The sequence below is a fragment of the Saccopteryx leptura genome, chromosome 9 (genome assembly GCF_036850995.1).
Source record: "Saccopteryx leptura isolate mSacLep1 chromosome 9, mSacLep1_pri_phased_curated, whole genome shotgun sequence".
In the NCBI taxonomy this organism is placed as follows: Eukaryota; Metazoa; Chordata; class Mammalia; order Chiroptera; family Emballonuridae; genus Saccopteryx; species Saccopteryx leptura.
The window spans coordinates 41,231,615-41,519,756 of NC_089511.1; the positions used below are offsets into that span (position 1 = coordinate 41,231,615).

The window sequence follows — 288,142 nt, forward strand, 5'->3', positions numbered from 1 at the left end:
AAAAAGAATGAAACTAGACCACCTATTCACATCATTGACAAAAATAAACTCAAAATGGATAAAAGACTTAAATATAAGTTACAAAAGCATAAAAATTCTTTTTTTTTTTTTTTTTTTTTTTTGTATTTTTCTAAAGCTGGAAACGGGAAGAAACAGTCAGACAGACTCCCGCATGCACCCGACCGGGATCCACCGGCACGCCCACCAGGGGCAAAGCTCTGCCCACCAGGGGGCGATGCTCTGCCCCTCCGGGGCGTCGTTCTGCTGCGACCAGAGTCACTCTAGCACCTGGGGCAGAGACCAAGGAGCCATCCCCAGCGCCCGGGCCATCTTTGCTCCAATGGAGCCTTGGCTGCGGGAGGGGAAGAGAGAGACAGAGAGGAAGGAGAGGGGGAGGGGTGGAGAAGCAGATGGGCATTTCTCTTGTGTGCCCTGGCCTGGGAATCGAACCTGGGACTTCTGCACGCCAGGCCGACGCTCTACCACTGAACCAACCAGCCAGGGCCAAAAATTCTAAAAGAAAACAGGCAGTAGACTCTCAGTCATTTCTCAAAGCAATATTTTTGCTGATATATCTCCACAGGCAAGTGAAATAAAGGACAAAATAAACAACTGGGACTACATCAAACTAAAAAGCTTTTGCACAGTAAAAGATATCATTAACAAAAATGAAAAGACAACCCACTCAATGGGAGTACATATTCACCTATACATCTGATAAGGAGTTAATAACCAAAATGTATAAATAACTTATAAAACTCAACACAGGAAGGCAAACAATCCAATTAAATATGAACAAAGGACCTGAATAGACCCCACCAAAGAGGACATACAGATGGCCAATAGACACAAAAAACTGTTCACTGTCACTAATGATCAGAGAAATGAAGATTAAAACCACAATGACATAACACCTCACACATGCCAGAATAGCTTTATTAACAAATGAACAAACAACAAGTGCTGGTGAGAGTGTGGAGAAAAGGGAACCCTCTTGCACTGCTAGTGAGAATGAAGACTTATATAGCCACTGTGGAAAACAATATGGCATTTCCTCAAAAAATTAAAAATAAAACTGTTGCCTGACCTGTGATGGCACAGTAGATATAGTGTCAACTTGGAATACTGATGTCATCAGTTTGAAATTCTAGGCTTGCTTGGTCAAGGCACATATGAGAGGCAACTATGAGTTGATACTTTCTGAACCTCTCCATCCCTTCTCTCTCTGATCCTCTCCATCCCTCCTCTCTCTCTCTCTCTCTCTCTCTCTCTCTCCACTATCTAAAAAAATCAATCAATAAAATATTTTTTAAAAATAAAGTAAAAGTGGAACTGCCTTTTGACCTACCTATTCCACTTCTAGGAATATATTTTAAGAATCCTAAAACTTTAATTCAGAAGAAGATATACTCCTCCATGTTCATGGCAGTGTTGTTTGCAATAGCCAAGATCTGTAAACAACTGAAATGTCCATCAGTGGACAAGTGGATAAAAATGCTATAATACATTTACACAATGGAATACTACTTCACCATAAAAAAAATTCTTATCTTTTGCTACAGCATGGGTGGACCTGGATGTTATTACGCTTGATGAAATAAGCCAGGCAAAGAATGACAAATACCATATGATCTCACTTCTATGTGGAATCTAATAAACACAATCAACTGAGAAACAAAATAAAAACAGAGACAGGGCCACAGGGAACAGGTAAGCAGCTGTCAGAAGGAATGGGGAAGAGGGAACTGGTTAAAGAAGATGAAGGGGGTTAACAAAAAAAAATCTATACATAACACATATATACAGAAAACAGGTTAGCAAGTCTCAGAGAGAAAGGGGTTTGGAGGTAAAGGGAGGAGGCCAAATGGGGATAAAATGGGTATAAAAAGAACTTTGCAGGGGCATTCAGGGGCACGATGTGGTGCATATATGGTGTTATACAGTGGTGCCTTGAGGTACGAGCAGACAAACATACGAATTTTTTAAGATATGAGCTGCGACTTGGTCCGTATTTTTGTTCAAGATCCAAGCAAAATTCCAAGATACAAGTAGGAATCAATGGTCGTGCTTCAGCACTTTTTAATGACACTTGTTTGTCACATTTCCATAACATTTTAAAAGGCAGGCAAAAGCAAACCTCTTTGAATAGATTTTTATTCAAAAGTCCTGCAAGTGAAAGTGCCGAAAGTGCAGCCAAAAAGGCAAAAACAGGTGATGATTAAATGAAGAATATGAAATGTTAAGCTTAGGTTAAGTTTAAAGTTAAGAAAGTGCATTTATTATTATTATTATTATATTTTACAGAGACAGAGAGAGAGTCAGAGAGAGGAATAGATAGGGACAGACAGGAATGAAGAGAGATGAGAAGCATCAATCATCAGTTTTTCATTGTGACACCTTAGTTGTTCATTGATTGCTTTCTCATATGTGCCTTGACGGCGGGCCTTCAGCAGACTGAGTGACCCCTTGCTCGAGCCAGTGACCTTGGGTCCAAGTTGGTGATTTTTTGCTCAAACCAGATGAACCCGCACTCAAGCTGGCAACTTCGGGGTCTCAAACTTGGGTCCTCCACACCACAGTCCGACGCTCTATCCACTGTGCTACCGCCTGGTCAGGCAAGAAAGTGCAATTTTTAAATTAAGTTTTTGTGGTTTCATTTCAAGTAAAGAATGTGCAGTTTTAGTTTTGTTTAAAGTAAAGAAAATGCAGTTTTAGTTTACATTTAGTGTTAAGAAAGTGCAGTTTTAGTTTACGTGTCTACAGTGCCTGCATCCCTCCCTCCCTCCCTCCTCCTCCGCCATTCACCTCCGTTAGCTGCACTCGTCTGCCTCCAAGGTAAGAATACAGTACTAAATAACACTTTTTTCTTTTATTTCATATCTTTTGTTATGCATTGGTAAAGTATACATGGGTGTTTAATTAAAAACATGTCTTTCTTCATAATTTAGCATTGTTTGGGGATGTTTCACAGGGATGGAACGAATTAAATCTATTTCAGTTATTTTAAATGGGATAAATTTGTTTGATATACGAGTTGAATGATTTACGAGCTCGGTTACAGAACTAATTAAACTCGTATCTCAAGGTGCCACTGTATTGAGTGTTACACTTTTAACTAAAGGGGTTAAGTCACAGTAATTCTTGTAACAAGTTAAGTTACTGTAGAATAGCTAGAAGCTTATCTCACAAACCTTAATCTTTGTTGCCCTAGGAATACAGGGAGTTCTCTTGCAGATAGTTCCCAGAGGCATCACAACCCCAGCTTTTCCATAAATAGCATCAGGGGGACATTCCAGGAATGCACTCTAATGGACCTGTTTTGCACCTCCTGTGCACTGCTATGTGACTAAATGCATGCTCTATGACAAATCACTAACCTCCCCAAAATATATATACAGGCCAGTCAGCCAAGACTGTTAAGGCAGCTCTTTGGACCTGAGGTCCCTGCTTTCCCAGGTTGCCACCAATTGGATTAAAGACACTATATTCCACTCAGTTCTCATTTGTGTGATTGGCTTTACAGTGATGGGCTACTCGAACCCCACAGTGTCCTGGTAACCAAACCCATGTCAACACAATAAATTTTAAAAATTTGAAAATTGCCCTGATGGATAGCTCAGTTGGTTAGAGCATCACCTTGAAGCATAGAGGTTGCCAGTTCAATCCCCAGTCAGGGCACATACAAGAGCAGATCAAAGTTCTTGTCTCTCTCTCCCTTCCTCTCTCTTTATAATCAATCAATAAAAAATAAAATGAAATAAAATTTTTAAATAGTATTTAAAACTCAGGCATGACCACAGTACTGGTTTTATTGCAATGTCTAATCTCTTTGAGTTATAATAAATGTTAAGACATAATTTTCTAAATGTTGCCCATGTATACATAGTTCTCTTTGCAAGACTTGAAAGAATGGTCTTGTTATGTTGGTGTAGGCACAACCCATGTAAACTACCCTACACAAATACATATGTCACCAAATCCATAACAAACTGCCCAGTTGAGGATATGTTTCTTTAATATTAAGAAAAGCCCAGTAGGCTTTTGATAATGACACTTCAGCAATGCTGCTAAACATTCTAGAATACATAGTGCAGCTACCCACAATAGCATTATCTGGTCCAGCATGTCAGTAGTACTGAATTTGAGAAATTCTGACCTGCAAGCCTATGAGCATGGCTGTGTTTTAATAAAACTATCAAAACAAGCAATAGGCTGTAGTTTTCTGACCCTTGTTTTAAATAATTGTCTTTTTGCTATATAATATTTATCTATCTTGTTCTAAAGTGTCTATTTTGACTCTTTTTCAAATTTTATTTTATGCTTTTAAATTTCCTTGACTAAAAATAATACAGAAAAACAGCACACATGTAACTATCACTTAGTAATTAAGTATCTTATTTTTTTATTAAAATTGTATAAAAGAAGCAAATTATTTTAAAAATAGGTGAAGTTTCTTTTCCCTTCTTCAGTTTTACTTTTCTCCCTCTGTGTGATATGGTAATAAATTAATGTACTTCATATGTATAAAACCAAATTTTTTAAATTAAATTTAATGCAGTGACATTGATAAATCAGGGTACATATGTTGAGAGAAAACATCTCCAGATTATTCTGACATTTGATTGTGCTGCATATCCCTCACCCAGAGCCAAATTGTCTTTCGTCACCTTCCATCTGGTTTTCTTTGTACCTCTCCCCTCGCTCCACCCCCTCTCTCTCCTTCCCGCCCCATCCCCCCCATTACCATCACATTCCTGTCCATGTCTCTGAGTCTCATTTTTATGTCCCAGCTATGTATAGATTCATATAGTTCTTAGTTTTTTCTGATTTACTTATTTCACTCCGTATAATGTTATCAAGGTCCATCCATGTTATTGTAAATGATCCAATGTCATCATTTCGTATGGCTGAGTAGTATTCCATAGTATATATGTACCAAAGCTTTTTAATCCACTCGTCCTCTGACGGACACTTGGGCTGTTTCCAGATCTTTGCTATTGTGAACAATGCTGCCACAAACATGGTGGTGCATTTCTCCTTTTGGAGCTGTTCTATGGTGTTCTTGGGATATATTCCTAAAAGTGGGATAGCTGGGTCAAAAGGCAGTTTGATTTTCAATTTTTTGAGGAATCTCCATACTGTTTTTCACAGAGGCTGCACCAGTCTGCATTCCCACCAGCAGTGCAGGAGGGTTCCCTTTTCTCCACATCCTCACCAGCACTTATTCTGTGTTGTAAAACCAAATTTTATAAATGTTGAATTACTGTATGATACAGCTCAAACATAATACTGTAAGTCAATTTTGGTATAAATGGTAATCATTATGTCATACATCTGAAACTAATATAATAATGTATGTCAACTGAAATTAAAGTTAACTTTTTAATTTTTTTTTCCTTTTTAGAGAGAGAGACAGGAAGAGAGAAAGATGAGAAGCATCAACTCATAATTGCAGCACCTTAGTTGTTCATTGATTGCCTTCTGATATGTGCCTTGACTGGGGGCTCCAGCTGAGCCAGAGTTATGGTGGCATTAGAGATATTCCTAATCTCTCACCTTAAAATTTCAACAATTTGAACAACTATAACGCAGCAAAGGAACCCCCAATGGGCTTGCAGCATGCCTAAAAGATCTGTACACGGAATGGACTAAAGGTAGGAGAGGTTGAAAGGGGAGGCAGGAGATAAAATGCATTTGCAATAAACTCTGGAGAGGAGGCAAACCGGAGTGACCGAGCTTTTTTTTTTTCCTCTGCAGGACTATGAGGAGGAGGGAAACTCGGGCTGTCTGGGTTTTGTTTGAAGGGCACAGAAAGGGAAACCTGGAGTTATTGCATCTCCTTATGCCAGAAGGAGCAGAGAAATAGAAGGGCAGAGGGGGAAGTGCCGAGACCAGCTCAGCTGTGGGTGTGCACGAAAAAAAGGCACTGCAGGACTTAAGAGAAAGCATATACCAGACACAACATACAGAGAAAGAGGGGTACAGAGGACTCTCAGCCTCTAGGACTGAGAGCCCAGATCACTGCAGCCTCATTGAATTTATTGGTCTCTTTGCTCATTAGGTAAATTAACAGAGCCTGGGTTCAGGTGCATAGACGGGTAATTAACTAATGTCTTTCAGGTATGTAAGGAAAAGGCCATAGGGATCAACTGTTTTCCTTTAAACAATCTTTCCAGTGCTATCAAGGGCAGCGTTCTGTACCCCCAGGACCTGGCATTCCAAAGTCTTCACAAAAGACTTGTCTCAGGACCACAGTCTAATTCCCAGCCATTTTCCCATAGGGAAGTACTAAACCAAAGTAATGACACAGCATAGGGTCACAGCCAGTGTTTCTGCAATCTGCCCCCAGCCCACATTCAGCAGAGACAGAGAAAACTAAAGTGGGGTTCCCCAACATCCCAGATCCTGTCTCTCTAACCTCACAGGTATGGAGAGTGGCAGAGACAGACCCACAGCTAGTTCTGCAGAACCACTCTCTCCCATGAACAGAGGTGGTCTGTGTCTGGTCCCTTGATCTGTTGAAATGTGGGGAGGAGCACCTGAAGGCCTGAGATCACCATTACTAAAGCCATTAAACCAAAGCCATTGAGCCCTTACAACACACTCCACCCACAAACAACACCTACTGGAAAAAAACAGTAAACTCTCAAACTGAAAGTTACTTTTCTGTTTTTTAATTTTTTCTATTTTTCTGCTTTTTTTCTCCCTTCCTCTTTTGAATTTCATTTTATTTAACTTTTATAGTTTTATTTTTATTTTTGTGGGTCTTGTTTTTCATTTTATTTTTTTGGTTTTAAATCTTTGTTTTCTGTGGCTTTTCCTTTTTACTTGTAATTATTTTTTAATTTTAAAATATTTTTATTGGAAATTTTTTAATTTTAATTTTTTACTTTTTTTAGGTATTTTTTGTTAGAGTTCTTAAAATTACCACTTTCAAATGTCATTAAGGAAGAAAAGATCGAATACTGTGGCTACACAAGACAAAGATGTAGGTCAAAAAGAAAAAAAATCTCTAGAAATAAATAAAAATCACACAGAAATCTTGGAGTTAAATGATAGAGAATTCAAAATTGAAGTTTTGAAAATACTCAACAGGATGTGAGAAGACACCAATAGGCAATTTAATGAGCTCACCAAGGAGATTAAAACTTTAAAAAGAGAGATGAAAAACAATACATAAATTGAAAATTGAGGTAACAAGTTTAGCTAATAGAACAAACCAGATAGAGAAAAGAATCAGTAACATCAAAGACAGGCAACTAGAGGAGCTACAGAGAGAAGAAGAGAGAGACTCATGAATTAAAATATATGAGACAGCTCTACACAAATTGTCTGATTCCATCAGAAAGGACACTATAAGAATAACAAATATATCAGAAAAAGAAGAGAGAGAGAAGGGAATGGAGAGCCTATTCATACAAATAATTGGTGAGAATTTCCCAAGCCTAAGAAAAGAGTTAGAGCCTCAAATCCAAAAAGCAAACAGAAGGCCAAGTTACCTCAACCCAAACAGACATACTCCAAGGCACATCATAATAACATTGTCAAAAATAAATGACAAAGAAAGAATCCTCAAGGCAGCTAGGTAAAAGAACATAACATATAAAGAAAGGTCCATTAGATTATCATCAGACTTCTCAGCAGAAACACTATAAGTTAGAAGAAAGTGGACCCAAACATTCAAAGTATTAAAAGAGAGGAGGATTACCAGTCAAGAATACAATATCTATCAAAGCTATCCTTCAAATATGAAGGAGAAAGAAAACATTTTGCAGATATACAGAAGCTGAGGGAATTTATCACCAGAAAACCCCCACTGCAGGAATATTCAAGGGGGTTATTCAACCAGACTCAAAGAACAAGACAAGTTAAAACTATTAGTAAAAGCTCCAACAAGGTCACAACTAAAACAAAGGTAATCTGTGACAATAACATAAAAGAGGAGAAGATAAAGATCTGCAGAAGCAAAGGAGGATGGAGTGCAGAAGCACTCAGAAGACAAAGGACTGTTGTACAAATGACAATTTTTCTCTTAATAACTTAATGGTAACTGTAATGCTGGTGGCCAAGGCCAGGCAGGTTCACATTGGATTCAGGCAGACAGTAGAGAAACTGGGGATTCGGAAAGTGTTGGGCCATATCCATTTATTGGAGGTTCGCAAAGACAGGCGAGCAAGTAAACAACAAAAGGGAAAGAGCTAATAAACAAAGGAAAATCTGCTATTCACAGTAAGGGCAACAGAGCAAGGAAAACCACACTTTACAGTGGCAGGAAAGCAATCTGGGAAAATCGCTGCCCAGGAAAAGCACCCATAGCCTTATGTAGGCTATACACACATGCCTCTGCCATGTGCTCATGCACTAATCAAGCAAAGTGCTTGCAGCTGGTAAACCTGCAAGCAAGCCTAACACAGCTGCCCCACAGTAATCAACCAAGAAAAAGCCAGTATTAAAATACACAGCTTTAAAAAAAGACAAGAAGAATGGATTACCACCAAACTAAAACAAAGACAGAAATACAAAAGAGACAAACCAAATGAGACAGAGCTACCAGGAAAAAACAACAACAACATAAAATGGCTATGAGAAATCCTCTAACTTCCTACCTAGTCAGGCAGAGAAAGTATATGATCTCATTTATTGTATATGTGGAATCTAATGAACACGGTGAACTGAGGAATGGAATAGAGGGAGAGCGGGGTCATAGAAAGCAGAGGGACAACTGTCAGAAGGAAGGGGGATGAGGGGACAAAATCAGAGAAGGTGAAGGGATTAGTGAAATTATATATACATAATACAGAGATACAAATAACAGGACAGCAAATCCCAGAGGGAAGGGGGAGAAGGAGTCAGTGGGAAGGAGGATAAGAGGGTATAATGAGGAACACATTGTTGGGAGGTGAGGGTGTTATATTGAATGGGACACTTGAACCCATGTTAATTCAATAAATTTAAAATTTTAATTAAAAATTTTTCAAAAAAATAAAGTAGTTTCATCAAAAAGAAAAAAAAGAAATCCTCAAGTGTCAATAATTACCTTAATATAAATGGAATAAACTCACCAATAAAGCATCACAGAGTAGCAGAATGAATCAAAAAGCAAAACCCAGCCTGACCAGACAGTGATGCAGTGGATAGAGCATCAGACTGGGATGTGAAAGACCCAGATTCAAAACCCTGAGGTCCCCAGCTTGAGCATGAGCTCATCCGGCTTAAGCATGGTCTCATCTGGCTTGAGCGCAGGGTCCCTGACTTGAGCGTGACCCTATGGTTGCTGGCTTGAGCAAGGGATCACTGACTCTGCTGTAGCCCCCCCCCCATCAAGGCACATATGAGAAAGCAATCAAGAACAACTAAGGGGACTAAGAAGATGCAATGACGAATTGATGCTTCTCATCTTTCCCTCTTCCAGTCTGTCTGTCCCTATCTGTCCCTTTCTCTGTCTCTGTCACAATAAAAAAAAAGAAAAACCCAACCATATCCTGCCTTCAAAAGACATATCTCAGCTTCAAAGACAAAAGTTGAATCAAAGTGAATGGTTGGAAAAGGATTCTCCAAGCAAATAGTATCCAAAGAAAAGTGTGTGTAGCCATACTCATATCTAACAATGGTGACTTCAAGACAACAAATGTAACCAGAGACACGATGAACATTTCATAATGATAAAGAGGACATTGTACCAAGGAGTCATAACACTTCTTAATATATCTGCACTGAACCAGGGAGCACAAAATATATAAGACATTTACTAACTGATTTAAAAATAGGCCCTGCCTGATTGGCTCAGTGGTAGAGCGTCGGCCTGGCGTGCAGGAGTCCCAGGTTCGATTCCCGGCCAGGGCACACAGGAGAAGCGCCCATCTGCTTCTCCACCCCTCCCCCTCTCCTTCCTCTCTGTCTCTCTCTTCCCCTCCCGCAGCCAAAGCTCCATTGGAGCAAAGTTGGCCCGGGCACTGAGGATGGCTTTGTGGCCTCTGCCTCAGGCACTAGAATGGCTCTGGTTGCAACAGAGCGACGCCCCAGATGGGCAGAGCATTGCCCCCTGGTGGGCATGCTGGGTGGATCCCGGTTGGGCGCATGCGGGAGTCTGTCTGACTGCCTCCCCGTTTCCAACTTCAGAAAAATACAAAAAAAAAAAAAAATAGAAACAGACAAAAACAATCATGCTTGGAGATTTCAACACACCATGATGGCTTTAGCTAGATCATCCAAACAGAACATCAAAAAAGAAATATTGGCCTTAAATGACACACTAGACCAAATGGACATAATAAACATTTACAGGACATTTTATCTCAAAACACCAGATTACACATTCTACTCAGTGTGCATGGAACATTCTCAAAGATAGATCATATGTTGGGCCAAAAAACTAAATCAACAAATTCAAGAAGATTAAAATTATACTAAGCATATTTTTTGACCGTAAGGCTTTGAAATTAGAATTCAACTGCAAAAAGAAAGTAAAGAAATGCACAAATAAGTGAAAATTAAACAACATACTTTTCAAAAAAATGACTGGGTCAGCCTGAACAGGCGGTGGTGCAGTGGATAGAGCATCGGACTGGGATGCGGTGGACACAGGTTTGAGACCCCGAGGTGCGCAGGCTTGAGCATGGGCTCATCTGGCTTGAGCAAAAAGCTCACCAGCTTGAACCCAAGGTCGCTGGCTCGAGCAAGGTGTTACTCGGTCTGCTGAAGGCCCATGGTCAAGAGAAAGCATATGAGAAAGCAATCAATGAACAACTAAGGTGTCGCAATGAAAAACTGATGATTGATGCTTCTCATCTCTCTTCATTCCTGTCTGTCTCTGACTCTCTCTCTGTCCCTGTAAAAATAAAAAAATAAGCCTGACCTGTGGTGGCATAGTGGATAAAGCATCAACCTGGAAACGCTGAGGTTGCCGGTTCAAAACTCTGGGCTTGCCTGGTCAAGGCACATATGGGAGTTGATGCTTCCTGCTTCTGCCCCCTTTTCTCTCTCTCTCTCTCCTCTCTAATGAATAAATTAAAAAAAAAAAATCTTTAAAAAAAAAATAAAAAATAAAAAATAAAAATAAAAAAATAAAAAATTAAATGACTGGGTCAAAGAAGAAATAGAAGCAGAGATCAAAAGATATACACAGGGCCCTGGCCGGTTGGCTCAGTGGTAGAGCATCGGCCTGGCGTGCAGGAGTCCCAGGTTCGATTCCCAGCCAAGGCACATAGGAGAAGTGCCCATCTGCTTCTCCCCCCTCTCCTTTTTCTCTCTCTCTCTCTTCCCCTCCTGCAGCCAAGGCTCCATTGGAGCAAAGTTGGCCCCGGACACTGAGGACGGCTCCGTGGCCTCCACCTCGGTGCTAGAATGGCTCCAGCTGCAACAGAGCAATGCCCCAGATGGGCAGAGCATCGCCCCCTGGTGGACATGCCAGGTGGATACTGGTCGGGCACATGTGGGAGTCTGTCTAACTGCCTCCCTACTTCTAACTTTGGAAAAATACAAAAAAATAATAATAAAAGAGGCTTATATCAAGAAACAAGAGAGGTCCCAAGTAAACAATCTAACCTAACATCACACCTTAATAAATTTGAAAAAGAACAACAAAGGCAACCCAAAGTCAGTAGAAGAAAGGAAACAGTAAAACCTGGAGCAGAACTAAATGAAATAGAAAACAATAAAATTATAAAAAATTAATACAACAAAGAGCTGGTTCTTTGAAAATATCAATAAAATTGACAAACTCCTGGCTAGACTTATTAAGGAAGCAGAAAAAGAACTCATATAAACAAAATCTTAAATAAAAGAGGAAAAATTACCACAGACAATAAAAATATACAAAGAATTATAGTAGAACACTAGGAAAGATTATATCCCATAAATTCAACAACCTAGAGGAAATGGATAAATTTCTAGAACTATATAATCTTCCTAGACTGAGTCATGAAGAAGTGGAAAACCTAAATAGGCCCATAAGCAGGGAGGAAATAAAAACAATGATTTAAAACCTCCCCCCAAATAAAAGTCCAGGACCAGATGACTACACTAGTGGATTCTACCTGACATTCCAAAATTTGGTACCTATTCTTGTCAAAGTCAGCCAAAAAAATAGAAAAAGAAGTGATACCTCCTAAAATGTTTTATGAGGCCTACATAACCCTAATACCAAAACCTGGCAAGGACAACAGAAAAAAGGAAAAACTACAAACCAATATCTCTAACGAATACAGAGATTCTATTTTCTAGCAAATCAAACACAACACATTAAAGAAATAACACATTACAAACAAGTGGGATTCACTCCAGAAGCACAAAGATAGTTCAACATACATATCAACATAATACATGACATCAACAAAACAAAGAACAAAAAATCACATGATTCTATCAATAGAGGCAGAAATTGCATTCAATAAGATACAATACTCCTTTATGTTTAAAACACTCAATAAAATCAAAATAGAAGGAAAATACCTCAACATAATAAAGGCCATAGGCCCTGGCTGGTTGGCTCAGCGGTAGAGCGTCGGCCTGGCGTACAGGGGACCCGGGTTCGATTCCCGGCCGGGGCACGTGGGAGAGGCGCCCATTTGCTTCTCCCCCCCCTTCCTCTCTGTCTCTCTCTTCCCTCCCGCAGCCGGGTCTCCATTGGAGTGGGGATGGCCCGGGCGCTGGGGATGGCTCCTCGGCCTCTGCCCCGGGTGCCGGAGTGGCTCTGGTCGCGGCGGAGCGACGAGCATCGCCCCCTGGTGGGCAGAGCTTCGCCCCTGGTGGGCGTGCCAGGTGGATCTCGGTCGGGCACATGCGGGAGTCTGTCTGACTGTCTCTCCCCGGTTCCAGCTTCAGAATAAAAAAAATAAAATAAAGGCCATATATGACAAAAACATCAGCTAATATCAACAGTTGAAATGCTATAAAAATGTTTACCCAAAACCTATGTACCCTTATTGATTTATGTCACCCCATTAAATTTAATTTCTAAATTAAAAAAAAAGAAAAAGAAATGGTGGATCATCAACTTACACTTAAACGTTGGGGACTTAAAGATGTTTTGAAGAAAAGAATCTTTTTTGCCTGACCTGTGGTGGCGCAGTGGATGGAGCGTCGACCTGGAAATGCTGAGGTCACCGGTTCAAAACCCTGGGCTTGCCTGGTCAAGGCACATATGGGAGTTGATGCTTCCGGCTCCTCCCCCCTTCTCTCTCTCAGTCTTTCCTCTCTCTCTCTCTCTCCTCTCTAAAAATGAATAAATAAAATTTAAAAAAAAAAAAAAAAAAAAAAAAAAAAAAGAAAAGAATCTTTTCTATAAGGTAAAAATATTTACCAAAAACTACCAGAGAAGCCGCAAAATTCCCATGGCATCAATTGTGGTGACAGCTGAGGTGACTGCGCCCGTACCTAAAATTCTAAGGGAGGAAAACCTTTTTCTCTGACAAGAGTAACTGCTTTCAACATGTGGGGAATACTTTTCTTTCTCACTTTTATGGCTGGGCCCTGGAGGTTCACAGGAAATGCATGGCAGAACAGAAAATCAGACTCTGTTTTCTACCTAGAAGACAATAGGAGGAGTCTCTGAGTTAAAATATGTTGAGACGATCAAATAGAAGGGAACTCAAGAAAGCAATTCTATGTGGTACAAATTAAAACATAGAATTACCATATCACCCAGCAATTCCACTCTTGGGTATTTATCTGAGGAAAAGAAAAACACTAATTTGAATGATTTATGCACACTTACATTCATTGCAACATTATTTAAAATAGACAAGAGATGGAAGTAACCTGGGTGTCCATCAGTATATAATTGGATAACAAAGATATTATATATGGATATATACACACATATACACAGAATAGAATATTACTCATAAATAAAAAGAATGCAGTATTGCCATTTGCATCAACATGGATGGAACTAAAGGGTGTTATGTTAAGTAAGCTAAGTAACAAAAACAAATACTGTATGATTTAACTTATATGTGGAATCTCAAAAAGCAAATAAATGAACAACATGAAAATGGATTCGTAGATACAGAGAACAAATTGATGGTTGCCAGAGGGTAAAGAAGTGTAGGGATAGATGAAAAAGGTAAAGGGGAATAAGAAGTATAGACATCTTTATAAAATTAAAAATAAGTCTCAGGATGTACAGCACAGGGACTGTAGTCAATATTGTAATAACTCTATATGGTGTCAGATGGTTACTGGACATATCATGGTAATTAGTCATACTAAGTCACCATGTTGTATATCTAAAACAAATATAATATTGTATGTCAACTATACTTTAATTTAAAATAAACTTAAAAACTAGTGAAGTTGTCTATATACTCCTGGAATCATCCCCAGGTTCTGCATTTGTGAATCAGACCCTAAATAACATACCAAGCCTTTGAGAACTTAAATGTGGGGTGATAACAGCCCAGGTCTAAGACTGACCATTGGGTGACACAAATATGAAACAGCTTTAAAGAGAACTGCAAAGGCTTTAAAATTTGAGCAGATACTAAAAGCAGAGCACACAGAAGGTGGGTAGACATTGTGGCCTAAATTTATTGGTTTGATTGCTAAACAAAAAAAAAAAATATTTAAACAAAACCTGCAGACATATAACATAGTTAAAATGTTCAAGTTATAATTCAAATTTACTTGACATAAAAGAACCAGGAAAGTTATGTTAGAGATAATAAAAAGAAATCAGTCCTGGGATGAAATGAGTGTTAAAATGATCATATAATGACTTTAAGCAGCAACAGTATTATAACCAAGTTTCAAGAACTAAAGACAAACATTCTTGAAACAAATGGATAAACAGAAACTCTCAGCAGAGAAATGTAAGATATAAAAAATATCCAAATGGAAATTTTAGAAGTAAATAAAGTCCTGATCTGTGGTGGCACAGTGGATAAAGTATCAACCTGGAATGCTGAGGTCTGCTGTTTGAAACCACGGGCTTGCCTGGTCAAGGCACATATGAGAAGCAACTACTATGGGTTGATGCTTTTTGCTCTTTTTCCCTCTTTTTCTCTGTCTCCTCTTATCTCTCTAAAATAAATAAAATCTTGCCCTGGCTGGATAGCTCAGTTGGTTAAAGAGCATTGTCCTGAAGCACAGGGGTTGCCAGTTCAATTCCTGGTCAGAGCACATACAGGAGCAGATTGATGTTTCTGTCTCTCTCTCTCTTTTCCTTTCTCTAAAATTAATAAAAATAAACATTAAAATTAATAATATATAAATAAAAATATTTTTAAAAATAAAAAAATAAGTGAATATAGTAAAGATTAATTGAATTTGAAGATTTATTTATAGAAATATTTAAATATGCATAACAGAAAAAGAAATTAAAAATCATTAGGAAATTCTGGTTCCAGCACTGACATGAAAATAACTAGGAAGTTGTCACTTCACATCCATTCCAGAAAATCTGGACAAACTGAGAATCACCAACTTTATAAAGACACATCAGAAAACAGAATGCAGGGAAATCTACTACCCTAAAATCTAGAGAGACAGGCAAACTCAAAGACTAAGTGAAAATTGATTTACTTGGATTCAAAGCAGACTTCAGGATATAGAACTTTATCAGAGATAAAGAGGTATACTGCATGATGATAAAGAAACCATTTTCCAAAAAGATAGAATACTCCAAAATGTACACACTTGACAAAAGAGCATCCAAGTATGTGAGGCAAAACTGTTAGAACTGAAAGGAAAAATAGTATAATTATTTCAACACTCCCCTGTTAGGAACTAATAGATCAAACAAACAGAATAATTAATAAAGATACAAATTGTTGGAATCCATGGGAGTCTGAAAAGACCAGAGTAACAGGCTTTATTGAAAGGAAGAAAGGAACCCTGCCGGGCACTTCTCCAGGGAGAAGGGCACCAGTACAGTCTAAGGGGCTAATTTTATAGGGCTTGGGAGAGCCTGAGGGGATACTTAGTCAAAAGTTCTGGTATGTTCCCTTTTATGGTTTTAGGATTTCGGCTTCCTGGAACTCTTCTGCCTCAGGGGCGATTATCCAGTAAGTAAGGGTGAGGTCAGGCAGCCAGGTGGGACAACAAAAGGGCAGTTGGAAGTTCTGGTAAATTCATATATCTATCACAATTAACCTTAACAGCATTATTAACCAAAGTGATTGAATTGATATTTTTCTATTTTTGAGTCATTTTTAGTTTTGCTCAGTTTTATTGAGTGTAAGGCCAATAGCTGCAGCCACCATCACAGCAGCCTGGCCCATGCAGGTTCGTGTTAAATTTGGACAGTCGGTAATGAAACAGTGGAGCCAAGAACTGGTGGGCCATTAGCTTTAATCCTAACTTGCACCCGGCGGGCAAGAAATACACACAGTGGGCAAACACTCCCCTTTCCATTCAGGGTTCCCAAAGCCACTGACTAATCCGAGTTTCCTAGAATCAAAGGTTTGCACCTCACCAGCCTTATTCACCTCTGTTCCCCATCTCTTTCTCTTTGCACAAACTCTGCACTAACTGGCTTATCCCTCAGCACTCCGTCATCTTGGCTGCCTCTCCTCTCCTCCACTTGGCCTTTCTCTGCTCTGCTCTCCTCTCTCCTCTAATGCTAATCTCAGGAACCAAGAGAGCAAGCCCCACTTTATAGGGTAGAAATCAAAACCTTTAATTCAATATACAAACAAGGAAGGCTCTGATACAAAGTCACTTATCTGAGGCATAATGGGACTCTTCATGAGAGTGCACCACCCCACATCATGCAATCAGTCAAGGGTGTGGGGAAAAGCTTAGTCTTAAAACTAAGCCTCAGGTTATAATGACCTGGCCTGCTTACAGCCTGTCCCCCACACACAATGCAAACTATAAGGAAGCAAATATATATCAAATTTACAAGCTTATTTGACTAACATTGAGGTATCGTGACATACTGTATAAGTTTAAAGTATACAGAATGATGGCACATACATTGTAAAATTATTACCACAAGTTTAGTTAACACTCATCACCTCATATAGTTACCAAAAAAAGAAAAAAATTTCCTGTGATGAGAACATTTATGATTTACTCTTTAGTAGCTTTCAAATATAATATACAGTAATGTTAACTATACTCATCATGCTGTATATTACATTCCCAGTACTTACGACTGGAGGTTTGTACCTTAATGGAATACCTCATCTAACAACAAAATACACATTCTTATGCTCCTAGCAAATATTTACCAAGTGATACTGTATTATTGGACATATATCACACCTTAACAAATTTAAAAGAAATAAATATATTTTCAGAACTTAATAGAATTAAAATAGAAATAACAGAAAGATAGCTGGGAAATTTTTCAAATATATGGAAATCAACACATTTCTGTATAACAAATGGATGAAAGAAGTCTCAAAACTTTTAAAATATTTTTATCTAAATTAAAATACAACTGTAGTTGGCTGAAAAAAATGCCCCCTCAAACAATATTCATATCCTAATTCCTAAACTTGTGACTTTTATCTTATTTGGAAATAGTGTCTTTATAAGTGTGATTAAGTTATGGACATAGAATAGTTCTTTTTTTTTTTTTTTTTTTTTTTTTTCATTTTTCTGAAGCTGGAAACAGGGAAAGACAGTCAGACAGACTCCCGCATGCGCCCAACCGGGATCCACCCGGCACGCCCACCAGGGGCGACGCTCTGCCCACCAGGGGGCAATTCTCTGCCCATCCTGGGCGCCGCCATGTTGCGACCAGAGCCACTCTAGCGCCTGGGGCAGAGGCCACAGAGCCATCCCCAGCGCCCGGGCCATCTTTGCTCCAATGGAGCCTTGGCTGCGGGAGGGGAAGAGAGAGACAGAGAGGAAAGCGCGGCGGAGGGGTGGAGAAGCAAATGGGCGCTTCTCCTGTGTGCCCTGGCCGGGAATCGAACCCGGGTCCTCCGCACGCTAGGCCAACGCTCTACCGCTGAGCCAACCGGCCAGGGCCATAGTTCTTTAAATGGAGAGATTGTCCTGGTTCATCAGAGTGGGCCCTTGTCGTGGAGACCACATGGCATGCACTGAGGGACCTAGGGGAGACTGCCTCACAATCCCCTGAACAGGTTTCATTAGACAGCCCTGACCCCTGGTCCGTATGGGTATTTATTGATACACACAAAATAGAAGCAGGGATAAGAATGAGGAAGTCAGAAAGCAGAGAAGAAATTGAGAAAGTCAGGAAGGGGAACTTCTTCAGAGCAGATTCAAGAGCAAGCAAAGTAACTCAAATGTTCCCACCTATTGATTAATCAGAATTGCTAATTCTATCCTTATTGTGCTGTGTTCAGCAGGTACTCTGTTCAGTACTTTTGTCAGTAAAGTCACTGTGAGCTTTGCCTCAGGGCACTGAACTCTGTCCTTGTTTTATGTTCCTACTCAGTGCCTCTACATTGCCTCCTTTTTTGTTTGAGCTCTCTATTAGGGGTTCAAACCTTCAATAGGTTCAGGAGGACATTTTTCTACAGGTGACAGTAGTTGCAGTGGAAGGTGAAGGACAAGCATAGAGAGAAACAGGTTTTCAGGATGTAAAGCCAGGAGCTACAGCCAGGGCCACCACTACAGCAGCCGCCTGGCCCACGCAGGTTCGCATTGGATTCGGACAGTCGGTAAAGAAACAACGGAGCCACAAACTGGTGGGCCATAGTCTTTCATTCTAGCTTGCACCCGGCGGGCAAGTAAAAAATCACACACTGGGCTCCAAAACCCACTCACATTCAGTCCTCACAAAGCCACTGACTTATCTGAGTTTCCTAGAATCAAAGGTTTCTAGCTCGCCAGCCTTATTCTCCTCAGTTCCCCATCTCCTTCCTTATCCCAGATACAAACACTACACAAACTGGCATCTCACTCAGCACTCCGCCATCTTAGCTGCTTCTCCTGGCCTACTCCACGTGGCCTCCTTCTGCTCTCTGCTCTGTTCTCTCCTCTAATGATAATCTCAGGAACCAAGAGAGCAAACTCTCGTTCTGCCCCCATTTTATATTGTAGCTTCACAACTTCTAATCCAATATACAAAACAGGGAAGTCTCTAATACAAAGTCACTTCTCTGAGACATGACTGGATTGTACCACCCCACATCAAAAAGGGTGGGAAAGGCTTAATCCCAAAACCAAGCCCCAGGCTACAAGGATTCTCAACACACATTAATATCACCTGGGCGACAGCCTCACGTGGGCAGTGTCATTCTTAACAAAGTGAGCATAATACATTTTATCTACCCAACAATCCACCCCTATGTTCACTTTACTACCCACAATCTATACCACTGGCATCCCTGTGCAAGGAAATTAGAACATTACACAAATTACAACAGCAAAAATCATACAGTTTCAACAATTACAAAGGTACACTTCACCAGTCTCTGAGCACTTTGCCCAAAGCGCAAAATGTCCTCGGCCTATGGGAAAAGTTTCCCGGGGCAGGGGAGTGCTTCCAGCAAAGCCACCCCCCACCCCCATCAGGGTATTTCACATTGTCCAAAATCCGTAATCCGTAAATCCATCCTACAAAGGAGCCAATGCCCACTCCGGTCATAGTCCAGGAAATCAGTCCAAGCACATGGGGCGTCAGCCACCCCCCTCATCCCTGCCATCCTGGCAGGTCTTACACTGTCCCAAAGAGAAGCATGTAGCAATGGCAGTCAGCATTTCCATCTCTGCTCCAGAAAGCATGTCCAGCCCTATGTCCCAAAATCGCAGACCTACCACGGCCGTAGTAGGTGATCCTTCCAGCTGGGCTCTCAACTTATGGAGACTGTGGATTGCAACTCCAGCCCAATTCTCCTCATCCTCCAAAGAGGAACTGTAAACACCAGCTCCCACTGCCGGGCTCGAGCCCTGGGCCGCTGCCGCCTTCTGCTCCGCAGACCTTGCAGCTCCGGACCTGGCCTCGGCCTCAGCCTCAGCCTCAGCCCCGGCCTCCTCCCACTGCTGCTGGCTCTCCGCAACATCCAGGGCAAGCTGCAACTCACGAACCTCTGAATCCTCCTCCAGCGTTTGCTCCATTTCCAGACGAATCTCGAACACCTGGTTGGCCTCCTCCTCCAGCATTTCCTCCAGCTCCAGGGTCAGCATCAGTTTCTCCTGCATTTGCTCCTTCTGCTTCTCGGTTTGCAGGTCCCAGGCAGCCTCTTCCACAGAGCTCTCGGTTTCCTCACGCATGGCTGTAAAAGTCAGCCAGCCTACGATCCCCAAAAGGACAGCCATGAGGAACCCTAACACTAGCCAGTCCTCTACTCCACCACTCAAAGGCTCCTTGCCGATCTGTATCGAATCCTGCCTACTACACCAAATGTAAAGCCAGAAGCCAGGGCCAGGGCCACCATCAGAGCAGCCGCCTGGCTCATGCAGGTTCTCATTGGATTCAGACAGTCGCTAAAGAAACAACGGAGCCACAAACTGGTGGGCCATAGTCTTTCATTCTAGCTTTCACCCGGCGGGCAAGTAAAAAAATCACACACTGGGCTCCAAAACCCACTCACATTCAGTCCTCACAAAGCCACGGACTTATCCGAGTTTCCTAGAATCAAAGGTTTCTAGCTCGCCAGCCTTATTCTCCTCAGTTCCCCATCTCCTTCCTTCTCCCAGATACAAACTCTGCACAAACTGTCATCTTACTCAGCACTCCGCCATCTTGGCTGCTTCTCCTGGCCACATGGCCTCTTTCTGCTCTCTGCTCTGCTCCCTCTGCTCTCTCATGCTAATCATCCCAGGAACCAAGAGTGCAAGCTCTCGTTCTGCCCCCATTTTATAGTGTAGCTTCACAACCTCTAATCCAATATACAAAATAGGGAAGTCTCTAATACAAAGTCACTTCTCTGAGGCATGATTGGATTGTACCACCCCACATCAAAAAAGGGTGGGAAAGGCCTAATCCCAAAACCAAGCCCCAGGCTACAACGATCCCCAACACACATTAATATCACCTGGGCGACGGCCTCCACGTGGACAGTGTCATCTTTAACAAAGTGAGCATAATACATTTTATCTTCCCAACAATATAATTTTATTTACAAGTATTTTCTCAAAATTGGAGTTTTAAAGTGGAAATCAACCTCAAACCATACCTATTAATAATGCATTTCGATTAAATAGTTGCATAAAGCAGACATTTTTAAATTAGAAAATGTTAAATACACCTAAATATCACTCCAAATTAGTGATTTTGTTTGATATTTGATAGATATGTAAATTCCAAACTGCCCTTTTGCTGTTCCGCTTGGCTGCCTGACCCCACCCTTAATTACCAGACAATCGCCCATGGGACAAAGGAACTCCAGGAAGCTTGTCAATCACCCCAATGAAGAGTATTCCAGAAAGCCGGAACATACCAGCACACCTTGTTCGAGGCTATCCGCAACCCTATAAAGTTTTACCTCTGGCCCTGGCCGGTTGGCTCAGCGGTAAAGCGTCGGCCTGGCGTGCAGGGGACCTGGGTTCGATTCCCGGCCAGGGCACACAGGAGAAGCGCCCATTTGCTTCTCCACCCCCCCCTTCCTTCCTCTCTGTCTCTCTCTTCCCCTCCCGCAGCAAAGGCTCCATTGGAGCAAAGATGGCCCGGGCGCTGGGGATGGCTCCTTGGCCTCTGTCCCAGGTGCTGGAGTGGCTCTGGTCGCGGCAGAGCGACGCCCCAAAGGGGCAGAGCATCACCCCTGGTGGGCGTGCCGGGTGGATCCCGGTCGGGCGCATGCGGGAGTCTGTCTGACTGTCTCTCCCCGTTTCCAGCTTCAGAAAAATACAAATAAATAAATAAATAAATAAATAAAGTTTTACCTCAGTCTGTTTTCAGCGCTCTTCTCCCCGGGAGAAGTGCCTGGCAGGGTTCCTTTCTTCCATTCAATATAGCCTGTTATTCTGGTCTTTCAGACTCCCATGGATTCCAACAATATTTAGTTTTACTAAATGAGTATTTTTTCTTACAATTATTATTAAAAATTAATAGGCATGTAAGCATAATTATAATATAAAATAGTACAATGTTTTTATTATGCATTTATCATATTATAGTGTATTATTGTTGCAATGAATAAAATGGTTTTTTTTATTTACAATATTGTTTTCTTCCATTTATTTTTGTCCTCCTTTTCATTGTAAAAAAGTTAGTCACCTTACCAAAGAGAACCTGTTGATGACAAAATTGCAACATACTCTCACCCCCAGGTAAGCAATTTGACTGGACTCTGCCACTCATGGATAGCTAACACATCCTGGTATAACACAAGAAGCTAAAGCTTAGGCCGTTGCTTGGCTAGTATAAAATGCCTATCAGCTGCAGTAAGTCCAGATGAGACAATGTTCAAAAAATTAAGAGTAAAAAGAGCCTTATACAATTGTTCTTGTGGGGTGAGTCTTTCCTCCTGACTCCCCCTTTTTTATTTGTTCAGTTGGTGATTAAGAAGACCATTGGATCTTTCTGTAATACCTATAAGTTTGGGTGAATTCCTCAAGCTCCTGAGGCCCCCAAGAATGTCCCAAGGTTCTTGTAAAGCCAGCAGCCGGGGCCACCATCACAGCAGCCCGGCCCATGCAGGTTCTCATTGGATTTGGACAGTCGGTAAAGAAACAACGGAGCCAATAACTGATGGGCCATTATATTTAATCCTAGCTTGCACCCAGCGGGCAAGTAAAAAATACACACTGGGCTCCAAAACCCACTCACATTCAGTGCTCACAAAGCTACTGACTTATCTGAGTTTCCTAGAATCAAAGGTTTCTAGCTCACCAGACTTATTCACCTCTGTTCCCCATCTCCTTCCCTCTCCCTGCACAAACTCTGCACAAACTGGCTTCTCACTCAACACTCCGCCATCTTGGCTGCTTCTCCTGGCCTCCTCCACGTGGCCTTTCTCTGCTCTCTCATGCTAATAATCTCAGGAACCAAGAGCGCAAGCTCCCATTCTGCCCCTATTTTATAGTGTAGAAATCCAAACCTTTAATCCAATATACAAAATAGGGAAGTCTCTAATACAAAGTCACTTATCTGGGGCATGATGGGATTGCACCACCCCACATCAAAAAGGGTGGGAAAGGCTTAATCCCAAAACCAAGCCCCAGGCTACAAGGATTCTACCTGCCCACAGCCAGCCCCCAACACACATTAATATCACCTGGGCAACGGCCTCCACATGGGCAGTGCCATCTTTAACAAAGTGAGCATAATATATTATATTTTATCTGCCCAACAGTTCCTTTCTGCTTTCCTTTCAGGACAATTCTTCTAAAGTCCTTCCTCTACTATGAGGTGTTGCTCCATTGCAACCAGAGCCATTCTAGCCCCTGAGGCAGAAGCTATGGAGCCATCCTCAGCATGCGGACTAACTTTGCTCCAATGGAGCCTTGGCTGTGGGAGGGGAAAAGAGAGTCAGAGAGAGAAAAGAGAGGGGGAAGGGTGGAGAAGCAGATGGGCACAACTTCTGTGTGCCCTGGCTAGGAATCAAACCTGGGACTTCTACACACTGGGCCGATGCTCTACCGCTTAGCCAACTGGCCAGGGCCACAAACTTATATTTTCAAAAGAGATAACAGGAACCTTTTGTAAACCCAGGCAAAACAAACATATTTTCTGTTAAGAACTTTAAAAGACATTAATTAAATTAAGCTAGTAGTAATATAAAAAATTTTTGTTGACCACCTGATTAAAAAATTTTTTGGAATAGTTTTATATTTTACAGTATTATTAATAATTGCAGAGAAGACTCTTTATTTGTCCTTGGCAGCCTTCCAGGTTGACAGAAGATAACGGAGGGGTTGGGCTACTGAGCCATTTGAATTTTCAAAGTGCCCCCATTTCTTTTCCTTTACATTGAGGTCGTGGTATGATCCTTGCCATTTTTACAGCCTGCACAGGATCTGGAGAGATGTTAATTCTCCTATTGTTCTCAGGATTACAATAGTTTTCAGGTCTCCTAAAAGCTTTAAAATATTTAAATGACCTGGTTTCTCATTTCTTCCTCCTTTTCTTCTGAGTTTTTTTTTTATTCAGTGAGAGGCAGGGAGGCAGAGAGACAGATATCTGCATGCACCCCAACTGGTGTCCACCCAGCAAGACCCCTACCAGGCGATGCTCTGCCTATCTGGGGCTGATGTTCTGTTGCTCAACAACCAAGCTATTTTAGCACCTGAAGTGAAGCCATGGAGCCATCCTCAGCACCCAGGGACAGCTCATTCAAACCATTAGAGCCATGGCTGTGGGAGGAGAAGAGAGAGAGAGAGAGAGAAGGAGAGGGGGAGGGGTAGAGAAGCAGATGGTCACTTCTCCTGTGTTCCCTGACTAGAGATCAAATTTGGGACATCCACATGCCTGCACAATGTTCTACTGCTGAGCCAACTGGCTTTAGCATCTAGAAAAGGTAGTAAGATATTTTTCCCTCTTTGAATTATTAACTAATTAATTTTTCATTAGAATCTTTAGTATGAAAAACATGAAAGCTGGTGCATAACATAATAACCAAATTCTAAACAGAGACAAAGTTCAAACAAAAGGTATTTATAAACTAAATCCTCTCAGAGGGACTGAGACAGTAGTCTTTAAACCTTATTTCACTTTAATTAGTACTGTAAATGACCTTTACAAGGTCTAGGTGGGACAAAAGCCAAATGGTGGAAGCAGAGGATTTCTAGTACACATAGAATAGTAAAAATTTCAGACAGACAGACAGATAGATGAGACAGACAAGAGCTTTCAAACTGAAATTGACTTCAGTTTTACAAACCTGAGTACTATTTGACATACAAACAAGACACAGGCATGACACATAAATAAAACTTGATTAAACCTAATAACAAAGTTGCTACTTGACCCTTAACTCTGAAGACAATGAATACAGAGCATAGCAGTAAGTATGGCAAGACCTTACAGAGTACAAAACCAAGAAATAAGTTTAGAATCCAAAACTCCATTCTATTTAAGTTTAAATGAGTGCTCCTTACATATTTCAATTTCCAAGTAATAATGCCTAGAACATTTGAATACGGGAATGAAACTATTTTACTTCAACATTAGAGCTGGTATTTCTAATTTTTGCATGCAAGAACTTAATTTAAGCCTCAAAATAGCCATATCTTGGCTATCCAAAATTGATAACCTAGTTACGGTATTAACTTCAGTTTTAACTTGGCCTGGTAATTTGCAAAAACACCAATTGAGTATATTGGCTTTTTACAATGTTTTGCTGGAACTTTATCAGGAATTTTCAGATTGAGCTTTAGTTAGCACACAAAAGCCAAGCTCCTTTTTACTCAGGGCTTTTTTCTCAGAGCACCGATCTCTGTCCCTGTTTTATGTTCCTATTCAGGGCCTCTAGGTTTGCCATTAGGTTCTGACTGCAATCCTTCTGAAAATGTCCTGTGCTACAGTTTTAACAAGTTTGTGGCCTCAATTTGGCAGCAAGTACCTGAGCTTGATGTAATTCAGTACCTACATTTTGTGTGTGTGTGTGTGTGTCTGTGACAGAGACAGAGACAGAGACAGATAGGGACAGACAGACAGGAAAAAGTCAACAGCAGTTGGAACTCCCAAATTCAGATTCTCTACAGCTTGTGTCTGAGCTTCATCCTGGTATTCTTGTACCCAGACACTGCATTGAGCAGTGGTGGTTACTGCTTTCACTAACTCCTTCCAGTCCCATGGGGTCATTTCATGTCCTGCCCGTATAGCCTTTACAATTCCCTTGGCGAGTGTACTTTGTAATCCATTTCCTGCTATGCTTTTTCTTAATCCCTTGAACACTTGAAATGGCAGGTTCTCATGTCTAACAGGCTGTCTATGCAGGCAGATTAGTGGGAATGCCTGAAAACAATCTTCGTCATGCTTCAAACCCTCACACAAACATTGACCAATTATACTTTTGGTATTTGGCCGAGGCAGTGGTGATGATAATTCTGGCTCAGAGGGAGCCTAGGAGGTTAGGGAGGTAGCCAGTGAGGTTGGGGCTCATCAGGAGGAGGAATCTGGTGACTTCTGTCCTGAATCAGGTATAGTACCAATCAACAATGATTCCACATTGTTAGATGTTGTACAGTCATCAGCCCTAATGAGCTATGGAGCCGGCACCCCATTTGCTCCCAGTCTTCAATATCTAGGTTTCCTTCTTTTGGATACCAGGGATACTGTTGACACACAACAATAGCAGCTTTGTGAGTTGCTTACTGGTGACCTTACATCCCACACTGTGGAGAAGGCCATTAAGTTGGAGCCTATGGTTGCACTGTTCCGGGTTCAGGGAATTCCACATGCTAGAGAGCAAATGAAAGAGAAGGGGGGAAAGGAGGGAAATCCCCTGGTCTGATCCCCAGCTGACCTCGCTGCAGAAGTTCGGAGGCTATTTCTCTGTCATGTGTCTCACTTACCAGGATGTGTAAGATGTCCTTTTCCTTTGCCAGGCTTCAGGAGGTCATTTCACTGTTTGGTTCCCGTTTCTCACACAGGGCACCACTTGTCATGGAAACAGTGACTACTTGGAGACCACATGGCATGCACCAAGGGACCTAGGGGAGACTGCCTCACAATTTCCTAAACAGGTTTCATGAGAAGCCCTGACCCTCAGTCCTTAGGGGTATTTATTGATACACACAAAATAGAAGCAGGGACAAGAATGAGGAAGCCAGAAAGCAGAGAAGAGAATGAGGAGAGGAGAATGAGTAAATCAGGAAAGAAAACTTCTTTAGAGCAGATTAAAGGGCAAGCAAAGTAACTCAAATGTCCCCACTTATTGATGAATCAGAATGGCTAATTCTATCCCTATTGTGCTGTGTTCAGCACAGTACTGCTTTCAGTACTTTTGTCAGTAAAGTCATTGTGGCTTTTTTCTCAGGGCACTGATCTCTGTCTCTATTTTATGTTCCTATTCAGGGCCTCTACAGACCCTAAGAGAAAGATTTGACCCCAAAGCACTCTACCATGGACCCCCTAATAATTACATGGACCCCCAAGCTCTCGTTCTCTCCCTCTCTCTCTCTCTCCACATTCTGCCTTTACTTTCCAGTATGACCCCTTGAGGTGTGCTGGTGAGGTAATTTCTTAAGAATCTGTGAGTGGTAACCTCTATTTTAATTTCTCTTATACTCTGCTTTGGAAACATGGCTCATTGTCTGACACCTATGCTCTATTTAACAAGTATTAATTTGACAAATTTATAACAAAATCTAAAAAAACATCTGCAGTATCTATATTTGAAAAACTATGAAACATGATGAATGAAATCAAAGACTTAATTAAATAAATGGAGAGATAATCCAAGTTAATAAATTGAAACATCCAATACCGTGAAAAATTCAATTGTTTCAAACTTAATTTGTAGATTCAACACAATTTCAATCAAAATAAAAAATATATAGTTTGCAGATACCAGCAAAGGTATTCTAAAGTTTATGTGGAAAAGTAAAATCCCTAGAATAGCCAATACAATACTAAAGAAAAACAATTTGTATGGTACACATTGCACATTCTTAAGAGTTAATATAAAGTTACAGTTATGAAGGCCATATGGTATTAGAGAAAGAATAGACAGATACATCAATTGAATAGAATAGAAAGCCCAGAAATGGACCCATACAAATACAGACAACAGATCTTTGACAAATCAGCAAAGGCAATTTAACAACAAAAATAGTCTCTTTAACAAATAGAGCTGAAACAACTTTACATATAAAAACGAGACACAGATCTGATATTTTACAGAAAAAATAACTCCAAATCATTATAGACTAAATATAAAATTTTAAACTTTAAAATATATTAAAGTAAAAAAGAAAAAAATATACATGACGTTTGGTGATGAATTTTTTAATTTTTAATATATTGTGTTGATTATATTAAAAGTGTCCCACTCAATAGAACATTCTCAACCCTCTGCATTGTGCCACTCATGTTTCATACAATGTCTCTTTCTATTCCCATTTTACTCCCTTTGCCCCCTTCCCCTAACTTTACCCCCTCTTTTCCTCTGGGACTTGCTACTCTGTTGTCTGTATATATGTGTCATATATACAGTGTGTCCGTAAAGTCATGGTGCACTTTTGACCTGTCACAAGAAAGCAACAAAAGACGATAGAAATGTGAAATCTGCACCAAATAAAAGGAAAACCCTCCCGGTTTCTGTAGGATGATGTGGCATGTGCAGATGATGATGTAACACCGTGTATACAGAGGAGCAGCCCACAGCCCTGCCAGTTGAGATGTGGATGGTACAGAGGACAGTTCAGTGTGTTCCGTGGCTTGCTAAATTTGAATCTGTGACCAAAGTGCAATGTGTGAATATCGGTGCATTTATAACGAAGCACCACCACATAGGAATAACATTAGTCAGTGGGATAAGCAGTTGAAGGAAACTGGCAGTTTGGTGGAGAAACCCTGTTCTGGTAGGCCATCAGTCAGTGACGAGTCTGTAGAGGCTATATGGGATAGCTACCTAAGGAGCCCTAAAAAATCTGTGCGTGAACCCACATCGAACTGCACTGAATAGGTATGAAACTGGGAGTTTTCCTTTTATTTGGTGCAGATTTCACATTTCTATCGTCTTTTGTTGCTTTCCTGTGACTGGTCAAAAGTGCACCATGACTTTACAGACACACTGTATATATATCACTATATATATCATATATGTCATATATATATATATATAATTTGTTTGATCCCCTCATCTTCTTTTCCAGTCCCCTTCCCCTTCCTTCTGACTGCTGTCTATCTGTTCCCTGTGACCCTGCCTTTGTTTCTATTTCATTTCTCAGTTTATTGTGTTCATTAGATTCCACATATAAGTAAGATCATCTAATATCTGTCTTTCTCTGACTGGCTTATTTCACTTAGCATAGTCATCTCCAGGTCCATCCATGCCATCACAAAAGGTAAGAGTTCCTTCTTTTTCACAGCTGTGTAGTATTCCATTGTGTAAATATACCAAAGCTTTTTTATCCACTTGTCTACTGATGGACACTTGGGTTGTTTCCAGATCTTGGCTATTGCAAAGAATGCTGCAATAAACACAGGGGTGCATATTTTCTTTTGAATTAGTGTTTTGGGTGTCTTAAAATATATATCTAAAAGTGGGATGGCTCATTTTTTTTCTGGAGGATCTAATCATTGATGTTAGTGAGGTATTGCAATTCCCTACTATTATTGTATTGTGTCGATCTCATCCTTTGTCCTTCAAAATCTGCTTAGTATATTAAGTGCTTCTATATTGGGTGCATAAATATTTACAATAATTATATCCTCTTGTTAGATTACTCCCTTTGTCATTACGTAATGACAGGGAGCCTTCTTTGTCCCTTACTATTACCTTTACTTTAAAGGCTATTTTGTCAGATATAAGTATTGCTACCCCAGATTTTTTAAAATTTCCATTTGCATTAAATATTTTTTCTATCCCTTTATTTTCAGTCTATATCTTTTGTTCTGAGGTGGGTCTCTTGTAGATAGCATATACACAGGTCTTGTTTTCTTATCCATGCAGCTACCCTATGTCTTTTGCAAATTTAATCCATTTGCATTTAAGGTTATTATTAATATGTACTTATTTATTGCAATTTTATTCTTTAAACCTATAATCCTCTTTCTCTTGATTTCTTTTTTTTCTTTCCTCTTCTTATAGCAGGTCTATTGACATTTTTTTCAGTACTGGTGTGGTGGTAATGAACTCCTTGAGCCGTTTATTGTTTTTATTTCTCCTGCAATTTTAAATGATAGATTTGCTCGATAAAGTAGTATTGATGGTAGGTTCTTGTTTTGTGACACTTTGGATATTTCTTGCCAATTTCTTATGGCCTGAAGTGTTTCTTTTGATAACTCAGATGTCAGCTATATGGGGACTCCTTTGTAAGTAATTAAGTGCTTTTCTCTTGCAGCTTTTATTATTCTTTCTTTGTCTCTTTTTAATTTTTTTTAAAAAAATTTTAGTTTAGCTGGAGTGGAAGGGGAAGAGAGAGAGAGAAAGACAAGGACAACAATCTATTCCAGTATGTGTCCTGACCAAAGGATTGAACTGGCAACCTCTGCACTTTGGGACAATGCTCTATTTGAGCTATCCCTCCAGGGCTTGTTTTTGTCTCTTAACTTTGGCGTTTTAATCATAATGTATGTGTCTTGGTGTGGGCCTCTTTAAGTTAATCTTTAATGGGACACTGTGCTTCTTGAACTTGTGTGACTATTTCCTTTTTCAAATTAGGGAAGTTTTCAGCTATGATGTCTTTAAACAAGTTCTTTATCCCTTTTTCTATTCTCCTTCGGGAAACCTTATGATGTGAAAGTTGTTTGTATTCATGTTGTCACAAAACTCTCAGAGTTTCCTCAGTTTTGGGGGGCATCTTTTATTTTTTGCTGTTCTGCTTCTGTGCTTACATTTATCTTGTCTTCTAAATTGCTGATTCAATTCTCTGCTTCATCCAACCTGCTTTTGATTCCTTCTACTGCAGTCTTCATTTCAATTATTTTATTTGCCATTTCTGATTGTTTCTTGGTTCTTTGTTTTAATTTCCTTTATAATGCTTACTAACTTCTCACTCTGACCATCCATTCTTACTCTAACTCTAAAATCCTTGAGAATCCTAGTAACTATTATTTAAACTCTGTGTCTGACAGTTTGATTACTTCCATTTCATTTTTTTTCTGGGGATTTCTCTTCTGATTCATTTGGGTTATATTTCTTTATCTGCTCATTTTGTCTTTTTATTAGGTAGCTCAGCTCTGTTTTCCAAATTTGTTGTGACATCTTTATGAGGAAGATGGTCTTAGTAGTACTAACCTCAAGGTCACGTGAGGTCTTTGCTTTAGGAATGTTTCTAGAGGGTTATATTTACCCTCCTGTTGTATGTGAGTCTTGAATGCAGTTGACCCTTTCATGAGTGCAGTTATCCCTTCAGGCTGACTGGCTCTAAGGATCAACCCTTATCACATGTTTTAGATGCTGTGCAGTGTCTGTCCTATTGGGCTTATTTCTTCTCCACAGTGTCTGGTACTTGCTAGACTCCTCCTTTGTATGTGCCACTTGTGTAGCTAGTTGAGTCCAGCATTAGTGCTGTCTGTCACTCACTACTGGTTGTGTTGTTTCTGGGTCCTCTTGAGAGGTGTTCAGGTATGAGTTGACATCAGCTGTTGTTTGGAACCTGCTGTGGGCAACCTGTCTGGAGCTGCCGCTTTGTTCACTGTGTATATCTTTGTTTTCTGTGCCTGGATGTGTGGGGGAAGGGCCAACCTGTGTATAAGGATCAGCTTCCTTCTGCTTAAAACTGACAGTGGGTTCATAAAAAGGCAAAAAGTTCTGTAAGATTTTCCACCAGTTTTCAGCTGCTCTACCTTCTCCCCCCCCCCCCCAGCTGCCTGGTATTCTCACAGAGTCTTTTGTAGAAAGACTATAGTGTGGGCTCAGACTGGCCTCACCACACCAAGCCCTCTACAGGCTGTAAGCTTGGTAGTTTAGAGCAGCTGAGGTTGGGATGACAATGTTAGTGGGACTCCCTACTTAGAGGGTCTCTTGGTCAGGGGCTCAATACAGGAAAAGCGGCCCCTACTCCAGAGCCTAATCCCTCAGCCACCGCTGGGTATTTCAAGTCTATTTCTCCCCAGTGAGGCAAGCATCAGGTTGAGATTGGGTTGGGCAAAGAGTCCCCTCTCAGAAGTTCTTCCAACTGGGGAGCCCCTTCTCTCAGGTAAGAAGACTGAGAGAGTCCTCCACTGGGGCTGACTATGCCCCTCTTCAGAGAGTGGCTAAGCCCCTCAACCAGTACCAACAATAGGCTCCATGGAACCCACACTTTGAATGTGTTCCAAGCCTCTCTTTTTCCCTGTTTAATCTAGCCCATGTAGCAGGATATCCCGGACCCAGGCTGGTCCACCTTGTAAAGCTCCACCTTGTCCAATGCATGTGTAAACCTCTGTGCAGGTGCTGACCACAGAAAGTGGTACTCGCCTCAGCTGAGCTCTGTGTCCATCAAGTCCTCTTTATGGACATGCTACCCATAAGGGTAGTTGGGTCCTGCTGTAATGCTCTCTGCAGCTAGACACTGACTGTGCTGGCCAGGTCCTCCCAGAAAGGAACTCAGTGCAGACCAGTGCAGGACACTGCCCATGACTGGCCCTCAACAACCTTCTTGGAGCTACAAAAAACAAACACAACAAAAAACAAAAACAAAAACCCAGGCCCTGGCTGGTTGGCTTGGTGGTAGAGCATCAGCCTGGTGTGCAGGAGTCCCGGGTTCGATTCCCAGCCAGGGCACAAAGAAGTGCCCATCTGCTTCTCCACCCCTCCCCCTCTCCTTCCTCTCTGTCTCTCTCTTCCCCTCCCGCAGCCAAGGTTCCATTGGAGCAAAGTTGGCCCAGGCGCTGAGGATGGCTCTGTGGCCTCTGCCTCAGACGCTAGAATGGCTCTGGTTGCAACAGAGCGACGCCCCAAGATGGGCAGAGCATCACCCTCTGGTGGGCATGCCGGGTGGATCCCGGTTGGGCGCATGCGGGAGTCTGTCTGACTGCCTCCCTGTTTCCAACTTCAGAAAAAATACAAAAAAAATAAAAAACAAAAAACTCCCAGAGTTTGTGACTGCCTCTGCTGGGCCCACGTACACATGGAAATACCAAGCCACACACCTCTAGGTTGGCTTTTACCCACACTTGGCCTAGGGAAAATCAGCAATAGGCTCAAAGTTTCCCAATATCTGTGTTCTCTTACCTCTGCTGCTGCTTGTTGGGCTCAGCCACTGAAAAAACCTCTGGTAAAGTCTAGAGCTTGGGGTGATTCAAGGATTAGGAAGAGTGGTGGGTATGGCTCCACCCATTGGTCCCAGGTGTTAGTCTGTCCAGACTTTTTTCACAAACCTCAGTAGGGTGTAGCCACTAGGAGTCCAGTGGTCTCTGAAATCCAGAGATTTGGTTTGCCCACAGTTTTGACAGTTTCTATTGAATCTTTCATGAAGTGAAAACACCAGTCATATTCTTGGGAGAGTGTGGGGAAAAGCTCTGGCCTCAGTGCCAGAACACTGAGTCACTGACATATCCTCTGCTTCCTGACCAAGGCTGCTTGCTTCTCAGCAGGGCCCAATCTCTATGGGGTGGTTCAAGGGAGATTCCCAAAGGTGGAGCAGTTGCTCTCCCCCAGGCTGATGCTGCCTGGAGAGGACTGCTCCACCCAACAAAGATGGAGACTGGCCTGGCCAGGCAGTGGCGCAGTAGATAGAGCATCGGACTGGGATACGGAAGGACCCAGGTTTGAGACCCCGAGGTTGCCGGCTTGAGCACGGGCTCATCTGGTTTGAGCGAAGCTCGCCAGCTTGGACCCAGGGTCGCTGGCTCAGGCGGGGGGTTACTTGGTCTCCTAAAGGCCCACAGTCAAGGCACATGAGAGGGCAATCAATGAACAGCCAAGGTATCGCAACGAAAAACTGATGATTGATGCTTCTCATCTCTCTCCATTCCTGTCTGTCTGTCCCTGTCTATCCCTCTCTCTGACTCTCTCTCTCTGTAAAAAAAAAAAAAAAAAAAAAAAAAAAAGATGGAGACTGCAGTATTGGAGAATGACTCAGCACAGGGGTTTCAGTGACCATCCCCCACAGTGAGTCTCCATGGGCTGCCAATTTCACACTCTCCTCACACAATTCTAGTCCTCTCAGTCCTCTCAGCCTTCTTTCCACCAGAACCCTGAGTAAGTGGCTGTGAATGAGATTTTCTGCGTTGGTTATTTAAAAGGGTGCCTGCATCCCTGAGAACTCCTGTCTCTTTCTTGCAGATGGAAACTCACTTCTTTTCACCACCAAATGCTATGTGAGTACCTCTTCTATACTCTGGTGTTTTAGGCTGGGATGCCCAGCCTGGAGCTTAGGACACTCAGGGTAAAGACCCCTGCAGGATCCTCATGGGAAACCTCCCTGCAGCTCAGAGTCCCTCTGGACCCTCAGCCACTGCTCTTTCCTGGGAGCAGAGGAAGCCTTTTTTCGCATCTCCACTTTTCTTACCAGTCTCAATGTGGCTTTTTTTTTTTTCTTACAATGGGTGGGGGGACAGACAGGAGCAGACAGACAGGAAAGGAGAAAGATGAGAAGCATCAACTCATAGTTTTGCAGCACCTTAGTTGTTCATTGCTTTCTCATGTGTGCCTTTATGGGGGGGGGGGGCTCCAGCTGAGCCAGTGATCCCTTGCTCAAGCCAGTGACCTTGGGTTCAAGCCAGCAAACTTGGGCTTTAAGTTAGTGACCTTTGGGCTCAAGCCAAACACCATGTGGTCATGTCTATGATTCCATGCTCAAGCCAGAGACCCTGTACTCAAGTTGGTGAGCCTGTGCTCAAGCCAGATGAACCAGTGCTCAAGCTGGCAACCTTGAAGTTTTGAACCCGGGTCGTCTTTGTTCCAAGCCAGTGCTGTATCTACTGCACCACTGCCTGGTCAGGCTTGATGTGGCTTCTGTGAGTCCTTGATTATGCACTCCTCTTCATTTAGTCAGATGTTGGCTTTTCAAGGTAATTTTTTTTAAGTGAGAGAAGAGAGAGACAGACTCCCTCATGTGCCCCAACAGGGATTCACTTAACAACCTTTCTCTGGGGCCAATGCTTGAATCAACTGATCTATTCTCAGTATCTGAGGCTGACACTCAGACCAACTATTTTCAGTGCCCAGGGGCAATGAAGCCAACCATTTAAGCCACTGGCTGCACGAGGGGAAGACAGAGAAAAGAGGGAGAGGGAGAAGGAGAAGGAGAAGGAAGAGGGAAAGAAAGACAAGCAGATGGTCACTTCTCAGGTGCAATGACTGGGGATCAAACCACGATGTCTGCACACCAGGCCGACACTCTATCCACTTAGCAAACCAGCTAGGAAGATGATTGTTCTTAAATTTAGTTATAACTCCCTTTCGATCCTGGGAGGTCACAGTGAGAACATTCGCCTACTCCATAATCATCTTGGAATTACCCAGTGATGAACTTTCAAATACAGCACCAATTAGTAAGATCCACAAAAGAAAGCATTGATAAATTGGACTTAGTTAAAATTAAAAATGTCTGCTGGGTGAAATATACTTTAAAGAGAATGAAAAGGTAAGTTACAGAGTTAAATAAAATATTTGTAGAACACATATCTGACAAGGAATTGTATACAAAAAGAACACAAAACTCAACAAAAAGAAGACAAAAAAAAAGCCCACCCAATTTAAAAATGGGCAAAATTTTAAATAGACATCTTCTCGAAGAATATATGCAGATGGAAACATACCATATTTCCCCATGTATAAGACACTCCCATAGGCTCGGGGACCGGCGCGGAGTCTGAGGGAGCTCGGTCCCAGGTCCCGGAGAGCCGGCGCACGCGCGCGCGCACCCGGCAGCGCCTCAGTCTGGGCAGCGGGACCGGGCGGGCGGAGGCCGGGCAGCTGAGGTGCGAGGGGAGGAGCTCGCGCTGCCGCCGCCGCTACCGCCGCCGCCGGCGGAGGGGAGCATGTCCGCGAGCCGAGCCAAGAAAGTGAAGATGGCCACCAAATCGTGCCTGGACTGCGACCAACAGGTTCCTGTTGCATGTAAATCATGTCCCTGTGGTTACATATTCATTAGCAGAAAACTCTTAAATGCAAAGCATCCAGAGAAATCACCACCTTCTACAGAAAGCAAGCATGAGGCCAAGAGGAGGCGCACAGAGAGAGCTAGGAGAGAGAAGATAAGTTCCGCAGGAAATAAGGATGTAGAAAACAGAAAGAGGTCTCGAAGTAACAGCCATTCAGATCATATCAGACGAGGACGAGGAAGACCTAAAAGTGCATCTGCCAAAAAACATGAGGAAGAAAGAGAAAAACAGGAAAAGGAAATTGACATCTATGCTAACCTCTCTGATGAAAAGGCTTTCGTGTTTTCAGTCGCCTTGGCAGAAATAAATAGAAAAATTATCAATCAAAGACTGATTCTCTGATACTTGCCTGCAGAATGTGTTGAAACGTTCTTCAGGATTGCATCAGCAAATTCTCAAACAGCTGTGGACTCTCAGGACCATTTGACTGCGTCAGTGAGGGCGGGAGGGTTTCCCTGTCGTTGAGCCAGTGCCACATTGGGGAGCAAAGCTGTAGGCCTGACTGTGGTGGGATTTCCTTGGCTTCCAAGAAGTATTGTCAGTGTTTTGTGTTGGGATATAAATAAGTGTACTTACGAAAAAGAAAAAAAAGGTGGATGACTGTTAAAGGTTAAAGGGGTAGAGATGAGAGTGGAAGTATGAAAATTAGGGAAATAAAATGCTTGATAATTTTTCAGGTTTGCCACCAGAGATGCAATATTTTAAATACTCTGAGAAAGAATGACTTTTTGAAATATATATTTCAGATATTCAGCACTAATGGATTGCATATTTACAGATCATTTACTTTGAAAAAATTGGCAAGTAATATTTTATTGAATGGGGAATTAATATAAATTGTAAATTTTGTCTTAAAAAAAAAAAAAAGACACTCCCATATATAAGCTGTATCTTAATTTTGGGGTCCAAAATTTGAATAAAAATATATAAAGTTATTGAACTCAAGTTTTATTCATCATAAAATTCATACAACTCATCACTGTCAAAACTCCCAAACGTTAGTTTGTTCTTACCTTGTCTGATGACGAATCACTATTTTCAACAATGAGTGCAAAAAAGCAGGAAATGCAAGTTTAAAAAGTCTACAACCACTATATAAGACACACCCAGTTTTTAAACCCCAAATTTTTCAAAAAACTGTGCGTCTTATACATGAGGAAATACGACACTTATAAAAGATCGTCAATATTCTTTTTTGTCAGAGTGACTGAATTGGGAAAAAGAAAAAAATCAGGCATTGCCTAAATTACTGGACACTCACTGAACTGACACTACTTCCAGAGACCCAAAACATCTTAGTCCACAAATTGCATTTAGGGGGTGATGCAGATCAGATTAAGAGTTTTAGGTCAGCTTTACTTCAACTGTGGGCTGAATGAGTTCCTAAACCCATCCTTGTAGTTTTATCCTGTTTTGTAATTCATAGTTGGAGTAAACTGGCAGAGCCTTACCAGGCAGTGGCTCAGTGGATCAAGCATCAGCCTGGGATGCTGAGGACCCAGGTTTGAAACCCCAAGGTCACTGCTTAAGTGTGGGTTGGCCAGCTTGAATGTGGGATCATAGCCATGAACCCATGGTCGCTGGCTTGAGCAAGGGGTCACTGGTTCCGTTGGAGTCCTTGGTCAAGGCACATATGAGAAAGCAATCAATGACCAACTAAGGTGCTACAACTGAGTTGATGCTTCTCATCTCTTTCTCCTCCTGTCTATCTCCCTCCCTCTTCCTCTCTCTCATAAGAAGAAGAAGAAAGAGGAAGAGGAGGAAGAGGAGGAGGAGGAGGAAGAGGAAGAAGAGAAAGAAGAGAAGAAGAAAGAAGCAGAATCTCCATATTGGCTCCCCGACCTGTGGAGTAAGGGCGATTATGGTTAAAAAAAAAAAAAAAAAAAAAAAAGGTCGTCAAGTAGAAGCCACTAGAGCTGCCCCACCTTGTAAAATAGTAAACCAAAAGCTTTATCACATTCTTGGAGTAACTGCAGTAATACCATGATTAAGGACTTGAAAAATGCAGGGTTGGTAATTTCCACCAAATCCCCATTCAACTTGGTTATTTGACCTGTGCAGAAGACAGATCTTGGAAGTTATCTTAAGCTCAACCAGGTGGTGACTTCAATTGCAGTTCCATTCCCAGATGTGGTTTCATTGCTTAAGTGAATTAATACATCCCTGATCCTGGTATGCAACTATTAATCTTGCAAAATGATTGTTTTTCTCTATCCCTGTTGAGAAACACCGCCAGAAAAAAAAATAGCTTTGAGCTGGCAAGGTCAGCAATATACCATCACTGTCCTACCTCAAGGGTGTATCAATTCTCCAGCCTTGTCATAATTTAACTTATAGGGATCTTGATTGCCTTTCTTTTCCATGAGACTTCACACTGGTCCATTACATTAATAATATTACCATTGACTGGATCTAGTGAATAAAAAACAGAAACTACTCTAGACCTATATGAAAAATATGTGCTTGTCATAAGGCAGGAAATAAATGATTAAAATTCAGAGGTCTATTCAGTGAAATTTCTAGGGGTCCAGTGGTGAGAAGCATGTCAAGATATTCTTTCTAAGGGTAAGTTTTTGCATGTGACCCCTTCTAGAACAAACAACCAAAAAAAGCATGATGCCTAAAAAGTCTCTCTGGACTTTGGAGGCAACATACTCCTCATCTGGGTATGCTATCACGGGCCATTTACCAAGTAACTTAAAAAGTTGTTAATTTTGAGGCTCTGGCCGGTTGGCTCAGTGGTAGAGCGTCGGCCTGGCGTGCGGGGGACCCAGATTCGATTCCTGGCCAGGGCACATAGGAGAAGTGCCCATCTGCTTCTCCACCCCTCCCCCCCTCCTTCCTCTCTGTCTCTCTCCTTCCCTCCCGCAGCCAAGGCTCCATTGGAGCAAATGGCCTGGGCGCTGGGGATGGCTCCTTGGCCTCTGCCCCAGGCGCTAGAGTGGCTCTGGTCGTGGCAGAGCGACACCCCGGAGGGGCAGAGCATCGCTCCCTGGTGGGCAGAGCGTGGCCCCTGGTGGGTGTGCCGGGTGGATCCCGGTCGGGCGCATGCGGGAGTCTGTCTGACTATCTCTCCCCATTTCCAGCTTCAGAAAAATACAAAAAAAAAAAAAAAAAAGTTGTTAATTTTGAGTGGGGCCCAGAACAAGAGAAGGCTTTACAATGGTTCCAGGTGCCATGCAAGCTGCCCTGCCACTTGGACCATATGATCCAGCAGATCCAATGATGCTTGAAGTCTCAATGGAGATAAGGATGTTGTCTGGAGCCTTTGGTGGTCCCCTGTAAGTGAATTAGAGTGCAGGTTCTTACCAGTTTGGAGCAAACCCCTGCCATCCTCCCCAGATAACTCTTTTCTTTTAAGTGAGAGCAGGGGAGATAGTGAGACAGACTCCCACATGTGCCCCAACTGGGATCGACCCAGCAACCCCCATCTGGTACTGATGCTTTGTCCATCTGGGGCCACTGGCAACCAAGCTATTTTTTGTGCCTGAGGCAGAGGCTCAATGGAGCCATTCTCAATGCCCAGGGTGGACACATTCAAATCAATCAAGCCATGGCTGTGGGAGGTAGAGGGAAAGAGAGAGAAGGAGAGGGTGGAGAAGCAGATGGTTGCCTCTCCTGTGTGCCCTGACCAGGAATCAAACCCAGAACTTCCACATGCCAGGTTGACGCTCTACCACTGACCCATTGGCCAGGGTCTGATAGTAAACATTTTAATGGAAACTTTCAAACACATAAACAGTAGAAATATTATTATGAACTCATATATACAAATCACTCCACTTTAATAATTATCAACATTTTGTCAATCTACTTTCCAGTTGTCTTAGCCAATTTTTTTCTATTGCTGGAGAATTTTAATGTAAATCTGGGTGTCTTGTCATTCATTTCATAAACTTGTAAGCATGTATCTCTAATTTCTTAAAATTTATTTATTTCAGAGAGAGGAGAAAGAGAGAGAAAGTGTGTGGGGGGGAGCAGAAAGCATCAATTCATAGTTGCTTCCTATATGTGCCTTGACCAGGCAAGCCCAGGGTTTCGAACCAGCAACCTCAGTGTTCCAGGTCGATGCTTTATCCACTGCACCACCACAGGTCAGGCACATATAGGAAGGATATATCTCTAACACACAGGAGCTCTTCTTTTTTTAATTTTTCCACTGATTTGAGAGAGGAAGGGAGGGGGGAAAGGCGAGAGAGAAAAGCATCAATTCATTGTTCTGCTTAGTTATGTACTCACTGATCACATTTCCTGTATGCCCTGGCCAGAGATGAACCTGCAACTGTGGTGCACCTGGAGGACACTGTCCACAGAGCCACCCAGCCAGGACTGCTCTTATTTCTCAGTAACCACATTGACAGTATCATCCCTAACAAAATTATTTCTAAATATCATCTAATATTCAGTGCAAGTCCACATAATCTCTCCTGTCTCCAGAATCTTTTTATATTTTGTTCAAAGTAGGTCCAAGTAATACCCACTTGCTGAATTGTTAATATATCTGTCTCTTTTAATCTGTTAACAGTTGCCTTTCTTTTCTTTTTTTATGCCACTCATTACTTTAAGAAATCAGGTTGTTTTGTAGAACTTTACACCTTCTGGATCTGTTTGGCTGCTTCCCTGTGTTGTCATTTACTTTGTTCGTCTATTCCCCAAATTCTTAATCTAAAATAATTTCACTTAAAGGTTTAATTCCTTCAGTTTAGGATTTTGGCAATAAGGATTTTATAAATAGTGGTGTGTACTTCTTATTGCATTATTTCAGGAGGTGAACAGTCTGATAGTCCCACTTTTATAGAGGTTAAACTGATCAAAGGGTTTGGAGGCAGTCAGCTTGATAAATTCATTTTAACATTCTCACTATAAAATCTATCACCTAATAGTTTTATATCCACTAATCATTTACTGGACCCTTTAGTCCATTAGGAAACTAGGAAATGGTGATTTTTCTAATTCTATCAATCTTTCTATATTTAATAGATTTAGAAAACACTTTAAAATAAACAACTTGACCCTGCATCTAAAAGAACTAGGAAAAGAACAGCAAGTAAAGCCCAGAGGTAGTAGAAGGAAGGAAATTATAAAGATCAGAGCAGAAATAAATGACATAGAGGCTAATACAGAGGATCAATGAAACCAAGAGCTGGTTCTTTGAAAAGGTAAACAAGATTGATGAACCTTTAATCAGACTCACCAAAAATAAAAGAGAAAGAGGACTCAAATAAATAAAATTAGAAATGAGAGTAGAGAAATAACAACTGACACAACAGAAATACAAAAGATTGTAAGAAAATACTATGAAGAACTGTATGCCAAAAAAATTAGACAACCTAGATAAAATGGACAAATTCCTTGAAACATATAATCTTCCAAAAATTAATCTGGAAGAATCAGAAAACCTAAACAGACTGATTACAACAAATGAGATCGAAACAGTTATCAAAAAAATCCCAATAAAGAAAAGACTTGGGCCTGATGGCTTCACAAGTGAATTCTACCAAATATTCTAAGAAGAACTAACTCCTATTCTTCTCAAGCTATTCCAAAAAATTCAAGAGGAAGAAAGACTTCCAAGCTCCTTTTATGAGGCGAGCATAATTCTGATTCCAAAACTAGCCAAAGACAACACAAAGAAAGAAAATTATAGGTCAATATCCCTAATGAATTTAGATGCTAAAATCCTCGACAAAATATTAGCAAACCGGATCCAGCAATATATGGAGGGGACCATGCATCATGATCAAATGGGATTTATTCTTGGGAGGCAAGGCTGGTACAATATTCACAAATCAATCAATGTGACTCATCACATAAACAAAGGAAAGGAGAAAAACCACATGATAATTTCAATAGATGCAGAAAAAGTATTTGATAAAATCCAGCACCCATTCATGATTAAAACTCTCAGCAAAGTGGGAATACAGGGAACATACCTCAACATGATAAAAGCCATCTATGAGAAACCCACAGTCAACATCATACTCAATGGGCAAAAATTAAAAGCAATCCCCTTAAGATCAGGAACAAGGCAAGGGTGCCCCCTTTCACCACTCTTATTCAACATAGTTCTGGATGTCCTAGCCACAGTAATCAGACAAGAAGAAGAAATAAAAGACATCCAAATTGGAAAAGAAGTAAAACTATCATTATTTGCAGATTATATGATATTGTATATAGAAAACCCTGAAGTCTCAGTCAAAAAACTACTGGACCTGATAAATGAATTCAGCAAGGTGGCAGGATATAAAATTAATACTCAGAAATCAGAGGAATTTTTATACACCAACAATGAACTGTCAGAAAGAGAAATTAAGGAAACAATCCACTTCACTATTGCAACCAAAAAAATCAAGTACCTAGGAGTAAATTTTACCAAGGAGATTAAAAACTTGTACTCAGAAAATTATAAAACATTGATAAAAGAAATCAAGGAAGATACAAACAAGTGCAAGCATATACCGTGTTCATGGTTAGGAAGAATTAACATCATTAAAATGTCTATATTACCCAAAGCAATCTATAAATTCAATACAATGCCAATTAAAATACCAATGACATACTTCAAAAATATAGAACACATATTCCAAAAATTTATATGGAACCAAAAAAGAACGCGAATAGCCTCAGCAATCTTGAAAAGGAAGTATAATGTGGGTGGTATCACATTTCCTGCTATCAAGTTATACTACAAGGCCACTGTACTCAAAACAACCTGATACTGGCATAAGAACAGGCATTTAGATCAATGGAACAGAACAGAGAACCCAGAAATAAACCCACACCTTTATGAACAACTGGTATTTGACAAAGGAGGTAACAAAATACAATGGAGTAAAGACAGCCTCTTTAACAAATGGTGTTGGGAAAATTGGACATCTACCTGCAAAAAAAATGAAATTAGACCAACTTACACCATTCACAAAAATAAACTCAAAATGGATAAAAGACTTAAATGTAAGCCTTGAAACCATAAGCATCTTAGAAGAAAACATAGGCATGGCCTGACCTGTGGTGGCGCAGTGCATAAAGCGTCGACCTGGAAATGCTGAGGTCGCCGGTTCGAAACCTTGGGCTTGCCTGGTCAAGGCACATATGGGAGTTGATGCTTCCAGCTCCTCCCCCCTTCTCTCTCTCTGTCTCTCCTCTCTCTCTCTCTCTGTCTCTCCCTCTCCTCTCTAAAATGAATAAATAAATAAATAATTATAAAAAAAAAAAAAAAAGAAAACATAGGCAGTAAGCTCTCCGACATCTCTCGCAGAAATATATTTGCCGATTTATCTCCACGGGCAAGTGAAATAAAAGACAGGATAAACAAATTGGACTATATCAAACCAAAAAGCTTTTGCACAGCTAAAGACAATAAGAACAGAATAAAAAGACAAACCACACAATGGGAGAATGTATTTGACAATACATCTGATAAGGGGTTAATAACCAAAATTTATAAAGAACTTGTAATACTCAACACCAGAAAGACAATAATCCAATCAAAAAATAGGCAAAAGAGATGAATAGACACTTCTCCAGAGGACATGCAGATAGCCAATAGGCATATGAAAAAACGCTCAACATCAGTAATCATTAGAGAAATGCAGATTAAAACCACAATGAGATATCATCTCACACCAGTCACAATGGCGCTCATCAACAAAACAACACAGAATAAGTGCTGCCAAGGATGTGGAGAAAAGGGAACCCTCCTGCACTGCTGGTGGGAATGCAGACTGGTGCAGCCACTGTGGAAAACAGTATGGAAATTCCTCAAAAAATTAAAATTCGAACTGCTTTTTGACCCAGCTATCCCACTTTTAGGAATATACCCCAAGAACACCAGAGCCCTGTTTCAAAAGAAGAAATGCACCCCCGTGTTTGTGGCAGCATTGTTCACAATAGCAAAGATCTGGAAACAGCCCAAGTGCCCATCAGAGGACAAGTGGATTAAAAAGCTTTGGTACATATATACTATGGAATACTACTCAGCCATAAGAAATGACGACATCAGATCATTTACAACAACATGGTTGGACCTTGATAACAATCTACGAGATAAGTAAATCAGAAAAAACTAAGAACTTTATGATTCCATATGAGACTCAGAGACATGGACAAGAGTGTGGTGGTTACCGGGGTTTGGGGGTGGAGGGGTAGAGGAGAGGGGCACAAAGAAAACCAGATAGAAGGTGACAGAAGACAATTTGACTTTGGGTGATGGGAATACAACATAATCAAATGTCAAAACAACCTGGAAATGTTTTCTCTGAACATATGTACCTGATTTATCAATGTCATCCCATTAAAATAATAATAAAAAAAGAGTTGCCACGCTCCCCCACACAAAAGAAAACACTTTAATCTGATGAGCTTTTGATGGCTGTAAAACTTGATTGACACAGGAAAAGCAAAATAACTTATTTTCTCCCTTTATCAATTTTCAAAATGATGAGTTGGTGCCCAAGCATCATCCATAGCTGACCAAATTGTGCAGCCATAAATAAGTAAACTACTAGTTGAGTCATGTCAAAAGACCCAACTTCCATTGGTTGAAGATGAGACAATCTGAGTACAAAGGGGTTAGTTTCCTTTTTGCCATCTTTTTGATAGTTTCTAATTAATCTAGAATGGTGCTCAGACAATAGAGATTACAAAACATTTACTTTTGGCAATTATGGGAAAATAATTTCATTTTCTCTTTGATTCTTCAATGGTTGTACTCTTAACAACCTCATATTCATGAAATTCTTAAAGCTTTCTTTTAAGCATGAATTTCTGATGCAGCTTAAGTGATTGAGAACTTCACACTTTCACTATCACCTCCTAGATTTTATCCAGAATAAATTAAATAGTGCTGAGCAGTGATAGGAAGCATTTCTTTATTACTTCTATAGAATATTCCTTTCATATGAATTCATCAATACTAATACTGATAACAATTACAGATGATATTTACAGAAAACATGCTATGTGGCTATTTTTCCAAGTGTTAACTACTTCATCCTTACAATTCTATTAACACAGTGTGTGCAGGCTGACTCTGAACTGGCCCCAATGGTCCCTAACTCCTCTACTATTTATACTCTCATGTAATCCTCTTCCCTTGAGTGTGGGCAACCTAGAAATTTGCTCCTAGCTAGTAGAAGACAGCAGAAGTGATGAAATACTACTTCAGTAAATAGACTACACAAGATTGTAACTTTTAGGATTATAGGAGACTCTATGCCTTCTTGGCTTGCACATTTTGGTGAAGTAAGCAGTCATTTTGAAGAGGCCCATGTGGCAAGGAACTAAGGTCAACCATTAGCCAACAGTCAGAAATTGAGATCCTTGGTGCAATAGCCCTCAAGAAAATGAATTCAGCCAACAACCATTTGAAGTTGGAAGTGGATTCCTTCCCAAGTTGAGCCTTCGGATAAGACCCAGCCCCAGTTAAAAACTTTGATTTTAGCCTTCTGAGAGGTCCTAAAGCAGAAGACCCAACTAACTTATACCCAGACTCCTGATCCATAAATTATGAAATATATGTGTATTATTTTAAGCTATTAAGTTGTAGTGATTTATTATACAACAATAAATAATGTACACAGGTACTATTATCACCATTTTGAAAGTGAACAAGATGAGATATGAAAGTTCAAATAAATTGTCCAGTAACACACTGGTAATAAATAGGTAAAATTGAGAAGATAAAGCTAAAGATTTTCCTACATGCATTGTATGATTCTTGGACAAAAATTTGCGAAAGACAATGTTTGAATGGCAAAGGAAGGCTTTTAAAGCAACATTTTTTTCTGTATTAACAAATTTCTCATGCTTAGATGTGAGCATGAAAAAAATAAGTGAATTTTTTGATGTACTGTGACATAATGTACATTTCAAGGTTTTCTTTAAATTCCATTATGAATTTTCTGATGTTGAGTAAGGTGTGAATGCTGTCTAAAGGCCTTCTTACATTCCTTACATTTGTAGGGTTTCTCACCTGTATGAATTCTCTGGTGTTGAGTAAGAAATGAATAAAGTCTAAATGCCTTACCACATTCCTTACATTCATAAGGCTTCTCACCAGTGTGAATACTCTGATGTTGAGTAAGTTGTGAGAGCAGTCGAAAGGGTTTTCTACATTCCTTACATTCATAGGGTTTCTCACCAGTATGTATACTCTGATGTTGAGTAAGCTGTGAGAGCAGTCTAAAGGCCTTCCCACATTCTTCACATTCATAAGGTCTCTCACCAATATGAATGCTCTGATGTGAAATAAGTTGTGAGTAACTACTAAAGGTCTTCCAACATTCCATACATTCATAGGGTTTCTCACGAGTATGAATTCTCTGGTGGCGAACAAGTTGTTGTCTTAATCTAAAAGTCTTCCCACATTCCTTACATTCATAGGGTTTCTCACCAGTATGAATACTTTGATGGACAGTAAGTTGTTGGCATATTCTAAAAGCCTTTCCACATTCTTTACATTCATAGGGCTTCTCACCAAAATGAATTTTCTGGTGTACTCTAAGGTCTGGGCTACATACAAAGGCCTTCCCACATTCCTTACATTCATAGAGCTTCTCAGCAGTATGAAGTCTCTGATGTCGAGTAAGGTGTGTACACTGCCTAAAGGTCTTTCCACATGCCTTACATTCATAGGGTTTTTCACCAGTGTGAATTCTCTGATGTCGAGCAAGTTGCTGATGCACTCTAAATGCCTTTCCACATTCCTTACATTCATAGGGCTTCTCACCAGTATGAAGTCTCTGATGTTGAGTAAGTTCTTGGAGCACTGTAAAGGCCTTCCCACATTCCTTACATTCATAGGGTTTCTCACCAGTATGAAGTTTGTGATGTCTAATAAGGTGAGCACGCTGTCTAAAAGCCTGCCCACATTCCTTACATTTATAAGGTTTCTCACCAGTATGAATTCTCAGGTGTTGACTAAGTGTTGAACGACGAATAAAGGTTTTCCTACATTCCTTACATTCATATAACTTGTCTCCATTATGAACTCTCTGATATTCAGCAAGAAAATTATGCTTTTTGTAAGTGGCCCCTTTTTCAGAAGTAATTTTCAGCTGCTCCAAATATCCTTCTTGTGGTTCCATCTGCCCCTCAATCTTACTCTTGCATTCCCAATCATTTCTAAAAATGGAGTCCTGAAGGCAACAGCTTTTAATTCTTTCCATTATCTCCCATTGGAATGAATATATTTCATAAATATCCTTTTCTGGAGATAAAATATTGGTTCTGGACTCCAAATCTGAAAGAAAACAAGAAATCAAACTTATGTTGTTTTTCTGTCCAGAAGAAAGAATATTTCTATAGAGAAATATGTAAAAGGCACCTAAAATAATGCCTATTACAAGTGAATGAATTGGACAGCTCTAAAACATAGGCATTTCTGCTGCAATATCACACGTGCAAAATTACACACCAAAAATTAGGGTTTATAAAGTAGAGCTGGAGAAGACCACTCAAATCTATGCAACTGTATTAGCAGAGCACTAACTCCTATAATAATAAAGGGCTCAAGGAACCCAAAAGGCAGTTTAGCATGGCTGGAGGGTTTTAAAATACACAAAAATTAAGTGGAAATGCTGGATTTCGAGTGCTGAAACACTGCACATAAAAATAAAGCCCTTAGCCAGTGAAGCTGCCATTAAGTTGAGAATCAACTGATGTGCAATGTGTCTAGCCAGAAGCCATGCAAGGTTGACTATATACATCTCCGAGGAGGGAATCCTAGGTGCAAGCATTTATTATTAATTTCCTTAATATAGAGGTGGAAGGGCTGCTAACAAAACATCAAATTGAAGGCTTTTGCTTTTCCTTTTAAATGTTATAATACTATTCTGGCTTCATTCAACTGAGAAAATTACCTGTGAACCAACTAACTTCCACATAATACTGATATCACTCCCTATTTCACATCATTAAGATAATTTATTTTATGAGTTATTAATTACATTATGAAACAGACTATATTCTCAAACATTTCAAATAAAGGCAAAGGAAACAGAGTAAGAAAAGCCCAAGGAAGGAGGTGAACTTGGTGATTGGGGAAACAAGTTAAATCCGTGAAGGCCTGATTTAGGTGTGGATAAGAATCAGCTGAAGATTTGCTACAAACCATACAGGGGTACTTTTATTTTTATTCATTTAAAATTTTTTTCTGGTTCAGGCACTTTTAAGATCATAGTTTATTTATTACTTTAGATAAAAAGGTAGTATACATATTAGGGAATCCCTTAAAACACAACTCTAGAGTTATATACCATCTGCTACTTTTGCACTGAGTATTAACCAAAAAAAATCTCTAGAGGCCCTGGCCGGTTGGCTCGGTGGTGCGGAGTGTCGGCCTGGCGTGCAGAGGTCCCAGGTTCGATTCCCGGCTGGGGCACACAGGAGAGGCGCCCGTTTGCTTCTCCACCCCTCCCCCTCTCCTTCCTCTCTGTCTCTCTCTTCCCCTCCTGCAGCCGAGGCTCCATTGGAGCGAAGATGGCCCGGGCGCTGGGGATGGCTCCTTGGCCTCTGCCCCAGGCGCTAGGGTGGCTCTGGTCGCAGCGGAGCAACGCCCCGGAGGGGCAGGGCATCGCCCCCTGGTGGGCAGAGCATCGCCCCCTGGTGGGCATGCAGGGTGGATCCCAGTCGGGCGCATGCGGGACTCTGTCTGGCTGTCTCTCCCCGTTTCCAGCTTCAGAAAAAATACAAAAGACAAAAAAACAAAAACAAACAAACAAACAAAAAAATCTCTAGACACCTGAAATCTCTATTATTAACATGAAATACGGTAATAAAAGCTTTAATTAGTTCAATATATAGTATTTACATTATGAAACCAATGATGACATGATAAACGGTGATAAGTAGTAAAAATATACTTTAAAAAGTAAAGATTTATATTCTTACAATGTGTTAATTGTCAATTGTATAAAAAATTAAAACATAGCATAGCTTTCCTATATAGAGGTATTTGTAACTGACTGAAACAAAAGCTAGAGAACTAGGTCCTGGGCATGTTTTTTCTTTGTTCTTAATTATTCTCCAGCAAATAAATGATTCTTATGTTAACCAATGTCTGAGTTTCTCTCCTTAAATTATTTTTTTCTTAGATTTTATATACTGATTTTAGAGAGGGGTTGGGGAGCAGGAAGCATCAACTCATTGTAGTTGCTTCTTGTATGTGCTTTGATCAGCAAACCCAGGGTTTCGAACCAGTGACCTCAGCATTCCAGGTTGACACTTTATCCACTGCGCCAATCTTCAACAGTATCTAGTGTTTGTGCCTTTACCCTCGTCAGCTTTGCTATTACCTGCAGTAATGACTTCCCGAAGCCTACTAGCTCACTCACCAGGGTAGTGTCTTCGTGTCCTTTCCCTCACAACCATCCAGGGTTCTTTCCTTTCATCCAATAAGGTAATCACATCTGATTTAGAAATGGAAGGTCCAGCTTAATAGAAAAATGTGACATGAAATTATAAGGCCAGAAGTCCTGAGATTCAGATTTGGTTAAATTTATAATTAATATTAGATCAAAACAGTATTTTATCAAGTCTAAGAGCAAAGAAATGCAAGGAGTTGAAGGACACTCATATTATGGTAAACTTAGGACAAGGAATATACACCAGATAGTTAAGAACAGGCCTTAACATAATTTAAACTCACACAAGCTCTGTTGAGAGGCAGTCTTGTGTAGTGGTTGAGAAAACAAAATCTGGATCCAGACTGCCTGGGTTCAAAAACTGCCTTTGGTGCTGTGTTAACTCTTGGGCCTAAGTTTTCTCATCTGAAATGAGGATAAAAATAGTATATTTCTCATAGAGTTGTTGTGAGGATTAATTAATAATGTTCAATGCTTAGAATAGTTATACATGTACATACACACATGTGTGTACTAGATATTAACTTTTATTATAATTTTGCTGAGAGGAGAATAAGAGGCTCCCTGTAACATTCTCATATCCTTCATGCAGTGTTACAGGCTAAGCCCTTAGCTTTTTAACTCAACTACAAAGTAGGTAGAAATGTCTGTTACAGGAAACAGAATGCATTTAAACATTTAACTGAGTTTTAAATGAATTTTGTGGATCCATCCCATTTTATATAAGTTCTATAGGCTCTAATTTTTAGAGACTCAGAACCCCCATGGCTAGGTATTCTCCCTGCAGGTGGATTAGAAAACCAATGTTAAGCATCTACACCAATTCTGAACTCAAATACAGTGTGAAGTCTGGTTTCTTAAACAATATAGCCCCGTGGATATTAAGGAAACAAGGAGAAGTACAGAGCCTAAAAAAGTCTGAAGGACCTAGCAGGACAGGAGTGACAATGTGCAAAATGGAGGGGCCTATTTCCAACCTAACAAAGCTTGGACCATTCCTTTGGAACAGAGAGACAAAATTTATATAGTTCCTCAAAACATAGCCCTGAAATTGACAATAGAAAAGGCAATATAATTTAGAATAAATAGCCTTACCTAGTGAAATGTAGTTGCTATAATTCTCCCACATAACATCCCTATATAAGTCCCTCTGAGCTGAGTCCAGGAATTCCCATTCTTCCTGTGAGAAGTCTATGGCCACATCCCAGAATGTCACTGAACTCTAAAAAAAAATCATATATTACTGTGAAAATAAATGAAATACATATTTTTTTAATGGAAAGATAAGAGATCAAGGATTGCTCTGCAGAGAATGAACCACATAGCAGCAAAGAGTAGAGCTGAATACTTATGACACGCACAGGGGATAATAAAATTAGTATCCCTGAAGCAGGGTGCTACAACTCTTCAACAGTCCTGTAGCTGCAGATAAGATTAAATTTTACCCACACATATCTGGAAATGAATAAAATAATCCAAAAAGGTCCTAATAAAATGAAACATTGCACACAGCCTCTGTAAGCTATTTCTACCACAAATTCTCAAGAAATATGAGGCCTTTTACCTTCTTTTCTTTGAATAACCATGAAAACAATTGATAATTTCTCCTGAATATACTATAAAATCTCTAAGAAAATAGACTCAAGTTCATCAGAAAGTCCTATTTTATTATAAACATTTTCCCTATTATGATCAATTTTTTAATAAACTTTCAAAAATCTGCTACATGGTAGTTCACAATTTAAATACATAACATTTAATATCCTTTTTCTCTACTTGGATGTTTTAATTCAACATAATCTCAGTCTTCCTCAAATCTCACAATCTATATTATTTAATACTTATGCATCTGGATGACCTTCTTAAGTTGTTTTTAAAGAGGATTACTCCTATTTAAAATGTTTATTTTTTTGATTTTTTAAAGAGAGGAAGGGAGAGAGCAGAAGAGGAATGTGCACTAACCAGGGATCAAACCGGCAACCTCTACACTGGGGACAATGCTCTAACTAACCCAGCTATCCGACCAGGACTGACCTTCTTACTCTTTATCATCCATTACCCCTCAATGAACACCTTTCCTCATTTCTGAGTTACAGTATACTGAATTGTGAAGATATCATTCTAGACCAGTGGTTTCCAATTAGGAGTGATTTTATTCCCTAGAAGGCAGCTGGCCATGTCTGCAGACAATTTTGATTGTCACAAGCGGGGGAGGAGGTGTGTGTTACAAGAATCAAATTGATAGAAGCCACGAATACCTTTAGACATCCTACAATGCAGAGGATAGTTCCCTACAATAAGCAATTTTCTGGCTCAAAATATGAATAGTTCCAATGTTGAGAAACTCTGAGCTAGACCAGCACATCCCACAAAACTACACAATGGACTTGCTCCTGGTATTCTTCTCAGGATTTCCCAGAGATGATGTTTTTATTTTTTATTTATTGTGTTGACATGGTTTCAAGTGTCCCACTCAATATGACACCCTCTACCCCCCACATCATGCCCTCCATGCCCCATGCAAGGTCTCTTTCCATTCCCATTTCTATCCCCCTTTCCCTCTGGGAATTGCTACCCTGTTGTCTATATCTATATGTTATGTATATATAATTTGGCTAATCCCTTCACCTTCTTTGATTTTATCCCCTCTTCCCCTTCCCCCTGATGCTGTCCATCTATCCCCTGTGGCGCTGCTTCTGTTTCTGTTTTGTTCCCCAGAGATGATTCTTGATCTTTCTATTTGCAGTCCTGTTCTGATCACCTCCTATTAAGCCATGGAAGGGAGGAATCCCTTAACCTAGAGAGCATGAGATGGCTGAATACCTGACACCAAATAGATGAGATTGCCAGTAGTTTGTTAGTCACATACACTCACAGCCAAGGGGAGGATGACCAAATGTCAGGCAAGGCCATACAGGGGTTGCACTCAGGAATAGAGTGAAAAAGCAGGGTCTGTGAGAGGCAGGCTTTGTAGTAAAAATGAGATGTTCCTGGTCCCTGTGGGAAGATGCGATGGGCTTATTTGAATAATTCTGCAGGCTGGCAGGGAAGTAAAATTCAGTACATTAAGAATCAGGAGGGGTACTGGTCTGGCTGGTGGAACAAACCAGGTAGGGAGTCTTTTCTGCTGGATAGCAGGCATATTTAGTGAGAGCAGTGGAATACATGGTTAAGGCTTTGGAGACAATAAAGACATCAAGGCTGTACATGAAGCTTTAGACTTTATAATATAAAGCTCCAATCACATCCCTACCAAATCCACCCAATCATAAAAGCCTTATCTACCATAAGATCTCAACGCATACAGAGACTGAGACCAGAGAACATTAAATCTCATCTTATGTACTTGCGAGTCTAAGGTCTGTGGAGAAGTTTGGAGTTTTCCCTACAGCAGTCAAATAGAATTCTCGCTTTCATCAAACTATAGATCTTCAAGGGAAGTTCAAAACTGGGATCTCCTGCTTAATATCAAGAATCCATTTCCCCAAACCAGACACTCTAACACTAAATCACTGAACAGGAGCCTCTTTTCCCATCACTGTAAATCAAAGAATTATATTCCACTACACATCAATTCGACTCCTCACCGAGTTTCATACCCCCCCCCCCAGTATAGAATTGTATAGTACATAGGAGTCAGTGGCTTCAATATTTTCATTGTCTTTTTTGCTAAACTCACTTTTCTTACTTGATTTGCTTCTTTCTCCACAGTTTTTTCCAAAACTCTTCCAACTTTTTAGGAACTCATTTTATACTAGGCAAAAAACAAGGGCTACATGTGAAGTACACTATGAAAATGCATTTCCAACAAGTCCATACTGGCAGGAATGGCTCACATTCATATGATGCTCTGATGCATCCTTTATTAATAGTGGCACCAGATATAAACATTTCCTTTAATGATACTTGCATATATTTCAAACATCTGTAGATGGTTCCAACAGTCTATCAATTGAACTTGGAATAAAACAAGACTCTCGCTGCAGATTTTGTTTGTTTAAAAATGTTGCATTAAACTATACAATTTCTTTTATATAAAGTTCTAAATATAGGCAAAATTAATTTATGGTATTGTACATCAGGATAGAGGTTACATTTAGACTGGGTGACCATGGGGACATCAAAAGTGCTAGTAATAGTTTCTGTCATGACCTGTGGGCTGGTAGCATAAATGTACTCAATTCATAAAAAGTCATTTAGCTCTACACTTACAAGTTATGTACTTTTCTATATGTAAATTATATGTCAAAATAAAGTTTAAAAACCTTTTTTTTTTAAATGTCAAATTGTGTGTTGGGGACATAAATTTTTCCTACATAAAACTAGACTAAAAATTATGGTACTCAGAGAAATATATGTTCTCTGAAATCTAAGTCTTATTTTTTACTATTTTATTTAGAAAATTAAACTTAAAAGGGTGACATTGATCAGTAACAGTACATAGGTTTCAGGTAAACATTTCTATAGCTTTTGAACTATTGATTATGTTGTGTACCTATAAAGCCAGTAACCGCGGCCAACATCCAAGCCACCTCGCCAACACAGGTTTAGGTTTGATTTGGACAGACCGTACGGAATAAACAGAGCTGAAAACTAGTGGCCCATTTTTCTTTATTCTAGACTCGCACTCGCCAAGTGAGTAAAAACAAACACACTGGCCTGAGCTGTGGTGGCGCAGTGGATAAAGCGTCGACCTGGAAATACTGAGGTCGCCGGTTCGAAACCCTGGGCTTGCCTGGTCAAAGCACATATGGGAGTTGATGCTTCCAGCTCCTCCCCCCTTCTCTCTCTCTGTCTCTCCCTCTCCTCTCTAAAATGAATAAATAAATAAATAAATAAATAAATAAATAAATAAATAAAACCCCAAACACACTGGACTCCAAAACTCACTCATTTGGCACTCACAAAGCTACTGACTCATCTGAGTTTTCCTAGAATCAAAGGTTTCCACCTCATCAGTCTTATTCACCTCTGTTCCCATCTCCTCCTCCTCCACAAACTGGCTTCTCCTTCTCCCACTCCGCCATTTTGGCTGCCTACTCCACGTGGCTTCCCTGCCCTGCTACACCATGGGTTCTTCCTTTTACAAGAACATGATCGCTCTCTCCCCAAAATGGCCTCCTGGTTCCTCCTTTTAAAACCATTTGGCACAAAAGCCCTCTCCCAACACATATTAGCATAACCACGCCTCTTCCCAAGCATGAAAGCAATATTATCACCTAGGCAACAGCCATCCACGTGGGCAGCACCATCTTTAACAATAAGGGTAGAAAAAAAACACACAACTTTATCTGCCCAACAGTATCCATTACACAAAGTCAAATGTTCCGAAGTTTTTGGGGTAGATACCTAGTAGAGAAATTGCTGGGTCATATGATAGTTCTATTCTTAATTTTTTGAGGAACCACCATACTTTCTTCCATAATGGTTGTACTAATTTGCATTCCCACCAGCAGTGAATGAGGGTTCCTTTTTCTCCACAGCCTCTTCAACATTTGTTATTATCTATCTTGTTGATAATAGCCAATATAACAGGTGTGAAGTAGTATCCTATTGTAGTTTTGATTTGCATTTCTCTAATAGATAGTGAGGATGAGCATCTTTTCATATATATCTGTTAGCCATTTGTATGTCTTCTTGGGAGAAGTGTCTGTTAAGGTCCTCATCCCATTTTTTAATAAGTTTTTGTGGGTTTTTTTATTATTTTTATTTATTTATTTATTTTTTACAGAGACAGAGAGTGAGTCAGAGAGAGGGATAGACAGGGACAGACAGACAGGAATGAAGAGAAATGAGAAGCACCAATCATTAGTTTGTTATTGCACGTTGCAACACCTTAGTTGTTCATTGATTGCTTTCTCATATGTGCCTTGACCGTGGGCCTTCAGCAGACCGAGTAACCCCTTGCTGGAGCCAGCGACCTTGGGTTCAAGCTGGTGGGCTTTTCCTCTGCATCCCAGTCCGACGCTCTATCCACTGTGCCACCGCCTGGTCAGGCTCTTCCCATTTTTTAATTGATTGTTTACTTCTTTGTTATTAAGCTTTGTGAGTTCTTTATATATATATTGTGGATATTAACCCCTTATTGGAGCTGTTGTTTGCAAATATCATCTCCCATTCTTTTGGTTGGCTGCCTATTTGTTTTGTTATTGGTTTCTTCTGCTGTACAGAAGCTTTTTAGTTTGATACAGACCCATTCATTTATTGTTGCCTTTAATTCCCTTGTCTTTGGGGTCAAATTCATAAATTGTTCTATATGGCCAAGGCCCATGAATTTAGTGTAAGGTTTAGGTTCAGGGCACTTTTAAAACCAGAGCCCCCTGCCTGACCAGGCAGTGGTGCAGTGAATAGTGTCAGACTGGGATGCAGAAAATCCAGGTTTGAAATTCCAAGGTCTCCAGCTTGAGCGTGGGCTCATCTGCCTTGAGCACGGGGTCACTGGCTTGAGTGTGGGATCATACACATGAACCCATGGTTGCTGGCTTGAGCCAAAGGTCACTGACTTGAAGCACAAGGTCACTGGCTTGAGCAAGGGGTCACTCACTCTGCTGCAGCTCCCCCAGTCTGGGCACATATGAGAAAGTAACAATAAACAACTAAGGAGACTAAGGAGCCACAACAATGAATTGATGCTTCTCTCTCCCTTCCTGTCTGTCCCTCTCTCTGACTCTGACTCTGTCAAAAATAAACAACAAAAAAAGCCAGAGCCCCCTTTAAAACTAAAATTCCCCTCACACAATTTCTTACCCAGGCTCAATGCAGAACATTTTCCTCCCCCACCGTGTGGCTATAGTTAATTGGCTTGCTATTCTCTCACTTAATGGCTTCTTGGCCTTCACTTTGAAATGCAGCAAAAAGTTTATCTTTGCAAAAGTCAGGAAAAGCTTACACTGAGAAAGGACCTTACAATTCGAGGAGTTTAAATCACAATAAAAGTTGCCTGACCTGTGGTGGCGCAGTGGATAAAGCGTTGACCTGGAAATGCTGAGGTCACCGGTTCAAAACCCTGGGCTTGCCTGGTCAAGGCACATATGGGAGTTGATGCTTCCAGCTCCTCCCCCCTCCTCCCCCCTGCTCTCTCTCTGTCTCTCTCTCTCCTCTCTAAAAAAATGAATAAAAAAAAAAAGTCTACCTACAGGCCCAGAGGCGCTATCTTCTGATAGCAGTCCTCTAGGAGATCAGCCCCCCACCCCATTCCAATGGCAGTACAAACCAGTGGGAGGAGGGGGGGGACTGGCTTGCTTAAAGCCTCGAATGGGACCTTCTGAGCTAGCACAGGCCTCTTGCGCTGTAGCTTTGGTTTAGCACAGGGGTCGGGAACCTATGGCTCGTGAGCCAGATATGGCTCTTTTGATGGCTGCATCTGGCTGGCAGACAAATCTTTAATAAAAAAAAATAACGTTAAAAATATAAAACATTCTCATGTATTACAATCCATTCATTTCCTACCGCTCATGTTCATGGTTGTGGGTGGCTGGAGCCAATCACAGCTGTCCTCCGGGACAACACCAAATTTTTATTGGATAATGCGTAATGTACACGGGTTGTTGTATGGCTCTCATGGAATTACATTTTTTTTTTCTTTTTTTTTTTTTTTTCTTTCATTTTTCTGAAGCTGGAAACAGGGAGAGACAGTCAGACAGACTCCCGCATGCGCCCGACCGGGATCCACCCGGCACGCCCACCAGGGGCGACGCTCTGCCCACCAGGGGGCGATGCTCTGCCCATCCTGGGTGTCGCCATGTTGCGACCAGAGCCACTCTAGCGCCTGAGGCAGAGGCCACAGAGCCATCCCCAGCGCCCGGGCCATCTTTGCTCCAATGGAGCCTTGGCTGCGGGAGGGGAAGAGAGAGACAGAGAGGAAAGCGCGGCGGAGGGGTGGAGAAGCAAATGGGCGCTTCTCCTGTGTGCCCTGGCCGGGAATCGAACCCAGGTCCTCCGCACGCTAGGCCGACGCTCTACCGCTGGGAATTACATTTTAAAATATGTGGTGTTCATGGCTCTCTCAGCCAAAAAGGTTCCCGACCCCTGGTTTAGCATCAGCTCCCGTGCCCCTCAATCTCACAACTCCTGGCATAAGGAGACCCAGTCACTCCAGGCTTCCCTCTCGATAGCCATGGCAGATAAAACTCTGACCATCTAAGCTTCCTTCCCTTCCTTAGTCCCAGAGGAGAAAAAAAAAAAAACCCAGTCACTCCACTCTCTGGAGCCCCAGCGGACAAAATCCAGGCCTATCTCTTCTCCAGAGCTGACTGCAAGTACATCTTATCTTCCGCCCCCCTTCTCAACCCTTCCCACATTTAGCCCATTCAGTGCACAGATCTTTCAGGCAAGCCTGCAAGCTCAGCTGGAGTTCCTTCTCTGCATTATAGTTGTTTAATTTGTTGAAATTTCAAGGGGAAAGATCAGAAGTATCTCTCATGCCACCATTACTCTGACATCATCTAAATATTACTATCAAAAGCCTGCTCTTTATTACTTAATTAAGGAAAATGTAATTAAAGGGAATATTCTACAGAGAATGCCTGCACTTTTATCAAGCTTTTGTTTCCTCATAGCTTTTGACATATTTTGTGGATAGAAGATGGTCCACATTAGTGGGGAAAAAAAAGGGAGAGTCCATGGAGAGGATACTCAGCTATTTGTCCCTAACCCTCATGGGAATAAGAGAAACTAGAGCAGGTTCATGGAAACAATTCTGTTAATAGCACATTTCAGGATAAGGAATGAGCGTATACACATGACCTGGAAATTGACAAAAAAGAGAAAAAAATCAACTTACCTGGGCCATGGTTTCGAACTGGTCAGTCTTTCTCAAGATTTCTGTTGAAGAACTGCAAAGTCCAGATAAACCAGATCTGGAAGACAAAAAAGAAGCCATGAAATGTGCCTCAGAGCTCTCAAAATTAGTTATACTAACATGAGCTTTAGGGTGAAAGGTTCTGAAGATATCTATTAAATCCCGTTGATCTAATGTGTCCATTAAGGCTGCTGTTTCTTTTTGTTAATTTTCTTTCTTGAGGATCTATCCATTGATGTTAGTGGGGTATTAAAATCCCCTACTATTGGCCCTGGCCAGTTGGCTCAGTGGTAGAGTGTCGGCCTGGCATGCGGAAGTCCCGGGTTCGATTCCCGGCCAGGGCACACAGGAGAGGCGCCCATCTGTTTCTCCACCCCTCCCCCTCTCCTTCCTCTCTGTCTCTCTCTTCCCCTCCCGCAGCCAAGGCTCCATTGGAGCAAAAAGATGGCCCGGGCGCTGGGGATGGCTCCTTGGCCTCTGCCCCAGGCGCTAGAGTAGCTCTGGTCGCGATAGAGCGACGCCCCGGATGGGCAGAGCATCGCCCCCTGGTGGGCGTGCCGGGTGGATCCCGGTCGGGCGCATGCGGGAGTCTGTCTGACTGTGTCCCCATTTCCAGCTTCAGAAAGATACAAAAAAAAAAAAATCCCCTACTATTATAGTGTTGCTGTTGATCTCGCCCTTCAAAATCTGCTTTATATATTTAGGTGCTCCTATATTAGGCACATAGATTTTTTTAAAAATTCATTTTCTTTATTTGCAGAAGACATGATATTGTATACAGAGAACCCTAAAGATTCCACCAAAAACTACTAGAACTGATATTAAATTCAGTAAAGTAGCAGGATACAAAATAAATGTCCAGAAATCAGTTGTATTTTTATACACTAATAAAGATCTATCAGAGGAAAACCAAGAAAACAATCTCATTCACAACTGCTCCAGAAAGAATAAACTACCTAGGAACAAAGTTAACCAAGGTTGTAAAAGACCTGTCCTCTGAAAATTATAAGACATTAAAGAAAGAAACTGAAAAAGTATTGTACAAACAAGTGGAAGCATATACCATGTTCATGAATAGGAAGAATTAATATCATTAAAATGTCCATATTACCCAAAACAATCTAGAGATGAAACATAATTCCTATCAAGATACCAATGGTTTATTTCACAGAACTAGAACAAATATTCCAAAAATTTATATGGAACCACAGAAGACCCTGCATAGCCACAGCAATCTTGAGAAAGAAAAACAAAGTTTGAGGAATCACACTACCCTGTTATCAAATTGTACTGCAAGGCCATAGTAACCAAAACAGCTTGGTACTGGCATAAAAACAGATATAAATCAACGGAACAAAACAGAGAGCCCAGAAATCAATCCATGCCTAACAGTCAATTAATATTTGATATATGAGGCAAGAACATACAGTGAGGTAAAGACAGTCTATCCCGGGATAGTCAAACTTTTTATAAAAACTGTCCACTTTTGCAGTACTGGTCAACCTAGTCCCTACTGCCCACTAGTGGGCGTTTCAGCTTTCATGGTGCGCAATAGCAGAGAAACCAAATGGTGCCGCGATTGGCCCATCATGAACAAAATGAAAAGACAACGCACTGAATGAAAGAACATATTCACTAATATATCTAATAGGATTTAATATACAAAATTTATAAAGAACTTATACAAGTCAACATCAAAAAATCCAATTAAAAAGTGGGTAAACGGGCGCTGGGGATGGCTCCTTGGCCTCTGCCCCAGGCGCTAGAGTGGTTCTGGTCGAGGCAGAGCAATGCCCCAGAGGGGCAGAGCGTTGCCCCTGGTGGGCGTGCCGGGTGGATCCCGGTCCGGCGCATGCGGGAGTCTGTCTATCTCTCCCTGTTTCCAGCTTCAGAAAAAGAAAAAAAAAAAAAAAAAAAAAGTGGGTAAAGTACCTTAATACACTTTTCTAAAAAAGACATACAGATGGCCAATAGACATATAAAAGATGCTCAATGTCACTAATCATCAGAGAAATACAAATTATAGCCACAATGAGATATCACCTCACACCTGTCAAAATGGCTATCATCAATAAATCAACAAACAATAAGTGTTGGTGAGAGTGTGGAGAAAATGGAACCCTTGTGCACTGTTGGTGGGAATGCAGATTGGTGTAGCCACTGTGGAAAGCAGTATGGAGTCATCTCAAAAAAATTAAACATGGAACTGTTTTTAGACACAGCTGTCTCACTTCTGGGAATATATCTAAGAATTGTAAAACTCTAATTAGAAAGAATATATGCACCTCTATGTTCACTGCAGCATTATTTACAATAGCCAAGATGTGGAAACAGCCAAGTGCCCATCAGTAGATAAGTGAATAAAAAGCTATGGTATATTTTCACAATGGATAATACACGTCCATGAAAAAGAAGAAAATGTTACGTTTTGTGACAGCATGGATGGACTTGGAGAAAATTATGCTAAGTGAAATAACCCAGTCAGAAAAAGACAAATATCATATGATTTCACTCATATGTGGAATCTAATCAACAAGTGAACTAACAAGCAAAATAGAGATGGACTTAAACACACAGAGCTAGCTGACAGCTCTCAGACAGAAAACAAAACTCTTGGACACAACAGTATGGTGATTTTCGGAGGCAGAGAGGGAGGTGGAAGAGAGTATAGGGGGTATTAATGGTGTTGGACAAAGGCTTAACTTGGGAGTGAACACAATACTGTGTACAGACAGGTATTTGTTGTAGAACTGGGCACCTGCAACCTGTATAATTATGTTAAAGTGTCACCCCAATAAAACCTATTCTGACAGATATGGTTTATAATGAATAAAAGCTGAAATGCATCTAATTGGATAAATGGTTAAACAACTAAAAATCATGCAAATATTAAAAAGTGATGATGTTGCGACAGTTTTGATGAGCCAGCACTGTTACAAAAAAAAAAAGGAAGGGAGGGAGGGAGGGAGGAAGGAAGTAATGAAGGAAGGAGAAAGGAAGACGAAAGGAAAGGAAAAAAGGAAGGGGAGGGGAGGGGAGGGAAGGAAGGGAAGGGAAAAAACCAACATGTTTCACATTAAACTATTTTGACAGAAAAAAGAAATCACATGTATGCCTAGAAGGACCAGTTAAAATGTTTACAATGACAGCCTGTGATACTAATCACAGTATCAAATATAGTGTGAACTAAAGTACACAAATACTCCAAAGAAAGAAAAGACTTTCTCAGGTCAAGATTTTCTTCCTGTCTTCAATTAAACTAAGAAGAGAGTTTAACATATTCTAAAAACAGCTGCTATTTTTCCTGAGTGACTTTCTAACTTCAGTTTCTAATTTATGAACCAACTCTATGATTTAATTTGCTCATATATATTGAAGTACTATGTAGAAAAGAATGGCAAAAAGTTCGTAACTGATGTCTTTTAAGCACTGATTGCAGTCTAATGGCTTCCTCCCTCACATCTGCCTGGCAAATCAGTATAGATTGCTTCTGAACAATCCTTTGGGGTAAGATGCCTTTGAAGCCCTACAGCAGATGCTGGATCTTGTCCTACTATTCTCCTTTTACATACAATATCACAAAGTGAAAATTGTAAGGCATAAATCTTACTGTATGAAACCCACAGAAATCCCATAGCCTCAGAATAACCTGAACATAACTCGACAATGCTTGCTGACATCAAATTAATATCTCCTTCCTCCATCATGATAAGATTACTAAGGCAGGATAAATTTTTAAGTATACATAATGATTAGACTTAGTATACTGTTGTAATTACTAATATCGGCTTTGCTGTCAGATTTACAGGATATAAATCTCAGCTCTCATAGTTATTAACTGTGTAATCTTGGGCATGTTAATTAATTTTTCAGTTTTAGTTCCTTTCTATGTAAAATGGTGATAATTATAGCTCTACATCAAAGTGTTGTTATAAGGCACTACATATAAAGCACTTAAAGAAGGAAATAAAAATCTAATTAAAAGCAGCTATAGATGAAGAATATATATACTATTCTTCCTGTAATTATTAAAGAATATTTTTTCTATAAAAAATGAGTTTCTCAGCTCTGCTCTTTCTTATAATGCTAACTATTAAGTTTCAAAGCTTTGTGTTGACAAGTAATTCCTCCTGATTAACAACAATTTACAAAAGGGAGGGGTACGTGAATGAAATAAATGTGGTGAAATTCTCACAATATTTGGATCTGGGTTATAAGAAAAAACATGGAATTACAACATAATAGTAACAACTAAATCTGCTGATCACTTACATGTCTCAAACATTAAGAATTTTACATATATTACTTCATCTATTCATAGCAATCCTATATAGTATATTCTATAACTGTCTTTTTACAGATGAAGAAACTCTAGCACAAAGAGATAAACTGTCCCAAGTTCACCCAGTTTTAAGTGACAGATTTAGGGTTAGAACCCTGGTAATTTAGTTCCATAGCCCATAATATTGCCACTATACTAAACTGCCTCTCTTAAAAACACATAAATATATGGCCCGAAACAAACTCATGCTGTCAAAAACTTCAAACCTCTTCTCAAATTTCTACTAATGTCTTTGCTACTAATAATCCTTTCCTTTGTAACAGAGAACTAGGTTAAAAACCCTACCACATTACCACTCCTTTAAAGCCTCAAGCAAAAGACCCTTTCAGGGATCAAACCACCTTTCCCTGCTTTGACCTCAGGGCAGTAAAGAAGATCAAGCCACCTAGTGTGAATACAACTAAACTAATCTCAACAAATCACAGCCTAAACTAAAACTCTGCAGATAAACTTCATTGTAGACCAGGGGTTTAGAAAGAAGCAGATCACAGATGAAACATTAATTGCCAATGTTCCTATAAATACCCACTTGTGGAAGGAGAGGGATGCCTATCTACATCATCTCCATCTTTCACTGGGAAGGGAGGGCAAAGACCCAGGCCAATAGATACTTCAGGTGTTAAAGCCTTACCAGCTAAAGCTACAGGGAACAAGCCTATACAGTCAGACTGATTTACTCAAGACAGGAAGGAAATTCCTCAGAAACAGCTGGAATGTGATGGAAGAGAGAAAGAGGCTCTCTCATAAAGGATTGAGTAGCAACTGAAGGATTCTGAGGAAGGGGGAACAATTCTGGAATGTTTGCTATTTCTGAGGTGAGAGTAGAATGCAGGGATTAATTGGAGGTTGAGCTATGATAATGATAATGTGAGTAGTTTAGCAATTGGGTATTCCCAGGAATAAAATAAAAATAGCAAAGTGGGTCTGGAGCACTTTCTTGGTAAGAAAGCTGTAATCTCTCAAAGAGAAAGTCATTATAGCGTTTTAGAATTGCTGCATGACCTGAGGATATGGTAGGCAGTTAAACAGACATGAGCAAAGCAAGAACAACGAGCCAGGTATAGAAGGGAACACCAGGGCGGAAAGCCCCGGGTACCTAACAATGAGTGAAACTGAGAAAACAGGGACCTCGCCCCCAGGATAACCTTTACTCCCCTAGCATATCACTGGTCATGAGATTTAGAACCTCTGACTTTTCATATCACTGGTCATGTGGTTCAGACCCTCCCTTGACCTTCATGCATGTTAGACTTTTTCATGTTATTAAACCCCCAGAACAATGAAGCTCTGACTGACATCAAATACACATAGGTCTCAGTTGTGTTACAGCTCCAGGCCCAGAAAAGCAGCAAAACTAGACAAGCAAAGCTATGGCTGACTAACCAATCAGTAGAGACCACAACCCTGAAAGGACACAACTGGAAAGCTGATGAATACTCTATTGCAGCGGTTCTCAACCTGTGGGTCGCGACCCCGGCGGGGGTCGAAAGACCAAAACACAGGGGTCGCCTAAAGCCATCGGAAATACATATTTTACATATTTAAAAATGTATAATAAATATGTATTTTCCAATGGCTTTAGGCGACCCCTGTGTTTTGGTCGTTCGACCCCGCCGCGGTCGCGACCCACAGGTTGAGAACCGCTGCTCTATTGGGACCCTTCCCTGAGACCTCCAGATAAATACCCTCAAGATGGAGGGCCCACTGTGGCTCTCTCTGCGGAGCAAGCCCATGCCTTTCCCCATCCCCTTCATCCAGGCATATTTTCCTTGCCTGTTCTTTCTCCTAAGCTCCAAAGGCCCTATTTTGCCCCTGTAACTTGATTCCTGAGCCCGTTTCTTCTATAGCTCACGTCTACTTCTGTGACTTTCTAAATAACTTCCTCTTATAGTTTTGAGTCTTGCTTCTGAATTCTTTCTTAGCCAAAACTCAAGTACCCATGTTGCTGAACCAAGATCAGGTCCAACTCCCGGGGTCTAACACCTGGTGCCATTCTAATAATTTTGCACCTCGCTTTATCTTCGTCTCTTCTCTTCCAGCTTGATTAATGAATGATAAGGCTGCTTTTCCTCTTTTGAGTCCAGCCTGATTTTCCCTCTTTCACAAAAGCAAATATTCTCATTTCTGGAAAAATAAAAATTACATTTCATAGAACAAAAGAGAAACTGAGACACATCTTGAGAACGGTATGTATCTATCCACACATATCAATTGATTATATATTGATAGACATATAAAAGTTATGTATAATATATATCCTTTCTCTCTCCTTTCCTGAAGTTCAGCAGGTTTGGGGAAGGAGACAGGAATCTTGAAACATTAAGCCTTGCTTGGAGCTCAGCCAGGCTGGCCAACTCAAGTTACACCCTCACTCCCTGTCTCGCTCCCCGTACCCACCACACTCATAACCCCTACGGACATCTGGGAGCCTGGGGAAGCGCTGCCAACCCTTCCCGGCATCAGAGAGAAAGGCCGGAGTACATAGACCAGGGCTGGAATCTGCTTCCTAGTTCACGGCACTTTCTTGGCAGGGATAACGGGTCAAACTGTGATTCTGTGATCTGCAGCTGTTCTCAGGATTGCACATTTTTGTTGACGGCCATACATTTAACTCGGAGCCACTCTGGGCCGCTGGATCTGTGCGGCCCTGAAGCAAAAAAAGGGCAGAGGACGCATCAAGCCACCCAGAGCCCAGTTACCATCACAAACTCCACAGTGACTGCAAAGTTGTTCACATCTAGGCCCGCACCACCCCCGCGCCCATTACTTCGATGTCCCTCACCAACTCACCTCTCCAGCCGATACCAGCAAGGAAGCCGTTAGCAAACTACGCCGTAGAGGCCTGTGGGAAATGTAGTCTGCAGTAGGAGGACCTGGATCCTCTGCAAAGGGTTGCCGGGAGCGCGCAAAGGCGGAGCGTAGCGCAGGGAGCTGGAAGATGAGCTGGTTGGGGAGGGGTTTAAGGCTGCACCAGTCTGAACTAGGTACCCTTAGTAATCTCAGGATTGTGTTTGTCGCTGAGGAAGCCCTTCCAGGGTTTAAAAAATCTTGGTTTTAGTACACAGACCTTACACCTTAAACCAGAATTAACTCAAAATAAATCATAACCCTAGATATATAATACACAACTATATATAAAACTTATGGAGAAAAATCTGTGTGGCCGTATGTTTGTGAATGTGTTTTTAGATATAACACCAAAAGTATGACCTGTAAAAAAAATTAACTTATATAACACAAACATTTATAAATAATGATAAATATGTGTATATACTTGGCTTAGTACACACAAATATAATTTCTAGCTCTGTTTGCTGAAAGGGCCCAGAATTAATGACATTACAAGAAAAATGAGTAATCCCTGGGCCTTGATATTGATTTCTAATATTCTACAGGGAAAGAAACCAGAGATCCTTGGAAAAATGGCTTGTTCTAGGGCTGAGAATATACAAGACAATAGAGAATATATAAAAATAAGCCTGGAATATCTTGTAGTACCAGAAAGTAAAGAAAGTGCTCAAAGACAAAATGAGACCTGGCCAGGTAGCTCAGTTGGTTAGAGCATTATCCCAATATGTGCAAAAATTGGGGTTTTAATCCCTGGTCAGGGTACATAAAAAAATCGACCAATGAATGCATAAATAAATGGAAAAACAAATCTATGTTTCTCTCTCTCTCTCTAAAATCAATCAATAAATAAAATTTTTTAAAAGAATTCTAAGCCTGACCTGTGGTGGTGCAATGGATAAGGTGTCGACCTGGAATATTGAGCTCATGGGTTCAAGGCCCAGGTTTTCCAGTCAAGGCACATACAAAAAGCAGCTACGAGTTGAGGCTTCCTGCTTCCCACCACCACTACCCTCTCTCTCTCTCTCTCTTTCTCTCATCTTTAAAATCAAGAAATAAAACCTTTAAAAACTAAAAATAAAAGAATTTTTTAGGCCCTGGCCGGTTGGCTCAGCGGTAGAGCGTCGGCCTAGCGTGCGGAGGACCCGGGTTCGATTCCCGGCCAGGGCACACAGGAGAAGCGCCCATTTGCTTCTCCACCCCTCCGCCGCACTTTCCTCTCTGTCTCTCTCTTCCCCTCCCGCAGCCAAAGCTCCATTGGAGCAAAGATGGCCCGGGCGCTGGGGATGGCTCTGTGGCCTCTGCCCCCGGCGCTAGAGTGGCTCTGGTCGCAATATGGCGACGCCCAGGATGGGCAGAGCATCGCCCCCTGGTGGGCGTGCCGCGGGCGCATGCGGGAGTCTGTCTAACTGTCTCTCCCCGTTTCCAGCTTCAGAAAAATGGAAAAAAAAAAAAAGAATTTTTTAAATGACGGGGTTATGTCAAAGGGGCACAGGAGCCAACTGAAAGAGTTTACAATGGCCTAGTAGAGCAATTTGAGTGACAGATGATAGATAAGATAGTATTAAATTATAATCTATGTATAAAATATATATTTATATATCCATGAGTCCATCCTTATAAAAAGAAATGGTTGAATAAATAAATGGGGAACAATGAAAAAAATCTCCCATATAGAAGGATGCAGAGATCAGCTCGGCAATGGGTGTGCATGAGAAGAAGGCACTGCAGGACTTAAAAAAAACCCACACACACAAGACACAACATAAAGAAAAGATGGGTACAGGGAACTCCCAGCCTCTAGGACTGAGAGCACAGATCTCTGCAGCCTTATCATATTTGTTTCTTTAATCATCAAACAAATTAGCAGAGCGTGTACTCAGGTGCTGAGAAGGATGACTAACTAAAACCTTTCAGGAATGCAGTAAATGGCTCTAGGGATCAGATGCTTCCTTTAAACAATCTTATCAGTCCTTGTTGGGGCAGCGGTCACAGGACTTGGCATTGCAAAGACTTGTGTCAGGGCAGCGTTCCAATCTCCGGCCATTTTCCTACATGTCCCCCTTTGTTTTTGTATAGGCGCATAGACAGTTTTTATAGCCTCTTTCTGTACTAATTGTCAGAGGGTTTATTGCGAGCATCTGAGGACTAATGAAAAGCATGTTAAAATAATATATATCCCAATGAGACCTCCCAATAACCCAGTACCCCAATGTTCTATCCAAGAAATAGGATTAAGGGATTGCAGACCATCAGCAATGCCACACACAGTGTTAGTAGCTGATAAAAGTTGTAACCATGCATTTTCCATGTTAAAAACATCAGCTCGAAGCTGTGTGATGTCTAAGTTAAGATTATGATGTCAAACATTATTTCAAGAAGTAAGAGTCTCATTATAACTATGTGGGGTCACGCAAAAGGAGGTGTGATTCCAGTCACAATGAAGTTTAAGCTATATCTTTACAGTTAGTAGTTCTTCACCTAGCAGCAACACTACATTTTCTAAATCTAAATCAGGCGTGTGTTGATTTCTTGATCAATGTGAATTTGACTTCCTCATGCTAACCTAGCATTTTCATGCCATTGTTGAACAAATTCAGTAGTCTGGATTCTTTGATGTAAGTCTACTCCTGATACAGCTGCAACAGTAGGAAGAGCTATAATGTCCAGGATAGCAGTGATTAGCATTCCAGTAAACCTTTTGGAACATGATTGTTTACCGAAAAGATGGAATGTGCATCACACCCATCTGCCAAATGTGGCAATTGTTTGGGATTGTTAATGATTTGACATTTAGGACACGTGTGTACAATGTCTTTAGCTTGCTTCCAAGACAATTGAAATCTAGCATGGAGTCCTGTAGCATTAACAGCAGGCATAACCAGTTTGTCAGCTATAGCATCGTCTGCAGCTAAGGGTCCTGGTAGATTAGTATGTGAATGAATATGAGTGATATAGAAAGGGAAGCGATGTTGTTGGACAGTTTGTTGTAATTGAGAAAACAGATTAGTAAGAGGTTGTGATAAAGAAGGTTTTAACAAAACTGTTTTGATCACCTTTGTGATTTGTACTATATAAGCAGAATCACTAACAATGTTAACTGGATTGGGAAAATCCTGCAAAGCAGAAATAACAGCATATATTGTAATTCAGCTTGTTGAGCAGAAAAACCTGGGGTGGAAATCCGTTTCTGTATCATCCCGGTATAGCCAGCATGTCTATTACCAGAGCTATCAGTAAAGATGGTGGGGTTATTATATAAAGGTTCCAGCCAGCTAATATGAGGTAAAATCCATTGAGTGTGCCTCAGGAACTGGAAAAGAGGGTTTTTTGGATAATGATTATCAATAATCTCTAGGAAATCAGCAAAAGCTGTCAGTGTAAATGATTCTAAAAACAAAAAGAAATGTCAGCTCTTAAGAGAAGGATGATAGTAGACGGATCACATTCCACAAGTTGTTGAATCCATTCTCTTCCTTTGATAATAAGTGAAGACATGAGATCAAGATAGGGAGAGAGAGATTTTATTTTATAGTAGAATTAGGTAAGAATAGACATTCAACTAATTTATCATGCTGAACAATAATTACTGTAGGAGAATGTGGTGAATGAAAAATCAACAACTGAAGTGGTTCTTTATCCTGAACATGATACAATTGAGCCTGATGGATTTTTTTCTTCCACTACTTGAAGCTCCTTTTCTGCTTCTTCGGTTAAAATTCTAGGACTATTCAGACTAGGGTCTCCACGCAAAAGAGAAAATAAAGAAGAGAGCTCATGTGTCATAATTCCCACTTTTGGGTAAAGCCAATTAATATTTCCTAATAATTTTTGTAAATCATTTAAAGTCTTAATGCTATCTCTGCATATTTGTACTTTTTGGAGTCATATTATAGTGCAGTCTATGATAGTGCCTAAATAAGAGACCTATTGAATCTTTTCAGGTGCTATTTTTAAGCCAACAATTTGCACCTGTTTTTCTAAAGCAGAATAGACTTTAGTTCATTCTTCTTGGTTTCCTGCTGCTACAAGAATATTGTCCATATAATGGATGATGTAGCACTGAGGGAATTGTGACTGAACAGGTTCCAGGGCTTTAGCTACAAAGTTTTGACAAATAGTAGGGCTGTTAAGCATGCCTTGTGGCAATACCTTCCACTGAAATCTTTTCATTGGCTCTTTAGCATTAAGGGAAGGTACAGAAAAGGCAAATTTTTCTTGATCTTCCTGTGCCAAAGGTGTAGTGAAAAATGATTATTTTAAATCAATCACTATTAATAGCCATTCCTTAGGTATTAAAGATGGATTTGGTAACCCTGGTTGTAAAGCTCCCATAGGTTGAACTACTGCATTTACTGCATGTAAAAAATCTGTAAAAAATCTCCACTTTCCCGATTTTTTCTTAATCACAAACCCTGTAGAATTCCACTAGAGAATTCCATGGGCTAAATGATTCCATTATATGTCCTTTTTCTAATTGCTCTAATATTAATTCTTTTTTTTTTTTTTTTGTATTTTTCCAAATTTAGAAGCAGGGAGGCAGTCAGACAGACTCCTGCATGCGCCCAACCGGGATCCACCCGGTATACCCACCAGGAGGCGATGCGCTGCCCATCTGGGGTGTAGCTCCATTGTGGCTGTAGCCATTCTAGCACCTGAGGCAGAGGCCATGGAGCCATCCTCAGCGCCTGGGCCAACTTTGCTCCAATGGAGCCTTGGCTGTGGGAGGACAAGACAGGGAGAGGAAGGAGAGGGAGAAGGGTGGAGAAGCAGATGGGCGCTTCTCCTGTGTGCCCTGGCTGGGAATCGAACCCAGGACTTCCACATTTTGGGCTGATGCTCTACCGCTGAGCCAACTGGCTAGGGCTCTAGTGCTAATTCTTGAAGAGCCTCCAATTTTTCTTTAGTTAGTGGCCACTATTCAATCCAAACAGGTTTATCTGTTGTCCATTTTAAAGGCACTGCTTGGAGTTTAGAGAGGAGGCTTTTGTGAACAGTAGCCGCTAGAGGAAAATGCAATGTTTGTTTGTTTGTTTTTTCTATAGCCTCTTATTTTAGGCTGTAAGGCAGGGGTTGAGAACCTATGGCTCGCGAGCCAGATGTGGCTCTTTTGATGGCTGCATCTGGCTCACAGACAAATCTTTAATAAAAAAAATAATGTTAAAATATAAAACATTCTCATGTATTACAATCCGTTCATTTCCTACTGCTCATGTTCATGGTTGCAGGTGGCTACAGCCAATCACAGCTGTCCTCTGGGACAACACCAAATTTTCATTGGATAACGCATAACGTACACGGGTCGTTGTATGGCTCTCACAGAATTACATTTTAAAATATGTGGCGTTCATGGCTCTCTCAGCCAAAAAGGTTCCGGACCCCTGCTGTAAGGGCACTGTAATGCCTTGTTGATTTTACTAATGCCACTCCTCAGAATATATTCTTGCTGCTTCATAATTTTTTGGCTTTGTTTGCTGTGCTGTGGGAGAGTGAGAATATGAATTTCTGTTTGCCATTGTTCTAAAAGATCTCTTCCCCAAAGACTGACTGGAAGTTCTGCAACATAGGGCTGTAATGTCGTGGGCTGACCATCAGGTCCAGAGCAAAAGTGTATGTTAATACTTTGCTTTAAACCTCTTACAGTACCTAGGCCAACTATAGAAATATCTGCCTCTTGAAGAGGCCAATTGTGAGGCCAAGAATACTGATAATGGATATATCTGCCCCTGTAACAATTAGATCCTTAAATTTTTTATTTTGTATAGTAATTTCACAGGTGGGACTTTTGTCTAAAATTTTTTCTGTTAAGAAGACCCCTGCTTGTTCAGAGTTCCCAAATCCTTGTGAGCCGTGGACCTTCTGACTTGATCCAATTGGAACATAGGGCAACAATAAAAATTGAGTGATTTATTCTTTTTTTTTTTTTTAACAGAGACAGAGAGAGAGTCAGAGAGAGGGATAGACAGGGACAGATAAACAGGAACGGAGAGATGAGAAGCATCAATCATTAGTTTTTTATTGTGCATTGCGACACCTTAGTTGTTCATTGATTGCTTTCTCATATGTGCCTTGACCGCGGGCCTTCAGCAGACTGAGTAACCCCTTGCTTGAGCCAGCGACCTTGGGTCCAAGCTGGTGAGCTTTTGCTCAAACCAGATAAGCCCGCACTCAAGCTGGTGACCTCGGGTCTCGAACCTGGGTCCTCGAGCATCCCAGTCCGATGCTCTATCCACTGTGCCACTGCCTGGTCAGGCGAGTGATTTATTCTTTAGGATCTGCCTTCCATGAGATTGAGGAAGACATCAGGACTATAATTTCCTTAGTATAATCACTGTCAATAACTCCAATATGAACCCAGACTCCTTTTGATGTTAAACTGGAATGTCCTAACAAAAGTCCCACTGTATTTAGAGGTAGTAGTCCACATACACTGGTCTTAACTTTTACAGGGTTCTGTTTGAGGGTTAAAAGAATACCTTCTCTGGTAGTAACATCTACTGCTGCACTCCCTGCTGTGGCTGGGATTCCAGGACATTGCAGAGTATTGCTCCTGAGGAAGCCTGGAAGCTTCCTGCTGCACTGAGTATGCTCCCTTTGCCCTGCTGGTGGTTTCCCTGAAGCACTGTTCCATTTTTATGATATTGAGAATGGCACTGGCTAGACCAATGGTTACCTTTCCTACAATGTGGGCATATCCCAGGTGGCTTTCTTCCCTCATTCTCTCATTTTTGCTGAGGAATTATACTATTGCCTTTTTTTTTTATTACAATCCTTTTTAGTATGACCTAACTTGCCACAGTTATAGCATTTTCCGGGAAATTTTGAGTTTAACTTTAATCCTGCCATAGCTTGAGCCATCATAGTAGCCCTGTAGCTCTCAGTGTCAACTCCTTGGCATATTTTAATGTATCCAGTTAAGTCTAATTTGCCTTTCATTGGGCCAATAGCCTTTTGGCAATCTTGATTAGTGTTTTCAAAAGCTAAAGGGTGGAGTAAAGTATCAGCAGTTTCAATATTGGTAATTTGTTTTTTAATAGCCTCTTGGAGCCGGGCAATGAATTCAGAGCCCCTTTGGTCCTTGCAATACCTTTTGAAAAGAGACAGCTGGTTGGCCCTTAGATTCAGTTTTCTCCCAAGTTTGCAAGCAACATTTCCTAATTTGGGCAATGGCCTGATCATTCATAGGAAGTTGATTTGGGACTCCTGCCCATGCTTCTGAGCCCATCAATTGTTCCAGTGAAATAGGAATGTAATGGGTTCTGTTATGTGCAGGTTGAGTTTTAGCATGGTAATACCACCAAGGCTTAAATTGCAGAAATTCCCCAGAACTTGACACAGTTTGAGCCAAAGTGTTCAAATCAACAGGAATTAAGCAAGAACCTTTAGCAAGACCCTGAATCAGGCTGTAAGTGAAAGGAGAATTAGTTCCATACTTTTTATGGCTAATTTCAATTCCTTCAGTAGTTTAAAAGGAATTGACTCATTGGTGAATTTATAAACACCATTAAGATTTTGGGGATTCATCCCAGGAGCCACTCTCTCTGTAACTGTTATAGGAAAAGCCACCCAAATCTCCCTCTCCACAGGCCTGTAATATTCCCTGCTGAAGAGCCAATAACTGTGGCAGAAACTCCCTAGGTACAAAAACAGGTGGTGGAGGGGGCGGCAAATGTTCCACAAAATCAGTGAAAGGAGCAGATGATGAAGAAGCTTTGTCAACCTTCAGAGCACTTTCAGGCTCATTATATTTAATCTCCTTAAATTCTTCATCTCCATCACCATCATCAGTTGGTAAAGGTTCTAAAACAGATTTTACTAAGATCCAAGTTGGCCAGATAGTAACCTGCAATGGGATACCTTGAGTATGTAATTTTTTCAACTCTTTTCCTACCTTTTCCCAGTTATGTAAATCTAGACTTCTTAAAGTAGGAAACCAAGTACAATGCTTCTCAATTACTTGTAATAATTCTAAAAGTTTCACTTCACTGGCTTTAGCCCCGCCAGCCTTCAACAATTGTTTTAAGAGACAGATATAAGGACGGCATTCCATAATACTGTCCTCGTTCCCCATTGTTACCCTGTATTTTCCCGAGGATGTCCTTACCACTTACCTGTGACAGACTGAGGCCTCTGTTTCCCCTCGGTGTCCAGCACCTGTTTTCTTACTTTATTTATTGCTCTGGCGATCCTTATTCCAATCGTGCCCCACATTGGGTGCCAATTGCAGAGACCAGCTCTGCAATGGGTGTGCACAAGAGGGAGGCGCTGCAAGACTTAAGAAAAAATGCACAGGACACAACATAAATAAAAGATGGGCTCGAGAAGGCGGTAGCGCAGTGGATAGAGCATTGGACAAGGATGCAGAAGACCCATGTTTGAAACCCCAAGGTCACCAGCTTGAGCGCAGGCTCATCTGGCTTGAGCAAGGCTCACCAGCTTGAGCCTAAGGTTGCTGGCTTGAGCAAGGTGTCATTCAGTCTGCTGTAGCCCTCCAGTCAAGGCACATATGAGAAAGCAATCAATGAACAACTAAGGTGCCACAACAAAGAATTGATGCTTCACATCTCTCTCCCTTCCTGTCTGTCTGTCCCTGTATGTCCCTCTCTCTGTCTCTCTCTTTGTCTCTGACACTGACACACACACACACACACACACACACACACACACACACACACAAAAGATGGGTACAGGGGACTTCCAGCCTCTAGGGCTGAGAGCCCAGATCTCTGCAGCCTCATTGTATTTGTTTCTATAATCATCAAGCAAATTAGCAGAGCATGGGCTCAGGTACTGAGAAGGATAATTAATTGAAACCTTTCAGGTATACAGAAAATGGCTATAGGGATCAGATGTTTCCTTTAAACAATCTTACTAGTGCTTGCTGGGGCAGCATTCTGCCCCCGCAGGACGTGGCGTTCCCAAGTCCGCACCAAAGACTTGTGTCAGGGCAGCATCCCAATCTCTGGCCATTTTCCTACAGATGGAGTCTAAATAATTTGTGTGGATTTCCCCTTCTCCCGTAATTGGAGCATTACTCCCCCACTCCTTAAGTGTTGACTGTGCTTATTGTCTTCCTCCCAAAGAGTATAGTAAGGGAAGAGGGATAAAATAGCTGTACAGTGAAGAAAAATGGCAAACACTACCTCAGCTAGGTGCTCAAGGCTAATGTCAGTGATGTTATGTTGGTAGTATGTACCTTTAATATTCTATGGTAAGAGTGGCAGTTAATGTGGTCATTGTCCCAAAGCAATCTAAACCCAGTCTAGCTAGGAGAAAGTCTTAATATTTTTTATTTATTGATTTTTTAGAGAGAGAGGAGTGAGAGAGAGAGAGAGAGAGAAGGGGGAGGAGCAGGAAGCATCAACTCCCATATGTGCCTTGACCAGGCAAGCCCAAGGTTTCGAACCGGCGACCTCAGTGTTCCAGGTCGACGCTTTATCCCACTGCGCCACTACAGGTCACGCGGAGAAAGTCTTTAGACAACCTCAACTCCAGGGGCATTCTATAAAACAACTGACCAGTATTGTTAATAACACTAACAAGAGATAACTAAAAAATAAAAATTGAAAAAATGAAAATTCTATAAATAATGATAAGTGGAACAAAAACTACAGAAAACAAGAAGCAGGAACTAAGGAAAAATAAAAAAAGAAAAAGAAAAAATGAAATAAAAAACAAATAAAACACCACAAAAAAGTATGAGTCCAAAATATAATAATATGAAAAAAATTGAAGTTCATATGGGGGAGGGAGGAAGAAGAAAGGGAAAAGTGAAAAAACGGGTAAAAGAGAAAGTGTCAGAAATTAAGCCCTCACAAAATACAAGAATAAAAAATATAACAACTAAGGATAATGAGATTCAAATGGGAAAAAGAGAAAGAAGAAAAAGGATAGAAGAAAAAATTAGAAAAAGCAAAAAAAAATGTATTTTTTTCTGTTTTGAGAGGTTACTTTTTCCTTTTTCTGGCAGGTGGTACTGTACTACAAGTTTTGCCTCTGTGAGCACAGTTCCACTGAGGTGTCACTGTCCTAATGATATAGGCAGGAAAACCACAATCGCATTGGTGGGAGGAGCTTGTTTTTAGGGCTTTGCAATTTTATGGCTCTAGCAATGGCGGTCTCAGGTCTCCCTGTGTCTCTCCCCACAGCTCAACAGAGCAGGAGATCACACGGCCGCTGGGCACCCCTGCCTCTCACAGGAAGAGTGTAGCCTAGAGACTCAGCTGTGGAGGATCCACCACCGCCACTGTCTGCACAGCGAGGGCAGCAATGTGGGACCTGGGGGACACAGCCTGGTTCTCCTTCCAAGACCCTTCAAAGTGTGCCCCATTGGCTGGGAAGGGGCTGTGTGCCGCCAGCCAATGTCAGCCAGGCGCCCGAGCTTTGGGAGTGAGGCAGCGTGGGGCAGATCGCAGATCAAGCGCGGCTCTGCACCACACTGGGCAGACTGAGCACACCTCAGCACCCTGCAGGCTGATCTCCATGGGCTATTCACACATGGATCTAGGGTGCACAGCAGGCTGTGTGCATGCCCTGCCCCTACCATCATAAGTGGAGCCCAGCGATGCTGGTAGACCACAAACTGGCTGTGTCGCTGCTCTTGGTTGCCTGCCTGCCTTAATACAGCTTCTTTCCCTCTCTGCCCCTGTCTCTCCACTTCTCCAGGCTCTGACACAAAAGCCATGCTAAAAGTGCCTGTCTCCCTCAGATCAGTGAGGAAAAAGAAAAACTCAGCCCTCTGGCTTTTGTCTTCCATGAGCGGATCATATCTTCTGCCCTTCTTTTCACCCAATCAAGCTTTGTCCATTTGGTGTGAATATTTCACATACACCTGCAAATCCAGCTGGGGTTTCTTCTTTTCCTTATAGTTGTCTAATCTGTTGAAATTTCAAGGGGAGAGACCAGGAGTATATCTCACGTGGACATTTCTCTGACATCCATCTTTGTGATCGGAATTTTATTTTTTCTCAAGTGAGAAGCAGAGAGAGACTCCTGCATGAGCCCTGACTGGAACCACCTGGAAATGCCCCTACCCATGCTCTGCCAAACTGGGGCTGTTGCTTCATTGCTGGGCAATCAGGCTATTTAGCATCTCATGTAAGGCTGCCATGGAGCAATCCACAGCACCTGGGGCCAACTTACTCAAACCAAGCCATGGCTAGGGGAGAAGAAGAGAGAAATAAAAAGATAGAAGGGAGCCCTGGCTGGTTGGCTCAGTGATAGAGCATCGGCCTGGTGTGCAGGAGTCCTGGGTTCGATTCCCGGCCAGGGCACACAGGAGAAGTGCCCATCTGCTTCTCCACCCCTCCCCCTCTCCTTCCTCTCTGTCTCTCTCTTCCCCTCCCGCAGCCAAGGCTCCATTGGAGCAAAGTTGGCCCGGGTGCTGAGGATGGCTCCATGGCCTCTGCCTCAGGCGCTAGAATGGCTCTGGTCATAACAGAGCAATGCCCCAGATGGGCAGAGCATCAACCCCTGGTGGGCATGCCGGGTGGATCCCGGTCAGGCGCATGCGGGAGTCTGACTGCCTCCGTTTCCAACTTCAGAAAGAAAAAAAAAAGAGAGAGAGAAGGGATATTGGAAGGGGTGGAGAAGCAGATGGTCACTTCTCCTCTGTGCTCTGACTGAGAATCGAACCTGGATGTACAAATGCCAGGTCAACACTCTACCACTGAGCCTACCAGCCAGGGCCCTTATGGAGTATTTTGATGCTCATATTGTTCCATATTTGGCCAGTGGGACTTCCTTCATAGTAACACTGTGACCTTTTGACATGTTTCAATAATTTTTTTACCATTTCCTCACTTTCTGCTCCCACATCATGTTCCAACCCCATTTGTGTTTTCCCTGCTCAACACTGGTATATGGAACCCTGTTTCTTTGGATATGAGTACTGGGTAGTCTCATTGCTACTGGGATGTCATGGCTTCTTTGCCCTCTCCACTAGGCAACATATATACCTGTGGATTTCTATCTATGTTTATAGCTCACAACCCTGTATTTCTGTTTATCTATATATTTTTAATCACTTCCAGCTTAGTTTTTTATTAATAATAATATAGCTTTCTTTGTGTTAAGCTAAAAATATAAAAACAAAACCAATGAGAACCTACATAAGTAAATTAATGGCTATATCAAGAATAGGAAGAAACATGATTTTAAGAACTATCCACGACCTGGAAATGCTGAGGTCGCTGGTTCGAAACCCTGGGCTTGCCTGGTCAAGGCACATATGGGAGTTGATGCTTCCAGCTCCTCCCCCCTGTCTCTCTCTCCTTTCTCTGTCTCTCTCTCTCTCTCCCTCTCTCTCTCCTCTCTAAAATGAATAAATAAAATTAAAAAAAATTAAAAAAAAAAGAACTATCCAAAGAATAAATAGAAGTAATATTCTGTTTCCAAATCTTTTTTTATTTTTTTGTATGTGACAGAGAGAGAGAGAGAGGGAGAGAGAGAGAGAAAGAGGTGGGGGGACAGACAGGAAGGGAGAGAGATAAGAAGCATCAATTCTTTGTTACGGCTACTTAGTCTCCTTAGTTGTTCATTGGTTGCTTTCTCATATGTGCCTTGACGGGGGGGGGGGGGGCTGTAGCAGAGCGAGTGACCCCTTGCTCAAGCCAGCGACCCAGCGCTCAAGCCAGCGACCATGGGGTTTCGAACCTTGGTCCTCTGCATCCCAGTCCCACGCTGTATTCACTGCACCACTGCCTGGTCAGGCCCAAATTGTTTTTTAAAAACCATGACTTTTTGCAATCCAAGACCACAGGGTTCATTCTAGCCTCTGCCTTTCCATATTGCAACTTGCTACTTCAGCAATAAACTTGGCTCCCATTATATGCACTTACTCCCACAGATATATATATATTTTTTGGTTCTAGAATACATGAAGAAGTAGTTTCAGATCTGCTAATCTATATCACTGTGTAAATCAATTCTACTCATTGGAGTTATTTATTTACAGCAGGGGTCTCAAACTCAACTCAGCATGTGGGCCGCAGAGCAAGATCATAGCCGTTCGGCGGGCCACACTAGGTCTACAAAACGCAACTGTTACGCAACACTTTTCTCACTACAGTTGAAAACAGTCTGCGGGCCGCATGCGGCCCGCAGGCCGCAAGTTTGAGACCCCTGATTTACAGTGATTTTTCTCTGTCTAGCCTAGGGAATAGTCACATTGTCTTCAAAAGTTATAAGAATTAGTTCAATTTTTCTCCTTTTGTGCAGGGGAAATATTTGTTTATGCTTACACTCTAATTTAAGGTCTCTCCTTTCTTTGTAAAATATGTAACTATGTAAAACATTAACATGATCTCCAAAGTATAAAAGTACACAAAAAGATATACTTTGGTGTCACTTTCCCTTGTCCTTGTACTAAAATTCCTTGTATATTTGGGTCTATTTTTGGACTTCTTGTTCTATTCCACTGGTCTCTTCATGCATGAGAAAATCATTTTGATTATAGGGACCTTTTAGTATTTTAAATATCTGGTACGTTTAGTATCCCTTTGTGGTTTTTCTTTATCAGTGTTAGCCTGGCTATTCTTGTGTAAAATCTGTACTGTTACTATTATGGATAAAACGACTGAATCATTCCCCTCCAGTAATTCTCCTTCCCAACACCTTTTCTCTTCATGGTCTTGATCAGTATTTGAAGTTTTCTTAAGTACATACTGGTTGTCTATTCTCCAGATTTTTCTTGAGACTGGGGATATCTGATATTCACCAACATATTTTTGAAGGCTAGTGCACTCTAGTGTAGGGATGCATTGTGCACAAACACTTTATACTCATTTTTTAAAATACAGTAAAATTTACCATTTTTTCTCCAAATGGCTAGTGCTTTTTGTGTTCTAATAAATCGTTGCTACCCTAAGGCTAGAAAGATATTTTATGTTTTCTTCTAAGGCCTATGTTTTTTATAATTATATCACTAATGTATCTGGAATTAATTTGAGTGTAATGTAGGGCAAAAGCCAAGATTTATTTACCAATACGGATATGCAACTGACCCAGTTCTACTTACTGAAAAGACCACCATTTCCCAACCACATTGCAAAGGAACCTTTGCCATGAGTCAAGTGACCACATATATATAGGTCTGTTGCGGGGCTCTTTATTTCATTGTTCTATCTGTTCATCCTAGTACAAATACCATACTGCTTTAATGACCAAAGTACAATTTATCACATTAACAAATTCAAGAAAAACATTATATATCAATGTGCCAAAATAGAAATATTGATTCAGCAGGCATGTCTAATAAAAAAGTTAATTAGGGGCCCTGGCCGGTTGGCTCAGTGGTGGAGCGTCAGCCTGGCGTGCAGAGGTCCCGGGTTCGATTCCTGGCCAGGGCACACAGGAGAAGCACCCATCTGCTTCTCCATCCCTCCCCCTCTCCTTCCTCTCTGTCTCTCTATTCCCCTCCCGCTGCCGAGGCTCCACTGGAGCAAAGATGGCTCCTCGGCCTCTGCCCCAGGCACTGGAGTGGCTCTGGTCGCGGCAGAGCGACGCCCCGGAGGGGCAGAGCACCGCCCCCTGGTGGGCGTGCCGGGTGGACAGTCTGTCTGACTGTCTCTCCCCGTTTCCGGCTTCAGAAAAATACAGGAAAAAAAAAAAAAGTTAATTAGAGACTAAAGGAAACAACTGAGTCACACAAAGTCTATTTACCTCAAATCTAGAGCAAACGTTACACTAAATAATTTCCATTAAATTGGGAAAAGCAATTAGATGTCTGCTATCACCACTAATTCTAAATCTTGTTCTGGAAATTCTATAACAAATAAGATTAACAATAACTGTAAATATTCAGAAAAGAACAAAATTATATCTATTTGAACTTGACACACCAATTGCCTAGGAAATCAACAGTCCAATAAAAAGTAAATTAGAAAGATTATTGGGTAATAATGAAAGCTACAACTATATCCATATTAAAATTTTTAATGATAATATCAAAGCCAGAATCTGGGAAAGTAAGTTTATCATTTATAACACTAGGTAAAGGATTACTATCTAGAATGTTATTTTTAAGAATCCTACAATGCTTATATGAGAATGTTCCTTAAAAAAGAAATACGGGCAAAAAACATGAATTAACAAATTACAGTGTTTACCAAAAAAGAGATGTGAAAAGATACCCAGCTCACTATTAACCAGGAACATATTAAAGTACATGCCAGGAATGGGGATATAAAGAAATAATATTCCATCATGTTGAGAGAGCTATAAACTGGCACCACAATGTTCTCCACTTCTCCAGGAATATTTAGTGAGGTTGAAAGCAAATATAACCTATGACTGAGCAATTCCATTTTTTGATAAATACCTCAGAAAAACTCTTGCTTATGTGTAGCAAAAACCATATAAATATTCAATAAGATATTTTTCAGTGATAAATTGTTTATAACCTAAAAATTATCAATAAAAGGCCTATATACATATAGTGTACTTACATAAATAATAGGACTAGGGGTTTTCTATTCTATTGAAAAGCACTATTTTTAAAAAAAACTTTTTAAAAATAATTAGACAGTTGGATAGCATTACAAGTTGCTTTCCTCATCATACAGAAAACCATACACCTGTCATAATGCTGACATCTCCATCCTTGAGACCACCCTCTTTGGTTCGTTAACATCTACCAAAGTGAGATCACATCCGCAAAGGTGTTGGGATGGGAGTTCCATAGTGAAGTCTGAGATACAGTGCGTTAAATAAAATGAAACATTTTTGATAGTCTTGTGGTAGACAATGTGAATTTTCCCCAGAAAATATAGCATATAGAGCTCCCATGCTCGTTTGACCACAAAATCATTTTCATGTACCATTAAACACTATTGTTTTGTGGAACATAACTTTCAGAAATTCTGAGTTAATATATAGTCTCCAGAAGAACTCTGACATAAAAATGTAACCATGAAGAAACACATTGACCTATTAGCAAAAATTAATTTTATTATAGTACTTACAACACTCTTTTTGGCATTTAATTTTATGTAAACATTGTGTATACTGTTTACAAATAAAAAACAACAACTTGAAATCATGAATAGGAAATATATATTAGTCTAGATGGTGATTATTCAATGACATCTGCTCAATCTGCCCATTCTGAGCAAAATGGGCTTGTAGGTACAAGTCTCAGCACAAGAACATTAGAGGTTTGGTTCAAAATAGTGTGGCAATACTCTTTTAATTATAGGTTTTTAAGTGTTGAATACCTGTTTTCATATCATTCTTTGCTTTTTTTAAAGCTGATGAAGACAAACAAGAATAAGAAGAGTAACAATCTATAAGATATTGGGGCTAAATCAGGTCACTTTTTCTAACATTGTTACATTGCTCTAGTTAGAAAAACTAAAATCTAAGTAACTAGTTAAATCACACACTTCAGGCCTCTGGATATTCCTGGTAAATCATTTTATTTATATTTTATAATCATTTTAATAGACTACTGAGTTCAATTTACTGAACTCTATTTGGAATGTTCACATGTATCTTAATTGATGCTAGTCCACATTTTGCTTTTTAGGGGATATCTTCATCTATAAGATATCACATTATGGAATAATCAGGCAAAGTTTTGTCAGGGGTTATCTCTTCTTTAAAACTTCCTATTGCCTGCAAAACCGATTCTTATTTTCAAAAACACAAGATCATAACTACATTAAAATTTATCATTTATTTATAGATGTTTAGATTCTTTTATAGTCTCCTGAGTCAACTTTGATTATTTAGGCTTAAAACAATAACAATTTTACTTTATCTCATGATTTTGTGGGTCAAGGAATATGGGTAAAGACTCAGTTGGTCAAATCTTCTGTTCTATATATCATTAACTTAGGTCACTCAATGGCATTCTGCTGGTGGCTGATCTAGAGGACCCAAAACTATTTCACTCAACTGTCTGGTGTCTTGGCGGGCATTTCTGGAAAACTGGGGACCTCTTCCTTTCTATGTATTCACAGGACTCCTCCATGTGGTCTCTTCAGAAAAGTAGCCAGACTTTTTAACATAACAGTTCAGGGTCTGAACTTGAGAGAATATTTCGAGAGATGAAGTAAATACCAGCTAAGTCTGGGTCTAGAAACTGGCACAGCAGTGCTACTGTGTACTACTAATACAGATTCTACTGGTCAAAGTCAAGTCTTTCAGGTTTCAAGGGGAAAGGTTGTAAATTCCACCTTTTGACTAGAAGAGTACCAGTGAATTTTCAGCAATTTCACTTTGACACAGTATTATCACTGTTTTACAAATGCATAAATTATAACACAAAACAGTTAAAACACTTTGTCAATATAACACAAGTAGGAAAGTGATGGGCTAGAGATAAGTGTCTTTCCCACATTTGTTATATTAATAAGATTAGTTTTTAGAATGAATGTGAAGTTTGTCAGATTTGAGTGATGGCAGAATACATTCTTTTAATTATATAAAACTGCTTATGCCAAGTCAGTTGTAAGTATGAAGCCAAAAGAATTAATTACTACATTCATAGTGTTCTACAAAACAGGACTGAAAAGACTTTATAGTTTTACATTATGAATTTTCAGATGATGGGTAAGGTGCGAATGTTGTCTAAAGGCCTTCTTACATTCCTTGCACTCATAGGGTTTCTCACCAGAATGAACTCTAAGATGTTGAATAAGGGATGAATTAAGTCTAAAGGCTTTCCTACATTCCTTACATTCAAAGGGTTTTTCCCCAGTATGAATGCTCTGGTGTAAAGTAAGTTTTTGGCGCAATCTAAAGGACTTCCCACATTCCTTACACTTATATGGTTTCTCACCAATATGAATACTCTGATGTTGTGTAAGCTGTGAGTGTAGTCTAAAGGCCTTTCCACATTCCTTACAGTCATAAGGTTTAACACCAATATGAATGCTCTGATGTGACATGAGTTGAGAGTAACGACTAAACGCCTTCCAACATTCTTTACATTCATAAGGTTTCTCACCAGTATGAATTCTGTGATGAAGAATAAGATGATAACCACGACTAAAGGTCTTTCCACATTCTTTACATTCATAAGGTTTCTCACCAGTATGAATTCTCTGGTGGAGTGTTAGTTGTTGTCGCACTCTAAAGGCCTTTCCACATTCCTTACATTCATAAGGTTTCTCACCTGTATGAAGTTTGTGATGTACTCTAAGACCAGAGCCACACAAAAAGACCTTCCCACATTCTTTACAATCATAAATATTGCTAGCAATATTAAGCTTCTGATGTCGACTAAGGTGTGCATACTGTCTAAAGGCCTTTCCACATTCTGTACATACATAGGGTTTCTCACCAGTATGAATTCTCTGATGGAGAGTAAGTTGTCCACGCACTCTAAAAGCCTTCCCACATTCCTTACACTCATAGCGCTTCTTACCAACATGACTTTTCTGATGTACTCTAAGGTCTGGGCCACACAGGAAAGATTCTCCACATTGCTTACATTCATAGAGTTTTTCAGCTGAATGAAGTCTCTGATGTCGAGTAAGGTGGACAGTCTGTCTAAAGGCCACCCCACATTCCTTACATTCATAGGGTTTCTCACCAGTATGAATTCTGTGATGAAAAGTAAGTTGCCGGTGTACTTTAAAGGCCTTCCCACATTCTTTACATTCGTAAGGTTTCTTAACAAAATGAATTCTCTGATGTGGAGTAAGAGACGCAGGTTTCTGGTAAGAGGATACTTTTTGAAATGTAATTATCCCTTGCTCAAAATATCCCTCTTGTCCTTCAAATTTTCTTTTGGACTCCCAATTACTTTTTAAAATAAGGTTCTCAAGGCTACGGTTGTTAATTCTTTCCATTACCTTCCTCTGGGATAAATTTATTTCATAAATGTCATTTTCTGATGATAATCTTTTAGTTTCATACCTGGTCTCCAAATCTGAAACAAAACAAAACAGCAAACATGTAGTTACCTTTTTTTTAAAGTAGTAAAATTTCTACAGTGGGAATAAAAGATAACCAAAGTCATGCCAATGAAATTCTAAAACTATTATAGAATTGGGGGGGGGGGGGGAGGAGGCATAAAGGAACACCATGAAGAATGAGAGTTCATGTAAAAAAGTAAGACCGGGGACTAAGTACAAGTATACCTCATTTCATTGTGCATTCAGGGATATTACGTTTTTATTAGCAATAAAGCTTAATATTGCTAACAAATATTAAAACAAATTGGTTTTTGATTATTTTTTTTAGATTTTATTAATTTTTAGAGATAGGAGAGAGACAGAATGAAAAGGGGAGAGAGAGAGAGATAGAGAGATGCTTCCTGTATGTGCCTTGACCTGGCAAGCCCAGGAATTTGAACTGGCAACCTCAGCATTCCAGGTTGCCACTCTATCCACTGTGCCACCACAGGTCAGGCCACAGATTGAAGGTTGGTGGCAACCTTGCACTGAGAAAGTCTACCATCGCCATTTTTCCAACAGCATTTGCTCACTGCATGTTTCTGTGTCTAATTCTGGTAGTTCTTGCAATATTTCAAACTTTTTCATTATTATTATATTTGTTATGGTGATCTGTGACCAGTGATATTTGATGTTACCCTTTACCAGCAAAGAGCTCACAATACACTAAACATCCGGATGATGGTTTGCATATTTTTAGCAATAAAGTAACTTTAAATTAAGGTATGTACACTGATTTTTTTAGACATGCTATTGCACACTTAATAGATTATACTACAGTGTACATATAACTTAATATGCTCTGGAAAACAAAAAAAATGCGTAAGTTTCTTTATTGCAATACTCACTTTCTTACAGTGGTCTGAAACCAAACCCTCCGGATCTCTGAGATATGCCTATAACCATTTTATCAGTGGTTCTAAAACTGAGATGTGGATAAGAATCACCGGGGAACTTATTGTAAATATTGAGTTTTAAATACCACCTAAACCTCTTGGATTGGATTCTATAGCCCTGGGCATTCCCACTTTAATATTCTCCACATGATTCTGATGAAGATGAAAGAAAAATTCATACTTAACTTTTCCAACAATTTCCCTCTATTCTTAGAATAAAATCAAATTCACTGTAGTTAAAATGTGTCTGTTTATAACACATTATCTCAACACTGTCCTCTTTACTGCTATTTGAAGAACCTATTCAGATCATAGAACTATCTTAACTTATTTTCATCTCTTAGAACTTTTCAGATTGGTCTATCTCCCACAAATCTTCTGACTGGGCTCTTTGTATGGCTGGCTCCTTCTCATCTTGAGCTATTAGATGAGGTTACTTCCTTCAGGACTAGCTCTACTGAGAGTATCTAAATCTATGTTGTTGTTATATATCTGTACTGTTATATATATATCTATATTATATATCTATGTTGAAATTATATATGTATTAAGTTTTAAAATTGTTATTCTGCTTATTTTCTTACCCCTAAACTTCCTTAAGGGCAAAAAAAATCTCTATTCTCCATTAAATAAAAAATTTATAACACATAGTAAGTTTCAGTCAATTAATTGCCATACATTTCTCTGCCTCTAGTCTCTCCTTAGTATATACCTTACTTTAGTGAACAAGTTTTCCCTTCACTCACCCAAGCTAGTCCAGCTAAATATATAAATGAAAATGGTGGTTGTATACTCCCATACATCCTCCCACTGCTTATCCCCTGGACAACGCAGTATTCTCTTCAATGCCTATACCCTCTGTCACATAGCTATGAGTTACTTTTTCTTTGTCTCCATGCACAAAAGAGGTCCTGAGGAGTTCCACTTACTTAATCCTCCTTTAAGCCTATTCTATTACTTATCAATTTACAAATGTTCAGACGGTTTTGTTCCTTCATCCCCCTGCTCAGGTCTTCTCCCTTATATTCCCTCAGAAGTCAGGCCCTTCCTACATTCCCTAGAAATATGTACCAATGATTTTTCAGATAGAGAAAAATATCAATACCCTATCAAAGTTCTTATAAATTCTTTATCAAAAGTAAAAAGAAGATATATTTATATGTCAGGAACTCATTAATAGGGACAAAGGGTATTGCAGTGACAGCAGTGTAAAGAACTTGCTAACAAAGGTCATGTTAGCTATAGAGCAGTATCTATCTACTCAGCCAACAGGAGAAAAAGCCGAGGAAAATTTAAAGACTGAATGAGTTGTGAATGAAAGAAAAAGGATGCCATTTTCCATTATAATATAGTCTATATAAAAAAGTTGAAATCATATAGACATTCTCTACTAAAACAAAAAATTAGTAACAAAATTTTAAAAAGTAAATCCACTTGAAATTTTAGAAATCTATATTAAATGACTCTTAGATCTATAAGGAAAGATCCAAAATAGTATTTTTGTCTTTAAAGAACAATGGTAATAATAAGAAAAAAATCCTACATTAGCTTTGTCTCTATAAAATATAACCATAGTGCTTATAAGAAAATTCAAACACTTAAATACTTATAGCAATAAAAATTTAAGAATTATTAAAAATCCTCAAAAAAAATTAGAAAAAGAATAGCAGCAAAGCTAAAAAGGCATTAAGTAGATAAAAGCAGAATTAGTTAGAAAACAGAAAAAAAAAACAATACTTAAAGCAAAACCAAATCAGCAAAATAGCTAAACCACGAATAAATATAATGAAAACAGCAAGAGAGCACAGACATTGAAATAAGAAATGGCAAAGTGAAAATAATCACAAACACAGAGGGTATCTGAAACAAGGGTTATTTTGTCAATAAATTTTAAACTATACCTAAAATGAATAATATTTCTAGAAAAATATAATCTACCAAAACTGACCATAGATTAATTTTTATAGAGCAAACAGAGAATATGGTCAGACTTACCATTTCCTTCTCCTAGGAAAAAAGCTTTAAAAAGGGTTACTAACACTTTAAAAAAATAGGTCATCCAAATTCTATTTATACTTAGAACCAAGAAAAAGAAAGACTTCCAAACTATTTTTGTGAAGTGATATCGTACTAAATAAAGACCATTCATGAAAAGAAAACTACATATGATTTTTCTGAAAACTACTGCAAAAATTCTAAATATCTAATAAAACAGCACACTGAAAGACCCACTGTTGTTTATTTAAAGAACTGGTCCAATATGGAGAACTTTATTAAGATAATTTTTTTGCCCTGGCCATTTGGCTCAGTGGTAGAGCATTGGCCTGGTGTATGGAAGTCCCAGGCATGATTCCCAGCCAGGGCACACAGGAGAAGCGCCCATCTGCTTCTCCACTCTTCCCCCACTCCTTTCTCTCTATCACTCTCTTTCCCTCCCGCAGCCAAGGCTCCACTGGAGCAAAGTTGGCCTGGGCGATGAGGATGGCTCCTATGGCCTATGCCTCAGGTGCTAGAATGGCTCTGGTTGCAATGGAGCAACGCCCCAGATGGGCAGAGCACAGCCCCCTAGTGGGCATGCCGGGTGGATCCTGGTTGGATGCATTGGGGAGTCTGTTTCTCTGCCTCCCCACTTCTCACTTCAGAAAAATACATACACACACACACAAAGATAAAATTTTTTTTTAATTAAGTGAGAGCAGGGGAGGCAGAGAGACAGACTCCCACATGTGTCCCTACTGCAGCGGTTCTCAACCTGTGGGTCGCGACCCCGGCGGGGGTCGAACGACCAAAACACAGGGGTCGCCTAAAGCCATCGGAAAATACATATGTCGCAACCCACAGGTTGAGAACCGCTGCTCTAGAGTGTTAACCTAAAAATAAAAGGTCAAAGTAAAAAGCAACAAGCATTTAAGACCCAAAAGAACAGCTATTTGAGATGTACTAATTCAGGCAGAAATCCTAATAGTTTGAAGGCAAGGGGTATTTATAAAAAAGGGAAGGGAACAATTACATTAATAGAAGGAAGGAAGCCTGACCGGCCAGTGGCGCAGTGGATGGAGCGCTGGACTGGGATGCGGAGGACCCAAGTTCGAGACCCCGAGCTCGCCAGCTTGAGCGCGGGCTCATCTGGCTTGAGCAAAAAGCTCACCAGCTTGGACCCAAGGTCGTTGGCTCAAGCAAGGGGTTACTCAGTCTGCTGAAGGGCCGTGGTCAAGGCACATATGAGAAAGCAATCAATGAACAACTAAGGTGTCACAACGAAAAACTGATTGATGCTTCTCATCTCTCTCCATTCCCGTCTGTTTGTCCCTATCTATCCCTCTGTCTGACTCTCTCTCTGTCCCTGTAAAAAAAAAAAAAATGGAAGGAAGGAATTTGTAGGTACACATATGCTAACATAGAGATGCTAAATATATAGAATGTCTTTAATTTTCAGTCCCATAGTCATAACGTGTTTCTTTGTTAGCTTTGCAAACAGTTGTTTGGAATACAATGCTGCTTTAGGCCCAATCCAAAGGTTATTTTGCCCAGCTTTAACATTCCACATATCTATCAATGCAAAAGAAGAAAGCAACTAAATAAAAATATAGATAGAATGGTTGTCAAAGAAAACAGAGAGCACCTCTCTTTACCCCTTTTCAAAAGGAAGAAAAATTGGGGACAACAAAAAACTCAACGCCCCCCCAAAAAAGAGTGCTAAATCAGATAAAGAAATAATTCTATCCGTATCCCCAACTAAGACCTTAATTTGTTCCCCAGGTCTCAGACCCTTTTCTCTTCATGCCATGTATCCTTTTTAAAACATTTATTTATTAATTTTTAGCAAGAAGAAGAAAGGGGGAGAGAGAAGGAGAGAGAGCAGAGTGGGGAGAGGGAGGAAAAGAGTGAAAGAGGGAAAGAGAGAGAGAGAGAGAAAACATCAGTCTGTTCCTGTATGTATCCTGACCATGGATCAAACTGGCAACCTATATGCTTCGGGATGATGCTCTAACCAACGGAGCAATCTGTCCAGGGCAGACCATGGACCTTTAAAAAGGATTTTCTAAACAACATAAGAAGGGGGTGCCTCTTCCCTAAGTAGTTGAGTAGTTTCCTCTGGTGATGACTTCCCCCGCCTAATTAGTTCTCTTTTTCCTTTCTTTCCTTTTCTTTTTTTTTTAAAGATTTATTGATTTTAGGGGGGGGAATGGGAAGCATCAACTCATAGTATTTGCTTCTCGTATGTGCCTTGACAAGACAAGCCCACGGTTTCGAACCGGCAACCTCAGTATTCCAGGTTGATGCCTTATCCACTGTGCTACCTCAGGTCAGTCTCTATTGGTTCTTACTCACCTGAATATAGTGTTCTTCCTTTCCTCACAAATTTCCAGGGCTCTTTTCCTTGCTCCAATAAGGAAATCAAATCTGGTTTAGAAATGAAGTGTCCTGGTTAGAAAGAAAAAAAATGTAAGGTAAAATGAAAATAAAAAATTCAAAATTACTTTAATTTAGTGTTGGTTAAATTTGACCATAAGTTGCCTGTGGTGGTATAGTGGATAAAACATCAATCTGGAATACTGAGGTTGCCAGTTTAAAACCCCAGCCTTGCCTGGTCAAGGCACATCAACTATGAGTTGATGGTTCCTGCTTCTCCCCCACTCCTTCTCTCTCTCTCTTTCTCTCTCTCTCCTCTCTCTCAAATTAAAAAGAAAAGAAATATCTCATCTAAAATAATTTGACTATAAGTTAAATGGTAATTGATAAAGACTAGAACAAAGGGCAAGATGGTTTTAAAACTTTCATATTAAGGTTACATAATAAACAGAAAGAAAGGTCTTATTTTAATTCCTATTTCATATAACTACTTCTTGAGAGTCTACAGTATTTGAGAGTACAGTGTGCTTGCATTCAAGCCTGCTTTTGCCACATCCAAGTTTTGTAAACTTAAGACAACTTACTTCTATACTTCATTTTCCTCATCTATATAATAGAAATAATATCTATCTTACACAATGTTGTGAAGGTTATATTAATTTACATCTATATCTAAACATTGCCTACAATATATATGTATGCACAAATCACTATATATATTTTATTAGCTATTATTTATTGTTATTGCTATTTTGCTAAGAGAAGAACAAGAAGCTTCCTAAAGCATTTCTAGTCCTTTCTTAGGATAGTCACATAATAGTAAATGTAAAGTTCTTGGAGTTTTAACTTTCAGTCATAAAAGTAGATAACAGTAAATTATGTTTGTTTAATAAAAAATGAAATGCAATCTCTCAAACTGTTAAAACGGAAAATTAATCCAACTTACCACTGCAAAAATTATGTTATTTTGATAGAAAAAAACAAAAACAAAAAAAACTAAGAATCAAGGTATAGCTATTTTCCTGACACATATACCAACAAATAACAAAATATCTATATCAATTCTAAGTTCAAACACAAAGTGAAACCTGATTACTTCGACAACGGTAAGGCTATAAAATCACCCAGATGTCAAATCCAGGCCTTTCATCATTAAGGAAGGCCTGAAGGTCACTTACGGATGGGGAAGATGAGTGTGCTTAATGAAGGTGCTTACTTCCAGACAAGTAAAGTTCAAACTATTCCTTTGAGAACAGAGAGCAGAAATTTAGATAATGTCTTAAAAGATATTGCTGAAATTTGCAGAGAAGAAAGCTGACATTACAGAGAGCAGAGCCTGTATTACTAGTGACAGATAACCTTACCCAGTGAGACCAAGTTGCTATAGTTCTCCAACATCACCTCTCTGTACAAGTCCCTCTGTTGCCAGTCCAGGCATTCCCACTCCTCCTGAGAGAAGACTATGGACACGTCACTGAATATCACTGATCCCTGAAATGACAAACCACATAATAAAATGAAAGAAAATTTGTTTTTTAAGATGGAAGGAGAAAAGATGGAAGAGATATCGCAGGAAATGGACCAAGCAAGCAAACAGGCTTGGGCTGGAAGCCTGTAACACAGTGAGTTAGAAAATGATTCTGTCTGAAGCAGCACGACTGTGTGTTTGCAAAGGATCCTATTGCTACAGATATAACTTCTTATATGCTCTGGAATATCTTATTCAAACATATCTGGTGAAGAAAAAAAAACAGTTTTCCAATTAAATGAAATACTGTATATAAACCTTCTGCCAGTTATGTGTCTCACACACGAATTCTCAAGAAATCTGAGTCCTTCTACCCTTTCTCCCTAAGAACAGACTTTAAAAAGAAAGTGTACCTATAATATCTGTTAGAAAAGAATCTAAACACAATTAAAGAATTCCTTCAAAGTTCTTGGTTGAATCTGATCATATCATAAGCATTTCCTATTAATGATAGATTCTTTAATATACTTTAAAAAATTGGCTGTGTAACTGTCTATGCAATGGATATATGAGACTTAATCATTTTTCCCTACTCAAATATTCTGGTCTACAGAAATATTGAAGGTCTTCCTCAATTTTGAGGGTCAACAACTATTTATATGATCTTTTTATTTATTTGTTTGTTTTTATTCAGTGAGAGGAGGGGATGCAGAGACAGATTCCTGCATGTGACCCAACTGGGATCCACCTGGCAAGCCCACTAGGGGACAATATTCTGCCCATCTGGGGCATCACTCTGTTGCTCGGCAACTGAGCTCTTCTTAGCACCTGAGGTGGAGGCCATGAAGCCATCCTCAGCACCTGGGGCCAACTCACTCCAATTGAGCCATGGCAGCAGGAGAGGGAGAGAGAGAGAGAGAGAGAGAAAGAGAGAGAGAGAGAGAGAGAGGCAAGATTGGGAAGGGTGGAAAAGCAGATGGGCACTTCTCCTGTGTGCTCTGACCAGGAATCAAACCTGGGACACCCACATGCTGGGCCAGCAGACACTCTACCACTGAGCCAACAGCCAGGGCCTACATGATCTTCTTAGTTGCTATCATTTTCCATCCCTTATTGTATGCATTCTTTGTCCCTGAGTTAGAGGAAACTGAAGTCGATTCTGGATACTGGTGATCCAGAATCACAAAGATGTCATTCTAGATGAGCACATCCTGTTCAACTACAAATGGAATCCTGTTGCTGGTGTAGAACTCTTAGAAACTCTCCAGAGAAGATGCCTGATCTCTGCACACAAGACCCAACCACATTCCTACCCAGTTCTAATAGCCTCACAAAGTATAAGAGCTCACCATATACTGAAGCTGAGGCCAACCAACAGCAAATCTTATCTTATATACTTGGAATACTCAAGTAAAGAAAAGTTCAGTTTTCTCACGAGTAGTCAAATTGGCCCATCTTCTCTCATCAACTTAACAGAGATGGTCAAACATCTCCCTCAAGGGATTTCTCTTCTACTCCACTGCATCTCTAGTAGGATAGGTGAGGCTGAATGATCTGGTCAATGAATGTATGAACAATGACTGAAAAAAAAGAGGACCCAGGCATTTCACTATTTAGCCTCATCCCTCACTGGATTTAGAGGAACTGGGACAATGTTCATAGATAAGTAGGAAGTTTCTGGATAAAGAAATGTTACAAAACCTTAACATAACAGTATTTCCAGAAAGATAAATGAAAAGTAACTTACATGGGCCATGGCTCAGAAATTCAAGCACTGGTCAGTACTCCTTGGGGTTTCCTTGCCTGGCGAACCACAGTTCACAGAAATCAGAGCTAGGTGGATGAAAAGGAGGGCATGATATCAGATAAACCTCAGAACTCCCTTAATGATTCAAGTTAATGTGTCCTTTCCCCTCTTTTAACCTTCCTACCACAAACACATACACACAGGGGGATTTGAGGGAGTCTGAACAAATCTAATCCCTTATAAATTGTAGGGCTAATAAGGGATTAGATTATTAATCTAATTATTATTATTAATAAGGCTAATAACATCATCTAAAGCAGAATCTCTTTCAAAGCCTAGCAGGACTGCTTGGATTCATTCCACACAAAGAGAGAAATGCATAGGGCCAACCCCGACAGCCATTACTGCTGTCACACAGCTGTGCTGGCAGCCTGCCTGCCTGCCGCTAGAACATTAACTTCCAGAATTGTCTGGATTCCTCACTATTTTCAATCAGAATCATCCACATTGCTTTCCTGCATGACTTCATTTGCCATTCTCTTTCTTACAACCTAGGTTAAAGAGGTATGGATTCATACCCTCCGCAGATAGATAATAGCATATCTATATCAAGAACTTTCATGTAACTGTGTTTTTGTATACATTAGCTATCCTCAGGATTGCTATGCAGTATAATAATTGTCCTATGTAAGCAGCAATCAGAAAATTCACATAGACCTGTGGTGGCGCAGTGGATAAAGCGTCAACCTGGAAACGCTGAGGTTGCCGGTTCAAAACCCTGGGCTTGCCTGGTCAAGGCACATATGGGAGTTGATGCTTCCTGTTCCTCCCCCCCTCCCCTCTCTATAATGAATAAATAAAATCTTAAAAAAAATAAAAATAAAATAAACATACAGAAGATTCACACTAAAAGAAGTGAAATCACTTATAGAAATTGAGTTACAAAATTTAAAGCTGCATTTGGAATTCTTATTTTTCTAAGTCAGCTCTCACTTAATGGTAGCTCTTGCCTCTGAAACCTAGAATCTCTAGGTCCAAAGAGAGTAACATGACTATGCATGACTCAGTAAAAAACAAATATACATCAAATCACCAAAAGATATTAAATCTCACTTTAAGACTATTGATGTTCATCCTGAGCAGGCAGCGGTGCAGTGGATAGAGCGTTGGCCTGGGATCCTGAGGACCCAGGTTCGAAATGCTGAGGTCACCAGCTTGACTGAGCATGGGCTCACCAGCTTGAAGGTGGGGTCACTGGCTTAAGCATGGGATCATAGATATGACCCCATGGTTGCTGGCCTGAAGCCCAAGGTCGCTGGCTTGAGCAAGGGGGTCACTAGCTTGGCTGGAACCTCCCAGTCAAGGCACATATGAGAAAGTAATCAATGAACAACTAAGGTGTTGCAACTAAGAATTGATGCTTCTCATCTTTCTCCCTTCCTGTCTGTCTGTCCCTGTCTGTCTGTCTCTCTCTCTCTCTTAAAAAAGAAAAAAGAATATTGATGTTCATATTAGCAAGTTTATGAGGAAATGAACATTCTAAGCTGCAGAGGCTGTAAATCTAAAAGTATGGACAAGAAATATTTAAACCATGTAAACTCGCCGATTCAAAAATTCTACTTTGGGGATTAAAGAAAATAACTAAATGTGCACAAAGATGTAAGACTGCTGATAGACATTACTCACAATGGGAAAAAGCTGGAAAGAAACTAAATGTCCTTTAGTAGGAAATAAATTATAAAGCATCCCTAGGATGAAAACACTTGCCACTTAAAAATTACATAGATCTTTAATTGGGAATATTTACATATGTTTATTTGTTGTTGAGAGAAGAATGTTGGTAACAACAGTGTGGGTGGTGTGATCCTGTATGGCAGGACAGACACACACATGTATGTACCTAATTATCACTAAATGCTAAACTTTAGAAACTATTTAAGATATATAGTCTTTATAAAGATAAAATAGACATGATGACTATATTTGTAAAGTGTCCATATGTATTAGTCCAAAGAAACACTAACAGGCATCAACAAATAAGAAAAAATCTGCAAAAATTGCTTATTTCTACATCATAATCTTAATTTTCTTTTTGCTCTCTTTATTCCATTTTACATGGCCATATATACTCTTGAAATATATACAATCACAAAAATTAGGGGATATTTTCAAAATGAATATGAAGTGATAAAATATCCCCTCATTTTTGTGAGTACAGTTTTTTAAATTTTGCCAATAGGAAGCTTTTCTTCAAATAGGTGAGAAACTCACGTTTTAAAAATCCCTTGAACTTGGAGGAAAAAAAGCTGCAGTGTTTTTATTTCACCACTCAATATGTGAACCAACTTTCTATCTGTGAGTTGGTTCATGTATGTTGGATTTTGCCTAGGAATGTTTGAACATCCCCAACTAATGCCTTTTTTCACTGCTTTTGCCTCTCATAACTTCTTGACCTTGCTTCTAAACTATTAATTTTAGCCATAGTACCTTCCAAGAGCTATTGGATCATCCTGTTCTGTTGTCTTCATTTTGCATCAACATCATAAAAAGAAAAACTGTGAGGCATAAAGCTTATTGTATAAAATCCATTTACCTCCACAGAAATCCCATGGGGTGTTTCTTTGTTTACTGGAGGATAGGTATGGAAATTATTGTATTTTATTTTCAACTACAGTTGCCATTCAATATTTTATATTAGTTTCAGGTGTACAAAATAGTTGTTAGACATTTATGTAACTTACAAAAAGTTATCCCTCCAGTTAGCCTAGTACCTACCTGACACCATGCATACTTATTACGACATACAATACATATATTCCCTATGCTGCACTTTACATCCTCGTGACTACAAATTTGTACTTTTTTTTTTTTTTTTGGTGAGAGAGGCAGGGAGAGAGAGAAAAGAGTCAGGAACATTGATCTGTTCCTGATTGTGCCCTGACCTGGAATCAAATCGGCAACCTCTGTGCTTCGGGATGATGCCGCGCTATCCAGCCAGGGCTTCCTGGCTTCCTGAAGCAACTTGCAACAGAAGCAAGGAAAACGGGGATATGTGAATAGTCAAGGACAAACGGTGTGAACCTCCCCTTCACACACACCCCCTCCGGGAGACATGAAGGACACGAAGGTCTGAGAGATCAGGCGCCTTTCACGTGAAAGCTGAAGCTGCAAAGGTATATGTGACTCAAAGAAGCTATTTTAACTTTGGGGAGATTGTGTCTTGGTGCCTATTTGGCCACACTGCTCCGCTGGCTAATAAATCTTCTTCCTCTAGCACGCTGTCTGGGCATCTTTGTCCTCTGGGATCGCTTCCTTTGTTCCTGCAACAATTACTACCACTACCCCCCCCCCCCCCGTTATTATAAACCTGTACTTAGAAGTAAATTTGAACCACTAAAAAGAAGTCTCTAATTCTGAAGGTGTGGTAGGCAGTTAGACAAGCAGAGGGGGGACTATAGGCCAGGCACTGAAGGCCACCCGGGCAGAAAGCCCTGACTGCCTACCAAGCTGCAAAACTGGGAAAATAAAGACCTCACCACCCAGGGACCTTTCCTCTCTTAGCCGGTCATGCAGTTTAGACCCCCTGATTTCATACCACTGGTCCTGGCATTCATACCTCCTCTGACCTTTCTTCTCCAGGCATATCCCTGGTCATGTGGTTTCAGACCCCTTAGAGGAGGAACAAACAAGAAACCCTGAAAACAGAACTTAAGCATTAACCCCTAGAGATAACAACTAGGCCTCAGTTGTGTTTCAGCTCCAGGCTCAGAAAAGCAGCAAAACAAAGAAAAGCTATGGCTGACCTCAGGACCAGATGCATTGACTAATGACTCCCTGCTCTGGCACCCACCAATCAGTGCAGAACACACCTGGAAACCTGATGAATATTCCATTAAGATCCTCCCCTGGGACCTCTGCTAAAATCCCCACCCTTAAAAATCCCTTAGGACAGAGGTCCCCAGTGCCTTTCCTTCCCACTTCCCCTCTTCTTCCCCCAGGCATGTACTCCTTAGTACCCCTCGCCCCTAAGCTCTAAGGGACCCCATGAGACTTGCAACCAGGGGAGCAGTGAGCAGCAGCAGCTCGTCTGGGGCTCATCCCCTGTCCCCAAGGTCCCCTTTCCTTTAACTTTCTTCCTGTATATCCAATAAATTCTTCCTTTATATAACGCATTTTGTCTCTTGATTGAATTCTTTCTCTCCTCCCTCCCCTGTAACAAAGGGACATCTTACTTGATAATTTGTTGCCCTAGTAATTATTTTAATCAATGTCTCCATAACCCTAAAAGGTGTAATTCTTGAAAGACTTTTCAAATTAGAGGGGAACCATTGCATTCCCTTTTACTCTGTATAGGCATAGAAATATGTAAACTTTATGACTGCACTGGATTCCTTTTTCAAAGTGTTGGAAAGTATCTTTAAATAATCAATTTTTGTGATTCTATTTTAGAAAGTACACATGTACACAAGTGCACAAAAAAATATTTGGAAAAGCAAATAGTAATAAAGTCCTGGTGTGATAGCTCAGGTGGTTAGAGCATCATCCCAATATGCTCAAGTTGCAGGTTCAATCCAGTTAGTGCACTGACAAGAAACAACCAATAAATGCGTAAACAAACAGGACAAATCTCTCTCTCCCCCTTTCTAAAAATAACTATTTAAATGAAATAGTAATATTCATTAACTCTGCATGATTGGACTATGGGCAATTTAATGTTCTCTATAAGTTCTTAGGTCTCTGTATTTTTTCTTTCTAGAATAAACCTGCATAAATTTTATCAGAAACAAAAATTAAACTAATTCCACACAAATAAAATAAGAAAATGAGTTGGGGAGAGGGGGTACCTTCTAGTTATTAAGAGAAATGTGAGTCTGTAGGCTTGTGACATGAACGGAGTGTGATTTATTTAATAATTGCCCATTGTTAGGCACTAATTTACATAAGTTTATCTCAAAGAACATTCTCAGATATTAGTCTTTGATTCTAGGCCAGTGGATCTGGAACCTTCTGGGTCATGTTTGATGACCTCATTAAATTATGGACTTCCAGAAAAATGCACATTAACAAATATATACAACAATTTTACATACAATTACAAAGGGTTTCTAGTTCCCTGAAAGTCCGAAATAGATTTAATTTATGTCTGGTTAAGAATTTGTTCCAGTCTAGACCATTTGAGCATCTTTTTTTTCTCAAATGAGAGAAGGGGAGACAGACAGACTCCTACATGTGCCCCCGCCCCCAGAGCCAAGAGTATCTCTTTCTTTAAAACTAGGAAATATTCAACACAATTAGCTTGATCTTTTAATTTTCCCTGATCTACTGGAGCAGATAGGTTATTGCCCAAAATTACCACATAACAAATAGCTAGTGTTTATTAAGTACTTATGAAGTATCAGGCACTGTCCTAAGAACTTTACAAAGAGTTATAAAAAGAAAGTAATGGGAATTATTTGTCAAATGAATATGTGCATACAGGCACTAGGGAGTGGCCTAGGTATCAATTCAATGGACAGGTGATTTAAGGAGAAGGAAGCAAATGTTCCCGTGGCCTAAAAAACAAAAACGCATTTCACAGAACACGAGGCAATACCCACTAGCCTTGACCTTGACTTTTAAATGGACAATAGAAATTCATTTCTCCTTCTCAGAGCCCTTTCAGCAGAATCTGATAGGACTGGAGAAGTAGGGAATCTTAAGATGTAATAGGCTTTTCTTGGAGCCCGGCCCACCCTGGCTAAATCAGGGCACAACACCTATATCCACTAATCACCATCCACACAAATTCAGAGTGAAGGAAGAGGGTGAGCATTCCTGACCCTTAGAAAAGGGCGAGGTCACGGACGTGCGGAACTGGAAACTTTGGCAGTTTCCGGTAGAGAACTCCGTTTCTGGCACCTGCTGTGGGACCCCCTCAGAGCTGCAAGTGAACGTGTGGGTCCGCACGCACGCACGCACACACGCGAGGATGAAGTGCGGCGGGATTACGTACACCCAGGGCCCCAGATCGGGTCTTTGTGCTGGAAACCTTTTCACTGGCGCTCAGGTATCTGATTGGCGGGGCAATTCCTCCGGCTGCGCTCCTACCGCTAGGGGGCTGAGATTCAGCTCTGACGCTAGGGGTCGTAATCACACAGGCCAGGGTCACTTTCTGGTACACGAGAGGCTCTGAACGCAATCCAGTCACACAAACACAATCACCTACTAGTCCCGGCCTCAGCACCGGACAGTCCAGAAGCCACACCTGGCCCCGCCCCCGCCCTCCCATTCACCCGTTTATAACACCGCTGTTCCCACGCGCACCCCGTCCCGACGTGCGGAGCTCCCCAACCCTCGGCGGTGGGGCAGAGCCTTTCCTTTCCTCATCCTCGGGCCACAGCGCCTTTCTTACGGCTGGCCGGAACCAACACAAGTGCCAGGACTGCTCACCTGCGGCTTCCAACCCATTTCACAGTGACGCCTAGGAGAAGCGAGGGGACGACCGCCCCACGGACCTGAGGGACTGCACGCAGGGGTTGCTGGGAGCTCCGGCTGTGCGCACTGAGTGCGCAGGAGTGGCCAGCCTCAGGGGTGGAGCGTCCGCCCTGCCGCTGGTTGAGTGAGCCGGGATTCTCTAGCGCCCCAGCAAGCTCTTTGTCTCAAGTATCCCAGGCGCATTAAGTAGGGTCGGTCCGTCGAAGGCTTGACTTTAAGTAGGGCCCCTGGGGAGTTCTGTGAGTGACCGGGGACAGCGCTGTGTCTGTGTCTTTGCGGTGGTTCTAAGTATGATTTTTTCCCCCTCACATATGCAGCTGGTTTGTATTTGAGAGGTTGCGGCTGCGGGGAACGGAATGAGGTTTATGAAGGAGATTTTAATTACTGAAATTGTGTGTCCGGCGATGTAGGGCAAAATGTTCTGGGGGCCTGTGAGATAATGGGATTGACTGTGAGTGCCTGGGATTGTTTCTGTGAAGGTGTGGTTGACTCAGCACATTATGTGGCCTGGTTTGAGAGATTTGTTTTACCCTGGAAAACATGTATGTGAAGCCCTTATTGTGTGTTTGAGAAACAGTCCCCTGACCTGTGGTGGTGCAGTGGATTAAAGCGTGGACCTAGACCCCAGAGGTCACTGGCTCAGACCCCTGGGCTTGCCTGGTCAAGGCACATGTGGGAGTTGATGCTTCTTGTTTCTCCCCCCTTCTCTCTTTCTCTATCCACCACCCCCTAAAATAAATAAATAGAAAAGTTAAAAAAAAAAAAAAAAAGAAACAAACAAACAGCCCACTTGATTGTGTGGCAAGTATGTGTACTTCTGATGTGTTCTTGCGGGACCCTGACAAGGTAGCTAACTGGATGAGTGATGTTACCTAGAACCTCACTGCCCTCAACTCTGAAATAGAATGTTGCATCTAGAAGCATTAACTTGACTGAAGGATTTGGTGAAAAAACTGATTTTTCTGGATAATTGTGTATTTGTTTTCCATTTAATCACAGGTTTATTGTGGAGAAGAATGTAAATATGCATAACTTTAAAAATAAGTTTTCAAAGGGAATTCCTGCTATGGAATAGTTGATTTGCTTCTGTCCTAGATTCCCATGAATGAACTACCTTTCTTAGAATTAAGGGATTTTTTAAGGAAGATTTAAGAAGCCCCAGACAAAGAGAGAGAAAAAAATCTTTACATAAAAAGAAGCAGTATGGTGAGAGTAGACAACACAGGATTAAGGGAGTCAAGTATTTTGGGCTGTAGAGCCCGCACACTTTTTTCTTTGTTAAAGGAGGGCAAGAAACTTGTTGAAGATTCAAAGCATGGGTTCATGCTAACATTACTGGGTTTTATTATAACCTTTTCTGTTTCTGCCTCTTTAACAATGTTTTTCTTATAAAGCCAGGTTCTTAGTAATATAAACATTTATTTGCATTATTCAATAGTGTTCGGTAGAACAAAAGATAGATCTATTTTGCCCCTCCTCACTGCCATTTTCACTAGGACTTTGCAGACCACAGTGACCACAGTCTAACCCAAGAGGAACGGACATGGTCGAGAGACTCAAAGGCTGTAAACACCTTTTAGGTGTTCCTGGAACTGACTTATCGCAAACTGACCCACCTGAATTCCAAGGAGCAGATGAAGTTTTACCAGTTCCCTAGCAGCACGCACACATCAGCAAGAACTTTCAAACCCTATAAAACCCCCAAGATTTTCTGCTAAAGGGGTGGTGCCTTTTTCGGCCTCAGCCCAGATGCACTAAGTCAGTCCACTGTTTTACCTCCGTTGGCCTTGTGCAGTTCCTCTGGATGAACCTAACATAGAGTAGCCATAAGGTATTTTTAAATTGCAATACCAATATTATTACTAACAATAATGCTAGTAAATAACAATTTAGATTGTAGTTCTAAACCAGGGTTGGCAAAGTACAGCCTATAGGCCAAATTTGGCCTGCCACCTGTTGTACAGCTAGTGAGTAAAGAATGATATCTACGTTGTTAAAAAAAATAATAAAGGCCCTGGCCAGTTGGCTCAGCGGTAGAGCGTCGGCCTGGTGTGCGGGGGACCAGGGTTCGATTCCCGGCCAGGGCACACAGGAGAAGCGCCCATTTGCTTCTCCACCCCTCCGCCACGCTTTCCTCTCTGTCTCTCTCTTCCCCTCCCGCAGCCAAGGCTCCATTGGAGCAAAGATGGCCCAGGCGCTGGGGATGGCTCCTTGGCCTCTGCCCCAGGCGCTAGAGTGGCTCTGGTCCCTGTAGAGCCACCCCCAGGAGGGGCAGAGCATCGCCCCCTGGTGGGCGTGCCGGGTGGATCCCGGTCCGGCGCATGCGGGAGTCTGACTGTCTCTCCCCATTTCCAGCTTCAGAAAAATACAAAAATAAAAATTAAAAAAATACAAAAAATAAAAATAAAAAGGAGGATAATAATTCGTGAGGTGTAAAAATCATGTATTTCAAATTTCTGTGTCTATAAAGTTTTATTGGAACATAGCTATGCTCATTTATGTATTGTCTGTGGCTGCATTTGAGCTACAAGGGCAGAATTGAGTAGTTAGTAGACTGAATGGCCTGCGGAGCCTTAAATACATTTGTTTCTCATTATTCACAGTAGTTGGATTTTATAAAGTTGTTGCAAACACTCAATTAGCAAACCATTGCTCCTAGGGGAAATATAGTGTTAGTTTCCTGCCAGCACCTAGTCACAACATTTTCATCAACCAATCAATATATAACCTAGTTGTATGTGTTTCTATTTAAAGGTGATTTTTATAGGTAACTGATTTTTTTTAAACATTAAATAGCACTATAATTCATGCCTGAATGAAGCTTATCTGTCATACATCTTCTCTATAAGGCACATCACAGCCTTCTTGTGCTTAGGAACACTAGACATCACTTTAGTACTATGTTTGGGGGGCATTTTAAATAACAAAACCAAAAAAAGGCATGAAAATGAGAAAACGAGGTGCTAAATAGACTGAAAATGAAAAGATTCTTGTTTATAGTATAAGAGCCTAAAGAAGGCAGAGGGTTGCCTTGTCAGAGTTCAGCTGAGAACGTGTGTCAGGGGACTCATTTTTCATCTCCACTGAAACAAAGTGCTATGAGTATTGGCTCTGTGATTACAAATACATTTTAACAAGTGGTAAGATTGTAAGTGTGGAAATCCACAAATGATGAGGGTTGAGATTCTTTACTGTCTGGTCCGTTACAGAAAAAGTGTGCCAGCCTGATTTAGAATAGAACCCTTTTAAATGCACAGTGTTTAAAAACTATTTGAAGTAATTGCTTTTCCTGTGCCATCAATAATTTCTATAATTGATTATAACCCATTAAATAAGTAAAAATACATAAACATGAGAAAAGGAAGAAGAAAAAAGAAAGCTCTTCCTATGGAATGCTAGCTAATAAGTTTGATTTTGATTTTACATAGTTTGTGAACTCTGCTTCAAATACACTTATTATATTTAGTTTTGATGAGGATTTTGTACAGTGTGGTGTTTTAAGTTCAAGGTCACTTCTGTTGACTCCTCTCATGCCCGCTATCACCTACAGTTCAGTAAGAGTGACATTGTTGGAATGGATATATCTTCATGGCATGAAGGTTAGCCATTGGTGTAATATCACACAATTTATCAGGTAATACCGAGTTTTCTTTGAAGTCAGTCTCTGATTTCTGCCAGTGCTTCATGTTTGACATGCCTGCTAATAATCAGCTCTTCTGCTTCTTTCCACACTCTTGACACTCACAGTGCCACTCTCATTGGTGAAAACAAGGTGCCTGGGCAATAGTTGGGCAGATGAATTCTAATTATGGAAGCGGTGCTGGCAGCTTGTGTGCATCCTCAAGTGCATTATTACGGGGGTGCCAGCTTAAGTCTATATGGTTGCTGGGTCCCTGTTCAGGGAGAGAGGATAATGCTGCATTGGTTATTTCTTAGATGTAGATTGCCTGGACCAAACTTCGTATTTGCTTAAAGGGTACTGCACTCACTTCTCATGTTTGTTGTGTGGGGGTTCCCCACACCAACAAGCAATTCTCTGACACTAGCTGGGTACTTTACAATTCAACTCAACTCTCATACTATCTACCTGGAGATAACGCCAAACCCCACAGGTTAAGGGCTCAGTTCTCTAAGAGTACCCAACACACACATTTCACATGCCAGTTGCTCTGCTTCTAACCCTCCAGCTATAGCTTGGAGGTTCCAACAACCCCCTTCTAGAGTTTGATTAATTTGCTGGAGCAGCTCACAGAACTCATAGAAACATTTGTCAAAAAGAAATAACAGGCCTCAAATGAAGTCACTTGTACTAAGCCCACGTCACCAAACCAAGATTTACTACCTAATCTAATTGCAGTGACAAGAAAAAAACTTCTGGCCCTGGCCAGTTGACTCAGTGGTAGAGCGTCGGCCTGGTGTGGGGGAGTCCCAGGTTCAATTCCCGGCCAGGGCACACAGGAGAAGTGCCCATCTGCTTCTGCACCCCTCCCCCTCTCCTTCCTCTCTGTCTCTCTCTCTTCCCCTCCCGCAGCCAAGGCTCCATTGGAGCAAAGATGGCCCGGGCGCTAAGGATGGCTCTATGGCCTCTGCCTCAGGCGCTAGAATGGCTCTGGTTGCGACAGAGCAAAGCCCCAGATGGGCAGGGCATCGCCCCCTGGTGGGCATGCCGGGTGGATCCCGGTCGGGTGCATGCGGGAGACTGACTGCTTCCCCGTTTCCAACTTCAGAAAAATACAAAAAAAAAAGAAAAAAAAAAAAAAAGAAAAAACTTCTGAGATGTTCTGAGTAAAACTACAGTGACTGGAGAGTGAAAGAGAACAGATGGTCTGTTAATTGCTATGGACCAGCTCTGACAAAAGACTGCCCACACTCCTAACTGTATGTTGGAATTTTAAAATTAATTTCCAGGTGGCCATTTCTGAGATTATCTAAAAAGAGAATAGCCAGGTGCTGTGGAATCCCAGAACCCCAGAAACCCTTGCTGCTTCTTTACACTTGAGCTTTGTGGGCTCTGCTGGACCTCTCCTGGAACCAACCCTGCTTAGCCTTCTCCCACCCCCTTTGTCTAATGTAAATGTTTCAGAATGGCTTACACTTTTCTCCCCACGTACTTGATGTACAAAAACACTTGCAAAACTCTGGGACAATGGACATATTTGTCTTTTCTACCTACCCATGCTGCTGTTGGTTATACTCTGTGCCCTGAACCAGTGGTTTTTAACATTTTTTATACTTGGAGCCCAGTGAAAATAGAAGAAATTTTCCAGGGCTGCTAAGGCAGAAATCACCCTGCGCATAAGCAAATTTGACTAAGATCATTGGGTCTGTAATCGTCATATAACGTCAGGGTGACTAACATTTTTGTGCACTGGCACAAAATTTCTGGTGGACTGGTTGGTCCGCAGATTGGCGATTGAAAACCACAGCCCTAAACCAGTGTTTTTTTCTTCCCGCTAGCAACAACCTAACAAACCCATTCTTTTAAAAAAATTTCCAGCGGTAGAAGTTAAATTTTTTGTTTAATAGCAGTTTCAAGCTTCCCCAGGAATGTAATCTTTACCACTCAGTCTAGAATAAGTAAGCTCAGCACCAGTAAGATAATCTGCCTAAATAGACCTTTTTGTTCCCCAAAGGAAGGTGAACTGTTGCCTGAAATCATTCCTTTTTTCATTTGTGACTTACCTGTTCCACTCTGCCCCCACCCCACTTTTAAAATCTTCCATTTTGGCTCTGGCTGGGTAACTCAGTTGGTTAGAGCATTGTCCCAATAAACCAAGGTTGTGGGTTTGATCCCTGATCAGGCCACATACAAGAATCAACCAATGAATGCATAAATAAGTGGAACAACAAATTGATGTTTCTCTTTCCCCCTTCTTCTCTAAAATCAATAAGTAAAATTAAAAATAAAAAAGAAAATCTTCCAATTTATATAGCTCCTTTGACCTCCTTTCTATTTGCTAGATTGGATGCTGCCTAATTCACGAATTATTGAATAAAGCCAATTAGATCTCCACATTTACTATCAAGTTTTTGTTATTTAACACATTTTACTTCCTGGATTACTGGTTTATTATAAAAGGCTATCACTCAGGAGCAGCCACATGGAAGATGCATAGGGAAAGGCATGGGAGAAGGGCGTGGGGCTTCCACGCCCTCTGCAAGTGTTCACTCTCTCTCCGAATCTCCACAAGTGTTCACTCTCTCTCCGAATCTCCACAAGTGTTCACCCTCTCTCCGAAGCTCTTAGACCCTTGTCCTTTTGGGTTATTATGGAGATTTCAGTATGTAGGCATGATTGATTAAATCATTGGCCATTAGTGATTGAACTAACTTCCAGCTCCTCTTCCCTCCCTGAAGGTCAGGCAGGTGTGATCAAAAGGGCCAACTTTCTAATCATGTGGTTAATTTTCCTGGCAACCAACACCCATCCTGAGGTATGCCAAAAGTCACCTCCTTAAGATAGCAAGAGTAGGCCCTGGCCAGTTGACTCAGTGGATAGAGCATCAGCCTGGCATGCAGACATCCCAGATTGATCACAGTCGGGACACATGAGAAGTGACCATCTGCTTCTCTTCCCCTCTCCCTCCCTCATCAACCAGCAGCTCTATTGATTCGAGCATCAGTCCCAGATGGGGGTTGCTGGGTGGATCACAGTCGGGGTACCTCCAGGAGCTTATCTCATTATCTACCCTCCTCTCACTCAAAAAAAAAAAATTAAAGATACTGTAGATAGGCCCTGGCCGGTTGGCTCAGTGGTAGAGCGTCGGCCTGGCGTGCGGGGGACCCGGGTTTGATTCCCATCCAGGGCACATAGGAGAAGGGCCCATTTGCTTCTCCACCCCCCCCCCCTTCCTCTCTGATTCTCTCTTCCCCTCCCGCAGTCAAGGCTCCATTGGAGCAAAGATGGCCCGGGCGCTGGGGATGGCTCCTTAGCCTCTGCCCCAGGTGCTAGAGTAGCTCTGGTCTCAGCAGAGCGATGCCCCGGAGAGGCAGAGCATCGCCCCTGGTGGGCGTGCCGGGTGGATCCCGGTTGGGCGCATGTGGGAGTCTGTCTGACTGTCTCTCCCGTTTCCAGCTTCAGAAAAATACAAAAAAAAAAAAAAATACTGTAGATAAAAATGGGGCACTATAATAAATCTGACCAGTCCAGTGACCAAGAGCAATCTCACAGGGTGATACAATCATCAACTCCTCACTGGGCAGGTCATGGTGGGTAGTTATGCCTCAGGCATTAACTTTTTCAACAAAAGGTTTATCTTTGCCTTAAACAAGCCCTGTCCATTATTTCTATGTATCTAGGTTTGAAATGCCTTTTTCAGAAGTGTAACCACCCTCAAGAAAGCACATATTGATACTTTGTTAACTATCCTGTATCCAATCATAGAGATTTCCCTGCCTTGCTTTCTCCCACACTCAGGTAATCTTCCTTATGTTCCCTTGTTAATTCCAAATGAATAAAAGAAACTACAAACTGTCATTTTGGGAGGCATTTTTTCTTCCTCTACTGAAGTGTTGCCTCTGGACCTGTCCTGTTTGCCTCAAATAAACTCTTATAAAAATCTTCTAAAAATCATAATCTACAGATTTGAACCCTCCCACCTCCACAGTGACACACTCAAGGGGTGGACTCCCTGAGCAAAGGCCCACTGAAGCAAATCCTGCTCTGCAGTGTTGGCTCCTGCACAGCAACTCCCCTGCTGTTGTCATGGATGGTCCTTGCAGATGACCGGCCTGGCGGTCAGTCCCTCCCAGTGCCACCAACAGCAGTAAAGTCTGAACTACAACGGTACAGTGCACACAGCCCACACAGGGAGGCACCTGGAATGTCCATCTCTATGACTGGGGAGGCTGTGCAACGGGGCGCTACAGGACACATACTACACGAGGCCACTCCACCAAGTCTGTGAGACATAGCAGCTCTACCTAATACATAGAAACAAACACAGGGAAGCAGCAAAAATGTTGACAAGAAAGTATTTTCGGTTGTCACACAGCATTGTAATTATTTTAAAGGACTTCTGTCAGTGTTATGGTTTTTTTCCTTTTGACATTTGATACATTTAGGTTACTTTAGAAGTAAGTTGTGTGTAATTTTGTTTGTAGCTGTTAGTTTACGATCAATTTTAACATGGAGTGCAGAAACGAATATTTTTGGCATGTTTTCCTTTTTTATTTCTGTAAAGGAAAGAAAGCTACTGAGGCTCACAGAAAGATATGTGAAGTGTATGGTGTTGATTGCATAACAGAACACATGTGTCAGAATCGGTTTAAAAAATTCCATTCTGGAGATTTTTCACTCAAAGATGATCGATGTTCTGGTCGACCTACTGAAGTTGATGATGACCAAATCAAAGCCATAACTGAAGAGAATCGAATAAAACATAGGCAGTAAATTCCCTGACTTCACTCTAAGTTATATATATTTTTTGATATGTCAATTCAGGCAAGAAAGATAAAAAAAATAAAATAAACATATGCAACTACATCACACTAAAAACTTTTTGCACAACAAAAGAAACCATCAACAAAATGAAAAGACAACCTATTGAGTGGGAGAAGATGCTTGCCAATGATAGATTCAATAATTAATATTCAAAATATATAAGAAACTCATACAACAAAAAACCAAGTGCCTGACCAGGCGGTGGTGCAGTGGATAGAGTGTCGAACTGGGATGCTGAGGACCCAGGTTCGAGACCCCGAGGTTGCCAGCTTGAATGTGGGATCATCTGGTTTGAGCAAGGTTTACCAGCTTGAGCCCAAGGTTGCTGGCTCGAGCAAGGGGTCACTCGGTCTGCTGTAGCCCCATGGTCAAGGCACATAAGAGAAATCAATCAATGAACAACTAAGGAGCCGCAACAAAGAATTGATGTTTCTTATCTCTCTCCCTTCCTGTCTGTCTGTGCCTATCTGTCCCTCTCTCTGACTCTGTCTCTGCCACAAAACAAAACAAAAAACCCCCCAAGCAATATGATTTAAAAATGGGCAGAGTACTTGAATAGATACTTTTTCAATAAGGACATATAGATATTCAATAGACATATGAAAAGATAGCATCACTATTCATCAGGGAAATGCAAATCAAAACCACAATGAGATACCACCTCACACCTGTCAGAATAACTAGCATCAATAAATATCAACAAACAGCAAATGTTGACAAAGATGTGGAAAAAGGGAACCCTTGTACACTGTTGTGGGATTGTAAATTAGTAACACCACTATGTGAAACAGCATCTACCATACAAACGAACAATTTCACTTCTGGGTATTTATCGGAAGAAAATGAAAACTCCAATTTGAAAATGTATATGCACCCTTATGTTCGTTGCAGATTTACAATATCCAAGATACAAAAGCAACCTTGTTGTCTGTTGATAGATTAATAGATATAGAAGATATACAATGAAAAATTATACAGCAATAAAAAGAATGAAATCTTGCCATTTGAGACAAGCATGAACCTAGAGAATATTATGCCACATGAAATAAGTTGGACAGATAAAGACAAATGCTGCGTGATTTCACTTATATGTGGACTCTAAAAAATAAAATAAGACAAATGAATAAACAAACAAAATAGACACAGAACTGTAGATATAGAGAACAAGCTGATGGTTGCCAAAAGTGAGGGGGTGATGGAATGGAATAAAAACCATTATAAGCATGAGAATGTTTTTAAAAAGAAAAGAAAGAAAGAAAACCAGGAAGACAGTTTTTTAAAATTGTAGCAATATATACTCACTAAAATTAGGGAATTTTTCAAAAGAAATATGAAGTGATAAAAAAAAAGATTTTATTAAAAAAGAACACCAGAAAAGCAAATGACAAGTCAAAGAAAGTTGTTTGATTATGTAAATGATATGCAAAATCAACTTTTATTTCATTAGTGAAAATGCACTATACAAAAGGCTGAAAGTCCTGGAGTTATCTGCATATTCCCTGATCCTAAAAGTGCACACCCTACAATTTCCCAGCCCTTGCAATGCCCCTGCAACACGATTTGCCCAAATGTAAAGCCTGGAGAGCCCTAGGACGCCTTGAAGCTGGTCAAACACAGGCAACAGTGGCAACAGCACTTGGAACATCCCAAAGTGTGATTAGCAGACTGTGGAATCACTTTCAAAAGACTGGCACAGTATAAAGAAGACGAGGGCTGCCCATCTGCCACACAGCAAGAGATGACTGCTACTTGATCTTATTGGCAAGAAGGAACAGGCCCAGCAATGCAACAGAGCTGAGGGGACAGTTTCTTACTGCCCCTAGGTGACAGATATGCACCCAGACCATACAAAATCAACTCCATCATGTTGGACTGCGTGTCCAGTGACCAATGGTATGCATTCCATTATCTGCTGAACATTACAGAACCCATAGAAGGTGGGCTGATGAGCATCTTCATTGAACCTGTGATGAGTGGTCAACTGTCCTCTTCGCTGATGAGTTCAGTCTGCAGCCTAACAATCATCGTGTCCTGATCTGGCATGAATGAGGAACACAGGAGAATCCACGTTTCATGCAAGAAAGGGACTCCTTTGGTGGTGGTGGAATCATAGTGTGGGCTGGCATCAGCATTGGTGGTTGTACCAACCTCATGTCATCAGAAATGGATTGCTGACTGCTGTCAGATATCAAGATGAGGTCCTGCACCCTATAGTGGTACCTTATGCTGGAGCAGTTGGAAATAACTTTCATGAATGATAATGCAAAGCCCCATCGTGTGCATTTCATCAACAAGGAGGCAGGAATTGAATGTATGGACTTGCCTTCACGTTCTCCAGACCTGAGTCCCATTGAACATGCTTGGGATGCACTGAGAAGACATCTGGCAAACTGTCCTATGCCTCCCACAATACTTCTTGTGCTGCTACGAGTTGCCCTGGAGCAAGAATAGCAGAGGGTCCCACAAGAACTGCTGGACAGTCTGATCCTGTCCATGCCACATTGCGGTCAGTGTGTTTTGGCAATCTTGGGTGACCATACATCCTACCGAACAGTCAATGTGTGGCACTCTCGTCCTGTTTGACATGCTTCTGTTCACCCCCACCAATATGTCACTTGCTATATTCAATCATGATAATTGAGTTTGCATAATTGAACAACTTTCTTTGACTTGTTCGCTTTTCTGATGTTCTTGTTTAATTTTAAAAAATCAAAATTTTTTATCGCTTCATATTCATTTTAAAATATCCCCTAATATTTGTGAGCAGTGTATGTAACATAAGATTAACCATCTTAACTATTTTAAAGTGCACCATTTAGTGACATTGAGTACATTCACAAAGTTGTGGTTCTATCACCAATATTTAGTTTCAGAGCATTTCATCACCGACCCCATCCCAAAAAACAAAATCCCATGTACCCATTATCACATGTACATTTCCCATCCTTGCTTCCTTTCCGCTGCAGGCAAACCACTGATGTATTTTCAATGTCTATGGATTTCTTTTGATGGTGTTCCATAAGTACACAGGCTTTCTTTACTCTTTTTTATTTTTCCTATGACTGGATAATTTCAAATGAGGTGTCTTTAAAGTTCACCGATTTTTCCTTCATACTGTTAATGTATGTAGCTAGCTAGATAGTAATCAGGAAAAAGAACAAAGGGAGTTGGACATTATATAAAACTGGAAAGCCTGCTTCAGTGAGAAGCTTTAGTATTCCATTTAGCTTAATTTTCTGGAAGACTAGAGCATTCATAGGCTCGTTTGCACATTCCAAAAGTCCATTGTACCCTCAGCCCTCCAGATTCAACGGTGCAGTGGATAAAGTATGGGCCTGGGATGCTGAGGATCCAGGTTCAAAATTCTGAGGTCGCCGGCTTGAGTGCAGGCTCATCAAAAATAACCACTTACAAAAAACAGAATAGAAAGAAACTTTCTCAACCTAATTACGGTAATCTATAAAAATCTACAGATAACATAATAGTTAATTCCGCAAGACTGGATGCTTTTCTCCTAAAATCAAGAACAATATGAGAATGTCTACTCACCAATTTTATTTGACATTGTACTGGAAGGCACAGAAATCATGTAAAAAAACATGAAATTAAAAACTTCAAGATTAAAAAGAAGGAAGTAAAACTATGTTTGAAATTACATGCTCTTGTAGATATATAATTGTAAGATATCTATTAAAAAACTACTAGAATAAATGAGTTTTTTAAGGTTGCAGGATACATACTAAATATACAAAAATCAATTGTACTTTCACAGTTGCAATGAACAATTAAAATTGAAAATAAGAAATAAAAATACATTTACAATAACATCAAAAAGTATTTATGAATAAAACCAACAAAATAAGTGCAAAACTATACTCTTTAAACTATAAAGCATTGTTGAAAGAAATTAAAGTAAATCCAAATAAAAGACATGCCAGCTGCATTGGTCAGAATACTTAATATTATAACATGACACTACTTCCCAAGTTGATCTACAAATTCAGTACAATCTGTTAAAAGAAAAATAATCCCACCTGACTTTCTTGGCAAATTGACAAGATGACCTGAACATTCATATGGGAATACAAGAGACGTATAATAGCTAAAATAATCTTTAAAAAGAACAAAGATGGAGGACTCCCATTTCTTAAATCCAAAATTCAGCTTGACCAGGCGGTGGCACAGTAGATAGAGTGCCGGACTGGGATGCAGAGGACCCAGGTTCGAGACCCTGAGGTTGCCAGCTTGAGTGTGGGCTCATCTGGTTTGAGCAAGGCCCACCAGCTTGGACCCAAGGTCGCTAGCTTGAGCAAGGGATTACTTGGTCTGCTGTAGCCCCACGGTCAAGGAACATATGAGAAAACAATCAATGAACAACTAAGTGCCACAACAAAAAACTGATGATTGATGCTTCTCATCGCTCTGTGTTCCTGTCTGTCTGTCCCTATCTATACCTCTCTCTGAATCTTGCTTTGTCTCTGAAAAAAAAAAATCCAAAATTTATTATTCTGCAATAGTTAAGATAGTGTCGTAGTGGTATAGACATAAAGATGAGTGGATAAAATTGAAAATTCAGAAATAAACTCCTAGACTTACAATCAACTGACTTCCCAGTAGGATCAAAACAATTCAATGAGAAAAGTAATAGTTTTTCAACAAATAATGTTGGTAGACCATATTCACATGCAAATAAATAAAGTTGGACCTCACACCCTACCTCAAACCATTAAGTAACTCAAAATTTATCAAATACTTAAATTTAATAAGAACTAAAAAGTATAAAACACCTACAAGAAAATATGGCTATGAATATTTGAAAAATTGAATTAGGCAATGGTTCCTTAGATATGATACCAAAAGCACAAAAAATAAAATAAAAAAATAGATGAATTGGACTTCACCATAATTTATAAAAACAAATCTTGTATTTCAAACAATACGAAGGAAGTGAAAAGACATCCCACAGAACAAGAGAAAACTTTGGCAAATCACAAATCTGATAAAGAGAATTTCACCAGTGACAGAATTATGTAAAGAACACAACTCAATAGTCTAAACTCCAGTTTAAAAATAAATAAAGTATCTGAATAAACATTTCCATAAAGAGGATATATAAATGGCCACTAAGCACATGCTCAATACCACTAGTCACTAGGAGAATACAAATCAAAACCATAATGAGATACTATTTCATACCCATTAGGATGGTTGTAATAAAAACACACACAAAATAATAACAAGTGTTGGCAAAGATGTGAGGAAATCTGAATTCTCAGTGTTGGTGGAAATATAAAATGGTTCAGCTGGTTTAGAAAACAGTCTGGGAGATTCACAAGCTGTATATAACCATATAACCCAACAATTCCACTCATATGTAACCAAGAGAAATAAAAATATATAAGGCCACAGAAAAATTTCATAAATGTTCATAATCATGACCAAAAGCTGGAAACAACTGAGATGACCAGCAACTAAGGGATGAATTAAATGTGGTATATCCATACAACAGGATACTTATTCAGTCAATAAAATAATACAGTAGTGACATATACTACAGCATATATGAACCTTGAAGACATGTAATGTGAAATATGCCAGATACAAAGATAACATAGTATATGACTGTGTTTATATTAAATACATAAAGACAGATCGTAGATTAGTGGTTGCCTAGTGTTGGAAGGTGGGGGAAAACAATCCCAAGTAATTAAAAAGATTGTGTTTTGAAGTCTCAAAAGAAGTGGGTGGGTGAATTTTGATATGCTCACACTACAGAAGAGGTAAAATTTAATGGATTATATTGAACAATATGGATGAATTTTGGTGGCTTAATGTTGAAAAAACTGAGTTTAAGATTTTATGTAGCATGAAACCCATTTCATAAAGTTAAATATGACTAAGATAAAATTAATCTTATCTCAGAGTTCTTTAGTTTCCAAATTTAAATTTTTAAAATAACAATTTTAAGAATTTAAACTTATAATTTATAAATGTAGATTCCATATACAACTGATAAACTGAAATACATGACACCTTTTTTCCCAAAGGAAACTTTAACTGCATGCCAGTGTGAAACAATAAAATTAAGTTTCTTGTATTCCTTATTATAATTCTTTATGATTCTTTATAATCCCCACTTACCTAAGCACAATATTAAAAGTCATAAAGTTTGTAAAAACTGTCTGCAGTTTGACTTTCAATGTTAATTTCTCTCCCTTAATTTTCTGAGGTAGTTTGAAGCCAAGATAGAATAGTGATGATTAATGAGATCATAAATTTTGACTATGGCTATCGGAATTTTCACCAAAATGCTACGTTTAGAAACACCCATCTTTAAGTTGATTCTCATTAAACTAAAACTGCATGCCACGAGGGCTTCTTCTGGAGCATCCCCACAATTTTCTTCCTCATTTCTTTCTCAGGCATATGACTTTTCTCTCAGGGGAGGAACAGGTAGCGGTAGCTCATTCTGGGCTTATTCCCTGAACCTGTGTCCAAGGCCTCCTTTCCTGGGACTTCTCAGGTGAGCCAACAGCAGCCCTGCTTTGACTCGCCTCTTTAGTCTAACATCTCTACAGAGCTAAAGCAGCCCCACCTAGGTCTCTCCTGTTGCTTCTTCTAAGCCCTTCCTCGTTTCACTGTCCCCAACTTTAATAAACATACTCTCAAAAAAATAAGTGTGTGTGTGTGTGTGTGTGTGTGTGTGTATGTGTATACTAGTCTTCCCAAAAACTAATGCACAAGAATGGAACCTACATTTTGACTGGCGCTCAAAAACACCCATCTCAGAACAGCAAAGTAACGACACAAAGATAACAAAGACTGGGGATTCGATCTGGGTGATGGAATCTGTGTAACCCTGGGTAGCAGTAGCAGGAACACAAGAGTCCAGCACCAATGATCTCAGTAGTTTAAGCTAAGGACTCCGTGTTCAGCAGTTGCAGTGGTGACTTCACACCAGTTCTGTGTCATCACGTGGAGAACTGTATCTTTATTTCTTAGCACTCTTTAAGATTTTGTTTGCACAACTCAATATTCTTTGAATTCCTTATCTATACAAATAAGCAAAAGTAGACCATAACAACCGTAACCAATGTGTTTCCATTAAAAATAGAAATAAAACAAAGGTGGCTGTAGTAGAAATTTCTATAGTAATAATTAATCACAACTCTTCCTGATTTCTGCACAACAGAGCAGAAATCAGAGCATTTCTTTGGTAACGCTTCAGTTGAAAGAGGCAACTTGAATCTGGAGTTAAAAATGCACACCCTAATACTTCACTTAAACTTCACAAACTGAAATATCAATACATATAAGTGGAGGACAGGACTGAGCCTGCAGAGTAAGCGTGGAGAATCACAACCTGCCCCAGGGAACACGAGGAATTCAGGGTCAAATAAAAGGAGACAATTTATGTGTCTGAACGCATTTCACCAAGGCATTATATCATTTCTCTTATGACATACAAACAAGAGAATAAAAATTAAAATTATCCTCAAAATCCAACCCGTCAGTCTGTAAAAATGGGAAAAATGCTAAAAAGTCCTGCCCAACACCCACCGTCATTAGGTCTGCAACATGAAGGCAAGAAAGTTAAATAGGTTTAAATACTGTCATAGGGGCATATGATTTCATCTGCAGATTATAAAAGATCAAAGGAATCTACCACATTATAATCAGTACTCTAATAAAAGATACTAAATTTTCAGAATTTACTAGCATATTTTAAGTATTATGAAACATTACATTATAAAGATATTAGAAAGTAGGGAAGAGGAAGAGTTGTCAAAGAAATTTCAGAACATACATGTATCAATGAATATCTAACTCAATGTCAACTGTGAATTTATTTTGGGATATCCTATACTTAAAATGAATAACATTCAAAATATAATCCCAACTACCTTTTTATTAAAACTGGACAGAATCATTATAAAACTCTAATGAAGAAACATGTCTTTATTTAGAAATAAACATTGTATATTAATAATATGCATGATTTTATTTCCAGGTAACGTTATTGCTTTGTTTCTGGATATATATAAAGCTGACATCCTGTATAACACCATATACAGTAATTAATTCCAAATGGATTAAAATTGTTAAATCTATATGTGTACGTATACACACACACGTGCATACATGAAAAACTGCACACTCATTTCCTTTATCCTCTTGTCCTCTAAAATTGGAGCAAGACCTTCCTAAGAAATAGAAAACTCTGGAAATGGTTTAGGAAACCTATTTTATAGAAGTAAAATTAATAGACAAAAGTATAAGAATGTTTATTGTAGCACTACTTTTAAATCTCAAAGAGGAAACAAACTGAAATATCACCACTGGGGAATAGTAAAGCGGGTACTGGGACCAGCACACTGGAAATAGACTATAACCATCGGACTCATGGATTGCCTGGAAGGAAAATCCAAAATGTACAGGTGAATATTAAAAAGTAAATTACAGAAAAATGTATAATGTATCATTTTATTTTTGCAAAAAATAAATTTAAGTAATTGTTCATGTTTAAGGACAAAAATATATGGGAGATATACACAAGGTTTACACATTACTCAAAGGAAAAGGACAGAGGAAGACAGTGAAGAGTGGCAGGAATGGAGATATTTTTAAAATTTATTGGAATTGTTTTATTGGTTTGAGTGCAACTGTAATTTTAGATAAGGAACTTAATAAATGACTTAAAATATACTAACAAATATTTTATTTCCTTTAGAAATTCTCACTTTGATAGTAATGCAAAACTTTAGAATGAAACAGCCTGTCTTTAATAATTCTCCCATTTGCAGATATTTTGCTCCCTCTTTGCTAGAATTGATTATGAAATATGCCTGGAAATAAAGTAACTCAATGTTTAACTAGCAAACAAAACTTTTTAACATAGTATCTAAGAAAAAAGGGAGCAGGAGATGAAAGGACAGATCTATAGTAACTTTGAATGCAATTTCTTCCACAGAATGGTATGCCTGAAAATACAGGTACAGGAAAGAAAGATCCATCTCAAAGCACTAACCTAAAACAAGGCTAACCTGTGGGATTTTTTTCTAATTTCAAATGTTTTTTCTTAAGATTTTATTGATTTTAGAGAGAGGGAAGAGTGAGAAAGAAAGCAGGGAGGAGCAGGAAGTATCAACTCATAGTAGTTGCTTTTCATATGTGCCTCCACTGGGCAAGCCTGGGGTTTAGGACTGGTGATCTCAGCATTCCAGGTCAATGCTTTCTCCCCTGCACCACCACAGGTCAGGCTAATTTCAAAAGTTCTTAATCCAGGACCTTTCATTTAAAAGGCTTGTACACTGTGATGGCAGAACTGAGTAGTTGCAACGGAAGTAGTGTGGTCCACAAATGGAAAGTTTGCTGACAAAACATAATTCCAGTGATACACTTGCTGCTAGTGCAAAATTGTAAAGGTCTGGCTGTTTTTTTCTCTTCAGAGTTTATCTATTTTTACCAGTTGCATGTGTGTTACATATATAGCTTAATAAAGGGATATAAAACATAAAATAAAGCCATGCCCTGCATAATGTTTCAGTCAATGACTGACTGCATATACAACATGGTTATACCATATGTAGCCTAGATGTGTGGTAGGCAACATCATTTAGGTTTGTGTAAGTAGACCCTATGTTTACTCAGCAATAAAATCGTCTAACGAGGCATTTCTCAGAACACATCATCGTTAAGTGGTGCATGACTGTGTATCCTATTTAACTGACATGATGCTTAGGATAAATTTAAAAAACATGTAGAAAATATTGGGGCTGAATCAAATCTGTTTTAAAAAATAACTTGGATTAACTACTTATCTCCAAGTATTTTTAATCTAAAACTTCAAATCTAAGAAATTCTTAATTATCTTTTGTTCTACTCCCCCTTTAAACTTCCTTGGTACCAAGGGATTTGCACTATGAAAAACTCCTCCTGAAAGCCTTTTGCATACTCAGTGCTCTAATGTCCAGCACAAAAGTAAGCCCTGGGCCATTTGCTACTTGCAGTCAATATATCTTTGTTGGTCCTCATAGTTTATTTTAAATCTGGGCTGCCATTTAAAAATCAAGAGCTATCACATACATAAAAAATGTAGATTTCTGATTCTCTGAAAATCAGAAGAGGTAGCAAATGGAGCCTGAATTTCCTCACAGCATCAATTAGCTGGCCACTGGGAATCCATTTTAGCTACTGTCCCAACCAGATTCATTTGCTTTTTTCTTTTTTTTTTGATACCTAGTTTGTTCATTTCTTTAGTATGCTTGCAACAATGTCATGAATCATACTGGAAAATAGCTTCTTTTTTTGTGTGTCCTCCTAATACACTACTAACATCAAGATTGTTAAAGTTGCCCTGGCCGGTTGGCTCAGTGGTAGAGTGTTGGCCTGGCGTGCAGGAGTCCTGGGTTCGATTCCCAGCCAGGGCACACAGGAGAAGCGCTCATCTGCTTCTCCACCCTTCCCCCTCTCCTTCCTCTCTGTCTCTCTCTTCCCCTCTCGCAGCCAAGGCTCCACTGGAGCAAAGTTGCCCGGGTGCTGAGGATGGCTCTGTGGCCTCTGCCTCAGGCACTAGGATGGCTCTGGTTGCGGCAGAGCTACGCCCCAAGATGGGCAGAGCATCGCCCCCTGGTGGGCATGCCAGGTGGATCCCGGTCGGGCGCATGCGGGAGTCTGACTGACTGCCTCCCCGTTTCCAACTTCGGAAAAATACAAAAAACAAACAAACAAAAAAAGATTGTTAAAGTTTGTTATGGCATGTCTATTTCTATATAAGAATTCCTTGGCCTGACCAGGTGGTGGCACAGTGAATAGAGCATCGGACTGTGATGCAGGGGACCCAGGTTTGAGACCCCGAGGTCGCCAGCTTGAGCCCGGGGCTCATCTGGTTAGAGCAAAAAGCCCACCAGCTTGAACCCAAGGTCGCTGGCTCCAGCAAGGGGTTACTCGGTCTGCTGAAGGCCCACGGTCAAGGCACATATGAGAAAGCAATCAATGAACTAAGGTGTCACAATGTGCAACGAAAAACTAATGATTGATGCTTCTCATCTCTCTCCGTTCCTGTCTGTCTCTCCCTGTCTATCCCTCTCTCTGACTCACTCTCTGTCCCTGTTAAAAAAAAAAAAAAAAGAATTCCTTGAACATCTGGTAATGTTTTGCCCCCTCCAAAAAAAGGTGTCTGATGCTTTGTCAATAGTTACTATACGCACGTAAAATTTACCCTTTTCCTGTGTAAGAGTCTTCTAAGAGCTCTGAATTTCTTTGAGTCAATACTGGTAATTTTCATCTTCCTAAAAAATAATTTTATGTTTCTGAATGTATCAGAAAGAAGCATAATAATCAGTACAGCATTTTAAATCAGTAACTCTAAGGTTTCTCTATCTATATGAAAATATATTTATATTTATCCATTTTTCAAGCCTAATGTTCGTATTTTCATACTTTTTCTTCAGAAGTGTCAACAATGTTTTGTCTGTATTGTTTGTTTTTATAGTAGGTATTATAAGTAGTCAAAAGGATGTCAATGTGAATAAGTTTCTTCCCACACATTACACACATTACTTTCCCCACCAAATCCCAAGATTATTTCATGTTTCATAAAAAAGAAGTTATGAAAGAAAATTTTCTTAATACATTACCCTCAATGGGTCATTCTTCAATTACATATCTTGCCTGATGCTGAGTAAGGTCTGCAGAAACAATTCTCTTTAAACAAATACTAATGACAACAATGAATATAACAATGACTAGCATTCGGTGAGTATCTATTTATTATGACATACACAATTCTAAACACTTTGTATTACCTGATCCTCACACAAAATTATGAGGTAGATATTATAATTAACCCCATTTTATAATTTCTACTGAGGCACACATGTATAAAAAAAATTCTCAGAAAGGATAAATATTAACAGATAATAACTATCCTTCAGGAAGGAAAATGGGTACAAGGATAGTAGTCAAAGGCTATGTCTGTCTTGTTTGTAATGCTTAAATCTTTTATAAGGAAAATATATTCATGCATTATTTCTACAATTAAAAATAAAGCCATGATAAAAAAAAATATGCCACGGGAGAAAGTCCATCAGGGTACTGTGTATAACAGCAAACACTCTGGAAGAAACTACAATGTCCATCAATAGGGGTTTGATAAAATGGTATTACAGCAACACAGGAAACACCATGAAGCCATTTAGGGCTATCTGTTTACTGAGTGCAAAGCTTTTCATGACAGTTTTTACAATAAGAAAGCCTAAATTTTGTAAAGAGCAAAATGTAAGTCATCTTCAAAAATAGAGGGATCACTTCTCTGTTATTAAAGGTATTTTAAAAATAAAATATTTTACAAACCATGATGTAAACAGATGGACTTTACAGTCATATAAATTTAAGATGAATTAAACAATTAAGAATATAACAATACTTGATTTGGGGGATAAACACGCAACATAGTGTAGAGATGTGTTGTAGAACTGGGCACCTGAAACCTGTATAATTATGTTAATCAGTGTCACCCCAATAAATTTAATTTTAAAAGGAATATAAACAAATTAGGAGGAAAATAAAAAACACAGGACTACATTTCAGCATGAATTCTCTGATGTTTAAGGTTATAAAGGTATTAAAAGTTGTCATTTTCAATATTTGCTACGCTGAGTTATCTGATGTCAAGAGAAATACAAATTTTATTAATGTATTTTACTTATGGGGTGTTTTTCCTACATTTTTCTTGGGCTGAATAAGCTGTAGTCAACAAATGACATGTTTCTTCATTACTCTATTTAGAAGGATTATTATCAAGATAATTCTCTGATGTTGAATAGTTTTGAGCTATAATTAAAAGCCTTCTCATACATTTTATATATTCTATGGTTTATTACCAGTACAAATTTTGATGTTGAATAAGTTGTGAGCCATAATTAAAGGTCTTCCCACATTCCCTATATTCGTAGGGTTTCTCACCAGTATGAATTCTGTGATGACTAATAAGTTGTGAACTCTGGGAATAGGCTTTCCCACATATTTTACATTCATAGGGTCTCTCACCAGTATGAATTCTCTGGTGTCGAGTAAGGTCTGAACCAGAACGAAAAGCCTTTTCACATTCTTTACATTCATAGGGTTTCTCACCTGTATGGATTCTCTGATGTTTAATAAGTTGTGAGCTCTGACTAAAGGCATTGCCACATTCCTTACATTCATAGGGTTTCTCTCCTGTATGAATTCTCTGATGCTGAGTAAAGTTTGAGCCACTACTAAAGGCCTTCCCACATTCCTTGCATTCATAGGGCTTCTCACCAGTGTGAATTCTCTGATGTCGAGTAAAGTTTGAGCCGCTACTAAAGGCCTTCCCACATTCCTTACATTCATAGGGCTTCTCACCAGTGTGAATTCTCTGATGTCGAGTAAGGTCTGAGCCACAAATAAAGGTTTTTCCACATTCTTTACATTCAAAGGGTTTCTTGCCAGTGTGAATTTTCTGATGATGACTGAGTCTTGAGGGATGTCTAAAGGCCTTTCCACATTCTTTACATTCATATGGTTTCTCAATGGTATGAATTATCTGATGTGTAGCAAGCTGTGAGTCATGTCTAAAGGTTTTCCTATATTCCTTAGTGGCACCAAATTTCTTTTCATTATGAATGATTTGCTGTAATGTAAAGGATGGATGCTGACTAAAAGTGGGCGTGTCTTCATTGGCGTATACTGATTGACTGAAATGTCCCTCCTGAGAGCCATGTTGTTTCTCAAACTGGTCATTACATTCCCAATCATCTCTGAAACTACAGCACTGAAGGTCATGTCTTGTAAGTCTTCCCATTATCTCCCACTGGGCTGACTCTATTTCATAAATTTCCTTCTTCAGAAATAATTTCTTGGTCTCATATCTTGATCCCAGGACTGAAAGAAAATATGAAAGTAATCACTCACATTTTTCTTGACAGACATAAAACTTCAATTAAAATGGAAGAATTGAACCATATTTTTAAAAACTAGAAGAGTGAGGAGAGATCATATAGTAAGAGGAGGGCCGTAATTAAGCCATTAGTTTCCAAACATTCCTAAAGACCAGAGTTACTTAGGGGAGCGTGCTAAATAAACAGATAACATAATCTTATCCCCTTTGTTATAGGATGATTCTAATCATAAACACACATACACATACATATACATATAACAGCATGCCACAGCATAAAATGTAAAGGAAATGATAATACCTACTTAACAGAGTTGACAGGATGAAATGACTATGTCAAAGGAAAAATTCTAAGGGGTTGACAAACTATGCCTGCAGCACTACAAGTATTTTTATAAGTGAAGTTTTATTGAAACACAGCCACACTTATTCATTTATGCATTGTCTATGAGTGTTCTAAGCTACAATGGCAGACGTAAATAGTTGCAAGAGAGACCACATTGACTACAATGTGACCCTTAATAAAAAATGTTTGTGGCCCTGGCTGGTTGGCTCAGAGGTAGAGCGTCGGCCTGGCATGCAGAAGTCCCAGGTTCGATTCCCGGCCAGGGCACACAGGAGAAGCGCCCATCTGCTTCTCCACCCCTCCCCCTCTCCTTCCTCTCTGTCTCTCTCTTCCCCTCCCGCAGTCGAGGTTCTATTGGAGCAAAGATGGCCCGGGCGCTGGGGATGGCTCCTTGGCCTCTGCCCCAGGCGCTAGAGTGGCTCTGGTCGCGACAGAGCAACGCCCCGGAGGGGCAGAGCGTCGCCCCCTGGTGGGCGTGCCGGGTGGATCCCGGTTGGGCGCATGCGGGAGTCTGTCTGACTGTCTCTCCCCGTTTCCAGCTTCAGAAAAAAAAAAAAATGTTTGCTAGCCCCTGGTTAGATCTGTGTTGTCCATTACAGTAGTCACTACCATATTATCTATTTAAACTGAACAATTAAAATTAACTAAAAATTCAAATTTAATTGGCACTATTCATATTCCCGGTGTTCAATAGCCAAAAGTGGCTAGTGGCTACCATACTGGAGTCACAGATATAGAATATTTCCATCGCTGCTGAAAGACTATTCAACAGCACCTGTCTAGATTCAGTAACTGGAGATCCACAGTCTCTTTAACAAATGATAAAAGAAATAAAGGGTAGCAATCCAAATGGAGGAATAGCTTAAGAAAAGTCAAATGTTGAATGAATCTACCATGAGCCGTAGATAGGGAGGGTTCTTTTGAGGCTAGATATATGTCTGGGGCCTTGGAATTCTGTGATGCTGACCTTACCAGAAAAGGACTTAACATACACGTAAGTACTATAGTGGTGCTGACTGACTGAAAGGAAAGGCATTTAAAGGCTCAAAAACAAGATAAGAGAATATAATGGAAGGTATGTATTGATATTGAAAAATCAGGGGTACAAGAGTCAGTTATATAGGTTTTTAATTCAAACTCAGTTAATTACAAGCATTGTTCTTTGTGCAAATTAGTTCATTTTTCTGAGTCACCAATTCTCTGCCTATACAATAAGAATGATAACTAGCACAATCATTGTGAGGATTGGGAATAATATATGAAAAGTATTTGGTATAAAATAATTGTTTTGGATTTGATATAGTATTATGAAAGAATTTCTACACAAACATGAGAATGTTAGGCAAGTGGAGTACTTTGAAAAGCATACTATGGACCCAGAGGGAAACCTCAAGCCAGTGAAGTGGAAATCATTTTAGTACCATCATCTTCCTCTTTCCCTCATATAATGATTCAGCAAATACTCTCTAATCTTGCTCCAAAATATAGTTTGAAACTCTTCCTTCTGTCTTTACTACCCAATATGAAATCTCTCTCCCACTAGCCTTCTACCTAGTGTTCCCACTTAAGGTTTACAATTTTGAACCCACATCACTAGAATGGCACTGCCTGCCACTGGTGTGCTTAAAATTCTTCAATGGATTCCCATGATATTTTTCTTACAATAAAAGCCAAACTCCTAAACATGGTCTACAAAGCTCTGGATGATCTGGTTCCTGCCTGCCTCTTTAACCAAATCTCATACTATGCTCCCTTTTGGTTTCTAAGCTCCAATCATACTGACCCTATTTTGCAGTTCTTCAAATACCGCCAGCTCTTAGTCCCTATTATGTCCTTTCCAGGTACAGAGGTGTTTTCTTTCATTGTTGGCCTTGGTCACTACTGCTCATTTTCCAAATCTCTACTTATAGGCCCTACTTTCTGAGGTCTTCCTTAATCCCATTACTAAATTGTACTCTCTTTGTAATAATCATTTTAGCACTCTATTCTCTTCCTTCAAAGGATTTTCAAAATTTCTAATTACATATTTCTTTAGGTTCACTTAATATCTTTTCCCCTCAATAGGTCTTACGTTTTGTGAAGGCAAGAAAAATGATGTTTTCATCAAGGTGTATTTTTGCACATTTTAGAAGATCAACTAATATTTACTGACTGACTCAATTAGTATGAATACTGTTTAATAATAAAAAGTCTAAAAAATTCCTCTAGAAAAAAAGAACATACCCTTTTTAAACATGGCATATTGAATATATGCATTTGTTTCTACTTCTTCATGAAGCCCCACTGAGTGATAGTAATGAGATTAAATGAAAGAAAAAAAAAACACTATTAGGATAAAGAGAATGGGAGAGGAAAGAGCAGCAAAAAGATTTTGGAAGCAAGAGAGTAGATGGAATAGTAATAAATGATGTATCAATCATAAAAAAAAACAAATTGAAACTGAACTTGCAGAATGGTCCTACTGTAGAATCCCACACATATTTTCAAGAACTGCAATCATTAGGTACCTTTGAAAAGTAGGGGTACATGAGGGACTGCAAACAAGATGATCACTTGAAAATCTGAATAAAACAGGCAGACCTCAAAATCTCGAACCTACCTCATACAGCAGGCTGATTCCCCAGACTGCTATGGAAAGTAAACTCCCAAAATCTGGCAGCCCAGTTCATTTTATTAATTCCCAGAAAGAAAAGTCAGGGATTTCATTCTGTAGAGAGACAGACCTGGTAGATGGTCTCAGCCAATAAACTATTCAGTCAGATCACTTCCAATAAATCTACCCATCCTAAGACACCAACGAGCTCTGATCAGTTTTTTAATGCAATGGTGTTTTATAGGGCAGACAGCCTTAAGTCACTAGCTATTTCAGGAAAAACTTACACATGAGAGATTAAAATAAACAAAGAGGAAAAAAGAGCTCTGGAAAGAGAGACAATAGAGAATATTCTTTAATTCAAAAGAAGAATGCTTCTAAAAACATACAATCCCACAAGAAAATAATGTCAGAAAAAGAAATAGTCAAAGAAGAAAATATTTTTTATAAAAATTAATTCAAGGATTAGAACATAATAAAAATCCCACAGAAAGTGCAAAATAAAAAAGAGATGAAAAATAAAAAAATATATTCTAGGGCTAGGACAAGAAATTTAAGATCTGAATTATGAGTGTTCAATCATTCAAAAATTTAATGAGCCCTTTCTATGTGTCAGACATGGTACCAGGCACTGGATATAAAAAGTAAACTAAGTCTGAAACATAGAGACAGAGAAAACGATGGGGAACAAACGATTAAGAATAGTTAAATTATTTTAAGTTTGCAGAATAAAATGTCTCTTCGTGTGCCCAGCCAAATGAAAGAAGAAAATCAATATCATGATATTTTAACATGAAATATTAGAACATCATAAATAAAAAATAAATTCTAACACCTTCCATTCAAAGAGATTAAACAGGTCACATAAAATAATTTTAAAAAATTGGTTTTGAACTTCTCAAAAACATTAGATGCTAGAAGATTTTAGAAATTCACGGAGCAATGCCACTGAAATTCTGATGTTGTTTTTCAACCTAAAATTACATCTACAAATTATCAAATATGAGGGTGAAATGAAAATATTTTCAGATATTCAAGGATCCATAAAATATAATTTCTATTTATTTCTCTTGCCTACTTTTCTTGATTGTCTTTGGAAGATGTGTTTCAGTACAATGAAGACATAAACCAAGAAAGAAGAAAGCAGAAGATCCAACAGTCAAGGTATACAAATATACAGAAGAGAGTTAAAAGGAATTTAAAGGAGAAAGGTAAAGGGAATTAAGGGGAGGATGCTAAAGGAATCCACTGAATGATAATGAAGGGAAATTCTAAAATGGCAGTTCTCTAACTGTCTCAACTGGGGCAGAAGAACAGAGGGTGGAGGGATATCTGTTAAAAAATAAAACTAACCAGTTAGTTACCTGATACGTCTGAAGAGTTGTATTAGTAACAGATAAACAGAAAAATAAGGCCGTCTCAATGAAGACAAAGATTAATAGCATGAAAATAAACAGAGCTCAGCAATAAAAACGATTTACTTAATAAAGAGAAGTGAATAATGATTTAATTTTAAAACTGTGATATAATTATATTTGGAAGATGAAACAGGGTGTAAAAGTAAACTACTATCTTCAAATTCCACAGTGAAAAGTCAATCACTAAAACTAGAATTTTTAAAAATTCTCAGATGAGAAAGGATAGAAATGGTGACAAAAAAAAAAAAAAAAAAAGACAAAGTAATGGGAAAATTATCTGGAAAATAAACATAAAATGAGTCCCAGAAGGAAAGTATGGCGATGATACAGAACCAAAAATAAAACAGATTTCCAGAGCTGAAGAAAATTTTTAGTAACCAGTGGTTCCCTTCTGGGCTGAGTAGGATTTATGAAGAAAGATTTTAGCTACTAGATATATCTTGGTAGAATTTCTGAGGTTCAAAAAAAAAAGTGAAAGGAAACTTAGAACTAAAAATCTAGAAGCAGCAGCAGGTTGTATCCTACTCACAGGTTTTTGTCTGGTGATCCTCTCGACAATTCTCTAAAGGTCTGAAGTTACCAGCCTTGAGATATCGGATTTAATAAAGAAATATGGACTTCTGGCTTTCCTAAAAGACTGGCATCCCTGGACTTACATTATCACATGACAGCTGCCTCCTGGCCTTAACAAGTTCTTATCCCTTTGAGAAGACAGTATAGCCTTTCTCATTAGCCACTGCCCCTACTACTTCCTAATCCTACATGGTAACTTAGGCCAGTCAGTTGCCTTGTACATCAGTGACATTGCTTTCTTGTTTTCACTTTCATTCCTGAAGAGTTTTTGCTGGATATAGAATTCTGGGTTGACAGTTCTTCTGTAAAATATAACACTGTTCCACTTTCTTCTGGCCTATGCAGTTTATGAAGTGAAATCCATTCATTAAAAATCAGTTTCCCTACAAGTAATGCATTATTCTTCTATGGTTCTTTCAATACATTTATCATCGATTTTCAGCCATTTGATTATATGTCCAGGTATGGATTCCTTTAAGTTTATCCTTTCTGGGAGGTGGCTTAGCTTCTTGAATTGGGGTATCATTCACCAATTTCAGTAAGCCATTATTTCTTTAAAGTTTTTTCAGTCCTGACTTTCTCTTGTCCTGGGACTTTAATGACAAAAATATTAGACCTTAGTTGTTATCCAACATGTCCCTGAAGTTGAATTCTTTTTGTTTTTGGTATTTTTTTCTGTTATTCATATTGTCTAATTAATTTTGACCCACCTTCAAGTTCACTAATTTTCCTCCATTACCTGCATTCTCATATTGAGACTATCCAGTGGGTTTTCAAAAAATTGGCCATTGTATTTTTCAGTTCTGAAGCTTCCATTTGCTTTTGAATATCTTCTTTTTTAAAAAAAAAATTTAAGGATTTTACAGAGGGCAGGGGGAGCAAGAAGTATCAACTCAAAGTTGTTTCACTTTAGTTGTTCATTGGTTGCTTGTTGTATGTGCCTTGATCCAGGCAAGCCTAGGGTCTTGAACCAGTGACCTCAGCATTCCAGGTCAACAATCTATCCACTGCACCACCACAGGCCAAACTTTTATTTCCCTAAGATTGTATTTATTGAATTTTAAGAGTGGATGGGGGTGGGGAGAGGAACAGGAAGCATCAGCTTGTATTAGTTTCTTCTTATATGTGCCTTGAACAGGCAAGCTCAGGGTTTCAAACCAGCAACCTCAGCATTCCAGGTCTATGTTCCATCTACTGTACCACCACCGATCAAACTGTCTTCTATCTTTTAAGTGTAGTTTGGTTAGATTATATAAGTTCTATATCTATTTTTTAGGCATTAAACCAAATACTGTCTCCCATTCCATAGGATGCCTTTCATTTTCTTGATGATTTCCTTTGCTGTGCAGACGCTTTTTAGTCATACTAAAGTGCTGTGCACTTTAGTCATACTTGTTTACTTTGGCTTTTGCTGCCTTTGCTTTGGTGTCCAATCCAAAAACCTTAAGGTTGGTGTCAAGGAGTTTACTACCTATGTTTCCTTCTAGGAATTTTATGGTTTCAGGTATTTTGTTCAAGTATTTAATCCATTTTGAGTTGATTTTCTGTGTATAAGATTGTGGTCCAGTTTCATTCTTCTGCATGTTAGTCAAGTTTTCCCAACATCATTTATTAGGGAAACTGTCCTTTCCCCATTGTATATTCTTAGCTCCTTTTTAATAAATTTATTAATCATCTATGTGTGTTTTTATACCAATACCATAGAGTTTTGATTACACAGTTTGGAATATACAGGTGACCCTGAACAACATGGGTAAGGGGTGCTGACCACCCGAAAAGTTACAAATCTGCAAATAATTTAAGTCAGCCCTCCACTTACACAAATTTTCAACCATGGTATGAAAATAAAGCTGATACTTGAACAATACGGATCTGAACTCAACAGGTGCCCTTAAATCAGGGGTCGGGAACCTTTTTGGCTGAGATAGCCATGAATGCCACATATTTTAAAATGTAATTAATTCCATGAGAGCCATACAATGTGTTTAACACTAAATACAAGTAAATGTGTGCATTTTATGTAAGACCAACACTTTTAAAGTATAATAAATCTCGGAATTTTTTTTAATAACACTGTTATGCTGTTGCTAACCAATGATGAATAAAGTACTTCTTACCATTAATGCGACTTCTGGTGCTGCATGGTTTTGCTGATGGCTTTGTAGTCTGGTTGATACATGGTGAGGTTAAGCTTCATGCAGGCATTGAGACTTCCATCCGTTAAACGTAATCATAGGTTGGTCTTAAAGTTCTTTAGATGTGAGAAAGACTGCTCACAAGCATACGTAGAGCCAAATATTGTCAGTACAGCAATACTCACACGCTGCAGTGTGTGGTATGTGACAGGAAGCGCGTTCTAAGTTTTGACTATCAGCTGGTCTGTGGGTTGAAGTTTTTTCATTTCTCCCCACTTGTGTTTGCTCACCAACTCTGCTTGCTGTCGTGCAAGTCTTTCCAAATCTTCATTCAGTGACTTGAACTTATTCACCCACATGTCTGAGGCCTTCAGGTCAGCAGCTTGTAGCTCAAAATCTCTGATGGAGACACCGGGGATGTAACTCAGTTTGGCGCTGTCCACTGCACACTCGTGTGGATGGGTGATGAACTTAAAAAGACGAGTGAGCTCGCCTGACCTGTGGTGGCGCAGTGGATAAAGTGTTGACCTGGAAATGCTGAAGTCGCCGGTTCGAAATCCTGGGCTTGCCTGGTCAAGGCACATATGGGAGTTGATGCTTCCAGCTCCTCCCCACCTTCTCTTCTCTGTCTCTCTCTCTCTCTCTCTCCCTTTCTCTCTCCTCTCTAAAATAAATAAATAAAATTGAAAAAAAAAAAAAAGGCCCTGGCCGGTTGGCTCAGCGGTAGAGCGTCAGCCTGGCGTGCAGGGGACCCGGGTTCGATTCCCGGCCAGGGCACATAGGAGAAGCGCCCATTTGCTTCTCCACCCCCACCCCCTCCTTCCTCTCTGTCTCTCTCTTCCCCTCCCGCAGCCAAGGCTCCATTGGAGCAAAAGATGGCCCGGGCGCTGGGGATGGCTCCTTGGCCTCTGCCCCAGGCGCTAGAGTGGCTCTGGTCGCGGCAGAGCGTCGCCCCTGGTGGGCGTGCTGGGTGGATCCTGGTCGGGCGCATGCGAGAGTCTGTCTAACTGTCTCTCCCTGTTTCCAGCTTCAGAAAAATACAAAAAAAAAAAAAAAAGAGCTCATGAAATTCTCCAGAGCGCACTTTGAATGACTGCAGGAGATTAGATGTGAAGCCCGCTAGCTGCTGGAGATCAAGAAGTTGAGCAGGGTCACTTGCTGTGCACGCGTCTTTAAACTCTCCCAGTTTTTCAAAGTGTAGTAAACAACCTGTTTCAATGTCGGCGATGAAGAGCTCCAGCTTGTTTTCAAACGCAAACACTGCTTGTTGAAGAAATAAGGCTGTATTTCCAACGCCTTGCATTTTCACATTGAGCTGGTTCAGATGCTCAGTTATGTACATGAGATAGAACTTCAGGAGCCACTCAGTGTTAGCTAACTCAGGATGCTTGACGTTTTCCATTTCAAAAAAAGTACAGATTTCACTCAGACAAGCTGTGAAACAGCTGAGCACCTTCCCTCTTGACAACCAATGCACATTGCTGTGCAGAAGCAGACCAGGATAATTATTCCCAACTTCATCCAGCAGTGTTTTAAACTGGCAATCATTTAAAGCTCAGGCAACAATAAAGTTGACCACCCGAATGACCAGCGACATCACCTCACCAAGCTGCTCGCCACACATCTGAGCCTCCCCTCTTGTTGTCTCTTTCATAGGCAAAACAGCAAGACTTTCCTCATGTACTGTGTCACCGACAGCATACCTTGCAATCACGCTGAACTGGGATAAACGTCTTACGTCTGTTGACTCATCCAAAGCGAGAGAAAAGAATGATGCTGCATTTATGTCCTTCACTTGTGTTGCCTCAATTTGATTTGCCATCATGATGGTACAATCGTGAACAGTTCTTGCCCACAGAGGCGTGTCTTTTATTCATTTGATTATCTTGTCTTTATCCGAAAAGTCATCAAAAAGTTCATTGGCAACATCAAGCATGAATGTTTTGGCATACTCCCCATCTGTTAATGGCTTTCCGTTTCTCACAATTGCTAAAGCACTAGCAAAACTAGCCGAATTCCAGTCACCTTGTTGGGTCCAAACATGGAGTTGCTGCTGACTGGCTTGTACTCTGCACAGTAGCTCTTGACATGCTTTCTTCCTGCTGTTCCCTGCTGGATATTTTGATGCAAATGTAGTATGGCGTGTGTCAGACTGCCGCTTTATATTTGACCCTTTCATTGATGCAATTTTATTGTTGCATATTAGACACACTGCAGAACCGCTTTCTCCACAAAGGCGAATTCCTCTGTCCATTCCTGCTGAAAAGTACGATACTCCTTTTTTTCTTTTAGCCATCTTCTTCTTCAAAAGGGTTTCTGCAATTAGCTAGCTGACTTGATTAAAAGGAGGTAAGTTTACTTTCTGACCTCACAACGACCCATGTACGTTAGGCATTATCCAATAAAAATTTGGTGTTGTCCCAGAGGACAGCTGTGATTGGCTCCAGCCACCCGCAACCATGAACATGATCGGTAGGAAATGAATAGATTGTAATACATGAGAATGTTTTATATTTATAACATTATTTTTTAATTAAAGATTTGTCTGCGAGCCAGATGCAGCCATCAAAAGAGCCACATCTGGCTCGCAAGCCCTAAGTTCCTGCCCCCTGCCTTAAATGTTTAAATGAACCCACCCAGTTCAAACTTGCATTGTTCAAAAGTCCACTATAGCTTGAAATCAGAAAGCATACCTCCAGATACCTCCTTCTTCTTTCTCAAAATTGCTTTGGCAATTTGGAGTCTTTTGTAGTACCATACAAATTTTAGGACTGTTTCTATTTCTCTGAAAGTTGTCACTGGAATCTTGCCAGGGATTGCACTGAATGTGTAATTCCTTAGTGTAGTAGTATACCCAAAGAACTAACAATACTAACCCTTTCAATCCATAGGCACAGAATAGCTTTCCATTTCTTTGTGTCTTCTTCAATTTCTTTCATCAGTGTCTTATAGTTTTCAGTGGTTATATTTATTCCTAGGTATTTTATTCCTTTTGATGCAAATGTAAATGAATTTGTTTTAAATTTCTCTTCCTGAGTGCTTGTTATGAGTGTACAAAAATGCAACTAGTTTTTGTATATTGATTTCGAGTCTTGCAATTTTACTAAACTCATTTATTACTTCTAACAGTGATTTTTGTTTTTTTTGGTGCAGGTCTTTAGGGTTTTCTGTATACAATACCATGTCATCTGCTTTCATTTCTTTTTATTGCCTAATTGCTCTGGCTAAGATTTCCAGTACTATGTTAAATAAAATTGGCAAGAATCTTGTCTTGTTCCTGATCTTAGAGGAAAAGCTTCCAGCTTTTGTCACTGAGTATAATGTTAGCTGTGTACTTGCCATATATGGCCTTTACTATGTTCAAGTTATGTTCCCTCTATACTCACTTTGTTGAGTTTTTATCATAAATGGCTGTTTTTAAAATTCAACATTTTAAATGAAACTTTACTTAATATAATTTAAAGTTCATATGGAAGACCATAAAGACAAGTAAAACTACAACACTTCTGAAGAGAAAAGTGGAGGGATCTGTTGTATCAGAGATCAGAATGTTTTATGAAAGCAAGAGAATTAAGCCAGGGATAGATTTAAAAAGTTCATGGAACAAGAGAGAACTATGTATAAATGAAATTTTAATATATGAAAGAAAAAGCATTGTGGATCAGTAGAAAACATATACTTTTTATTCAGTGGGGCAAAGATAATTTGTTTTTTATATGAGAAACAATTACAATTGATCTCTATTTCATGCCTTTCATAAAAATCAATTCCAGTTACATTAATAGGACTTGAATAAGAAAGTCTGAACATAAAAAATATAAGAAAACTGTACTAGGGAAAGGTTTCTTAAGAACCCCAAAGGTTTGAAGCATACAGGAAAAAGGTAGAATTTTTTATAAGCTATATATTATGTAACTACTAAACATATAATTTAACCATACTAACACAGAGAATTACTGTTCATCAAAACATATCATAAAAAAGCAAATAAAGAAGCTTCAACTGGAAAAGATGTCTATAATACATATTACTGACTAAAAATTAGTATCCAGAAAAAATATAAGAAATTCCTACAAATCTTAGAAAAAGACAAATAGCCTAATACAAAAGTGATCAAAGTGGTATCACACAGAAGAAACACTAATGTCTAATGGCCAAAGAACTTATGGAAAGGTAATCATCTTCAGTGATGACTAGAAAAATTTAATTTAAAACAGTGAAATAAGACTTTATACTCATTAATCAGATTGTTAAGATAATGAAAAAAACTTACAATATCAATTATGGGGAGAGAAAGTGACATAAACACTTGAAAAATAGTTTAGTTTTACTTAGTAAAGCTGAGTAAGTATGCAGGCCAAGACCCAGAAACTATATTCCCAGGTACATTTCCTAGCAAATCTCCTATATATGCAAATCTAGAGATTTACATGTTATATTTTTATGTTATTATGTTATATATACCCTATTGTGTTTATAATTACATTTTATAACTATACTATCTTTTTAAATAACAAACTTAATGGATAAGTTGAAGAGCCAAAAGCTCATAGCTGAATATATAAGTGACTCAACAGAAATCAAACTAAGGAATTCTATGTAAAAGCAGCATATAATGGGAAAACAGATGAAGATTAAAAGACATTGGAAAGAATCCAGATGTTCTAATGTCCGTTTAATAAGAGCTTAAGAGAGAAAAGAGGAAATGGTAGCAAGGTAGTATTTAAAGATATGACTGCCAAGGACTTTCTATCATCAAAAAAATGTAAGTCCTCAGGTTGAAAAATATACCAGAAGTACTGCTGTACTTCTTCAGGTACCTGCACAGATGTCATCATAATGGAAAAAGTTTCTTTTACCATGTCACATAAAATAGCACTGTCTACCGCCTCTTTCTACTTTGCTTTTCTTTTTAGCATTTACTACTACCCGATTGTTATATATTCATTTAGTTGTGTATCTATCCCTGCACTGGAGGGCAAGTTTAAGAATAGTTTTTTCACGATCTGTTCACTACTGTAACTTCAGTGTTAACAATAGTGCTGGGTGTACAATGGGTACTCAATAAACCTATACTGAATGTGTTCTGTTTTTCCTCCTTTATACCATATCTCTTTAAATTTACCAGCTCTAAGTTCTCAATGGAAGCACAGAGCCTTTAATTCCCATATTCTATCTAAAGTCAATGACATGCATGCTCAACTATTCTCCTCTGGCCTCTTTGTGGATCAGCGCCTTTTCTACATCTTTAGTCCTCATTTTCTGCTGAGCTCCCTATTTTAACTTCTTTTACGGTAGTTCCACTTTGTAGAAGTTATATATAGACATGTCCTAGTAACCCTACAAAGCTACACATTCTATAACTACTTATTGCTTTTTAAATATCCTTAGCACCTAGAAGGTATCTTACAAACATTAGAAAATGGTAAATGTTCATTAAAAGTATGACTGGCCTGACCAGGTGGTGGCTCAGTGGATAGAGCATCGATTTGGGATGCTGAGGACCCAGATCAGAAAACCAGAAGTTGTCGGCTTGAGCGCAGGCTCATTCTGCTTGAGCACGGGGTTGCCAGCTTGAGTGTGGGATCATAGACATGACCCCATGGTCACTGGCTTGAGCAAGGGGTCACTGGTTCAGCTGGAGCCCCCCCTCATCAAGGCACATATAAGAAAGCAATCAATAAACAACTAAAATGCCACAACTATGAGTTGATGCTTCTTATCTCTCTCCCTTCCTGTCTGTCTCTCTCTATTTCTGTGTGTCTCTCATTAAAAAAAAAAAATTAAAAAAAAATATATATATGACTGAACCAATAAGTATGTGAACTACTGTATCTAAAAAACTCTAAAGGAACTAAATCTTTGACAATGTAGAAAAGGATGTATTTCAGGAGACAGTGATGCTTTTTTTAAGGCTAATAAGAGGATGAGAAGCTGATAAGAAACTAAATCCAAATAGGAATAGAAGGGAATATCATTGAAGAGGATTGAAGAGAGCACCAACTAATTAGAATTAGGAGAAAAGTGTAAGAGGAAAAGAACACTGCCAGAGGTCATTTGAAAGCTTATGCTGAGAAGAGTTACTTTTGATTGAAAGATCTAAAGCTAGGGGGAGCTTCCCAGATAGCATCTCTAAGGTGCAGTCTCTCCACTGAACAACTGGGTCATTACTGCCATGCCTCACTTACCTGGACACTGGCCTCCTGCTCCTTCTCTGCCAACCAACCAGGGCTCCTTCCCCTGCTCCAAGAAGGAGATCACATCTGGTTTAGAAATAGAATGTCCTGCTTATAAAAAAGTAATGAGATATGTTTATGGTAAGAATGTCCCAGAATTCAAATCCAGTCCCTTCATTAAAAAAATAAAAGTCAAAAAAAGTTTTAACAGATTTATGAGACATAATGAGGACTTGAAACTTCTCCCATAACTCAATGCAGCTTCTTCCTTCTCACTCTATAATATTAAAAACATTCTTCTGGGAACTGGATTAGAAACCTAACTGGTTATTTGAAAGGTAGGTGAGTATTTCACCCTGGAGGAAGTAGACCTTTTGAGGGCAGAATCTGATTAATATGGACAGATGTCCTTACCCATTGAAACCAGGTGGTTGTAATTCTCCAACATCACATCTCTGTATAAAGCTCTCTGATCATCATTCAGGCATTCCCACTCCTCCTGAGAGAAATCTATGGACACATCACTGAACATCACTGACTCCTGGAACAACAATCATGTAAATGACGATTAATTTTTAAAAAATGGTTTTGTGAAGCAAAGAGAGAAGGGAAAAAAATAAAGGTAGAAGAACTGAAAAATAGCAAGCTTATAGAGAGGCTGAATGCTTGGGATGCAAGCAGAGGACCGTAAACAAATAAGCAAAATGGAATCAATGTGCTTCCATGACATTGTACTTCCTCCACACAAAAGTACCTGTGTATAGTTGGACACTTCCACTATCTGCATAAGTCTGGGAAGGTCCAAAGTCTACTAAGAGGAGATTTCTAATTAAATGAAATAGTATATACAAATGCCTAACACAATACTTGTCATATAATACATATGTGCTTCTTTCTCTCGTATTTTTTCCCAAATACTAAAAATAAAATTTGAGAAGGGATAAAGAGAAGACATTAACATCCAGAAAAGAGTAGATCATATCAAAGACATCGGAAATTAGAGAGGCAACAGGAGTCTTAACACTGCTAAAATTAAAAAATAAGAACAATTCAATCTTCTTATGGAAAAAAAAAAAAGATATTCTTACCAAGAATGCTATAACAGAATTCTATCATTCTTTTGTAATGATTGAAAAAAAATTCCTAGACATGAAAGGACACAAGCACAATTTCTTAGGAAACTACCAGGGATGTGCTCCACCAAAATGGGGGAGTAAACCAGAAAAGAGGAAGACACGTGAGTCAAGAAATAGGTAAATCAACACAGGAAAACAGTGAAGGAATATCCCAGGAAACAAAAAAGAGAAGTCTCATGACAACTACAATAAGCTACAGATCAACAAGACTAGAAGGGAGCAGGGGTAAGAAGGGAATGGAGATGGTAAGAAGGGAAAGGAGATGGAAATCTCCATGTTCAAAAGAAAGGACGTGTTTGACCAGATGGAAAACATATTAACTGGCATGTGACTGTGATTCTGGAGATTTTAGATAAAAATACATAGACAACTAAGCAAATGTGGGGGAATAAATTAAGCTCAGGAAAAATGAAAAGTTGTAATAGATTAAAGCCAAGATAGCTCAGCAGTGAGTGGTATCTACAATCCTAATATTCCGTACGCTAATGATTTAACCAAAAACTGTAATATAATTAATAACAGAATCAGAGGAAATGAAGGATGTAACACAGGAGTACAATGTCCCTTCCACTCTGCAGTAAGTCAAGAGATAATGAGTAAAATTGATTCATCAAAAGATAGCAGTTAGCCTGACCAGGCGGTGGTACAGTGAATAGAGCATCGACCTGGGCTACTGAGAACCCAAGTTTGAAACCTTGAGCTTGACCACGGGCTCATCTGGCTTGAGCGCAGGGTCATCAGCTTGTCCCTGGGATCACAGACAAGACCCCATGGTCGCTGGCATGAGCAAAGGGTCACTGGCTCAGCTGAAGCCCCCTCAGTCAAGGCATGTAGGAGAAGGCGATCTATGAGTTTATGCTTCTCATCTCTCTCCTTTCCTGTCTGCCCCCCTCTCTCTGTCTCTCTCTTGGAAAAAAAGAGCAATTACACCATATTCAAGAGTTGAAGGAGAAAAGGGTTTGGAGTCTGGGTGAAAAAGGTGAAGGGATTAAGAAGTACAGTTACAAAATAGTCATGGATGTAAATTACAGTATAGGAATTATAGTCAATAATATTATAATATCATAATAAGTATGCATGGTGCCAGGCTGGTACTTGAGATATCAGGGGGGAATCGCTTTGTGAATTATACGATTGTCTAACCACTATGGTTTATACCTGAAATTAATATAAAATAATACTGAAAATCAACTGTAATTAAAAATGTAAATTTAAAAAAAGAGTTGAGGATAGCCACCTTTTGGGAATGGGACTGGTGATAAAACTGGAATAGTACTACTTCACTTGTACACATGTGTAAAATGACTTTTAAAAATATTTTATCTTAGAAAATCAAGTTTGTGTATGATTGAAGACTGAACAATTCTAATGTCACATTATTATATAATACGTTAATCCTTATTACAACAAATTCTTTCCATAAGCATATTTTTCACCGAATAATTTTATTATGTGGATATAAATGGAAACTTTTCTTTTGCTTTCAGACATTGAGGCTATAAGTGATCTTTAAAGACCTCCCCAATAGCCCAGTTTTACTTATAATCCTAACCATTGTTCAACTATAAATTCCCTTTGTTCCTGAGCTACAGGAAATTGATGGAGATCATTCCATTACTAAGACTGAACTCAAACAACACCTTATTACACATATTTTCTCACTGGAAAACCGAGGTCTGTAGAGATGATCAGGGCTTTTCTATATGAGGTGACTTAAGTACTCATTTTCATCCTATCAAATCACTGTCCAAGCAAATTATATTCATTAACAAATGAATTAAGATTGCTAGCAGAAGTCTAAGACAGAAGATGCTGAAGTACTACAAAATGAGTTTGTAAACATTATTTAAAAGAAGAAGGGAGAACTGGGTGGGAGGGCACTGGGTTGTTTTGGAGAAAACAGGGGGTCAGTTCCTGAAGGGGCACCATGGTAACCAGTGTAAAAAAAATTTTTTCCAAACCTGGTCTCAGCCAGACCATTTTTATTTACATCATGTAATTCACAATCTCTTTGTGGAAACACGTAAGGCCTCTTAATAAAATGCATAAAGAATTTTCTTTAATCTGATCAATACCTCTTCAGAGAAACTTGTCATCCAACCACCTGACCCTCTAACAGTTACTGCAAGTTAAAAGTGTATATAAAGATTTTTAACCAGATAGTCTTTTCTTTTGCCCAAGAATCATTATTGAACCACTTCTTTTTTCTATAACTATCTCCATAAACAGAGAACTACTTAAATTGGCTTATTAGAGACCTTTTTCAAAAGAGCAAAGGTAAGAGAAGTTTGGCATTGTTTCTAACTACACTGTCTGAATTTTTTTTTTTTAAACACCAAAAAGCATCATGATGAGGAAAGCAAATGTTTACATGAACTAGGAATATAAATGACTCCATTTGAACAGAAGAAAACAGCACCTCACCTGAGCCATGGCTTTCATATCTGCAGAAAAAGACTAGTCCTCGTCTGGGCTCCTCTTTTGGAAAATGACAGAGCTGGGGGAGGCAACAGAAGCTACGTAAGATCCCACTTGCATTACAGCTCTACAAATGATCGCTTCCCCTCTGTTCACTCCACACAAACACCTGAGTTATTAGTGAGAAGAATGGGCAAATATCTTATTATCCCCAACTCCAGAAACCTCAGGCTTTGACTAGAGCAGGATAGATTTGAATAATCTGATATGGCTTGGAGAATATAGTTTGCACACATACATCCAAATATATAATTTTGAACACAAATTGTAGCATATTATACATACTGTTATACATATTTGCTATTCTAACTTAATGTATCGTGGACTGGATCCCTACTAGTACATACAGAATTACAAAATTCTCTTAGCTAAACTGTGTATCATTAAACAGATATACTTTATTGAACCAATCTGCTGCAATGATCATTTGGGTTGTGTTGCAGTCTTTCACTGTAACAATGTTGTAGTAAAGATCTTTGAACATATCATTTTACCAGCACATGAATTTTGAGTAATTCCTAAAAATTGATCATAATCATTTTGATCTAGACATACAATGGTCAAACCAGTTTTCAGTGATCTTGGATTGTATAATCTGGTCCCAAGTCCTGAGCAAGAAACAACTGATTGATAAACCAAGTCCTAAACAAGAAACAACTGATCTAAACCTGTCTTAAGAGTCTTGTGTTAAGAAAATAAATCCAGAAAAGCAAATAAAGTACTATTTCTGAAACTTTAGTAAGATTAAAATTAGCATAATAGGAAGCAATTAAGATTATAGAAATTAACTATAACCACATCACTGATGTTTTAGAATAGCTTTTGACTTCATGTAAGTGAAGTAACCAAAATTTTAATAATTATGTATATTTTATGTGTTTCCTAAAACATTTAAAATGTCCAAAAGAATAAATTGTACTAAAATACTAACAGAAGTCTAAATTGCTTAAGGAGAGTAACTGATTTGTGATTTGTTTAAACTTTTAAGAAAAATTTTTTTTATTAGATATAAGAATATAATAAACAGCATTATAAAAGTACAAAAGGCAGTGAGCAGTCCTCTGTATGCACAAAGTTCCTTGATCATTAAACAATTTATTAATAATTTCATGTAAAACTAAATACTCAAGAAGCAGCACCATGTTACTAATTATTTAATGGTGACTCATTGCATTTCCCCAGGTGTATAGAGATTCCAGGAAATTAAAACCAAAATAATCCATGTATCTCTTCCTTAAAACCTGAAAGCATTCTTTTTAATATTATTATTACTATTTATTAAGCTCTAACATTCTTTTACCAATGACATAACCTATGTACCAGGCATTGTACTAAATACTAAAAAATCAATAGTAATCCAGAAGGACTTCTCCCATAGTTTTCATCACTTCGTATCTCCCTTTTTAGTCTCTCCTCCTGGCCTTTCCCTAATTAATGGGACATCTCAAGTGTTGCACTTTCCAAGTAGACTGACCAGGGAACATTCTAACTTCAATACCTCCTTCTACCTTTGTCACATTCCCAAACCTCTCCATCTGCCCCATGAGGTAGCTTCACAGGATGAATTCTTGCATCTGGGGGATCTGCTCCTTCTTTTTAAAGCCAAACATCTCTGTAGCCAAGACTATATGGTATGCTTACAAAATGACCACACTTGATGGATGGAACGTTGCAAAAGGATATTACTAGAGAAGAAAATTCTTTAAAACCAAGTAACTTACATTGTTTTAGTATTTTACACTCTTCTAAATAATAAATCTATCATAATAAAAGATTATTACTTCACTTACAGAATGTTTTAAATTACTTGGTTAAAACTAAAAAGCGTGACAACACATTCTGGAAATTTCCTGTCTACTAGGAATTTCCTGTCTACTAGAGATCTGAAAAAAAGTTTAATTTTTCATTTACAATGAGAAGGCTAGTAGTAGATAGTAGCTGGCCTTGGCCCCACAGTTGTTTTAGATACAATATCTGTCATACAATTAAAAATGACCAGACATGCAAGAAGATTTATTAAAAACAGAATATAGGTGCAGAACCACAAACAATTCATATTGGATGGAGTTGGCAAACAAATTCACACCCAAGTCTGAGGACTCAAAGGACCACATTCTCACAACCTCTCTCGTTAACAGCATTTCCCAGTGAGAGGCTTCTCCATTCGTGCTTCTTTCCATCAGATTTTCAGTACTTCATGATGGACGGGCTTCATGATACAATTTAATGGAATTAAATATGAGCAGCTCAAAAGATATAATAATAACTTAAAATAGCTATAATTAAATGTTAAAGACAAGGAAAAAAGAGGCAAATGGATAAGATGAAGAAATTAAGTAGAATTGAAAACTATAAAAAAAACAAAAGACAAAATACAAATAGACAATCTAGATTAGCAAATTAAGAAAGTAAAAAGTCATGGCACAGTTTTAACATGAGACCAGACAAGAAGATAGGATGAGTGAACTCAAAGACAAGTAAAAAAAAATTAACCACATGAAGGGGACAAAAGAAACCCCAAAAGAACAGAATTCACTATAAAAGACACGATACACAGTCAAAAGAGCTACAATACATGTAAGTGGCATCTTAGAAGGAGAATAGATTTGAGAGAAATTAATATTGAATAAGTTAACTAATCAAAAGCTTCAACTAGAGTTTAAGAAGCTCAGCAAACCTAAAGACTATTAAAAAAATAGAAAGTATCAATAAAACACACAGAACAAAAAGCAAATCCACAACCAAGCATAGTCAAATTGTTGAAAACCAAAGAGAAAAAAAATCTCGAAAGTACCCAGAGGAAGAAAAAACATTACCAAGAGCAATGATGAAAAAAACAGGATAACTACACAAATAAACAATAGCAGGAATAAAAGATGTAACCTCATTATAGATGCCACAGACATTAAAAAGATATTAAGAGAATATCAATAATTTTATGTTCTTAGGCCCTGGCCGGTTGGCTCAGCGGTAGAGCGTCGGCCTAGCGTGCGGAGGACCCGGGTTCGATTCCCGGCCAGGGCACATAGGAGAAGCGCCCATTTGCTTCTCCACCCCTCCGCCGCGCTTTCCTCTCTGTCTCTCTCTTCCCCTCCCGCAGCCGAGGTTCCATTGGAGCAAAGATGGCCCGGGCGCTGGGGCTGGCTCTGTGGCCTCTGCCTCAGGCGCTAGAGTGGCTCTGGTCGCAATATGGCGACGCCCAGGATGGGCAGAGCATCGCCCCCTGGTGGGCAGAGCATCGCCCCTGGTGGGCGTGCCGGGTGGATCCCGGTCGGGCGCATGCGGGAGTCTGTCTGACTGTCTCTCCCTGTTTCCAGCTTCAGAAAAATGGAGAAAAAAAAAAATAATAATAATAATAATAATTTTATGTTCTTAAATGTAAAAGCTTAGATAAAACAAATTCCTTAAAAGCATGCCAAAACTGACAAAACAAAAACGTAACATCTAAAGAGTTAGATTGATTCCCTAATTTAAAATCTTCCTATCAAGAAAATTTTAGGCCCAGATAGCTTCAACAGTATATTCTTCCAAATTTAAAGAACAACTTGATTCTTTCATGTGGTAAATCAACACAGGGAATTCTTCCCAACTCATTTCATGAGGCCAGTAGAAGCCTAACACCAAAACTGAACAAAGACATTAGGAGAAAACAAAGTCATGGGCCAATATTTTTCATGAAGATATATAAAGAAATTCTACATAGTATTAGCAAATTTAACACAGTAAAATAAAAAAATTTTAAAAAAGGTTTAATATATTATGGCCAGAGTGTACCTCAGGAAGGAAAGGTTGGTTTGACATTTAAAAATCAACATAATTTACCACAATGATATAGTTAATAAGAGAAAAATCATATGATCCTCTTGACACAGAAAACGCACTGGTTTAAATTCATCCCTCATTAATAAAAAAAAAAATCTTAACAAATTAAAAAGAGAACTTTCTCAACTTGATAAACAGCATCAACAGTAGGTGTTTTATAAATGCTTGAGACAAGGACAATATACAAAAAGCAACTATACTTCCAGCTATAAACCATTGGAAAATTTTAAAAATTAAATACCATCTATAGTTTCAACAATAAACATCAAATACCCAGGTATAAATCTATCTAAGTGCACTGACAACTACAAATTGCTGAGAGAAATTAAAGACCTTAACAAATGTAGACATATATATTTATTAGTTGAAAGATTAAATACTGATAAAATGTCAATTCTCCCCAAATTAACATCTAGATTCACAAACAAAATTCCAGCAAGAACTTTTCCTTTTTGGTGAGAATTAACAAGTTGATTCTAACATCTATAGGAAATTGAAAGGACATACAATACAATAGCCAAGACAGTCTTGAAAACGTAGGGAAAAAGCTAGAGATTTAGTACTACGGACTTCAAAATACTGTAGTGGCAATGACAAAAAGACAAATAATAAAACAGAATACAGTCCAGACAGAGTTACATATATAATATCACCTGATTTATGATAAAAGTTCTTTGTAATTCAGGTGGGCAAGGATGGTGTTTTCAATAAATAGTGCTGGAATAACTGGGTACTTAAATGGGGGAAAAAATTAACCTTTATTCCCTACCTCTCACAATACACAAAAATTAATTAAATATAAATGCTAAATCTATGAAGCTTCTAAAAGAAAACATAGAAGAATATCTTCAAGACCCTGGGAATAAACAAAGATTTCTTTTCAAGATGCAAAAAGGCACTAATTATAAAAGACAAAGGGCTAAATAAAAACCCACCAAAAATTGGAGAAAGACATAAACAGACAATCTAAAAAATGACTAAAAATGTTCAAGCACATTCATATTTTTTAAAGTTTTTTTTTGTTGTTTTTTTTTACAGAGACAGAGAGTGAGTCAGAGAGAGGGATAGATAGGGACAGACAGGAACGGAGAGATGAGAAGCGTCAATTAGTAGTTTTTCATTGCGCATTGCAACACCTTAGTTGTTCATTGATTGCTTTCTCAAATGTGCCTTTTTTTTTTTTAACTTTTTTTTTATTATTATTATTTTTAATTTATTTATTCATTTTAGAGAGGAGAGAGAAAGGGAGAGAAAGAGGAGAGAGAGACAGAGAGAGAAGGTGGGGAAGAGCTGGAAGCATCAATTCCCATATGTGCCTTGACCAGGCAAGCCCAGGGTTTTGAACCAGCAACCTCAGCCTTTCCAGGTCGACGCTTTATCCACTGCACCACCACAGGTCAGGCCTCAAATGTGCCTTGACTGCAGGCCTTCAGCAGACCAAGCGACCTCTTGCTCGAGCCAGCGACCTTGGGTCCAAGCTGGTGAGCTTTGCTCAAACCAGATGAGCCCGCACTCAAACTGGCGACCTCGAGGTCTCGAACTTGGGTCCTTGGCATCCCAGTCCAACGCTCTATCTACTGCGTCACCACCTGGTCAGGCTCAAGCACGTTCATATTTAAAGAAATAAAAGAACAACACTGACATACCATTTCTAATGGTTACAACTAAAAAGCATGACAACACACTCTGTTGGCTAGGCTATGGGGAGTGGGGCAATGGGCACTCTGACACATTACAAGTGGGAATGAAAAAGGAAACAAAAGTTCCAGAGGGGAATTCAGTAATACCCAACAAAACTGCATATGTACTTACCTTCGACCCAGCAATCCCACTTCTAGAAATCTACCCTGAAGATATGCCTCCAAGCAATACAAAAATACATATATATAAAGTTATTTATTGCAGCACTGTTTCTAGTAGCAAAATATTGTAAATGACCTAAATATCCATAATAGGAGAGTAACTGAATAAACTAAGACAAATCCACACACTGTACTGGAATATTTATTATGCAACTATAAAAACAAAAGCTATGAATATCTCTTTGAATTGTGATGGAGTAATGTTCAGGATGTATCATTAAGTCAAAAAAGCAATGTTCAAAACAGTACATTATATTTAATGCAAAATAGAAGTCATTCAAAAGAATACATGCATCGGCCCTGGCCGGTTGGCTCAGCGGTGGAGCGTCGGCCTGGCGCGTGGGGGACCCAGGTTCGATTCCCGGCCAGGGCACAAAGGAGGGGCGCCCATTTGCTTCTCCGCCCCCCCCCCTTCCTCTCTGTCTCTCTCTTCCCTTCCCGCAGCCGAGGCTCCATTGGAGCAAGGATGGCCCGGGCGCTGGGGATGGCTCCTTGGCCTCTGCCCCAGGCGCTGGAGTGGCTCTGGTTGCGGTGGGGCGACGCCCAGGAGGGGCAGAGCATCGCCTCCTGGTGGGCAGAGCGTAGCCCCTGGTGGGCGTGCCGGGTGGATCCCGGTTGGGCACATGCGGGAGTCTGTCTGGCTGTGTCTCCCCGTTTCCAGCTTCAGAAAAATACAAAAAAAATAAAATAAAATAAAATAAAAAAATAAAATAAAAAGAATACATGCATCTGCCCATTTGTGCAAAACAAATAGAAGGATAAAGCAGAAACTAATGAGGTTGATTATCTACAAGGAGTAGGCAGGACCCACATTAATGTCTTCATATCCAAAAATTTTTTTTTCCATTCAGTGAGGGGAGAGGAGGAAGACAGACAGACTCCAGCATGCACTCCGACTAGAATCCACTCGGCAATCAAGCAGGAGGCATTGCTCTGCCCATCAGGGGCATCGCTTCACTGCTCAGTGACCACTCTTCTTAGTGCCTGAAGGGGAGGCCATGGAGCCAACCTCAGCACCTAGGGCCAACTCACTCCAATCAAGCCATGGCTGAAGGAGGGGAAGAGAGAGAGAGAGAGAGAGAGAGAGAAGAAAGAGGGAGGAATGGAAAAGCAGATGGGCGCCTCTCCTGTGTGTCCTGACCAGGAATCAAACCCAGGACATCCACACGCGGGGCCAACATTCAACCACTGAGCAACTGGCCAGAGCCCATACCCAGAATACTGTGATAAGTGACAATCAACCAGGAAGTGCAACGCACAAAGCTAAATAAATGCATGAAAAACAAGTAACAAAACTACACTGAAGCCCTGGCCCGTTAGTTCAGTCAGTTATATCCCAAAATGACAAGGTTGTGGGTTTGATCTCGGTCAGGGCACATACTGGAAGTAACCAATGAATGTACAACTAAATGGAACAACAAATGAATGATTCTCTTTCTCTCTCTCTCCCTTTCTCTCTAAAATCAATCAATAATTTTTTTTTAAAGCGTGCTTGTTTAAAAAAAACTAAAAATAAAGATCTACATTGAAGAGGAGGTTGGCAAAGAAAAGAACTAAACTGGAAAAGTTTTTGACTATATACTGTAAGGGTAAAGAAAAAAGTTAAACATCAATACTGTACTGTAGTTAGTTGTGTGTTTTTATATGTGTTAGCAATTCTGAAACTACTTCACATGTACTTTAGCATTTAAATAAAAAACAAAAAAATTTTGACACTAGAAACAGGTTTCTCATTGTTGGAGAAAGGAATTACAAATAAGGAAATGGCCAAACCAGATTAAAAACAATTCTTGGGTCTTGCACATCTTTTCATTGGAAGCACTAAGTGCTATTATTTTGTACTATTTCTCCAAGATATTTATTTAGTGAACAGCCTTGAAAGGCAGAGACAGATATTCTCTGTCCAGAGCAAAGAGCAGGCATGTTTATAACCCAGTATATGAGATTCAGACTCCCTAAATTCATGAGAGCACATAAATACCTGTGTATTTGCATCACCCTATGGGTGAAGGCAAGCCAGTGCAAGAAAATGTTGCTTTAGCTATTGCTATGAGCAATAAACTCTTTCATCTGACCTGGAAGTCTCATGTCTTCTGCAAACAACTCTGAAACTGTGGCAAGCTAATTTGTTAACTTACAAGTAGGGTAAAATTCTCAGACACTTCACAGTTCTTGATAGAATCCTGTGGTACTAGATTGGAACTGAAAATATTAGTACAAACTAGTGATTTTTTTAAATGTATACAAATACATAGGTCGATTGATAAATAGATATAGATGTGTATATCTATTTGGTATATTTTCTAGCTCTGTCCACTGACAAAAACTAGAGCAATTATACCCAGGTAACAAGGAGCACACAAGGTACCCAAACTTTGTTTTATAAATCCACACTCAAATAAAAAAACCAGGGCTCCTTGGCAAATTGCTAATGCCAGGGCTGGAGTAGGTAAAAATACAAGATAAGCCTGGAACATCTTGGTGCTAGAAAGTAAGAAACTATTCAGAAAAATGATGGTATGTCAAAAGCACACAGGAACCAACTTGAAGGAGTTCCTAAATGGCTAAGTCTGGGACAATTTACCAATAAAATATGTAACAATAACAATAATAAATTAAAACTCATAGAATAATGTCAATGAGTTCATAAAAAATAATGGGATAAATACATGAGAAATAAGAAACAGTTCTTCCTTACAATAGAATTTAAGTTAATAAATGCAGAAGGAATGACGGAAAGAGAAAATCACCACTAGGCAAATATCACAGTAATAATTATTACAGACAAGAATTACAAATAAATATTAAATTTAGTGGGTGAAAGTATGATAATATTATTTGTGCATAGTCTCAAAAGCATCTCCCCACAAGAGACTAATTAAAAATGAAAAAACAGTAATTTTACATAGGGGAAACCTGGTACCCACCACCAATTAATCTGTAATAGCTTCAAATTGGAAACTATCAAATGTCCATCAAAAACACAATCAATTACTAAATTGCAATATATCCCCAAAAGCAATGAGCTTAACTAAGTACAATTACACTTAATAACATGGATGGATCTCAGATATAATGTGGAAAAAAGAAGCCAGGCATAAAAAAACACACACTATATATATAATTCCACTTATACATGAAGTTCAAGAATGGGTAAAACTAATCAGGATAGGTTTCTGATTAGTGATTCCAGGAGAGAAATAACTGGGAAGGGGTATGAGGGAAACTTCTGGATGTGCTGGTAAAGTTCTTTATAATAATCTAGGAAATTGTTATACAGCTATATACTTAACTTTTGTGCACTTTACCATATACATATATATGGTATGTATATATGGTATATATCATAATGTTTTAAAAACTATCAGAACCATGTCTTAGTATGGATATAGAACAACGAAATGTTTCAAACAATGCTGCACAAGTATAAATTTGTGCATCCACTTTAGTAAACATTTCAGCATTATTTAGTAGACTGGAAGATGTACGACCTAGCAATTACACTGGTAGATAAACTCATGAACATGTACTTTATGTAAAAGAATACTTGTGGCAGCACTGTTATTAAAGTAAAACAAACGAACTAACAAACTCAAATGTCCATCATTACTAGAAAGGATGAGTAATAGTGAACCAAAGGAGAAATACAATATAGCAAAGGAAAATGAACCACTACTATATCTAACATGGAAAAACTCAAGAAACAGTAGTACAAATAAGCAAACATGAAAGATAAAGGGCAGCATTTATAAAAGTTTTAAAACCAGGGAAAACTAAAGTATGGATATAATTCCTAGAGAAGTATACAAATTGGAAAAAAAAAACACCCAAAACACCTCATACATTTATCCAATCACACAAATCACACAACCACTATGGGAATGTAAAGCTAGAGGAGGTAACTCACAACCAAAGAAACAGGGCCGCAAACTCTGGACCTCAGTCACACACATCGCACCCCTGTACGTAGTCGCAAACTCACAATCACACTAACCACAGATAAAACCACATAGAATTCACACCTGCACTCCACAGTACACGGTGACCGTCACACAATTACAGACCCCTACGGGGACAAACGCTATCACATCCACGGAATCAAAAGCTCCCCACACCCGCAACATACAAAGCCGAACGTGGCCCCAACCAACCACATACATAGTCATAAGCTCCCAGACTGTGCTGCACACGGTAATCATTGGAACAGCAAGTCACAACCACACGGTCAGCTACTACATACCATCAGATAGACATAATCACACAATTTGAATATGACCTTCTCGGTACAAGGCCGAGGCCCTGGCTCCGGCACCGTGCCCTCCTCCGGTTCCTCACCTCAGCCCCACCGAGCTTCTTTCAAAGGACCAGAACCTTCCTGCACAACACAGTGAACTGTTACCGCCGTAGATCTGAGGGTCCCGCCAGCGCGTGACTTTGAGACTGAATTAACGCGAGAATCGCGTTATGCCCAGGAGTCTTCTGGGAAATGCAGTCAGAGACGTACCTGGGGCGAGCAAGATGGCTCTGGAGCGTAAGGATTCCTGTCAGAGTTCAGCTGCCACCCAGCCGAAAAGGTTGCGTTCCCTCATCGAACCACGCACCGGGGGCTTCGTAAAGCCCGGCTCAGCCTCCGGCCGTGGCTCCAAAAAAAGGCCACTCCGACGCGCTTAAGATGGCTTGTTTCCCTCATCCGCCGTACTATCCCCAGCAGTTGGGCAGGCTCAGAAAGAACTAGTCTGCAAGGGAAGATAATACGCATCGCCAACCCTGCTAGGAAATGTAGCTCCGGGCGGGAACGCGGTGGACGCACCGTTTGAAAGTTTCTCTGAGTCTATACAGCCTGCGCCTGGCCTCGCTCGGAAATTTCTGGGAGAGTCACTGCGCCGAGGGACTGCAGCGGTGGAGTCGCCGTTTTGACCATTGTTCCAGTGTGACTCTGGCTTGGAGTTCTTCAGTGCGAAGGAGTTGTGGGACTTAAGCTTCTGAGCCCCGGAGCCGGTCAGGGAGGCTGAAAGGGAGGAGACTTGGAATCTGCAAAAGGATTGGGTAGGTTGGTGGAAAGGCAACCAGGTAGGGGAGGAAAAAGGAGAAGAGTTTCCGAATTTGCGATAGAGGCTGGTGTTCTGAGCTATGGACTTTTGTGGGATTGTCCGGGTCTGTGATTGTAAGGGAGGCAGCCAGTTAGAGGAAAAAAGTAATTGAAAGTCGAGGTGTATGTGACAGGGTGTTGGGGGGCCGTAGAGAGAGAAACTGGATTCAGGATTTTGTATGTGTGTAATTGAAAGTTTGAGTATCACTGTAGATATCCCTGGGATTGTATTTTGGAGAGGAATCTCAGCTCTTCCTGAAGAATCATTTTGTTGTTGTTGAAGATTTGATGGGAGAAAAGGTTACATAATTGAGCTAATGACTTAAAGCTTGACTTTTATGTAAAACCAGAAGCATCTATTATGGAATAGAACTATAAAGTTTTATTTTCTTTAAAAAGAAAGCCATGCCTGACCTGTGGTGGCGCAGTGGATCAAGCGTTGACCTGGAACAATGAGGTCGCCGGTTCAAAACTGTGGGCTTGCCCGGTGGTCAAGGCACAAATGGGAGTTGATGCTTCCTGCTCCTTCCCCCTTCTCTCTCTCTCTCTTCTCTAAAATGAATAAATAAATAAATAAAAAAATTAATAAAAAAAATAAAATAGAAAGAAAGCCAATTTGGCCTGACCTGTGGTGACGTAGTGGATAGAGTATCCACTTGGAATGTGAGGTATCTGGTTTGAAACCCTGAGCTTCTGCCTGACCAGGCGGTGGCGCAGTGGATGGAGCGTCGGACTGGGATGTGGAGGACCCAGGTTCGAGACCCTGAGGTTACCAGCTTGAGCGCAGGCTCATCTGGTTTGTGCAAAGCTCACCAGCTTCGACCCAAGGTCGCTGGCTTGAGCAATGGGTTACTCCTCTGTCTGCTGTAGCCCCACGGTCAAGGCACATGGGGTACTCCTCTGTCTGCTGTAGCCCCACGGTCAAGGCACATATGACAAAGCAATCAATGAACAACTAAGGTGTCGCAACAAAAAACTGATGATTGATGCTTCTCATCTCTCCCTTCCTGTCTGTCTGTCCCTATCTATCCCTCTCTCTGAATCTCGCTCAAAAAGAAAAAAAAAAAAAAAAAAGAAACCTTGAGCTTGCTAGGTCAAGGCACATACAAAAAGCAGTTACTATGAGTTGACGCCTCCTGCTCTGCTTCTTCTCTCTCTCCTTATCTCTCTAGAATCAATAAATAAAATATTTTTTTAAAAAATAAAGCTAATTTCAAAGGAACTTTTAATAATGGGATGCTTGCTCTTAGAGCTCAGACCCTGAAGACATACATAGCTTTTCAATCTTACGTTCTTTTCCAGTCCTGCGGGGGAGGGTGTATGTGTAGGGGATATTAGGTCTAAGGGAGCTGATTTGTAAAGTCCTAAACTAAGAAATAACTTGGAAGTTTGAAGAGTAGTGTCAACCACTTCAAATAGTAGAGAAGCCAGTTAGGCAGTATTAGTCCCATATTTTGAAGAAAGAAAAAAAACCACATGGCTTACAGAGATCAAGGAATGTAAGTTTGAAGCTCCTCAAGGAGACTTCAGATCAACTGGTTTACTAATTCCCTCTGGTTACTCCAGGCCAGATGGATTTTGTTAGGTATAAAAATAAAATTTTTCTTCTAACTGCAAAGGTGTTTTCTCCAAATATTTTATTGCAGTTACTTTTAACATAATTTTAAATAAATAGAGAAAGTAAAGTACAGGAGGTCCTCAGGTTATGACTGTCTCAACATATGATGCTTAAAGTTTATGACACTCCCATAAAAACTTTAAAAAATTGAGATGTGAGTGTTTTGGCTTACACATTAGCATTGAACCTAGGACTTTGTGGGAGAACTATTGGGTTGGGGAATAAGTTCATAGCGTTTTTATATTTTCTTTTATTTTACAACGATTTGTTTGCTGTTTGGCAAAGGGTAAGTATTCATTCGATAAAACTCTTTCTGCTCTACAAAACTATGTTAATTGTATTTTTGAGTTATTTAATTTTTTATTAGTTTTGAGGCTTAGAAATGGAATACCCAGGAGGCAAAAATCAACATTTTCGACACCTGCTCTTCTTTGCTTTTCATCGAGGTCAAAAAGCTGCCGAAGCAGCCCGGGACATTTGCAACGTGTATGGAGAAGGTGTCATAGGCGAGTCTACAGCACGGAAATGGTTTGCAAAGTTCAAAAATGGCGACTTTGACGTCGATGACACGTGCTGCAGCGGAAGGCCTTCTGAATTTGATGAAGAACTGGGAAATGCTCGAAAAGAATGCCACGGTCAACAAGGAGCTCTACATTGCCCAGCTACACCACGTGAATGAGGCTATTCGACTGAAAAGACCTGATCGACATGGTCAAACCATACTCCTTCACGACAACGCCAGGCCCCATGTTGCACAAATCGTCAAAGTCGCACTCCAAGAGCTCGAATGGGAGGTCCTTCAGCAAGCCTGACCAGGCGGTGGCACAGTGGATAGCGTGTTGTCCTGGGATGCTGAGGACTCAGGTTCAAAACCCCGAGGTCGCTGGCTTAAGTATGGGATTGTGGGCTTGAGTGTGGGCTCATAGACATGACCCCATGGTTGCTGGCTTGAGCCAGGGGTTACTAGCTCAGCTGAAGCCCCCAGTCAGGGCACATATGAGAAGCAATTAATGAACAACTAATGCCTGACCAGGCGGTGGCGCAGTGGATAGAGCGTCGGACTGGGATGCAGAAGGACCCATGTTCGAGACCCCGAGGTTGTCAGCTTGAGTGCGGGCTCATCTGGTTTGAGCAGAAGCTCACCAGTTTGGACCCAAGGTCACTGACTCAAGCAAGGGGTTACTCGGTCTGCTGAAGGCCCGCGTCAAGGTACATATGAGAAAGCAATCAATGAACAACTAAGGTGTGGCCACGAAAAACTGATAATTGATGCTTCTCATCTCTCTCCGTTCCTGTCTGTCTGTCCTTATGTATCCCTCTCTCTGACTCTCTTTCTGTCTCTGTTAAATAAATAAATAAACAACTAATGTGACTCAACTATTAGTTGACACTCCTCATCTTTCTCCCTTCTTGTCTCTGTCTCTCCCCTCTCTCTCTCTCATTAAAAAAGAAAAAAAATCTTAGGAATAAACAAATAAATGTTTAACACTACTGAAAGGCGCACACACACACACACACACAAAAAACCCTTATGAAATGAAAATGAAATGCTATATCCTTGAATAAAAATCCTTAATGTATACACACACACTTCCAGTCACGATGGCAGCATAGGTAAATGCAGTACTGGAATACTTTCACAACCACTTCAAAATTACAACTAAATTACAGAAAACCATCATTCAGAACTCCCTGAAATCTAGCTGAATGGAAGTCCTAAAAATAGAGATTTAAAGAAGAAGACACATTGAGGCTGGTAGTGTCGAGATGTAGTTCCAGTACCAGAAAGAAGTTCCTGTAACTTCTGGCTGTGAAAACCAGTGGGGATTGCAGCTGAGGGAGACAGAGGGCTGCTGGAGTCCCAAGCAGAACAGACTCCTTCCCTCTGAGCTCCAGTGCTGGGGCAGCAGTGGGAAAGGGCACTCTTTGCTGAGCAATTTCCCCATAGAGACAAAAGGTGGGCACCTTATCTGAATCTCCATCAACCTACCTAACACTGTCCGCCCCACCCTGGTGATTCCCTGAAACCCTGCCCCACCCAACTTCGCCCCCCTTCCCCAGCCAAGCTATTTCCAGTGGCTTTTCCATACAACTGGCCTCTCGCCTAATTTGGACCTTCCTAAAATTGGACCTTGCTTTGGACCTTCTTAAAATCTCTCAAATCAGCAGCAGCTGGCCTCTGCATACCCAGTATCTCCTGCTAAGTGGCCACAGGCCCGGTATTGGCAGCAGTCCACTTTGGTTCACAGCTTAGCCTCTCCTGGGTACCTCCAAGCCCAGCACAAGTAGCAGCCATCTGCAGGTCACTCTGTAGCTGGTGCCAGGTGGCCCCATGCAGACAGAGGCAGCGGCTGACTTTGCACCTCATGGGAATCCCCAGAACCAGTGCACCTGCTGGATAGCTTTAGACTATGCAAGGTTATAGCCCGACCACCTCCACAAGCAACTCACTCAAGGTGTGGTCTTGGTGAGCATCAAAGCCCCACTGAAACAAGTGCTGCTCTGTAAGGTCAACCACTGCACCGCAGATCCTCCACTATACTCACAGCTGGTCCTTGCAGGTGACTGGCCTGGGGGACAACCCCTCCCAGTGAGGTCAACAGCAATTAAGGCTCAACTATAACAGGACAGTGCACATAGCCCACAAAGGGGCACACATGGAGTACCCAGCTCCAATGACTGGGGAAGCTGCATGTTGGGCAGATAAAATGTATTATGCTCACTTTGTTAAAGATAACACGAGGAGGCCGTTGCCCAGGTGATATTAATGTGTGTTGGGGTGGGCTAAAGGCAGGCAGAATCCTTGTAGCCTGGGGCTTGGTTTTGGGATTAAGCCTTTCCTACCCTTTTTGATGTGGGGTGGTACAATCCAATCATGCCTCAGAAAGTGACTTTGTATTAGAGACTTCCCTATTTTGTATATTGGATTAAGGGTTTGGATTTCTACACTATAAAATGGGGACGGAGCGGGAGTTTGTTCTCTTGGTTCCTGAGATTATCTTCAGAGGAGAGAGCAGAGCAGAGAGCAGAAGGAGGCCACGTGGAGTAGGCCAGGAGAAGCAGCCAAGATGGCGGAGTGTTGAGTGAGATGCAGTTTGTGTAGAGTTTGTATCTGGGATAAGGAAGGAGATGGGGAACTGAGGAGAATAAGGCTGGTGAGCTAGAAACCTTTGATTCTAGGAATCTCGGATAAATCAGTAGCTTTGTGAGCACTGAATGCGATTGGGTTTTGGAGCCCAGTGTGTGTTTTTACTTGCCCGCCGGGTGCAAGCTAGGATTAAAGATGAAGGCCCATCAGTTCTTGGCTCCGTTGTCTCTTTACCGACTGTCCGAATCCAATGCGAACCTGCATGGGCCAGAAGGTGGCGGCTGTGATTCTGGCCCTTGCCATGGCTACTGGCTTTACACTGCACCACTGGGCCCTACAAGATACCTACTACACAAGGTCACTTTACCAAGTCCAGGAAACATTGCAGCTCTACCTAATACATAGAAACAAACACAGGGAAGCAGCCGAAATGCAGAGACAAATACACAGATCCTAAATGAAAGGACAGGAGAAATTTCCCCCAAAAAAGAATTAAATGAAATGGAAGCAAGTAACCAGATACAGAGTTCAAAGCAATGGGTACAAGGATGCTCAAGGAATTTAGTGAGAACTTCGACAGCATAAAAAAGGACAAAGAAATCATAAAAAGAAAACAGTCATGCCCTGAATGGATAGCTTGATTGGCTAGCAGTGGTAGTCAACCTGGTCCCTACCGCCCACTAGTGGGCATTCCAGCTTTCATAGTGGGCAGTAGCAGAGCAACCAAAGTATAAATAAAAAGATAGATTTAACTATAGTAAGTTGTTTTATAAAGATTTATTCTGCCAAACTTAGCAAAAATCCAACATAAAGTACTTGGTAAGTAATAATTATTATATGCTTTAACTTGCTATAACTCTGCTTTATAAATTTTATAAAGTAAAGTTACTTCCCTACTTTATAAATCACCATTACTGTGGAACCAGTAGGCAGTTAGAAAATTTTACTATTAACAGATACAAAAGTGGGCGGTAGGTATAAAAAGGTTGACTACCTCTGGATTAGAGCATCGTCCCAAAACAGAAGTTTCTGGTTTGATCCCCAGTCAGGGCACACACAGGAGCAGATCTATGTTCCTGTCTCTATCTCTCCCATCCTCTCCCACTAAAGTCAACAAAATAAGCATTTAAAAAAAATTTTTTTTAAAAAAAAGCAGTCAGAAATAAAGAATAATTAACAGAGAATCAACATTAGGATAGTTGATGCTAAGAACCAAATCAGCAATTTGTAATATAAGGAAGCAAAAAACACCCAATCAGAACAGTGAAAAGAAAAATGTGTCCTCCCAAAATGAAGATAAGGAACCTCTGGGACAACTTCAAGTATACTAACATGTGCATTATGGGGCACCAGGAGGAGAAAAGAGAGAAAAAATAAAAAACTTATTTGAAAAAACAATGACAGCCTGACCAGGCAGTGGAACAATGAATAGAGCATTGGACTGGGACACAGAGGACCCAGGTTCAAAACCCTGTAGTCACTGGCTTGAGCGCAGGCTCATCCGGCTTGAGCACAGGGTCGCTGGCTTGAGCCCGAAGGTCGCTGGCTTGAAGCCCAAGGTCGCTGGCTTGAGCCCAAGGTCACTGTCTTGAGCAAGGGGTTGCTCTATCTGCTGCAGCCTCCTAATCAAGGCACATATGAGAAAACAATCAATGAACAACTAAGGAGCTACAATGAAGAATTGATGCTTTTCATCTCTCTTCCTTCCTGTCTGTCCCTTCTGTCCCTCTCTCTGTCTCTGACACACACACACACAGAATGACAGAAAACTTGCCTAACTTGGTGAAGGAAATAGATATACAAGTCCAGGAAGTGCAGACAGTCTCAAACAATTTGAAGCCAAAGAGGTCCACATCCAGAAACATCATAATTAAAATGCAAAAGGTTAAACACAAAGAGAGAATCTTAAAAGCATAGGCCCTGGCCGGTTGGCTCAGCGGTAGAGCGTCGGCCTGGCATGCGGGGGACCCGGGTTCGATTCCTGGCCAGGGCACATAGGAGAAGCGCCCATTTGCTTCTCTACCTCCCCCGCCCCCTCCTTCCTCTCTGTCTCTCTCTTCCCCTCCCGCAGCCAAGGCTCCATTGGAGCAAAGATGGCCCGGGCGCTGGGGATGGCTCCTTGGCCTCTGCCCCAGGCGCTAGAGTGGCTCTCATCGCAGCAGAGCGACGCCCCAGATGGGCAGAGCATCGCCCCCTGGTGGGCAGAGCATCGCCCCTGGTGGGCGTGCAGGGTGGATCCCGATCGGGCGCATGCGGGAGTCTGTCTGACTGTCTCTCCCCATTTCCAGCTTCACAAAAATACAAAAAAATAAAAAATAAAATAAAAATAAAAATAAAAGCATCAAGAGAAAGCAGTTAGTTACCTACTAGGGAGCTCCCATAAGACTGTTAGCTTATTTCTCAACAGAAACTTTGCAGGCCAGAAGAGGTTGGCAAGAAATATTCAAAGTGATGAAAAGCAAGGACCTACATCAAAGACAACTCTTCCCAGCAAAGCTATCATTTAGAATCGAAGGACATATAGAGAGCTTCCCAGACAAGGAAAAGCTAAAGGAGTTCATCACCTCCACACCAGTATTACATGAAATGTGAAAGGGTCTTTTTAACAAGAAGAAGGAAGGAAGAGGAAAAGAAGGAGAAGAAAGATAAAAAAGAATATGAACAATAAAACGGCAATAAATATGTATCTATAACAAGGGAATCTAAAAATCAAAATATATGAACAAACAGAACAGAAACAGACTCATAGATACAGAGAACATTTTGATGGTTGACACATAGGAATGTGTGAAAAAAGTGAAGGGATTAAGAGTACAAATTGGTTGTTATAGGATAGTCATTAGGGTGTAAAGTACAGCATAAGGAATATAGTCAATATTATTCTAATAAATATGGTTTCAGATTGGTGTGAGATTTATCAGAATGTTCTCTTATTATGTAAGATCTAATCACTGGGTTGTACATCTGAAACTAGGTTGTACATCTAATTACAGTAATTAGAAAATAAAAAAGATTTAAAAATTTTAAATCCTTAATGTAAACATTTTAAATTTATAAATTTAACATAATATCATTTAAGATTATATATATTTCTAGCCTGGCTTATGGTAGCATACTGGATAATGCATTGACCTGGAACACTGAGGTTGCTGATTCAAAACCCTAGGCTTGCCTGGTCAAGGCACATACAACAAGCAATGAACAACTAAAGTAAAGCAACTATGAGTTGATACTTCCCACTCCCCATACCTCCTTCTTTCTCCTCTCCCTGTAAATTCAATTTTAAAAAATCTTTTAAAACAATAAAATATTTTTCTATAGGGAGTTTTCTAAAGTTCAAGTTGAAAAAAAGCTAAAGATAGACAATATAAGGTACTGGGAAATAGTCTTACAGTAACAAATTGTACTCTTAAATTTCAAAAATTGAAATATGGGCTGACATCTGACTGGAGAGACCGGTGGAATGGAAGAGAGAATCCCAAAATAGAAGCAAATAAAGGATTTTAATGTATGGTGAATGAGGCATTTCACATCAACTGGGGAAGATGGACTTTTCCAGAAAGGTAATAAGGGACAATATGGTAGTCTTTGTGGAAAAAGAATGAAATAGTGTCTTTGTCTTGCTTTGGAAACAGAGTAATGCTGACCTTGTAAATAAGTTAGAACATATTCACTTCTTTTTAACATTTTGGAAGAATTTGAGAAGAATAGATGTTAATTCTTTGTATGTTTAATAGAATTGAGCAGTGAAGTCATCTGGTTTAGGCAATTCTTTGCTCAGAGGTTTGATCATTGCTTCAATTTCCTGGCTAGTTATAGGTCTGCTTGGTATTTCTTTTTTCTTTTTCTTTTTTTTTTTTTTTTTTAAGTAAGAGGAGGGGAGATAGTGAGAAAGACTCTTGCATGTGCCCCAACTGGGATCCACCCAGCAACCTCCATCTGAGGATGATGCTTGAGTCAACCTAGCTATTTTTAGCACCTGAGGTGGACACATTTGGACCAACCGGGCTAACCTCAGTGCCCAGGGACAATGTTCAAACCAATTAAGCCACTGGCTGAGGGAAGAAAAGGAGAGAAAGGGGAGACAGAAGGGGAAAGAAGCAGATGGTCATTTCTCTTATGTGCCCTGCTCAGGAATTGATCCTGAGACATCCATATGCTGGGCTGACCCTCTATCCACTGAGACAACTGTCCAGGGCAAGATATTCTATTTCTTTATGATTCAGTCTTCGTAAGTTTGATGTTTCCAGGAATTTATTTATTTCATATGTTATCCATTTATTGGTGTACAACTGTTCTCAGTATTCTCTAATAATCCTTTTTATGTTCCTAAACTTGGTAGTAATGTCCCCACTTTGATTTTCAATTTTAGTAATTTGAGTCTTCTGTTTTTCTTAGTTAGGGTTATCAATTTTTTTCAAATAACTAACTTGGTTTCATTGATTAAATTGTTTTTCTATTTTTTATTCTCTCTGCTCCAATCTTTTTCTTCCCTTTGCTACTTTAACATTTCATTTGCTCCCATTTTTCTAGTTTCTTAAGCTGTAAACTTAATTGTTGTTCATTCAAGTTCTGAGTCTACAACTTTAAATATTCTTTTTTTTTAAGAGGAGGGGAGATAGTGAGACAGACTCCCACATGTGTCCCAACCAGGATCCACCCAGCAAACCCGTCTGGGGCCAATGATCAGGTCAACCAAGTTATCCTCAGCACCTGAAGCTAATGCTCGAACCAGGTGAGCCACTAGCATCAAGAGGGGAAGAAGGATAGAAGGGTGAGAGGGAGAAGAAGAGAAGCAGATGGTCACTTTTTATGTGTGCCCTAGCCAGGGATCAAACCCATGAAATCTGTATGCAAGTCAGATGCTCTATCCATTGAGCCAACTGGCCAGGTCCTAAATATTTTTATTAGCACTGTTTTTGAACCATCCCATAAGTTTTGATATGTTGTTTTCATTTTTACTTGTTTCAAAATATTTTTTAAATGTTCCTTGTGATTTCTTCTTTGACCCCTTGTTTAAGAGTTTGATGTTTCAATACTACATATTTGGGATTTTCCACTTTTACTGCTATTATTGATGTCTAGTTTCATTCAATTACATATCATTGGAAATTATATTTTGTATTATTAAACCTTTTAAATTTTATCAGGACATGTTCTGTGGCCTAAAATTTTTTTTGTTGTATTTTTCTGAAGTGAAAAGTGGGAAGACAGACAGACTCCCACATGCACCCAACCAGGATCCACCTGGCATGCCCACTAGGGGGTGATGCTCTGCCCATCTGGGGCATTGCTCTGTTGCAACTGGAGCTGTCGGGAGCCGATCCACTAATGCTGGCTAACTAGGTCACAGCAGAAGAAGATCCACAACTGCTGGTTGACAAAGTCACAGCAAAAGAAGATAGAGTCACCGCAGTAAAGACCAACAGCTGCGGGTTGACAAAGTCACCGCAAGGAAAGGCATGATACTTCCCCCTTTAATCTTTTGAATTAATCTGGCCTTATATCCCCCCTTTTTCTGGGTGTGTGCTATTATTTGTGGCACAGGGATAATAGTACCGTACTTTCCCTGTAGATTTGTAGTAATTTCTTTGGAAATGAGACAGAGGGTGTGAGTTCCACAGAAAAGCCTGTAAGCCCCTTGAACTGGGCTCATAGACATAAGAGGCTGGCTATGATATCCCTCATAAAGGGTTAAGTTTGTAGGAGAATTCCTTCTTAATCATGTTAGAAAGAATAGATTGTGACTTGTGACTAGGTAGGAGGCAGTGGCTGTGTACAGAGCACCTCTCGGCCTTCACTTAATTCAACATTTTTCCTCCTAGCCTTTTCATGTAATAGAGTAAAGAAACATTCCTTTCTTCTTGCTTATTTGATCTGCAGATAGTGATACACTCTGAGAAGAATAGAGGTAGAACTTAACTAGTGTTTAAATATAATAAATAAGTAATATTTGACTAGACAATAGTATCTTAGGTAAGGTATAATAAAATGGCCCATTGTGTGGCCTAGGATGAAAGCGCAGTCAGCAAGAAAAGAGTGTTTTACTAAGAGAATTGTCTTTTGACTAAAGGCAATTGCTAGGCTTTCTCAATGAGATGTTCTCATAAGATTTACATACTTTCCAAAATTCTTTAATAATGAGAGAAATGTAGGGAAATCCATAGAAGTAATAACAATTAATGTCTTATGTTGCTACTAGGCTATCTTGCAAGTGCACTCTGTATATCTTTGGGTGAAAGCTATTCTTAATGTTCTGTCAATTTCTTTATAGGCAAGCCTTTTAGAATCTTGTGAGAAAAAGTAGGACACTGCTTAAACTCAAAGCCATTTATCTGAGCAAACGGTTGTCCATTGTTAGTCCTTAATAATCTCGTCTGCTAATCTCTCTCTGCCCCTTAACTCACAACAGCAGTAAAGTTAGTTAACTTTTAGTACTAATACCTTAAAAGCTTTTACCGATGTTGTTATCACTATTCAAGTTATTTTGTATTTTGAATGATTTGCTACCTGGTTTGTAATTTATAGATATAAATTAACTGTTATCCAGAAACATGTAAACATAGTGAAACAGAAGCAATGATTAACACCATGTAATTGTAACTCAGTGTGTGTGTATAAAAAGGGAGCTATACTAGCATTGAGCAGAGATGCCTGGCAGTAAATGCTAACTAGAGAATAAAGAGAAAGAAAAGAATTCGGCTCTCTCACTCGATTTCGCCGACGCCGTCTCTTCCTGTGGGACCCCTGGATCCCCCCCGGGGCTGGACCCCGGCATGGAGCCATTCTAGCGCCTGAGGCAGAGGCCATGGAGCCATCCTCAGCACCCGGGCCAACTTTGCTCCAATGGAGCCTTGGCTGCAGGAGGGGAAGAGAGAGATAAAGAAGGGGAAGGAGATATAAAGCAGATGGATGCGTCTCCTGTATGCCCTGGCCAGGAATTGAACATGGGACTTCCACACGCCTGGCTGATGCTGAGCACACCAGCCAGAGCCTCTAACATTTTCTATTCTCCAATATGTTCCATATGAAATTGAGAAAATAATTTATTCTGCTGTTGCTAGGTGAAGTGGTTTCTGTTAGCTTTAAATTGTTTATACTATATTTTTGTCTTATATGTCCTTATTGATTTTCCTGTTGTTCTATCCCCCCATTACCAAAAGTAGAGTACAGTCTTGTGCCACTATATGAGAATATGTTCACAGAAATGCATTTAGGTAATTTAGTCATTATGTAAACCTCATAAAATACATAGGTATAGAGAGAAAGAGACAGGAAGGGAGAGAGATCAGAAATATGAACTCATAGTTGCGTTGCTTTAGTTGTTTATTGATTGCTTCTCATATGTGTCCTGATAGTGGTGAGGGGGCAGGGACCAGGCGCCCTTTGGTTTCTCCCCTACCACCCACCATGAAAGCTGGAACGCCCACTAGTGGGAGGGAGGGACCAGGTTGACCAGCACTGCAAAAGTGGCCGGTTTTTATAAAAAGGTTCGCCATCACGGGCCTAGACATACACAAGATCAGGATCAGCAGTATCACTGTCTTTCACCTCCACATCTTTACCCAGTGTAAGGTCTTTAGGGGTAATTACATGCATGTAATTGTCATCTCCTATACCTGTTAACAGTGCCCTTCTGGGACACCTTATGAAGTACCTGCCTGAGGCTCTTCTAGAGGTGTCACTCTTTTAAAAAATACATGCATGGTTGCATGGTGGTGGTTGTTTTGTTTAATCATAGATTTGCTTGAAAACAGATAATGCACCATGAACATTCCTTTCTACTAAAAAAAAATAAATTTGGCTTGACCAGTTGGTGGCACAGTGGATAGAGTGTCTACCTGCGACGCTGAGACCCAGGTTTGAAACCACGAGGTCACTGGCTTGAGTGTGGGATCATAGACATGACCCCATAGTTGCTGGTGTGAAGCCCAAGGTCACTGGCTCCGCTGGAGCCCCCTAGTCAAGACATATATAAGAAAGCAATCAATGAACTAAATAGTGCTACAACTATAAATTGATGCTTCTCATCTCTCTCCCTTCCTGTTTCTATCACTAAATAATAATAATAATAATAATAATAATAATAAAAAATAAATTTTAAAAATTGAAAACTAATCTTTAGGTGTTGGGGTCTGTCTTCAAACATTTTATAAAGCTTGTTGTGGTCTGCAAAACCTGCTAAATTCTTTACTGCAAATTTTCTTCATATTCTCCTTTTACAATTTTATATTCTTTTGCCTCTTCTTCAGCTATACACTCCACTCTAATGTTATTACAGTGTCACTAGGTGATAGGAATTTTTCAGTTCCATTATAATCTTATGGGCTAGTGTCATATATTCAGTCCACTGCTGACCAAAACATCATTATGTGGATTATGACTGTATTGAAATATCTATTATTGTAGATTTATCCCTTCAGTCCTACCAGATTGTTTCGTGTATCTTGGGTCTCTGATGTCTGGTAAATATGTCCATAATTCCTGTACTCCAGCTCCCTTTTGGTTACTATTTGCATGGACAATCTTTTTCCATCCTTTTACCTTCAACCTGTTTGTGTCTTTAGATCTAAAGCATCTTGTACACAGCGTATAGTTGGATAATTTTTAAAAATCCATTCTGGCAACCTGTAGTTTGATTGAAGAGTTGAATCAATATATATTTAATTAATTACTGAAAAAGAACTATTTTGCTGTTTGCTATCTTCACAGTATCCCCTCCCCTCATTTTCTCCATTACTGTCCTCATTTGTGTTTATATTTGTGACACATTTTGATTCTCTTCTAATTTTCTTTTGTGTGTGTTCCATGGATATCTTTATTAGATACCATGGGGATTACATATAACATAACAATCTAAATACCAATTTACCTACAATCACATTAAAAATTCTCTAAGGTCAAAATGTCACATCATTATAGTGTGTGTCCAATAACAAAGATTTATAATTATTTTTATGCATATTTTATTATAAATCCTACAGAAAATAAAAAGTGAAGTTACAAACTAAAACTACCCAATTCTCCTCCCACTCACAGATTACCTACTATGTCTGCATCAATCATCTCTGGACCCAGTTATGTATTTTTAGGCCACATTGTAGCATTGATGAGCAGTGCCTGCTCATTTCCCCTGCATTCTGATTCATGTCAAACAAATGAGTGTCTTGTATCAGTCCTTCATGTATTCTCAAGGATTAAAAAAGATGTACACAATAATTTGTGAGCATGGTCTCTTTGTTGCCTCCAGTTTGAGGGGGCACTGGGTTGCTGCTGCTCAAGACCCAAGATCACTGCCACGCTGGGTAGTAGTGGGGCAAGAGTGAAAACACCAAATTCTACTAACATTTGAAGATGACTTTTTCTTGATTGGACATTTGCTTCTTCCTATAAACCTGTTACGGTTTTCCAGGGGTATTACAGTTAGTTCAGAATGTTTCTGTTTTATTCAGTTTGTGGGGAAACAATAAATTGGAACTTTTTAGTTCAACATTTTGGGGATGCCACTTCAGGAAATTAATTTGTCACATATTTCCTGTTTCAAGAATACTTTTAAAATGGAGAAATTGGAGTTCAGGAAACTTTTATAAATTCCCCAAAACAGAGGCGGTTAATTAAGTTGGGATTACACTCTCCTAGTGATGCCTTTGTCTTACCATATATTAGGGGGACATAGTAAGCATCTGCTTACTTCATCTGTAACTGACTGGGGTAGAATTAAGCAGGAAATGGATTGTCTTAGCTTGGGCTACTATAGCGAAATATTATAAACGAGGTTGCTTAAACAAGACATTTATTTCTCACAGTTCTGGAAGCTGCAAAGTCCCCAGATCAAAGTGCTGGAAGACTTGGTTCCTGGTGAAGGTCCATTTCCTGGCTGTAAAGAGCCACTTTCATTCTGTGCTCACATGGCCTTTCCTTGGTGCATACACATGGAGAGATCTCTCTCCCTTTTATAGTAGTACTGTTCCCATCATGAGTGACCCACCCTCATGACTGAATCTAAGCCCGATTTACCTTCCTGTGGTCCCACCTCCAAATACAATCACACTGGGGGTTAGGGCTTCAACATATGCACTCTGGGAGATGGAAACATTCAGTGCATAAGTTTTTTCTTATTTGTTCAAATATTAAGCCTTTCTCGAGTATAACATTAAGCAGAGGTAGGCTTCAAATTACTTCAGAATACACATGCATCACAACTTGAATATATGCAAAGGCATACTATGTTTGAAGATAGAACACTATCACAAATGTCACTTCCCCCAAAATAAATATATAAATATAATTCCAATTAGAATAGCAGAGTTTTAGTACTTTGAGAAAATTATCTTCATTTATGTAGAAATAAAATTAGCTTAGAGTAGGCATTAAAACTGAAAAACAGCAAGGGGGGCTTACCTTACTGTGCAATATCAAAATACAACAAGGCTACATAAATGAAAATACAAGGTAGTTTAGTTGAATGAGGAAAAGATCATATGGGTAAATGATTACATAGCAAAGTTGCACTTGAATAGGACAAAACAGTATCAGTAAAGGATTAAAAACAGGTCTTTCCCACTGACCAATATCTGGAAAGATGACCTTAGATTAATTTTTCTACCACAGCTTCCTTGAAGAATATAACATTGTAAATATCTCACTTGTAGCCTTTACCTGAACGGGGAGAGCTGTGAACTGGCATGTAGACATTGACAGCCTATGTGACTAAGGCATCAGAACTGAGAAACCACAGTAGTGTGGAGTGGCTTCCCTGTGCTTACGTAGTCTCACAACGGAGTGTGGCCTACGTGATGGTGGTACACCACGCATATACACTGGTGGATTATTGCAAAACGTCCTGGATGAGAATGTTAAGGTTTCCCAGTGCTGAGGTCTCAGAAGCTGTACTTGCTTATGCAGTTGCAAGACTGTCTAATAAACATACTGTAAATGTGTTTTCTTGTCAGGACAAAGCTGCCTATAAACCTAGTGCAGGATTAAAGCCTATTATGTTTATTTGATTGCCATTTTGAATCTGTGACTGTTGCTGGTGTCAGAGCTGTGTTACTGGCTGTCAGATACATTATTTTAACAAATTGTACTTGCATAACAGAAACCCATCTGAAAGGAAACAATCTAATTTCATATGACAATAAAAATTAAATTCTACACAAATTATTTACATATTGAAAAAAACAAAAAAACAGCTTGCAAGGCAACCTCAGGAATACTATATAAAATCTAAAGATGAAAAATATCTTCCTAATTAATAACCTTAGAAAAAAATAAATGCACATTTGGTTATATAGCAATTTAAAAATAATTTCATGGAGTGTCATTTATATAGCAAAAATTAAACAAATTCCTAATATCTAATATACGAAAAGGTCTTCAAAATGGACAGGAAAATGGGTTAATACCAAAATTTACAAAGCAGCAAATGTAGAAGCAACTGAGATTTATACTCATCAGACAAGTATGAATTTGAGTAGCTTTAATACCATTTATTGCAGGGCCGGGGTTTGTTTTTTATTTTTATTTTTTTTTAATGAAATTTATTGGGGTGACATTGGTTAATAAAATTGTTTCAAGAGCAGAATTCAGTTATGCATGATCTGTATACTGAATTGTGTGCCCACTTTTTATTTTTTTTTAATGAAATTTATTGGGGTGACATTGGTTAATAAAATTGTTTCAAGAGCAGAATTCAGTTATGCATGATCTGTATACTGAATTGTGTGCCCACTGCACAAAGTCAAATCTTCTGTCACCATGTATTTGAGCCCCTTGACTCTACTATCCCCGCCAGCCTCTTTCCCTCTGGCGACCACCATACTGTTACCTGTCTAGTTTGTTCATTTACTTCTACTTATATATCCTACAGCTGAGTGATAATCATAGTGCTTGAATTTTTCTGTCTGACTTATTTCACTTAGCAGATATTCTCGATTCATCCATGATGTAACAAATGGCAGTATTTCATCTTTTCTAATGGCTGAGTAGTATCCCATTGCATGTACGTACCACTTCTTCTTTTCTCGTCTTTAAAAAAAAATTGACTGACAGTATCTATTAAAGTGTAAAAATAGCACATATCCTTTGATATGTCCAGCAATCTCTTGCCTATAATCTACTCCCCAGCAATAAAAATATCTAAAACGTAATGAATGATTACAAGGGTGTTTTTACTGTAGTGCTGTTTATGGTGGCAATAACTAGCAACAAGATGAAGCAATAGGAAGATGACTGAATAAATTTACAGTACAAAATATCACAGATACTACGCAACAATTGCTCATCTTACTTTATCTGACCATTATAATTACTCTTGTTGTTGGGTCTGGGCAATGGTCACCTACAGACAGCAAAAGGTAGTCTTCCTACATCTGCCTGACTTCAGAGTACCTAGTTCTTCTGGCGACTTCAAAGGTGGACAAACACAAGGGCAGAACACTTAAAATCAACCACTGGTGTTTATAATCCTATCTCAAGACTAACCTTCAAAAATGCTAAGAACAAGCAGTGAAGTGCTATATTAATAGCATTTTATTATTTTAAACTTAAGAAAAATTAAGTATGTAAAAATCAACCTAAGGCTTAAATGTTGCATACTCATTTTTATCACTATTAAAAAGAGCACTAACAGCTTACTGTTAAGCTACCATCACAATTCATTTTTTTCATTTTAAAGATATTATTTTAGAAATATTTTAAATAAGACATTAGCATCGGACTGGGCATGTGAATCCATTTTAACATGTACGTCATGTACAGCTTTCCTACTCCTATCTCTACATATTTTTTTAATTTTCAGAAGCTTAAAACAGCACAAACAAAAACAAAATAAGCACATATATTACCAGAACCCAGAATTAACTAACATTTTGTTATAATTACCTGGAATTTTTATCTTTTTAATAAGAGAGAGATATTTAGACACAAAACTGAAGTATCCTTTCAGTATCATGCTTGTTCTCACTTCCCTTCCACTACTGTACTTTCTGGGGCAACTCATTTTGGGAACTGAGTGTGTAACCTTCCAACCGTTCTTCAAAGTTTTACATAAAAATGTTCACCTATAACCAATGCTTAATACTGGTGTTGTTCGTGGTGATTTAATTCAAATTCACACAGGTATCATTATCATTATAATACATTCATCACTTTCATTTTTCTTCACTACATGATTTTTCAATTTTTTTTCTTATTAGATACATATTTAACTGTACTAAAACTATTAGAGAATATTGTACTGTGACTACATATTTTATTTCACTTCATAAGAGACAAACATTGTTTCTAATATTTTGCTACTATAATTCATGCTGCAATGAACATAAAATTACAGGACTCTGGGTATCATTTTCTTGGGTATATGTATACACACTTGACTCAGTATTCTGGAATCAATTTTAGAAATTCTTTTCTACTCCAAGGTTTTAAAAACATTCTCCTTTAAAATTCTTATATGACTGTTTTACATTTTGCATTTTAGTCTTCAATATTATTGGATTTCATTATAAATATTTTAATGTATGATAGCAAATATCTAATATTTTCCCATTATAAAGAGTCAATTACCTTGAGACCATTTTTTGACTCATGCTTGATTTCCCTACCAACTTGTGTTATCATATCTCTCAATTACCAATTCTTCATTAAGGCATGCATATGTTTCAGGATACAATATTCTGACACAACCCATTTTTTTTTAATGACTGGGTCAAGAGCAAATAATTGATGATTATGCATATAGCAAAACATATAACATGAATGACAGTTTTCTCTTAATCAGAAATCTTTACACCGCTCATCTTTGTCTTAATGCATCAGGTATGCCTTCTAAACCTTGTTGATTAGTATCTATGGCCGACTCCTTACTTCAATGAGAATGCTCCTAAAAAGTACAGCAGTAACAATGTTTGTTGTGGGGGCTCTGGAGGTGTAAGTCTTCATAACACTAACTTTTTATTTAAAACCTCATTGTATTTATGTTTTGGGTTGCTGAAGGATTTTCCACATTTATATAACTTTATTGTAAGATGAATTTTCTGATATACTATAAAGTATGAATTCTGTTGAAAGTTGTCCTAAATTAAAGCCATTCATAGAGCTTTAATGAGTATGAATTCTCTGGTGTCTGATGTGATGTGACTTCTGGCTGAAAGCTTTCCCACACTCACTACATTGATAAGGCTTTTCTCCAGTATGGATTCTCATATGCAGAGCAAGAGTTGAGAACTGAGAGAAGGCTTTCCCACATTCATTACAACCATACGGCTTCTCACCTGTATGGCTTCTCATATGCACAGTAAGAGATGAGCTTTGACAGAAGGCTTTCCCACATATTTTACATTCATAAGGTTTATCACCTGTATGAATTCTCACATGTACAATAAGTGATGTAATTCGAGAGAAGGCTTTCCCACATTTATTACATTCATAGGGTTTCTCTCCCGTATGAATATTGTGATGTTTAATGAGGTATTGCTTCTGCCTAAAGATTGTTCCACATTCATTACATTTATAGGGCTTCTCTCCAATATGAATTTTCTCATGCTCAGTGAGATTTGATTTGCCACTGAAGGCTTTTCCACATTCCTTACATACATAGGGTTTCTCTCCTGTATGACTTCTCTGGTGTCTAATGAGGCTTGACTTCTGAATGAAAGCTTTCCCACACCCTTTACATTCATAAGGTTTCTCTCCAGTATGTATTCTTTGATGAATAATGAGGTTTTCCTTTTGGCTAAAGGCTTTTCCACACTCATTACATTTAAAAGGTTTCTTTCCGCTATGAATATTCTGATGTTTAATGAGGTATTGCTTCTGACTGAAGGTTCTTCCACATTGATTACATGCAAATGGCTTCTCTCCAATATGAATTTTCTCATGCTCAGTGAGATATGATTTGCCATTGAAGGCTTTCCCACATTCCTTACATGCATACGATTTGTTTCCAGTATTTCTCCGGTGCTTAGTAAAACTTGGCATCTGAATAGATACTTTCCCACATTCATAAGGTTTATCTTCTGTATGATGTTTCTGATGAAAAAGGAAGTTTCCCTTTTGGTTAAAGGATTTTTCACATTTACTACATTTATATGGTTTCTTTCCTGCATGACTTCTCAAATGTACAGTAAAGGATGAGACTTGAGAGAATACTTTACCACATTCACTACATTCATGTGATTTCTCTCCTGCATGTGTTTTCTTATGCTCTATGAGGTTTCTCTCCAGGCTACAGGTTTTTCCACACTCAGTACACTCACACGGTTTCTCTCTAGCATGAATTTGATCATGTTGAAGGATATCTGATTCAGTCTGAAGGCTTTCCAACATTGTTATCATGCAAATATTTTCTCCAACAAGATTTATTAGTATTTCTTGATGTGTCAGATAGAGGAAAGCTTTCCAAATTCACTAAAGTCACATGGTTTCTCTCCAATTCTCACGTATCTACTGAAGTTGAATTTATGATGGAAATCTTCTCACACTGATTGTCCTGAGATTAGGACATTATAAAACAGAATAAAATATAGCATTCGCCTTATATTCTTAATGGTTTTTTCTTAAGTATAAATTATGTTCCAAACTCTGTTAAACGGAGTCCCATCCATAAAGGTGTAGTTTTAAGAATCAATGTCTGTGATCAGAGGAAATACTTTTCTGTTTCCTAGGTTTTCTGAGTTTTTCCTTAGCTGTATTTTCGTGGAGAAGGATGAGATTTAACTCACAAGTCTTTCATGATGTGTCTTTATAAATTTCTCAGGGGTCTTCTAAAAGGGAGTATAAAAAAAATCATCATTGAAGAGTTAATAACTGTAAAATATTTAGTGCCTGACATAGAGTAAACATCCAATAAAGTAGCTACCATCACATCAACATCAGTTAACACCTGTGAATTTTTCTATTATTAATAAAAATTTTAAAGTATGCTATTATAAATAAATTCTTTATTTCAACTTACCCTACCAGTATAAAAGAAAGCTCAAATACAAATAACATGCATGGGTGTGTGTAGCTTAACCTGTTTTTAAGTGTAACCTTGCATACTTTATAAATTAGTAAAATAAGAGAAAACATCTTTATGTGGCAGATGATGGGATGAAAGGACAAACATAAAACAGAAATCCTAGGATGGAGTAAAAGTTGAAATGAATAAAAGTATTTTTAAAGAGGACATGTGGTTAAATAAGATACAGCCATGTGCTGCATGATGACATTTTGGTCAACAATGGACTACATATATGAAAATGATCGCATAGGTTTTATATATATATATATATAACACCTATGTGTATAATAGGCTATACCATCTAGATTTTTTTGTCCGTATACTCTAAGATGTTCTCAAAAGGATGAAATCACCTGAAGCATTTCTTAGAATTTATCCTCATCATTAAGTGGCACATAACTGCATTTATTTCTACATCTTCCCTCTACTCCATTAAAATAATAGTAAGAAGGTGAAAGGAAGCATTCTTCATAAAAACTAAAAGCTTGAGGAGACATCAGTAAATGAAAAGAATTAGGAAATTGTGAAAAGAAAACAAATAAAGGACTATAAATTAACTGCATACTCAGTGGCTTAAATAAAAAGCCAGCAGGTGAGAATGACACCTAAAAGCAAAGTAGATTGTAATATAGCTGTCAACAGAAAGGCTCTGTAACTAGAGAGACTAGGTGAGAGTGGAGGGTGAGGCTTAAATAAAAGATTAGAAAAAGAGCAGCTGATGTGCCCAACTCTCTTCTAGCTGGAAGGAAATAGAAATTTATTCTCAAGAAAAAGTATAATAGTCTCCAAATTTAGTAATGACAGGCAAAGTAGATGAGAGTACCATTCTGAAAGAAGGGGATGACTAAAAGGTTATATATAGAAGAGGGTCCCACCCCTTTCTACTGCTGAACTCCAGAAGTGCTGATGGTTACCTAGTACCACAAAGCAGATTCTTTTATGAAAAAATGAGAAGACCTGGAGAACACATATAGATCCTGACATTTGGAGTCATATAAATGAAACACCTTGGTATTTGACTTCAGTGACTGTACAGTGAAGCTCACCATTCCACAACCCACATTCATGTACACAGAGATTATTATAATCTTTCTGGTCTTAATGTTCATATTAATATAGAGCTGAAGATCACAAAAATTTTATGAAAGCCCTAACATGAAAGGTAGATCAAAACAAAAAAGAAAAAACGAGGCAATAACTAGAACGCACACACAAATGATACAATACTATAATTAGTATCACAAAAAAACTAAGATTATATAGCAATGAAATATTAACAGTTCTATAAAGAGGGCCCTGGCCGGATGGCTCAGTGGTAGAGCGTCGGCCTGGCATGCAGAAGTCCCGGGTTTGATTCCCGGCCAGGGCACACAGGAGAAGTGCCCATCTGCTTCTCCACCCCTCCCCCTCTCCTTCCTCTCTGTCTCTCTCTTCCCCTCCCGCAGCCGAGGCTCCACTGGAGCAAAGTTGGCCTGGGCGCTGGGGATGGCTCCTCGTCCTCTGCCCCAGGCGCTAGAGTGGCTCTGGTCGCGACAGAGCGATGCCCCTGGTGGGCGTGCCGGGTGGATCCTGGTCAGGCGCATGCGGGAGTCTGTCTGACTCTCTCTCCTCGTTTCCAGCTTCAGAAAAATACAAAAAAATAAAAATAAATAAATAAACAGTTCTATAAAGAAGTGCTTTTGGACCTTAAAAATTGAATAGATTCAGCTCTAGCCGGTTGGCTCAAGCATCACCCGGTGTGTGGATGTCCTGGGTTCAATTCCCGATCAGGGCACAGAAGAGAAGCAACCATCTGCTTCTCCCCCCCTCCCTTTTCTCTCATTCTCTCTCTCTCTTCCCCTCCTGCAGCCCTGGCTCAATTGGTTTAAGCGCATTAAGCCCCAGGTGCTGAGGATGGCTCTGCGAAGCCTCCACCTCAGGCACTAAAAATGGCTCGGTTGCGAGCATGGCCCCAGATGGGCAGAGCATCAGCCCCAGACGGAGATTGTCAGGTGGATCCCAGTCGGGATGCATGCAGGAGCCTATCTCTCCTCTATCTCCCCTCCTCTCACTTGGAAAAGAAAAAAAAATTAATTAAAAATTTCAATAGATTCAATGAGAAAGCTATCAATGAACTAAAGTGCTGCAACTATGAGTTGATGCTTCTCATCTCTCTCCTTTCCTGCCTGTCCTTCTCTATGTCTGTCTCTCATTCTAAGGGGAAAAAAAAAAAATCAAGATTTGGAAAAAGAATTCCAAGAAATCTTCCAGAATAAAAAAGGAAGAATGGAAAGAAGAAGGGGAGAAATGAACAAAGACAAAGAGTAATAACTGGAATATTAGTTGCTAGTGGAAGAATCCAAGAGTTTCAACATCTAAAGGAGTTCCAGAGAAAAGACAAAGAAAAACACATGCAGGAAATTTAGTATGTTGATAACACTTACAATTCATTAAATAAAAAATAAATTAAATGAAAAAACAGGTAAAATAGTTATATAAAGTGTGGGAATAAACATCAGTAAACAGTTAAATGAGTATAAATGGTTACCTCTGCAGTGTATGAACTATGGGGAGGAAGAATAACTATAATCCTATTTGACCTTTAAAAATTTAAAAGCTACTCTATTCATTATACCTACAGCAGGGGGCGTGAACCTGTTTGGCTAAGAAAGCCATGAATGCCACATATTTTAAAATGTAATTCCGTGAGAGCCATACAACAACCTGTGTATGTTAGGCATTATCCAATAAAAATTTGATGTTGTCCCAGAGGACAGCTGTGATTGGCTCCAGCCACCCGCAGCCATGAACATGAGCAGTAGTAAATAAATGGATTGTAATACATGAGAATGTTTTATATTTTTAAACGTTATTACTTTTTTTATTAAAGATTTGTCTGCGAGCCAGATGCAGCCATCAAAAGAGCCACATCTGGCTCACGAGCCATAAGTTTCAACCCCTGACCTACAGAGATGACCTTAAAGACTTGAGCCTTTTACTTGAACCAATCCATAATTGTAAAATAACTATAGACAGTACTCGTTTTACCTAGCTGCCATCGAGTTTCACTTGGAATAAAAAGCAAAGTAACATATATTTAATACAAAAAAAGACAACATGGCCCTGGCCGGTTGGCTCAGTGGTAGAGCGTTGGCCTGTCATGCATTAGTCCCGGGTTCGATTCCCGGCCAGGGCACACAGGAGAAGCGCCCATTTGCTTCTCCACCCCTACCCCTCTCCTTCCTCTCTGTCTCTCTCTTCCCCTCCTGCAGCCGAGGCTCCATTGGAGCAAAGATGGCCCGGGCGCTGGGGATGGCTCCTTGGCCTCTGCCCCAGGCACTAGAGTGGCTCTGGTCGTGACAGAGCGACGCCCCGGAGGGGCAGAGCATTGCCCCCTGGTGGGCAGAGCTTCGCCCCTGGTGGGGGTGCCGGGTGGATCCCAGTCGGGCGCATGCGGGCGTCTGTCTGACTGTCTCTCCCCGTTTCCAGCTTCAGAAAAATACAAACAAACAAAAAAAAAAAAACAAAAAAAAAACAGAACAGAAAACAGCCATTTTTGCTTCCCAAACATACTGCACTGTTTTGATTAATGATACTATCATTTCTGAATACAGAACTTGTCATTATCATCAGTTATTTTTCTTCTTTGACTATGCCTAACATACTGGCACCCAAGCTCTTTGCTTATAAAGAGCCCTTTTCTTGGCCTCTCTCTAAATCCTTTCTTTTATGAATGCTTTGCATCCACTAGCTGGAAATCTTCAACTTTATCTTGATCTATACCTCTCAAAACTTTATTCTCATTTTCTTATAAATTATTACAAGAACCAACTCTGCTGTCACTCATATCAATGCTAAAATTTCCATAATTAGCAAAAAAAGTTAATATGTGTTAAAACTACAGGGGGTCTTTGGGTTATGACAGTTTCAACATACAAACATTTTGTGTTTTACAATGCTCACTTTTTAAAATTAAAAAAAAATTGAGATGTGAGTGTTTTGGCTTACTCATTAGCATCCTACTTACGGACTACGTCATACTTACAGACTAGCCTGGAACAATTCCTTAAGAAGGTAGACAGGCCTGCAACAGATCCTGTACCCTCTACATCGGCTGCTTCTGGAGATGAAACGCCTGTAGTACAGGCAGAATTATCTCCAGCGTGTCCTGCATGTTCCTTAGGCAATCCTGATTCACCTGACCCAGTATCTCCAGCACCTTCTGCAGGTTCCCTGTCTCTCCAGCTCCCTCCTCCCAATAAGTCACTCTCTCCCACCTTGCAGTTCCCCTTCCAGTGTGCAAGCCAACCACAGGAATAAAGGTAAGAAATTTTTTTACACTCATTTTTTTGTAATTTTTTTCTGTTACTACAGTACACTATACAGTACAGTATATTTATGTCCTTTCCTTTTTCTGTGGCTTAGTTATATTTTTGTGTTCTAGATCAGTGGTCCCCAACCTTTTTTGGGCCACGGACCGGTTTAATGTCAGAAAATATTTTCACAGACCGGCCTTTAGGGTGGGACAGATAAATGTATCACGTGACCGAGACAAGTGTCAAGAGTGAGTCTTAAACAGATGTAACAGAGGGAATCTGGTCATTAAAAAAAGAAAAATCGTTCAGACTTAAATATAAATAAAACAAATAATGTAAGTTATTTATTCTTTCTCTGTGGACTGGTACCAAATGGCACAGGGACCGGTACCAGTCTGCGGCCCGGGGGTTGGGGACCACTGTTCTAGATAATGATTTTACAACTGTATTAGGATGGGTAAATGACATAGGCTAGAGTGTGTTTCAACTTACACCAAAATTCAGATTACACCACTGCTGTAGGAACGGAAGAGTGTCATAACCTGAGAACCCCCTGTATTCAAATAAAAGAAAAAATAGTAGACTTCATAAAAATTAAAAACTAATGCCCTTTAAAAAAATACAGTTAAGGAAACAAAATGGAAAGCCACAGACTGGGAGAAACTCATAATGGGCTTGTATCCAAGATATATACTGTAGAACCCTTGAAACTCAATAATAAAAAGATAAACAATATATTTTTTAAACAGGCAAAAGACTAGACTACACATTCACAAAATAAGATATATGAATGGCCAATAAACACATTAAACAAAGTTTATTTTATTTAGTTTTGAAAATGGCAGCCCCCTTTTATCTGCCTTCCAAATCTTACAGAATCTCCCTGTGTCCCATGGGTCTACTTCTCCTTTTCCCTCCCTCCCTCCCTCCCTCCCTCCCTCCCTCCCTCCCTCCCTCCCTCCCTCCCTCCCTTCCTCCCTTCCTCCCTTCCTTCCTTCCTTCCTTCCTTCCTTCCTTCCTTCCTTCCTTCCTTCCTTCCTTCCTTCCTTCCTTCCTTCCTTCCTTCTCTCAAGTGAGAGGAGGGGAGATAGAGAGACAAACTTCCACATTTGCCCCAATAGGTATCCACCCAGCAATCCCTGTCTGGGGCCAATGCTCAGACCAACTGAGCTATCCTCAGTGCCTGGGGCCAACACTTGTACTAATTGAGCTAGTGACTCCAAGAGGGGAACAGAGAGAGAAGGGAAAGAGGGAGGGGAAGAGAAGCAGATGGTCACTTCTCATGTGTGTCCTGACCAGAACTGAAACTGAAATGTCCACATGCCAGGCTGATGCTCTATCCACTGAGCCAAATGGCCAGGGCCTCTTTTTTTTTTTTTTTTTTAAGTGAGAGACAGAAAGAGACAGGGACAGAAGAGAGAGAGAGAGAGTCAGGCTGAACAATGTTTATTTTAACAAGTAATCAGGAAAATGTATATTAAAACCCCAATGAGATATATACAACACATCCTTTATGGCTAAAGTTAAAAGGACTGCCACTCAAGGGTGATAGTGTGACACCACTGTAACTCTCATACATTGTTGGTGGGAATGAAAACTGGTACAGCTACTTTGGAAGAGTATTTTATAAAGTTAAATATACATTTACTATTCTACCCAGCAATCCCACTCCTAGACCTTTATTCAAGACAAATACATATGTTCACAAAGACTTGTATGTAATATTCATAACAGCATTATTTGTAATAGGCACAAATGAAAAAAATCCAAGTGTCTATCAAATGATGAATAGACAAATTATGTCCATACTATGTAATATTAATCAGCAATAAAAGAAATAAAATATTAATATATATATATAACACACATTAATCTCAAAGTGTAAAACTAAGTCAAAGAAATTAACTGCGCCTGACCAGGCAGTGGCGCAGTGGATAGAGCGTCGGACTGGGATGCCGAGGACCCAGGTTCGAGACCCCAAGGTCACCAGTTTGAGCGCGGGCTCATCTGGTTCAAGCAAAAGCTCATCAGCTTGGACCCAAGGTCTCTGGCTCGAGCAAGGGGTTACTCCATCTGCTGAAGGCCTACGGTCAAGGCACATACGAGAAAGCAATCAATGAACAACTAAGGTGTTGCAACAAAAAACTGATGATTGATGCTTCTCACCTCTCTCTGTTCCTGTCTGTCTGTCCCTATCTATCCCTCTCTCTGACTCTCTATCTGTAAAAAAAAAAAGAAATTAACTGCAAAATATTATTTACTGTATGACTATATAGTGGTACTTTGAGATACGAATTTAATTTGTTCTGTAACCCAGCTCATAAGTCAGTCAACTCGTATATCAAACTGCCGATACCGGACCCGTGTGCCAACGCGCCAACTAGCGGCAGCTTCCCAAATCACGACTGGTATCTCAGAATTTCACTCAGATGCTGAACAAAAAAAATACGGACCAAGTTGCAGCTCGAATCTTTAAAAAAAAAAAAAATTCATATGTTGGTCTGTTTGTATCTCAAGGTACCACTGTATTTATATTAAATTCTAGACAAGACAAAGCTATAGTGACATAAGCAGATTAGTCTTACCAGGGATAGGAAAGGGTGTGGCTCACCTGCAACAGGGCACAAGGAACTGATGATGGAACAGTTAGTTCTACATCTTGATTTTGGTGTGGATTATAATGACTATACGATTGTTCCTTGGTATCCCCAACCCCACGTGGATACCAAAATCCACGAATGCTCAAGTCCCTTACATAAAATGGCACAGTATTTGCATATAACATACACACATCCTCCTATATACTTTAAACCCATCTCTAGATTACTTATAATACCTAATACAATGTAAATACTATGTAAATAACTGCTATACTGAATTGTTTAGGGAATGATGACAAGAAAAAAAGTCTGTACATGTTCAGTACAGATGCAGCCATTGCAAGGCTATCAACATACCTCAAACATACTGCAGGTTCAGTTCTAGAGCACAGCAATAAAGTAAATATCACAATAAAGCAAGTCACACAAATTGTTTCCCAGTGCATGTAAAAGTTATGTTTTACACTATACTGCAGTACAGTGATTTTCAACATTTTTCATCTCAAGGCACAAATAAACTAATTACTACAATTCAGCAGTACATTGAAAAATATGATTTGCTGACCTGACAAAAAAATAAGTATATTTTAATTCATTCACACTGGATGACTATTATGTTGGCTGTTGTCATTTTTTTATTTGATAATTTAAGGGAAAAGAAGTCAGTGCCCCTGACTAAACAGTTAGGTATTATATATTTTAAAAATTCTTGCAGCACACTAGTTGAAAATTGCTGTTGTAGTCCATTAGCTGTGCAAAAGCATTATATGTAAGCAAAGTGTACATACCTTAATTTAAAAATATTTTATTGCTAAGAAAATCTAAGTATTATCTGAGCCTGTTGGAAAAATGATTATGGGCCCTGGCTGGTTGGCTCAGCGGTAGAGCGTCGGCCTGGCGTGCGGGGGACCCGGGTTCGATTCCTGGCCAGGGCACATAGGAGAAGCGCCCATTTGCTTCTCCACCCCCCCCCCTTCCTCTCTGTCTCTCTCTTCCCCTCCCGCAGCCAAGGCTCCATTGGAGCAAAGATGGCCCGGGCGCTGGGGATGGCTCCTTGGTCTGTGCCCCAGGCGCTAGAGTGGCTCTGGTCGCGGCAGAGCGACGCCCCAGAGGGGCAGATCATCGCCCCCTGGTGGGCAGAGCGTCGCCCCTGGTGGGCGTGCCGGGTGGATCCCGGTCGGGCGCATGCGGGAGTCTGTCTGACTGTCTCTCCCTGTTTCCAGCTTCAGAAAAATACAAAAAAAAAAAAAAGAAAAAAAAAGAAAAATGACTATGGACAGAGTTGTTCAATGGAGGGTTGCCACAAACATGCGATTTGTAAAAACTGCAATATTTACAAAGTGCAGTGAAGCACACGGCACAATAAAACAAGGTATGCTTGAGCACAGGCTCACCAGCTTGAGTGTGGGATCACAGACATGACCCCATGATTGCTGGATTGAGCCCAAAGGTCTCTGGCTTGAGCAAAGGGGCCATTGGCTTGACTGGAAAGCCCACCCCCACTCCCCCCACTCCCATCAAGGCTTGTATGAGAAAGCAATCAATGAACAACTAAGGTGACCCAACTATGAGTTGATGCTTCTCATCTCTCTGCCTTCTTGTCTTTCTAAAAAAAAAAAAGAAAAGAAAATAAGAAAAGGACTATGATATATGATAGGCTTATACAGAAAAATTTTAAACCCTAACCCAGAACTCCTGAATTAGAAAACATGTGGATGGGACCCAGCAATCTGTATTTAAATGAGCAGGTGATTTTGAGGCATGCTAAAGTTAACACTTATACAACAAAATCCACTTAAACTTTATATAGATCCAGACATGGATCTAAAACAATAAGTATCAGAAATGCTGAAAATAAAGAATAAAAATAAAGAAGATAACCATGACTATATAAACTATAGAAATCCAAGATACAGACACATTAATAACTAAGATTACTGCCTGACTAGGTGGTGGCGCAGTGGGTAGAACAATAGATTGGGACGTGGAGGACCCAGGTTCAAAACCCTGAGGTCACCAGCTTGAGCACGGGCTCATCTGGTTTGAGCAAGGCTCACCAGCTTGGACCCAAGGTTGCTGGCTTGAGCAAGGGGTCACTCGGTCTGCTGTAGTCACCCAGTCAAGGCACATATGAGAAAGCAATCAATGATCAACTACGGTGCCATAACAAAGAATTGATGCTTCTCATCTCTCTCCCTTCCTTTCTGTCCCTATCTGTCCCTCTCTCAGTCTCTCTGTCTCTGTCACACATACACACAAAAATAACACACTACCTCTCTAACCTGAGATCAAATTCATAAAATATGTAAATATATAAAAAATAGGGAAATAAAAACATATACTAATTTATAACATACAGGTAGTGTATTCTGTATCTTAAAAATACATAGTAAACCATCTTTTTTTTTTTTTTTTTTTTTGTATTTTTCTGAAGCTGGAAACGGGGAGAGACAGACAGACTCGCGCATACGCCGACCGGGATCCACCTGGCACGCCCACCAGGGGGCGACGCTCTGCCCACCAGGGGGCGATGCTCTGCCCCTCTGGGGCGTCGCTCTGTTGCGACCAGAGCCACTCCAGCGCCTGGGGCAGAGGCCAAGGAGCTATCCCCAGCGCCCGGGCCATCTTTGCTCCAATGGAGCCTCGGCTGCGGGAGGGGAAGAGAGAAAGACAGAGAGGAAGGAGAGGGGGAGGGGTGGAGAAGCAGATGGGCGCTTCTCCTGTGTGCCCTGGCCGGGAATCGAACCCGGGACTCCTGCACGCCAGGCCAATGCTCTACCACTGAGCCAACCGGCCAGAGCCGTAAACCATCTTTTAAATGCTCAAAGAACAATTCTCAAATTCAGCCCTTATAATAGTCCTATAAAATCTAAAATATTCCACAAACTAGAAAAGGGACATACAAAATACTATGGCTAAAACAAAAACAAAAACAAACCAAAAAAACACACCACAAAAACTAGGAAACCAAAAATCTTTCATTTGTAAATTTCAAAATTTACTGACCTGAACAAACTCTTTGCTTAAAGAGAAAATTAATTGCAGAGTATTCAGAAATATTAGTCAGAAAATAATGTATATCATCAGAACCCATAGAACATGTTGGAAATAAAATGCTTGTAGAAGTTTTAGCTTAAGTGTTTACATTATTTGTAAAATAAGTAAAATAACAAAGCATTCAAATTAAGGAATTACAAAAAAGAAAACTTAGTAACAGAAACATTACTAAAGATAGGAAGAGAGCCCTGGCAAGGTAGACCAGTTAGTTGGACCATCGTTCTAGGGTTCCATCCCTGGTCAAGACATATGCGGAGTCAACCAGTGGGTGCAGAGATAAGTGGAACAGCAATAATAAAAATCAATGTTTCTTTTTCTCTTACTCTTTCTCTCTCTCCCCCTCTCTGCTTTCTCTCAAATCAATAAATAAAATTTTTTGAAAAGATAAGAAATTATTATATTATAAACAATAATAGAAATAATAATAAATTAATGAGTTGATTCTTAGGGAAAATCTAAAAGAGAATAAAAGCAAAATTATAGGCCCTGGCCAGTAGCTCAGTTGGGCAGAGTGTCCTTTCAACATGCCAGGGTTGTGGTTTGACCCTAGTCAGGGCACATACAAGAATCAAGCGATGGCACAAGTGAAACAACAAATCGATCTCTCTCTCTCACCCTTTTCTCTCTAAAGATCAATGTAAAAAAATTTTTTAAGCAAAATTATAAAATATAAAAAATGACTATTTGTAAAATTATAGATGGAGAATGAGAATTTTCTTTAAAATAAGGTAGAGATTGCCTGATCAGACAGTGCCACAGTGGACAGAGCATTGGACAGGACACAGAGGATCTAGGTTCGAAACCTGAGGTCGCTGGCTTGAGCGTGGGCTCACCAGCTGGAGTGTGGGGTCGCTGGCTTAAGCATGGGATCATAGACATGACCCCATGGTCGCTGGCTTGAGCCCAAGGTTGCTGGCTTGAGCAAGGGGTCATTCGCTCTGCTATAGGCCCCCAGTCAAGGCACATATGAGAAAGCAATCAGTGAACTACTAAGGAGACTAAGGAGCCACAATGAAGAATTGATGCTTCTCATCTCTGTCCCTTCCTGCCGCCTGTCCCTATCTGTCCCTCTCTCTGTCACAAAAAAAAAAGAAAGAAAATAAGTCTGTCACAAAAAAAAAAAGAAAGAAAATAAGGTAGAGATTACTTTGCTCACCCCTATGCAAATAAATTTGAAACCCAGCAAATACAACCCATGTAAACTGAAACCAGAAAATACAGAAAACTTAAACAGAAAATGAACATAGGAAAAAAATAGAGACAATTGTTATGGTATTTCATCTCCCCAAAATTCACAAAATAGATGGATTAGCATGTGGATTTTATTAAACTTTTAACAAATTACAGTAATACTATTTATTTTAAATTTTCCAACTGATCTTTTAATTCATTAAATTTGCAAAAGCATGATATACACAGATTTGGATTTAAGCCACTAAATTCCCAATAAGCAAAAAAACCCACAAAAATTGCATCGTCGTAATTAAAGGCCCTTGAATTTTTATAGGATTTACATCAACATCCTTCACACAGTTACTAGAATTGAAATTTTCATACTATAAAATGACAGTTCTGAACTGAACTAGGCAACATCATCCGAATACCAGGCAAAAAGGTCTTTTCAACAGAATTTATCTTGTGGTTAAAAAATATTTTCAAAATATAAATCAAAATGCTCTAATGTCAAGCAAACTACTTTTGTGCTATAATCCAAGTTGAGTAGTTGCAACAGAGATCTTATGGCCTAAATATTTACTATCTGGCTCTTTACAGAAAGTTTACTGAACCCCGCCTAAAGAGTGATTTCTTCCTCCTCTTCCTGATTGGAACTAGGATATATTGTTGCTCCAGCTCTAACCACAACTATGATAAAGAGACAACTTGGAAGAAATCTGGACCCATAAGGATCACAAAGACCAGAGCTACCATGCAATTTACTACTCATCATATAACCTTTATGTGACCAAGAAAGGACTTGGAATTTATTGCTGAGGGTCAAAGCAGCAGCCCAGAGTTCAGGCTGAGCGCTTGGGACTTTCAGAGGTTCTAAAGGATAAGAAAAGTGCAGTTCCTGGGACGCACAAATAAGCGGGCCTATGAAAAAGAACAAAGTAATAATGACCCTTTGGCTTAGAAGCTGGAACACATGCATACATACGAGCACATAAAAAAAAAATATTTGGGCCCTGGCCGGTTGGCTCAGCGGTAGAGCGTCGGCCTAGCGTGCAGAGGACCCGGGTTCGATTCCCGGCCAGGGCACATAGAAGCGTCCATTTGCTTCTCCACCCCTCCGCCACGCCTTCCTCTCTGTCTCTCTCTTTCCCTCCCGCAGCCAAGGCTCCATTGGAGCAGAGATGGCCCGGGCGCTGGGGATGGCTCTGTGGCCTCTGCCCCAGGTGCTAGAGTGGCTCTGGTTGCAACATGGCGACGCCCAGGATGGGCGGAGCGTCGCCCCATGGTGGGCATGCCGGGTGGACCCCGGTCAGGCGCATGCGGGAGTCTGTCTGACTGTCTCTCCCTGTTTCCAGCTTCAGAAAAATGCTAAATAAATAAATAAATAAATATTTGGGCCCTGGCCGGTTGGCTCAGCGGTAGAGCGTCGGCCTGGCGTGAGGGGGACCCTGGGTTTGATTCCCAGCCAGGGCACATAGAAAAAGCGCCCATTTGCTTCTCCACCCCCCCCCTTCCTCTCTGTCTCTCTCTTCCCCTCCCGCAGCGAAGGCTCCATTGGAGCAAAGATGGCCCGGGTGCGGGGGATGGCTCCTTGGCCTCTGCCCCAGGCGCTAGAGTGGCTCTGGTCGCAGCAGAGCGACGCCCGGGAGGGGCAGAGCATCGCCCCTGGTGGGCGTGCCGGGTGGATCCCGGTCGGGCGCATGCGGGAGTCTGTCTGACTGTCTCTCCTCATTTCCAGCTTCAGAAAAAAAAAAAAAAAAAATATATATATATATATATATATATATATTTGTACTTTGCATCTCAGGCCAAACACATCAGATAATTTAAAGGCTGCACATATTTCTGAAATGGGATACAGAAATGGCAACTTATTTTCATTATTTAGGTTAGACAAAGAAACTACCAGACTGAGCAGACCGAGTTATCCAGAATCACAACCCATTCAGGTACTTCTGAGCAAGTGTTGCTTGTGGCCTTGCTCCTGATTGAACAATCACAATTTTGAATATAGTTTTCCCCCATGACAACACTTTTGTCATACATGTGAAGTTACCAACCTTGAGTGATATACTATGTAAAGGAAGTTATTCTGATATTATTCATGGCTCAGAGTTCTTAAGATTTTTAGAAGCCTAGTATTTACCACGGTTACGCAACTCTCAGAGAAATTAAGTATTTCAAGTGGCCTGCAAATATATGGTCATTCATTGATTTAGCAAACATATATATTTATCATTCATTGAGTGTGATATATAGACTAGGGTCTCCAATCTTTAACGGAGTGTGACAGATAAAAGGGTCAAACCTACTCAGAAGCCCTTCCATTACTTAGATATGAGACTTCAGAGAGGGTAGTAATGAATAAAGGCAAACTATAGGAGGAAAGAGGTATCAGTGTGACATCTTGGACATAAAGAGTCTGAAGATCTTGTACAAGTTCCAGAGGAACAGTCACTGGACAGTTGGATATATGGATGAGGAGCTTAGGACTAGCCTCAAATAGAAATGGACACGTGTTGTTCATTTGTCAGCTGAAGCCATAATGGAACGCTGTTGTTCAGAGTTCTTTCAGGTGAAAAAAGATGATCTAAGTCAAAAACTCAGTAATACTAATAGTTAAAAGACAAACATAAATATAAGTCACTGATGGAGTTGGGGGGGGTGCTCCTTGGTTTTGACTGGAATTATAAAAATCAGAGTAGCATCATGGAAATCAGGAAACATTCAAGAATAAGGCAATGATAAACATCTAAAAAAACAATGGAGCAAATGCCGCATCTCCTTCCTCAACAACTGTTTTTATTTTCTGAGTAAACCTCAAAAATTTCTTCATGCAACTACAAATATGCATTCTTATCTCCATTACCTCAAAAAAAGTAGTATATTATACCAAACATGCTCTCTTCACATAACAAAATACCTTGCAGACTTTTAAAATCTATCTAAAAGATGATATATATTTCCATATATGCAAGTCTTCTTTTCGGTCCCTCATTAACATTTATAAACAATCTTAATACAGGCTTTAAACATTTGTTTATCCTTAGGTGTTTTATCTGATTTGTTACCTTTATATATAAAGAACCATCTTTTCTATAACTGATTATTTTTGTATATATTAAAGCTATTGTTTTTGTATATGAACTTTTGTACTACGGAACTTCATTTCTTCATTTTATTGAAAAGTATGTTGTGTGATAAAATACTGGGAAAAAGTATCTTTTTTTTTTTTTTTGTATTTTTCTGAAGCTGGAAACGGGGAGAGACAGTCAGACTCCCGCATGCGCCCGGCACGCCCACCAGGGGCGACGCTCTGCCCACCAGGGGGCGATGCTCTGCCCCTCCGGGGCGTCGCTCTGCCGCGACCAGAGGCACTCTAGCGCCTGGGGCAGAGGCCAAGGAGCCATCCCCAGCGCCCGGGCCATCTTTTGCTCCAATGGAGCCTTGGCTGCTGGAGGGGAAGAGAGAGACAGAGAGGAAGGAGGGGGGGGGGGGTGGAGAAGCAAATGGGCGCTTCTCCTATGTGCCCTGGCCGGGAATCGAACCCGGGTCCCCCGCACGCCAGGCCGACGCTCTACCGCTGAGCCAACCGGCCAGGGCCGGAAAAAGTATCTTTGTTGATAGAAAATTTGTTTCACTAAACTTACAAAGGCCTTACTTTGGTCTGGCAAAAAAAACTGGTCAAATTAGGAGTCAGAATGCCAGGCTCATTTACAAACTAGAGTTTTTACTCATTTACTTGATCTCTCTGTACCAAAGACAAGAAAACTTGCTTCCCAGCTCTGTATTGTTCTGCACAAGTGGAAATTATTCCTTAAAACTATTCCTTAGTCCAGGGCTTCTCAAGGCAGCCTCACCAAAATTCCTTCAAAGAATTAAGAAAAGTAAATATCTACGGGGGAGTTTATAGACACCCAATAAAAAGTGTTTTGGGAGTCTCTCCTCTTAAAAAAAATAAAATAATAATGCTGATTTCGTTTCTACATCACAAGTCTACTTTTATGAAAAGTGACTTATCCCTCAATTGCTTAGCCGCCTATCTTTCAGAAAAAATGGATGCTCCAGAAAGATGCATTCTTAAAATCATGACTTTAGAAATGGGGAAAGTGAGGTTTAGAGGTTACTATTCCACAAAATGTACATGCCATTCATCCTCACAAACTTGGTACTATTCCACAAAATGTACATGCCATTCATCCTCACAAACTTGGACCACACAGTGTCTCCCACAGGTTTTAAGTACAACACTCCTCCTAGCTCTTTACACCCTCGGTCACTTAGCCGCGAGCCCGCCCGTTTCCTGTTGTACCCCTGCCCCTCAACATAAGCTTTGAACATTACACGTCACAGGAAGCGATTCTTCCTCCTTAGCCTCCCAAGTCCCGTTGCAGGTTCCGCGAAGCCTTCCCTACAGCCGGATTCCGAGCCCAGAAACCCAGGTCCCACAGCAAGATTCTCGCTTGGAGGAGCAGAAACCAAACTCACCCGCAAACAAAGACTGCGATGGCGAGCCAGAACGTGCGCGTCTGCGCCTGCGCCTGCGCCTGCCTTGGGCTGGCTAGCGCTCCCAGAGGTCTCCTGGGCTCCGGCGAGCCCGGCCTCAGTCCCGGATGGAATCTGCTGGTATGGGTCCGTCTGACACTTTTCCGACTGTGAACTACATTTCCCAGAAGTTTCAGTGGCTCGAGTCTTAGAACTCCAGTTGACACTCTGTGTTACACTACCTCTGGGAAAGGCAGTGGTGTGCCCTCAATTTTATAAGTTCAACTAAGCACGACGGGCTGACTGCACGCAGGAGCCACAGCGCCAGGCTACGCCAGAAGCGCCGAAAAGCTCCAGCGCGCGATTCTGCGCTTTGTAGGCCGAGCTCAGTCCCCGCGCCACCTAGTTTATCGCCAGGGCTTCGCTGAACTACAGTTCCCAGAGGGTGCCCCGCCTGACGCTCCTCCCCGTCGGGAGTGGAATCTGAGCAGAGCTGTACTGGACCCAGGGACCGGACTCTCAGTGGTTCTACACCGTCCCTGGCGCGATTCAAGGGAGACCGAAGGTAAAAAGTACCGAGGCGAGGACGGTGATTGAGTAGTAAGTCTGTTTAGGCGGAACGGGCTGAGAAGGGGTGATTGTGAAATTGTGAATGTGTGTCCTAATGATGTGTTTGTGATTTTGTGTGTGATACTGTGTGTGCGGGAGATGAGGAGCTTTGGTGGGGCCCTGTTGTATGATTGTTCATGTTTTACGGTGTGTAACGCTGTGTGCAGGTGGGGGTTACCCGTGACTGTGTCCCTGTGGTGGGTGTATGATTGTGACTCTGTGACCGTGTATTCCTCGTTGTGTGCAGGTATAGAGAGCTTTGTGGCTGTTCTGTGACTGAGGCCCAGAGGCATTGAACTCAGCAGCACTCTGTGAGGAGGGGAGAGAGTTTGTTACGGAATGTGTTAACTTCGTATCTAAGAATGGACTTGTGGCTGTGTAGCAGTGTGTGTGTGGATTTGGGAGATTATTTGGGTTGCTGACTGTGTCACCTAGTCATATGTGGTAGTACATTATGGCTGTGCCCCTGGATGTTACACTCGCCGGGTAAAACAGACACTGGAGACGTTTGGAGAGTTTCAGACAAATTTTTATGGCCAAGAGAAAAAGAGAACAAAACAAAAAAATAAACCTGCGCAGGGGTGGACCCTCAAGTGGTAGTCACAAGGGCCACCCCTAGCGCCTACAATCTAGGGGTTTTTATAGCGTAGCAAGCAAGCAGTTCATACAGAAGCAAATTTGGCATTTAGCAATTGGCTCCTCCAAATCAAATTTTAGTCATGTGCCTTAGTAACCAGTCATACAGTTGAAAGCCCCCAGCTGGAAATGTCCCTATCTATCCCTTAGGCTGTGGTCACATTAACTATCTTAGGAGTTTTTACGACTTCCGTATCTCAAGGACTCATCAGCTCCTAGTCATCCTGGGAGTCTATCGACTTCCCTATCTCTAGGACTCATCTGTCTTATTCATCCTGGGTGTCTGGTCTCATCTATTCCGGGAATGTGCTGTGCTTACTGGACCAGTTCTTTTTAAGTTATTTTCCCAAGCCTATTAATGTATTTTATAGTTTTTATTCGAATGTCACATTTCCTCCTCTTCTTTGTCCTAGTTAAATCCTTAACTATAACGAAGATTCTTCGGCTGCACTAAGACGTTGGTACGGCTGAGATAAAACCATTATTTTAACTGTTTCTATTCTTTCTTTGATAAAAGCAAATAACTTGTTAAGGATTACGGGTCCAATAATGAGGGCCAACAACAGTATTAACAATGGTCCTGCTAGTGTAGTTATCAATGTAGTTAGCCAAGGTGACAGTTTGAATATAGAGGTGAACCAATCTAAATTGTCATTATTTTGCTGAATATGCTCTGCTAATTGTTTTATCTTATCTATTTTATCCTGGATTTCATTGCTGTTATCAGTTAAATTAAAACAACACATCCCTTTCACTTTTTCACAACCCTGGTGGTGAAATAATAATAGATAATCAATAGCTGCCCGATTATCTAAAATAGCTTGACGTAATTGCTGCTGTTCATTATTTAAAAGAGTCAATGCTTGAGACGTTTCGTTGATGCTTTTAGCTAAGTTACAAGCTAAATGCTGGATTTGTCTATGATTGTAAGCACCCCATACCAGATTCCCTACAACACTTAAAATTATGGCATATCCTTCAGCTTCTGACAATAATCGTACTTCATCATGACATTTAGGTCCTACAGGGAGGGAGGCAGCACGCCTGCTGCGAAGAGTAGTATTGTGCTCTAGAAGTAACAAATCATTCTTGTTAGGTAAGAAAGTAGCAATCCTAGATAAACAACAAGTGGTGTCAGTAAGATTAGGGGGAATATAATTATACGTCATAGAATTACAGGTAAAAAACCATCCAGTAGGCAAGGTAACATAGCCATAAATGGAAGGGTATTTGATAGTATTATTACAGGGTAAAAAACCAGGGATTGTCTTACAATTTTTACTACAATTAACAAAAAGAACACAAGTATCATTGGGTACAATAATGCTATGGGGAGTATGAATCTGTAAGGCATGGCTTGGCAACTGATAAGAAGCTTTTCCCCAGTTTGCTAAATCTAGATAAGTTACAGTCTTATTGGGGATACTGGAGAAGAAAGTTAAATTCCTTATATCAGCTGCCGGTTTACATACCGGGCGTAGACATTTTCCTAGCATGAAATGAGTATGACTATCCTGTTCAAGGCAAAACGATGAGACATTTAGGGTGCGTGCTAAAGCCACCCATAAATTCTCTGGATGATTCAGGGTTTCTTGGAAAGCTGGTACTGGTTTAATACTGAACAACATACAAAAGAAAACTATTGCTACGATTCGGGTAAGAACCGCACTTTTAAGGGATTGTGGGGATCTGCTTCGACTCTCCATTTTGCTTCCTTCAAGCTCGGTTCTTGAGCTAACTTTACATGCGATAGATGAATCCAGTAAGGTTTTTCAGCTATCCTCACAGCCGTGGGCGTGCTGAACAGTACCTGGAACGGTCCTTGCCACCGAGCGTCAAGGTTCCCGCGACGGTGGTTAAGAATCCATACCCATTGTCCTGGCTCCGGTGGAGTTGGCAGTGGAAGTCCTTTGAGTTGGTCCTTCTGCTGGTCTCTAAGCGCCCGTACTTCTGCACGTATCAGTTGTAATGCCTGTAAGGACTTTAGAAAACTTTGATTAGAACCCTCAATTTCTTCCCTTGTTATTTGTGGAACCAAAGGAGTTGGTTGCCCATACATTAACTCATAAGGAGTCCATTTTCCTGTATAAGGTGTATTTCGAACCCTATATAATGCAAAAGGGAGTAGCTCTACCCAATTTTCGCCAGTCTCCTCTCTTAACTTAATTATAGTCTCTTTAAGGGTCCTATTCATCCTCTCGACTTGCCCTGAACTTTGAGGCCGATAAATGCAGTGTAATTTCCAATTGATCCCTAATCTTTTTGCCAATTCCTGTGATATTTTGGACACAAAAGCAGGTCCATTATCTGACCCTACAGCAATGGGAATGCCATATCGTGGAATGATTTCTCTTAAAAGTATTTTACAAACTGTTGAAGCAGTTTCTCCTTTTGTAGGAAAAGCCTCAGTCCATCCAGTAAAGGTGTCTATTAGAACAAGCAAATATTTGTAGCCTAATTTCCCTGGAGTCATTTCGGTAAAGTCTACTTCCCACAGTTCTCCAGGAGCTTTTCCTCGGTGCCTGATGAGAGGAGGTAATTTCTTATTGACAGCATTTACTTTGGCGCAGGCCTGACACCTAGACACAACAGAGTGTATGATATCTCTGATTTCCGCTCCCTCATAATATTTTCTTACTAGATGTTCTAGTTTTTGTTGTCCTAAGTGGGAGCTGCTATGTATTTCTTGAATTATTTGTCTTAACACTCCTTGTGGTAGGTATATTCTGCTGTCTGGTAATTCTATCCATCCCTGTTTACTTTTCTTACCCCCTAGTTGCTTACCTTTCTCTTCTTCTTTTGGCTCATACCTCGGTTCTATTTGTAAAGTAGGGGGTGGGATGAGTAGCAGTTGGTTAGTGTGTTCCTCCTCTTCTGCTGCATTCCGTGCCGCTCGATCAGCAAAGTGGTTTCCTTTTACTATAGGGGAATCCCCCTTTTGATGTCCTTTGCAATGTATTATTGCCACCTTTTTAGGCAACCAAATGGCTTCTAATAGAGCTAAAATTTCATCCTTATTTTTAATTTCTTTTCCTGCAGTTGTCAACAACCCACGCTCCCGGTAGATGGCGCCATGTACATGGGCAGTGGCAAAGGCATATCTACTGTCTGTATAGATGTTGGCACTTTTCCCTTCAGCAATTCTAAGGGCCTGTGTGAGTCCGATAAGCTCAGCCCGTTGTGCAGATGTGCCTTTAGGCAGTGCCTTTTTCCATAACACAGTATCTTGAGTGGTCACCGCAGTTCCAGCATACCTTTGCCCATCCCGAACATAGCTACTTCCATCTGTGAACAGGGTTAAATCTGCCTTCTCATAGGCCTGATCCCGTAGATCTGGTCTGGCTCCTGTAATGGTATCTAATACTTGTCTACAGTCATGGATCACCGATGAGTCTGGCAACGGGAGCAATGTAGCAGGATTCAAGGCCGTTGTTTTCAAAAATTGTATTGCGGGGGGGTTCAGCAACTGTGCCTGATACTGTGTTAGTCGGGCATTCGAGATCCACCTATCCGGGGGAGCCCGCAGCACTTGTTCTAAATAGTGCTCTCCAATGACCTGAATGTCTTGACCCAGAGTCAGTTTACTGGCCTCCTTAACAAGGATGGAGGTAGCAGCAAGTGCTCTCAAACAATTGGGCCATCCTGATGACACAGGATCTAGTCTTCTGGACAGATAGGCTACTGGTCTTTTCCAAGGTCCCAGTTCTTGACAGAGGACCCCTAGAGCAATGCCCTTCTTCTCAGTCACAAATAGTTGAAAAGACTTAGACAAGTCTGGCAGGGTTAATGCCGGGGCTGCAACTAGGGCCTCCTTAAGTTTTTGAAAAGACTCTCGTGCCTCCTCTGTCCATACAAATTGTTCCTCTTTTCCCCGTGTTAACTCATGCAAAGGTTTGGCCAGCTCTGCAAATCCCAGTATCCAAAGTCTGCAATATCCCACAGCACCTAAAAATTCTCGTACTTGCCTCTTACTTACAGGCTCAGGAATCTGTAATATAGTCTGAATTCTTTGGCTAGACAAACTACGTTGTCCTCCCCTCAAGTCATACCCCAAGTAACTCACGGTTTGGGTGACAATTTGGGCCTTCTTAGCAGATACTCGATAGCCCATCCGTTGCAATTCTTGGAGTAGTTCTAACGTAGCTTCTTGGCAACTCTCCTGGTTTGGGGCTGCGATAAGGAGATCGTCCACATACTGCAGCAGTACAATTGAAGAGTGGCCGGCTCGAAACTCCTGTAAGTCTTTGCACAAAGCCTCATTAAATATGGTTGGGGAATTCTTAAAACCCTGAGGGAGCCTGGTCCAAGTGTATTGGCCTGAAAGTCCATTCTCAGGATCATTCCACTCAAAGGCAAACATTTCCTGACTTTGCTTTGCTAATGGAATGCAAAAGAAGGCATCTTTCAAATCCAATACTGAATAGAAAACATGAGTCGGTGGCAATGAACTTAATAGGGTATAGGGGTTTGGCACAGTAGGATGTATGGTCTCTACCCGAGCATTCACTTCACGCAGGTCCTGCACTGGGCGATAGTCCTGAGTTCCAGGCTTTTGTACTGGCAGCAGAGGAGTGTTCCAGGCAGATTGGCATTCCCGGAGAATCCCAGCTTCTAATAAGCGCCTCAAGTGCTGTGCTATACCCTGTTTAGCCCGAGCAGGCACAGGATACTGTCTGATGCGTACTGGGCTGGCATCGCTCCGCAACAGCACTACTACAGGCGGCTGATGTATTGCCAATCCCGGAGGATTGTTTTCTGCCCAAACTCCAGGAACCTGCTGCTTTACTTCCTCGGGGATGCCCGTAAACCCGCTCTTACCTTCCGGGAGGGAGGCAATCAGGTATTCTTCTGATATTGGCACAGTCACTAATACCTTGCCTTCTGCATTCTTCTCCTGGTTGAAGGTTATTGTTGCTTGAAATTTTTGCAACAAATCTCGTCCCAACAGCGGGTAAGGGCAGTCTGGAATAATCAGGAATGAATGAGTAATAGTCCCTCGCGCCAGGTCTGTAATCCGTGCAGTGGCTCGAGGATATGAGACAGCTTTGCCAGTGACCCCTATTACCTTTGTGGATTCCTTTTGTAATGTCCCAAGTGGTCTCTTTAGGACGGAATAAGTGGCCCCCGTGTCAACTAGGAAGGTAGTTGGTTTCCCCTCAATTGACAGTGTGACCATAGGCTCCTGGGGGCCAACAGAAATGGAGCCTTGGCCCCGTCAATCTAATTGGAGCAAAACTTGTGAGCCTTGTTCCTGATTTACGGCCTGTAGCTTAGGGCAATCCTTCTTCCAGTGACCTTTCTCTTTGCAATAAGCACACTGGTCTCTATCTAGTTGCTTCTGCGGGAAAGTTCCCTTCTTTCCCTTAAAGGGCTGCTGTTTCCCTTTTTGTCCTTTTGATTGCTGTGCCAAGAGTAGTTTTACAGCTGTTCTCCCTAACTCAGGGTCATCACGATTGACAAAGACTCTCTGTGCTATTTCTAATAATTCACTCCTATTCTTTCCCTCAAATCCTTCTATTTTCTGGAGCTTCTTTCTAATGTCTGGGGCTGCCTGAGTGACAAAGGTTATGTTTATTAGCTTGCGATTTTCCTCTGCCTCAGGATCAATAGGGGTATAAACCCGGTAGGCCTCCATTAGCCGCTCTAAATATGCAGCAGGGGACTCATCCTTCCCCTGAGTTACCTCACCTACCTTACTAAAGTTGGTTGGTTTCTTAGCAGCTGCCCTTATTCCCCTTAATAGAGCCTGGCGATATTGGGTAAGCGATTCCCTATCCCTGTCATTGTTTGGATCCCAACTGGGGGGGCTCCTGGGGAGCGTCCTCTCTAGTTCCCTTTCAGTGCCCCCCTCTTCCCTAAATACTCTTTCAGCTTCTTGGCTGATGCGGGTTCTTTCTTCCGTTGTGAACAAAGAGTGCAAAAGCTGCTGGCAATCATCCCAAGTTGGTTGATGGGTCCTGAAAACAGTCTCAAGCAAAGAAATTAACCCCTGAGGTTTCTCTGAAAATGACGGGGTCTGATGTTTCCAATTATAAATGTCACTAGTAGAAAAAGGAATATAAATCATTCGGGATGGTGCATGTGATCCTTCATCTAGTGGGGGCAACACCTCCCTAAGAGGTAACATTGGGGCACCTCCGGCAAAGGAAGGTTGAGCATAAGGGGTTCCCCCCCGGGTGTGGGGAGGACTCTGGACATTCTCGGGCACAGTTGAATCTGGCTCCCTAGGCTTCTGATAAGGGGGAGGATAATTTACAGGGTCTGCTATATCCTCAGTAACATCAGAAAGGACCGGATACGATTTGGGAGGCTCTTTTTCAGGTGCAGGTGGAGCGGAGGGAGGGCGAGGCTTAATGTCCGCAGCGCTCACACAAATAGCTCTCTTAATCTTTTGATTTGCTTTTATGCACCTCTTAATGTACCCAGGTTTGTCTGTAGCTATATCTATCCAAACATCTATATACACATATTGGTCTGGGTGAGGCACCTGATATATAATGGCTCTTACTGCAAAAACTATGGGTAGATCAAAGGTTCCTTCAGATGGCCATCCAACCTTAAGAGATGGCCACTCTACTTGGCTTAAGGTCCGGAGAGTTTCTCGATCGGGTGGAGGTCCCCCATAACCCTGAGCTCTCTTCTGAAAATCAGAGAAGTTACTTAAAATGCAATCAAGAGGGGATTTAAGAGTAGATTCTTGCTGTCCCATCTCGCGGTGCTTGTTCTTCTCAGCCAGGTATGCTTCTAGTCCTACAAAGACAACACACAGGATTCCCCACCCTATAAGCAGGGTGATCTAGATGGATGAGCGTTGATCACACTGTACTGGCAAACAAATTAACACCAAACACAACAATGCAATACACAAAATTTCCCACACAGTCATTCAGGCTAAACAAACAACCAGACAGCAGCGCGGCGCGGCGCGAGTGAGCTCACTACTTCGAAACGATCGATCGATTTCAGACAGAAACAGAAACCTCGGCCGGCAGCGTCCTGCCCTTTGGCCCGAGTGTCTGGGCGGGTCACTGACAGCGTCCTGTCTGCCACCACAGACTGTAAGTGCTCCGGAGCCAGATTGCAAAAACAAGAAATTCTACAACAAAATACTCACCAGCTCAAACACAAACAGCTGTTCCGCCTGTCCCCAGTCAAGATTCCCGTAATGGGCAATCCCGGACGAGCCCCCATAAAATGTTACACTCGCCGGGTAAAACAGACACTGGAGACGTTTGGAGAGTTTCAGACAAATTTTTATGGCCAAGAGAAAAAGAGAACAAAACAAAAAAATAAACCTGCGCAGGGGTGGACCCTCAAGTGGTAGTCACAAGGGCCACCCCTAGCGCCTACAATCTAGGGGTTTTTATAGCGTAGCAAGCAAGCAGTTCATACAGAAGCAAATTTGGCATTTAGCAATTGGCTCCTCCAAATCAAATTTTAGTCATGTGCCTTAGTAACCAGTCATACAGTTGAAAGCCCCCAGCTGGAAATGTCCCTATCTATCCCTTAGGCTGTGGTCACATTAACTATCTTAGGAGTTTTTACGACTTCCGTATCTCAAGGACTCATCAGCTCCTAGTCATCCTGGGAGTCTATCGACTTCCCTATCTCTAGGACTCATCTGTCTTATTCATCCTGGGTGTCTGGTCTCATCTATTCCGGGAATGTGCTGTGCTTACTGGACCAGTTCTTTTTAAGTTATTTTCCCAAGCCTATTAATGTATTTTATAGTTTTTATTCGAATGTCACACTGGACAGTAAAGACTATGACACTGAGGTTGAGTTGGAAGCCCTAGTCTCCTCTGAAGGGAAGGAGAGGATCCCAGCTCCTAGAAAGGTCTGTTGTCTCGCTCCCCATCTCCATCTTCAGTTAGGTTTATAGAGGAGGAAGTAAGTCGTGTTTAAGGTGCCTTGGTATTTTCTCTTTGTTTCCAAAATACTTGATTTTTTCAGGACATGATTTTCTTTCTTTCTTGGCAAATGCCTCACAAAGACCCATAAGTGAACTGGAACCTACTATTTCTCTTTGGAAGTATTTCTTTTGCATTCCCTACATTTCTCTTATTAATATGGCAAATGATTCAGGTTATCTTGTGTGCTGAGTATTTTGGTTTTACATGTATACTCAAATACAGTATAAATATGTAGGTACATATACACATTTCTGTATATACATATACATATATCTTTCATATTTTCATTTAAGTGATACTGTAACTTCCCACTTAATTAAAAGATATTTGAGAATATTTTAATATTAAATACTGTTAGTTGTTGTGTCATGTGTCCCTAACTGAATATCTATTGGGTTGCCATTGGTTAATAAGAATATATAGGTTTCAAGTGTACATTTCTATGATACATGATTTTTTTTTTTTTTTTTAGATGAGAGGAGGGGAGAGAGTGAAGCAGATTGCCACATGCACTGACCAGGATCCACCCTGCAACCCTATCTGGGGCCGATGCTCCAGTACCAAACTATTTTTAGCACCTGAGGCTGACCTGCTGGGACCAACGGAGCTATCCTCAGCCCCTGGAGCCATGCTCAAACCATTCAAGCCACTGGCTATGGGAGGGGAAGAGGGAGAGAAAGGGGAGAGGGACTGGGGAAGAAGCAGATGGTTGCTTCTCCTGTGTGCTCTGACTGCAAATCAAACCTGGGATGTCCATATGCACTGCCATCACTCTATACACTGAGCCACCAGCCAGGGCCATGATACATGATCTTTATATTGCATTGTATGCCCACCATTTTTCAAAGTCAAATCATCTTCTGTCATCATATTTGATCCCCTTTACCCTTCACGGCCCCTCCATCCTCCCTTCCCTCAGGTAACCACAATACTATTGTCTGTGTCTGAGTTTTTGTGTTTCTTTTTCTTGTTTATTCATTTGTTGCTTTCCTTTTTATATCCCACATATTAGTGAAATCAGTGGTTCTGTTTTCTGTCTGACTTATTTTGCTTAGCATAATATTCTCAAGATCCATCCACGTTGTTGCAAAAGGCAGCATTCATTTTTTCTTACAGCTGAGTTGTATTCCATTGTACAGGGGTGGGTAAAAGTAGGTTTACAGTTGTGGGTACAGAAAACAGTTAATAAAGCTATTGGAATCATAACCTGCTTTTCACAACTATAAACCTACTTTTGCCTCACCCTATATATGTACCCATCGGTGTCAAGGTGTCCCTTGGGAGGTAAGGCGGTGCCAAGGGAAAAGAATGCATGAGGAGTCGACATGGGGGAGAGAAAGTTACAGAAGCTGCTATGCACTTTATTTCCCAAGGCCAGTTTTATACCATGCAGAAGAATTCACACATGCGCAACCCCCCTCTTCTGCTGAAATCAACTACAGATAAGGCAGCAAGTTATAACTGTGGGAGCACTGTGCATGCACTCTCACTTCCGGGTCATGTCCTTTGGCATAGCTACTGCGCAGGCGTTCTGAGCTCTAGCTCATACCTGGGCTCTCACACTCCACCCCCCCACCTCCCAGAATTCGGAGCACCTGACCTCCTTCATGGCACTCCCTTGAGCCCAGAGGTTACAAAAGCAGTCGATGGGACAACAGGCTACTACTAGTCCCCCTGCTATGCCTGCTAAAATAAGCAAGGCCTATCTCTAGGGTGTTCCCAGGCTCATGCACCAGTGGGAGAGAGGGTCTTCTGACAGGGTCCAGATGGCTGACACTTCAGCATCTATCTCTTGCAAAGCCTCTCAGATATGCTATTATCAGGGATATACACACAACAATCCACATGTACCAGGGCACAAGTACTGCCCTGTGCTGCAATAAGCAAATCTAAGGCCATGCGATTCTCTGCAAGACTACCTTCCGCATCTGGGTAGTCTCATCAAGGAGGAGACTCGGGGAGAGGAGAGTGACATTCAAGGCTTGGACTATGTGTTGGGCCAATGCCTCAACCTGCGATTTTACATCAATAGTGCTACCCCTGCCCTTACAAAAGGAGCCAGAGGGTAAAACTGCCAGGCAGCTGTCTTCTCCCTATGCCAGCAGTGATACACAGTGTTCCAATTCTGGGGTTTCTGTGGCAATGTGTACCACCGTGCCATAGATAAACAGGCGATCCCAAGTACAGCAGCCAGTCCAGTGAGGCAGCAGGTAGGGCCAGCCATACTTGCCACAGACCCACAACCCATCTGGCAGAAAATCTGTAGGCTTCGTACCCACAAGCTTTCTCTGACCCCACCAGTGATCTGTGGTGGGAGACACCATCAGGTTGGCATACAAGTCTGTGGGCAGCCAGCCCACAAAATGGTTGGGCACACTGTTACTGTGCTGCTGTATACAAAAAGGGGCTCTGCAAAAGCTCCACATGAATGCCTGCCACCCACCCCCAATCATTATACGCAGCTTTCCCCAGCAAAGGTGGTTCATTGTGGTGAGAGTTCTGGAGAAGTGTCTCAATAGTCCATTGACACACGTCCTACTCCAGACTTGTGCAGTTGGTGTTCCAGGCGTGCAACTCAGTCCAGTTTTGGAGGGAGGCAGAGGCGGTACACCAGGAAGCCCTCCTGCCGTCTCTGCAGGCAGCTTGGTGCAAACCCAACAGTGGGACTTGCACCTGCACAAAAGTGTGGGCCCGTGACATGAGACTGTTGCCAGCAGTCAACCTGGATGACATGACAGAGCAGAAAGTGAAACCATCATAGGCAAGTCCCGTCCCTCAGGGAGAATGCAAGCCACCACCTCGTCCTGTGAGATAATGATGGCTGGTATCAAAAGGTTTCTGGGCCTGACCTGTGGTGGCACAGTGGATAAAGCGTCGACCTGGAATGCTGAGGTTGCCGGTTCAAAACCCTGGGCTTGCCTGTCCAAGGCACATATGGGAGTTGATGCTTCCTGCTCCTCCCCCTGTTCTCTCTCTATCTCTCTCTATCTCTCTCTCTCTCTCTCATAAAAATGAATAAATAAAATCTAAAAAAAAAAAAAAAAAAGGTTTCTGGGTTGGTGATAGCAGACTGTACACCTGCAGTCGAGGGAAGGGGGCCCTCACTAAGAGCTACTGTGTACAAGGGCATGGGCCATAGTCTTTTTTTTTTTTTAGATTTTTTATTTATTCATTTTAGAGAGAGGGGGCAGAGACAGACAGACAGACAGAAGGGGGAGGAGCAGAAAACATCAACTCCCACATGTGCCTTGACCAGGGAAGCCCGGGGTTTTGAACCAGCATTCCAGGTTGACGCTTTACCCACTGCACCACCGCAGGTCAGGCTGGACCACAGTCTTAACAGCAACCGGCAACCGCGCCTCTCAGAGGGAGGAGGGAGCTGTAGTAGGCAAAGTTGCTTGCACCTCCACCGGCCACTTGGTGAGGGAGGATGTGAGGGTCAAGCCTTTCTCTAGGCCTGCTTCCCAGGGTTCCAGTAACACTACCCATGGAGACCCCTCTGCCTCTAGTTTCCATGGCCAGCTCTATTTTTCCTCCCACCCCTGGGCCACCTGGATGGAGCTGGTAGCACGAGGTCTCCATCCTGTACCTGTATATGCAGGTGCATGGATCCAGAAGGGCTCACCTTAAGGCGACGAGTTGCCCCTTCTAGCACCTGATCCAGAAGCCTCTTTCCTGTTTGGCCAGCAGCTCATTCAGCAGCTGCCCCACAATGGGAAGTGCCGCTTCCACTGCTTTCCTGAGGGCACCAGTGCTTTCAGCTTCTCCTTCAACAGCCTGTTGAAACGTTCGATCATGCCAGCAACTTGAGGGTGAAATGCACCTGCAACTGCCAGCGCACGTCATTGTCCTTAGCCCACCTCTGGGTAGGTTGCCCAATAAAAGGGGTCCCTCGGTCACTAGCAACTGCTAGTGGGCAGCCAGAGGCCACTGAAAGGCCCTCTAAAGCCTGTATGGTGTGCTCCTGATCAGCCCTAGCTACCAGGGTAGGCCTATCCCAGGTCGGTGGCAGTATCTACTACTGTGCAGACATACCGAACTCCCTGGTCTTCTGGCACAGGGCCTATGTAATCTACCGGTCATGATTGCAGTGGCTTATCCCCCCTAGGTATCTGTCCTGGGGTGGTAGCCATGCACTTCCTCTATGGGTACTGCTGTGCACACCATGGGCACTGCCTCACGGCCTCTTTGGCCTCTGCCCGGGACACAGCTAGTACCCAGCACTACACAGCAAGGTCCATTGTACAAGTCCCCACATGCCCCAGCTTCTTGTGCAACCACACTGTGATCACAGCTGGCTCTGAGGTCTGCATGGTCGCTTGAACCCCTGCCAAGACATCTGCAGCATCATTACCAGGGGCCTGCAAGGATCTATGCCCAGAAACATGGTAAATCATGGCTCCCTCCTATAAGCCACGCTTCCACAGGTCCTGCCACATCTCTTTTCCTCACAAAGGGTGGTGGCCAATAAGCCAATCCTGAGCAGCCCAACAGGGCAACCATAGTGTCAGGCCACGGTACACAGCCCAGCTGTGTGCAGATGTGCAGATGTCCTGTTTCTCCCGTCAGGACCAGCCACATTGCTCGTAGCTCGGGCCATTGACTGGATTGTTCTGCGCCTATCTCAAATGAAAAGGTCTCTGTTTGAGGCAGCAAGGCAACAGTTGTCCACGTTGGTGGCTGCCCCTTTCAGGAGCCATCTGTGTACCATGCTTCTGTGGGAGGAGGCAGCTTCCCTTCTTGGTACGAATTCTCCTGCACTTCATTTAAGACCAGTTCTATCCTGTTTGTCTGTTACAAACTGATCAGTCCCAGCACAGAGCGGAGCTCCTGCATCAGGGGACTAGACAAGAAGTAGGCCTGTTGTTCCAGATATGCACCCCACCTGGTCAAGGTAGGAGTCTGTGCTACCCCTCTTCAAGGGCATGTAGCCCAAGAATGAAGCCAGCCTTTGACCAGATACATGGTCTGCACTGTGACTGGCTGTGGCCCTATGATCCTCTCACGCCAGCAAGGCAGCATATGTCACTGCCAACTGCTTCTCAGTAAGGGAATACCATACAGCAGCTCCCTCCTAATCCTGGGACCAAAAGAAAGCTAGTGAGCATCTTCCAACCACTCTGCTTTTGCCAAAGACTCCTCAATTTGGACCATTAGCAGGAATGGCAGGGCTGGGTCTACTACCTATAATGTCTGGGCTTGTGCCACTGCCTGTTTGGTGGCATTAAAGGCATGCTGTGCTTCAGGGGTCTAGCCCTGGGGCTCACCCTTCCAGGTCAACCGATACAAAGGTTTGACCAACAAGGCCAAGTGGGGTATGAAGGTTCGCCAGAACCCTAGCAGGCCCACATAGATCTGCAACTGTTTCACAGTTTCCGGTCAGGAATATGCTTGGATTTTGTCAATCACTTCCTCAGGCATAACCTTTGTCTTACTTGACCAAACAACACCCAAGAACTTGACAAAGTAACCAGGTCCCCGGACCTTGTCCTCATTGACAGCCTACCTCCAGCCCATCAGAGCCTGTAGAAGACCTTGGGCTGCTGTTTCAAGATCTGCTAGAGAATCAGAGGTTAGCATGATGTCATCAATGTAATGGAACAATTGCACCATCTCAGGGTCATTCTATGTGGCCAAATCTTGGGCCACCAGTCCATGACACAGAGTAGGGCTATGCAAATATCCCTGTAGCAATACTTGAAGTGTCCATTGCCAGCCTTCCAACATGAAGGCAAACTGCTCTTGCCTAGCAGCATCCATGTCAATAGAAAAGAAAGCATTAGCTAAGTCAACTACATAGTGGTATCGGCCCAGTTCCACTGACAACCGATCCATCAGCTCCATGATGTCCAGGGCAGCAGCATGCAAAGGTGGGGTGACCTTGTTCAGCTCTCAGTAGTCCACTGTCACATGCTAGGAACCATCAGGCTTCCAGACAGGTTACACAGGGGAGTTGTACAGGCTGTGTGTCAGCCAATTGATCCCAGCTTCCTCCACCTTTCAAATGGTCCAGCCATTTTCCTCAGGTTCCCCTGGAAGGTGATACTGCCTCACTGACAGAACTCTGGTCACCTGGAGAAGGCACAGGGGAGCATGGTGGGGATGCATTCTCACCACCGTCTTTACCACTGGTACCTGCAACTGTATTCTCCCTGGGTGGTGCTTATAGCCAGTCCGGCTAGCACATCCACCCCAGGATGTATTCTGCAATACAGGATATCCCCATGTACTTCCAAATGTATAAGACACTCTCATGTATAAGATGCACTTTAATTTTGGAGCCTGAAATTTGGGGAAAAAAATATATTACATGAAGTTATTGAACTCAAGTTTTACACATCATATAATTCATACAACTCTGCATCACTGTCAAAATTCCCATCCATTAGCTTGTTCTCATCTGTGTCTGATGATTAATCACTGTCTTCATATATTGCCTCGTTCTCAGTTCCATCTATGGCATTTGAAACGCCACACTTCTTAAATGACTTGACAACGATCTCAATCTTGATATTATCCCATGATCTTTTCACCCAGGTACAAACTTCTCCTATAGTTGGTTTCTTCACTCTTTCTGCTGGTGTCAAATTGTCCCCAGAAGACTTCATCTATTGGTTCCAATCGTCTCTCATGCAGCTTTGAAGGGTTTGTTAATGCTGACATCAAGTGGTTGGAGCTTGGATGTCAAGCCTCCAGGTATAATGGCAAGTTTTTTTTTTAATCTTTTTTTTTTCTTTTTTTCTTTATTCATTTTTAGAGAGGAGAGAGAGAGGGAGAGAGAGACACAGAGAGAGAGACGGGGGGAGGAGCTGGAAGCATCAACTCCCATATGTGCCTTCACCAGGCAAGCCCAGGGTTTCGAACCGGCGACCTCAGCATTTCTAGGTCGACGCGTTATCCACTGCGCCACCACAGGTCAGGCAAGTTTTGTTTTTTGCTCTGCAGCAATCTTCTTTGTGTTTTTTGTTATGTGTGCCCTGAACTGATCAAGCACCAATAGGGCAGGTTTGCGTAAGAGCCCACCTGGTCTCCTCCAAACTTTCTCAAATCAGATCTTCATCTCATCCTGATCCATCCAGCCCTTGCCATGAATGTGGACAATCACTCCTTGAGAAATGTCTTCTTTTGACATTGTTTTGCATTTGAAAATCAGCATAGGAGGCCGCTTGGTTCCATTGGCTCAAGCTAGAACAACTGTATAATGGCTCTTTTCATGTCCACTTGTCTTCACAGTTACAGTTTTCACTCCCTTCTTATCAACAGTTCTGTTACTTGGGGCATCAAATTGAAGGGGGACTTCATTCATATTTGCAATCTGTCCTAACTCAAACTGATGTGTCTTCCACATTGAATAACAAAACAATGAAATTCAAAGACCTTCGGCTCATAGCTTTCAGGCATCTTTTGGGCAAGTCTGGTGCGTGTACACGTTTAGTCCATTCCATTTCATGAACCTGAAGCACCAATTGTGTCCTCCTTTGAAATCAGTAACTTCTTTTTCATCAGCAATTCTTCTTGTCTAATGCTGAACCATCTTTGTGGACACAGGCATTTCAATTACCCTTTGCTCTTCAATCCATATCTTCAATTCCCACTCTAAATCAGGTCATTTTGCTGACTTGCCTCTTATGACCTTCTTGTGCCATGGCGTTTTCAATAGGGTTTCTTCTTTCTGTATCCAGTCTAGGATTGATTTCTCAGTTGGAGGAGGACCAAACTTACATTTGGCAGCACAATTTCCATTCACTTTTGCAAACTTGAATCACTTTTAACTTGAATTCAGCACTGTACGAAAATCTTTTCTGAACCATTTCTGGGCAGAACATGGCAAAATGTAACCTACCATAATATACCAGTAACAAGTGTGAAACAATGAGCGCAGATAACATGTGTGAAAAAGCAGAAAATGCAAGTAAAAAAATCTACAATGAGTGCAAAAACAAGTGCAAAAAAGCGGGAAATGCAAATAAAAAAATCTACAACCACTGTATAAGATAGTCAGTTTTTAGACTATGTTAGTAAAATAAGTTTTTTTTTTTTAATTTTTATTTATTCATTTTAGAGAGGAGAGGGAGAGAGAGAGAGAGAGGAGAGACAGAGAGAGTGAGGGGGGAGGAGCTGGAAGCATCAACTCCTGTATGTGCCTTGACCAGGCAAGCCCAGGGTTTTGAACCGGCGACCTCAGCATTTCCAGGTTGACGCTTTATCCACTGCGCCACCACAGGTCAGGCCAAATAAGTTTTTAAATTTTATTTTATTTTATTTTTTTACAGAAACAGAGAGAGAGTCAGAGTGAGGGATAGACAGGGACGGAGAGATGAGAAGCATCAATCATTAGTTTTTCGTTGCTCATTGCGACACCTTAGTTGTTCATTGATTGCTCTCTCATATGTGCCCCAACCATGGGCCTTCAGCGGACCACGTAACCCCTTGCTTGAGCCAGTGACCTTGGGTCCAAGCTGGTGAATTTTTGCTCAAACCAGATGAGCCCGCGCTCAAGCTGGTGACCTCGGGGTCTCAAACCTGGGTCTTCCTCATCCCAGTCTAACGCTCTATCCACTGCGCCACCGCCTAGTCAGATAAATAAGTTTTTAAATATGATATATATGTTTGCTCACTTATAGTTTGTATTGGGTGTGGGGGACAGGCTGTAAGTAGGCCGGGTCATTATAGCCTAAGGCTTAGTTTTAAGACTAAGCTTTTCCCCACACTCTTGACTAATTGCATGATGTGGGGTGGTGCACTCTCATGAGGAATCCTATTATGACTCAGATAAGTGACTTTGTATCAGAGACTTCCTTGTTTGTATATTGGTTTAAAGGTTTTGATTTCTACACTATAAAGTGGGGCAGACTGGGAGTTTGCTCTCTCGGTTCCTGAGATTAGCATTAGAGAAGAGAATAGAGAAAGGAGAGCAGAGAAAGGCCACGTGGAGGAGGCCAGCAGAAGCAGCCAAGATGGTGGAGTGCTAAAGGAGAAGCCAGTTTGTGCAGAGTTTGTGTAGAGAGAAGGAGATGGGGAACAGAGGTGAATAAGGTTGGTGAGGTGCAAACCTTTGATTCTAGGAAACTCGGATAAGTCAGTGGCTTTGGGAGCCCTGAATGGAAAGGAAAGTGTCTTCCCACTGTGTGTATTGCTTGCCCACCAGATGCAAGCTAGGATTAAAGCTGATGGTCCACCAGTTTTTGGCTCCATTGTTTCATTATCATCTGTCTGAATCTAATGTGAACCTGCATGGGCCAGGCAGCTGTGATGGTGGCCGCAGCTACTGGCTTTAAAGACCACAAATTTTTCATAGGAGAAAAAAGGTGCATCTTATACATGGGGAAATATGGTATAAACCTCGTATGCCCTAGGAGGCAGTCTGCCAATCCTCATAGTCATGGTGGTCTTAAGAACCTGTATCTGTCACCGCCCCCCCAGAGCTCTCTATGGTCACCAAGCCTCCCTGGAACAGTCACCAAGGGTCCCTGGAACAGGTCTGGGTTGCCAAAGATCAAAGTAGAGTCTGCGGCCCTGGCCGGTTGGCTCAGCGGTAGAGCGTCGGCCTGGCGTGCGGGGGACCCGGGTTCGATTCCCGGCCAGGGCACATAGGAGAAGCACCCATTTGCTTCTCCACCCCCACCCCTTCCTTCCTTTCTGTCTCTCTCTTCCCCTCACGCAGCAGAGGCTCCATTGGAGCAGAGATGGCCCGGGCGCTGGGGATGGCTCCTTGGCCTCTGCCCCAGGCGCTAGAGTGGTTCTGGTTGCGGCAGAGCGACGCCCCGGAGGGGCAGAGCATCGCCCCCTGGTGGGCAGAGCATTGCCCCTGGTGGGCGTGCCAGATGGATCCTGGTCGGGCGCATGCGGGAGTCTGTCTGACTGTCTCTCCCCGTTTCCAGCTTCAGAAAAATACACACACACACAAAAAAAGTAGAGTCTGCACCTGTGTCCACCAAGGCTAGGACATGCTGGATATTGCAAGGGCAGGAGGAGACCAATATATGGTTAATTCAATATGAGGCCTCCGGCCCTGGGCTCTTCAGCCCCCATCAGCTGTCAGACAGATAATTAGCTAGAGCTGGCTCACCACTTGTAAATTATGCCAGAGGGGACACCAGCCAATCTTCAGGAGCCCACTGTTGGTCCTGTGCATTGAGGCGGCACTCGCCCTCCCCTTCCCATCGCACAGCTGTAGGGAAGGTTCTTGCTAGCTTGCTTGTACCGGGGAAGACTGACCTTGGCAGCGCATACATACTGTGGTAAAGTACCCAAAAGTTGCAAAATTAATATTGGCATTTTGGGAGGAAAGGTCAGGCTTTCCTGTCCTGTCCTCCCTTTGGGGAGGGGAGGAAGAAGAATGTGAAAGCTTTCTGACTTACAAGGACAATGGGTCATTTAGTTTTAACTATAGAATTAAAGGTTGTTTGAGGAACTTCTTTTCTTTTTCATTAAGAGACAGATTTTATATGCCACCCTACATTGATTTTGGTTCTTCCTCCCTTCCTGGGATCCTGAGAGTAACATACCTCTAAGCAAAGGAGGGGAGACAGACACTAAAAGATTTGTAAATGTCTTTGATTGTATTACCTTGAAAGTTTTAATGTTTTTATGGATCCCCTACACAAATGTTATAAGCTTGTTAGTAATTGTGTCATGTCATTCTCCCCCCAACCTGTATGTGGTCAAAGGGTATATAACCAGCCTCTGAGATGTATTTGGCGCTCACAATTTGGGTCAGCGTGCCCCGTGTTAGTCATATGCGGCCAGCATATTAATAAATCTCCTTTTAATAAAACCTTTCAAAATTCATCTAGACTTGGTGTCTCTAGGTAAAACCCGCTGAAGTGAGGTATGGTTACTTTACAACAATACTTATGTTGCCCAGGCACTGCTCCAAGCTTTCCTCCCTGCGCGGTAGCCAAGCCACCTGGCCCACCTGTAAAGCCAGTAGCCACGGCCACCATCACAGCCAGCCTCCTGGCCCATGCAGGTTCCCATTAGATTTGGACAGATGGTAATGAAGCCAAGAACTGGTGGGCCATTAGCTTTAATCCTAGCCTGCACCCGGCAGACAAGAAATACACACAGTGGGAAAACACTTCCCTTTCCATTCAGGGCTCCCAAAGCCACTGACTTATCCAAGTTTCCAAGAATCAAAGGTTTCTAGCTCACCAAACTTATTCACCCCTGTTCCCCATCTCCTTCTCTCTGCACAAATTCTGCACAAACTGGCTTATCCCTCAGCACTTCACCATCTTGGCTGCTTCTCCTCTCCTCCACGTGGCCTTTCTATGCTCTCCTCTCTAATGCTAATCTCAGGAACAGAGAGAGAGCAAGCTCCCGGTATGCCCCACTTTATAGTATAGAAATCAAAACCTTTAATCTAATATACAAACAAGCAAGTCTCTGATACAAAGTCTCTTATCTGAGGCATAATGGGATTCCTCATGAGAGTGTACCACCCTATATCAAAAAGGGTGGGAAAGGCTTAGTCTTAAAACTAAGCCTTAGGCTATAAGAATCCTGCCTGCTTACAGCCTGTCCCCCCACTGTAAGGTATTTTTCCCCGGCCGAGAAGGAAGGGGGGGCCGGAGCCACAAAGTGTGGAATAACAAAAGGCTTTATTGAGTACAGTGCATCCCACCCAACGAGGTCCCCTGGCCCCGAGGAAAGATGGAGGCCAGGGAAGTTGCAAGGAGTGACCCATGTGAGGGATATTTAAAGGGTCCCTAGGGTGGTCGAGCTAATATGATGTGGTGAAATCTCACTGGCTGGCAGACGGTTGCTTTTCTCCAAAGGACTCCTGGGAAGTTTCTTTTGGTTCACTTGGTTGTGGGCAGTCCCAGCCAAAGTTCACAGGTCTGGGTTCCCCACGTGACCATCCCTCATTATCCACCGATCTTACACCCACATCCAATGCAAACTATAAGCAAGCAAAGGTATATATCATTATTTACAAACTTATTTTGACCAACACCACCCCTTCTCTATGGGCTGCAGGAGCGTTCAGTTTCAATTGCTCCAAAGTTCTCTAGACTTGCCGGGGATGGACTTTCCAATCCTCTAGCAGTGCCCAATTCATCAGGTATGCTGCTACTGGATACTAGAACAAAATATTCTGCCTGCTTCCTCTGGGCCTGTGCCTCCATAGGGTAGGGCATTCCCCTACACCATTCACCTCATTATGAACACTCTGCTGCTGCACCACTTGTCAGGGTCAAGGGGTCCCTTGGGAGGTAAGGCGTTGCCAAGGGAAAGGAATGCATGAGGAGTTGATGGGGGAGAGAAAGTTACAGAAGCTGCTATCACTTTATTTCCCAAAGCCAGTTTTATACCGTGCAGAAGGACTTATACATACATGACCCCCCTCTTCTGCTGAAGGGAACTATAGATAAGGCCTCAGGCTATATAACTGTGGGAGTACTGCGCATGTATTCTCACTTCCGGATCATGTCCTTTTGGCATAGCTACTGTGCAGGTGCTCTGAGCTCTAGCTCATAGCTGGGCCCTCACAGTACCACATCTTCTTTATCCAGTTATCTATCAAAGGACACATTGATTGTTTCCATGTCATGGCTACAGTGAATAATGCTTCCATTAACATAGGGGTGCATATAGTTTTGTGAACATTTTCAAATTTGGGGGGGTAGATACCCAGAAGAGGGGTTGCTAGGTCATATGTTAACTCTATTCTTAATTTTTTGAGGAACCTCCATATTGTTTTTCATAGTGGCTGTACCAGTTTATATTCCTACTAGCAGTAAATGAGGGTCCCTTTTTTTCCACATCCCCTCCAACACTTGTTATTTGTCTTGTTGATCACAGCCATTCTAACAGGTGTGAGGTGGTATCACATTGTAGTTTTGATTTGCGTTTCCCTAATAGCTAGTGAAGTTGAGCATTTTCATATACCTGTTGGCCAATTGTCTTCTTTGGAGAAATGTCTGTTCAGGTCCCTCTGTCCATTTATTTTTAAACTGGAGAAAATAAAATTTAAATGCACGTGCATGGGGAATTTGCATAAGCATGAAAATTCCAAAGATAGTGAAGCAACAGTAGGTATATATAACATTGTGGACAAAGGAGAAAAAGTTTGGGCAGGAGTGAGGAGTGCGATCTTAGACTTTAGAATGAGAATTAGCAATTTGCAGGTAGGTGAGGAAGAGCAGAACACATGGCATGCAAATTCTTGCTAGGTGAGTGACACAGGAACAATGGAACACAGTGGGAATATAGTAAAACGCTTCTGCTTGCTTGGAGCTTCCTGTCTAATGCTAAAGTGATAAAGGTTTCTTTCCTAAAGCACATTTGTTTGTTTGTTTGTTTCCTATCTGAATCTCTTAAGCAGAAAAGAAGAGTCAAAGTATAACCAGGAATAAATATACTATGTAGATAATTTACTGATCTTAGTCTGGCCATAAAATAGAGCTAAATAAGCAAGTACCAACAAAGTAAGCTTATAAAAGAATATCTGTAAAATGTTTGAGACTTGTTTGGAGGTTCTAGCAGGAGAGTGCAGCTACTTGTATACCCTTGACCAAAGAACAGTCCTCTCCTCTATCAGGGAAGGTTGTCCTCTTAGACCGAGCGAGCACGCAGCTTCGGGAGGGACACACATGGAGCAGTGAGGGAGGAAGGGGACACCCGCCTAGCCAGACAGATCAGCCTAATTAACCCTGGTGATCAATGAGGTGACATGTCGCAGCCAGATCACCCTCCCATCTGATATCTGTAAAATGTTAAATCCAGTTTTTTGATCTTATAACCATGATTCAATATTACTAATTGAGTGATCACAGTTATGTATTCTGTAACAAATCAAAAGTATATAATCGATCCTGTGCTTTCACATCTGGCCAAGTTCTCAATACTTTTGAAAGGCCTGTTCCCGTCCAGCTGATGCACAGCAAGGGTTAACATTTGAGCAAGAATAAACATAAGTGGAAGCTATATCCATCTTGGCCTCCTGCCTCTGTTCTCCTCACTCCCACCAGGCTGAGGCTTGCCATTCTGATTTTTGCTCAAGGCCATGAAGACAACCTGACTATGGGAATATGTGGAAACCTGTAACAAAAAGCAAAAGCCCTAGTTTATAAATTGCTTGTTAATTTCAGTTCCTGTACAACTAAAAAAACAAACTGACCTGCAGGTATGCCAGCCCTGGTAGAGTTGCTGACCTTCAATAACAAACTGGGCTGGCTTGTACGTAGCCCCCTTTAGCAAAAATCTGTCAAGCCCCACCTTCTGATTCCTTGGTTTTATTTTTATTTATTCTCCTCCTTATAAAAACCCCTGCCTATTACCAAAAGGGTAAGGTGTTTTTTTAAGGACAGGAATCCTCACCATTTTCTCAGGTGGCTGGCACTTTGAATAAACCTCCTTCCTTCCCATCAGCACATGTGTTATGAGTTTGGCTTTTCATTGGCTACAGGCAATTAAATAACCTGTGGGTCGTTTTTCCAGTTGCAAAGTTTCTTTCTGAATCTTTTGTTTCTTCATAACCAGCTGAAAATCAAAGCCATCTTTAGGTTAGCAAAAATTTGGTCCCCTTTATTATCCAGAAATTAAAAGTAGCTGCTACTACTCAGCTGGGTCCAAAGGTAGAAAGCCAGCACTTTCTAAGATAGTCATGTCCTTGCTGCAGCCAACCTCACTGGACTATATTACACTGCTCACAAAAATTAGGGGATATTTTATTGCTTCATATTTATTTTGAAATATCCCCTAATTTTTGTGAGCAGTATATTTGAAAAGGCATGTGTTTATACACAGGAATGTGTTTATAAGTGTTTGGACTTTTGTCTCTGGGTTTGACTTCTTAAGTGTCTTGTCAATGTATCAATAGTAATATGTTCTGATGGTCAAAACTATGTTTAAATTTTTGGAGAGTGATCAGGAATGAAAATTTCAATAGCCTGGATCAACCTTAATTCAAACTTGAGGGAACACCTGCTTGATTTTATATCCCTGAACATTAACTTTTCACAATTTGCAGGGTAATGACTTGGTCCTTGCCATAGGACCTACCTGCAGAGCAGAGGGAGCAGCCAGCCATCCTCAGATCAAACCCAACATTATCTCTTTATGTGTGTGTGTAGGGGATAGGGATCACAAAACACTGTTTTGAGGACTACGACATAAGTAAAAATCACTCCAGTACCCAGATCTGAACGCGACAACTGTTCATATTTTTGTTTTTCCTAATATTTGTCCACAGGCAGATATATTTTTATACGATTATAATTGTCACCATATAGATGCACTTTTAGACTAATAATCTGGTTTTAACTTTTTTATTTATTGATTTTAGAGAGAGAGAAAGGAAGAGAGAAAAAAACATTGATTTGTTGTTCCACTTATTTATGGATTCATTGGATAATTCTCATATGTGCCCCAACCAGGGATCAAACCTACAACTTTGGTATTTTGGGACAATGCTTTAACTGACTGAGTTACCCAGCCAGGGCCTAAAAATACGTTTTTTTAAATAAATAATAAAACTCAAAATTTTCCATTAGGTATGTACTTATTATAGAACATTTAAAAAATATAGAAAAGCATTGTATCATTGCTCCAAGATGATGTCTGTTAACATTTTAGTGTTATTTTTTCAAACTTTTATATATGCATTTGTTTCTTCCTACATAATTTGATCAAGTTGTCTATATAATTTTGCTTTCTGCTTTATTTCATATGATTTTAAGCATGTAATTACTGTAAACCTTTGATAAATATCCTTTAAATGGTTATATTATATAGTACATAACAGTTGTAATTTGCTTGAACATTTTCTTGTTAGGAGATAATATTCCTTATTTTTTTGCTATTATTATGGTGTAGATGGGCATGATAATTGTAAGTCAGATTTTTGTGTGTGTCCAGCATAATTGCTTACTATAGACTTTTAAAAATAAAATTGTGATCAAAGGAATTGAAGAATTTAAGGCTTTTATTTTTTTTTGACAGAGACAGAGAGAAGGACAGCTAGGGACAGACAGACAGGAAGGAGAGAGATGAGAAGCATCAATTCTTAATTCTGGCTTCTTAGTCTCCTTAGTTGTTCATGATTACTTTCTCGTATGTGCCTTGACCAAGGGGATACAGCAAAGTGAGTGACCCCTTGCTCAAGCCAGCAACCCTTCGGCTCAAGCCAGTGACCATGGGGTCATGTCTATGATCCCACGCTCAAGCCAGAGACCCCACACTCAAGTTGGTGAGCCTGTGCTCAAGCCGGTGACCTTCGGGTTTCTAAGATGGGTCCTCCGCATCCCAGTTCGACACTCTATCCACTGCACCACTGCCTGGTTAGGCAAAGAATTTAAGGCTGTTAATAATATTATCATATGGCTTTCCAAAGTATTGTATTAATTCATATTCTTACAAGGTTACCAGTCTTGATTTTGATTATTTTGATTTTTAAAAAATGGCATCTTCTTTAATTTGCATATTTTATTTAAAAATGTATTGTATAATAAATATGTATTTCCAATGGCTTTAGGCGACCCCTGTATTTTGGTCGTTCGAACCCCGCCGGGGTCGGGACCCACAGGTTGAGAACCGCTGACCTAGAGGGTGTTATGCTTAATGAAACAAATCAGAGACTGAGAAATACCAAATGATTTCACTTATATGCAAAAACTAAAACCCAAAATAAATAAACAAAATATACCAGAAAGTCAGATACAGAGAACAAACTGATGGTTGACAGATGCAAGGTGGGTTATGGGGATGGGTGAAAATAGTGAAGGGATCAAGAAATAGAAGTTGGCAATTACAAAATAATCTTGGGGATGAAAGTACAGCATAGGGGAGATAGTCAATAATTTTGTATTAATTATGTTGGGTGGGTACTACACTAATTGGGGTGATCGCTTTGTACTTTATATAAATATCTTGTCACTATGTTGTACACCTGAAACTAATATAATATTGAATGTTAATTGTAATTAAAAAATAATTTTTAAAACAAATGCTTCCAGATCTTCAATCAATACAAAAACTGACTGGCACAGCATAAATCTCCTAAAATATATAGCCTGGGAAATACATTCCTGTATTTCCTGACAGAGATCTCTCTGCATACACCTCAATAGTACTCTTATTTCTAAAGACATCCAAAGCATACTTATATATTGAAATCAGTCAAGTCATTCCCTGCCTTGCCATCTTCCCAATCATATCTCTGAAAAATATTTAAGGTATCTAATATGTAATTCTACCTAAGCATTGGTTTCTTCCCTAAAAACTTCAGGTAAAAAATGATTATTTCTGTATAATGAGAATGCTTAGACCAAAACAGCACAAAGGGAAGGTGTTGTCAAGGGATATGAAAAGTAACTGTAGAACTATTGGAAATAACTGTAGGAACTATTGATGAGGCACTGGGAAAGAAGGGGATCCACCCTCATGGTACCATCATTAACTAGGAACAGAAGGCCTAGAGACCAGATAAATGGGTACGGCACTATATGGCAGGGCATTTCAGATGAACTTATTCTATATCCTGAAAAAAAAAGGCATTTTGTTAAACAAAGAAAAAACTGAAAATGACCTCTGGCTTGTCTTTGAGATGAGCAACTGTGATGCTTTTCTGCTCTCGTGGCTCATTTTTTGAAATACTGCAAAACTTTTCAGGAAAAGGAAATCATGACATGTAGGCTTTTCTTAGAGGCCAGACAGGCTAAAAATAAGAACACATTCTTCATTACTAGTGCAAATAATACTAATACAAAGCCAGTTTAAAATAGAGATGGAGCTGCCAGGCAAAAGGAACTTCCTTGTGACTCTTATGCCTCAAACCTTGGAATAATAAAACAGGACAGAATAACCTTTGGGCATAAGGCAACACTGTGTACCAAACAACTATATATCTGCAAAGATAACAATAAAGCAGTTATTATTATGACTACTGAACTGAAAATTAAGCACATGATTTAGAATTAGTGTCATTATGTTATCTGCACTAACAGGAAAGATCTAATTGTTTCCCCTCCCTTTCTCATAAATATGCATTACCTCTGTTACTACTGATAATAGAAACATTATTTGAGATTCTGCCTTAATTACTAATTCTTAACTAACTATTCTTATTGGTCTAAAATAAATGTTTTTCGCCTCTCACTTTAACAAGCTTTTTATTTTTAGGTAGCACTAGCTAGTCCTCATTATCTATATTAAACACACGAAGATGGAAGTGTGAGAAAGAATGGAATACTGTTGACCCTTCCCTGTGTCATAAAGAAAAGTCAGGTGCACTGAAGTTTGAGACTGGAATGAATTTCCATGTTCTTAACTGTTTCCCTGTTCTTATCTTTTTCTTTTTCATTTATTTATTGATTTTATTGAGGGTGTGAGGGAGGGAGAGATAGAGAGGGAGAGAGACAGGGAAACGTAGAACTGTTCTTCCTGTATGTGCCCTGACCAGGAAATCGAACTGGCAACCTCCGCACTTTAGGACGATGCTCTAACCAACAGAGCCATCCAGCCAGGGCTCAACTGTTTCCCTGTTAACAGAGCTATGAAGATGCTGTGGATCTGCAACGTGCAGCCTGCCCCCACAGAACTTGGAAAGGGAACCTTAAGAAGAAGGAATCCTGCTCTTGGTGCCTCCTTATCATATTTTCCCGGACTTGGAGGAAATCCTAGCTCTAAAATTGCTATAATAAACACAGGGCTGTGTTTTTTCAGTTGGAACCATTATTCTAGGTCTCATATTCAATTTCTCTTTCACAGGACTCCACCCCCACATACACAGTCCCAGGAGCCTAACCCGGGCCAATCAAGGCCACCCCACTACACAGAAAACCTGGGTCCAGCACTTACTTTCTCTCTCTCTCTCTCTCTCTCTCTCTCTCTCTCTCTCTCTCTCTATCTCTCATTCATACACACACACCAGTCTCATAATCCCGTCCCATGCTGACGCAGTCACATAATCGCGCGCACACACCCACTATCACTTTCCTCAGCAGGTGACTCACACAGGCCTGAGTGAGGTTCCCGCCTTCACTTGCTGTACTCGCACCTGGAAGATTCTAGGTCTCCTGCGCTCTTCCTCAACCCCGACCCCGCGTCACCTAACTCACCACACAGGCTACGTGACAGCAAGGCTAGTGTAAAATGAACCAGAGGTCGAAGTTCAAGTCGGAAGAATGCGGTCGTTGCCACAGTCAGACCTGAGCTGCCACAGCTGGGATCCTCATCGATCCTAATCGGCTGCCCCAAGGCCTCCTGGGAGTGCCAGCCAACGCGGGAGTGCGCAGGCGCAGACGACAGACTCTCGGCTCGTGGGACTCGGGGGCTCTAGTCTAGAGGAAGCGAGACCTGGAAGCTACGGGTCCGGAGGTCAGACGAGGGAAGCAGGACCCGGAGGGGAGGCCAAGGAGGAAACCAGAAGTCCCAACTCCGTCTGTTCATTCTAAGAAGGGAACCAGAACTGAGTCGGCGGTAACTATACACTCAGATCTGTGCGAGTGGGGGCCTCGGGCGTGGTTCGTGGGCGTGACCCTGAGGGTGACAATCGAGTGTGACCTGGAGTGAGCTTCCCGAGGGCGGAATTTTGTCTGTTTTGATTCTGAGGAAGCGCCATCTCAGTGAACGGGGACTCACATGGAAGGCGCTGTGTGTCTGTGTACAGAATAAGGCGGCCTTCTGTTCCAGAAAGCTGCATTTTGGGTGCCTGCTACTCTGCGAGAGGTTAGGGAGGACTGAGTGTGAAAAGTGGACGGAGTAGTGTTCTGTGTGGTTTCTTCTGCCTTTGTTTATTTTTAGATTCGGTGTGAGTTATGTTTGAGACTAGGTGATGATGGAGAAAGGAAAGTGATTTGTAATTTGATTTTGTGACTTTGCTTGGAATTATGTCACTAATGTGCTGTCTGAGATGTGAATGCTATGTGGGGGCTATCAGTTGCTAGTTTTCTGAAGTAAGTTTCATTGAATATAAACTATGCATGTGTTTGTAACCCACTATTATTTTTTGTGATGGAGAAACTGAATGACCACTGTCTATAGTAGTTGGGTATGTAAGATTTGATTATCTGAATAGTGTTCATTAAGTCTGCCTCCAAAATTGTAACTCAGTAGTAATTTAGCAAATAAAATAGAGGTATAAGTATTGGGAAGGAAGGTTTAACAATTTTATAATTCCCAGATGCTAAGATTCATTGCAGGGAAACACCCTAAGAACCAAAACCAATGTGTTAAATGAAAATTGTTATAAAGGTAACATGCAGCAAAAAACAATTTTTACCCATAATTAGTGCTTTCAAAACTGATATATGGGAAGTCTCTTGCTTCTGGATGAAATTGATGGCAAACTTAATAGCTTTTTCAGACTTTCTAAGATAATAAAGAGTATTTGGTACATTTTTAACCACAAGGCCAGTCTCATTTTAGTAATTAAAATTTATTTTGCAAATTAAAATATTCACTGTATCAGTCAATACTTTAGGCTCTAATTAGCAAAATAGTGTGCTTTCTGCCTAGAATCCTACAGAGTGGAAAGATAAATTTCTATTTCGGTACCTATACTACTAAAAAGTTTTGTTTACTAGTTAATATTTAAGTCAACTACTAGTAAATTAATCAGTAGTTAATTTTTAATAATTAACTGTGCTTATTAAGTAGTACAAAACATGAATCAATAAAGAAATGAAATAGAGAAAGTCCAGATATTCTCAAGAATATAGGGATGTGTGATAAATGATCGAGATGGCATTTCACATCAGTTGAGAAAGTATGATTATATGTTATGTAGTATTGCTAAACAAAACACTGGAAAGTCTTCACAAAGCAAAAATATTTTAATGGTCGTGTAAATAACTAAGAAAATTATTTGCAACTTTAAATAGGTAAAAGTGCTAATTTACTAAATTTTAAAAGGTAATACAAACCAATTAGGAATAAAAACCCATGTTAAAAAGAGAGACTATAAGAAGATGCCATCTCAGAAAAGAAATAAAAGCTTTTTTAAACTTATTAAAAGAAGCTTATTCTTACTCAGAATAAGGAATGTGTAAATTAGAATTATATCAATAGCAGAGATTTAAAAATTATTGTCAGTAGCTGTTTATATCATGTATTGATTGATGGTGACAGTGTAAATTGGTAGAAAGTCCATGGAGAATAATTTAGAAATATATAATAAACCCATCCTCTGTGGGAGATGAAGGTAGATCTGTAGAGGAAAAAGCACAATGTTCCCTCTCTCCAATCCACAACAGATTCCCCAGAATTTATTCTATCCCAGAGAGCTCAGGTTTCTGGTGTTGATGTGGAAGCAGGATTTGCCCAGTTTTCCCACTACTCTGTGTCTCGGGTTTGTGAGGGATACCTAGAGTAGACAAGTGCTGAAACTGAAAATTGATGTAGATTTAACTAAGTTATTCTGGGAGATATAAGTCAAATATGGTTTTACGTGGTTCCTTATATCTTCCCATCTCTGCCTTCTAAGGACTCTTCCCTTTACAAAAGAAGAGCTCAGAAGAGGAGGTTCATCTTTTGCAAATCTTGCAGCTATGCCTCAGGTGAGTGAGATCATGTTTCTGAAATACCCAGGTCATGTGAACATTTACTTTCCTATCCTTAAATTTCCTGCATATTGGGATTTGCTTCCATGAAACTCGTGTCCAGTAGGACCCACACTGGGCGAGGCAAGCAAGTGGCCTAAGTGCTAAATTGGAAGGAGTACTCTCAGAGCTGTGCATCTCTCTAAGTTTTGTACCCTCGGTTCCTCGCCTGCCTCACTGTAGTTGCAGCTCTGTTCCCAGTTACTTTTCCAACCAGATAAATTTAAGTCTTCCCCAAATGCAACTTCTAGTTGTAGCCAATGTTCACATATAGATTGGACATATCATCATTTCCTTTCTGTCTTTTCACAAAGTACTGCTGAAACAAATATATTATCTTGTTTTAAATGGGTATATATATATTACTTAATTGAATCTAGTCTAGACACTGATTTGAGATTTAAGTTGTAAGGAGCAAATGTGCAGACATGGAAAAACCTTGATAACCCCCGCTGACCTAGGTTTTGCAGTGATGTATCGCATTATTAGTTTGTGGCAAGATGCCCTGTTCTGTTACGTTTTTAAGATAGAGATTTACTTGCACGCTCATCAGAAAACTGAGATTTTGCATTCTCCTTGCAAAATTCCTATTTTATCTATGTCTGCCAGCAATTTCTACAAACTGTGGCCTGTCGGTGCAAACCTTTCCAATATTCCAGTGCTATTTTAGACTTGCTATATTGGTTTAGTTTCCTCTAATTTTATATATGTGAGTGCAAGAGATGAAAGTACATGTGCTAGTCCACTCTTGAAATATTCTACTCTTGAATCAAAGGTGGTACACTGTCTTGTTTCATATTTTTCTTTCAAAAAATTTATCCTCATCAACCAATCTTTAAAATACTTGTTTTTTAAGATGCTGATTGGTTCGTTTCTCTTCATCATCTCTTTTTCTCTATTCACAGTCAGATTCACTCTAAAGAAGTGCTTTTCAACTTTTTTACACTTGGGGACTGGTAAAAATAGAATTATTTTAGGGACTGCCAAGGCAGATATCACCCTGAGCATAAGTGAATTCAACGAAGATCATTGGATCTATAATCTTCATACAACATCAGGGTGGTTAAATCTTTCATGGACTGGCATGAAATTTCTGGTGGAGCAGCTTTTGGACTGGCATTTGAAAACCAGTGCTCTATAGTGATCTGATTCTAGTGACTCTAAAACTTCTCACTGTCCTAGACCTCTATCCAGAGTGTCAGAACCATATATACAATCTCCAGTAGCTGTCACCACCTACCATATTTCCCCATGTATAAGACGCTCCCATGTATAAAATGCACTTTAATTGGGGGCCCAAAATTTGAAAAAAATATATTACATAAAGTTATTGAACTCAAAATTCATACAACTTTATCACTGTCAAAACTCCCACCCGTTAGCTTATCCTCATCTGTGTCTGATGATGAATCACTGTCTTCAACAATGAGCACAAAAACAAGTGCAAAAAAGTGGGAAATGGAAGTAAAAAAATCTACAACCACTGAATAAGATGCGCCCAGTTTTTAGATCCCAAATTTTTCAGGAAAGTACATCTTAGACATAGGGAAGTACAGTATATGTTCCATGGTCACTTCAAGTACATTCCCAAGGCTCACCTCATTACCTCCTTTGGTCCAGCTTACACTTTTCTGTTTCCCATTTCCATTTTCTAGTTCCAACACCTACCAAGTTGCTTATGCAAATAACTAAGAGCTATTCCTCTATTTTTCCATTCTGCAACCAGTTATGACTAATTCTGTTACAACTCATCATGGCAACCAGTATCCTCTCTAGACCACTAATAACACCTTAATCTCGGAGACATCTCTAACAATAGTTACTTAAATTGATTTTTTCACCTAACACACTTCAAATTTTCTCTAGTCTTCAATACTTTAGAGTATTGCCTCTAAAGTACAAAATTTTTTTTATTTTTTTTTTTTATTTTTTTTTTTTAATTTATTTATTCATTTTAGAGAGGAGAGGGAGAGACAGAGAGAGAGAGAGAGGAGAGACAGAGAGAGAGAAGGGGGGGAGGAGCTGGAAGCATCAACTCCCATATGTGCCTTGACCAGGCAAGCCCAGGGTTTTGAACCGGCGACCTCAGCATTTCCATGTTGATGCTTTATCCACTGCGCCACCACAGGTCAGGCTAAAGTACAAAATTTATCATATAACATATGCGTTGACTTAAAGATCTTCATTTTCTTTATATATTCTATAAAGTAGCAGAGCGAAAGTGGAGTTTGTATTACATACATTTACAGTGTATAAGACAGTATATGGAAGGGAGGAAAATACAATAGTTTACATTTAAAAGCAGAGCAGTAGTCATTAGTAATATGGATTGCTATTAATGCCTACTGATAATTTATAAATAAATACTAATCTGGGCCCTGGCTGGTTGGCTTAGTGGAACAGCGTCAGCCTGGCATGTAGATGTCTGGGTTCAATTACTCTTCAGGGCACACAGGAGAAGCAACCATCTGCTTCTCCATCTCTCCCCCTCCACCTTCTCTTTCTCTCTCTTTCTCTCTCTCTCTTCCCTTCCTGCAGCCATAGGTCGATTGGTTTGAGTGCATCTGCCTGAACGCTGAGGATGGCTCCATGGAGCCTCAACCTCAGGTGCTAAAAATAGCTCAGTTGAGAGCATGGCCCCAGATGGGCAGAGCATCAACCCCAGATGGGGGTTGCTAGTTGTATCCTGGTCAGGGCACATGTGAGAGTCTGTCTATCTCCCCTCCTCTCACTTGGAAATGAAGGGGGGGAAATAAATAAATAAATACTAATCTGTTGGGCCTGTGCTCAGTACTTTTTTCAGGCCACTTCTCTAAAGGAAAAAGGCCAGTATTGTTTCATAAATATACCCACTGCCTACGCCCATGTACCTATTTTCTTAGAGCTCAAACACTCTTTCTTAACAAACTGTCTTTTGCTGTTTTCTGAATTTTGGTTTTTCTCTCTCCATGAATTTTAAAAGCCAATGCCCTGAATTCCTACAAAACTAATTGGGAATTCAAAATTTTTATTTCCTCAAGAAAGCCTTGGAATACAAAATGAAATTTTTCTTCATTTTGTAGCACTTTCCCTTGCATATATTTCTGTCATTGCATATGTAATATCAATTGAGTGTACGTATTTACATGCAGTGCTTCTTAGCCTGCAACTTCTCATTATTGTGGTCAGAGCTTTATTCATTTTGGTCCACCAGGCAACCAGTCACATTCAAGGCAAATAGTATGTTCTCCTATATTTTTAGCATGAGATAATAAATAAAGACAGATGAATGTGTGTTTGGTTGTTTTTTTTTACAAAGACAGAGAGTCAGAGAGAGGGACAGATAGGGACACACAGACAGGAACAGAGAGATGAGAAGCATCAATCATTACTTTTTCGTTGCACATTGCGACACCTTAGTTGTTCATTGATTGCTTTCTCATATGTGCCTTGACCGCGGGCCTTCAGCAGACCGAGTAACCGCTTGCTCGAGCCAGTGACCTTGGGTCCAAGCTGGTGAGCTTATGCTCAAACCAGATGAGGCCGTGCTCAAGCGGGCGACCTTGGCGTCTTGAACCTGGGTCCTCGGCATCCCAGTCCGACACTCTATCCACTGCGCCACCACCTGGTCACGTATGAATGTAGTTTTCAGGAGAATGTTCTGCAATATAAAACAAAATAGGAAAACTAGTCTGACCACTGAACATGGTCACAACCAGGTCTCCAACATCTAGTTTTCACTAGTTCCAATCACTCTAGGATGAACTAGAGTATGCCCTTACAGGGATCAGTGTCATTCAAGGATGTGACTGTGGACTTCAGCCAGGAGGAGTGGCAGCAACTGGATACTGATCAGAAGGCCCTCTACAGGGATGTCATGTTGGAAAACTATTGCCACCTCATCTCCGTGGGTAAGAAAAAAATCCTTGAATTTTTCAGTGTCATGCATCTTCTTTCAAGAGTTTCTGAAACTTAATAGGCCTATGAATTTTAGGAAACAGAAGAGATGAATCCTTTTTAGTTAGAAAAAAGTATGATTATGTTTTCACTTGCTTAGTGTAAGGTATTAACTTTGGTTAAGATGTTAATGTATACCTTGTCTGTTGTCATGAAGCTATATCTTTCTCTTCATTCTAGTTTTGAAGACCAAGGAGATTGGATTAAGTCTCATTTTTTTATTATCAGGGTTTCACATGACTAAGCCTGATATGATCCGCAAGTTGGAAGAAGGAGAAGAACTATGGACCGCAGAGAATATTTTTTCAAATCAGAGCTATTTAGGTGAGTCTGTACAGATAAAGACCAGTAGACTCAGGTAGATGACACCTTTGAATGTTTTTAGGTATATATATGTTTTTTTCATTGTGGTAAGTACATTTATACTGTTGTGCAACTAAACTCACCATCCTTCTCCAGAATTCTTTTCATCTTACAGAACTGAAACACTATACTCATTAAACAATAACTCGCATTACTTTTCCCCCTTGCCCCTGACAACCACCATTCTAATTTCTTTCTTTGTGAATCTGACTACTTATTGGTACTACATATAAGTGGAACGATATGATATTTGTCCATTTTGTGACTGCCTTATTTAACTTAACATAATGTCCTCAAGGTTCACCTATGTTGTAATATGTATTTTCTTCCTGTATAAGGCTGAATAATGCATTCTATGTATAAAACACATTTTGCTTTTCCACTCAGCTGTCAGTGCACATTTGGATGGCTTGCACTTTTTGGCTTGCATGAATAATGCTACAAACATGGTTTTACAACTGTCTATTTAAGTCATTGGTTTCAGTTCACTTGGTGGATACATAACCAGAAATAGAATTACTAGAACATATAATAATTCTGTTTAAATTTTAAGGAACTACCATACTGTTTTTTTTATAGTGGCTGCAATGTTAAACATTCCCGCCAGCAATATATGAGGATTCCAGTTTCTCCAACATCTATTATTATCTGGAGTTTATTGATAGTAGCCATCTTATTAACACCCTGAGTTTTTTTTTATTATTGTTGTTTTTGTTTGTTATTTTTTAACAAGAAAGATTGAAAGAGAGAGACAGGGAGACACAGACAGGGACAGACAGACAGGAAAGGAGAGAGATGTGAAGCATCAACTCATAGTTGCAGCACCTTAGTTGTTCATTGATTGCTTTCTCATATGTGCCTTGACTGGGGGCTCCATCCAAGCCAGTGACCCATTGCATAAGCCAATGACCTTGGGTTTCATGCCAGCGACCTTTGGGCTCAAGCCAGCAACCATGGGGTCATGTCTATGATACCACACTCAAGCCATCAATCCCTCGCTCAAGCTGGTGAGCCTGTGCTCAAGCCGGATGAGCCCACACTCAAGCCGGTGACCTTAAGGTATTGAACCTGGGTCTTCCATGACCCAGTCCGATGCTCTATCTACTGTGTTACCACCTGGTCAGACAAGAACACCCCTCATTTTTTACACCAATTGTAAATTTAGGGGTCCTCAAGACTTCTATTAGTATCAGTAGTTTGCTAGAAGGACTCAAAGGACTTACTGAAAGCTGTAGCACCCACAATTGTAGTATGTTATGTGTAGTAATATGCTATGAAATATGCAGAGTTAGGGTAATCAGTTTGAGGCAAGAGCGTCTTAGGATAAAGGCCCTGAGTAGACAAGAGCCCAGGGGCCTCGCTGACCCCATGCTGGAAACAGCAGAACAGCAGGATAAGATTCAGTAACAGAAATGTTTAGACTCTCAGAAGAGAGATTAAAAGTCAGCCTGTTCCTTTTCCTTTACTTCACCCTCCTTAAAACCTCTTCTGTTTTCTTGAGTTATTTGTACTACTTGCTAATAAATATCTGAGTAAGGCTGGAGATGGGCTTCAGTCCTTCAGTCTGCAGACTGGGGATGTTGTCTTCCCTTGGCCTCTCGGATCATCTGGTCTCCGGACAGTACATTGTCACTGTGACAGTTAATGGAGGAAGAATACAGATTAAAATCAAGCCAAGTACATAGGGCAGAATCCAGGAAAGTATCAAACGTGGAGCTTTGAGTAGTCCTCTCTCTGTGGAGTTACAGACAACATAACAGAATATTGCCAACCAGGGAGGCTTCACTCAAGTCTAGTATCCAGAGTTTATATTGGGGCTCCCTCACATAGGCTTAATTGATTGTTCATATGGCTAATCTAAGTTTCCAGCTCCTTAAGAGGTCAAGCTGGTATTGTGTGACCTAAATCCCTCACCCTATATCACATTGTTGGTGTGGCGCAAAGACCCCACCCTAAGTCATACTTTCTGGCTGGCCACAGGCTCCCAAGCAAGCAGATATACTCCTGTCAGTGATGACATTCCATGGGCTTAGAGATTACCTTCTAGAAACCAAAGGCAAATGTCAGACCTCTCATTGAACAAGGTTTCTTTACCACACAATGCTACATATCCTTCAGTTAAAAGATTAGGTTTCATTTCCCGTGTGAAATGTTTCTTGACTACTACAAACCATGTCATTTCCTTTTTTTCTGCACTCACACTCCACTGATTGTAATGTGCAAAAGAGACATATCCTCTAATATGACCTAATATTTTGGTACTGATTCAACAGTGTTCTATCTGAGGTTTCTTTCCCCATCTGATTAATAATTCCCTCAAAATAAGGTCTTCTCTTTTCCTTTTCCTTACTGTAGCTTATAACAAAGGCTAGATATTCAGTAGTTAAGGAAAACATCTTTCTCATCCATTCAGAACTCATTTAATGGTAAGTTCTTTTTAGATATTCATGCCAAGATCACATCCTTTTACCTCACAGAAGTGTTTTAATGTAGACTAAGAAGGTTTCAAAGAAAATAATAAAATATTGACTTTTAAGAGCCTAAGTTACATTGGGAAGGTAATATTTTCAAAGTTAGCATTTTACATAGAATGTTCATGTTAAAATAGGAGACTGTTAAAAGATTTCTTAAAATGGGTAGTCCAGACTATAATTATACAGTGGTACTGACACACGAGCACTTTATTTTTATTTTTTATTTTTTTATTTATTCATTTTAGAAAGGAGAGAGAGAGGGAGAGGGAGAGAGGAGAGAGACAGAGAGAGAAGGGGGGGAGGAGCAGGAAGCATCAACTCCCATACGTGCCTTGACCAGGCAAGCCCAGGGTTTCGAACCGGCGACCTCAGCATTTCCAGGTTGACGCTTTATCCACTATGCCACCACAAGTCAGGCCCACGAGCACTTTAAATCATGAGCAATTTGAGAGACGACCAGTCACTTTTGGCATTTTTTGCTTTAAGTCACGAGAGGATATTTGAATGATTTGTGTTGGGCAAATGAGTTCGTAAAATTTGTGTTTTTTGAGTTTGCTCACTTTTATTGTTAAAAATGGTACTGGAGCCCTGGCCGGTTGGCTCAGCGGTAGAGCGTCGGCCTGGCGTGCGGGGGACCCAGGTTCAATTCCCGGGCAGGGCACATAGGAGAAGCGCCCATTTGCTTCTCCACCCCCACCCCCTCCTTCCTCTCTGTCTCCCTCTTCCCCTCCCACAGCCAAGGCTCCATTGGAGCAAAGATGGCCCGGGCGCTGGGGATGGCTCCTTGGCCTCTGCCCCAGGCGCTAGAGTGGCTCTGGTCACGGCAGAGCGACGCCCCGGAGGGGCAGAGCATCGCCCCCTGGTGGGCAGAGCATTGCCCCTGGTGGGCATGCTGGGTGGATCCCGGTCGGGCACATGCGGGAGTCTGTCTGACTGTCTCTCCCCGTTTCTAGCTTCAGAAAAATACAAAAAAAAAAAAAAAAAAATGGTACTGGGCAGCTATCTGTGAAATTGCTAATTACCTTCCTGATTGGGAAGGGCCAGTGTTATGCTAATGTCTCCTCCCTCTCTACCAGCTTCCTCACCTGACCTTGAAGGTAAATATTCTTCATAAACCAGTTTATTTCTTTACATTCTCTCTTATTATGTTTGTGTATGTGTGTGTGTGTGTGTGTGTGTGTGTGTGTAGATATATATATCCATATATATATGTACTTGTTATTTATAAAGTACATTTTCTTATTTAAAAGCATATAAAACTAAAAGTTCATGTGGTTTTGGGGAAATGGAATGCATTAATTGCATTCCCATTCATTTAAATGGGTAAATTCGATTTGACACACAAGCAGATTGAGTCACGAGCTTGGCCATGAAACATATTAAACTCATGTGTCAAGGTACCACTGTATTCTAATTTCAGACAAATTAGACATTGAAGGATAGAAAAAATATGTGACGGCTTGAATAAATTGAGTAGTAGCATGTCCCTGAAAGTGTTTGAGGTTTTCAAAGGCAATGTAACTTCAATTACTAATACAGATGAGTTTTGCATGTTCTAGAACTACACAGATGGAAATGTACAATATTTACTCTTTTGCATAAAGCTTTTACTCTGAAAAAAATGTTTTGGGGATTTATCCCTTCTATCATCAGTAGGTTTTTTCTTCTTTTTTTTATTGCTGAGTATTATATTGTATAATTACATGACACAATATTACCTGTTTACCTTTTGATGGATAATTGGGCTATTTCCAATTTAAGCCTATTGTAAGTAAGAGGCAAGTCATGGGTGAAATGAACACATCTTTAAAATTGCTCCACCAGATATTGGTCATAGTAAGGTAACAGTAGTAAGATATAGCCAAGAATTTAAAAGAAATACAATAGGTAAGGTCAATCAGTGCTATACATTGTACATTGAAGAGTCCAGTCTGTCATAGTCCCAGTAGGGAATAGCAGAGCTTAAGGTAGGGAGGAAAACCTGAATCCATACTTCTCTAATAATGAAAAAGTAATTCAGTAAATTGAAAGGAGAAAAAATTAGAATTGATGGTCAAGGGAATTTAATTATTGACCATTCCTCTGGAAGAATAAATTACTGTAGCAGCAATCAGTGATTATGTTCATGTTGCAGGATTGCTTTGTCCTCTGTGTATAATTCCTAGTGAAAATGTTAACTTAATTGTTCACTTTCAGGGAAAAATAAATCAATGTTATAAGGAGAGCTATGGCCTAGACTATAGATTAGTGATTCTTTCAAAACTAGGAAATAAGTGCCTGATAAATTTCATTTACCAGGGGTGGGATAAATGACAGTGAAGAAGAAACAAATAGAAATATTTTATAACACTTATTTAGGCATGAGGAAATAAATATATAGGCTTTCATGTCTACATGAACAGTTTTCCTTGCTTACTATTTAGTACTCTTGATAGATACTCCATTATCTCTGAACCTGTCCATTACAAGAATAATACCACTTTCACCATCCTTTGCTTACTTGTCCTTGTTTTATAAGACCTTAATGTACTATAGTTTATATTTACAATATGCCAAAGATATGAGTGTACTTTGCTTATGCCAATTTTTTCTCATTTTAACAGTGTAACACGATTTGTGTTTATGTTCTATGCATTTTCCTTCCCAAGATGTAATTTATTTTGGCTTTTCTATAGATCACAGTAATGAGACAGACAGTCCCACAATGGGTTGTTTGTATATGCATCTAATTCATTACATTTATGTGAAGACTTACAGCGTTTTTCATTATATTCCTTTCTAGAAGAAGATGGAAAAGCTGAAGATGCTTTAATGAAGTTTAAAGAATACCAAGATAGGCATTTTAGATCTGCTGGACTCATCAACCACAAAAGACTAATTAAGGAAAGAAGTAATATTTTGGATAAAACACTTACTGTAGGCAAGAATTATATTATTTCAAAAACAACACTACATAAATATAAGTCTGATGGAAAGGTTTTGAAAAATATTTCAGAATTAGTCATTAGAAATATAAGCCCTGTAAGAGAGAAGTTTGGTGAAAGGAATGGATGGGAAAAATCACTCCTCAGTACTAAGCATGAGAAAATTCATACTGCAATGACTCTCTATAAACAAACAGGAAGGAGTCTGAGTGATAATCAACAGCTTATTCAACATCAGAAGTGTCAAACTCCAGAGCAATCATTTGAACATAATGAGTGTGAAAATTCCTTCCTTATGAAAGGAATGTTATTTACGAATACTAGAACTCACAGAGGAGAAAGACTCTTTGAATACAATAATGATGGAATGGCTTTCATTGAAAAGTCAAATCCCAGTGTCCATCCACAAAATCTTATGGAGAAGAAGCCCCATGCATATAGCAAATATGGGAAATTCCTCTGCCGGAAGTCCATTTTTATTATACATCAGAGATCTCGTGTAGAAGTGAAACCCTTTCATTGTCCTTACTGTGGGAATAGCTTTAGAAGGAAGTTATATCTCATTGAACATCAGCGAATTCACACAGGTGAGAAACCTTACGTTTGCAATCAGTGTGGAAAAGCTTTCCGTCATAAGACAGCCCTCATTCCTCACGAGAAAACACATATAGAGGGGAAGCCTTACATATGTATAGATTGTGGAAAGTCCTTCCGACAGAAGGCAACTCTCACTAGCCATCACAAAATACATACCGGAGAGAAAGCCTATGAATGTACTCAATGTGGAAGTGCTTTTATAAAAAAGTCATATCTTATTGAGCATCAGAGAACTCACACAGGAGAGAAACCATATCGATGTAATGAATGTGGAAAGGCATTTATCCAGAAGACAACCCTCACTGTACACCAAAGAACTCACACAGGAGAGAAACCCTATATTTGTAATGAATGTGGAAAATCCTTCTGCCAAAAGACAACCCTCACTCGCCATCAAAGAATTCACACAGGGGGAAAACCCTATATTTGTAATGAATGTGGGAAGTCCTTCCGTGAGAAGGCAATTCTCACTGCTCATCAAAGAATTCATACAGGGGAAAAACCTTATATTTGTAATGAATGTGGGAAGTCCTTCCACCGGAAGGCAATTCTCACTGTTCATCAGAGAATACATACAGGAGAGAAATCCAATGGATGTCCTCAGTGTGGGAAAGCCTTTAGTAGTAAATCAAATCTTATTCGCCATCAGAAAACTCACACAGGAGAAAAACCATATGAATGTAAAGTATGTGGAAAATTCTTCAGTTCTAAGTCAAATCTCATTGTCCATCAGAGAACTCACAAGGTAGAAATCATGGGAATATAGTAAAGGATATGACATTTTTTTTTGTAAAAACGTATAAAGTCATAGTAAACTTTGTACATGATGTTGCTTGCAAGTGTAAGAATATTTAACTGTTTAAGGTTCTATACCACATACTTATTTACTGTTTGCTAGCCTATGAAACACACACAGACAATAATTACTAGACAAATTAAATTACAAGATCCATTGAAAAATATAATGTAATTAAAATATACAAACCCAATTTTTTATGATTAGATTCATCAGTCATAAACTTCCTCTGTGAAGTTGTTACATTTTAAATTGCTTATCTTCAATTTCAATACCTGCCATGTGAACCAGCAATATATAGTTGCCATATGAACTACAAGCAAAGGACTTAAAAAGAAAGGAGATGTGAACTGTATTTCTAATTGCAAATAAGGAATAAAAATTAGTTGTTACCTCCTCGGGTTTGTAACATTATAAATCAGTTTTTGCATATTATAAACTTTTATATAAATTTGACTATATATCATGTGTTTTTCATATTTGGCTTGTATCATTCATCATGTGTCTTAAAGTCATCATTAGTGCATGTTGCAGAAATTCATGTATTTTCATTCTGGATAGAATTTAATTATATGAGTATATCAAAATTTATCCAATCTATTGTTGGGCTCTTTCTTTGTTTACAATGGGGCCATAATAAATAACGCTTCTATGAATATTTTGTCTTTTGGTGTACATAGATTTATTCCCCTCATGTATATACTTATGAGTGGAATTTCGGGGTCCTCAGGTATATCTTTGGTTAGCTGGCTTTGGTAGATACTACCAAACAACTCAGAACTTTCACAGTATGAGATAATTTATTCTGAGAAGAAACAACTGAATGTTATCATTATGGTGACAGTTCAAACCAGAGAATTCATGGTAGAGGGAAACTGAATGTTGTGAAAACTGGGAATATAATGCATATACAAAAGCTTAGGCTTGTACAGTCCAAATCTTAGTATCACACAAATGTAATGTGAAATTACCTTTAGCCACAATAATGCCTTATATGAAATCAGAGTTATACTAGAGAAAGGGAGGTACCTAGCATCTTCCTTGCTCAACATTAGAGAATTCTAACTGGAGAAAAACCCTATGAATCAAATGAAGGGTGTAGGGGATAATTTTTGCCTATGGCCTATATCTTACTGGTTATATAAAAATGATGAATATGAAAAAGTTAGCCATAGCTTAAGTCTTACACAGCTGCAGGAAGTTCACGTTAGATGGGCACTCTTCAGATGAAATTCTTGTAAGAATGCCTTTAGCTATATCTGTTTATATAACACCAAACAATTCATACTAAAGAAAGGAAAATTTGAAGGTTAACAGATCAGGATTTTAACTCTGGGAAATGCTACTTCCAATGAAAGAATTCCAACCACACCGAGATCATAATGCTAGAATCTGTGTAGGCACCCTGGTCAATTGCCTCAGCTAAGTTCCCAGTGATTATCTAACTGAACCGACTTGGGTCTCTAGTCAAGTCTTCAGATGCCTGGCATCCAATTGCCATCACATGACAGACCCCAAGCAATAACTGCTCTGTTGAAGCCTTTGCAAATTACTGACTACAAGTGGTTACAGCTTTTGAATTAGATCTTATACATTAAAAGAAAGGGGGAAATCTTGTTAGTATCTATATTATAAAAATAAAGTTATGACTATTTGGATTCCAGAGTCAATGAGCAACAGTGTGACTACTAAGTGATTTTGGTGCATGAACAAAGTTAATGACAGATTTAGCTATAGTTTTAGTTAACAATTACATACCTAAATAATGGCTAAATGAAGGGTCCATATATGTTTCTTCTTTCTCACTTTCTGGAAGTAAATTAGACTTATGAACCTGGTTAGCTTACCTGTGCAACCGAATACTTCCCTAAACTTGGTGGCTCAGATGGCAAGATAGGAGGAGCTTAATTTCAAAGTTGCAGTTCTAGATGTAAAAACCAAAAACAACAACAAAATCCCTTTTAAATGTAAGTAGAAAATGGAATAATGAATGGAATGAAGGTTTCTCATTTGTTTAGAAATTTTACATCCAAATTTCTCTGAAATTGATCTGGAAGTTTCTAGCCAAACTGAGTTCTACAGAATCCTCTTGAAGTTCTTCCACTGAGGACTGAACATCAGTGTGAACACATTCTTCCCCAAGGCTACCACAGGCAGGTTTTGAAAACAAGGTCAAGAACACATCAGCAGTAGTTCCGGATATTCCCCCTTTTTTCTTGAAATATTCACAAATCTCCTCAAGGACTGACCAAGAAAAGTACACATTTCAGCATGAGTCTGTGGCTGAATTTTGGTAAGTTTTGCTTCAAGTATTTCAAAATGAGCAGTGGGGATGTTGGTGTTCAGTGTGTTAATTCTGCTAAAAGATTTAATTTTTGAAAAACTTTTTGTTGGTCCAAAATCAGGGTTTTTCTGTCATTGGTGTTCCAAAATCTGTTGTTCTGTTCATAAATTCCACTGAATACAGGTGTTTTGTTGTGTTCTGACAGCCAAGGAACCTCGGTATATAACAAAACACTGAATGGCACTCAGATCTTCAAAAACAATGGCAAACTGGGATCAAATGTACTGTTTTTCACAATGGTCATGCCGACAGTAAGGCTCAAGTTTTCCAGTAGATTATGTTCAGGTCATAGAAGTCGATGCTTGTTGACGAGACTGCTGATGTACATCTTGAATGCCAGTTTTCTCAAATTTTTGCTGAAAACCCAGATATAAAACATGACATTGCTGGGAGGAGACAGGATGGCCACGGAGTAGGCGGATGTTCCAACTCCCACATCCCAGAACCAAAGTGGGTTACAACTTAATTTTGAGAACAGTCATCTTGAAAGACCAACTTTGGACTGAACTAAGCAGACTCTATAGCCAACAACCACCAAAGAAGCCACAGTGAGACAGGTAGGAAAGGCAGACACAGACTGGGCTGCCCCACTCCCGGGAGTGAGGGGCAGCCTGGAGGGACTCTCACGCGGGTTGGTTGCCCAGCGAGTTGGGAGTCCCCAGTGCCAGAACTGGAGTCCTAGTTTAGAACCCTGGAGCCTGGAAGGGGCGTACGGACTATTTGGCTGAGAAAGGAGCCTAAATTCTGATTGAGAAGAAGACAGAACTCTCAGACCCAGGCTCCTTCTTAAAGGGACCGCACAGAGAGCTTCGCTCACATCCACCTTCCCAGGGGTCTGGGAGCGAGAAGCGCTGGTAGGACTGGAGTTTCCAGGGGAATAGTGTGGTCTTGGAGGCAAAGGGGAAGACACTTTGAGGGATGGCCATCCTAACACTTGGGCTGAGTACTTCCTAATTTAAAGTGAACATTTTCCCTGGGAGCAACAACACCAGCAAAGGGAAGAAATTACTCCGCCCACCAGACGCTCTCCTGCTCCAGTCAGAACAAAGAGGAGCTTAGAGGGAGGCAGCATGTTAGGGACACAGGTAGTGAGTGCTGAGGTCTGAGCTACACACCCTCCCACACTGCTGAGTGATCACTGAGAGCAGGCTAGTGGCATGACGGGATGTGACTATAGTGATTGGGGCAGTCTGAGCGAATGCATGCGGGCCAGCCCTCAGAGGCGGAAGCCACCACAGCGGCTGCAGAGGTCCGAGCTCCGCACAATCCTGCCCACAGTGTGAGCCCAGTTGTGGCAGCAGAAGAGACCCAGGCTACCATGGGGGTGGTTGGAGCTGGCATGCACGGGCTGCTACAAGGTTATGGCTCACGCACAATCCTGCCCACGGTGTGAACCCAGTTGCAGCAGCAGCAGAGACTCAGGCTACCATGGGTGCAGTTCGAGCTGGTGTGCAGTGGCCCACCAGCAGAGGCAGAAGCCACAGTGGCCGCTGCAGAGGTTGGGGTTCATGCACAATCCTGCCCATGGCACGAGCCCATCCTTGGCGGGGGCAGAGGCCCAAGCAACCTCTGAGGCAGTACAAGCAGGTGCACACAAGCCCAAGTTCAAGGCTACTGCAGAGGCGGTCCGAGTGTCACGGAAGGGCCAGCTCGCACAGGGGGAGGCTGTGGCAGCCGCTGAGGAGGTCCAAGCTAATGCGCAATCCCACCTGGAGCACGAGCCCACCCGTGGTGATGGCAGAAGCCAGGGCAACCTTGGAGGTGATCCAAGGAGGCACAGGTGGGACCTCTCACAGAGGCAGAAGCTGCGGCAGCCACTGCAGAGGTCTGAGCTTGCACACAATTCCGGCTGTAACGCGAGCCACTCTTGGTGGTGGCAGAGACCAGGACAACATCAAAGGCGGTCTAAGCGGACACGCGGAAGCTCGCCTGTGGAGGTGGAAGCCATGGATGCTGCGACTACAGCCCAAGCACGCGAGCGCAAGCCCAAGACCAAAGTGACTGTGGAAGGCGGTCATAATGGGCGTGCACACGCATCACCCGCCCACAGAGGTGGAAGCTGCAGTGGCTGTGGAGGCAGGCTGGTGCCAGCAATGCCCAAGCCCAATTGCCCGAGGCGGCAGCAGCCGGCGGGAGGACAGACCACACATCAGGAGCACTGAGGCCAAACCCCTGGACCCCTGTGGCCACACCCTTCTGAGTGCTGAAAACAAGAAAAGAACAAAATAAATAAATAAATAAATAAATAAAAAGTCAGGATAGAATGACACCTGAGGCTAAGGGGCAAGCAACATCCAATACCATACCTAATCGCTAAATTACAGTACTGAGCCCAACAAGTAGGCAGCGATAAGAGGCAGCAGAAAGCAGATCTCAGGGGAACTCAAACTTTTAAAAGAATTTCCCCCAGGCCAAGAGTAGATAAAAGCAAGCCTAGGAGTGCAGCTGATATTTACAGTGGCACCTGGGCCCAGCAGATGCAGCCATAAGATCTGGATTGCTTGTAGCTCCAAAAAGGTTGATAAGAGCCCATCATAGGCAGTGACCCCCACTGATCTGTGCCAGGCTTTGGCCAGGGAGGTCAAGGGCAGGCACATCCAGTGGCCACATACAGAGAGCATCAGTTCAGGACCTAACAACCCTTGTAAGAGTGGTAACTTAAAGAAAGTCTCCTCACACCTGACCCAGCTAAGACATAGAAAATGCTGACACAAATAGCAAAAAGAACAGTGATAGCAGATAAGTAGCCCACAGCAGATTACAAACAACAGCTAATGCCAACCCAAGAAGACCTAGAAACAACACAACTGAAAATTGGAGGCAGACAATACCGACCCTAGACTCAGCTAGCTACACAAACAGCACACCCAAAGGAGGAGTCTATACACAGACAAAATGGGAAGAAAAAGAAAGCAATCCAAATGAATCAACAAGAGAAATCCCTAAAAAAGAACTGAATGAGATAAAAATAAACAAATTACCAGATGCAGAGTTTAAAATAATGATTGTTAGATGATCTTTTTTTTTTTTTTTTTTTTTTTTTTTTTTTTTTTTTTTTTTTTTTCAGAGTACAACAGCATTTAATGGTCAGATACAGTTGTACAGTGTTACAATCAGCCACAGAAACTGTGCTGGAGGACAGGGCCCCATCATTCCCACTGGACAAAGCAGTATTGGACATAAGCTGGCATGCGCCTGGGCCCACGTCCTTATCTGCTGGGCCTGAGGGGAGCCAACCATCTAATATCCCCAGCTACCACTCTAGTCATCAGAGGAGGGGGGTAAACCCCACATGCAAGAAGACCCCCTTGTCTCCAGTATCAAATAGGATGAGGATGTGAGAGTTAGAATTAAGGGGAAATCCTATGTAAGCTGTTCAAAGGGGTAGGTGTTAACCCTGTTCTCCATCTCCCAAAGGGGCTCACTTGCCCAGTTTCTTCATCCGTTCATCAATGTTGGCAAAATTACCCTCAACTGTGACCAGGTTTTCACGCATGGTTGTCTGCACCTGGGTTAAGAGGGTGATGTTGTCTTTGAGGGAATCAGCAATCATCTGCTGTGTAGTGTCCAAGTGTGTCAGAAGCTGACCAAACTGCATGGCTTGCTCATGCAGCTGCCTGATGGTGACAAGTCTTTGCACCAGCTCAGGAAGGGTAGAGGCGATGGGGCTCCAGCGCTGGATGGTTTCATATAGCTGGTACACCTTGCTTTGTGTATCTGCATCCTCTACAGAAGCTTTATGCTTGGCAATCTCATTCACCTTTCCCAGGACACTCTGTAGCCGAGCCTCCACTTGGTCCAAAACAGCAAGGTCCAGGGCGCTCACCTTTGCCTGCAACAGCTCTACAGTCTCCATAAGGCAGGCTCCCTGTAGACCTGCTGAAAGGGGATTCTGAGCATCCTGATCACAGCGTACAGTTGCTTCCAGCTCTGTCAGGCGCTTCTCAAGTTCTGCAACTTTGGCAACTTGAGAGAACTTGTCCTGCTCAGGCCGAGAATGTAGTTCGTAAGTGACAAGGCTGCTATCTGAGGGGGGCCCACTTGTGGTCTTTGCTCCTGAACCAGCCCCTCTGCTGTTCTTTGTTGCTTCCAGCTGTAGTAGTAGGCGCTTTGCCAGAGCTCCATCAGGGTCAGTAAGGTTGATTGTTGCATCCGGTCCGAGAAGCTTCTCCAGGTGGGAAGCAACCAGCTGCTGCTTCAGGGCTGCCAGCTGTTTGGCCAGCACCACAGGGGTCAGCTTCTCCTCAGTGGCTGACTCCTTCACTGTTGTCTTGATTTTCTCAACTTCAGTTGTCAGCTCTTGTACCTCATGAAGTAGTCGCTGGTACTTTTGCTGAGGTGTCTCCTTCACTCCCAGACCCTCTCCAAGCATTTCATATTCTCCAGATTCATATCCTGTCCTCTTGGTTTTTCCAATACGATCTGAGAAATCAAGTCCCTTTGTCCCCACTCTTTTGTCTTTGAACTTGTCATAGGCAGCATTGGGATTGACAATGATGTGCTCCACACTTGTGCTTGTCAGTTCCTCCGCATCGAACTCAGCTTGGTCATCCTCAGGTAGGTCGCTGGTTTCATAAACATCTGGCTCGTTCCTAGCAATGCCGGGAAGGTCGGCGTACTTAGGGTCCGCCATGGCGGCGGCGAAGCGGGGTTGGGGGACTGGGGCCTCGGCGGAGCCGGGGCCAGTGTTCGGGTACAGGAGAGGTTGGGTCCGGGTCCGGGATTGTTAGATGATCTTAGAGCAACAATGGATGGACATAATGAGCACCTAAATAAAGAGATAACAAGAATCAAAAAGTTCACTGAAATCATAGGAAAGAACCAGTCAGAAACGACAAATACAATATCAGAAATGAAGACTACAGTAGAAGGAATTAAAAGCAGGCTGAATGAAACAGAGGATTGAATCAGTGATTTAGAAGACAAGATAAACAAAAGCACAGAAGCAGAGCAGCAAAGTGAAAAGAGGCTCAAAAAGTCTGCGGAAACTCTAAGAGAGCTCTGTGGCAAGATAAAGAGAAACAACATTTGCATCATAGTGGTTCCTGAATAAGAGAAAGAACAAGGAATAGAGAACATATTGAAAAAAATATAGCTGAAAACTTCCCTAATTTGATGCAGGAAATGTCACACAAGTTCAAGAACCAGAGAATCCCATTAAAGAGGAACTCATAGAGACCTATACCAAGACACATCATAATTAATATGCCAAAGCTAAGAGATAAAGAATACTAAAAGCTTCAAGAGAAAAGTAGTCAATCACCTACAAAGGAGCCCCCATAAGGATGACATCCGACTTCTCAACAGAAACACTTCAGGCCAAAAGTAAATGGAAAAAATATTCAAAGTAATGCAGAACAAGAGCCTACAACCAAGACTTCTTTATCCAGCAAGGCTATCAATTAAAATTGAAGGAGAAATAAAAAGGTTCCCAGACAAAAAGAAAACAACTCAAGGAATTCATTACAACCAAACCAATGCTGCAAGAAATGTTAAGGGGCCTGTTGTAAAGAGAACAAAGTTGGGGGGAACCTAGTAAAAGAGGAAGGTAGATTTAAAGAATAAAATGGCAATAAACAACTACATATCAATAATAACCTTAAATGTAAATGGATTAAATGCTCCAATCAAAAGACATAGAGGCCTGACCTGTGGTGATGCAGTGGATAAAGTGTTGACCAGGAAAAGATGAGGTCACCCTGAGTTTGCCTGGTCAAGGCACATATGGGAGTTGATGCTTCCTGCTCCTCCTCACCTCTTTCTCTCTCTCCTCTCTCTCTCTCTCTCTCAAAATGAATAATTAAAAAAAAAAAAAAACAAACAAAAAAAAGACATAGGGTAGCTGCCTAGATAAGAAAACAGGATCCATACATATGCTGTCTATTAGAGACCCACCTCAAAACAAAAGATACATATAGACTGAAATAAAAAGGATGGAAAATTTTTTTTATGCAAATTGATATGAAAAAAAAAGCTGGGGTAGCAATACTTATATCTGACAAAATACACTTTAAAACAAAGACTATAGTAAGGGATAAAGAAGGTCACTACAAAATGATAAAGGGAGCAATCCAACAGGAAGAGATAATCATTATAAATATCTATGCACCTAATATAGGAGCACCTAAATATATAAAGCAGACATCGATGGACATAAAGGGCAAGATCAATAGCAATACTATAATAGTAGAGGATTTCAATTGCCCACTAACATCATTGGATAGATCCTCAAGAAAGAAAATTAATAAAGAAACAGCAGAATTAAGGAACACACTAGATTAACTGCATTTAATAAATATCTTTAGCTTGACCAGGCAGTGGCGCAGTGGATAGAGCATTGGACTGGAATGCAGAGGACCCAGGTTCGAGACCCTGAGGTTGCCAGCTTGAGCGCATGCTCATCTGGATTGAGCAAAAGCCCACCAACTTGAACCCAAGGTCACTGGCTCCAGCAAGGGGTTACTTGGTCTGCTGAAGGCCCACAGTCAAGGCACATATGAGAAAGCAATCAATGAACAACTAAGGTGTTGCAACGTGCAATGAAAAACTAATGATTGATGCTTCTCATCTCTCTCCATTCCTTTCTGTCTGTCCCTGTCTATCCCTCTCTCTGACTCACTCTCTGTCTCTGTAAAAAAAAAAATAAATAAATAATTTTTTTAAATATAAAAAAAATTAATATCTTCAGAACCATTCACCCTAAAGCCACAGAATATACATTCCTTCCAAGTACTCATGGTACATTCTCTAGGATAGACCACATTTTAGGGCATAAAATGAGCCTCAACAAATTTAAGAGGATTGAAATTATATCAAACATCTTTTCTGACCACAATGGCATGAAACTAGAAATCAACTACAATAGAAAAACTGGAAAACACTCAAACACTTGGAAACTAAATGGCATGTTATTAAATAATAAATGGGTCAAATGATATCAAGGAAGAAATCAATAATTTCCTTGAAACAAATGAAAATGAGCATAAAACAATTTAAAATTTATGGGATACAGCAAAAGCAGTTCTGAGAGAGAAGTTCATAGCATTACAGCCATACCTTAAGAAGCTAGTGAAAGCTCAAATAAAAAAACCCAGCAAGTAAAGCTCAGAGGAAGTAGAAGGAAGGAAATAGTAAAGATCAGAGCAGAAATAAATTACATAGAGGCTAAAAAAAACAATACAGAGGATCAGTGAAACCAAGAGCTGGTTCTTTGAAAAGGTAAAGAAGATAGATGAACCTTTAACCAGACTCACCAAGGAAAAAAAGAGGACTCAAATAAATAAAATTAAAAATGAGAGTGGAGAAGAAACAACTGACACAGCAGAAATACAAAGGATTGTAAGAAAATACTATGGAGAACTGTATGCCAAAAAATTAGACAAACTAGGTGAAATGGACAAATTCTTGAAAAATATAATCTGTCAAAAATCTCTCTAGAAGAATCAGAACACCTAAATACACTGATTACGACAAATGAGATCAAAACAGTTATCAAAAAACTGCCAAGAAACAAAAGCCCTGGGCTAGATGGCATCACAGGCGATTTCTACTGAACATTCAAAGAATAACTAACTCCTATCCTTCTCAAGCTATTTCAAAAAATTCAAGAGGAGGGAAGACTTCCAAGCTCCTTTTATGAGGCAAGCATAATTCTGATTCCAAAGCCAGACAAAGACAATACAAAGAAAGAAAACTATAGGCTAGTATCCTTGATGAATTTATATGTTAAAATTTTCAAGAAAATATTAGCAAACCAGATCCAGCAACAAATGGGACCATATCAAACTATAAAGCTTGTGCACAGCAAAAGATACCATTAACAAAATAAAAAGACAACCCACTCAGTGGGAGAATATGTTCGTTGATAAATATGATAAGGGGTTAATAACCAAATTTATAAAGAACTTCTAAAACTCAACACCAAGATGGTAAACAATCCAATGAAAAAATGGGAACCTGAATGGACACTTCTCCAAGGAGGACACACAGATAACCAATAGGCATATGAAAAAAATGTTCAATCACTAATCATCTGAGAAATGCAAATTAAAACCACAATGAAATTCCACCTCATACCTGTCAGAATGGCATTCATTAACAAATCAAACAGCAAGTGCTGGTGAGGGTGTGGAGAAAAGGGAACCTTCCTACACAATACTGGTGGAAATGCAGACTTGTGTAGCCACTGTGGAAAACACTATGGCATTTCCTCAAAAAATTAAAAATGGAACTGCTTTATGACCCAGCTATCTCTCCTTTAGAAATAGATTCTAAGAATCAAAAACACTAATTCAAAAGAAGATATGCACCCCTATGTTTCTTGTAGCATTGTTTATATTAGTCAAAATCGGGAAACAGCTTAAGGTCCATCAGTGGATGAGTAGATAAAAAAGCTGTGGTTATAGATACCATGGAATACTATGAAGCTATGAAAAAGAGGGAACTTTTACCTTTTGTAACGGCATGAATAGACCTGGAAATTATTGTGCTAAGTGCAATAAGTCAGGTAGAGAAAGACAAATATCATATGATCTTAATTATATGTGGAATCTGATGAACACAATAAACTGAGGAACAAATTAGAAACAGAGGCAGGCTCACAAGAAACAGAAGAACAGCTGTCTGAGGAAAGGGGTAGTGGAGTAAAAAAAGGGATTAGCTAAATTATATATACATAACACATAGATACAGATAACAGCACAGCAAGTCCCAGAGAGAAAGGGGAGATGGAGGTAGGGGAGGGGCCCAAAGGAGGTGAAATGGGAATGGAAAGAGACTTTGAATGGATTATGGGGAGCACGATGAGGTGGGTAGAGGGTGTTATATTGAGTTTGACACTTGAAACCATGTTAACACAATAAATTAAAAATAAAAAAAGAAAAGTAAAAAAAGAGAAAGGTTTAGGGGAAAAGAGAATTCTCTTGAAAAAGATGAATGGGCCACATGGAGCATGGCTCTCCAGTTCCTCCCACAGTCAGAACCCATAAATTGATTACACAAGTCATCAGTCTCACCAAATTGAAGAGGGCAAATAATGAAGCAGCCTCTTCCCAGAGAGCTGTGCCTGACCCCAGATGGGTCCTCCAACACTTATGAGGTCACTTTTGTAAGACATCAAAGCACATGGGAATTACACAGTGGATGGGACATGCAACAGCCTAGTGCTAGAGGGGCAGCTAAGAAATAAACAGAGCTGGAAAGGGGGACTGGATGTTTTTCCTGCCAGACAATCACAGTTAGCAAGTCTGGGAGAGGTAATGAAGTGAGTGAAAGGGTGAAACCCCATGGAATTCTGTGGATGAGAAGCAGAGATGCTGGCAGTACCAGTGAAGGCAGGAACCAATAGTGACTGGCTGCAGGTCCCTGCTTTTCTGAGGGAGTCCCTGAACTGGTTAGAAATAAGTAGTAGTTCCTCATTTAAGATCCTTGTGCCCAGAATGAGAGGAGAGGCAAGAAGGCTATTTTATGATAGTTTCTACAGTGTTTATTTCTCTCAGGAGTGCCCCCCACAGCCAGCCCCTTAAGGATAGTTATGGCAGAGCATGACACACACATGTTATGTAGAGAGAGAGCCAAAGCACCGAATACTCATTCTTGCCTCATTTGCAAGCTTTTCAGCACTCACTGTGTTGTCCTTGTATCCAGCAGAGCACTCATTATACATCACACAGAAATTTCAAGTATGAATAATAAGTGATAAAACCCTAGCACTGCTAATATAAAATAAGATGTCCAGCCTGTATCACAAATTATAAACAACACTTCAAGAGTAACTCTAAGTGACACTATGCTATTGACAGTTTTATCACTGGGTGGGCAGGAACCTAGATTTTTATAAATTTTCCTGATGTGCAATAAAGCATTATAACCTTCCACCCATGGGTGGGGGAGAAAAACAATAACTACAGTAAATTTGCAGGATACAAAATAAATGTACAAAAATCTATTGCATTACTTTATACTAAAAATAAAATGGCAGAAAATAAACGAAAAAAATGTACTTGCAATTGCAACAAAAGGAATAAAATACCTATGAGTAAACTTAACAAAGGATGTAATGGATTTATACATATAAACTACAAGGCATTATTGAAAGAAACTGAAGAAAACAAAGAAATGGAAAGATATTCTATGTTCATGCATTGAAAGAATCAACATAGTTATAATGATCATGTTACATAAAGCAATATAAAGATATAATGTAATACCAATCAAAACCCCAATGGTGGGATTTGGGAAGATGGCAGCGGAGTACGCAGATGCACAGACTCTCAGCACTCACCACCAAACTGGAATACAAATCTATTTAGAAACAATCATCATGAAAAACCAACTCTGGACTACAAAAACAGCTCTCAAAAACCAAGGAGCAAAGGAGAAGCCACAACAAACTTGGTAAGGAGTGCCTGAATCTCCCCCTGCTAACAGGAATGGATGGGGGGTGAGGCTGAGAGCCCAGAGGGGCTCTCACTCTAGGGAAAAGAGCAAAAAATATTGCTCACAGCCACTTGCCTGGTGACTAGGGAGTGAGGTGTGTTGAAAGGACTGACTTGTATTCCAAGAGGAAAAGGGAGAAAGAGGGACAGATGGTGAGGGGAAGAGGAATGCAGGGGATGACCTAAAAAGCTGACACATCCAGTGCTGGAGGCGGCCATAGCTAGGGGAGGGACTGATCCTTCCACATAACACAAGACTAAAGTGCTTCTGGATCACAGATCTCTAGACATCTCTCCAGTTCCAATCAGCGCAACAACACACAGCTGAAAACAAGAAGTGGGGAGGAGGGGCAGTAACTCAGGTCTCCATGGAGATCTGAGATACACCTCCCCCTACTGAAGCTGAGAAAACACCTTGCCCCCAGAGAGATTATCTGGTAGAAGAGGCCTTCAGAGTCTCAGGTTACAAACACCACATTCCTGGATAAAGTTTCAAGTAAGTCCCCTGCTGAGATCAGTAAACAAGACTATCACTTGTTAAAAAAACAAGCAAATCAAGACTTCAAAGTGGCCCAAATCTGAAAGTGGATTACAATAATAGCTGATGCCAACCCAAGAAGACATAGAAATAATACAATTGAAAACTGGAGGCAGATAACACCAAGCATAGACTCAACCAGCTCTACAAACAAAACACCCAAAACACAGACATAATGAGAAGACAAAGAAGTGCAATCCAAATGAAACCACAAGAGAAATCTTCAGGAGATGAACCGAGTGATATGGAAATAACAAAACTTCCAGATGCGAAGTTCAAAATAATGATTGTAAGGATGCTTGGGGATCTTAGAACAACAATGGATGGTCATTACGAACACCTAAATAAAGAAATAACAAGTATAAAAAAGGATATTGAAATATTAAAAAAGAATCAGTCAGAGATGAGAAATACAATATCAGAAATGAAGACCACAATGGAAGGAATTCAAAACAGGATGGATAGAGCTGAGGATTGAATAAGCGAGTTGGAGGACAACGTGAATGAAGGCAAGAAAGCAGAGAAGAAAAAAGAAAAGAGACTCAAAAAGTCTGAGGAAACTGTTAGAGAGCTCTGTGACAACATGAAGAGAAATAAAACCTGCATCATAGGGGTTCCTAAAGAAGAAGAGAAAGAATAAGGGATAGAGACTTTGTTCAATCATATCATAGCTGAAAACTTCCCTAAATTAATGCAGGAGAAACTCTCACAAGTTCAAGAAGCACAAGGAATTCTATAAAAGAGAAACCCAAAGAAACCTACACCAAGACACATCATAATTAAAATGCCAAAGCTAAGTGATAAAGAGAAAATATTAAAAGCTGCAAGAGAAAAAAAAGCTATCACCTACAAAGGAGCCCCCATAAGGATGACATCTGACTTCTCAACAAAAACACTTGAGGCCAGAAGGGAATGGCAAGAAATATTCAAAGTAATGCAGAACAAGAACCTACAACCAAGACTACTTTATCCAGCAAGGCTATCAGTTAAAATTGAAGGAGAAATAAAAAGCTTCTCAGACAAAAAAAAACTCAAGGAATTCATTACAACCAAACCAATGCTGCAGGAAATGTTAAGGGGCCTGTTGTAAACAGATCAAAGTGGGAAAAGAATATAGCAAAAGAGGAATACAGCTTTAAAGAATAATATGGCAATAAACAACTACATATCAATAACAACCTTAAATGTAAATGGATTAGATGATCCAATCAAAAGACATAGGGTAGCTGCATGGATAAGAAAACAGGACCCGTACATATGCTGTATACAAGAGACACACCTTAAAACAAAAGATGCACATAGATTGAAGGTAAAAGGATGGAAAAAAAACATTTCAAGCAAATGAAAATGAAAAAAAAAGCTGGGGTAGCAATACTTATATCAGACAAAATGGACTTTAAAACAAAGGATATAGTAAGAGATAAAGAAGGCCACTACATAATGATAAAGGGAGTAATCCAACAGGAAGATATAACTATTATAAATATCTATGCACCAAATATAGGAGCACCTAAATATATAAATATAAAGTAGACTTTGATGGATATAAAGGGCGAGATCAACAGCAATACTTAATAGTAGGGGATTTCAATACCCCGCTAACATCACTAGATAGTTCCTCAAGAAAGAAAATTAACAAAGAAACAGCAGATTTAAAGGACACACTAGATCAACTTGATTTAATAGATATCTTCAGAACCTTTCACCCTAAAGCAGCAGAATATACATTCATTTCAAGTGCTCATGGTACATTCTCTAGGATAGACCACATGTTAGGGCAAAAAAGTGGTCTTAACAAATTTAAGAAGATTGAAATTATATCAAGCACTTTCTCCTATCACAATGGCATAAAACTAGAAATGAACCACAACAGAAAAGCTCAAAAACTCTCAAACACATGGAAACTAAATAGCAGGTTGTTATATAACAAATGGATTAAGAATGAGATCAAAGAAGAAATAAAAAAATTCCTAGAAACAAATAACAATGAGCATACAACAACTCAAAATTTATGGGACACAGCAAAAGCAGTACTGAAAGGGAAGTTCATAGCACTACAGGGACGCTTTAAGAAACTAGAAAAAGCTCAAATAAACAACTTAACCCTGCATCTAAAAGAACTAGAAAAAAACAGCAAGTAAAGCCCAAATGTTGTAGAAGGAAGGAAATAATAAAGATCAGAGCAGAAATAAATAACACAGAGGCCAAAGAAACAATACAGAGGATCAATGAAACTATGAGCTGGTTCTTTGAAAAGGTAAACAAGATCGATGAACCTTTAACTAGACTCACCAAGAAAAAAAGAGACAGGACTCAAATAAATAAAATTAGAAATCAGAGTGGAGAAATAACAAGTGACACAACAGAAATACAAAATATTGTAAAAAAAATACTATGAAGAACTGTATGCCAAAAAGCTAGACAACCTAGATGAAATGGACAAATTCCTTGAAACATACAATCTTCCAAAAATCAATCTGGAAGAATCAGAAAACCTAAACAGACCGATTACACCAAATGAGATTCAAACAGTTATCAAAAAACTCCCAAGAAAGAAAAGTCCGGAGCCTGACGGCTTCACAACTGAATTCTACCAAATATTCAAAGAAGGACTAACTCCTATCCTCCTCAAGCTATTCCAAAAAATTCAAGAGGAAGGAAGACTTCCAAGCTCCTTTTATGAGGCGAGCATAATTCTGATTCCAAAACCAGGCAAAGACAATACAAAGAAAGAAAATTATAGACCAATATCCCTGATGAATATAGATGCTAAAATCCTCAACAAAATATTAGCAAACCAGCTAATATTTATAACAATATATGGAAAAACAACAATATATGGAAAAAATCATACACCATGATCAAGTGGGATTTATTCTGGGGAGGCAAGGCTGGTACAATATTTGCAAATCAATCAATGTGATTCATCACATAAAAAAAAAAGGAAGGAGAAAAACCACATGATAATTTCAATAGATGCAGAAAAAGCATTTGATAAAATTCAGCACCCATTCATGATCAAAACTCTCAGCAAAGTGGGAATACAGGGAACATACCTCATCATGATAAAAGCCATCTATGGCAAACCCATAGCCAACATCATACTCAATGGGCAAAAATTAAAAGCAATCCTCTTAAGATCAGGAACAAGGCAGGGATGCCCCCTTTTACCACTCTTATTCAACATAGTCCTGGAAGTCCAAGCCACAGCAATCAGACAAGAAGAAGAAATAAAAGGCATTCAAGTTGGAAAAGAAGTACAACTATCATTATTTGCAGATAAATAATGATAAAAAACTACTGGACCTTGATAAATGAATTCAGCAAAGTAGCAAAATATAAAATTAATACTCAGAAATCAGAGGCATTTTTATATGCCAACAATGAACAGTCAGAAAGAGAAATTAAGGAAACAATCCCTTCACTATTACAACCAAAAAAAATAAAGTACCTAGGAGTACATTTAACCAAGGAGACTAAAGACTTGTACTTGGAAAATTATAAAACATTGATAAAAGAAATCAAGGAAGATACAAACAAGTGGAAGCATATGCCGTGCTCATGGTTAGGAAGAATAAACATCATTAAAATGTCTATATCAGGCCGTGGCCGGTTGGCTCAGTGGTAGAGCGTCGGCCTGACGTGTGGAGGACCCGAGTTCGATTCCTGGCCAGGGCACACAGGAGAGGCGCCCATCTGCTTCTCCACCCCTCCCCCTCTCCTTCCTCTCTATCTCTCTCTTCCCCTCCCGCAGCGAGGCTCCATTGGAGCAAAGATGGCCCGGGCGCTGGGGATGGCTCCTTGGCCTCTGCCCCAGGCGCTAGAGTGGCTCTGGTCACAGCAAAGCGACGCCCCAGAGGGGCAGAGCATCGCCCCCTTGTGGGCAGAGTGTCGCCCCCTGGTGGGCGTGCCGGGTGGATCCCGGTCGGGCACATGCAGGAGTCTGTCTGACTGTCTCTCCCCGTTTCCAGCTTCAGAAAAATGCAAAAAGAAAAAAAATTCTATATTATGCAAAGCAATCTATAAATTTAATGCAATACCAATTAAATACCAATGACATACTTCAAAGATATAGATCACATATTCCAAAAATTTATATGGAACCAAAATGAACACGAATAGCCTCAGCAATCATAAAAAAGAATAAAGTGGAAGGTATCACACTTCCTGATATCAAGTTATACTACAAGGCCATTGTACTCAAAACAGCCTGGTACTGGCATAAGAACAGGCATATAGATCAATGGAACAGAACAGAGAACCCAGAAAAAAACCCACAGCTCTATGGACAACTGATATTTGACAAAGGAGGTAAGAGCATATAATGGAGTAAAGACAGCCTCTTTAATAAATGCTGTTGGGCCTGACCTGTGGTGGTGCAGTGGATAAAGCGTCAACCTGGAAACGCTGAGGTTGCCGGTTCAAAACCCTGGGCTTGCCTGGTTAAGGCACATATGGGAGTTGATGCTTCCTGCTCTTCCCCCTTCTCTCTCTCTCTCTCTCTTACTCCCCTCTCCATAATGAATAAATAAAATCTTAAAATAAATAAATGGTGTTTGGAAAATTGGACAGCTAGCTGCAAAAAAAAGAAACTAGACCACCAACATACACCATTCACAAAAATAAACTCAAAATGGATAAAAAACTTAAATGTAAGTCAGGAAACCATAAGCATCTTAGAAGAAAACATAGTCATTAAGCTCTCCGACATCTCTCACAGCGATATATTTGCTGATTTATCTCCACAGGCAAGTGAAATGAAAGAGGATAAACAAATGGGACTATATCAAACTAAAAAGCTTTTCACAGCTAAAGACAATAAGAACAGAATAAAAAGACAAACTACACAATGGGAGAACATATTTGACAATACATCTGATAAGGGGTTAATAACCAAAATTTATAAAGAACTTGTAAATCTCAACACCAGGAAGACAAACAATCCAATCAAAAAATGTGAAAAAGAAATGAATACACACTTCTCCAAAGAGGACATACAGATGGCCAATAGGCATATAAAAAAATGCTCAACATCACTAATCATTAGAGAAATGCAAGTGAAAACCACGCCAGTGAGAATGGCGCTCATCAACAAAACAACACAGAATAAGTGCTGGCAAGGATGTGGAGAAAAGGGATCCCTCCTGCACTGCTGGTAGGAATGCAGACTGGTGCAGCCTCTGTGGAAAACAGTATGGAGATTCCTCAAAAAATTGAAAATCGAACTGCCTTTTGCCCCAGCTATCCCACTTTTAGGCATATACCCCAGAACACCATAGAACTGCTCCAAAAGGAGAAATGCAGCCCCATGTTTGTGGCAGCATTATTCACAGTAGCGAAGATCTGGAAACAACCCAAGTGTCTGTCAGAGGACGAGTGGATTAAAAAGCTTTGGTACATATATACTATGGAATACTACTCAGTCATATGAAATGATGACATCGGATCACTTACAATAACATGGATGGACCTTTATAACATTATACGGAGTGAAATAAGTAAATCAGAAAAAACTAAGAAGTATATGAATCCATACATAGATGGGACATAAAAATGAGACTCAGAGACATGGCCAAGAATGTGATGGTAATGGAGTGGGGGGGGGGTGGGGAGAGGAAGGAGAGAGGGGGTAGGGGGGAGAGGAGGGGCACAAAGAAATCCAGATAGAAGGTGACGGAAGACAATTTGACTTTGGGTGAGGGGTATGCAGCATAATCAAATGTCAAAATAATCTGGAGATATTTTCTCTCAACGTATGTACCTTGATTTATTAATGTCACTGCATTAAATTTAATAATAATAATTTAAAAAAAAATAACGTTAAAAAGAGGTAATTACTATTTAATGGCTAACAAATGAGCTGTGAGAATCCTACTTTTCAGAACTCTGAAAATGAACCATTACATGGATAAGAACAATAAAAAGCATTTCTTGAAAAAAAATGGTATTTTTCCAAAAAAAGAGAAAAACCATCAACTTTGTATGGAATCACAAAAGACTCGTAATAGCCAAAGCAATCCTGAGGGTGAAAAAATAAGCAAAGCTGGAGGATTCATACATCCTGAGTTCAAATTACACTACATTATCTAAATACGTATTATGGCATTGGTAGAAAAACAGACTCACAGACCAATGGAACACAGTTGAAAGTGAAGAAATAATGCCATATGTATATAGGCAACTAAGTTTTGACATAGAAGCCAAAAACATGCAACGGAAAAAAGAAGGCTCTTCATTAAATGGTGTAAAGAAAATTGTAAAGCCACTTTCAAAGAATAAAACTAGACTGCTATTTGACACTATACACAAAAATTAACATAAAATAAATCAAAGACCTTAAACAATAAAACACAAAGAAGAAAACATAAGTACTAAACTTATAAACCTTGGTCTCAGAGAGAATTCTATGAATTTTACCTCAAAAGCAAAAATAAAATAAATAAGATTACATCAAACTAAAAAGCTTCTGCTTAAAAGATATCATGAATTTTTCAAAAGACCACAAACTTTTTTTTTTTAAGTGAGAGGAGGGTAGATAGAGAGAAAGACTCCTGCATGCACCCTGACCATGATCCACCCAGCAACCCCCACCTGGGGCCAATGCTTGAATCAACTAAGCTATCCTCAGTGCCTAGGGCCAACACTTAAAGCAATCAAACCACTGGCTGTGAAGGAAAGAGAGCAAAGGGGGAGGGAAGGAATGAGAAGCAGACAGTTATTTCTCATATGTGCCCTAATAGGTATAGAACCCAGGACGCCTGCATGTCAAGCTCACGCTCTATCCATAGAGCCAACCAGCCAGGGCCAAAAGGCTACCAACTGAATGAGAGAAGATATTTGCAAATGATGCCTCTGATAAAAGGCTAATATCGAAACTATATAAAAACTCATACAAAAATAAACCACTCATACAAGTGAACAACAAAAAACAACCTAATTTTTAAAATGGGAAGAAATACAAGTAACCAACAGATATATGAAAAGATGCTCAACATCACTAGCTATAAGGAAAGTGCAAAACAAAACCTCAAGGAGATAGAACCTCACAATTGTTAGAATGGTTATTATCAATAAGACAAGAAATAACAAGGGTTGGAGAGACTGTGGAGAGAAAGAAGCTCTCACACACTGCTGATAAGAATGTAAAGTAGGATAGCCATTATAGAAAACTGTATTTCTCAACATATTAAAAATAGAGCTATAGTATGAGCTAGCAATCCTGCTTTTGATACTCTACCCCAAAATTTGAAAACATTTATTTACAGTGATGTACAAACACATATGTTCATTGCAGTATTATTCACAGTAGCTGAGACATGTAAGCAACCTGTCTTTTGATTGATGATAGGATAAAAATGTGGAATACAACTCAACTATAAGAAAGGGTGAAATACTGCCATTAGGGACAATATCAATGGATCTTAAGAGTATCACACTAAAGAAAATAAGTCAGACAGAAAAGAACAAGACCCCAATGATTTCACTCACATGTGGGATATAAAACAGAAAGCAAAAAATGAGCAACCAAACCCATAGACACAGACAGAGGGGTATGTGTCTACCAGAATGGAAGGAAGATTGGGGAAGGCTGAAAAGATTAAGGTGAGAGAGGAGAAACCAGAATGCAGAAGAAGGGGGCCTGCGATGTCTGTGATCTTACACTCAAGCCAGTGACCTCAGTGTTCAGTACTGAGGGAACAAGGCAGAGAGAAAAGTTTGAAAACTAACAAACCACAGCCGTGGACCTTGCTTGTTATCAGTTCCTTGATATAAACTTGCAGTACCAGCAGGAAGAATCAGTAATGTGATAGTCGAGGACAGACCCTCTGACCTCCTCTTACGCCTCCCCTCCCAGAGACCTGAAAGTCACGAAGGCCTGTAAACAAATAAGTCATAGAAATCAGGCATTTGTCACGTGAAAGCTAAAGCTGTAAAGGTATATAAGATGTAAGAAATCTAACTTCGGGGAGCTCGTGTTTTGTTGCCTTTTTTGAGATCACACTGTTTCTCCGGCTAATAAATCCTACTTACTTCATTAAGTTATCTGGGCGTCTTTGTCTTGCTTTGATTCCTGCTACAAAAGGAAGTTAACTACATAGTTATGGAAGGAGAATAGACTTTTAGCTGGTGAGCACACAATGCAATATACAGATAATGTTTTATAGAATTTTACACCTGAAACATATTATTAAGAATGATTACATTATATTAATTGGTGGTAGATTAAGGAGGCCTGAGAAAGTGAAGCGGGGAATCTTCAGGACTGGATAAAAAGTAAAATGGAGATATATACACTTCTTTTACATTGATTGATGAAGAATAGTTAGTATTTAATATCATAATTTACAGATGTATGTGCGTTAAAGATAACAATGAGGGATACAAGGTTTCCTCATCCTGGAATTGGGGTGTTTATTTATGAAGGTATATAGAAGAGATCATTCTGATAGTTTAAGTACGTTATCCGAGATGCACAAAAACAATGGATAGTTTCTCAAGGTAAAGCTTAATCTATCATATAGGCCTAAAATGAGATGCCCCATTTGTTATAGTATACAAAAAATCAAATTAATATAGCCTGACCAGGCGGTGGCGCAGTGGATAGAGTGTCAGACTGGGATGCAGAGGAACCAGGTTCGAGACCCTGAGGTCGCCAGCTTGAGCGCGGGCTCATCTGGTTTGAGCAAAGCTCACCAGCTTGGACCAAAGGTCGCTGGCTTGAGTAAGGAGTTACTCGGTCTGCTGAAGGCCCATGGTCAAGGCACATATGAGAAAGCAATCAATGAACAACTAAGGTGTTGCAACGAAAAACTGATGATTGATGCTTCTCATCTCTCTCTGTTCCTGTCTGTCCCTATCTATCCCTCTCTCTGACTCTCTCTCTGTCTCTGAAGAAAAAAAAAAATCAAATGAATATAAAATGTAAAAAGGAAACTATGAGTGAGTTAGGTGTAACCAGTTATGCCCTTTTGAGATGACTCCATATGTTTCAACTGTGTGTGTGAATTAATGTGATTAACTGTATTTTACATAAAAGCCCACTATGTAAGGCCCGATTACTAAGGTGTAATGGGTTTGCTCCCTTTTCTGATAACTCCATCTATCAACCCTATCAAGCCCATGTGTGACTTATGTTTGAAGTGTGATAATGTAACCTTATGATGTGACAGTGGCCAACTCATATGGTCAACTGGGTATGAGGAATGCTGCTTTCAACCTGAGATCCCGTAGGCCAGAGGAAGTATTTACAGCAGGGATGAGGAACCTTATTCTCCGTAGCACCACATCAGCTTCTTTTGGGTCATGAGTGGCTATCCTGAACCCCTATGTGGAGCAGCCCATCAACACTGTTACACAGACACTGGCAGGTGTACCACTGAGGGTGGTAGAAGCAGCACAGCACCAGACGAGCATGAAGGCTGCTGGCCCATGCTGAGCCCTCAACTAACAAGAAAATCAGACTGGCCTGACCTGTGGTGGCGCAGTGGATAAAGCGTCGACCTGGAAATGCTGAGGTCGCCGGTTTGAAACCCTGGGCTTGCCTGGTCAAGGCACATATGGAAGTTGATGCTTCCTGCTCCTCCCCCCTTCTCTCTCTCTCTCTCTCTCCTTTCTAAAATGAATAAAAAACAAAAAACAAAAAAAGAAAATCAGACTTATAAAGGTTACCTGACCATAGATGTGGGTAGATTTGATTGTGGCTGGGGCAAATAGGGAGAATTTAGATGGCAAATTTAATAAAGTTCTTTTGGAGCTTTGGTTGCATCTTAAGCAGGAACAGAGCCACTGAAAAAGCAGGGGAAGTGGGTGGCTACAGAAATTGCCAATAAAAAGGCTGGTGCTGTTGTAAGTTACCAAAAAGCTGAAAATTGATATTGATACTGATATTCTGGGAGGAAAGATCAAGCTTTCCTATTACGCTTTCCTGTCCCGTCCCTCCTTTATATGGAGGGGAAGGAGAAGAATGTAGAAGTTTCTGGCTTGCAAGAACAATGGGTCATTCAGTTTTAAATCTAAAATAAAGGTTAACCTAGAAACTTCTTCTCTTTCAATAGGAGGCATAATTTACATACCACCTTACATTGATTGTAGTTCCTCCCCCTCCCTGGAATCTTTTTTTTTTTTTTTTTTTACAGAGATAGAAAGTCACAGAGAGGGATAGACAGGGACAGACAGACAGGAACGGAGAGATGAGAAGCATCAATCATTAGTTTTTCGTTGTGCATTGCAACACCTTAATTGTTCATGATTGCCTTCTCATACGTGCCTTGACCACGGGCCTTCAGCAGACCAAGTAACCCCTTGCTCGAGCCAGTGACCTTGGGCTCAAGCTGGTGAGCTTTTGCTCAAACCAGATGAGCCTGCGCTCAGGCTGGCAAGCTCGGGGTCTCGAACCTGAATTTTCCGCATCCCAGTCCGACACTCTATCCACTGCGCCACCACCCGGTCAGGCCCTCCCTGGAATCTTGAGGGTAAAATACCTCTAGGCTAGTGAGGGAAGAGGAACCCTGAAAGATTTGTAAATATCTTTGATTGTGTTACCTTGAAAGTCTTAATGTTTCTGTATATCCCCTAAACAAATGTTGCCAGCTCATACCATGATGTCATGCTCTCCCCCGCCTGTGTGTGAGCAAGAGTATATAAACAGCCCCTGCACTATTTTTAGGACTGCACGATTTGGGCTTGCAGATGCCTCATGTCAGCCATATGCAGCTGGCATATTAATAAATCTCCTCCTCTAATAAAACTCTTCAAAATTCATTTGGACTGGGTGTCTCTATGTGAACTCGATGAAATGAGGTACAGTGCCTTTCAGAATCTGGGGTGCGGTATTTATAACATATAAAGTGGGGCTCGTCTGGGATCCGGTGTTTCACGTCACAGGATCGAGACACCCCAAATTGGACGAACTCTCCACTGAGCTGCCTGACCCCGTTTGAATCTTGAGGAGAGGCGTGCCATCTGGTACTTTCCAGAGCTCCTGGTCTTCATGTGGGGTCCAGACAGTTCTGCGGTAGATGCTTTCCGGTTCCCAAATTCAACAATTTGGATAATTCGGCAGAGAAAATCAAGGAGGAGGTAGAGCAACTCTTTTTGCTTTACTGAACTTTTTGGCTTCCCTTTGAACTCTTACTTTCGCTTTTATGTTTGTAACTAGTTTGTACTCTGTGTTGGACTAGAATGTAGGTAGAGTGGATTTGGGGGCTTTGCTGAGTTGTGACTCTGGGGATGTGGAACCCCGGTGGGGTAGGAAGGGCTTTCAAAACTGCTTTGCCAGTTGTAACAAGTCTATGGTTTTTATGTTTTAAACTGGATCTGCTGCAAAACAGACCAGACGTGGTCGTAAGACGTCAATGGGAAGTTTTAGTGGTCCTGCCTTGGGTTCTAGTTGCGCTCTCAGTAGAATGCCAGAAGTGGGGACATGCGTCTATCTCTAGGAGGGCTAATGGAGGTTAAGTTCATCCAGGATTAATCAGTCTCGCATCTTACTGAATCAGTGGAGGCTGAGCTAACCTGGATGGATTGATTAACCTCAACTAACCCAAGACTTCCAAGAGACATCTGAGACATCTCTGTGTTTGTCAAGATCTCAGTCTTTTTTTTTTTTAACAGAGACAGAGAGAGAGTGAGAGAGAGGGATAGACAGGGACAGACAGACAGGAACGGAGAGATGAGAAGCATCAATCATTAGTTTTTCAGTGCGCATTGCGACACCTTAGGTGTTCATTGATGGCTTTCTCATATGTGCCTTGACCGCGGGCCTTCAGCAGACCAAGTAACCCCTTGCTTGAGCCAGCGACCATGAGTGCAAGCTGGTGAGCTTTTGCTCAAACCAGATGAGCCCGCACTCAAGCTGGTGACCTCAGGGTCTCGAACCTGGGTCTCTATCCACTGCGCCAGGTGAGATCTCAGTCTTTATTTTAATGTTTTTGTCTCTAAAACCCCTGGTTAAGAAATCTCTGGTGCCACGACCTGCATGTACCTGAGAGACCACAATGGGAGCTCTTACCTCGTCTGTGAGGCTTTGTCTTTGTTCATCAAATTATCCGGTATTATTTAATTGAAATAGGCGCGCATTTTTTGTGTATAAGTCCTTTGTTCAATGTCTGAATATGTCTGTTTGAGTCTTTTGTGTCAAGATTGGAAGCTTCTGACTAAAAGCTATGTAAAGTGACTTTCTTTGTTCTCAAAATCTACCTTCAGGGCACTCTTATCTGACTTCTCCCCTGAAGGAAATTATTCTCTTTGGTTGGCTTCTTCCCCTTGTCTTGTGTAATAATTATTATCTCTATAGTCAAACACCCTCTTATTCTGGGTGCTAGTTAACTATCTGTCTTATATTTTTGTTTTATTGGTGCACTAATTCTTAGATTCTCCTGAAACAAGTTTTAGTTCTATAATTGATAGATATGTGTATTCCAAGCTGCCCTCTTGATGTTCCGCTTATCTGTCAGACCTCACCCTTACTGGACTAATGACCCTGAGACAGAGGAATTCCAAAAAGCTGATAAGCCGCCCCAAGGAGGGGTTCCAGACATACCAGGACTTTTGATTCAACACCCACATGCTTGAAGCCCCCCAAGGAGGAGCATTCTGGACATACCAGGACTTTTGCCTCAGTATCCCCTCAGGTTCTATATAACTCGCCCCTAGTCTGTAACCGGGTGCACTTCTCCTGGAGGAGTGCCCCGGCAGGTCTTTCTCCTCTAATAAAGCCTGCACATCTGGTGATGGAGTGCCATCTCATTCTTACATCTGGTGCCGAAACCCGGGACAGGGTATATAACTGCCTGGACGATCCCTCTTTGCCATCCAAACTTACAACGAGGGAAGCAATGGGCAGCGGCAGCTCGTCCCGGGCTTACTCCCTGATTCTGTTTGGACGTGTAATTGTAGGTCAATTGGCCAGCAGTCTAACCCTGTCCTGAACCCCTGCTGGACCAGAAAGGTAAGGAGTTTCTCCCTTCCCCTTCCCGGGTTGGCCTCTAAATTTCTCTCTAAAAACACCCCTTTCTGGTCGGATGGTTTTCTCTGACACGCCTCACGTTTTGAGGGGTTTGACTTTCAGTCTCAGTGGACTGCACGGAAGACTAGGTGCCTAGCCAAACCTCTCCACTCTCTCGGACTTCTCATCCTCAGAGCTCCCTGACAGGTGGTGACGACCTCTATCAGGACGACTCCCCCACATGGAGATTCTCTCCTCTTGGGACAGTGAAAAAAGGTGGGGACGCCCCCTGTTGGTCAAATAAGTTTGTAAATGTGATATATATGTTTGCTCGCTTGTGACTTATATTGGGTGTGGGGGACAGGCTATAAGCAGGCCAGGTCGTTGTGGCCTGGGGTTTGGTTTTGGGACTAAGCTTTTCCCCACACCCTTGAATGATTGTATTATCTGGGTGGTGCACTCTCATGAGGAATCCAATTATGCCTTGGATGGGTGACTTTGTGTCGGAGGCTTCATTGTTTGTATATTGGATTAAGGGATTTTGGTTTTCTACACTATAAAGTGGGACAGACCAGGAGCTTGGACACACAGTTCCTGCTATCACAATTGCAGGGGCTTCCCTGATCCCTTGCCCTTCGTGGGAAGAGCTGGTTTTCTGCTTTTCCCTTGTCTTCTTTTGTGGTTTGCCTGTCTTGGTGAGACACCAATAAATAGGATGGCCCCCCGTCCTCTGACTCCGCCATTTCTTTATCGTCTGCCCGAATCCAATGGGAACCTGCATGTGAATGGCCACGATGGCGGCTCCTGGCCTTACACCCCCTCTTGCTCACCTGTCTCCACTATGGGCTCTTCAGAGTCTAAGCCTTTCGACCAGATCTCTCTAGAATGTCTCATAACTAAACTCGGTCTCTCACACCTCAAACCGAAGATATTAATCTTCTTCTGTAACACGGCATGGCCTCAGTACAGACTAGACATTGACTCCCATTGGCCTGAAAATGGGACATCCGGTTACAATATCCTAAGAGATCTTGACAATTTCTGCCACCAGACGGGGAGGGCATCAGAAATTCCTTACATGCAGGCTTTCTTCTCCCTTCTCTCCTGTCCTTAATTCCTGTGCCTTCTGTTCTACACACAGGCCGTTTTTAGCCAAAGAAACCTCACCTAAAACCTTCGCTCCTAATCTCTCCTTCTCTGCGGACTCCCAACTCTCTCTCTCCTGCCTGACCCCTGAGGGCACCCTTCTCTTGGGACCCCTCTTTGGTCCCTCTGCAAATCTCTTCAACTTGAGTCTCTTCCCTCCAAGAGCCCCCTCCCTTCGCAGAAACCTGTTTCTCATTCACCTGCAAATACCACACTCTCTTTCTCCTCCCCTGCTGGCCAGGGGCTTCTCCCTTCTCCACTGTGTTTTTCATCCCCTCCGCTCTCCTTAGAAGCTGTGGCTCTGATTGCGGTGCCTGTCTCTTCTCCAACCTCTCCTCCCTCCTTACAAACTGTGATTGTGCCTCTTTTCTCCTCACCTGCTCCCCTCTCCTCAGAGCTCTAAATCTTTTTTGACTCCTATGACCATGTGGCACTTTAATCTCCTCCTCCTCTTGCAGATTCTGACCCTCCTTTCCATCCAGCTGCTCACACTGTCCATCCATCTGCTTTCTCTCTTCCTCCCCTCTATGCTGGCAATTCCCTGCCATCTCAAAAAACTTAAAAAAACAGAATTGTATATTAAGTTATGTAAGTAATCCATCTTGTCTCTTTGTCAAAAAATATTTCTAGTATAATTTGAATTGAAACAAGTAAAGCACGCTCATTTAAATTCCTTAATTCATAACTTTTATGTAAAGTCTTTGTTTATTGTGTAACTGTGTCTGTTTCTAAGGCCTTAAACCAATAATTACCCACCTCTTAAACCAGGCTTACTCATCCCCACGGACTCTCCCTGCAATACCCCCATCCTTCCTGTTCAAAAACCTTCAGGGGCTTACAGCCTCGTACAAGCCTTACACGTAATCAATGAGGCAGTAGTTCCCCTCCATCCAGTAGTCCCTAATCTCTACAGGTCCTACACCTCAAGAATACCTTTTTTTTTTTTTTTTTTTGTATTTTTCTGAAGTTGGAAACAGGGAGGCAGTCAGACTCCCGCATGCGCCCAACCGGATCCACCCGGCATGCCCACCAGGGGGCGATGCTCTGCCCATCTGGGGCGTTGCTCTGTTGCAACCAGAGCCATTCTAGCGCCTTGAGGGAGAGGCCATAGAGCCATCCTCAGTGCCTGGGCCAACTTTGCTCCAATGGAGCCTGGCTGCGGGAGGGGAAGAGAGAGACAGAGAGGAAGGAGAGGGGGAGGGGTGGAGAAGCAGATGGGCGCTTCTCCTGTGTGCCCTGGCCGGGAATCAAACCCAGGACTCCTGCATGCCAGGCCGACACTCTACTACTGAGCCAACCGGCCAGGGCCAAGAATGCCTTCTTTACCATTCTTTTACACTCTGACTTTTACTTTCTCTTTACCTTTATACAGACACTAATGCAGCCCAGCAATTTACTTGGACTGTCTTACCCCAGGATATCAAAAACAGCCCACACCTGTTTGGGCAGGCACTAGTTCAGGATTTAACAGCATGCAATCTCAAAACTAGTACTCTCTTACAATATGTAAATAATCTACTCCTCGGCAGCCTCTCCCTGCCTGCCTCAAGGAGACACACTGCCATTCTTCTTAACTTCCTTGCTATGAAGTGATATTGTGTCTTCTCTGCTATGGCTCAACTTCATTCTCAGTCTGTAGTCTATCTGGGCATCGCCTTAACCCCCACCACCTGAAGTGTCACCCTAAATCAAACTCAGACCCTCCGCAGTCTCCAACCACCTACCACTGCAAATCAAATCTTTTCTTTCCTCGATCTAATAGGCTTCTTTAAACACTGGATTCCCAATTTTGCTCTCTTAGTCAAGCCCCTCAGTGAGATCTTCTGAGCATGGCTTTTAAGGTCTATAATGGCCAAGAAAGTAACTGAAAAGGCAAGTAAGGCCCAAAAGAGGTCAGGAAATACCAGCTTTTGGCTCCATCACCCTAAAAGGCTTCATAGAATTCCATCAGGGCCCTACTTCAAGAGTGGGGAAAAAAAACTCATTGAACTGAAGCCTGCCAGGCTTTCCAACCCCACCGGTTGATACATCATTGTTGTAGAAAAAGGGACCCGAGAAGGTAAGCTGCCCCCTTGCTCCATGGAGGGAGGGTTCAGTCTCTTCTATGCCGGGATCCAGCCCACGGGGGGAATCCAGGGGTCCCACAGGAAGAGACGGCGTTGGCACGAATCGAGTGAGAGAGCCAGATTCCTTTTCCTCTTTAGCATTTACTGCCAGGTAACTCTGCCAATGGCTGGTCTAGCTTTATTTTTATACACATGCACTAAGTTACAATCACATGGTATTCAGAATACATTGATTAATCATTGTTTTTGTTTCACTATGGTTACATATTTCTAGGTAACAGTTAATTCATTTCTATAAGCTATAAATCAGGTGGTAAGTCATTCAAAGTACAGTTATACAATAACGTGAATAGCAATAACAATATTGGTACAAACTTCTAAAAGGTCAATACTAATTAATAACTCTACCTTACCTAAGATCCTATTGTCTAGTCAAATTTTATTTATCTACTATATTCATACACTAGTTAAGTTCTAACTTTATTTTTCTCAGAGTGTTCCACCACCTGCAGGTCAGGTATGCAAGAAGAAAGGAAAGTTTCTCTACTCTACCACATGAAAAGGCTTAGGGAGGTAAAGTAATGGATTAAGTGAAGGCTGAAAGGTGCTTCTGTGTATAGTTACTGTTTCCTACCTATTCATAAGTCACAATCTATTTTTTCTAACATGATTAATAAGAAGGAATTCTCCTAAAAACTTAGCCCTTTTTGAGGGATATCATAGCCAACCTCTTATATCTATGAGCCCAGGCAAAAGGACTTACAGGCTTTTCTGTGGAACTCACACCCTGTCTCATTTCCAAAGAAATTACTATGAATCTATAGGGAAAGCACGTTACTATTATCCCTGTGCCATAAATGATAGCACACACCCAGAAGAGGGGAGATATAAGGCCAAATTAATTCAAAAGGTCAAAGGGAGAAGTATCGTTGTGCCTTTTCTCTGCTGTGACTTTGTCAACCAGCAGCCATTGATCTTCACTGCAGTGACTTTGTCAACCAGCAGCCATTGATCTTCTCTGCTGTGACCTTGTCATCCAGAAGTTGTGGATCTTCTCCTGTTGTGACCTTGTCAGCCAGCAGTTGTGGATCGGCTTCCGACACTTCTAGCCCTGCTCCAGCTACCTGTGACCTGACCTTGCCCAGCATGCTGGGAATTGCCACTGAAGGCCCAAGGACATTGTTCACGAGCCTAAGGTATTTTTTTCAAGTAGCAGATAAACTGATCTCATTTCTTGTAAACACAAGGGCCATCTACTATGCCTCGCTTGAATATCTGAATTTTATTTATCCCTCAAAGATCTCTACTGTGGGTATTGACAGTCTGATTTTGTTACTTTATTTAATGTATAGTATCTCCTTTATTCCTCTTATCTCAATGCTCCATGTCTATTATAGGCTGGGACCTGCTGCTAATTCCAGCTAGAAGCAGTGGTCACTAGGACTTAAACTCTAACTGTAAAGTGTAGAAATATAACCACCCTTTCCATAAGTACTTGCAGGATTTATAGGTTACTCAGCAAACAGTTCAAAGACTGTCCAAGAGGCGCTTTCAGCATTACATCATCCAAGGACTGACTTTCACGTGGACAGGTCCACATACCGTGATCTTGACAACTCCCGCTGCTGCTAAGGGAGACTCTTTCCTCCACCCTGACCATCTGGAGCTCAGAAACAGAGAAACAAAACCGACCCCTTGTCCTTTCATTCTCTATTCACCTCTCAGCCTGCCTCACCCAATCAGGGGCTTGCTACTCATGTGTCTCCCTACTAATTGGACCTATATGTGTCTCCCTACTAATTGGACAGAAACCTGTACCCTAATCTATCTCACCCCAAATATCAACCTAATCCCACCTCATGAACCTCTTCCAGTTCCTAGTACACTACCCGTCAATCTAAGGACCAAATGAGCTGTACAGGTAATTCCTCTTCTTGTTGCTTTAGGAATCTCTACAAAAGTAGGTCTAAGGGCAGGGTACTAGCCACTTCCCTATCTTATTCCTACCCTCTCTCTCTCTCTCTCTCTTTCTCCCTCTCTGAATCCCAGCAAATTTGTAAACATGGAATCAGTGGTTTCACACAAACTGGGTGTCTTGACTATAGCCTTTTATTAGTCCACTCCTATTTATTTTTCTAACTTTTAGACCCTGCCTCTTACATTTATTCATTAGTTTCTTACAGAACCACACACAGACCTTCGCCAATCAGAAAATTGAAAAAATCTACCTAATCCTACACATCAACCCTGAAACCTGCCCTTGCGAAACAGAAAAATCTGAAATCCTGTATTAGCAAGCCTCCTAAATCCTATCTTTCAACCCCTACAGGTCCCCTAACCCTAAAGCTCTCCCATATCCTTGAAGAACTAGGAGAATGAATAGCATTCACCTCTTAACACTTCTCAATCTTTTTACCCTTCACATAGTAAGGGGACAAGATCACTGGGTCTTCCTGTCTGAAGAAGAGCCTACAAACAGAGATGAAACATTTCTTTTAGCTCAAGCTAACTGCTCTCCCTTTAGGGCTTGCCAGGAAAAAATATCTCTAATTTTACCGTGGAAGAACTTTCACCCCCCACTATACAACCTTCCTTATCTCTGCATTCCTGATCTCCAAATACTTGCCTCTTTCTTTATCAAGTTCTTACAGGCACAGATGAGAGAAAACTCTAGGATTACCTACAATCAAATGCTCCTACACTCCTATTCCCCAATACCCCAAGGAGAACTTCACGAGGGAAATATCAAATAGGTAGAAATGACAGCAGGAAGAAGCCACCCCTCAGCCCAAGAAGTTCCCTCCTGAATGTTCTCCAAACCCCCTTCCTTTTAAACCACACATACTCAGTCCTTCTAAAACTTACAACAGGTTCCCTGTCTCTAAAAATCTCCACATGTCATCCCATTTGAGAGGAACCAGACCGGCACGTCTCACGAGGCTCATCCAGGAGACCATGTATCACCATGTCACTCTGTCCACTCGGCACTCGCAGCAAGCAACTAACAATTACTACCTTGCAAAATTTTTTACTTCCTCACTCAGGTTTTCAAGGACATCGTCTGGTTCAGACCTTACAGCACAGAAATTGACGACCTCCTTAACTGGATGGGGGACTTGGCTTGGCAAGGTTCCCTTCTTGAGTTCTCTCCAGAAGAAGCAATAATTTTCCAATTTTTTCTCTTTTCTCCTTGTCACCCCTCACGGTATATTATAAAATTAATTAATGCCTTTCTTTTATATGTAACCGCAGAGTTGAGAAATGATAGATATGTAAATTCCAAACTGCCCTCTTGATGTTCTGCCTGTCAGACCTCACCCTTACTGGACTATTGCCTCTGAGACAGAGGAATTCCAAGAAGCTGGCAAGCCCCCCAAGGAGGAGCATTCTGGACATACAAGGACTTTTGCCTCAGTATCCCCTCAGGCTCTCCCAAACACTATATAGCTCGCCCCTAGTCTGTAATGGGCACTCTTCTCCCCTGGAGAAGTGCCTGGCAGGGTTCCTTTCTTCCTTTCAATAAAGCCTGTTACTCTGGTCTTTCAGACTCCCATGGATTCCAACACAGAGGGCATGTTTTTGCTGTGGAAAGAGGGACACCAGAAGGTAAACTGTCCCCTTGCTCCATGGAGAGAGGGTTCAGTCTCTTCTAGCCGTGCTCCAGCTACCTGTGACCTGACCTTGCCCAGCAGCATACTGGGATTTGCCACCAAAGGCTAAAAGGTTCCCAAGGCTGGCCATTGGCCCCATCTCACAACATCATTCACGAGCCTAAGGTATTTCTTCCAAGTAGCAGGTAAACTGATCTCATTTCTTGTGAACACAAGGGCCATCTACTATGCCTTGCCTGAATATTTGAGTTTTATTTATCCCTTGAAGATCTTTACTGTGGGCATTGACAGTCTGATTTTATTGCTTTATTTAATGTATAGTATCTCCTTTATTCCTCTTGTCTCAATGCCCCATGCCTATTGTAGGCTGGGACCTGCTCCTAATTCCAGCTAGAAGCGGTGGTCACTAGGACTTAAACTCTAGCTGCAAAGTGCAGAATGTGACCACAACTCCAATGCCTTGTGGACTTTTCCTGAATATGTGTAACTTCTGTTTTTGGAACATTTCTCAGACTTAATGAAATTACATTAACATATTAAGAACATTTGTGACTATAAAAATTTTATTTTAAATCCTGTTAAATTAGCTAGAATTTTATTTTTGTTTAATAATCTAGTAAGCTTTAATTACTTTATTGTATTAAGATGCTTGTTATAGTATTTGTTAACATTAGCTATTTGAATTTTATTGTTAATTGTATATTTTTCCAGTCTGCCTCAAAGTCTGAACGTAGTAATTCAGATTTTGATGCCACCCAGAACCAGTGGGGTCTTGGGGCCCTTATTGCCAAAGGTATATTCAAAACCAATTAGAAAAAGGATTTGGCCAACAGGGAAGTGTAAGAATCCATGGGAGTCTGAAAGACCAGAGTAACAGACTTTATTGAAAGGAAGAAAGGAATCCTGCCAGGCACTTCTCCAGGGAGAAGAGCACCAGTTACAGACTAGGGGCAAATTATATAGTGTTTGGGAGAGCCTGAGGGGATACTGAGGCAAAAGTCCTAGTATATCTGGAATGCTCCTCCTTGGGGGGCTTCAAGCATGTGGGTGTTGAATCAAAAGTCCTGGTATGTCCGGAGCCCCTCCTTGGGGCGCTTGTCAGCTTTTTTGGAATTCCTCTGTCTCAGGGGCAATAGTCCAGTAAGGGTGAGGTCTGACAGATAAGTGGAACATCAAGAGGGCAGTTTGGAATACACATATCTATCAGAAAGGAAACCCAATATTAATTAGAAACTAATTTGAAGTTACACTGTGCTCACAGGTACCAAAAGTTCCAGGCAAGTAAAATACGTGAATCAAATAATAAAAGAAATGTAACCACCCTTTCCCTAAGTAATTGCAGGATTTACAGGTTACTCAGCAAACTGTTCAAAGACTGTCCAAGAGGCACTTCCAGCATTACATCACCCAAGGACTGACTTTCACGCGGACAGGTCCACACACCAGTGATCCTGACAACTCCCACTGCTGCTAAGGTAGAAAAATGGCGTGCCCTACTCTAACCAGTGAATGTATGAAAAACTCACAAAGGACTTCTTTTTTTTTTTTTTTTTCATTTTTCTGAAGCTGGAAACAGGGAGAGACAGTCAGACAGACTCCCGCATGCACCCGACCGGGATCCACCCGGCACGCCCACCATGGGGCGATGCTCTGCCCATCCTGGGCGTCGCCATGTTGCGACCAGAGCCACTCTAGCGCCTGAGGCAGAGGCCACTGAGCCATCCCCAGAGCCCGGGGCGTCTTTGCTCCAATGGAGCTTTGGCTGCGGGAGGGGAAGAGAGAGACAGAGAGGAAAGCGTGGGGCAGAGGGGTGGAGAAGCAAATGGGCGCTTCTCCTATGTGCCCTGGCCGGGAATCGAACCCGGGTCCTCCGCACGCTAGGCTGACGCTCTACCGCTGAGCCAACCGGCCAGGGCCTTTTTTTTTTTTTTTTTTTTTTTTTTTTGTATTTCTCTGAAGCTGGAAACGGGGAGAGACAGTCAGACAGACTCCCGCATGCGCCCGACTGGGATCCACCCGGTACGCCCACCAGGGGCGAAGCTCTGCCCACCAGGGGGCGATGCTCCGCCCCTCCGGGGCATCGCTCTGCCACGACCAGAGCCACTCTAGCGCCTGGGGTAGAGGCCAAGGAGCCATCCCCAGCGCCCGGGCCATCTTTGCTCCAATGGAGCCTTGGCTGCGGGAGGGGAAGAGAGAGACAGAGAGGAAGGAGGGGGGGTGGAGAAGCAAATGGGCGCCTCTCCTATGTGCCCTGGCCGGGAGTTGAACCCGGGTCCCCCGCACTCCAGGCTGACGCTCTACTGCTGAGCCAACCAGCCAGGGCCAAGGACTCCTTTTTATCAGACTCTGGAAAAAGGGAAACTAGGGTAAAACAAAAGCCAACTTAATCACTAAAGGTTAAGATTTTTAAAATCAAGAGTTCTGAGTAGAAAGGAAATTGTACAGTCTATAGGAAATTAATTAGTAATATTTGTTTCTTTAGTAAACTGTAATGCTATTAATTCTGTTGGTTAAATATCTGTTACATGTTATAAGTTAATAACCCTAGACAACAGCCTCATACTCCTCTATAAATTAAGTCAAGGATTTGACTTAGGAAATAGAACCAGTGAGGAATGTTGTAAGGTACCAAAAAGCTAAAATTGATATTGATAGTCTGGGAGGAAAGGTCAGACTTTCCTATTCCCTCCCTCCTTTAGGGAGGGGAGGGAGAAGAATGTAGACGTTTCTGGCTTGCAAGAACAATGGGTCATTTAGTTTTAAATCTAAAATAAAGGTTAACCTAGAAACTTCTACTCTTTCAATAGGAGACAGAATTTACATACCACCTTGCATTGATTGTGGTTCCTCCCCCTCCCTGGAACCTTGAGAGTAAAATACCTCTAGGCTAGTGAGGGAAGAGGAACCCTGAAAGATTTGTAAGTATCTTTGCTTGTGTTACCTTGAAAGTCTTAATGTTTCTGTATATCCCCTAAACAAATGTTGTCAGCTCGTACCATGATGTCATGCTCTCCCCCCCCCCCCCCCCCCGCCACCAGTGTGTGAGTAAGGGTATATAAGCAGCCCCTGAACTATTTTTCGGACTGCACGATTTGGGCTTGCAGATGCCCTGTGTCAGCTATATGTGGCCAGCATATTAATAAATCTCCTCCTCTAATAAAACTCTACAAAATTCATCTGGACTGGGTGTTGTGAAGCCAGTAGCCAGGGCTACCATCACAGCCGCCTGGTCCACGGAGGTTTGCATTGGATTCGGACAGTCGGTAAAGAAACAACAGAGCCAAGAACTGATGGGCCATCATCTTTAATCCTAGCTTGCACCCAGCGGGTGTAAAGCCAGTTGCCAGGGCTACCATCACAGCTGCCTGGCTGATGCAGGTTCGCATTGGATTCGGACAGTCAGTAAAGAAACAACGGAGCCAAAAACTGATGAGCCATCATTTTTAAGCCTAGCTTGCACCCGGCGGGCAAGTAAAAACACACACTGGGCTCCAAAACCCACTCACATTCAGTGCCCACAAAGCTACTGACTTATCCGACTTTCCTAGAATCAAAGGTTTCTAGCTCACCAGACTTACTCTGTTCCCCATCTCCTTCCTTCTCCCTGCACAAACTCTGCACAAACTGGCTTCTCACTCAACACTCCGCCATCTTGGCTGCTTCTCCTGGCCTCTTCCATGAGGCCTTTCTCTGCTCTCTGCTCTCTAATGCTAATCTCAGGAACCAAGAGCAAGCTCCTGTTCTGCCCTCATTTTATAGTGTGGAAATCAAAACCTTTAATCCAATATACAAAATAGGGAAGTCTCTAATACAAAGTCACTTATCTGGGGCATGATGGGATTGTACCACTCCACATCAAAAAGGGTGGGAAAGGCTTAATCCCAAAACCAAGCCCCCGGCTACAAGAATCCTGCCTGCCCACAACCCACAGAGATAAACATTAATATCACCTGGGCAACGGCCTCCACGTGGGCAGCGCCATCTTTAACAAAGTGAGCATAATATTCTGCCCAACAGCGGGCAAGTAAAAACACACACTGGGCTCCAAAACCCACTCATTCAGTGCTCACAAAGCTACTGACTTGTCCGAGTTTCCTAGAATCAAAGGTTTCTAGCTCACCAGACTTATTCACCTCTGTTCCCCATCTCCTTCCTTCTCCCTGCACAAACTCTGCACTAACTCGCTTCTTCCTCAACATTCTGCCATCTTGGCTGCTTCTCCTGGCCTCCTCCACGTGGCCATTCTCTGCTCTCTGCTGTCTCCTCTAATGCTAATCTCAGGAACTAAGAGAGCAAGCTCCCATTCTGCCCCCATTTTATAGTGTAAAAATCAAAACCTTTAATCCAATATACAAAATAGGGAAGTCTCTAATACAAAGTCACTTATCTGAGGCATGATGGGATTGTACCATCCCACATCAAAAAGGGCGGGAAAGACTTAGTCCTAAAACGAAGCCCCAGGATACAAGGATCCTGCCTGCCCACAGCTAGCCCCCAACGCACATTAATATCACCTGAGCGATGCCTGACCTGGTGGTGGCACAGTGGATAGAGCGTCGGACTGGGATGCGTAAGGACCCAGGTTCGAGACCCCGAGGTCGCCAGCTTGAGTGCGGGCTCATCTGGTTTGAGCGAGGCTCACCAGATTGGACTCAAGGTCGCTGGCTCCAGCAAGGTGTTGCTCAGCCTGCTGAAGGCCCGCGGTCAAGGCACATGTGAGAAAGCAATCAATGAACAATTAAGGTGTTGCTACGCGCAATGAAAAACTAATGATTGATGCTTCTCATCTCTCTCTGTTACTGTCTGTCTGTCCCTGTCTATCCCTCTCTTTGACTCACTCTCTGTCTCTGTAATAAATAAATAAATAAATAAATAAAATATCACCTGAGCGATGAGCCTCCAAGTGGGCAGCACCATCTTTAACAAAGTGAGCATAATATATTTTATCTGCCAACAGGTGTCTCTACGTGAACTCAATGAAATGAGGTACAGTGCCTTTCAGAATCTGGGGTACGGTACTTTATAACAGTGCCTTAGTAGCCTATTGCTGTAGTCTGTTTATATAATGTACCTCACTCCTCTCACACGGACCATTGCAGGAAGATTATCTGTTGCATAGATTGTGAGGCGAGCAGCCCCAAAGGGGTGAAGTGTAGGGAAACAGCTGTGTTAGTCTTGCTCGCTTGCACTCTGCATGATTAGTGCATAAGCATGTGGCAGATCCACTTGTATATAGCCTATGTTAGGTTACAGGTGCTTTCCCTTGGTGTGGCTCACATGCCCACCACCGCAAGGGGTGGTTTTCCTGTTTGCTCACCTGCTGTTGCGAGAATCTAATAAACGAGAATGACCCAATGCTTTCTGGCTCTTCTACTGTCTGCCGAAATCCAATGTGGACCTGCCCGGCCTTGACCACCGGCATTACATAGTCTCATTAAGCTTTTCTTAAGGTCTCTCTCAAAGGCTACATCATCCCAGTCCTTCCAAATAATGTCAGGTTTGTTAATTTTTTAGTAAAACATATAGGGGCAAATTTGGAGACAAGTTTGACGGTAGCCAACTAGCCTGAGAAAACCTTCTATTTGGCAGTTAGCTTTAGAATTTTGGAAAGTTGAGGAGACAAAAAAAACTACTTAGATACAAACTTAATCCTGTTCTGAAATCAGGTGTCTTAGGTGTTGAACTTGAGTAAAGAAACCAATTTTCCTTCCAAAAAAAATTTTTTTGTGTGTGACAGAGACAGAGAGAGAGAGAGGGACAGACAGACAGAAAGGGAGAGAGATGAGAAACATCAATTCTTCATTGCGGTTCCTTAGTTGTTCATTGATTGATTTCTCATATGTGCCTTGACGGGAGGGGGGGGAAGGGGAGGGTACAGCAGACCGTGTGACCCCTTACTTGAGTCAGTGACCTTGGGCTCAAGCTGGTGAGCCTTGCTCAAACCAGATGAGCCCAAAGCTGGCAACCTCAGGGTCTCAAACCTGGGTCCTCCATGTCCCAGTCAGATGCTCTATCCACTGCACCACCGCCTGGTCAGGCTTCCTTCCAAAACTTTAGGTCACTTTAAGGCCAAAAGTTTTTTTTTTGTTTTTTTTTAATTTATTTATTCATTTTAGAGGAGAGAGAGAAAGAGGGGAGGAGCAGGAAGCATCAACTCCCATATGTGCCTTGACCAGGCAAGTCCAGGGTTTTGAACCGGCGACCTCAGCATTCCAGGTCAACGCTTTATCCACTGCGCCACCACAGGTCAGGCCAAGGCCAAAAGTTTTGACACGTGGAAGTTGTCTTCCTGTGAAGAGGTTTCAGAAGGGAAACAGATAAGTAAATCATCAATGTATTGTAACAAATGAGAGCCTGCAGAAATCTTTATGTTATCCAAATCAGCCTTTAAGATTTGTGAGAGGGACTTTCTATAAAATTTTGGGGCATTACCCTCTTGGTGTATTACCTTTATTCTTAAGTGAAAGCAGAAAGGTATTGGCTAGGCTTATCAACTGGTGTACTAAAGAATGCACTGCAAAATCAATTATAGTGAAAATCTTGTTTTTAGTGGAAATGGATGTCAGTAGTTTGCAGCAGCTAGAAGGAACAGGGTGTTGAGGGACAACAATGTTGTTTATTGCTTGTAAGTCTTAAAGAAACCTCCACCCTTCGGCAATGGGTTTTCTCACAGGCAAAGTAGGAGTATTGCAGAGACTAGTACAGAAAATAATGAGGCCTTGAAGGGCTTCTTTATTTATATACTATTTATTGAATAATTCTTGAGAGAAGTTATGAAGGACCTATTTGAATCTTGATAGGAAGTGCAATGTAGAGTCTGCCAATATCAGGTGAAGATTTTATGCATAAAGAGGAAGATAGCTTATTTAATGGAAACAAATGATCAATGTCCTCACATTCAGCTATAGTGGAGCAAGTAAAAGATGTAAAAAGGGCCCTGGCCGGTTGGCTCAGTGGTAGAGCGTCAGCCTGGCGTGCAGGAGTCCCGGGTTTGATTCCCGGCCAGGGCACACAGGAGAAGCGCCCATCTGCTTCTCCACCCCTCCCCCTCTCCTTCCTCTCTGTCTCTCTCTTCCCCTCCCGCAGCCAAGGCTCCATTGGAGCAAAGTTGGCCTGGGTACTGAGAATGGCTCTATGGCCTCTGCCTCAGGCGCTAGAATGGCTCCGGTTGCAAAAGAGCAACACCCCAGATGGGCAGAGCATCGCCCCCCTGGTGGGCATGCCGGGTGGATCCCAGTTGGGTGCATGCGGGAGTCTGTCTGACTGCCTGCCCGTTTCCAACTTCAGATAAATCCAAAAAAAAAAAAAAGATGTAAAAAGATCATTTAACCTAATTGACTATTCTGATTGTTACTGTCAAATTCTAGAATTGTTTCCCTCTTTCAGGAGAAATAAATTTCAGCATGACACCTAAGAAGTCTTGGCCCAGCAAATGAATATGGGCAGAGGACTAAGGGAAAAGGGGGGCATCTCTCAAAGCTCCTATACAAAAAGGGATAGATTCAGAGACAAGAGCCTGTTGAGGTTCCTTGGGGACTGCTTTATAGCAGTGGGATTGAGCACTGTGTGTGTGGCTCTGTTGTCAATAAGGACATAGAGAAATTAATTCCTAATCTTGAATGTAGCTTCTCTAAGCTGATTAAGATAGAGAATTGGGATGAGCCCCTGTAGTGCTCTGGAGTCCTGACATGGGATTTAGGAGGACATTGGAGAGATTAGCTAGAGGGCTGAAGGTGCTTAAATCCTTAAATTTTTAACAATTCCATCCCCAATGTCCTGGATTTTTAAAATAATAGAAGAAACTACACGGTTTTTATTTTGTTTAGGAGACTTTATTTGCCAGAGTTGAAAATTAGTCATCTTAGTGGTGGTTTATTTAGGTGACTTATTTAGGGCGTAACTGAGCTGCTTTGCTATATTAAAGCTGAAGTAAACATATGCTTTCCATTTTATCCTGACCTTCTTAATTAAAAGGTAAAGATCAATTTAGACCATTTAATAAACAGAGAGTTAAAGTATACTCCAGTGGATTCAACATCTGAAGTGAAAAATATAATATAAATGGAGCCACTTTAAAATTGTGTCAGAGCTGCCATCACAAAGGAATTGCCTTGCACATCTTACTCAAACCTTTGGAATGTTAAAACAGAGCAATTTAACCTTTGGACTGGGCCTCCAGCAACATTGTGTTCAAGGAACTGTTTGCAAAGATAACAAAAAGTAGATGTTATAACTATCAGACTGATGATTACTGGAATGAAAATTAAAAACATGATTTAAAATTAATGTCACGTTAGTTTATATGCACCAAAAGAAATGCCTTTCCTCTACTGATGTAATTGTTCCCCTTCCATTTCTCATAACTTCCCCTGGCCTTTGTCTCTTAATTGAAACATTATTTGGGTTTCTCCTGGAATCAGTGCTTCACAAATAGTCTTTTTGACTTCAAAAAAATGCTTGTTGTCTCTTTTGCTTTTTACTTTTCAGCTAACATACATATTTGGTGTCATAATTGGTTTAAACTGGCCTCGCTTTTACAAACTGGCATTCTCTGGAATTGGGTATGGTACCAACAAAGCCTATTTTAATGTTCACTGCTTCATGAACTGATGCCTACCTGATCATAAAGCACTCTTAGCTTCAGATCTCTTTTTATTTTTTATTTATTTATTTTTTTTGGTTGAAAGCATTGCCTTCATTTAAAAATGGGAAGGTTCCGGCCCTGGCCAGTTGGCTCAGTGGTAGAGCGTCGGCCTGGCGTGCAGAAGTCCCGGGTTCAATTCCCGGCCAGGGCACACAGGAGAAGTGCCCATCTGCTTCTCCACCCCTCCCCCTATCATTCCTCTCTGTCTCTCTCTTCCCCTCCCGCAGCCGAGGCTCCACTGGAGCAAAGATGGCCCGGGCGCTGGGGATGGCTCCTCGGCCTCTGCCCCAGGCACTAGAGTGGCTCTGGTCGCAACAGAGCGACACCCTGGAGGGGCAGAGCATCACCCCCTGGTGGGCGTGCCGGGTGGATCCCGGTGGGGTGCATGTGGGAGTCTGTCTGACTGTCTCTCCCAGTTTCCAGCTTCAGAAAAATACAAAAAAAAAAGGAAGGTTCCCTCCCTCTCCAGGGGAAAACTGCCCTAGGGACGATTGTCCTAGTGTCAACCTGCTGCTGCTGCAAAAATTTGAAATCACAAGAGAAAGAAATTACAATAGTTTTGTCAGGAAAAAGTTTACAGTTCTTACTTGTAATAAGTGCTCTGGAGGCTGAGCAGCTCACAAGGATTTATTGCTGGTGGATAAGTACTCATTTGGTTGTGCATTATTTTGTTTCCTTTACTTGTCTGTTGTTTGTCATAAGAAAGATTTAATAAGGAGTGGAATACAAACGTCTCAAAGACAATGGAATTCATTCTTTGATTGATAAGCAGAAGTTTCTATAAGACAAAATGAATTCTCAAAAAGAATCCTGAAATAAACTTTGTCATACCAGTTACTTTAAAATTTCCTACTGCTCGTCCTGCCTGAAACCTGATAAAATATATAAAGTTTTTTAAAACTCTGTGATTAGAAATTTGGCAAAGATAAAAGTCTGGTCATTTTTTTAAAGCCTCCTCAATATTTTCCAAGGTCTCCTACAGATAATCATAAATGTAAACATATCCCACAACTGCCTGAGACTAAACAAACCAAAAGGGAAAAAATGGAAAAAGAAAGCTTTTAAAAACCATGTGTCTAAAATGTTTTGCTTTCCTAAACTCCCCACCCCAGAATAACTCATTCCAACTGTTATAAATAAATGGTCCGGGCCCTGGCCAGTTGGCTCAGTGGTAGAGCATCGGCCTGGCGTGCAGGAGTCCCGGGTTTGATTCCCGGCCAGGGCACACAGGAGAAGTGCCCATCTGCTTCTCCACCCCTCCCCCTCTCCTTCCTCTCTGTCTCTCTCTTCCCCTCCTGCAGCCAAGGATCCATTGGAGCAAAGTTGGCCCAGGCACTGAGGATGGCTCTATGGTCTCTGCCTCAGGCGCTAGAATGGCTCTGGTCGCAACAGAGCAACGCCCCAGATGGGCAGAGCATCGCCCCCTGGTGGGCATGCCAGGTGGATCCCAGTCGGGCACATGCGGGAGTCTGTCTGACTGCCTCCCTGTTTCCAACTTCAGGAAAATACAAAAGAAAAATTATAATAAATAAATAAATCGTCCGTTTGGGGGTTTTTGTTTGTTTTCTTTTTCTGCTTTTTTGTATGTCTCATGATTGAAATTTTTAAATATTTATTTAGAAATTAAATTTAATGGGCCTGACCAGGTGGTGGTGCCATGGATACAGCATCAACCTGGGTCACTGAAGACTCAGGTTTGAAACCCCAAGGTCATCAGCTTAGCATGGGCTCACTCAGCTGGAGTGCAGGCTCACCAGCTTGAGCATGGGGTCACTGGCTTGAGCTTGAGATCATAGGCATGACCCCATGATCACTGGCTGGAAGCTTCCAGTTGCTGGCTTGAGCCCAAGGTTGCTAGCTTGAGCAAGAGGTCACTGGCTTGGCTGAAGCTCCCTGGTCAATGTATGTATGAGAAGTGTTGATGTGAGTCAGGGGCGCAGAGAGAGAGAGATCAGCAGATAAAATTATTGTGGACTAGCAAAGGACTACCACTCGCTCAGGCAAATGGCCCCGAGTTGTGTCCTATTTTTATTCATAAGACTTCAAAAAGCTTGTTTACTGAGAAATTGGCATAACATCAAGCATAACTTTTACTTAAAGATACATGCAGCACACCTGCATGATAGCTTAATAACAATATAATATCAAAAGGCATTAATTGCTATTGCTTCTATGGTTTCCACACCATTCCTCTCTTTATCTCAAGGGATAACCTTGAAAGGAACAGAAATCATATGAGAATGTTTTACTGAGAAAAAAGCCCAGCAACTGCCTTCAGTCACATAGATCTGTTTCAGTGACCCGCCTTCAAGTCACAAAAAAATTCTCTTGGCAAAACATTCTTTTCTTGTTGGCTGTGTTCCCATCCAAGGCCATGCAATGGGTCATTCCACTAAAGAGAAGCAATCAATGAACACTAAAGTACCGAAACTATGAGTTGATGCTCCTCATCTCTCTCCCTTCCTGTCTCTCGCACTAAAAAAAGAAATCAAAGTTAATGGGGTAACACTTATCAATAAGAGTACATAGGTTTCAGGTAAACATTTCTATAGCATTTGAACTGTTGTGTTATGTGCCCATCATCCATCACCATATATTTTTCCTTCTTTACTCCCTCCTGCTGGTAACTACTTTACTTTTATCTATGTCCATGCGTCTGTTTTATATCCCACCTATGTGTGAAATTCTATTATTCTTAGCTTTTTCTGATTTACTTATTTCACTCAGTATAATGTTCTCAAGGTCCATCTATGTTGTTGTAAATGGCAATGTGTTATCATTTCCTATGGTTGAGTAGCATTCCATTATATATATATCACATCTTTTTTATTCAATCCTATACTGAGGGACACTTTTGTTGCTTCCATGTCTTTTTTTTTTTTTCCTGTATTTTTCTGAATCCGGAAACGGGGAGAGACAGTCAGACAGACTCCCGCATGCACCTGACTGGGATCCACCTGGCACGCCCACCAGGGGGCGATGCTCTGCCCCTCCGGGGCATCGCTCTGTTGCGACCAGAGCCACTCTAGCACCTGGGGCAGAGGCCGAGGAGCCATCCCCAGCGCCCGGGCCATCTTTTGCTCCAATGGAGCCTCGGCTGCGGGAGGGGAAGAGAGAGACAGAGAGGAAGGAGGGGGGGAGGGGGGGAGAAGCAGATGGGCGCCTCTCCTGTGTGCCCTGGCCGGGAATTGAACCCGGGACTTCTGCACGCCAGGCCAACGCTCTACCACTGAGCCAACCTGCCAGGGCGTTGCTTCCATGTCTTAGCCACCATATATAATGCTGCAATGAACATGGGAGTGCATGTGTCTTTACGTACCAATGTTTTTGAGTTTTGGGGGTAGATACCCAGTAGAGGAATTGCTGTGTCATATGGTAGTTCTATTCTTAATTTTTTGAGGATCTATCATACTTTTTCTCATAATGAATGTACCAGTTTACGTTTCTACCGGCAGTGAATGAGGGTTCCTTATTCTCCACAGCCTCTCCAACACTTATTACCTGTCTTGTTGATAACAGCCAATATAACAGGTGTCAGGTGGCATCTCATTGTAGATTTGATTTGCATTTCTCTAATACCTAGTGAAGATGAACATTTTTTTCATATGTCTATTTGTTGTTTGTATGTCTTCATGGGAGAAGTGTCTGTTCAGATCCTCTCCCCACTAATTGTTTGCTTGTTTGTGGCTGAACTTTGTGAGTTCTTTATATATTTGTGATATTAATCCCTTCTCAGAGCTGTTGTGTGTGAATATCATCTCCCATTTAGTTGGCTACCTTTGTGTTTTGTTGTTGGTTCCTTTTGCTATACAGAAGCTTTCCAGTTTAATATAGTCTCATTGATTTATTTTTGCCTTTACTTCCCTTGCCTTTGGATGAAATTCATAAAATGGTCATATAATATGGCCAAGGTCTATGTTTAGTACTGTACTTATATTTCTTTATTGTTACAGATCTTATAATTAGGTTTTGACCATTCTGAATTAATTTATGTGCATCAGGACAAACTATAGTCAAGTTTTATTCTTTTTTATATACCTTTCTAATTTTCCCAGCACCATTTATTGAATAGGATTTCTTTTCTCCATTGTGAGTTTTTGGCTCCTTTGTTGAACATTATTTGTTCATATATATGCAGTTTTATTTCTGGGCTCTCAATTCTGTTCCATTGGTCTGTATGTCTGTTTTTCTGCCAAGACCATGGTGTTTTCATTATCATGGCTCTGTAGTATAATCTGATTTTTTGTTTTTTTGTTTTGGTTCTGTGTGGGGTTTTTTTGTTTGTTTGTTTGTTTTTGGTATTGCCTTCTTTTGGACTAATTTTCCTTTTTTAGTATTCCATTTAGCTTCACTATTTTTTAATATTCCAATTTATTTTCATTATATGATTATTAACTATACTATTTCTACTGTTTTGCTGTTTTAGAAGTTGTTCTAAGATTTTTTTAGCAAGAGATACAGGAGAAAGAAAAAAATCAACTCATAGCTGTGACACTTTAGTTGTTCACTGATTGCTTCTCATATGTGCCTTGATTGGGGTGGGGGGCTCCATATGAGCTAGTGACTCTTTGTTCAAGCCAGCAAACTTGGGCTCAAGCCAGCAACCTTGGGGCCCATGAGGTCATGTCTATGATCCCATGCTCAAGCCAGCGACCTCATGCTCAAGCTGGTGATCTCAGAGTTTCAAAACTGGGTCCTCAGTGTCCCAGGTCAATGCTCTAGCCAATGCACCACCACCTGGTCAGGCTTCTAATTTCCTGATGACTGATTAACAAGTTTTCCATTCTTTGCAAAAGGATGTATCTGTAGAAACAGCATTAATAACATGTAGGCATTCTGCTTCTGTCCCACTAAATTCCTTTCTGACCCATTTTACAAGGTTCAAACTTTACCCTATACCAGGGGTCGGGAGGCTTTTTGGCTGAGAGAGCCATGAACGCCACATATTTTATAATGTAATTCTGTGAGAGCCATACAATGACCCATGTACATTACACACTATCCAATAAAAATTTGGTGGTGTCCCGGAAGACAGCTGTGATTGGCTTCAGCCACCCACAACCATGAACATGAGCGGTAGGAAATGAATGGATTGTAATACATGAGAACGTTTTATATTTTTAATGTTATTATTATTTTTTATTAAAGATTTGTCTGTGAGCCAGATGCAGCCATCAAAAGAGCCACATCTGCCTCGTGAGCCATAGGTTCCCGACCCCCGACCTATACAGTCATTTAACATACTGTCTCTGTTTTGCACTACCTTCTTTTAGCACTTCTTCTTCCTTTTGAAAGAATTTTCTTATTCCATAAGTAGTACTGTGATTTATCATTTTAGGGGTCAATGATATTCACAGGTGTGGCTAAAGACAGTCACCTCTTAGGAGGAATGAGAATGCCTGAACCCTTTCCAGAGGAATCTGTACAAAGATTTTTTTTTTTAAATAAATTTTTATTAATGGTAATGGGATGACATTAATAAATCAGGGTACATATATTCAAAGAAAACATGTCTAGGTTATTTTGTCATTAAATTATGTTGCATACCCCTCGCCCAAAGTCAGATTGTCCTTCGCCACCCTCTATCTAGTTCTCTGTGCCCCTCCCCCTCCCCCTAACTCTCCCCCTGTCCTCCCTCCCCCCACCCCTGGTAACCACCACACTCTTGTCCATGTCTCTTAGTCTCATTTTTATGTTCCACCAATGTATGGAATCATGTAGTTCTTGTTTTTTTCTGATTTACTTATTTCACTCCTTATAATGTTATCAAGATCCCATCATTTTGCTGTAAATGATCTGATGTCATCGTTTCTTATGGCTGAGTAGTATTCCATAGTGTATATGTGCCACATCTTCTTTATCCAGTCTTCTATTGAAGGGCTTTTTGGTTGTTTCCATGTCTTGGCCACTGTGAACAGTGCTGCAATGAACATGGGGCTACATGTGTCTTCACGTATCAATGTTTCTGAGGTTTTGGGGTATATACCCAGTAGAGGGATTGCTGGGTCATAAGGTAGTTCTATTTTCAGTTTTTTGAGGAACCACCATACTTTCCTCCATAATGGTTGTACTACTTTACAGTCCCACCAACAGTGAATGAGGGTTCCTTTTTCTCCACAGCCTCTCCAACATTTGCTATTACCCGTCTTGTTGATCATAGCTAATCTAACAGGGGTGAGGTGGTATCTCATTTGTACAAAGATTTGATGTTGGAGAACCATAGCAACTTGGTTTTACCAGGTAACGTTGTCTGTCTATGATTTCTGCTTTCTCCATTACAAATTTTAGGGCTGCCTTTCAAATAACAAGATGAATCTTCTCTTTGTGTGGAAATGAGCACAGCTAGATGGAGGTACACCTTCATTTTCCACATCCTCACACCTTCCTCTGGTTCTTTCTTACAATTGACTTTCTTACTTGATGGTTAAAAATCAGAATTGGAATTCTGTACCATTTAAAGCAGTACACAAAGAAACAAGGCTTTGTCTTTTGTTTCACTTGCACTGTACTAAACCAAACCTGCAGGTGCACTAGCGTAGATTAAAACTAAACATATGGGTTCTGGGTGTGAAGCTCTTTAACCTTCCCAGTGAATGTAGTGATAGGCTGGATCAAGAAATAGCATTTACTATTTACAGCTCAAATGTATACTATTCCATTCCCTATATTAAATATGCTCTCTTTTAAACACTGCATTTAAAAGTTACATTCTAAGAAGTTTATATTAAATATAGAAAAGAATGACTCTTAGCATGAATAATTTTTTGGCAGAACTTACTTTCTCTAAAACAAAGAGACTCTTAGCAAACTTACTTTTTCTAAAGACCTTCTATTCCTGGACTTGAGGCTGGTCTCACACACTGCAGCCTTGGGCTAGCTTTGCAAGGTTGCAGGTGTTCTCAGAATATTTCTCTCTGAATTAACCCCATAGATAAACAGTGTAAGAAAGCTTGTTTCACTGCTTTGCCCTACTGCTATGCTTCCTCTCCTCCCCATTCCTCAATCAGTGTGTAATTTTGCCTTTAAAAGCTAGTCCCAGACTGTAGTCAGGACCGCGTGATTTGATAGGCTTTGGTCTCCATGCCGTCGCGCAGCTGGCTAATAAAGACTACCTAATTTCTTAATTTGGCTTCTTGATTGTGTGGCAGGAAGTCTGTTTCTTGCTCTTCCAATACAACAATATTTAACATTGAAAAGATATCTGAAAATAAGTAGTCCATGAAGCTTCTTTTTCCTTTTAGCAAAATAAGGCAAGCTTATATAAATTTAAATAGCATTTTATCAACTATTTGTTTGTTTTTTATGATACTGAGTTCACCCAAATATATTTTCTCCTGTAGACCTTATCAAGTACTATTTTGTCCTATAGTTTATTATTTGTAATCTATTCTGAATCACAGTATTTGGGTGCTTTAATTTCCACCTCATTTCCACTTCCTTTCTTTTTTTTTTTGTATTTTTCTGAAGCTGGAAATGGGGAGAGACAGTCAGACAGACTCCCGCATGCGCCCGACTGGGATCCACCCGGCACGCCCACCAGGGGACGACGCTCTGCCCACCAGGGGGCGATGCTCTGCCCCTCCGGGCGTCGCTCCGTTGTGACCAGAGACACTCTAGCGCCTGGGGCAGAGGCCAAGGAGCCATCTCCAGCGCCCAGGCCATCTTTGCTCCAATGGAGCCTCGCTGCGGGAGGGGAAGAGAGAGACAGAGAGGAAGGAGAGGGGGAGGGGTGGAGAAGCAGATGGGCGCTTCTCCTGTGTGCCCTGGCCGGGAATCAAACCCGGGACTTCTGCACACCAGGCCGATGCTCTACCACTGAGCCAACTGGCCAAGGTTCCACTTTCTTTCTTATAACCAGGACTTTGTATTTCTAAGCTGGCTATAATCTCCTCTTTGGAACAAGGGAAGGAGCCCTGGGTGGTTGTGAGGGAAGTGACAGGAGGAAGGTGATCAGGCGATCAGGAAGTGAGCAGTGATCAGGAAGCAAGAAGCCAGTGCAAAGAATAGGTCAACTGGTCAGAATGTTGGGCTGACAAGGTTATGCAATAGAATAATCAGGAAAAATCCAATTCAAAATTTATTACAACATTAGAGTAATCAAACAGTGTGTACTGACATAAAGACAGAAATATAGATCAGTGGAATAGAATAGAGCCTGGAAATAAACTGTAGGACATGTGACCAACTAATTTTAGAGTGCCAAGAATACTCAAGTGGGGGAAAGGGCTGTATCCTTAACAAATAGTGTTGGTGGGGTGACGTTAGAGAAATGGCACTATGAGGAGGGCTCTCGATACCTCTCCCCAAAATTTCAACAAGTTCGACAACTAGAGACAGAAAAATGATCCCAGGAGCATTTGAAGGACACACACACTGAACAAGGTACGATTAGGCGAAAAGGTGGCTAAATATATAATCAACCCTGAAGGAAATAAGACGGAGAACGGAACACTCTGCCTTCACTGACCTGAGCAAGGGCTGTTTTCACTTGGAACTAAGAGAAAGTGAGGGCTGGGGGCGTGGAAAGAGCTGGGCTGAGGCAGAGACATTCAAGCCAAGGAAAGAGTGTGCCCACGGTGGCTCAGCCCACGCAAGCTAGAACTGGTGGCGAATCCCGGCAGAGGCGGGTGAGCGGTTGCCTTCATTACTCCCGATATCCTGGTTGGCGAGCACGGACAGTGTGCGAGTAGTTCCTTCTAGTTCCTGGACAGAGGGGCAGGGTCAGAGACTGTCAGCAGTAGCCTTCTGCGTGAGCTGCAACCAGAGTCTCGGTGTAATCCCTGCTCCCCGAACAACAGCGTGGGGGGAGTGCGTGAAAGCCGACTTCCCCATGCCTGGACCTCTCCAGGCAGGCAGGGCACCTCCACTAGCCATACAGGCTAACAAAGCACATTCCCAGGGAAGAAAAAATATGGAAGTGCTAGGGGGAGGGGCATGCAGGCAGCTTGCAGACAGTCTCTGGAGCAGATCCGTGGATCCAATCGCTGAAATTAGCTTAACCCACAGTCTGCTCACTGCCCAGTTGGCTTACGCCAGCAGCGGCTCTGGCTGACAAGATTTCTTTCTCAAGTCAGTGACCTAAGAAAACTCAATGGAGAGACGTGATATTTTTTAGGGCCTCTTACTCTGCTCAAAGTAGCTGGGGCAACTTCCTGCCAGCCAATACAGGGTGAAAAACACATTTCTACGGAGCAGAACTCAGAGAACACTGCAGAAGTTGGGCAGGCTAGGCTGTAGGCTTTTCAACAAGGGAGAAGCCTGCAGAGAGCAATCCCACAGAATGCTAAGGCAAATTTAACCAGACATACCTGGGGAACCTTAGAAAGGAGCCTGAACAGAAGTCAACACGCCCCCCCTGCCTGCTCAAGCTGGTGGCTCTGATCGGCAGTTTTCATACTCAGGGCTGTGCACTAAAAGGAAGGACTTGGCAGCTTCTAAGACCTCCTGTTCTGCAGGCAGCAACTAGGACATCTTCCTGCCAGCCAACACAGGTTACAAAGTGCAAAAAACCTGGGGAAAGTTGTCCCACAGAGGGCTGAGGCATACTAGACACACCTGGAGGCTCATACAAAGACACCTTGAGAGTAATTGGCTCCCAGCCTGCCTGATTACGCTGGCGGCTCTGACTGGCAGAGCCTTACCCAGAGCCCTGTACTGAGTGGGATAGAGTATGAATTTGCCAGCTCTTAGAGCCTCTTACTCTCCAGGCAGTGGCACGGGCAACTTCATAGCTGGATCACCAGGCTGCTAGTTCAGGAAGGAGAGACTTGGAGACAGGCTCCGGGAAAATGGACTTTCCCATTGTTGGAGCCTGCAAATGCTAACAAGCCCCGACTACCAATGAGACTGAGGCCTAGTATATGACATCGCCATAGCAATACATCAACTGCAAATCTCTACATAAGGGTGCTACAGGGGCAGAGCCTGAGGTACAATGCCACCGACCAGGAAGAGGGAGAAGAAAGAAAAAGGAAGAAGATAACCTCTCAAAATCAAGAATAATCTTTACAACTTTTTTTTGTTTCTTTCATTTTCTTATCTTTATTTTTTTTTCTTCCACCTTGGTCCTTTTATCCTCTTCTTATCTTATTCTTTTCTCTTCATCTTGAACTACATTACCCATAGGTGTTACATTTCCCATTTTTTTCTTTTCTTTTTTCTTTCTCTCTGAGGGTTACACTCCAAAAACCTTAACTCTCTTCCTTTTTTCCTTTTTCTTTTTTCTCCCTTTCTCTTAGTTTGTTCTTTTCTCTTTCACTTTTCCTCTCATTTGATCCTCACTCACAAATTATTTTATTTTGGATTCAAATTTTTTCTTTGTGGCATTTTGTGTGCTTTTTACTTCGCTTTTTAACTCATTAGCATTCTCCCCAACCCCAGCTTTCCATTCTATGTAGTTTTTGTAGCACTTAACACAATAGTATTTTCTTTCTTTTTCTTGTTTTCTTCTTATTTCTTTCACTATATCTCTCATTTGACCATCATTTACAAGCAAATTATTTTATTCTTGATCCAAATTTTTTCCTTTTTTGCATTTTGTGGGTCCTTACCTCATTTTTGCCCCTTTGTCACTTCTCCCCAAGTCAGGCCTTCTGTTCTAGGTAGTTTTTGTTCCATTTAGCATAATATAATTCTCAGTTTTTCACAGTATTTTCTCAAAAAAAAGAAATAATAATTTTTTAATTATTTTTTTTAACTTTTTATTCTTTATTAATTCTCATTATTGTTATTAACAAAACCACCCTCAGATGCCATTACGGAAAAGGAAATCAAATATCATGGATACAAAAGACAGAGATGTAGCATAGATATATGAGGAAAAATCTATAGAAAAAAATTTTAATAGATTGGAAACCTTGAAGTTAAGTTACAGAGAATTTAAAATAGAAATCCTAAAAATACTCAGAGATATACAAGAAAGCACAGAAAGGCAATTTAGGGAGCTCAAAAAGCAAATCAATGAACAGAAAGAATATATTACCAAGGAAACTGAAACTTGAAACTATGAAAACAAATCAAACAGAGATGAAAAACTCAATTCATGAACTGAAAAACAAGGTAACAAGCTTAGCTAATAGAACAGGCCAGATAGAAGAGAGAATTAGTGACATAGAAGACAGGCAACTTGAGGCACAACAGAGAGAAGAGGAGAGAGACTCATGAATTTAAAAAAAAATGAGAAAGCCCTACAGGAATTGTCTGACTCCATCAAAAAGAGCAACATAAGAATAATAGGTATATCAGAAGGAGAAGAGAGAGAAAATGGAATGGAGAACATATTCAAACAAATAATAGACGAGAATTTCCCAAGCCTATAGAAAGAACTAAAACCTCGAATTCAAGAAGCCAATAGAACACCGAGTTATCTTAACCCCAATAAACCTACTCCAAAACACATCATAATGAAATTGGCACAAACCAATGACAAAGAAAAAATTCTCAAGGCAGCCAGGGAAAAGAAGAATACAACATATAAAGAAAGGCCTATTAGATTATCATCAGATTTCTCAGCAGAAACTCTACAAGCTAGAAGAGAGTGGACCCCAATATTTAAAGTTCTGAAAGAGAGGAACTTCCAGCCACGAATACTATACCCATCAAAGCTATCCTTCAAATACAAAGGAGAACCAGGGAAAAGAAGAATACAACATATAAAGAAAGGCCTATTAGATTATCATCAGATTTCTCAGCAGAAACTCTACAAGCTAGAAGAGAGTGGACCCCAATATTTAAAGTTCTGAAAGAGAGGAACTTCCAGCCACGAATACTATACCCATCAAAGCTATCCTTCAAATACAAAGGAGAAATAAAAACATTCAGATACAGAAAAGATGAGGGAATTTATCATCAGAAAACCTCCACTTCAGGAAATACTAAAGGGGGTTATCCAACCAGATACAAAGAACAAAACAAAACAAAACCACAAGTAAAAGCTCCACCAAGAACACAATAAAATCAAATTTAAACTGTGACAACAAATAGTGTTGGTAAAACTGGTTAAGCACACGTAAAAGAATAAAGTTGGATCCTTACCTATGTCATATACAAAAAGTAACTCAAAATAGATCAAAGAATTAAATGAAAGAGCCAAAACTTTAAAACAGCTAGAAGAAAACATGGGGGCAGGGCATATGGAATGGATGGGCAATGATTTCTGAAATATGACAGCAAGACACAGGTAACCAAAGCAAAAATGGACAAATGGAAGTACATTAAAACTTAAAATGTTTCATCAAAAGATACAATCAACACAGTGTTTATTGATTTCTTTTAAAAATGCATATAAGTTGCCCTTCTAGGTAATGGGAATGCATTTTTTAAGTGTTATAATGACATTTTCAATCTAGTTGTGGATCATGAACATATGAATAGATGTTCTAACAGAATAGTTAGGAAAAAATTAAGATTGATTAGAAATTGAGAACATTAAAGAAAACAACTACATTAGGGAGGTAGAGATGGCAGAGGGGCTGGGAAGGAAGAAGTTCATCTAGGGAAGTGTAGGGTTCTGGAGGTCCATTTTAGAGTTTAGAAGTCTTTGACAGTGTCTGTGACTCATTATAGTGCTTCAGAACAGGTATTTTTGATGCCTGCTCTTTCCTTTTGCATGGATGTAGCAGTTTCTTTTTCTTTTTCTTTTTTTTTTACGTGAAAAGAGGGGAAATAGTGAGGCAGACTCCTACATGCACCCAACCAGGATCTATCCAGCAACCTCATCTGGGGCCAATGCTTGAGTACCTAGCTATTTTTAGCAGCTGAGGCTGATGCACTCCAATGGACCTATCCTCAGCACCTGGGGCACACTTGAATCAATTGAGCCACTGCCTAAAGGAAGGGAAGAGGGAGAGAAGAATGAGATGGAGAGGGGAGAAGCAGATGGTCGCTTCTCTTGTGTGCCCTGACTAGGAATCAAAACCGGATGTCCATACATCATGCCAATGCCCTATTCACTGAAACACTGGCCAGGGCCAGCGGTTTCTTTTTAAAGCCTTTTTATTTTGAGTGCTCACTTCAGCAGCACATGAACTAAAATTGGAATGATTCAGAGAAGATTAGCATGGCCCATGCTCAAGGATTACACAAAAATTCATGAAGCGTTCCATATTTGTGCAGTGCCCTGGTGGGGGTCCTCATACCCTTTGATTAGATCAGAAGAAATATGTTTAGCACTCAATAGCAAAATATGACATTTCACTATAAAAAATATTCATGTAAGGCAATCTGCAAAATGAAAAATAAGTTTTTATTTTGAAGTAACTATAGATTCACAGAATGTCACAAAGAAATATACAGGGAAGTCCCAGTCACCCTTTCTCCACCCTCCACCTACTATCTTACACAAATATAGTATCATACCAAAAAACTGGTATTGGTATGATTCATAGAACTTTATTCAGATTTCACTCATTATTGTGTGTGTGTGTGTGTATCACATATATAGCCTTGTATCACCATTGTAGTAGTCAAAATACTAAACAGTAGAATCACAAAAAGACTCCCTCTCATGTTTCTTTAGTATATAGCTACACCCATCCTTTTCTCTCTTATTCCTAATTTTTGGCAACAGCTAATCTGTTCTATATCTACATAGTTATTGTATTTATGAATGTTACATAAACAGAATCTTGTAGTTTGTGTCCTTTTGAAATTGGCTTTTTTCTTTTATCTCATGTATTTACATTTAAGGAAGATATGCTTATATGAACAATACATATATATGTATATTTACATATGCTCTTATTTTTATGTAAGTTTATATGTAAAAATAAGTCTGGGCTAAAGCTCAAGCATGTGATTTCTAGGTGGTATGATAAGCCCATTTTTAGTGTGAAATGAACTGCTGAACAATTTTCCACAACAGTTGTATTATTTTATATTCTCAACAGCAATGGTGATCCAGTTTCACTGAATCCTAGCCAGCATTTTTCAATTTAGCCATTCTTATAAGTGGGTAGTGATATCCCATTTGGTTTTAATATGAATTCCCTTAATGGAAAGTTATATTGAACATCCTTTTATGTTTCTTTTCTTTTCTTTTTTATTTTATTTTTTTAGGTGGGAGTAGGAGAGACAGTGAGGCAGACTCCTGCATGCACCCCAACTGCAATTCACCCAGCAACTCCATCAGAGGCAATGGTTGAGCACCATAGAGCCTGGGGCCAGCTCAAACCAAGCAAGCCAATGGCTAGGGGAGAGGCAAGAGCAGATGGGCACTTCTCCTATGTGCCCTCACAGGGAATAGAACCTGGAATGTCCATATGCTGGGCTGATGCTCTATCCATTAAGCAACTGGCCAGGGCCCCTTTTATGTTTCTACACCACATTGTGTATCCCCTTGTGTATCAGTTAAGCATCTATTCATATCTTTTGTCCATTTTCTAATTTAACTGTTTGTTTTTCATTGTTGTTGAATTTTCAAAGTTCTTTATGTATTCAAGATATGTGACTTAAATATTTTCTCCAAGTCTTCAATTTGTCTTTTCATTCATTCAACCTTTGGTAAAGCACCAAAGTCTCATTTATCCATTTTTTAATCTCATGAAGTGTGAGGGGTTTTATTTATCTTTGTTTTTTCTTTTGTTTTGTTTTTGTTTCTGGTCAAGTCTACGAACCCTCCACCTAGTCCTAACTCCCCAAAATTTCCTTCTGTTTCTTTTCTAAAAGTTTTATAGTTGTGCATTCTTCATATGTTTGTATCTTCCTTCATTTCCCTTTTCAATGTCTTATAATTTTCCAAGTACAAGTCTTTTACCTCCTTGGTTAAATTTACTCCTAGGTACTTTATGCTCTATCACCATTTATTTCAAAAGTTATCCCTCTTCCATTGAATGGCTTTTTCACCCCTCTCAGAAATTAGTTGGGCACATTTTGTCTGGCTCTATTTCTTTTTTTTTTATATATATATATTTTTCATTTTTTTTAAAATTTTATTTATTTTTTACAGAGGAGAGGGAGAGACAGAGAGAGAGAGAGGAGAGACAGAGAGAGAGAAGGGGGGAGGAGCTGGAAGCATCAACTCCCATATGTGCCTTGACCAGGCAAGCCCAGGGTTTCAAACCGGCGACCTCAGCATTTCCAGGTCTACGCTTTATCCACTGCACCACCACAGGTCAGGCTGTCTGGCTCTATTTCTGAGTTTTCTATACTGTCCATTGATCTTTATGACTATCCCTGTCAGTACCATACTTACTGCAGTTATATTGTATAACTCAGTATTAGAGTAATGCTTTCCACCCGTTATTTTTCAAAAATTTTTGGTTATCCTTGGAGCCTTTTTAAAAAATATAAATTTGGAACAAGCTTGTCTGTTTACAAAAAGCTTGTTGAGATTTTCAAGGAATTATATTAAACCAATAGATGAAGTTAGAGAATGTACATCTTTTTAACTCTGTTGAGTCTTCCAATCCATGAACACAGCATGTTCTTCCAGGTATTTTTCTTTAATTTGTTTTATTAGCATTTTATAATTTTTATCATACAAAATCTGTAAATATTTTGTTAGGTTTTTTTAACTAAGTATTTTTTTTTCCTTTGGAGCATTTGTAAATGGTATTTTCATTTTGGTTGTTGTCAGTATATAAAAATTCAGTTGAGGTTGTACGTCAATTTTGTATTCTGTGACCTTATTCAACTCACTTAAAAGACTTAAATGTATGACCTAAAACTATAAAACTCCAAGAATAAAACACAGGCAGTAAGCTCTTTGACATTGCTCTTAGTAATATATGTTTTGGGATATGTCTCCCTGGGCAAGAGGGGGGAAAAAACAGGAAGGAAAGAAATGGGATTACATCAAGCTCAAAAGTTTTTTCACAGTAGAAGAAACTATCAGCAAAATTAAAACACAACCTAGTGAAGGCAAGATGTTGCCAATGATACATTTGATAAGAGGTTAATATCCAAAGAATATAAAGAACACTCAAAACTTAACACACACACAATCAGATTAAGAATGGGCAGAAGACCTTTCATAGAACCTTTAGACATTTCTCCAGAGAAGACATATAGGTGGCCAATAGACATATGAAAAGATGTTCAATGTCACTAATCATCAGAAAAAATACAAAAACCACAATGAGATACCATTCCACACCTGTCAGAATGGCTATCATGAATGTATTAACAAACAACTAATGTGGGTGAGGATGTGGAGAAAAGGGAAGCCTCATGCACTGTTAGCATGTGAAAAAATTGGAAGTGTTATGGATACTCTTCAGAAAATTAAAAATAGAACTTCCATATGACCCAGTAATTCCACTTTTGGATATTTATCAGAAGAAATTCAAAACACTAATTCAAAAAATATGTATGTCCTGTATTCGTTGTAGCATTATTTACAATGGCCAAGATATAAAAGCATTCTAAGTGTCCACCAACAGATGAATAGACAAAGATGTGATACATACATACAATGGAATATCACCATTTGTGACAACATGGATGGACCTAGAGGGTGTTATGCTTAGTGAAATAAGTCAGACACTGAGAAATACCACATGATTTCAATTATATGCAGAAACTAAAAACCAAAATAAATAAAAAATACCAGAAAGTCAGATACAAGAGAACAAACTGATGGTTGACAGATGCAAGGTGGGTTACAGGGATGGGTGAAAATAGTGAAGGGATCAAGAAATAGAAATTGGCAATTACAAAATAATCTTGGGGATGAAAGTACAGCATAGGGGATATAGTCAATAATTTTGTATTAATTATGTCGGGTGGTTATTACACGTATTGAGGTGATCACTTTGTACTTTATATAAATATCTGTCACTATGTTGTATACCTGAAACTAATATAATATTGAATGTCAATTGTAATTAAAAAATAATTTTAAAAACAAATGCTTCCAGATCTTCAATCAATACAAGAACTGACTGGTACAACATAAATCTCCTAAAATATATAGCCTGGGAAATACATTCCTGTAATTCCTGACAGAGATCTCTCTGCATGCACTCCAATAATACTCTTATTCCTAAAGGCCTCCAAAGCAGACTTATTTATTGAAATCATTCGAGCCATCCCCTGCCTTGCCATCTTCCCAATCATATCTCTAAAAATATCTAAGGTATCTAATATGTAATTCTACCTAAGCATTGGTCTTTCCCTAAACATTTCAGATAAAAAATGATTATTTCTGTATAATGAGAATGCTTAGACCAAAACAGCACAAAGGGAAGGTGTTGTCAAGGGATTATATAAAGGTAACTGTAGGAAGTAACTGTAGAACTATTGATGAGGCACTGGGAAAGAAGGGGATCCACCCTCATGGTACCATCATTAACTAGGAACAGAAGGCCTAGAGACCAGATAAATGGGTACGGCACTATATGGCAGGGCATTTCAGATGAACTTATTCTATATCCTGAGAAAAAAAGGCATTTTGTTAAACAAAGAAAAAACTGAAAATGACCTCTGGCTTGTCTTTGAGTTGAGCAATTGCAATGCTTTTCTCCTCTCATGGCTCATTTTTTGTAATACTATAAAACTTTTCAGGAAAAGGAAATCATGACATATAAGCCTTTCTTAGAGGCCAGACAGGCTAAAAATAAGAACACATTCTTCATTACTAGTGCAAATAATATTAATAAAAAGCCAGTTTAAAATGGAGATAGAGCTGCCATGCAAGAGAAACTTCCTTGTGAGCCTTATGCCTCAAACCTTGGAATAATAAAACAGGGCAAAATTTTTCTTACCGTCAATAAACTTTATTAAATAATATAATTGCCACTATTATTAGTGATTTCTTGCCAGCATGAGGGCAATTTGTATATCCCATTTTTGAAAAATGTTTTATCTTTTGATGTGAAAAATTGAACCAGTGCTTGTTTGATATCTTCTTCATTTTTTTTTAAATTTTTTTTTAATAAATTTTTTTTTAATTTTATTTATTCATTTTAGAGAGGAGAGAGAGAGAGAGAGACAGAGACAGAGACAGAGACAGTGGGGAGGAGCTGGAAGCATCAACTCCCATATGTGCCTTGACCAGGCAAGCCTAGGGTTTCAAACCGGCGACCTCAGCATTTCCAGGTCAACGCTCTATCCACTGTGCCACCACAGGTCAGGCTTCATTTTTGAATTTTTTGCCCTTCAAAAAATTTTGTAAGGACAAAAACAAGTGATAGTCAGAGGGTGCTAAGTCCAGGGAATATGGTGGATGCAACAGAATTTCCCAGCCTAGTTCTGCAATTTTTTGATGAGTCCCCAAAACAGCATGTGGCCTGGCATTATAATGATGCAGTATGATGTTCTTCCTATTGAACATCGCCAGCCTCTTTTCTTGGACTGCTGTCTTTAAATTACCAGTTGCTGACAATACTTCTCCAAATTGAGCTTTTTGTTCGGTTTTAAAAGCTCATAATGTATTGGTCCTCAAATGTCCCACCATATACACAACATTCTCTTATTCAGAGTCAAATTTGGTTTAGAGGTGGAAGGGCTAGGTTTTCTGGGTTCACAATATGTCCTTTTCCTTATGATGTTTTTGTAGGTAATCCAATTTCCATCCCCAGTTATCATCCGGTTCAAGAAGGGCTCGATTTTGTTCTAAGCAAGCAGAGATGTGCATATGATGACTCGATCATCCAAATTCTTCTGACTTAATTCATGTGGCACCCATCTTGAATATTTCCACCCAATCTTATCTTCCGAATATGGTCCGAAATGGTTTGCTGAGCTGAATTAAGCCTTTTTGCGATTTCCGATGTTGTCAGAAAAGGATCTTGCTCCAACATGGTCGTAACAACATTGTCATCGATCAAAGATGGTCGCCCAGAACGTGGCTTATCAGAAAGGTCGAAATCACCTGTTTTGAATTTTTCGAACCATCTTCTGCATGTCCTATCAGAAACTGTACCTTCACCAAACACTTTCAATAAATTTCTACATGCTTCTGTAGCATTTCTTCCTTGTTGAAATTCATATAAAATACAGTGGCGTAAATGAACTTTATCAGTAGCCATGGGTACACTATCGCTTCACACAAAAGACTAACATGAATCAACTTTGTTTTAGTTAATTTGCTACATCAGTATGTATACATTAAGTGATAAAAATAGAGAGGCACACATGCGCCAAATAAACGTGCTTACGTGTCGAAACTTGTTGTGATAGAAACGGACAGAACTTTCCGGTAGACCTGATATCTGCAAAGATAACAATAAAGCAGTTATTATTATGACTACTGAACTGAAAATTAAACACATGATTTAGAATTAGTGTCATTATGTTATCTGCACTAATAGGAAAGATCTAATTGTTTCCCCTCCCTTTCTCATAAATATGCATTGCCTCTGTTACTAATAGAAACATTATTTGGGATTCTGCCTTAATTACTAATTCTCAACTAACTATTCTTATTGGTCTAAAATAAATATTTCTTGCCTTTCACTTTAACAAGCTTTTTATTTTTAGGTAGCACTAGCTAGTCCTCATTATCTATATTAAACACACGAAGATGGAAGTGTGAGAAAGAATGGAATACTGTTGACCCTTCCCTGTGTCATAAAGAAAAGTCAGGTGCACTGAAGTTTGAGACTGGAATGAATTTCCATGTTCTTAACTGTTTCCCTGCTATTATCTTTTCCTTTTTCATTTATT

General features: G+C 40.6%; 4 protein-coding genes, 2 non-coding genes and 1 pseudogene across 21 annotated transcripts; 4 read left to right on the forward strand and 3 right to left on the reverse strand.

Annotated features, from left to right (window-relative positions):
• Positions 1–35,302: 35,302 nt before the first annotated feature.
• On the forward strand, positions 35,303–36,327 carry LOC136380509 (UPF0547 protein C16orf87 pseudogene; annotated as a pseudogene).
• Positions 36,328–45,247: 8,920 nt separating this feature from the next.
• On the reverse strand, positions 45,248–149,543 carry LOC136380486 (zinc finger protein 14 homolog). Of its 9 annotated transcripts, XM_066348310.1 has the most exons (7): positions 148,110–149,543; positions 137,868–137,940; positions 134,722–134,848; positions 134,320–134,418; positions 120,046–121,050; positions 82,434–83,502; positions 45,248–46,447 (listed from the first exon to the last, which is right to left on the reverse strand). In XM_066348310.1, exons 2-7 carry the CDS (start codon positions 137,883–137,885, stop codon positions 45,391–45,393), a joined length of 3,375 nt encoding a protein of 1,124 aa, XP_066204407.1. In that variant the 5' UTR covers positions 137,886–137,940; positions 148,110–149,543; the 3' UTR covers positions 45,248–45,390. The 9 variants fall into 9 exon arrangements, with proteins under 9 accessions (XP_066204407.1, XP_066204399.1, XP_066204402.1 ...); XM_066348303.1 differs by lacking the exons at positions 45,248–46,447; positions 120,046–121,050; positions 134,320–134,418; ... (1 more) ...; positions 137,868–137,940; positions 148,110–149,543 and adding exons at positions 88,993–89,085; positions 90,378–90,504; positions 92,229–92,314; positions 95,824–95,897; positions 98,658–99,402 and having other exon boundaries at positions 80,791–83,739; XM_066348302.1 differs by lacking the exons at positions 82,434–83,502; positions 120,046–121,050; positions 134,320–134,418; ... (1 more) ...; positions 137,868–137,940; positions 148,110–149,543 and adding exons at positions 48,844–48,942; positions 49,969–50,095; positions 57,656–57,731; positions 64,806–64,883 and having other exon boundaries at positions 45,248–46,751.
• A 14,469-nt stretch (positions 149,544–164,012) lies between these two features.
• Positions 164,013–185,110, reverse strand: ZNF260 (zinc finger protein 260). Of its 2 annotated transcripts, none has more exons than XM_066348327.1 (2): positions 185,017–185,110; positions 164,013–169,164 (listed from the first exon to the last, which is right to left on the reverse strand). In XM_066348327.1, the coding sequence occupies exon 2, from the start codon at positions 168,734–168,736 to the stop codon at positions 167,501–167,503; it is 1,236 nt and encodes a 411-aa protein (XP_066204424.1). In that variant the 5' UTR covers positions 168,737–169,164; positions 185,017–185,110; the 3' UTR covers positions 164,013–167,500. The 2 variants fall into 2 exon arrangements, with proteins under 2 accessions (XP_066204424.1, XP_066204425.1); XM_066348328.1 differs by lacking the exon at positions 185,017–185,110 and adding an exon at positions 184,873–184,892.
• On the forward strand, positions 172,503–172,578 carry TRNAD-GUC (transfer RNA aspartic acid (anticodon GUC)). Its single transcript has one exon. It is a non-coding gene; the product is annotated as a tRNA-Asp (tRNA).
• Positions 185,111–185,146: 36 nt separating the features above from the next.
• LOC136380484 (zinc finger protein 382-like) lies at positions 185,147–227,141 on the forward strand. Of its 7 annotated transcripts, none has more exons than XM_066348288.1 (5): positions 185,147–185,578; positions 215,602–215,674; positions 219,455–219,606; positions 219,881–219,976; positions 225,272–227,141. In XM_066348288.1, the coding sequence occupies exons 3-5, from the start codon at positions 219,468–219,470 to the stop codon at positions 226,774–226,776; spliced, it is 1,740 nt and encodes a 579-aa protein (XP_066204385.1). In that variant the 5' UTR covers positions 185,147–185,578; positions 215,602–215,674; positions 219,455–219,467; the 3' UTR covers positions 226,777–227,141. The 7 variants fall into 7 exon arrangements, with proteins under 7 accessions (XP_066204385.1, XP_066204390.1, XP_066204384.1 ...); XM_066348293.1 differs by having other exon boundaries at positions 219,480–219,606; XM_066348287.1 differs by lacking the exon at positions 185,147–185,578 and adding an exon at positions 212,946–213,596.
• Positions 227,142–232,205: 5,064 nt separating this feature from the next.
• LOC136380492 (dynactin subunit 2) lies at positions 232,206–233,869 on the reverse strand. Its single transcript, XM_066348330.1, has one exon. It carries the CDS (start codon positions 233,781–233,783, stop codon positions 232,572–232,574), a length of 1,212 nt encoding a protein of 403 aa, XP_066204427.1. The 5' UTR covers positions 233,784–233,869; the 3' UTR covers positions 232,206–232,571.
• A 47,670-nt stretch (positions 233,870–281,539) lies between these two features.
• LOC136381608 (U6 spliceosomal RNA) lies at positions 281,540–281,646 on the forward strand. The gene has a single exon (XR_010747101.1). It is a non-coding gene; the product is annotated as a U6 spliceosomal RNA (small nuclear RNA).
• Positions 281,647–288,142: the final 6,496 nt, after the last annotated feature.

Excerpts from the sequence above, each read along its gene's own strand:
- LOC136380486 (XM_066348310.1), bottom strand. Across the intron at positions 134,419-134,721 it reads CAACCACCTGGTTTCAATGG|CAGGACATTCTATTTCTAAA; the intron begins GTAAGGACATCT and ends CTTTTTTATAAG. Across the intron at positions 121,051-134,319 it reads AGCAGGAGGCCAGTGTCCAG|TCCTGGGATCAAGATATGAG; the intron begins GTAAGTGAGGCA and ends ATTTTCTTTCAG.
- ZNF260 (XM_066348327.1), bottom strand. The coding sequence starts at position 168,736 with ATGATAACAATGTTGGAAAGCCTTCAGACTGAATCAGATATCCTTCAA.
- LOC136380484 (XM_066348288.1), top strand. The coding sequence starts at position 219,468 with ATGCCCTTACAGGGATCAGTGTCATTCAAGGATGTGACTGTGGACTTC. Across the intron at positions 219,607-219,880 it reads TTGCCACCTCATCTCCGTGG|GGTTTCACATGACTAAGCCT; the intron begins GTAAGAAAAAAA and ends TTTTATTATCAG. Across the intron at positions 219,977-225,271 it reads TTCAAATCAGAGCTATTTAG|AAGAAGATGGAAAAGCTGAA; the intron begins GTGAGTCTGTAC and ends ATTCCTTTCTAG.
- LOC136380492 (XM_066348330.1), bottom strand. The coding sequence starts at position 233,783 with ATGGCGGACCCTAAGTACGCCGACCTTCCCGGCATTGCTAGGAACGAG.